At 43.3% G+C, this 255,076-nt stretch overlaps 6 protein-coding genes across 7 annotated transcripts in view; 4 read left to right on the forward strand and 2 right to left on the reverse strand.

Moving 5' to 3' along the window:
* The window catches only part of VPS36 (vacuolar protein sorting 36 homolog), a 22,510-nt gene extending 6,298 nt beyond the window's left edge, over positions 1-16,212 (forward strand). For both annotated transcript variants that reach the window (XM_065419332.1, XM_065419340.1), the window contains exons 3-14: positions 387-457; positions 2,227-2,341; positions 2,966-3,055; positions 4,917-5,003; positions 9,440-9,472; positions 9,590-9,667; positions 10,219-10,353; positions 11,443-11,508; positions 12,159-12,223; positions 13,148-13,232; positions 15,960-16,036; positions 16,119-16,212. In XM_065419332.1, the coding sequence (XP_065275404.1) occupies positions 387-457; positions 2,227-2,341; positions 2,966-3,055; positions 4,917-5,003; positions 9,440-9,472; positions 9,590-9,667; positions 10,219-10,353; positions 11,443-11,508; positions 12,159-12,223; positions 13,148-13,232; positions 15,960-16,036; positions 16,119-16,212 (996 nt within the window). The remainder of the gene's footprint in view (positions 1-386; positions 458-2,226; positions 2,342-2,965; positions 3,056-4,916; positions 5,004-9,439; positions 9,473-9,589; positions 9,668-10,218; positions 10,354-11,442; positions 11,509-12,158; positions 12,224-13,147; positions 13,233-15,959; positions 16,037-16,118) is intronic.
* Positions 16,213-46,951: 30,739 nt separating this feature from the next.
* THSD1 (thrombospondin type 1 domain containing 1) lies at positions 46,952-66,437 on the forward strand. The gene is made up of 4 exons (XM_065397498.1): positions 46,952-46,961; positions 47,134-48,096; positions 55,325-55,483; positions 65,041-66,437. The coding sequence occupies exons 1-4, from the start codon at positions 46,952-46,954 to the stop codon at positions 66,435-66,437; spliced, it is 2,529 nt and encodes an 842-aa protein (XP_065253570.1).
* An 11,384-nt stretch (positions 66,438-77,821) lies between these two features.
* On the reverse strand, positions 77,822-100,649 carry LOC135895569 (fibrinogen-like protein 1). The gene is made up of 8 exons (XM_065423685.1): positions 100,624-100,649; positions 91,317-91,401; positions 87,363-87,573; positions 86,159-86,318; positions 82,933-83,030; positions 82,760-82,848; positions 78,624-78,814; positions 77,822-78,002 (listed from the first exon to the last, which is right to left on the reverse strand). Exons 1-8 carry the CDS (start codon positions 100,647-100,649, stop codon positions 77,822-77,824), a joined length of 1,041 nt encoding a protein of 346 aa, XP_065279757.1.
* A 7,275-nt stretch (positions 100,650-107,924) lies between these two features.
* On the forward strand, positions 107,925-143,352 carry LOC135873037 (phosphatidylinositol 3,4,5-trisphosphate 3-phosphatase TPTE2-like). Its single transcript, XM_065397510.1, has 18 exons — positions 107,925-107,977; positions 120,025-120,102; positions 121,571-121,618; positions 123,372-123,533; positions 124,494-124,613; positions 128,880-128,979; positions 131,196-131,259; positions 132,273-132,337; positions 133,149-133,209; positions 134,157-134,238; positions 134,331-134,419; positions 136,075-136,136; positions 137,519-137,599; positions 138,568-138,673; positions 139,512-139,609; positions 140,102-140,197; positions 140,828-140,898; positions 143,250-143,352. The coding sequence occupies exons 1-18, from the start codon at positions 107,925-107,927 to the stop codon at positions 143,350-143,352; spliced, it is 1,539 nt and encodes a 512-aa protein (XP_065253582.1).
* An 8,835-nt stretch (positions 143,353-152,187) lies between these two features.
* SLC25A15 (solute carrier family 25 member 15) lies at positions 152,188-167,556 on the reverse strand. The gene is made up of 6 exons (XM_065423164.1): positions 167,466-167,556; positions 163,566-163,824; positions 157,718-157,855; positions 155,352-155,521; positions 153,308-153,466; positions 152,188-152,345 (listed from the first exon to the last, which is right to left on the reverse strand). The coding sequence occupies exons 1-6, from the start codon at positions 167,518-167,520 to the stop codon at positions 152,221-152,223; spliced, it is 906 nt and encodes a 301-aa protein (XP_065279236.1). The 5' UTR covers positions 167,521-167,556; the 3' UTR covers positions 152,188-152,220.
* Positions 167,557-198,686: 31,130 nt separating this feature from the next.
* On the forward strand, positions 198,687-233,561 carry MRPS31 (mitochondrial ribosomal protein S31). Its single transcript, XM_065408047.1, has 7 exons — positions 198,687-198,826; positions 208,093-208,392; positions 210,549-210,707; positions 218,927-219,073; positions 222,415-222,491; positions 227,482-227,625; positions 233,031-233,561. Exons 1-7 carry the CDS (start codon positions 198,687-198,689, stop codon positions 233,294-233,296), a joined length of 1,233 nt encoding a protein of 410 aa, XP_065264119.1. The 3' UTR covers positions 233,297-233,561.
* The last annotated feature ends 21,515 nt before the right edge of the window (positions 233,562-255,076 follow it).

Here is a 255,076-nt window from a genome sequence, read left to right on the forward strand (position 1 = left end):
GCATCTAATTCTTTCTGACCACTCCACAAATAATAATAAATTTGTATACTACCTAAAATGCCTAGAAACCCAGTGGCTGAGATAAGGACATTGTGTCAGTCCTCAGTCCCTTTCTTGTCTGATTATCTAACAATTATAACTTCATGTTCACTTTTTAGTTTTCAGTTTAAATTCCTTTTTAAATAGTAGTGTAAAGATAATTTTCTATTGCAACCAGCATCATCATCTATATGAAATGGCTTTTGGGAGAACCTCCTACAAATATTAGCATTGTTGACTTTTGTTATTTATTAAGAGGACAAAAATGTGTTTTTTGTTTTGTTTTTTAACAAACCATTCAAGAAAATAACTAGAAATTAAAAGCTATTTTGTGTTGCTTATTCTAGGAATGCTGCATTGCTATCCCTCTTTCTCAGATTGTCTTCATTGAAGAGCAAGCAGCTGGGATAGGAAAAAGGTAAGGTGTGTGTGTCTCTATCACTTTGGAAGCTTAGGCACATAAGTTATGTGCCATTCTCAAGATCACACAAGAAGTCTGTGGTAGAGCCCAGGAATGTAACATAGATGTCCTGATTCACAATCCATGAGACCATTCTTCCTCTCTTACAATAAGATACAAGGATCAAATAGGGTAGTGTTTCCCAAACTTGGGACGCCGCTTGTGTAGGGAAAGCCCCTGGCGGGCCAGGACAGTGGGAGCCAATGGGAGCTGCTGGAAGCGGCACGGGCCGAGGGACATACTGGCCGCTGCTTTCAGCAGCTCCCATTGGCCTGGAGCAGTGAACCGCGGCCAGTGGGAGCCGCGATCGGCCGGACCTGCGGACGCAGCAGGTAAACAAACCGGCCTGGCCTGCCAGGGGCTTTCCCCACACAAGCGGCATCCCAAGTTTGGGAAACACTGAAATAGGGGAGAGGGTCATTATGAAAAATTGTATATGTGATACTTGATTTGCTAAATAATTGCCCTGTAATCAGTGATTAAGTTTGTGATTCAGTCTTCTGCTTAGTAGCAATGAATAATTGGTTTTATCTCACTTAATCAGCAGTGCCGTGGTGATAGGCTAATGTTCAAATTTAGGTCTCAGACCAGGTCTCGTGCTCTGCAAGGCTGGTTGGGGGTAGGAACCCAGCAGAGGAGCATACTGCTCAGTTCTCAGCAGATGTAACTTACACCACCATCTAACTGATTCTGAAGGAGAGACCAATAACTGGGGCCCTCTCACTTGACAGATAATTAGAGCAGTATGATACGTATGCAATAAGAGAGAAGTTAACACCGAAAGAAAAATAAAGCTTTTATGAAGAAGTTTGTCTGGTCTACATCTGCTTATGTCTGTGTCCTGGATGTTATAAGCAGATCAAATTGCTGCAGCCTGCAGGGAGACATTATCCCAGTATCCCACCATACACTGGGGCTTGTGAGATCTCGTGCTAGAGGATGTGACTAAATAAGAGTATTGACAAAATAGATATATTATTAAAGCTGGACAAGAATAATAGAATTATTGTGATGAAGTGAGATGGGCTATTATATTTGCTGAAACTGTGCTCGTTCATGAGTTGTTTTGCTGTTGGGCTTCATTCTAGACCCTGTTGCTTTCATGCATATGTTAGCCTGGGATGTTGGTTTTGGATGAATTCATATGCAAATTCTTCTGCTGGCACACATGGTGAGATAGGTTAAACATAATATCGAGACCTTTTTATTTCCATGAGAAAGGTAGTGTGTTTTGGCAGCAGCTATGAATCACTGTAAAGCCTTTGGGGGTTATGTTGCAGGTAGGAAGCCTTAATCAAAGGTACCACTTGACAGTTTGTAGTTCAATTTATTTTTCAGAAATCTTTGTTTGAACTTCTAATATTTATGCTAGATCACCTTTCTGAGAGTTGATTGTACCTGTGGTTTTTTATTAGTGCGGTTTTACATTTTTTTTATGGGTTACAGTATTTTTAATATGAAAATTCTAGTATAGAGATAAAATATTCTTTTTTATATTATATTATTCTATTATTAATGTTATTTAACGTACTTGACTTTTATGAAAATCCTGAAGAATTATCTGAAATGTTCTGAATGTAAAATAACCATTAGTTTTTTGGGGGCTTAGGTAATATAGAACTAGGTTAAGCTTTTAAACCTGACTTGAACAATTAAGAAATATTATTTTATAAATAAGGGATATATCTTTTTTTCCCCTCCTTGCTCTCTCCCTACACTTTCCTTAGTGCCAAAATAGTGGTTCATCTTCATCCAGCTCCTTCAAACAAAGAGCCTGGCCCGTTCCAGAGCAGCAAATATTCCTACATCAAACTTTCTTTCAAAGAACATGGTCAGATTGAGGTATGTGTACATACAGTGCAACCATATAGGTGGGATGTTTTGTCACAAATATTTCTGCTCTCCCTGTATTAGTGATACTATTAAACTTGCAGTATTTGCTGTGGAACTGTGTGTGTAGGAGGCCCTGTTGTCAATTAATAAACCATCACAACCAGCTAGCATTAACCCAAACTAAATGAATGGAATTACTCCATTGCAATTCCATCCACATGGCTGGATTAACAAAATCTCATGATAACAGTAAATAACTGTTATCATGAGATTATCTATAATAACTGGATTGCTCAAATTTATTTTTAAAAAATCACCTTTGGACAGATACTGAGCCTGGAAATTTCAGCCTCATTAAGTGAAAGTTTTGGAAAGTTATGAATGTCTGGAAATGTGTTTAGAATGGAAATAAGTAATCATGCACGTTTAACTAACAATTGTTACAGCTACCATTGAAATGTATATGATTGCATGGTCTGTAACATTTTTTATCCTAAAAAATGAAACGTCCAGCATAACTGTGACGTTATGGCATTTGATATTCAGTGGAATTTGTTTTGTTGATCACTGATGTTAAAAATACTCAAAAATATTCTACAAAACTTAGATTGACTTTTTTTTAAACATATGCAGTTCTATAGACGGTTGTCAGAAGAAATGACACAGAGGAGATGGGAGAACATGCCTGTGTCTCAGACCATTCAAATTAACAGGGGTCCACAGGTACTTATTAAATCCTTGATACTCTCTTCTGTATGTTAGACTTAGGTTCAGATCTCCAGTCTATTGTGTCCATTTTGTGCTGTCAACATAGCCATCGCCTACATCAGCTCCCCCCCACCTCTGGCATTCTGAGGTCAGAAAGGAGGCTTGGCAGAGTGGAACTCCACCATGGCTGCTTTTCCACTGGCATAAACTAGAGCTGTTCTCTTGCACTTCTCCCTTGTACTGGGGCTGAGTAGCTGGATGTCCTCACTGCATCTGAGAAGAGCTCCAACACAATTGGGAACCTGCCCCTTAGATTATGTAGTTAAATGCATTCAAAATAGAGTTAATGGTATTCTTGGAATGGCACAGAAGCGAGGAAATTCTAATTTATGAGTGAGTATGGTGTTTGGTTTGATGTGCCGTTTGTAGTCTTTTAATTATGCCTAGGTATTGAAACTCATGATGTAAAATAATCACATTCTGTGTAGAAACTTCTACAATATGAGACACACAAGGAAGATGAAGGATGGAGTTTCAGCCTTAATTTTACCCTTTCTTGGTTTTGTGGGTTCTAGACTCTTGACATTGCTTTAATATAGTTGCTTGGAGCCTGTGTGCGTCATGTGTGAGTAGCTATGATTTAAATGGACAGTTTTGATTATTGGGAATATCTTCAAGATGTGTGCCTGTTAGATTGCTTTCCTTCATCTGTTTCTGTATTTTGAAATTATAAACTCTTTGGGAATATCTGTATTTGGAAACTGCTGGTGACATTTTGGGTACAGCAATCATATAAATGAGTTACAGCAGGGAGGATGGTGCTGTTGTCAAAGGTGACAGAGAATAGGAGGGGACAGAGAGAGTTGAATTTGGCAATGTTAAGTTTAAGTTGCCCATGAGACCTCTATGAGAAGATGTTGAGACTGGCTGAAATACAGATTGGATGGAAGTAGGTCAGGAATGGAAAGGTAGATTTGCACATATCTATGTAAAGGTGGTAGTTGAAGCCACGTGCGCGGCTGAGATTGCCCAAAGAAAAGATGTAGACCAAGAAAAGGAGGGGATCAAGGACTGAGACTTCTGGGACACAGAGAGTTGGAGAATCTAAAAGAATGAGCAGAGAGATGGTGAGAGAACCAGGAGAGGATGGAAACTCAAGGGTTTGCAAGGTTTTAAGGAAAATACTATTGAGTGTCAAAATCAATGGGGAGGACAAGGAGAATGAGGGTGGAGTTAGAGACCTGGAGGCTAGGCCAGGAAGAGGCTGATAAATTTCATATGACTCTCCATTTAGTAAAAGGATATCACCCCATATGTTGCATGTATGTGTCACATACTATTTGTATGACGCACTATCAATAAATGCGGTGAATGTCCAACCTCGTACCCTTCTAAATCTCCCCTCAGGGAAACCTATTCAGACTGTGATGGAGCAATGGGGAGAACAACTTCCTAAGTCCAGGATCCTCACTGAAAATGCTCTACCTCTAGGCTTGCTCCAGTTAGACTAGGGAAGCGTCAGTTTGAGCATCCCAGCTTATCTCTACTGTCTGTCTATCATACAAGAGATGCTATGTTCTATATCATTATACTAACAGTTTAAATAGCGTGTTTGTCATGTAGTATTCTGTAGCAAATCTATATTCAGTGTATTTTTATTATTTGTAAAAAGTTGTTATAGATAAACTATGACCTTGATTTAAGGAATGTTATTCAGGAAAATGATCTACAATACATCTAATAACAATCACTACATTTTACTTAGTTCTTTGTGGGACATTTTCCTCTGTTGTAAATATAAACTCTCTCACAGGGAGGTGAGAGAACTCTTAACATTTCCTTCCTTTTCTTTTCTTTAAACTATTTTCTTTTGCAGGCAGGAAGAATAAGGGCTGTAGGAATTGTAGGTATTGAGAGGAAATTAGAAGAGAAGAGAAAAGAGACTGACAAAAACATTTCTGAGGTAAATACTGCTCAAGTTTCAAGGTCAGCCACCTGCATTCTCTCAGACTTTTTCTTCTAGATGCAGTGGGGTACTGTTTCATTGTAGAGAGTTTTAAAACTCTGAACCGATTACACGTGTGTAACTTACAGTTATGTCTGTTTAACTGGCTTATCCCAGGTGTTTAAGAATATTTCATTTAAATGCTCCCTTTCAAGAAGGACATTCATTGGCGCCAAATGCTTTCTGGGTTTATGGATTTCAATACAGTTGAAAGGCAAAGTTCAATGGCCTTTCATCGGGGGAAGCAGAACAAAGAGCCTTCTACAGAAAGGGACCAGTCCAATAAGACTATTCTCTTAGCAGGTCTAATTATGGATCAGTTGAAGATTAGGTATTCATTTACCAGGTGTATTGTTCAAAGGGGGTTTATATATGTAAATAATTATTACACAGTAAATGTATCTAACAGAAATTCATATTTTTAAATTTTAATTTGAGTTTATAATTATGCATGGCAAAGTGTTCAATAATCAGATGTCACAGTAATTTCTGCAAAAATATTGGCCAAAGAGAAAACAACTGCTTCTCCCAAAAACAGTTCCATAGTTGAATTTGAGATATTACATGTACAACAGAAGCTTATTCCTCCCCTCCCCACCTCATTCTCTTCCTCTCCTTAAAATCCTTTCGACCAGTGTTTCTCAACCTTTTTGATACAGGGACTGGCTTGCTGCCTTCCTCAACTGTGTCAGGGAGATCTCAGGGACTGGTACTGGTCCACAGACCAGTAGCTGAGAAACACTGCTTTCAACACTATATCTAATGGAGCAATCCCGAGATTGCAAATAAAGAGAAGATTATACTGGTTTTGTCACAGTAATAGAGATGAATTTGAAACATCAAGAAGTCCTCATAAATTAACTATAACAGTTTCATTCAGATGGCAACTGTTTGTATCACAACATTGCAAAATAAAAAAAAGACCTCATGGATCCAGTTTACAGGAAATTTGTACCTGCTTTGTGAACACTTTTACGGTGATCTTTCAATTATTACTAGCGTTAAAGGTTGGTTTTTTTGTTTTTTTGTTGTTTGCTCTGTTTTTCCGCCTATTTATGAAGCAGGTAATGAATGAAGTTACTTGTGTATATAATTCAAAAGGTATTGTCTGGTTATTTTTTCCTCACTGACTTTGTCAGAGAGTAAAAGAAATCCATTTGTGTGAGTTGTATGAGCAAAGGAAAAACGTGATTTGTGAAATCCTGCCTTCCCCCAGCTTTAAATGTTATAAATGACTTAATTTCAAAAGTGGTGCCCTGGGTTCCACGAAAAGGTTTCCTGCATCTGCTGTTCGCTGCTGATAAGAATCCAGTTCTTTAGCCTTTTGTTTATCTGAGGAAGTTCCTGTTAGGTGTGTGCACATTCCCCTTTGTTTCCAGGCCTGCCCTGAGTGAATCGGTCAGAGGAGGAACTATACACAACATGCTATTTATTTAGCTAAGTCAAGGATTTTTTTTTAATGGGTGATGTTTTCATGCATGTTGTTGAGATTGGAGTTAAACCAGTAAAAGCCTGGATATAAAAGCTTTTTGTTTGTTGATATTAAAATTCAATATGGTAGAAGCTCCTTAATTCATGCTAGTGCCTGAGAGACACATTACGAATTTACTGAATTTGGCAAATTATCAAGTATGTCAACAAATACTTTTAAAAGAAAAGACACTGTATCACAAATATCTGTGCTCTGACAATGGTAATTCATTATTCTATGGGAATATATTATAATTTCTTTAACACTCCATATTAAATTTTTGCCAAGATGTATGGGGAGTGATTGTCATTTGACTACAGTAACTCCCCACTTAACGTCCTCTCGCTTAACATTGTTTCGATCTTACGTCCCTGCTCAATTACAGAACATGCTCCATTTAAAGTTGTGCAATGCTTCGCTATAACGTCGTTTGGCTGCCTGCTTTATCCACAGCTGGCAGCCCCCCATCAGCTCCCCTACGCCCCCCCCACAGCGCCTCCCGCCCACCGGCAGACCCCGCAGACCAGCACCTTCCCCCGCCTCCTGCCCGCGGCAATCAGCTGGCTTGCAGCATTCAGGAGGGAGAGGGGAGGAGCGAGGACTCGGCACGCAGGCTCCCCCCTCCCTCGCCTGCCTCCCGAATGCCACAAACCAGCTGATTGCCACGGGCAGGAGGGAGGGGGGAGGAGCGAGGATGCGGCGCACCTCCTCCTTCCCTCCCCTGCCTCCTGCCCATGGCAATCAGCTGGCTTGCGGTGTTCAGGAGGTAGGGGAGGGAGGGGGAACCTGCGCGCCGTGATTGCCGCGGACAGGAGGCAGGGGAGGGAGGGGGAGGAGCGAGGACGCGGCATGCGGAGTAAAGGGGGGGAGGGAAAAAGAGGCGGGTTAAGGGTGGGGGCTTGGGGGAAGGGGTGGCGTGGGTGGGCCGAGGGTTGAGCTCCCTGCCCCTGGTGCTTGCAGAGTAGGGGAAGCTGCCGCTGCTGCTGCGCAACATGCTTCTCCTAGCCTACAGCACCTTCAGCCTCCTTGCCTGCCTCATTGTCTCCAGTGCCAGTGGGCTGTGCCTGTGTGGGGTAAGGCGGGGGCACCTCCCAACTATAGTACTGTACTGTATGGCAAAAAAAAATATCCCTGGAACCTAACCCCCCCCATTTACAGTCATTCTGATGGGGAAACTGGTTTCACTTAAAGTCGCATTTTTCAGGAACATAACTACAACGTTAAGTGAGGAGTTATTGTATGTGGACTAGCAAGAGACAAGCTGGGTGAGGTAATATCTTTTATTGGACCAACTTCTGTTGGTGAAAAAGACAAGCTTTTGAATTACACACAGAACTCTTCTTCAGGATTATCAAGAGTCTACTGCGTAGATCTTTAAATTAAATAGAAGCCATGCTTTTGTTACCTTCAGATTAGACTATTAAATCATTGATAGCTTGGGACCATAGGCTGGCTACATTTGCGGTCTGTAGAGGTGTTCTAGCTGGGTTGCCCTCTTTATAAAAGGGAGGTGCTGCCCTCACGGATCTAGCTGTGATGGTTCTAGGGTTCTGGGACTCCCCACATGCATTCACACACACACTTGGTCCAAAATAATCTAAATTAGTGACCACCTGGACACATTGCAAAAGCCATTTATTAGAGAGATTTTGAAGGAGGGTTGAGGGTATGTCCCTGAGAGGGTAAAAGTGCCTTTCTGTGGCACTGATATATTGACAGGCTAAATTCACTTTTTTCATGTGTATGATTACTTTTATGCTGCTGGGTGGTCATTGTTATGTAATTGTAAGTCTGCTTACTTGTTAACACACTGAGAGCATTTGTTTGTTTTTTATTGTTGAAATAAAATATGAAAAAAGTGAAAGGCTTATCTGGTGTTATGTGCTCCATATAGCAATTTTTATATTTGAGAACGTCACAGCTTTATTAAAGTAACTTGTATTTTAAAAATCCTGAAATAAATCATTGTCCTGTGATGGAAATCCAAAATTTTACATGTTTTAGTGGAAAAGTTCCATAAAAGTTCATTGTAGTAAAAATCTGATACTTTATAGAAATATTTTAATTTCCCCCTGCTTTTATCAGATCTAGCAAGTATAGCTTATATCACAGGTACCTTTTATCTAATAATCCATCTCATAAGCCTGATTTCAAACAAGCCTTAATTGGGATCTTGTTTTGTGTCAGCATAATTTAGCTCAGTTAGACATCTATGTACCTAATTGCTTCTGAGAATCAAGTATTTAGATGCATAAATTTCCCCCACAAATAATTTTCAAAGCTTTATGTCTTGTCAATTCAGAGTGGTGTGAAACGAACCTAGCAATCCATCTCCCTTGTTATTTCCAAATAAACTGTGATCTTGCCTGCTATCTTAGCAACGCCTACTGATAAAGACAGAATTGTGATGTCACTATGAGCATTTCCACAGTTGTACTGTGGGCTCTCCACTGGCCAAAATTAGATTATTGGTGTGTGTGTCTATGTATATAGGTATGAATAAAAAAATACACCTAACGTTTTTAGGAAGAAGGGGTAAACTTGATAAATTAAATTAATTTCAACTCTCAGTACTTTATCTCCCAGCTCTGTTATTTACATTTTGTAAATCAGTATTAAGTAGAAATTAGTATGTGTGTTCCATGCAGGAAAACATAGAATTGTTTTACTTTCCTGTATACTTTCTGTTGTCCTTGTCTTGTCTGATTTTGATTATAAGCTCTCTGGGAAGGAAAAGTGCCTGTTTGTAAACCAGAGCATGAATTTCAAACTCTAAACAGTTTGAAATGAAAACATGCTGGTCTAAAGCATTAGGTGCCCTAATATTGTTCAGAATTCTTGGAGTTTGGGAAGATCATTGGAAAAATTACTTCATTTAATTTCTTTAGGCAGACTATATTATAATGTCAATTTTTCATTTTAGGCTTTTGAAGATCTCAGCAAGTTAATGGAAAAGGTATGGGATGTGACATTTACCAGCACATCTATCTACATTTATAACAGTTATCTAACTTTTAACCAACATGTCTGAATACACTGCTGAAATCTGACATATTTGTGTGTGTTTTGGTAGGCTAAGGAAATGGTGGAGTTATCCAAATCAATAGCTAACAAAATTAAAGAAAAACAAGGTGACATCACGGAAGATGAGGTAAATATGCTTTCTTTCTAGATTTGACAAAAAAGTATTTTGTGAAATATCACTGTGTAAACTAAACAGCTATTGTGATGATATTCATAATGTAAGTAAATAATATTTTACTAATGTCCCGTTGTTTCTTAACTTTTATTTAATGAAAAGCTTTCTTTATACAATATATCCGAGCAGTGGGGAGAGAAGACAGTCTGTCCGTCTGAGACCTTGTTTCAAAAATAACTAGTATGAAGTGATTACAGGATGTGCATGTCTCTTCCCCACTTAGTTTACTTTAAAAGGGGTCAGAAATGCTGGCTCCATTAACTAGAAGACGACAATTTTCTGGTTTTCTTTTGGAGATTTCAGTGTCCCTTATAAATTTCTGAAGACTTGTGTACAGCTTGCCACCATTTTGATAAATTTATATTCTGCCCAATAGTTGGCATTGTGTTTTTTCAAATCTCCCAAAAGGCATTGAAGTCTACTATAAAAATAAAAGTGTAAAAGATTTTTTTTAAAATAGAACTGTGAAATGACTGATGCAACTTACTTTTCTTTTTATGTAGACTATCAGGTTTAAGTCTTATCTGTTGAGCATGGGTATAGCTAACCCAGTTACCAGGGAAACACATGGATCTGGCACACATTACCATATGCAACTGGCAAAACAACTAGCTGGAATACTACAGGCACCACTAGAGGTAAAGCACCTGAGATACTCTTTTTGTGCATGTAGATGAGTTTTTAATGCAATGCATTTCAGTATCATAAACCTTGACAATGTCTCTTTTCAAGATCTAAGACTTCAGTAATGCAACCTCCAATTCAGCTTTTAGAGGAGTCATCATTTTGCCTTTTAAGAACATTTATTCTCTTTCTCAGCAGAAATATCTAAAAGGAATTATGGGAATTTATATCTGCAGTAATGATTTCTCATCTTCCACATAACAGAGTTTGTGTGATAGTTCTTCATAGGTCTGAATTAGCAGTCTCTTTTCCTGGCGACTGTGGCTACAGAATTTACCCCTTGCCACAGAATTGTGCTTCTGAATCTAAGCTGTTATTTTAAAAAATATGTTTCTGATCTATATGGTTGCAATGCTAACTTTGAATAAATTAATAATCCATAAACCAATTAAGAGTTGTCTTCCTTGACTCAAAAGTATGAGCAGCCCCATTAAGCACAATGGATTGCTAACTCTGAAACCTACAAATAACAGTTTCAATGTAAACTTCATATATATCACTGCTATAATGCTGGCTACTATACAGATTTTATTATCAATTTTTCTATTTAATTCAATAAAATTTCAGTTTTTAATTTATCTGAAGCTTGCCTCTTTGAAAAAGAATGTGCACATTCAATATGTATGTGAAACTCACATACTATCTCTTTAGATTTTTTTACCTTACATTATGACCCTGTAAGTTCAAAAAACAGAAGCTTGATAAATTGGTTAATAGATTTAATATAATGAAATTCCATGTACTTTTACTCTAACGTGTATTTTAACCTTGAAATAATTCACAATTCTTGAATTTTAGAATTAGTATTCTGCAATTTGAAATTATTAAAGAAAATTACAGTTTGAACACTGACCTATATTTTAGATATCATTGGTCTTGTCTGTGTAGGTTTTTAAATCAAGCTCATAGTTTATCTTCTCTGCTTTAATATGTCACGTGTTGCTTAAAACTTTCATCCATCCAAATGTTTTATTATATGCAAAATAGTGTGCTCTGTGTTCTAGGTTAATACTATTTCACTTATTGGCCTCATGTTTCCACAGGAACGAGGGGGAATAATGTCACTTACAGAGGTGTATTGTCTAGTAAACCGGGCTCGGGGATTGGAGGTAAGGGACTGATTCTGTGGTATTCTTTGACAAAATCTGCTTGAGAAGGTACTTTAAAGAAAGAAGTGTCAAACAAATCTTTAACTGTCCACCACATGCAGTCCAACTGCTTAAAATGATGGATGAATTGCTGTTCTTGTAATGGAAAATGGAGCTTTTGGGTGTGTGGGGGGGGAGGTTCTCCCTTCCCTTCTCCCTCCCCCTGCTAATATTTAATCTTTGGCCATCTTCCATAGTATGTCATTCTGATGTGCCACTCCTGTAGTACCAATAAAGGAGGATGAGAGCTAGCATAAGAAAATGAAACATACAAAAACAGGCAAAATAACAGGAGGGACAGACACAGAAATAATAAAAGGGGGTGGGGGAACCAGTAATCAAATAAATTACCTGAAGAGAGAAGTCATGAACAGAGTAATGTAGAGAAGAATAAGAAGAGAACAGAAAATGGAGTGTAAGGGTGAGAGAAGGCTGCAGGACATGGGGTGGGGGGGAGGGGAAGATGAAAGGCGAAAATGCAATCGTGCACTACATCGTTGCTTGTTCTGTTATTTTTTTCATCTGTAGTTGTCTGTTTTGCTTCTGTGTGTGTGTGATACTGTGTATTTAACATGTAAAATGTGAGTAAATATGTTCTTGTTTTTAAATAGTTGCTCTCTCCAGAAGATTTAGTAAATGCTTGTAAGATGCTAGTGGCACTGAAATTACCCCTAAGGTAAGAGTCCTTCATGTGCATTTCTAAATAAATTGTCAACTGTGGACCCTTGAGTCCCTTGCACAGACACAGTCTTGTGAAATGCCTTACCTTCCAAAATCCATTTTAATGTAAAATGTGAACCTATTTCTGTGTGTTACTTAATCTTCTAAGAGGTCAGTCAGTATTCATTCAATTTCCTTTAAGTTCATAAACATCACTTGTCTGTTGATCCAACTTACAAGGACCCTCTTGCTGTACTTTGTGAGCACCTTGCACTCTTTAATATATGTTTATCCTCATAACACCCCTGTGAGATAGGTAAGGATTGCCTCCATTTTAGGAATGAGGAACTGAGGCACTGAGAAACTAAGTTATTTGCCCAAGGTCACACAGGTAATGAGGAGGGAATTGAACCCAGATTTCTAATGTCCCAGGGTTGCACCCTACCTATTGGACCATCCTTCCTTTCCACAGATGTGACCTTCAGAAATAGTTTCATAGGGTCTTTCTTCAGGTGCAGTTAATAACACTAACACATACATATGTCCACCGTTGTTTTACAGCATGAACAGAATTTACTTACGTTTCATGCAAAACTAAATTATGTGATCCCTAAAAAATACAATTTAAGTTCTTGGGGTTTTATCTGCCAAACGTATATTTTCAGGATGTGAAAATAAAACCACTTTGGTGCATCGCTAATATCTTTGTTCACTTTGTTCAGTTAATTATTCTTCTGTTTTCATTTGTGAAGATTCAGCAGTTGATTTTTATGTTGTTCAGTTTCGCTTTTTCAATTTTTTTCTTTTAGTTATTACAATAGATTGGTTGACATGTTATCACGTTAGATGTATGAAACTAAGAGACTGCTAAAATACACACGTTTTTCCGTTGTTGATTTGCAGATTTGGGTTTTTTTGGTCTTTTCCCTTTGATTTTTAGGCTTCGTCTATTTGACAGCGGTGTAATGGTGATTGAGCTCCAGTCCCACAATGAAGAGGAAATGGTGGCTTCTGCTTTAGAGACAGTATGTGAACTTCATTTCCTCCAGTAATCTGTCTGTAGGGAAACTTAGACACATTAGGTGTAAAACTTGAGGTACAGGATTTCCTTTTGAGCTTTTGAAATACAAAATTTTCCACTTCCAAAATCCTAAAACAATATTTTGTACTTAAATAGCATTTTTCATCTTCAGAGAGCTGTACACACATTCATCTTAGGGCAGGTCTACACTACCACTTAAGTCACTCTAACTTACATCTCTTAGGGATGTGAAAAACCCCGCATGTCTGTCCCGTCCCGTCGTGTCCTCTCCCCCCCCCCCCTCCCCCCCCCCCCAACACACACACACACACATTGTCCCCCGTCGGCAGAGCATGTCTACACCAGACATGCTGCGCTGATGTAGTGCTGTAGTATAGACCTGTTCTAGATCACTGTTCACTCCTCAAGGAATAAATCTCTCTTGTCAGACTTCATTACCTTAAAGTCCTTCCCCAAATCTTTTGCACAATAGGAAGAGTTTATTTGATGGCATGGTATTTGGCCCATACATTAACTAACTAAATTGGGCTTCAGACTGTGTGTGGTTTGATTGAAAGCAGATATTAAATGTAGGTATGGAATGTGTGCTTGTTTTTGCTTTTATACGGTAACAGAACATAGTATGTGCAATATATATTTTACATTGAGTTTGTTACTTTGAGGAGACTGCCTGTGTTAGAGGGTACTGCATAGAGGTAGCTTTGATTCATTAAAAAGGGGTAGTAGAGCACAATATAGTTAGCCGATACTGGTTCTGATCCATTTTGATACCTGAAATGCTGTTACTGCCACATCATCTGCTGTGTTTCCCTTGCATGTTATAGAACATAGCACACACTCTTAATTTTCACAAGCTGAGAAGGCTACATGTTGGTGTTTCCAAAAGAAAATAGTCCTGTCAAATTAGAAAATTTAGTGCTACCAGATGCACCTTTGCTCTTGAGACTTGACATGGACTCCTCAGAAAATGTATATAAAACCAAATGTGCAGAACAATGTTCCTTCATTAAAAGGGACACTTTTAAACATCAAATACTTTTTCAAAACAAATGCCATAGCTATAATGCAGATAACACCTTTGATTATTAAGACTGAAATATTTAAATTCTGATTTCTTTTAGGACATTTCATGCATTTTTGTTAATTTTCTGCATTTCTTTCAAGAAAATAGACTCATTGGTTCTCCTTTTGTTTTTAGTCAATTTTATGGTGATGATGTATTAATTTGTTGTCTTCAGCAAGTGTGCTCAGCATTGTAAAAAAAACACTGTCCCTTCCTCAGGCAGCTTTAAGCAGACACATGGACATTATAAATAAGGTCAGACACACAGTGGAGAAGGTGGATTTATCACAAAGTGGTGTCGTTTTTTGACATAACACTAGGCTTCATAGACAAATATGCTGTGAGGAACGGACTTGAATTAAGAAAGATGGATGTCTTCCAAGAAAAGGAAGCCTCGGGGATATAGGCGTTGAAGAAGACACAAGTGGGATAAGGTTGCAAAAGGAACAGGAGTGAGGTGTGGGGGGGGGGGGGGGGGGGGGAAGGTGATAAGGGGGAAAGAAGGTAGAAATGATATTGGAAATTAGTTAGGAGCACACTTGTGTATAGCGTTCCAAGTGCAGTAAGATACAGTAAGATTGGTTTTTGAGGGAAGATGAGAGGAAGCCAGTGTGGGGTTTGAAACAGGGGCATGGAATGGTTTGAGTGGCAGGTGAGGTAGGAGAATCAAAGGGGTCAACAACATAGAAGCTGAAGTCATTTGGGATAGGTGGTTGGGAAGGAAAATTATAATGACCCAGGGGTCATATTAAGTTGTGCATCTACTCAGTATGCTCTGTGTTTCACCCCTAGGTTTCAATGGTTTAGCTTTACCACATCTAAATATAGGGCCTACTTTGATATGAGAGTCTGTAAAGGATAACCAACATAATTAGAAATTGCAATGGATAATGCAGAATAAATCCCTCAAATTATGGGGGTCGCAGGAGAAGGCATGTATGTGTGGGTGTGGAAGGCTGCTTGAACCTACAATAATGGAGAAATATAAGGACAATTCATTTGAATGAAAACCTGGCTTCTCTTGGGCCTGCCAAAGTCCTGAGACCTAATGGAATGCTGGTTTTCACAAGTTAGTACCAGCAGTGGGCTTTTTGAATTAATTAATCCCAATTCCCCACCTCCTTCTGGGTGACTTCAGTTTCTAAACTGAAGACCCTCCGACTTTGATGCCTTTCATTTCCTTTTCCAAACTTCATTGTTTACAAAATCACTTAGGGAAGACTTAGTGTGACTGTGCTTTATAACTATTGATTGCACAAGTATATTGCTATTTATGGGCTATTTTTTCCCTACCCACTTCTCCCAAGTTATCTTTACACGTACATGTACACATACACACACACACGAAAAAGAGACACACGGTTTCATTTGTTTGACTAGTTCCTATCCTTTTCTGCGTTCTTCCTTTTTCATACTTAGCACACTTCTGGAACGCTAGATAGTGTATTGGACGAAAATTGCTTATTTTTTGTTTTTTAAACAAAAATGCAGATAAAGCAGTAGTCTTCACTAGGTATTGGTTACCAATTTGTAACAGTTAACCCTCTGAACTGAGACTGAACTAAAATAATGGAGAAAATTCTTTCATTCTGTAGTAGAAAGGAAAAGATCAACACTATTTTAATGCCATGCTTTTCTCTCTGATAGGTATCTGAAAAGGGTTCTCTTACAGCTGAAGAGTTTGCCAAGCTTGTGGGGATGTCTGTTCTTTTAGCCAAAGAGAGGTAACTATGATAATTTTTAATAACTCCTTGATTATCATATTGCCCTTACCAAATATTACAAATGTTCTTTCTCTTTCTTCAGGCTGCTTCTAGCTGAAAAGATGGGCCATCTTTGCAGAGATGATTCAGTGGAAGGCTTGAGATTCTATCCAAACTTATTTATGACACAAAGTTAACGATATTGTAGTTCATGCATGTTTATCATGTAATGGTTGAACACAAGAGAGCAGAAGGGGGAGCCCTTCAAATGACAGATTTTAAGATTTTTGCTTTGTTAATCAAGACAGTGGTGAATATTGTGATGAAAAAGCTTTTTCAGCTATTTCAAATGCTGAGTGGTCCTATTTGGAATGGAGAGGAATGTTACAGAAAGTAACAGGAATCATGGAGTCAAAATCATCTGATCTCAAATTGGCAAGCTGACATACACGTAGTCAGCGTAAGTTTTACTCTATAGTCCATTTATCTTTTTACTTCAGGAGAAGTGAGATGATTTCACAAGAGTTAAAGTGGAGGAAATATCCTTTGTGGTCTGTTTGCAAAGGGAGACAGAACATAGAACACTGTCATTTACTGCATACAGATGATAGCAAGGAAATAGAAGTGTGTACATGCCAAAGCAAGCTTCCTCGCCGTACTCTCCAACTTCAGTATATTTTGTGTGTCTGTGAGTTCAGATCAGAGACATATATCCATAGGGATGAGAAATGTGACATGGTTTATGAATGTTGAGGACTGAGGAACAAATCAATATTGAATGCTCCCTTTTCCCAGGAACTATAAAAAATTTTCCTAGCAAGGATCCCAAATTTTGGGAGTCGAAGCCCAGGGAATTCTTTATAGATATAAATGACCTGCCTTAATAGAGACTAACCTATGTTATGAAAATCTGGAAAACATAGTGTTTAATGTGTCATGTCTAATGCTAAATAGACAAGAAGTATTGTGAGTGCAGAGTTCCTCCTTTCTTTGCTCTCCCTCCCCAAAAAAGCTTCATTATGTTGCTGTTTGTGTGTGCTTTTGCCAGCTCCTTTAGATAGTGTTGAGGGAAAGCAATTATTCTGTCACTGCATCCTGTCCAGCAGCATAATGACCTGTTTTTCCTTTTGCACTTCTAAAGAAAAGTCATTGATCAAAGCTGCCTACCATGTGTCTGTCTTGGAGAGACGGTTTGTTAACTTGCATATCCTTAGTCTGCAGAAACCAGTGTTTTAATATTAAAAGGAGGAACAGAAAAACCCTCATGTTTAACAGTCAAGATGTATAAATCCTTTGGTTTTACCTATGCTGTGGATTTACAGAATTCAGTTACACAGCCCTAACTTTCTGTAACCTCTGTGGATTTGTTTATTAGTTATATGTTTTAGAAGAGCTAAAGTTACATAGACGATGGTAAGTGGCGTCAGAGGCCCACATGACTTAAGCTTCCCACATAACCAGTTATGATATATTATTGCAGAATTCAGTTCAAAGTTTGGATGAAGACCGCATTGATGTAGCTTTGAATTAAAGATATGGCAATAATAATCAGATGGAAGTTAAAAGAAAGGAAAGAGAGAGTTCTTTTAATTGTCTGAAAATATTTCTAGAAATCTTACAATATCACCACAGCTTGGTCAAGGGCTACTCAGGCTCATGTTTTTGATAGAGGTATGAAAAGTTACTGTTTACCTGTTTGTTTTCCCATGTACCTCTGCTTTAAATTTGCCTTGGTTCCTCTCCCACACCTTCATTGCAGACTCTTGTAGGATGCTCATTTGGAGCGAAGACATGCTGTCCCCTAGTACATTTCCCTAGTTAGCTTTTATGCTGTGCTCTCTTAGGGCACTGTTCTCCTTGCATTTCCTCAAGTGGAGGGGAGCCAAAACTCATTGATCAGGCAGGGAAAGGAATTACACGGGGAAGAACTGGTACCAGGGCATTCTCAATGCTCTGTACTGTCTCTGCAGCAGCTTTGTAGGGATCCAGATTTACGGGTGGGGAAGAAGGGACCAGTTGAACTCCACCACATTCTCTTTTTTCACCTCCCCCCAGTAAACAGGACAGATCAGTACAAGTTACTCCGGACAATGTACTCTCAAAGAGTTGAAGAACTGAGGGGCAGAGAGGACACCTAAAGTGGATGTTCTTGCTGTCAGTGTTTCGCTGGAGAGCCATGAATGTTAGGAAAAGATCCACTGGTTTAGGTGGCTGAAACCTTCTTCATAAGGGGGCAGCTTTTCCTCTCCACAGCCATGATGAAAGTACCAAATTTACACTCCTAGCGTCCATTCCCCTACTCAGGAATAACCCATATAGAGCCCTTAGTTTGTCTCAGTTGAGCAATAATGGTACAACATACATCTTAGCTTTAGCCTTATGGTACTTCCTTGGCCTTTTTTCAAGATAGGTCCTTTTTCTTTGTATAGGGAGAGAAAACTCCATGGGTTAAATTATGTTGCTTATTTAGAATTTAATTGTATATATTAGAAAATTGTTGCCACAAAGTAATAAAAATAAAATGATTTTCTTAATTTGTCTATTTCTGTTTTCTAAATGCTTTGGGGGAACTTTGAAGCCACAAGTCAGAGGCCTGGCAGTTTGGTAGGATAAGTTTTTAAATGTTCACTGTCTTAGATTGTATCCTTAAGGATAAGATACTATGTATCTTTTGCTGGAATGTAGTGGTTAGACATATCTCAGCAGAAATGCCTTGTCACACTTCCATCAGGAAGTGTATACTTCCGCAGAGCTCTAAACATTTATTTTTTAATCCCTGAGTAGCCACTTTTCCCACTAGTACATAGTTTAGGGTTCAGCACATGGAACCTCAGGTCTGATTTTCGCCATAATTGTTATTACAAATAAAGGATTCTTTCTTTAATAAAAAAAAAAAAAAAAAAAGGGGGTTTGGAAATATCTCTTGAGTGACAACAGCAGGATACAAATGATCATCTGCAAATTCCCCAACAGTTAGCTCTTCTAATAGTTAAAGGAACTCTGTCCAATGGCCTGAGTCTGCACAGGGTCTGCTGCTTTTGATTGCCTGGGTAGACTTACACCCCAATAATATAAAAGAGCACACATACTCAAAAACATATTCTAGAGTTGTGGGTACCAGCATTTTCAGAGCCTAGGGCCAAGACTTCCTAGTTCTTTGATTTATAAATCCAGATACCCACAGGAAAAGGGACTGATTCCAAGATAGAACTTAAAATTTTCTTTTAAAAGATTGCAGGAGGAAACTGTTTCAAGCTGACATTTTTGGTTCTCTTATTTCCATGAGCACTCTTAAAGTAAACAGGGACTATTTGCAATGAAAAATCAGGGCATAACTAATTGTCACATATATAAGAATATATTCAGTTTGGTTTTATATTGTAGGTGTTCAGTGATTATCTTTATGTAGGTAGAGTTCTTTTCAGATGCTTGTTTAAATATGACAACTTTAGATTTTTTTTCCCCGCCTCCATGATAAATGTTTTTTATTAGACCAATTAAGACAATGTCAGTTGTGCCAAGTGAGGACTGCAGAATTAGGAATTAGAATCCTGCAAGCCTAAAACAGGCTTGATCCACCACTTGTTGAAGCTTCTGGCAAAACTCCCATTCACCCCAATGGTGCTGGATTAGTCCTATTGTCTAGTATAATAAGCCCCAGTGAGTTAATCACTTAAAAAAGAGGAATATATTGAGTGGTTGTGATACCATAGAAACAAAGGATTGTTTAAAGGACATGGTGAAATAACAACACAAAATGTTTTGGCCTGTGCCATATAGACAAAGGGTTACTTGAGAGTTAGGGGAAACTGGAGCCAATATGAATAAAAGATGAAGTGGTGGGAAGGGATATATAATTATGGTTCTGTAATATTTCCACTTTCCTTTTCACTTTAGCTAGCCTCCCTTCACCTATTATTATCAACCCTGTGCTTTTGTATTTTGAGAGCTTCTTACTATTTGCTAGACCAGGGGTAGGCAACCTATGGCACGCGAGCTGATTTTCAGTGGCACTCACACTGCCTGGGTCCTGGCCACCGGTCCGGGGGGCTCTGCATTTTAATTTAATTTTAAATGAAACTTCTTAAACATTTTGAAACCTTATTTACTTTACATACAGCAATAGTTTAGTTAGATATTATAGACTTATAGAAAGAGACCTTCTAAAAGGTTAAAAAGTATTACTGGCATGCGAAACCTTAAATCAGAGTGAATAAATGAAGACTTGGCACACCACTTCTGAAAGGTTGCCGTCCCCTGTGCTAGACCATTCCTTATTCCTTCATAAATGTAGGCTTGGATATGCTAGAAATTTCATCAACTTGAATCTTGCCACATGTCACCAGAAGTAATGCTTGAACAATTACTATTTTTGATCTTTCTACAGTCCTGTTTTTTGTTTTGTTTTTCAGGAATATTTTGGGAAAGCGATTATCTTTCTCTTGGGCTAACTTCCAGCAGGGACCATAAACTATTTAAGGGCAACCAGCTTTAATGATAATGAACTAGACATTTTGTCTGCTGCTAGCCAGCTGCCTCAAAAATCAGTGCTGGTCAAATAAGTTCTCTGAAAAAATTGTTCCTGCTGAAATTTAGTGCTTTAACAAAATTAGACAGTTCTTAGCATGACAATATGTTTGTTATGTGCAGACCTAAGCAAGGTGCTATGAACGGAATAATAATCTTATCTAGGTTTTCATACTGTGCTCATCACTCTATTATCTGAGTACCTTACAATTTCAACCAAATGATCACAAAAGGAGAATTTTGTTTCCTTATTGCAAACTTTTGGATTATATTGCTTTTGGCAGAGGAGATGATAAGCAGAGAGATTGGTATGAAGGAAGCATGAGCAGGGACCTGGGGGGGGGGGGGGTTAGAAGAGTTGGTTTCTATTCTTGTTTCTGTCTGTAACTTCAGCTAAATCTCTCAGTGAATCAATTTACCTAGCTATAAAATGGGTATAAAACCTCTGTCATGGGGTGCCTTGAAGATTACTGACTGTTTTTAAAGCATTTTTATATCACTGGATGAATGGCACTATAGAAGTGCGCAGTATTATGAGTAAAGTATATTGCCAGATCTTCCAGACCCTTTGAATAACTATGAAAGAACTAGATTGTTTTCTTAGGTACTTGTGACTAAATTAGAAAAAAAGTCTTATCCATAGAGGAAAAACTTGGTGAAACATTCACTAATATAAGGTTTTTCAGATGTTAAACATAGGCAGCATAAGTGAGGCGTTGATTTGAATGCTGGGAATTCAACAGAGCCTCCAGTGGAGAAAGACTTTTTTACAACATAATCCCTCTAGTCTCAACTGCTCAGTCATTATTAAAATTATTTTACAACTTCTTTACTGAAAGGGAAAAGGGGTAACTGAGTGTGGCTTATCACCCATTTCACACAAAGCGCTCTGATATTACGTTACATCTGTTCTCAGCAGCAGAGTAGCCGGTATCTTAAGAGACCTATGTGGAATGAGCTGGTGGCCTTAGTCCATTTCCTAGTGCACATGACCACATCAGCCACCCCTTGCTGGCATGAACTGGGATTCTTGTTACCAGAGTGATCAGACAGGCCAAGGACTGAGTTGGCAAGAAAGACTGAGTTATCTTCTAACCCCTCTAGATTAGGGTTGAGGCATCTCACCCGAGTCTTGTCCCTGGAGAAGTGTGAGACGGCTTGAATGGCTGCTGCTTGTGCTTTGCCATTTAGTGTTGTTAGAACTCCATAACGTCAAGTGAGATTTGAGAACTAGACCCCAAAACAAACAAACAAAAACTACAAGTACTAAAACGTGGGTGGTCATCATGGCTGCATAAAGAAACGATATGTCCATCAGTTTCCAGGGGGAAAGAAATGACCAATGTTAGTAGCATATATCTATGCTTGGGTTGTCTAAGTCAGGATGATGAACATGGGTTTGAAAGGTCTTGCTTTATTACTGTAACACTTTACTCTATGCTTTCCAGAAAATTGTCCAAATTACTATGCAAGTGTTTATCTAGCTTTCTGAATGTTTCTGACAGCACTCCAGATGGCAGTCTGCCTTTGAAGCTTAAAACACCCTGGACCAAGACTAGCATGTGGAAAAGATTTTAACTTATGTTGATCAAAATAGAGAGGCTTTCACAATGAGTGAACCTGGGAAAGGGGGGAACTCAGAGGAATTGCTGGATAGTTAGATGAAAGTTACCAATTGCATGATTTCAGTATTTGGGTGAGGCAAGAAATACTCAATGTTTTTGGATGCTTTATCTTCCTAATCATTTGAATAATATAACTGTTAAAGCCCAAAACTTTTTTTTTGCATATTTTCAGACAAAAATACAAAATAATGTTCATGTTCTTATAACATGCCCATCACCATAGTATCTGAGTGCTTGAAAGCAAAAATATTCTTTACATATAACAAATATTGATAGATTTAAGCAGATAGAGAGAGAGATGTAACACTGCTCTACAGCCAAAATGCTTCTGAAATAAATGTAATCAAACTTTACTAATTCTGGGTCACTGAGAACGAAAATGATGCTTAAAATTGTTGATTGGCTCTAGTTTTCAAGATATGCTATTGGGTCAGTATATACGACACTTGACTTGGGAATGGCGGAGGATAAGTGAGTTATAAAGGGAAGGGATCTCAATTTGAACCAGAAATGACTAAAATACATCTTTGACTTGATCTATGAATAAATTTATGACTGGGTTTGGACAGTACTTGCTTTTTAGGCAAAACAATGAATGATGCAATCTGAAGCTGGTATTGCGTCATACATGATATGAATTGCATCATGTTATTCCGAGAAGTCATGGATGATGCAATCATAACGAAGCTTACATCACTCTGCTGAACAAATTGCCCTATATCTGCTCTAGAAATCATACAGTGTCGTGCTCTCTTATTTGTCAGTGTTTGATTTTGCAAAGGGACACATTTCTGTTTAGCCAAAGTGAGCAGAGATGCCTCATACTTGTGTGAACAGTGCAGATAACTTCTGCTATGTTTGTGGTGAAGTGACTTTTGCATCACAAAAGCGCAGTATAACCACTATGGTTAAGAAAGCCTATCACCTTTATTTTGGCTGCAAAATTGGAGATCAGGACAAGAGGTGGGCCCCACACATATGCTGCAACACTTGTGCAACAACTCTTCGCCAGTGGTTGAACAGGAAAAGGAAATCTATGCCTTTTGCAGTGCCAATGATTTGGAGAGAGCCAACAGATCATACCAGCAATTGTTACTTCTGCATGGTGCCTCCAGTTGGGAAAGGTGTGTCAAAGAAGAAAAAGTGGACTGTGCATTATCCAAACATTCTATCAGCTATACGCCCAGTACCCCACGGAGAAGGACTGCCGCTTCCTGATGCACCAGAATCATTCTCACTTGAGTCAGACGAGGAAGAGGAAGAGGATGAAACTTCTGGTCCTGAACCATCAATGTCACAGGACCCACATTTTCTCCCATCCTCCTCCTCTGAACCACACCTCATAACACAAGGTGAACTGAATGACCTTGTCAGGGATTTGGAACTACCCAAGAGTAAGGCAGAGCTGTTGGGCTCCAGACTACAGCAGTGGAATCTCCTGGCAGGTGATGTTAGGGTTTCCATGTTCCGTGACCGTCAAAAGGATCTTGTCCCATTCTTCTTCATGGAAGGTGATCTTGTAGCCTGCAACAACATCAATGGTGTGATGGCAGCCCTCAACATGGTTCACGATCCAGATGAGTGGAGACTGTTCATTGATTCATCAAAGACGAGTCTAAAAGATGTTTTACTGCATAATGGCAATGTTTTGCCATCAATTCCAGTTGGTCATGCAGTCCATATGAAGGAAACCTATGACAACATGAAACAACTTTTGAGGTGCATAAACTATGACCAACATCGGTGGCAGCTTTGTGGCGATTTGAAGGTTGTTGCTCTCTTGCTTCGTCTGCAGACTGGATACACAAAGTACTGCTGTTTTCTCTGCGAATGGGATAGTCGTGCAAGAGATTCCCACTACATCAAGAAAGATTGGCCACTCCAACAGTCATTGGAGCCTGGGAGGAAAAGTGTTTAGCATCCACCACTTGTTGAATCAAGGAAGATTTTGTTACCACCCTTACACATCAAGCTGGGTCTGATGAAGAACTTTGTCAAGGCCATTGACAAAACACAAGCAGCTTTCAAGTACCTCTGTGGAAAATTTCCAAGGTTAAGTGAAGCTAAGATAAAGGAAGGTGTCTTTGTTGGTCCTCAGATTCGTGAACTTCTTCGAGATGATGCATTTGACCATGCAGTGCGTGGCAAGGAAAAGACGGCATGGAAAGCCTTCCAGTTAGTGGCAATAAATTTTCTCGGAAACAACAAGGCAGACAACTACAGGTTGTTGGTGGAAAACCTCCTCAAGGCATACAAAAGCCTTGGTTGCAATGTCACTAAAGATACATTTTTTGCACTCTCATCTAGATTTTTTCCCACCGAACTGCGGAACAGTGAGCGACGAGCACGGCGAGCGATTTCACCAGGACATTGCAACAATGGAGAAACGCTATCAGGACAAATGGAGCCCATCAATGCTTGCAGACTATTGCTGGACAGTGACAAGAGATGCTCCATTTAATGAATACAAGAGACAAGCCAAGAAGCGCCGAGTAGACACTGAATAGGACTAAACTATGTACATAATAGTTTTTTGCCTTTTGTTTCATAATAAATTTTATTTATATAACCCTTTTGCTGATTTTTAAAGTGTTACATAAACAGGACAGGTGAAATATTATCATGTAAAGCAACCATAAACACATGAAAAGATCTAGGTTTACAATTTATGATTAAAACTCTACTATCTACACAATATACATAGACACAAAATGTAAAAACTTAAATATCTTAGAAACAGTAGCCAATCAGTTGTTTTAATTGTCATATTTGAATTCAGCACATCAAAATACATAATAAATAGCACATTTTATCTCTGAAGCAGACAACTTCTCAAAAATTGTAGACCAGTGTAATCCAAGCAATAAGGACACTAGTTTTAGCAGTGACCTTAGGTACATGGGATCAGTTCATTGCACAAAACAGAAGGAAGAATTTGTTTTACTCTGCAATGTCTTTCTGCAAGAAGGTAGTTTTATTAAGTATCCATTTCTTAAGTGCCCTTCATAATAGTATCTAAGTGCTCTCTATGAATCTTGAGTATGAGGAATATTCATAAATGCAGTAGCTTCAGCTTCATATCTGCACTGCAAATATTAGAGGCTGCTGCTCTGGCTTAACTGAAGCATTTTATTGCTATGTCTTCAATTTTACACCTCCGCTCTAAGAAGGTTTTTGAAGATTCTTCCCCTGCTACCTTCCCACTCTTAGACAACAATAAAAACAACATCTGCATTAGTCAAGCACGGGGCTTACACTTAAGTAAATAAATCAATGTTTATAAGCACCTAATAGAAGTGGCCTGATTTTTCAGAGGTGCTGACACTCATGGCTCTCAGTGCTTTTAATGGGAGCTGTGGTATGGTGCCTCTGAAAATCAGGCCACTGATGTAGGCACCAAAATGTGGTTTTCGGTGCTTAACTTTTGGCAAGCAAGTTTGAAAATTTTGGCCATCATGCTTTGAAGAGTCAGTTTAAATGGTCATTGTGTCCTGGTTCTAATGTGTATCCCATCCGGCTTATTCTCCACACCCACACACCCAGCATAAGGCACAAAACCCAGAGGAGTTCAGGAGAAGACAGGGCCAGGCCATTTGGCTGAGGACTGGTGGAGTGTGCATGGTATTGGCACTTGGCATTGAGATCCCAGACCCCCCGCCAGCCGTCCTTTTCTGTGTGTTTGTTTTTCCCCTAGGAGAGGAGCGTTTAACTGTAGCATTTACTTTGAAGTAGATGCTGGAGACACACATTTAGTCCTTGGACCACCTGGATCATGTGGACTAAAAATAACTCTCAGTTTATCCAGGCTGACCTCATTTGGAGTAGGGGTTGCTCTCAAGGTGGGAGGCTCGGACTGAGGAAGACTCAATACTGAGTTTGTACTGAGAATGTTGGTTGCAAATGTAAATGTCTGAAACACAGGGAGAAAGCCTCCATAAGAACGGCCATACCGGGTCAGACCAAAGGTCCATCTAGCCCAGTATCCTGTCTACCGACAGTGGCCAATGCCAGGTGCCCCAGAGGGAGTGGACCTAACAGGCACTGATCAAGTGATCTTTCTCCTGCCATCCATCTCCATCCTCTGACAAACAGAGGCTAGGGACACCATTCCTTACCCATCCTGGCTAATAGCCATTAATGGACTTAACCTCCATGAATTTATCCAGTTCTCTTTTAAACGCTGTTATAGTCCTAGCCTTCACAGCCTCCTCAGGTAAGGAGTTCCACTAGTTGACTGTGTGCTGCGTGAAGAAGAACTTCCTTGTATTTGTTTTAAAGCTGCTGCCTATTAATTTCATTTGGTGACCCCAGTTCTTGTATTATGGGAATAAGTAAATAACTTTTCCTTATCCACTTTCTCTACATCACTCATGATTTTATATACCTCTATCATAGCCCCCCTTAGTCTCCTCTTTTCCAGGCTGAAGAGTCCTAGCCTCTTTAATCTCTCCTCATTTGCCGGCCACTGCCAGCTTCTGGCAGACAGAGGCTAGGGACACCATCCTGGCTAATAGCCATTGCTGGACCTATCCTCCATGAATTTATCTAGTTCCTTTTTGAACCCTGTTATAGTCCATAAGGAGTGAGAGAGTTAAACTATTTTGTCTCTGCTTGAATTCAGCTTCTGCCCCTGAGGCTCTGAGCCCCGCCTGGCCCAGTTGTGCTGAAATAGGCAGCGTCGGGCTAATAAGCTGCCCGGCCGCTTAGGGGCTGGGTGTGGGATCCAGCTTGTCCTAAGGGGGTCGGTGCATGGGCCAGCAAATTCTTCGGGGCTCGCTCTGTTCGCCGAGTTCGCGCTTCCTGCCCGCTGTCCCGCTGCAGAGGCGTGAACCTCCCTCCCCCGCCCCGGCAGATCCCGGGCAGGGCGTCCCCGCTTGGGCTTCCCGTCTCCATCCCGCGCCCCACGGCGCTTCCCGCTGCTTCGCCCGGCCAGGGGAGCGCCGCGCCGCGCTGCGGGGGCGTTGACAGGGCGATGCCAGTCAGCCACGGGGAGGCGAGCCCTGAGCCCGGGCGCGGGACTAGCTCCCCTCGGCCCGGGCGCGTCCCACAGGGCGGCTGCTGCTGAGCCAGGCTCCACGGGAGAGACGCGCAGATGTCTGGCCACGAGAGGTGTCCTTCCCTTCAGGTAAGGGCTTCCCCAGGGGCCAGGCCCACAGCCCGGCCCCCTCCTCGCCCCTGGACTTGGGCTCTTGTCGGGCGCCTGGCGGGGTTTGCAGACCATTGCTCTTGACAGGGCAGTGGGTGGCGGGGATGCGTCTGCTCCCCTTCGCTTGGATCCTGCGCTGGAAACGGGCTCAGCTTGAATCCTTGCCTGCTCCTGCTCTTCGGCTGTGGTGTGGATGGCAGCAGCTCCCCAGCTCCGGCAGGATCCGTGTCCTGCCGGTCGGCAGCCCCCAGGCTTGTGACAGTGTTGTGGGCTGGCTGGCTCAGTGCATGCTCCTAACAGGGACGTGCCATTACTGCAGCAATTTCCCCAGGCAGAAGGGACCCGGTTCCTGCACACAACTACCTAAACGCTGGTTGTTTCTTCTCGGCTCTCTTCCCTGGGGCTCCAGGCTGCCTTTTTCAGCCAATGGGACAGATCCTGCCTTCAGCGGCACCCGTGCAACCTCATTCATTGCTGTGGGATTGTAGCAGGGTAACTGTCAAGAGAATTGTCAGTAATGCACACTTCTACAGACCTTTACTTCGTCATAGTAATGAATTTTAATTAAACCAATACTTGTAGTCGTCTTTAAAAAATTTCACATGAAAATATTTCCAATATCTTGATGCAAACAATCATATTGACTTTGTTTTTGTATTCCCTTGGCTAATGTTTGTGCTAGTTAAAAATATAACACACTGCATTTCTCTAACACCTTTTTTCCCAACCTCAATTAGCCTTTCCACCACCCCCTACTTTAAAAAAAAAAAACCCAAAAACAAAACACTTCTTTTTCACACATATACAGCTGTGCCCTCAAGTACAGAAGTTCCTTACAGCAATGGGACCTGCAGAAAAATGTGAGAATGCAGCTATTTGTGGTTAAAATATTTTAATGTTACAGCATAGAAAAGATAATCAGGAAATTTAGTGTTAGCCCAGCTAGTCCTAACTTCTGCTGACCAACAAATCTCAATACATACAATATTTGTACCACTCTTTATCCTTCATCCTTTATCCATTGGACCTTCTTTGAAAATGTGTTATGAGAAGTGCTCTGATATGTACCTGTTTAGTCACTGAGAAGCTTCGATAACCCTGCTAGTTGAAAATTTATTCCAGCCTACATGGAAATGCACCAAAGGCAAAACAAGATTTCATCTACAGTTGGACTCTTGTTTTTACTGAGCATTGCCTCTCATTTAAACCACTGGATTGAGACTCAGGAGATCTGTGTTCAAGTTCTGTCAGAGGCTTCTTATGAAACCTTGGGCAAATCACTTAGGTCTAGATCCTCAAAAATACTTAGGCTCCTAACTTCCATTGTAATCAATAGAAATTAGGAGCCTAAACACCTTTGAGGATTTGATCTGAATCTCTGTACTTTAAATCTCCATCTGTGAAACTGACATACTTCCCAAGGTGTTGTGAAGATCTTCATTAATGTCTGTGAGATGACCAGATACTTCAGTGAAGGGAACCATAGAAGTACCTAGATTGATAAATATGTTAACACACAGCACTAGTTAACGTGTCCTCAAATGATATTATAGACATATTGCCTGTCTACATTTACTGGCAATTCTGGGTCTTTCTGTTTCCCTCCATCTCCAAAGTCTCAGACTGCCTGCTTACAGGGTCACTCTGAAGGTCAGTAAGCCCCAAATTTGATCTGATTGTTTTTTCTTATCCATTTGCAAAGTCCACATATTAGGGTGACCAGATGTCCTGATTTTATAGGGACAGTCCTGATATTTGGGGCTTTGTCTTATATAGGCACCTATTACCCCCCACCCTGTCCCGATTTTTCACATTTGCTGTCTGGTCACCCTACCACATATTGTTATGTTTATAGAATACATGATGGTGTATAGTAGCACAAAGGCTCTATTGGCATGGATTTGGGCTAAGTTATGGGGGTTGTCCAGAAACAGTACTTATCAGAACTCTATACCCCCACATGTGTTGTTTGTTTTTAAAAGTGTCCTTTTTAGTTCAACATTAATTTTATCGGTACTACTTTTTTCTTATTCTTTTGCCTAAAATTTGTCAATGTTTCCTTATGCTCCCCCAGGGCCAGCTCCAGGCACCAGCTAAGGAAGCAGGTGCTTGGGGCGGCCAATACAAAGGGGCGGCACCTCCTGGTCTTCGGCGGGAATTCGGCGGCGGGTCCCTCAGTCCCTCTCTTCTTTGAGCTGCCGCTGAAGTGCTGCCGAAGAGGAAGAGAGGGAGCGAAGAACCTGCCGCCAAATTGCTGCTGAAGAATCAAGTGGTGCGATTATCAAGTGGCGCGATAGAGCTGCCGCCGATCAGATTTTTTTTTTTTGCTGCTTGGAGCAGCAGAAAAGCTGGAGCTGGCCCTGTGCTAGTCTTATATTCCAAGCTGTTTAGATACCATCTTTTCTGTTACATGGCCAGAACAGTGGGGCCTCAATCCATGACTGGAATCCCTAGGCACTACTGTAATACAAGTAATAAAAATAATTAATATAAATTCCAATATCCTTAGTTACAATGTACAGCCTTGGAAGAAAAAAGGGGGGAAAAGAATAATACATTTTAGAAACCTCAAAAACTATTGAAAATACTGTCCTGTACAGTTCAATATAACTAAAAATTTACATAAAAAATAAAATCACTAGAAAGCCTAGAAATCATGGATCCATAGATTTTAAGTGATCACTGTGATCATCTAGTCTGACCTTCTGTGTAATACAAGCCATAGAACTTCCCCAAGATAATTCCTACAGCATATCTTTTAGAAAAACATCCTATCTTGATTAAAATCATTTTTCCATTTCTCTCTACGTGTTTCTAATGTTTGTGATTTGTGATTGTTCAGACTCTGGACCAGATTCTCAGTTGGTATAAATCAGTGTAGCTCAGCTGATTTCAGAAAAGCATCACTAATGAGTGGAGTCCAGGAAGAATTAAATAGCACAGAAAAGATTTTAAAAGGGAAAGAAAAGAAATCCATAAGGGTAAAAGCTTGGATGCTTGAATTCCATCTCTGATGCCACCAAAGGCAATACAGTATATTTAATTTTTGACATTCATTATTTATTCTTGCTTGGAAGTTCTTCCAAATCCCTTGATATGTAGTAAACTATCATTCATTCCTCACAGCAGTCCTTCAAAGGAAATCTCATCCATCCATATGATCTCTAAACTAGTTATAGACGTCCTGAGGCTGAAGGTTGCTGGCTACTTGCTATACGGTGCTGAGCACCCTAGCATACTGATGTCAATAAGAGCTCAGCACTTGGTGAGATTAGGCCCCAAATGGTGGAAGCAGATTTTACCATCTTTGTAATAATATCTTTCTTACACATGGCATTTCTAGTGCCATCAATGTCTTTCAACTGAAGATAAGACTTCTAATTTGAATAAAACCACATACAATAACAATGCAAAATTGTCTTGCTCATATGTCCAACACTGATCAGCTTTTGATAAAATATGATGCCACTTAGACTACTCTGTTTATAATAATGAGTTGGGGGATTATATTAGAAGATCTGAAATTCACAGCAGGTGTTAACCCTTAGGAAATCAGCTAATCCTAAAGGCAGTTAAAGAAATAGTGGTTAAAAATGATTAATCACCTTTCCTGAAGTACAGATAATACAGATAAGTAGAACTAAGAGACTTTAAAAACTATTATTTTCTTTTTACTATTTATACTGTTTGCATTCTTTTCATGTTGGGCAATATAAAAGAACTTGCCAGCCAGTTTCATACTTGTGCTGATATAGAGTTTCTGGTTGATTTCACTCTCAAGTTCTCAAGCACTAGTAAGATGCTTCAATGTTTAGGTTGCAAAGACTGCTGAAGAATGTTTATTAACGAACAAACATTAAGGACACTGTTTTTCACTGGATTTAAAAAAAATCCTGGCAACATTTCTGTGGGTTTTAGATTTTGTAAAACTTTATTTTCCCTGACCATTTTTATTTTTTTCCTGACAGTGTCCCTGTAAAAACTGGCCAGTTTCCTGATGAGTTGCTAGGGGGCACTATTGTGTGGATGAAAGAGCTGCTGCGGAGGAGAGGCCTAATCATGAGTCTTGAGAGGAGCCAGTCCAGACTTGACTCTATTCACTTGCCTGTCTCCGGAACCCCTCACATCCTCCAAGCCTGTCTGCCCAACGTGCCACTCCTCTGCCCGCTTCTTGGTCCCACCCTGCTCCTGAGGCCAAGAAGTTGCTGAGGACAGGGAGGCACTGGCATAGTGTCAGCATCACATCTGAGCAGAGAAGCAGGAGGGAAGTGGCTGATAGCTCAGGTGAGATGAATGAATCTCTTTGTCTATTGCAGAGGAGGGGTGGGGTTTCAAGGCTTCTCAGGGTGAGTAGAGGGGAGCAAGAGAAGATTGGGGATCTGAGAGGGAGGAGGAGGGTGAGCACTTGCTGTTGGGAGAAGTGTGGGAGCCACCAATACTGCTGCTCCCCCCCTTACCACTGTAGTGGGTCAGAATTGTGAGAGTGGAAAGCTGTTGTTTTAAGTCAAGTTCATTTTATAACCTTATTGAACTAAATCCTCAAGTAGTGTTCATTAAGTATCTGGTTAATTATTGAAGGCCCTTTATTAAAGGAAGTGTAGTATATAATCTGCTTTATGTGAAGCCTTATGTTCCTTTACAAAGAGGGAATATTTGCTGCATAATATAATGATTCACCTACAGAAGCTTGTAATGAACAGGTATTTGTGCCATCACACTGGCTCTTGGATCTTTGGCAGTTGCTGTAAAAACAGATCCGGAAATTAAAGGAATCCACTGGGTGGTAAAGAGTTTTCTATCTGTTTTGTATAAAATCAGTAGAGTCAGCAGCATTACTGTGAAGCAAGAGTCCTGTTTTCGGTGCAAACAGTCTATGTACATTTAGCAGGCTGTGTCCCATAAGTCCACTTGATTTAAATATACTAGTCTGTCAATATTTGCACCAGGCTGAGAGGGGAGAAAAAGATGCAGTGAGCAATAAGGGGAGAGGATTGAGGAATGTGTATGGAGCCAGAGAGGGAACAGGAAGAAATGAGAGCAGAGATGTAAATAGGTGTAGGATTGAAACTGAAACTCAGAACTTGAAATGTGAGACTGCAAGCTCTTCACTAAACTGAGAGTTTTTAGCAGTTTTCTCACAGTTGGTCACCAACTACGGATGCTCCAGCAGTGCTAGCGAAGGTGAGAACGCTAGTATAGACCGCATGCAAACATTTTTATCACTATATTGAAGCCTTCTCTGAGCAGATCTAGACAAATCAGTGGTAAGCACGCTGGCACTTGATCTACACTAGTGCTTCCACCAGTTGAGCAGCATTGGTACTAGGCCAATGGTGGGAGAATTTCCAAAATTCTCCATGTAGGTACAGCTTAATACAGTGGCTCTGAACCTTTCCAGACTACTGTACCCCTTTCAGGAGTCTGATTTGTCTTCCATACCCCCAAGTTTCACCTAACTGAAAAACTACTTGCTTACAAAAGTTAGACATAAAAATACAAGTGTAAGAGCACACTGTTACTGAAAAATTGCTTACTTTCTCATTTTTACCATATAAGTATAAAATAAATCCACTGGAATATAAATGTTGTACTTACATTTCAGTGTATAGTATGTAGAGAAATATAAACAAGTCATTGTCTGTATGAAATTTTAGTTTGTACTGACTTCGCTGGTGCTTTTTATGTAGCCTGTTGTAAAGCTAGGGAAATATGTAGATGAGTTGACGTATCCCCTGGAAAACCTCTGCGTACCCCCAGGGGTACACATACTCCTGTTGAGAATCACTGTCCTAAAAGACTGGAAAGGATTTAAGGAGATGATTTTATCGGGGGAATGTTGAATAGATGAAAAGGGGAAAGGCTTGAAGCGGGAAGGCCAGAGAAGAGAAGGTTGCAATTATTATTTATTATTTGCATTACAGTAGCACCTAAAGTCCGCAACTAAATTTGGGACACTCATTGTGCTAGGTGCTGTGCATATGCTTAGTAAGACAGAATCCTTGCCCTGATAGGTTTATAAGCTAAATAGACAAGACAGGCAAAGGGTGGGACGGGAAACAGAGGCACAGAAAGATGATAATAATAATACCTACCTCTTATCTAATGATTTTCATCATTAGATCTCAAAGCGCTTTGCACAAGAGGTCAGTATCCACATTTTACAGATGGGGAAACTGAGGCACTCATCACCACCACCCCTATCCCCAAGACAAACACACACACACACTGGAGTCACTCACAGCCACTCTTCACCTCCGATGCACATCCCCCTCCCCCCATATACTGGAGTCACTCACAGCCAATTGTCCTGTTCTGTTCATTCCCTCTGAAGTATCTGGCATTGGCCACTGTCAGAAGACAAGATACTGGGCTAGACGGACCTTTGGTCTAACCCAGTATGGCCATCCTTATGTTCTTATGATCGGAAAGGAGGAATTGCCATACAGGACCTATAGTCCACCTCATCTGGTATCTTGTCCCTGATGATGGCCAGTACCACATGTTGCAAAGGGAAGTGCAAGAATACCCATAATAGGCAGTTATGGAATAATCTGCCCATAGGAGAAGTTGTTTCCTAACCTCTGTCAGTTAGCAGTGGATTTATGCCTTGAGGCATAAGGCTTAATTATCACTGTATAATCTGCCTGCTCTCTAATATAACTGTGGATGTTCTCATTACCTATATCAATGTCTAATCCTTTTTAGAATCTTGTTAAGGCCTTTGACTCGGTGATGATTACATTCTTCAGACATGTGTGGCTTTATTATCATATTACCTTTTACTTATTGCTTTGCCAAGCTGTGCATGCTACTATTAATCAGTCTCTCTGCTGGGTAAGAGAATGCGGAGGAAAGATAGACATGGGCAGGGTCGGCTCCAGCATTTCTGCCGCCCCACGCAAAAAAAAAAAAAAAAAGCCGCGATCGGCGGCGGCAATTGGGGGGGGGGGAAAAAAAAAGCCACGATTGGCGGCGGCAGTTCAGCGGCAGGTCCTTCGCTCCTAGAGGGAGTGAGGGACCTGCCACCCCCGAATTGCTGAAGGTGCTGCCCCTCTCCCTTGGCCGCCCCAAGCACCGACTTTAACAATCTTGTCAATGTTAAATGAACTCACTGTTTTTATGATTACTGACAAATTGAATGGTCTGCATTGTGACCGAGAGACTTAAAACTGTCATCTTTGTGCTCTTCCCCCATCTGTTGGTTGTATCTACCTGTTTTCATAGACTCACAGAATTATATTATAAACTCTATTGAGCCAGAAATCATTCTTCATTGTGTTTGTACAGTATCTAGCATAGTGGGGAAAACACCATTATAATGCAAATAATAATAATTGCCTTGCTTTGATAATAGTGCCTTTTGGGAAGGTCTTATCTTTTGGATTGATTGTAACATCCTTTTCAAACAAATTGTTGCTGCTGCTATCATAGTCTTCCTCTACTTATTTTTACTATAAGCTTCATGGAGATTTACTTGATGCACTTTAAAACAAAATTGTGATTACTCTGATCTATATAAGTGGAACAAAAATAAAAAATATGCAATGTAGGACGAATTTTCAAAAATGGCATCTATAATTGTGGCACAATCAACTGCAGGTGAAACTGACAAAATTTAGACTTAAAATATCTGATATCACCAATAAAATAGATGGGGAAAACGCCAAACCTTAGCACCTTCCCCCTGTGATCAATATCAAGGATCTGCAAACAAATTGTAGATTTAACAGTGATTATTAAATATATTGATAAACCTGAACCAAAAGGGCAGTTTGAGAATCAATGACAGATTTGTATTGATTCATTTTTGTGCTAATGAGGATTCTCTTAAACACAAACAAAACAGTTAACAGAAAGTAAAGTTACTGATGGTTTTATATATGCAAGCACTGGAATAAATTGCCTAGGGAGGTTGTGGAATCTCCATTATTGGAGATTTTTAAGAGCAGGTTAGACAAACACCTGTCAGGGATGGTCTAGATCGGGGATCGGCAACCTTTGACACGCAGCCCGTCAGGGAAATCCGCTGGCGGGCCGGGACATTTTGTTTACCTGCAGCATCCACAGGTTCGGCCGATCGCAGCTCCCACTGGCCGTGGTTCTCCATTCCAGGCCAATGGGGGCTGCGGGAAGTGGCGTGGGCCGAGGGATGTGCTGGCCGCCGCTTCCTGCAGGCCCTATTGGCCTGGAACGGCGAACCGCAGCCAGTGGGAGCTGCAATCGGCCGAACCTGCAGTTGCTGCAGGTAAACAAACTGTCCCGGCCCTCTAGTGGATTTCCCTGACCGGCCGCGTGCCAAAGGTTGCCAATCCCTGGTCTAGATAATACTTACTCCTGCCATGACTGCAGGGAACTGGAGTAGATGACCTCTCGAGGTCCCTTCCAGTCCTATGATCCAATGAACACTAGCAATAATCCCCCAATACCTATGTGTGCCGAGATCAGAATCCATGTTGTATTCTCAATTTTAACCAATTTGTATTTTATGTGAATTATGTTGCTTTAGCGCAGCGGTTCTCAAACTGTGGGTCGGGACCCCAAAGTGGGTCGGGACCCTATTTTAATGGGGTTGCCAGGGCTGATGTTAGACTTGCTGCGGCCCAACGCCTGAGCCCCAATGCCCAGGGCCTAATAGCAAGGGCTTCGGCCCAGGGAGGCGGGACTTGGGACTTTGGCCCCCATCCTCACCCGAGGCAGCAGGGCTCGGGCAGGCTCAGGCTTTGGTTTCCCCTCTTGGGGTCATGCAGTAGTTTTTTTTGTCAGAAGGAGGGTCACGGTGCAATGAAGTTTGAGAACCCCTGCTTTAGCGCATCCAGATCCTTATGTAAAAGCTGACTACAGCAGTCATTGCAATGGGATTGCTATCCAGGCCTTAACAGGTTGGTTGAAAGGGTAAAGCGAAAAGAGAATCTCATTGTTCTGATACAGGAACTGACCTTTGGGAGGTGAACTTTGTTATATACTGAATTGTAGCCATGCATGTCTAGGTGCACTGGAGAGATGTAGCTGATTGTAAGGTGGATAGAAGAGGAAATGGAGATACTGTTAAATAATAATGCATTAATTATTTGTCAAAAGTTTTTCAACTAATGCTCAGGTTTTTCTTTTGTGAAGCAAATTCAACAAGGTTCTAATTTTTTAAAGTTTTAATTTTCAGGTGTTCTTGAAAAAAGTGCGTGTGCTTTGGGGGTGGAAAAGGACATGAGGAATAAAAGGACCTGGGAGCCCACTGATCAGAATGAAACAGATGTTGAAAGATTTTTCAAATCTATTGTTAGTTGTGCTCTGTGATTATGGTGAGTATTGTAACTCTAAAAGGAGTATTGTAGATATTTAACTAAAGTCGTTTAAAAATATTAATGTGTAGTGGTGTTAACAGATGATCTGGTGCATTGGGAACATACACAGAATCCATCTCAGGAGTGCCCAGAAATATAGTCTTGGACTTGTGAAAAATTTAAATGACTTAAATAAAGGTTGTATTTGTATCAGAACAGAAAGAGGACCTTCTCCAGCTGTGGATTTGTTCAGAATAAGAAACAGAATATACTGAATAGATTTCCGTGGGTATCAGCAAGCAATCCTGGCTGCCATCAGTAACTAACTGAGCAATGTTATATGGCAAACCTTCTATATCATTGTATTTCACATAATTCAAAGGAAGTGGGGGAATGTAGAGCAATGAAATTTTTTTCCAATGCACCTAAGTGATGTAGGAGCCTAAATGCCAGTTTTTAAAAGTAACAGGCACCTAGGTGCTTAAAAAACATTGACTTTTCAGAGAGACATGACTTACTAAGTGTCTAACTCACTTCAAAAATGGGGTTTAAGCTCCTAAATCACTTAGATGTTTTGAAAATGTTATCCCTAACATTTAAATTAAGTGAAGTTGGTATTTTGACTCTCAGTAAATTTTCAAGCTCAAGCAAGAAAATTAAGCCATGCATTGCCCAACCTTCATGTACAGCCTTGAAAAGTTTGGAGTCCTGATTTAGTCTGCTTCTATGTATGTGGTGTGGTAACAAGCTTCATACTGGCCAAAAAGATGAAGACCAGGTATAAATGGTGCAACATTTACAGCTATTTGCTCTCAAAATATGTGCGAAAAAAACTGAATTACAGACAGTTATTAAATACTGCAACCTGCCCCGTTACAGAAACCCACATCTTTGCTCCCAGCACTATGACAAGAGATCAGTTCTACATTTAACAAGCCTTTCAATTGTAATAGTTTGGGATGTAATCTAGCTCACAGTAGAAATGGGGATGTTTGTTTTTTGTGATGGCATGTAGCTGTTAACTCCCTCTCATTTTATTCAGACAAGTTTAACTCGAAATACAAACTTAACAATACAGTATTGAATGAGAGACACAGTGAAGATAAATGATTAATCCACATATGTCTGGGTGAAATGAAATATTACAATGTCTACAACTTTTGAGGGGACAACCATGCATACAAACATTACCTAGTTAACCCACAAACGTAAAAGCCATGATTCCTACACTAAATGGAACTTTGTTCAATCAGTCTAATTACAAGGGGAGGTTAGGGATGCTAAATCCTCATGATAACATTTTTATCATTTTAGCTTTTGTAATGACAATATTTCTAATATAAAGAATACTCCATGGTCCAGAAAATAACTGCCAAACAATTTTGTATATACACTCATTTGATTTATGGTCACACACATCTGCTTTTACCCATCTTTTCACCCATCTGTTTCCTTCCCATCTCTGTACATCAGAAGTACATACTAAAAATACCTGTATAATCTGGAAAATTACCTTGCAGTAAAATAAAATATTCTTCTTAAACCTTATCATCATTACTAAGATGTACACTTTTTAAAAATCTGACTGCCAGTAAAATACTGGTAGCTGAGAAGCCTAGTTGGATTTAACCATAATTAAAAAAAAAAAATAGAATAATACCCAGAAATACAAAATTATTTTCACTTTTAGGAGAAAAAACTCTGATTGCAATAGCAGCCAATTCTTGCAGTAACCACACTGGCAGGTCACTGGCATCACAACCAGGACCCACAAAAGGCTGAAAACAACCCAAGGCAGGCTATCCATACTATTGGGACCAAATTCTGGCTAGTGATGCACCCACATTCATACCAGAAAGCAGCAGCAGTATGCAATGGAAATTGGCTGCCCATATTCTGACCCTTCCGAAAGTCATAAGAACATAAGAACATAGGAACGGCCGTACCGGGTCAGACCAAAGGTCCATCTAGCCCAGTATCCTGTCTACCGACAGTGGCCAATGCCAGGTGCTCCAGAGGGAGTGGACCAACAGGCAATGGTCAAGTGATCTCTCTCCTGTGATCCATCTCCATCCTCTGACAAACAGAGGCTAGGGACACCATTCCTTACCCATCCTGACTAATAGCCATTAATGGACTTAACCACCATGAATTTATCCAGTTCTCTTTTAAATGCTGTTATAGTCCTAGCCTTCACAACCTCCTCAGGTAAGGAGTTCCACAAGTTGACTGTGCGCTGCGTGAAGAAGAACTTCCTTGTATTTGTTTTAAACCTGCTGCCTATTAATTTCATTTGGTGACCCCAGTTCTTGTATTATGGGAATAAGTAAATAACTTTTCCTTATCCACTTTCTCCACATCACTCATGATTTTATATACCTCTATCATAGCCCCCCTTAGTCTCCTCTTTTCCAAGCTGAAGAGTCCTAGCCTCTTTAATCTCTCCTCATATGGGACCCGTTCCAAACCCCTAATCATTTTAGTTGCCCTTTTCTGAACCTTTTCTAGTGCCAGTATATCTTTTTTGAGATGAGGAGACCACATCTGTACGCAGTATTCGAGATGTGGGCATACCATCGATTTATATAAGGGCAATAATATATTCTCAGTCTTATTCTCTATCCCCTTTTTAATGATCCCTAACATCCTGTTTGCTTTTTTGACCGCCTCTGCACACTGCGCGGACATCTTCAGAGAACTATCCACGATGACTCCAAGATCTTTTTCCTGACTTGTTGTAGCTAAATTAGCCCCCATCATATTGTATGTATAGTTGGGGTTATTTTTCCCAATGTGCATTACTTTACATTTATCCACATTAAATTTCATTTGCCATTTTGTTGCCCAATCACTTAGCTTTGTGAGATCTTTTTGAAGTTCATCACAGTCTGCTTTGGTCTTAACTATCTTGAGCAGTTTAGTATCATCTGCAAACTTTGCCACCTCACTGTTTACCCCTTTCTCCAGATCATTTATAAATAAGTTGAATAGGATTGGTCCTTGGGGAACACCACTAGTTACCCCTCTCCATTCTGAGAATTTATCATTAATTCCTACCCTTTGTTCCCGGTCTTTTAACCAGTTCTCAATCCATGAAAGGCCCTTCCCTTTTATCCCATGACAATTTACTTTACTTAAGAGCCTTTGGTGAGGGACCTTGTCAAAGGCTTTCTGGAAATCTAAGTACACTATGTCCACTGGATCCCCCTTGTCCACATGTTTGTTGACCCCTTCAAAGAACTCTAATAGATTAGTAAGACACGATTTCCCTTTACAGAAACCATGTTGACTATTGCTCAACAGTTTGTTTTTCTATGTGTCTGACAATTTTATTCTTAACTATTGTTTCGACTAATTTGCCCGGTACCGACGTTAGACTTACTGTAATTGCCGGGATCACCTCTAGAGCCCTTTTTAAATATTGGCGTTACATTAGCTAACTTCCAGTCATTGGGTACAGAAGCCGATTTAAAGGACAGGTTACAAACCTTAGTTAATAGTTCCGCAACTTCACATTTGAGTTATTTCAGAACTCTTGGGTGACTGCCATCTGGTCCCGGTGACTTGTTAATGTTAAGTTTATCAGTTAATTCCAAAACCTCCTCTAGTGACACTTTAATCTGTGACAGTTCCTCAGATTTGTCACCTACAAAAGCCGGTTCAGGTTTGGGAATCTCCCTAACATCCTCAGCCATGAAGACTGAAGCAAAGAATCAATTTAGTTTCTCCGCAATGACTTTATTGTCTTTAAGCGCTCCTTTTGTATCTCGATCATCAAGGGGCCCCACTGGTTGTTTAGCAGGCTTCCTGCTTCTCATATACTTAAAAAACAATTTGTTATTACCTTTGGAGTTTTTGGCTAGCCGTTCTTCAAACTCCTCTTTGGCTTTTCTTATTACATTTTTGCACTTAATTTGGCAGCGTTTATGCTCCTTTCTATTTGCCTCACTAGGATTTGACTTCCACTTTTAAAAGGAAGTCTTTTTATCTCTCACTGCTTCTTTTACATGGTTGTTAAGCCACGGTGGCTCTTTTTTAGTTCTTTTACTGTGTTTCTTAATTTGGGGTATACATTGAAGTTGGGCCTCTATTATGGTGTCTTTAAAAAGCGCCCATGCAGCTTGCAGGGATTTCACTTTAGTCACTGTACTTTTTAACTTCTGTTTAACTAACCCCCTCATTTTTGCATAGTTTCCCCTTTTAAAATTAAATGCCACAGTGTTGGGCTGTTGAGGTGTTCTTCCCACCACAGGAATGTTAAAAGTTATTATATTATGGTCACTATTTCCAAGCGGTCCTGTTATAGTTACCTCTTGGACCAGCTCCTGCGCTCCACTCAGGACTAAATCTAGAGTTGCCTCTCCCCTTGTGGGTTCCCGTACCAGCTGCTCCATGAAGCAGTCATTTAAAGTATCGAGAAATTTTATCTCTGCATTTCGTCCTGAACTGAAATGTTCCCAGTCAATATGGGGATAATTGAAATCCCCCACTATTATTGGGTTAGTGGGGGCTCTGTCAGTGTATGACCAGAATATTCCTATTCTTATACAAAGATAGGGAAAGGACACCGTGGGCTAGTCTCGGTCAAAGTGACCAACCCAATGACAGCTGCCCCCAGTAAAAGCAGAGTGGGTGCCAAGCTCTGAAGGCAGCAGCATCGCCAGCAGCAGCATAGAAGTATGGGTGGCATGGTATGCCACTCTTACTTCTCTGCTGCTGCTGGCGGCGGCACTGCCTTCAAAGCTGGGTGCTCAGGCAGCAGCCACTGCTCTCCTGCCATCCAGCTTCAGGCAGTGCCGCAACCAGCAGCAGCGGAGAAGTAAGGATGGCAATACCGTGACCCCCTAATATGCTTGTGATCCCCTTTTGGGCTGGGGCCCCAAATTTGAGAAATGCTGCGGAGAAATCACACATTTTTCGTGGGTTGGTCATGGCATGAATAACAAATTTCACGGATGTGTAACACATCCACAAAATTTGCTATTTATGCTGTGATCAACTCACAAAAAATGTGTGATTTCTCCACAATTTAAGTAGTCCCCTAATTATGATACAGTCTTTAATTATATGATCACATACCTTTTTTTTCCACAGGACCCCTGACTTATTCAGTGCACAAGTTGGACCTACTCTGGGAATGAATCAGGGTTGTGTAGTGAATGAGGCTATTTTCTGTAGGACCCCTTCCTCATTGTTTCAGAAGTTGCCAGGTGTGTAGTGAATGAGGCAGAGAATTCCAGGAAGAGAAAGGGTAGAGAGTTTCATGGATAAGGCAGTTGAATGTTGCCCTGGAGAAGTGGAGTCTATCCCTGCTTCTTCCACAGAGTTTCTTTGTGATGCTGGGCAAGTCATGTAAGCAAAAATTCTCACAGGTGGCCAGTGTCTGTTCCTCACTTTCGGAGTGCCTGATTTGCCAAAGTGCTGAGTGCTCACAACTGCAACTGGGTCAATGGGAGCTCTGCTCTGGACATATAAAGGGCTATAAAATGCTAATTATTCTGAAAAATCAGACAGTAACCTTCTGAAATTGGACATCAAAATTTAGCTGACACCTTTGACAATATTTGCCTTTAAATCTGTGCCTTGGTTCCTTATGTGTAAAATGGAGATAATACCACCTCACTTCACTAGGGTATTGTGAAGATAAATTCATTCATGCTTGTAAAGCACTAAGCTACTATGATGAGAGCACCATAGAAAAGCCCATGAGGAAATGAATAATTCTGTATGATCAGTATAGGGTTTGGATGGTATGCCTTAAATAAGGCCTGGGACTACACATTGAATCACGGGGATAAAAGGAAATATTCAATAATTACCCATTCAGTGAGCACCATCCATCCAGGGCACAGAGTGAAACACAGTCATGTGGAGAAAATAGTATATAATCATATAATTCAAGACTGTATCAAAATGCATATGCACAATGGAGCTGAAGGGAGGTTGCACAGGCAATCTTATTTCAGACATTTCCTAACTTTTGAATGCTTGACTTTGCAACCTTAGTGTTCTTCCAACATTGTTTTTTAATGTAATTATAAATAAGGCTAAGATTTTGTCATGGATATTTTTAGTAAAAGTCAGACAGGTCACGAGCAAAACAGAAGCCATGACCTGTCCCTAACTTTTACTAAAAATATCCCTGACAAAATGGGGATCTGCAGATCATAAGAACATAACATAAGAACAGTCATACTGGGTCAGACCAAAGGTCCATCTAGCCAGAGGTGAAAGTAAGCCGGTCCGGTCCGGCACGGCGTACCGGCAAGAGCCAGTACACCGTGCCGGACTGCACCATCTCTGCAGCTGGGAGCCCCAGGTTGATTTAAAGGCCCTGGGGCTCCCAGCCACAGCCGGTGCCCCAGGGCCTTTAAATCTTGAGAGCCCCCGCCTCTTCCGCTTGAGGCCACGCCCCCCTCAGGACTCCGGCAGTACCGGTAAGTCCTGTAAGTTACTTTCACCCCTGCATCTAGCCCAGTATCCTGTCTTCTGACAGTGGCCAGTGCCAGGTGCCCCAGAGGGAATGAACAGAACAGGTAATCATCAAGTGATCCATCCCTTGTCGCTCATTCCCAGCTTCTGGCAAACAGAGGCTAGGGACACCATCCCTGCCCATCCTGGCTAATAGCCACTGATGGACCTATACTCCATGAATTTATCTAGTTCTTTTCTGAACCCTGTTATAGGATCCTCACACTACTTCAAGCTGGGCAGCTGCTGGAACTAGGAGCTGCCTGTAGCCGCTGGGGGCTGCGGGGTACCCCTGCCGCCTGCAGCAGGGGTTGGGAACTCAGGGGTTCCCTGCCACCTGCACAGCCCAGGAGCTTAGGTTCCTCCGCAGCAGCCCGGAGCTGCCTGCCACCCCTGGCTGCCCGCAGCGGCCGGGATCTCGGGGGTTCCTTGCCACCCCTGGTAGCAGGGAGATCTGGGGTTCTCCAGCAGCACCACCCCTGGTGGCAGGAAGCTAGGGGTTCCCCACTGCCACCCACCAGGAACTGGGGGGTCCCCCTCTGTCCCAGGCAGCATGGAGCTCAGGGGGTTCCCCTGTGCCGCCCAGCAGGGGAGCCCTGAGCTCCCAGTGGCAGGGAGCGGCGGGGTGCCCCTGCGGCAGCTGGGAGCTGCGGGGGCTGCCAGAGACGGCAGAGGTACCCCACAGCTTCCTGCCCCAGTGGGTGGCAGGGGACCCTGCAGCTCCCAACCACTGCAGGTTGAAGTCACGGAGCCCACTGGAAGTCACAGATTTTGTGACTTCCACAACCTCCATGACTAAATTGCAGCCTTAATTACAAACATACTGCAGATTTTAAAAGTGTGAAGTATTATTCATTTATAATTAATACTTTGCACTTCTATAGCACCCTCCATCCAAGGATCTCAAAGCATTTTACTGATATTAGCGAAATAAGTCTCACAGCACAGCACCCCTGGGAGGCAGATAAGTATCATTCTCATTTTGCAGATAACTTCTCTGTGCCTCAGATTCCTAAGTGAATTGCCTGCAGTCTCACAGGAGAATTATAACAGAACTGGGATTAGAACTGTGATCTCTCTAGGTCCTGTGCGTTAGATACTGTCTTTCCCTGCTAGTCAAAGCATGTTTCAGAATAATTTGGTAACCTGCACAAGCATGGTCATGCCACAATTAGATGTAAAGTAAAACCACTCCGTTTATAATGAAATGACGTCATTTCAACATGCTGCACCACATCTTAGACAGGAAAAAATGCTGCGGTTACCATTGCTTTTATTTTCAGCTTTTCACTCCTCAAGCACCTCTGTGATGCAAATGAGTAAAATAAAATGAATTTTTCAAAGAGACCTTATTAAGGGAACCAGAGCAAACCACTGCATAGGAAAGATGGGAAGTATGGCAAGAGACCACTCTGGCTTAATCAGGAGATCTTCAATGATTTGAAACTGAAAAGAGAGTCCTACGAAAAGTGGAAACTAGGTCAAATAACAAAGGCTGAATGTAAACAAATGCACAAGTATGTAGGGACAGAATTAGAAAGACCAAGGCACAAAATGAGATTAAACTAGTTATAGACATAAAGGGTAACAAGAAAACATTCTACAAATACATTAGAAGCAAGAGGGAGACCAAGGACAGGGTAGGCCTGTTACTCAATGAGGGGGGTGTGGGGTGGGGAAATAATAACAGAAAATGTGGAAATGGCAGAAGTGCTAACAGACTTTTTTGTTTCAGTTTTCACCAAAAAGGTTGGTGGTGATTGGACGTCTAACATGGTGAATGCCAATGAAAATGAGTTAGGATCTGAGGCTAAAATAGAGAAAGAACAAGTTAAAAATTACGTAGACAAGTTAGATGTCTTAATGTCACCAGGGCCTGATGAAATACATCCTAGAATACTCAAGGAGCTGACTGAGGAAATATCTGAGCCATTAGCGATTATCTTTGAAAACTCAGGGAAGACAGGAGAGATTCCAGAGGACAGGAAATATAGTGCCAGTCTATAAAAAGGGAAATAAGGAGAACCCGGGGAATTATAGACCAGTCAGTTTAACTTCAGTAACTAGAAAGATAATGGAGCAAATAATCAAGCAATCAATTTGCAAACACCTAGAAGATAATAAGGTGATAAGTAACAGTCAGCATGGATTTGTCAAGAACAAATAATGTCAAATCAACCTAATAGCTTTCTTTGACAGAGTAACAAGCCTTGTGGATGGGGGGGAAGCGGTAGACATGGTATATCTTGAGTTTAGTAAGGCTTTTGATACTGTCTCACATTGACTTTCTCCTAAACAAACTAGGGAAATACAACCTAGATGGGGCTACTATAAGGTGGGTGCATAACTGGTTGGAAAACCATAGTTATCAGTGGTTCACAGTCAAGCTGGAAGGGTATATTGAATGGGATCCTGCAGGAATCAGTCCTGGGTCTGATTCTGCTCAATATTTTCATCAATGATATAGATAATGGCATAGAGAGTATACTTATAAAGTTTGCTGACAATACCAAGCTGGGAGGAGTTGCAAGAGCTTTGGTGGATAGGAATAAAATTCAAAATGATCTGGACAAACTGGAGAAATGGTCTGAAGTAAATAGGATGAAATTCAATAAGGACAAATGCAAAGTATCCACTTAGGAAGGAACAATCAATTGCACACATGCAAAATGACAGCCTAGGAAGGAGTACTACGGAAAGGGATCTGGGGGTTATAGTGGATCACAAGCTAAATACGAGTCAAGAGTGTAACACTGTTGAAAAAAAAGCAAACATTATTCTGGGATGCAGTAGCAGGAGTGTTGAAAGCAAGACACAAGAAGTAATTCTTCCACTCTTCTCTCCACTGATAAGGACTCAACTGGAGTATTGTGTCCAGTTCTGGGTGCCACATTTCAGGGAAGATGTGGACAAATTAGAGAAAATCCAGAGGAGAGAAACACAAATGATTAAAGGTCTAGAAAACATGACCTATGAGGGAGGATTGAAAAAACTGGGTTTGTTTAGTCTGGAGAAGATTGAGGGGGGCCATGATAACAGTTTTTAAATACATGAAAGGTTTTTCACAAGGAGCAGGGAGAAAAATTGTTCTTCTTAACCTCTGAGGATAGGACAAGAAGTGAGAGGCTTAAAATGCAGCAAGGGAGGTTTAGGCTGGAATAAATTTCCTAAAACTAAAAACTTCCTAAATGTCAGGGTAGTTAAGCACTGGAATAAATTGCCTACGGCAGTTGTGAAATCTCTGTCATTGGAGGTTTTTAAGAGCAGGTTAGACGAACACCTGTCAGGGATGGTCTAGATAATTCTTAGTCCTGCCTTGAGTGGAGGGGACTGGACTAGAAGACCTCTTGAGGTCCCTTCCAATGCTACACTTCTATGATTCTATGAAAGATTTGTAAACGAGCAGTATGAAAGGTGGCTTCAAAAAGCATCATATAGTATTGTTAATTTGTATAACTTGAGTGGTATTTTCTACACTTCTGCTTTAAGAAATTCCAATTCTATTGTTTTCATTATAGTAAAAGTAAGTGGAACAGCAGCAGGACATTGTGAAGCTGAGGGAGATTTTGATTTTGAGTAAAAGATAAAGGATAATTCAGAAGTAGGACCTCAAATTACTTTTGCTTGATAGATTTTAAAGTTGGGAACTACATAAGCCCTTCATACCTAAGATATGACTTTTTAAGGGATCTTTTCTGTAAGGTTGTCCTGTAAGTAAGCTTTATAAATAAAATGGTTATTAATTATAAAGCAGTGGTTTCCAATTGCTGCTAGACATCACCTGCACTGATACTTCAGGCTTGTGTGACTGATGTTCTCTGCTCTTCCCGTTGTGCACACTGTAATCTGTGATGGAGCTTGACTTGCTCCAAATCCCAGCTCTGCATGAATGGAAAGAGGTAAGCGCCAGTTTGTATAGCCAAGGTCTTACTCAACTAAATTGATTCATTTGCTTTGAAAGGGTTGGACACCACATCTTAAAGCAGCTGATTGTCCATAATATCCATGAAATGGGTATTATTCACTTTTCTTTTTGCTTATTAACAATTTTGTGAAACTGTTTTCTTTCAGTTCTTGGTGAAGTGGAATATCTCCTCTTGGAGCGACCAGGTCATGTAGCCTTAAGTAACGACACGGTGTCTGTTGATTTTCAGTACTTTGTCAGTGGTAATGTGACAGCAAAGAATGTATCCATCCTACTGCTGGATGCCAGCACCAACCAGACCATTGCAAAAAAACAGCTTCCACCAAGCCAGTCACGGGGGATAGTAGGGTTTGAATGTTTCTCTTTCAAGACTGCTGGGGACTATTGGTTCAGAATGATCTCTGAGATTGATAATGGCACTGAAATTCACTGGAGGGGTGGGAGCACCCTCCTAAGTGTGGAATGGCCTGTATTTCACATTGACTTGAACAGGACCTCTGAGGTGCTCAGGAGTTCCCTTCAGGTTGGACTTTTCACTAATAAACAATTGTGTGCTATGAATGAGACAGTGGTTTCATTGGACGTGATATTCACCAACAGCCTGTATGAACTAGGAAGATTAAGCTCTAATGAGGCATTGGGAATGCGAATTAGCAAAGGAATCTTTCTCTCTAGATCCCAGTGGGTGGAGTTTGACTGCCCACCTATTGACCAAGAAGTGTATGTCACTGTGTTACTGAAATCATTAGAGACCAACTCAGTCATCGCCTCAACAGGGCCCATAGACCTCATCCACAAATTTGGATACAAACTAGTGGTGGCACCAGAAGTGATGTGCAAGTCGTCCATTCTGGTGTTTATTGTCTCCCCTCCATGCATTGCCATCAATGGGAAGGTTGCTGTGTACAAGGAAGCTCTCAGACGTCCTGGTGAAAGAACGACATGGCTAGATGAAAACTTCCTACGCCCAGGGAGCAACAGAACAGAATTTAACTGCACTTTGTTTGACGTGGGGAAAAATAAATATTGCTTTGAATTTTTTGACATTTCAAGCCAAAGCCAATCGCCCCCAAGAGTTAAGGAATGTATGGTGATCCGAAGGAATATAGGTTTGTATTGACATTTTCTGTCTTTAATTAGAAACTCTGTAGGAAAATGACCATCCTTCTATATTGTCAATAAGGATGATGACTTGGATTGATGAAGTTGTAGTTTTTGAGTCTCATAGCACCAGACAAAATAAGTCATGATTAACTGCCGATGGAATAAAGTTTAATTTGTGTGTGAACAGATACACCAGGATGGTTGATAAAGGTGGTACTGCAATGGTTTAATGTCACCACTACATTAGTGGTACTCTAACCACAAGTTCAAACCTGCCATGACTAGTGGATTATCTGGATATCTAGTCCCAGTAGGAACTGAAATCTGGTAATCACAAAGAATTACATGAGAAACTGCTATAGCGGCTAGGGGCCAATTTCTCGCCCATTTGAAATTACTGGGAGTTTTGCTAATGTGATCAGGATTTGGCCATAATGGAAGAATTTTCTCCTGTGTGCATAGCTCATACGTTTCTTTGGCAGTCTTTCAGCTGGGAATGGCAGATGGGAATCTCAGGTTTGGTAGTGGTCACAGTAGCGGTCACAGTAGCAGAGATTATCTGCTCTGTCTATCATGGAGGGGGAGAGAGGAGAGAGGAGTGTCAAAAGCACTACTGATTCATGGAGGGCAGTTGTAACTAGAGACTGGCTAAGGAGCTGGTGTTTAGATGGGGATTGGGTTTTGAGTGGGATTTGTGTTCAAGGATAACCCAGGGATAGACGTCACTCCATTCTCATGAGCTATTCTGCAGTTTCTGATGACCCTAATCCACAATGTGAAAATGAGCTCTTTCTAGTTTTGGACCTGACCTGGAACCAAATTCATAGGTCAGATTCAAATCCAGGGGTATGACACCAACCATCACTCCCCACAAAATTCAAAGTGTTTTGGATTAGAGCTTCCGATTCTAGCCCAACCCTAATTGTAACAGTCTCTTGAAAGAATGTTTCCTCTGTCTTCTCTTGTGCATGGAAGTGACAGAACTGGAATTTTAGAGCTCCTCATAGATTGTAAGTCTCTAAAATTAACACAAGCTTTATATTTTCAGTCCTTCGTAAAATGTTTGTCACATAAGGAAATGCTATAATGTCTGTGGCTTAATTATACTTGTGATGCTATGCTGTTTTACTTCATTCTGTTTTTTAGGTTTTAAAACAACTAACTTTTCAGTTACCAATGTATAGCCTGAAAATTACTTCTAGTCTCACTGCATGGCAAACTCATCTTGTCAACTTCACTTTCCCTCACTACTCTCTTCACATTCTTTCTGACACACACACAAAAAAACATTTACAAATTCAGAAATTCATACATTAATCAAGGCAATTCTTCTATAGCTGGAAGAAGGAGAAAGATTATTTATATTTCTCTCCCCTACCTAGGTGCTTGGATGCTACAGTGCTGTGGTCCGTAAAGTATCTAGTCAGACAGATACCTACAATATGACACAGATACATTCCAGTGCCCATTATTTCTGTTTTATTTTGTGGGATTCACTTTAAGTTATTACTCCCTGCAATTTGCTTTGAATCCTTTGCTTTCACTATAGTACTGTATTTACGAGCTCCAGCAGAAAGAATCAGGCTACAAATGTGAAGAAAGGATTTATGTAAGTGACTGACAAGTTACTTGTACAGAGCAGATGAAAGCAACCCTACACAGTGTAACTGTAAATAAAATGTCAACTTCAAATTAATTAGACTGCAGCACATCTGACTTTGTGACAGGGTCTGCAGGACTTCAAAGGCCCATGGCAGCATTCTAGATGCACAAGGTATTCTGCAAAGGGTGCAGCTGTCTGAAGACAGTACAAAGATGGAAATCTTTGCTGCCTGTGCATGAGCTGGAATGGCATTCCAAGTCAGAACTCTGTCATGAAGCCCCGCTCCTGAATGATCTGGCTGTGCTTCAGCCCGGCTTGGGATTGTGTTGTGTCTACAGACCTTGATCCCATGGCAGACTGCATTTGTGAAATAAAGACAGATTTGTTACTCCATTTCTTCTTCTACATCTTACAAAAGAAAAATATTAACCTATTATCCTTTTGTGATTCTGGCCCAATGGGCAGTTTGAGCACAGAGCTGGCTTTGAGATCCTGGGCCCCATACCAAGGAGATTAGGTCACCTTGTGCTGCATTGTGGGTGGAAGGGCACAGGATGCATTTCTTATGCTGTGGCACTCAGGAGCATTAGTGATGCCTGTGAAGAGGGAGTGCCTCACATGTCCTCTGAGTAGTAAATACAGGTCTCTAGGTAACCCTGAACACACTAAAATACCATTCCAGTACTCCCATCTCAGACCCATCTATTTTTAAACAATGTCAGCTTTTGTTTTTAAAAAAAAAAGTTTATCCCTTCTAAGGTTGTGAAATAAACCTTTTAAATGTGAACCAATGCTGTGCAGTTTTTCTAAGCCTGCAGATAGAGGGCCAGTGAGACAATAGCTCAGATTGGTGTGGCCACTCTGACCATTCATCTCAATGGGGTGCTAACTCTGAAGCTTAATGATAGCAGCTTAAATGTCAAAGTTAACTGCTTCTCTGCTGATTTTAGTAAAATCATCCAGCTAATATATGTATCTAGTGTGGCTCTATAACATAGAAGTGTGAGATACAAAATTCCTGTTAGGCCATTGTATGCATCACCTGGGTCACTGCAAGTTTGTTCTCTTCACCACGTTCTCCTGTATTTTGTCCAGTATTCTTTTAAATGTCCCAAGCAACAAGGCTTGCACCAATTTGCTGGAGAGAATATTCCATGTTCTAGTCCTGATCCCATTTAAAGTCTCTTGGCTTTATTCTAATAAAAATAATCAAAAATAGTATCAATAGCACTCATAATTGGGAAGGTTTTCTTGACTTTTCTGGTCTTATTTTCACCCCATTACACTTAGTTATACCTGAGGATGAAATTCAGCCTGCATGCAATTCCCTTTGACCCCAATGAGAGTTGTGCTTTCTTACATCAGGGCTGAATTTTGATCCCTAGTGTTCTTAGTGAGCAATAAAAAGGGGTAAGGAGAAGGTGGTTAGTAGCACCTTGAGAGTACAGCTGCTACCAAAGAAGGGTGAAAGGGAACAGGAGGAGAGCCACCATAAGAAGGGGCAGTAGTTACCAAGGGAAGGGAGCAGAAGAGCAGTATCTAGGGAAAGGATGAGACAGATAAAGTTCCATCCAAATTTGTTCCACCAGGTCACTGTGTAAATAAGATTATATTAGTCAGACCCCCTTATTCTGTGAGTGTTCTAATCCCTAGGAAGATCTGAGAACCAACTAGTTTTATACCTGAATCCATATCTGACACATTTATCTGATGTGGTTTTAATTGGGATAAAAATAGAATTTGCAGATGGATTCAAAGTAACCAGATATGACAGCATTAGAAAAGCGATCATCTTATGTGCAAGACTGCTCCCTTATTACAAAACTATGCCTGCTTTACAAGTCTCTTAGGGCCCAATCCTGCTCCCTTTTACATCAATAAGAGAAGGAGCAGGTCCTTAATCTCCATATTCCAGTTAAGTTTTTTATACCTCTGATGTGATGTACTAATATGGACAGCCCTTAACTTCTTGCAATAACTTTGCAAGAGCATTGGATGTGGAATTTTTAGAGGGGTCCTTTTGGGGGGGAAAATTAATCTGAGTTGACTGTTTTGTTGGATAACATGCTATATTAAGGTGTCCCATTGCATAGTGAGAATGAAACACACACAATTGGAGTGAGATGCTACACAAATCAACAATTAACACAGTCACTCACTTGTGTTTGTTTTTCATGAGTCCTGAATTGCCAATGTTTCAAATTGTCTAACTCATCAGTTAAATACCTGCATGTTGATAGGCTCCCCAATTTTACATTAAAAATTCACATTTAACACTTAGTTCACAGTCTGTGCCTTCTACACCTGTAGTAAAGATTTTCACCTGGCTCTTTAGATCCATTTGTCTTTAATGATTTTGTGTCCATGGAGAAAAATGAGCTGTGCTTTATTTTTTTTTAATTTTTTTTAATTCTAGTAGATTGCAGAGAAAGATTCAGAAGCTTAAACTGTTATCTTTCACAGAAGCTGGGTAATTTCCTCCCATGAGAGACTTTTTGATTATTGTGAGCTCCAAACCTGCAAGGTGCTTAGGCCCAGAGCCACAAAGGTACTTAGGAGCCTGAACTCCAGACTTAGGTGCCTAAGCCCTGGTTTTAGGCTTCACTGTGATTCACAAAAATCCCACTAGGCTGCTACCTAACCTGTAGGTGTCTAACTCACTTGATTCCTAAATTTCTGCTGTAAAAGTTCCCTACCACCTAAGTTTCTACCTCTGGTCATGTGTACAGCTGCCCCACTCTAGGTGTGTGTACAGATATCTCATGTCTAAGCCCCAGAGCGATTCATAAATTGGGGGAAAGATAGGTGTTCCTCCAATTCTCTCACTCATAGGGCCCAATCTGGTAGACAGGTCCCATTCAAAATCTGTCTGGAGAAGATGGTGGTGCTAGTGCCTCCCCACCTTGTAACTTTTAGCCCACTGGTTAGAGCACTCAGCCTGGCTAGGGGAGATACAATTTCAATTCCTCCCTCTGCCTATGGGGGAGAAATGATTTGCACAGAGGTCTCCCACGAGAGTGCTTTAACCACTGAGCTATGGGACAGTCCTATGGGGGGACTCCCACAATCTCTCCTGTTGAAGCTGTTCCACTTTGGATAAATGATTAATTAGTCATTGGGGGGGTGGCTGTTGGGGGTTCCCCCCTCCCAGGTGAGTGCCCTATCCACAAGACTCTAGACTCATTCTGTCTCTGGCCCAATGCCTGTTTAAGCATTTACATACAATGGAAGAGCTTCAATAGGAGAGACTGAGGGGACCTGACATCAGAATAGCCCCTAGCTCAGTGGTTAGAGCAGGTTCCCAAGAGATGGAGGAAGACCTCTGTTCAAAAGTGTTCTCCTCAGACAGAGGGAGAATTGAACCTGCGTCTTCCACATCCCAGGTGAGTGCACTCACCATGGGGCTAAAGGCAGCAAGGTGGGTGGCACCAGTACCACCACCTCCTCAAGCCATCTTGTGTGGCATGAGGCAGGCACCAAACTCATTCTGGCAAGCAGCAGCTTAGACACCAAACCCACCTGACTCCAGGAGAGGGGTTCCTGGCTGGGAACGCCAGCAGAAATAGGTGCCTGGAATTAGGCATCTAACTCCATGAGAGGGGAGGGGTTTAGGATACCCCCATCTTGTCAGCATTTCCCATTAGCTACCATAGGCAGCTCCTTGCCTCGCATGCTGGTTTTTGTGGATTGTATTCCAAGGTGTCTGTCTCTCCCAGTTCATTGTACAGGGAACCTGGGCACCTAACTCAGGTTTTTCAGATTACGTTATGGTTCCTGTGATTTTCTAGGTGCCTAAAAGTAGAGTGTTGTGAAGTGCAGCATTGCAATACCCCAATCCTTTTGTAGATTCAGACCCAAGTATCTTCTGTAAGGAGTTGTGCGCTTTCAGCTCCTACTGAAGTCATTGCAGAGATGAGGCGAATTGGTACCTCACAGGACAGGGCCTGAGATTAGAAAATATCTTTGATTTAAATTGTGTGTATTTTATTTAGTCTCTGAGCCTGATCATGTGATCTGCCCAGCACCCTCATCTCCTACTAAAGTGAACAACAATTGGGGCCCTCAGCACCTTGCAGTATCTGGTCCTATATCTGAATGAGCTTAACGGGTAAAACCAAGGTGTATCTAACACACATGTGTGACACACTTGTCACAGAGGCATATAAAAGAGAGTAAACTGATAACCTAAGGCTCCAATCCTGCAATCATTTATGCATGTAAGTAACTTCAAGCATGTAAGTAATCCCATGAGTTCAATAGGACTACTCACCTGTGTAAATTTACTGATGTTGGCATGTTTGCAAGTATTTGCAGGATTGGGGCCCAAAGCAGTTAAAATCCTCATATTTAAATACAGTTTCATTTTTTCCCTTTGGTCCTTTGCAAGTAATAACACAGCATGAACAATACCACACCTAATGTACCATAACCTCCATCTCTGTTATACAACCACATTCTTTAATTCTTTAGATTTGTGTAAATAGTTCATGAGTCAGGGGTTAAAGCAAAAGTCACGGGACACTATGAGGTTAAGAATGATGTAATTAAAAACAAATTTCATGACCTGTATAAGTAATAGCAACACCATAATTATTAAAGAGAGAGAATAAAAAAAAAAACCAATTTACTTTTCCATCATTTATGTGGTTTTATTTTTTGCATTTTACTCCTCCTAGATAATGCAAATAGTCAGTTTAATGCTTTTGTTTCTGGTCCATTTCAAATCAGTTCCTATAAGCAAACTAATAATATTTAATGGGGACAATCCCAAGATATCTATCACACATTGTTCTGTCTCTCCAAAAAAATCACACCAGGTCTAATGAATTTTATTGGAGTTTAAGGGTGTGGTTCTATTTTTCTTTCAAAATGTTATTTATAGCATTCAAAAGTTGGCAGGCATGGTCACTTTCAGCTTCTGGATTCTCAGTGCTGTAAAGTTTGAATTATGAACACAGCAAGAGGCTGTTGAAATTCAAACAAAAAACTGCTTTTGTTGCATTTAAAGTAACGAAAATGCATTACGCCTTGAACCCTGTCCCCTTAAAAAAAACTTAAATTTTCATCCTAAAACTCCTTATTGAGAGCCCCCTCAAACAATAAAAGATTAGGACCTCTAAAACACTGTTAAACTAGTGGTTCAATAACATTATTTGTGTGCTATGAAGATAATAGGAGAGAAACCAACACTGCTTTTTCAATAGTCCCTCTGGGCCTCAGCCTCTTCTCCCAGCAGTATAAATCGGGGTAACCCCACTGAAATCAATAGTGATGCTAATGTAAAACCAGCGTACACAAGATAGAAATCGGGCCCTATAAATGCCTAAACTGATAAGACATTAGAAAAACTTGTGGATTCATTTCTATTTGCTGTTGTACAAGGCATATCCTGCTGGCCTTAGTTAACAGACTAGGAGTGCAATCCTGCTGCCATTGAAGGCAATAGAAGCATTGCCCCTGACTCCAATGGGAGCAGGCATAGGCCCCAGTAGCTGTTTGCTTTGCAGTGTTATAATTGCAGAGTTGGGGTTGATTAGTTTTTATATAAAGGAGGGATAGTTGAAAGCTTTGCTGTAAGATGAAATGAGTCTGGCTGCATTCCTCATTGCTCTGATTTCATGTATCCACAGAAACATGGAGCCTGTGGCAGCCCTGGAGTCCTTGCAGCGTGACCTGTGGGGATGGAGTCCGTGAGCGACACAGAGAATGTCTCACATCGCTGCCAGCAAAACCAGGCTGTGTTGGGACACCGAAAGAGACTTCGCTGTGCTCTCTAGAGGAATGTTCTAGTATGTGGTCCTGCTTTCTTTAAAGCTTTTCTCCTTGACATGTGTCTGCTTTCTCTGGAGAAAACAAAATGCATGTTATTATAATACGTTTGAGAAACTAAAGCATTTAAACCAGTCTTTGTGACTTCTTATTCACTGGGGATGAAATCCTGGCCACATTCAGGTCAATGGAAAACTCCCACTGACTACATTGTGGCCAGGATCCCTGGAGTAAATTCCACCAACTGGCTGATGGAAACCCAGGCAGTACTGTCCGTCTGAGTGTTTGCTGGGGATAGAGAGATATAGGCAGCATGGCTGGTCCAGTGACACTCATACCATGGAGGTGGATTCCACGTTGGCATCACATCTGCCAGCAAGGAAGGGAGTACTGGGGATGGGCTGGGGGAGAGGTCACTGGTCACAATAGGGATGAATCTGGGCTGGCTCAGTCTGTCACAGTTGCTCACACAAAGGAAGCCAGTAAAGAGTCACACAGACAGTCCGGCTTTATCGCTAGCTTCTGAACAGAGGAGAGAGATTTTTAATATATTTCAAAATATATATGAAAAATATACTGCCAATAATGAAAATGTATTTCAAATACGATAAAACCGGAAGTTTGTGTGGAACAGATTGAGAATATATTAACCATATGTATAGCCATATGGGGTCTGGTGCTGTCGGGTGCTGAGTACTTCCTGTCCATCAGCCCTTAGCATTTTTATCTGGGCCTGCAAACCCACATTATTGACTCCCACTCTCCCAAGTGTAACAGTCTTCTGCTACACTTCCCTTAGAACATAATACTGGGTCTGACCAAGGGTATGTCTACACTACGAGAGTAGTTCGATTTTACTTAAATCGAATTTGTGGAACCGATATTACAAAGTCGAACGTGTGTATCCACACTAAGGACAGTAATTCGACTTTGTGAGTCCACACTAACGGGGCAAGCGTCGACATTGGATGCGGTGCACTGTGGGCAGCTATCCCACAGTTCCCGCAGTCCCCGCTGCCCATTGGAATTCTGGGTCGAGCCCCCAGTGCCTGCTGGGGCAAAAAATGTGTCGAGGGTGGTTTTGGGTAACTGTCGTCATCCAACCGTCACTCCCGCCCTCCCTCCCTGAAAGCGCCGGCGGGCAATCAGTTCGCACACTTTTCTGGTGAGTGACAGTGCGGACGCCACAGCACTGCGAGCATGGAGCCGGCTGCGACCATCGCTGCAGTTATGGCCGTTGTCAACACCTCGCACCTTATCATCCACCTTTTCCAGAGGCAGATGCTGAGAAATCAGGCGAGGAGGCTACGGCAGCGCGGTGAGGACATTAAGTCTGAGAGGGGCACAGACCTCTCACAAAGCACGGGACCCCGCGCCGTGAACATCATGGTGGCAATGGGTCATGTTGATGCTGTGGAATGGCGATTCTGGGCCCGGGAAACAAGCACGGACTGGTGGGACCACATAGTGCTGCAGGTCTGGGATGAATCACAGTGGCTGCGAAACTTTCGCATGCGGAAGGGGACTTTCCTGGAACTTTGTGAGTTGCTCTCCCCTGCCCTGAAGCACAAGGACACCCGGATGCGAGCAGCCCTGACTGTCCAGAAGCGAGTGGCCATAGCCCTCTGGAAGTTTGCAACGCCAGACAGCTACCGGTCAGTCGCGAACCACTTTGGCGTGGGCAAATCTACCGTGGGGGTTGCTGTGATGCAAGTACCCAACGCAATCGTTGAGGTACTGCTGTCAAAGGTAGTGACCCTGGGAAACGTGCAGGTCATCATAGATGGCTTCGCCGCGATTCCCAAACTGCGGTGGGGCTATAGATGGAACTCACATACCTATCCTGGGACCGGACCACCAGGCCAGCCAGTACATTAACCGAAAGGGGTACTTTTCAATGGTGCTGCAAGCACTGGTGGACCATAGGGGACGTTTTACAAACATCAACGTCGGATGGCCGGGCAAGGTTCATGACGCTCGTGTTTTCAGGAACTCTGGTCTGTTTAGACGGCTGCAGGAAAGTATTTACTTCCCGGACCACAAAATAACTGTTGGGGATGTGGAGATGCCTATAGTGATCCTCGGGGACCCAGCCTACCCGCTAATGCCCTGGCTCATGAAGCCCTGTACAGGCGCCCTGGACACTGAAAAAGAACTCTTCAACTACTGTCTGAGCAAGTGCAGAATGGTGGTGGAGTGTGCTTTTGGACGTCTCAAGGGGAGATGGAGAAGCTTACTGACTCGCTCTGATCTCAGCGAAACCAATATCCCCATTGTTATTGCAGCTTGCTGTGTGCTCCACAATCTCTGTGAGAGCAAGGGGGAGACCTTTATGGCGGGGTGGGAGGTTGAGGCAAATAGCCTGGCTGCTGATTACGCCCAGCCAGACAGCCGTGCGATTAGAAGAGCACAGCGGGACGCACTGTGCATCCGGGAGGCTTTGAAAGCTAGGTTCCTCAGTGAGCAGGGTAACCTGTGACTATTAAGTTTGTTTAAAGAGAAGCTGAACCTGCCCCCGTTTCTTTACCCAGTTAATGTTGACTATCCTCTCCAGTTACATACCCCGTTCACCCCGTTCCCCCCCTTCCAACACACGTTTAAAAATAAAATAAATGGAACTTTGTTAATGAACACCGTTTTCTTTATTACGGATTTTGCGGTAAAGTGTTGAAACTGGGACGCAGACTGTGGTGGGGAGCGGGCGTAGTGATGGAAAGAACGCTTCTAAACTCGAGGAATGACAGGCTCCTGCTCCTAGAGCGGTCCGCAGTGGTGGACTGGTTGTTTCAACGGAGCCTGCCACCCCTCCTTTTCGGGACTCTGTGTGTGGGGGCTATGTGACTTTGTGGCGGGGGAGGACGGTTACAGATCCCCTGCTGCATGGCTCTGTGATCCAGGCTAAGGACCGCTGCATAAGATCTCTAACCGCCCTCCCCCGCCACAAAGTCACATAGCCCCCCCCCACACAGAACATGAAAACCACCTCCCAGACTGACCAGGGTGCCTAGTGACTGCAATGTGTGTGTGACCTTCTGCTGAACCTGCCCCCGTGTCTGTACCCTGGTAAAGGTGACTGTCCTCTCCAATTACCAACCCCCTTCCCCCCCCTTCAAACACACTCTCCTCTAAAAGAACATGATGGAAACAGTAATTAACAGAAACGTATTTTTTATTAGCAACTACACAGTTAGGGGATGAAAGTGGGACGGGGGCTTGGGTGAGGCGGGAAGGAAAGGACTTATCACATTTTTGGGAATGAGAGCCTTCTGGTACTTGAGCAGTCTGCAGGGGTGGAGTGACAGTTTTCACTGCCCCTGCCGCCCTTCCTTCTTGGGACTTTGGGTGAGGGGGGTATGGGACTTTGTGGTGGGGGAGGGCGGTTAGAGATACACTGCAGCGGGGCTCTGTCCTCCTGCCTCCGGTCCTGCAGAACATCCACAAGGCGCCGGAGCGTGTCCGTTTGCTCCCTCATTAGTCCAAGCAGCGTTTGAGTCACCTGCTGGTCTTCCTGCCGCCACCTCTCCTCCCGTTCGCTGTGTGATCGCTGGTATTGCGACATGTTCTCCCTCCACTGGGTCTGCTGGGCCGCCTCGGCTCGGGAGCAGCCCATAAGTTCTGAGAACATGTCGTCCTGTGTCCTTTCCTTTCTCCGCCTAATCTGCGCCAGCCTCTGGGAGGGGAATGCCGGGGTAGGTCGGGAGACAGTTGCAGCTGTGGGATGGGAAAAAGGGAGTGAATTCCTCAGAAAGATAAATTTCGTTGTGAACAAAGAACATAGTCTTTCTCTGTGAACAAGACCATGCACAGCACCTATCACATGCGCACTCAGGACAAGGTCGAATTTTCGGCCTTCGCATTCAGTGCCTGGGGTCTTGCAGTGGAGATCAGACAAGCGGGGCAGGACAGCGGAATTCGGGTAGCAGGCTGACATGGTAAGCCGTAGACTTTTGGCTGCTTAAAACTTAAATTATGGCACTGCCCTCCTTTCACGTTCAAAGCAATGCTCCTAGCATTGGCCAGTTCCTGCTGCCGGCAATCCGGCAAGCATGAACTCTGCCCCTGTCCCACCCCCTCGCGGCTGTCCCCGGGAAAGATCCTTGTATGCTGCCCCCTCACGTCTCCACCGCGTGGCTGTAAACCGCCGGTTACAGTTATGTAAAGGAACAGGCAAGCAGTCCCAATACTAACATTCCCCTAATTCAAAGCAGGTCACCATGAGCGACATCACTCTGCTGAGGATTTCTGAGACAGAGAAAGACCGCATGCTGCGGGAAAGCCAGCAAAAACTAGGGCCGTATGCCACCATGCTCTGCAAGGCAATGATCCCAGAGTACTTGATGATAGCCTGGCGTGGAAAAGTTTCCTACCACGGAGGACACAATAAGGCCGCTCTCCCCAGGAACCTCATGCAAAGGCTTTCCAATTACCTCCAGGAGAGCTTCATGGAGATGTCCCATGAGGATTTCAGCTCTATCCCCGCACATATAGACCTTATTTTCCAGTAGCTGCACTGGCAAGGACTAAAAAGTAGAGCGCCTAGGGCAAAGTAATCATGATAAACCGGACATTGTTAGATTCTTTTGCAGTAGTTGCACTGCCAAGGACTAAAACGTTAAGTGACTAGGGCAAACTAATCATGAAAAACCCATTGTTAATATTCCTGTTCTGTTCAAAATAAATGTTTACATGTTTAAAACACTTACCGACTGATCCTTCCCCTGATTCAGGGTCCGGGTTAACGCCTGGGGAGGGTTGGTAGGGGATCTCTGTGAGGGTGATGAAGAGATCCTGGCTGTCGGGGAAATCAGCGTTGTAAGCGCTGTCGACTGCCTCGTCCTCCTCATCTCCTTCCTCATCTTCCCCGTCCGCTAACATCTCCGAGGAAGCGGCCATCGACAATATCCCATCCTCAGAGTCCACGGTCAGTGGTGGGGTAGTGGTGGCGGCCACACCTAGAATGGAATGCAGTGCCTCGTAGAAACGGCATGTCTGGGGCTGGGATCCGGAGCGTCCGTTTGACTCTTTGGTCTTCTGGTATCCTTGTCTCAGCTCCTTGATTTTCACGCGGCACTGCGTTGCATCCCGGCTGTATCCTCTCTCTGTCATGGCTTTTGAGATCTTCTCGTAGACCTTTGCATTCCGTCTTTTCGATCACAGCTCTGAAAGCACAGACTCATCGCCCCACACAGCGATCAGATCCAAGACTTCCCGATCAGTCCATGCTGGGGCCCTCTTTCTATTCTGAGATTGCATGGTCACCTCTGCTGGAGAGCTCTGCATCGTTGCCAGTGCTGCTGAGCTCGCCACGATGTCCAAACAGGAAATGAGATTCAAACTGCCCAGACAGGAAAAGGAATTCAAATTTTCCCGGGGCTTTTCCTGTGTGGCTGGTCAGAGCATCCGAGCTCGGACTGCTGTCCAGAGCATCAACAGAGTGGTGCACTGTGGGATAGCTCCCGGAGCTATTAGCGTCGAATTCCATCCACACCTACCCTAATTCGACATGGCCATGTTGAATTTAGCGCTACTCCCCTCGTCAGGGAGGAGTACAGAAATCGAATTTAAGAGACCTCTATGTCGAACTAAATAGCTTCGTTGTGTGGACAGGTGCAGGGTTAATTCGATTTAACGCTGCTAAATTCGACATAACCTCCTAGTGTAGACCAGGCCCAAAGGTCTATCTAGCCCAGTATCCTGTCTTCCAACAGAGGCCAATGCCAGATGCCCCAGAGGGAATGAACAGAACAGATAATCATGAAGTGATCCATCCCCAGTTGCCCATTCCCAGCTTCTGTTAAACAGAGGCTAGGGACACCATCCCTGTCCATCCTGGCTAATAGCCATTGATGGATCTATCCTCCATGAACGTATCTAGTTCTTTTTTGAACTCTGTTATAGTCTTGGCCTTCACAACATCCTCTGGCAAGGAGTTCCACAGGTTGACTGTGCGTTGTGTGAAGAAATACATCCTTTTGTTTGTTTTAAACCTGCTGCCTATTAATTTCATTTGGTGACTCCTAGTTCTTGTGTTATGAGAAGGAGTAAATAACACTTCCTTATTTACTTTCTCCACACCTGTCATGATTTTGTAGACCTCTATCATATCCCCCCCTCAGTCATCTCTTTTCCAAGCTGAAAAGTCCCAGTCTTATTAATCTCTCCTCATGTGGTAGTCGTTTCATACCCCTAATAATTTTTGTTGCCCTTTTTTGAACCTTTTCCAATTCCAATATATCTTTTTTGAGATGGGGTGACCGCATCTGCATGCACTATTCAAGATGTGGGTGTACCATGGATTTATATAGAGGCAATATGATATTTTCTGTCTTATTATCTATCCCTTTCTGAACGATTCCCAACATTCTGTTTGCTTTTTTGACTGCCACTGTACATTGAGTGGATGTTTTCAGAGAACTATCCACAATAACTCCAAGATCTCTTTCTTGAGTGGTAACAGCTAATTTAGACCCCATCATTTTATATGTATAGTTGGGATTATGTTTTCCAATGTGCAGTACTTTGCATTTATCAACACTGAAACATTGTTCCTGCTACACTCTTCCCCTCTGTGCATAAATCAATGTGCACCCATTTGCATATCCACAGAATGTCTCAGCTGTGCAAGTTACACTGGCTTACTGCCTCCCTGCCAAGTTACCCTTACACCTGTTTTCTGATCTTCCTGCACCAAAGTCAGATTTATGCCACTACAGAATTATGCCTGAATTATTTAATCTTGTATAGAATTTAAAAGATGTTTTCACATTGTGCTCCAGCTCTGGGTACTGCTGACCTTGTGATGTAAATAATAGCATCAGACCATCCTCTGCTGTGTCTCTGGTCCATCTAGGAGAGTCTGTTTCAGCATTATTATATTTGTATTCTTTAGTCCAGTAGATGGAGCAAGTGGCCGAGTAACAGAAGCCAGCACAGAGGGTTGGAACCCTGGTGGAAGGGCTGAAGAGGAGAAGTAGAAATAAATAAAAAAGATCAACAAGCAGGAGTGAGAAAAGAAAATAAGGAGAGAAGGAAAAATGAATAACTAAAACATTCAGATCCAGATTCTTTTCTCTTTTCCACTGGTATAAATCAGGAGTAACTCCATGGATTTCAATCACAGCCACAGCCACACTTGGCCAAATTCTGGTCTTGTTTCTCTTCTGATGGCATCATCTTTCCCCACACCTCCCACTGTGTGACTCTAAGAATTTTGTAGTGCTACTTGGACAGTGAGCCTCTAGTGACCAACTGAGTGCAGCTTTTTTGACATTACTCTGGAAATGAATGTACATGTTATCTATTAAATGAACTGCCAGACTTCCTGAATGGGTGACATGCCACACTGCAGTTGCATTCCGTATGGATCTGTTGAGCCAAAAATATGTACAGGTTTATCTCATCTTACACTGGGGTTATGTTCCACGCTCAGCGTGTAAAGTGAAAACCGCGTATAGTCAAAATTACATTGAGTGTAATGGCGAGCGGAATCGCCCGCACTACAGGAACAGTATTTAAATTGTTATTTTTCTCTTTTTTGTTGTTTTTTGTTTTGTTTTTGCTGACCGCGTAAAGCTGAATTCGCACATGTTAAATGTGCGTAAGATGCGACAGACCTGTATAAATAACAAGCTGATTATCAAGGTGGCATTTTACAAAGGGCGTGGGAAGGAAAAAGTCTGATCCTGAATTCTGGAGTATACATGTGGTTTGGTGACTGCAGCTATGAATTCTGCATCTACACTGCAGTTAGTTGAGCAGTCATTGTGGAACACTGAAAAGCATTCTGGGAATGTATATGGTGGACACTCCATAACATACATGTAAATGTGTAGAGTGGATACTGGATGGCCTGAGGGACTGGTAAAAGGATGCCTTAGCCTTTCACTTTTAGATCACTGATTTCTATCCAGGTCTGGGCAGTAGCAATGGAACATAACTACCAGGGCCGGCTCCAGGCACCAGCTGAGCAAGCTGGTGCTTGGGGCGGCAGATTGTTCGAGGCGGCATTCCGCCCAATCCTAGGGGGCGGCGGCGCAGAGAACCAAAGCGCCCTGCAGGGCAGTCCTCTTCCTTTCCTCCCCGCCGACCGGAGCGGAGCCCTCGCAGCAGGCGGCGGCGCAGCGGGAGGGGCCGCATGGCAGCGCCCCTGCTGTAGCCCTGGCCGCCCCCTTCTCTCTCTCTCCCGCCCGTTCCCTCCCCCCGCGCCGCAGGTTTTTTTTTTTTTTGCTTGGGGCGGCCAAAAAGCCAGAGCCGGCCCTGATAACTACCATCAGAAAACTGTTTAGTGGCCTATAAGAAATTAGTGTTTGGACACCATGGTAACAGGCACTAAATAAAAAGCTAAGATAGATAGAAATTAGAAAAGGAGTGTTGTCTAATGGCTAGAAAAGTAGATTCGGAGCCAGGATTTCGGGGTTCTATGAGTATGATTGATTTGCTGGTGACCTTGGGCAAAATCACTCAATCTCTCTGCGCCTTGGTTTATTCTTTGGTAACATGGGTATGATACTTGTCCTGGTGTGCTGTGAGGCTTAATTAATGTTTGTAAAATGCTTTGAGACCATCATAACATGCACTATAGCTGTGCAAAGTATTGTTACCAGGATTTCTCTTGAAAGTCCCTCTCCAGTTCATAACAGACAAGTATCAATAACAAAAACCCCAAGACCCCTTCTTAGCCCATAACTGAATGGACATGGAGAATACTCTGTTGTCTGACTCCCAGAGGTGTAACACTGGGTGAGAGTTGGAGAAACATTCTCAGGGCAACGTGGGGAAACTTGTGCTGCCACTGCTTATGCTGTCCATCTACTCTCCAGACCTCAGGGCTGTCAAGCCACTTACCTTTCACATCGGGGATCTGCCTGGCACGAGGGGAACAAATACCTTTCACAAACCCTAAAATCAGTTGAAAAATAATTTTAATTGCTGGTTTACCCTAACCACTAGGCTGACCTAATATATCAATTCCAATAACAAATTGTTAACTCCTGGATAGCACTTTTCATCTGTAGATTTCCAAGTGCTGTTCCAAAAAGAGCAAATATCTTTATCCCTATTTTACAGATGGGGAAACTGAGGCACTGGTAGTGACGTGGCTTGCCCAAGGTCAGCTAGCTGACCAGTGGCAGAGCCTGACACCCCCTCCACCTGATCACACTGCCTCTATGTGCTTGCTCCTTTCATAGAAACCCTACCAACTCTTGTAAAAAGCTTCCCACTGGATTTGCGAAACTCAAACCTAACAAAAGCCATTAGGCTCAGGTGTATAAAATATTCTTCTGGCATCATGAAAAGAGGTGAGACTAGCAGAAGTAGGTAGCAAATGAAGTTTAAAAGTAGACAGGTCTGCAGGGCCCTCCATATAAAGTAGGTGGATTTGCTGCTGCAAATCAAGGTTTATCCTCTTTTATCTGAAGAAGACAGATGTGAGCTAAGGACATGCTGGCAAGTAGACAATTTAATGTATTTTATTCATTGATTTTCTTTTTTTTAATTGTAAAATATCTTACTAAAACTCCAAATGTCCAATGAAAATGCAACTTTGATAACAGAATGTGTTCACTCTTTGTTACAGTTATAAAGCCTACCACCCCTCCTTCTGTACAGCACCAAGAGGACCAGAAAGCTAATAATATAGTCACCATCACTGGCATCTCCTTGTGCTTGTTCATAATCCTAGCCACTGTTCTCATCACCCTGTGGAGGAAGCTCTGCAGAGCTCAGAAGTGCAGCACCTCTGTGCGCTGTAACTCTGTCCATTCGCCCAGCGTCCACAAGAACTCCGACGAAGAGAACATCTGTCAAGCTGGCACGCAGCGGGAGAGCTTTTCCGCGGGCAGCGAAGCGCCTCGAGTGCAAGCCGGAGAGCCTGTTAACATACCTTTGACCTGTAGGAGGAGCCTTCAGTTTGCTCAAGAAGAGGACACCTCTGTCAGTGACAATTTTCAGTCAAATGCTCAAAAAATAATCCCTCCAATTTTCAGCTATCGCCTTGCACAGCAGCAGCTGAAAGAGATGAAGAAGAAAGGCCTGACTGAAACCACAAAGGTGTATCACGTATCTCAGACGCCTCTGACTGACACCGTTATTGATGCCACGGCTGTGCTTCCCCTGGGCACAGAAAACCAAGAGGAGGCTGCTGCACACAAATTCAGGATCAAATCTCCATTTCTGGATCAGCCAGTCAGTCATCTCAAATTCCCTAGGGAAAAATCTAATTCTAGGGTGGACTCTGTACTGTCACAGGCCAATCCTGTAACAAGCCCTAGTCAGACCCTCATTAGACGAGCTCACCTGAAATACCAAGATAACAAAGGGGAGCCGTTAGAGAAAGGCTGTCACAGAAACCCACAGTTCAGAAGAACAGCCAGTTTCCATGAAACTAAAAAGGTCAGGCCCTATAGGGAACGGAGCATGTCCACTCTTACCTCACGGCAGATTCCTCTTTATAGTGCCAGGACCAGAACGTGGGGTCAGGCACTGGAAGACAAGTCCCGGCCGACATGTAAAGATGCTGATCCAAGTTCCGAAAAGTTTGACCAGTCTCATTGCACTCTGTTAGCTGGTGAGCCACTGAGCTATGGCACAAAATACCGCCACAAAGGGGGCCCTCCAGTGGGGAGGCCGGATCTGATCAGTGACCGTCAGCCTGCAGGCCAAGTAGCAGGAGCTGACAAACCAGAGCCAAACAGAAACAGGAGGGGCTCTTCACCAAACCATCGAGGGGCTTTGAGGAAAGAACCCATCTCAACTCTGAAAGATAATTACCGGCGAGGCAGTGCTCTAAGCCCTGTCCAGTACAGAAAGGACAAATGCCAGAGCTTCCCCACAGACCCTGAATTTGCCTTTTATGATAATAATTCTTTTGGCTTAACAGAATCGGAGCAATGGATGATTGACCTGCCTGGATATTTTGGTTCAAATGAAGAAGATGAAACAAGTACTTTAAGTATTGAGAAACTGGTGATCTGAATGACTCATTGCAGTACTGTAGGGCGGGGGTGTGAGAGAAGAGCTGCAAAACCTGTTGGTTTATAATAAAAGCAATAATGGAAACCAGGTTCCAGCTGTTTGGGGCAGGAGGGAAATCCTACGGCCTGACTTGTGAGCATGCATTTCTTTTTAATTAATAGAAAGGGGTTTGATGTCATTGTTTTGTCTAATACACACACATAACCTGGGAAAGCAAATGGAAATGATAGTGTGACACAGAGAAAATCGAACAGATTTTATTCTATAGAGCACAGAAAAGAGCAGTGCTCAATGAATAATTTATACTGAATCATGAATCCAGTCAATTTAGCCTCTTTTTCTGCTTGTGGACCATCCACTAGCAGAGCACAATATCCTGTAACATCTGTTCAACACTATTTAATGAATTGTTTCACAGTTTTTTTTAACCTAGGTTCTGAACAGTTTTCAGCGTATCTTTAAAATTCACTATTTGTCATGGGGTTCTGCGCATCCATTGGGTGCCCCCGCTTGCCCAGTGTGGGGCTGATACACTCCGCCACACAGTCATCAGGACTCTCAGCTGGGCCAGACAAACATAATCAGGGACTCTGGCCCACAGTGAGGGGCTGAACAGGCAAACCGTCTATAGCTCCTGAGCCTCCTGGCTGGGGCAAACAATCACAAACAGGCCTTCAGCCCCTTGGGTGGGGCAGAGTAACCAGTCTATAGCTGGGGTCTCCAGCGGTAATAGCCACCCGCCAGTGCCGAGCCCACCCTGCTCCACCAGGTTCCGACCCAGGGCCCTGTGGAGCCTGTAGTCTCCCTCTTCAGGATTCAAGTATCAGCTCCCAATATATTCCCTTGGTCACTTCCTACCTCTAAGTCCACTTTGGGCTTGTCCTCCCGGGCAGAGGCTTGGCATCTCCGTTGGCCTTCATAGTTGAGGATCCCTCGTCATATAGTCAGGGAGACTTGCTTCCGTAATCTGGAAGGCTGGTGGTACCTCAGCGGGAGCTGGCAACGCATGTCCGTCTTCCTCCTCCGCCAGCCAGGAATGGAGTGAGCTGTTCCCTTTTATCTGCTCCCTCCAACTGGAGCATGTGCAGCAGAGGTGAGAGGGCCTGGCCTCTTGGGCCAAAAGTGACTGGTTAACCCCTGCTTGCCCAGTGCGGCATTGACACACCCCATCACATTATTGAACTGTGTTGATTGTTTGTAACTGGTCAGATAAGTCATGTGGTGCTTTTCCTGTTCCCTGATTAGATGAGGAGAGCATGAGCAATTCTGAAGTGAATACATGTTTACAATTTGGTTTTTGTGATTCGTCACATACAAGACCTTGCCATTTGCTTTCTGATACTATTGGTGCCAGGAAAACTTGAGATTGCACCAACGTGTGGAAAGGAACAGAAAAGCATTGTAGAAAATAAACAGACTAGGTCTGCTAGTGTGGTCAAGGAAAATTCATTAACAAATTTGAGTACTTGCTAAAACTGTTATTGCAGTATTCTACCCACCTGTAGAAGCCAGTGAAAGACCTCTTACCTTCTCTCCTGCATTGTAATGCTCTTTCCCTTTATTAAATGTTGTATTTTTATTTTTGCTTAAACAAGTTGACAGATACTACAGCAAGATACAAATAAATTATGAACAAAACCAGTGGAACAAAATGCCTATTTAATTAAGATATGCTTTGCAAACAAAAGGAAAAAGGAAATGAACTCGTCCATGTCTGTTGATTCCTGGAGAACTTTCTCCATAGGCACGTTTATTTCACCAGAGGATATTTAACAAATGGGATTGGACACTGCTGCACTTGTTCAACACTTTTAGTAAAGTCACTGCACACAAAGGAGATGCAAAGAGTGGCAGGCAGGCCAGTTTGACTCAGTTCTTTACTCCAGCCATTTATTGGAGTAACAGATTCTTCAGAGGTATAGAGAAAACAGGTGGAAGGAATACATTAATGGAGGAAACAAAGAAAATAAAAGAAGCCTCCGATGGAGATTGAAAAGGGAGGGTTTGGGGTAGGGAAGAGACACCTGACAGTTTTAAACTACCCCATCCTCATAGTGCCAGATGGTGTAGAGAGGAGGGGTTTAGATTTATTAGGAACTGGGGAAACTTTTGGGATGGGGGAACCTATACAGGAGGGATGGGCTCCACCTAAACCAAAGTGGATCCAGACTGCTGGCACTTAACATTAAAAAGGTTGCAGAGCAGTTTTTAAACTAAGAGATGGGGGAAAGCCGACTGCTGCAGAGGAGCACGTGGATCGGACAGAGACTTCTCTTAGAAGAGAGTCTATTGATAGAGATTCTCTAGGTTTTAGTCAGGAGGAGAGGATGGAAGAGGATAAAGTAGGGGCCAGATCAGACAAGAAACATTCACATAAAAAAGAATCCGACACATCAGAAAAGGGCAGATAAATAAACAGTGACAAGTTTTTAAAGTACTTGTACACAAAAGCTAGAAGTCTAAATAATAAGATGGATGAACTAGAGTGCCGTGTGTTAAAGGAGGATATTGATATAATAGGCATCACAGAAACCTGGTGGACTGAGGACAATCAATGGGACACAATCATTCCGGGGTACAAAATATATCGGAAGGACAGAACAGGTCATGCAGAGGGGGGAGTGGCACTATATGTGAAAGGAAATGTAGAATCAAATGAAGTAAAAATCTTACATGAATCCACATGTTCCATAGAATCTCTATGGATAGTAATTTCATGCTCTAATAAGAATATAACATTAAGGATCTATTATCGACCACCTGACCAGGACAGTGATCGTGACGATGAAATGATAAGGGAGATTAGAGAGGCTATCAAAATTAAGAAATCAATAATAGTGGGGGATTTCAGTTATCCCCATATTGACTGGGAACATGTCACCTCAGGACGAAATGCAGAGACAAAATTTCTCGATACTTTAAATGACTGCTTCTTGGAGCAGCTGGTACAGGAACCCACAAGGGGAGAGGCCATTCTCGATTTAGTCCTGAGTGGAGCGCAGGATCTGGTCCAAGAGGTAACTATAACAGGACCGCTTGGAAATAGTGACCATAATATAATAACTTTTAACATTCCCGTGGTGGGAAGAACACCTCAACAGCCCAACACTGTGGCATTTAACTTCAGAAAGGGGAACTATGCAAAAATGAGGGGGTTAGTTAAACAGAAATTAAAAGGTACAGTGACTAGAGTGAAATCCCTGCAAGCTGCATGGACACTTTTCAAAGATACCATAATAGAGGCCCAACTTAAATGTATACCCCAAATTAAAAAACACAGTAATGGAACTAAAAAAAAGCCACCGTGGCTTAACAACCATGTAAAAGAAGCAGTGGGAGATAAAAAGGCATCTTTTAAAAAGTGGAAGTCAAAGCCTGGTGAGGTAAATAGAAAGGAGCATAAACACTGCCAAATTAAGTGTAAAAAGGTAATAAGAAAAGCCAAAAAGGAGTTGGAAGAACAACTAGCCAAAAACTCAAAAGGTAATAAAATGTTTTTTAAGTACATCAGAAGCAGGAAGCCTGCTAAACAACCAGTGGGGCCCCTGGACGATCGAGATACAAAAGGAGCACTTAAAGACGATAAAGTCATTGCGGAGAAACTAAATGGATTCTTTGCTTCAGTCTTCACGGCTGAGGATGTTAGGGAGATTCCCAAACCTGAGCCGGCTTTTGTACGTGACAAATCTGAGGAATTGTCACAGATTGAAGTGTCACTAGAGGAGGTTTTGGAATTAATTGATAAACTTAAAAGTAACAAGTCACCGGGACCAGATGGCATTCACCCAAGAGTTCTGGAAGAACTCAAATGTGAAATTGTGGAACTACTGACTATGGTTTGTAAGCTGTCCTTTAAATCGGCTTCTGTACCCAATGACTGGAAGATAGCTAATTTAACACCAATATTTTAAAAGGATTCTAGAGGTGATCCCGGCAATTACAGACCAGTAAGTCTAACATCAGTACCCGGCAAATTAGTTGAAACAATCGTAAAGAATGAAATTGTCAGACACATAGAAGAACATAAATTGTTGGGCAAAAGTCAACATGGTTTCTGTAAAGGGAAATCATGTCTTACTAATCTATTAGAGTTCTTTGAAGGGGTCAACAAACATGTGGACAAGTGTACTTAGATTAGGATCCAGTGGACATAGTGTACTTAGATTTCCAGAAAGCCTTTGACACAGTCCCTTACCAAAGGCTCTTACGTAAATTAAGTTGTCATGGGATAAGAAGGAAGATCCTTTCATGGATTGAGAACTGGTTAAAAGATAGGGAACAAAGGGTAGGAATAAATGGTAAATTTTCAGAATGGAGAGGGGTAACTAGTGGTGTTCCCCTAGGGTCAGTCCTAGGACCAATCCTATTCAACTTACTCACAAATGATCTGGAGAAAGGGGTAAAAAGTGAGGTGGAAAAGTTTGCAGATGATACTAAACTGCTCAAGATAGTTAAGACCAAAGCAGACTGTGAAGAACTTCAAAAAGATCTCACAAAACTAAGTGATTGGGCAACAAAATGGCAAATGAAATTTAATGTGGATAAATGTAAAGTAATGCACATTGGGAAAAATAACCCCAACTATACATACAATATGATGGGGGCTAATTTAGCTACAACTAATCAGGAAAAAGATCTTGGAGTCATCATGGATAGTTCTCTGAAGACATCCACGCAGTGTGCAGTGGCAGTCAAAAAAGCAAACTGGGTGTTAGGAATCATTAAAAAGGGGATAGAGAATAAGACAGAGAATATCTTATTGCCCTTATATAAATCCATGGTACACCCACATCTTGAATACTGCGTACAGATGTGGTCTCCTCATCTCAAAAAGATATACTGGCACTAGAAAAAGTTCAGAAAAGGGCAACTAAAGTGATTAGGGGTTTGGAATGGGTCCCATATGAGGAGAGATTAAAGAGGCTAGGACTTTTCAGCTTAGAAAAGAAGAGACTAAGGGGGGATATGATAGAGGTATATAAAATCATGAGTAATGTGGATAAAGTGAATAAGGAAAAGTTATTTACTTGTTCCCATAATACAAGAACTGGGGTCACCAAATGAAATTAATGGGCAGCAGGTTTAAAACAAATAAAAGGAAGTTCTTCACACAACGCACAATCAATTTGTGGAACTCATTGCCTGAGGAGATTGTGACGGCTAGGACTATAACAGGGTTTAAAAGAGAACTGGATACATTCATGGAGGTTAAGTCCATTAATGACTATTAGCCAGGATGGGTAAGGAATGGTGTCCCTAGCCTCTGTTTGTCAGAGGGTGGAGATGGATGGCAGGAAAGAGAGCACTTGATCATTACCTGTTAGGTTCACTCCCTCTGGGGCACCTGGCATTGGCCACTGTCGGAAGACAGGATACTGGGCTGGATGGACCTTTAGTCTGACCCAGTACGGCCATTTTTATATTCTTATGTGCATTGCAGAATCAGGACCATCATTTGTACACTAAAATATGAGTTATGGCAACATGGCATGGCATGGCATGGCAACAAATTGCTGAGGAAGTGTCAGCCAGGATCCGGGGATGGGGGGCAGGAGGAGGGACAAAGGTCGAAAGAGTTCAGAGAGTCTTCCTGAAAAAGGGCTAGAGAGAGAGAGAAAGAGTGAGAGAAAATGAACTCACAATTAGTATGTTCCAATCAGGAGGGGGAAATTATATTTATATCCTTCTTCAGCCTAATTTAGCTGAGCCTTTTACTAGGAGCTATTTTTCAGCATGCAAGGAGACATAATGTTTTAAGGCATTGGTATTTTTTTTAAAGAAAACAATTTAAAAGGATAGCACAATAAGGCACATCAGGTGTCCATTAGTAGGACAGTGGGTTGTCGAAGGCATGAGGCAGACACACCCATGGCATGCACAGATAGCCTGCTACCACACAGCCTGGTGTGGCTCATTGCTTAAGGATAGTGAGTGAGTTGTTCAGGATTTAGTTGTAGGTGGTTAAACTTTCCCTGCTTACTCAAATAGCATCATTTGGCTGTGTTACCTCAGCCCAGCTGTGGTGAGGGCAGGTCTGACTTATGGGAGGTGAGTCACCGGTTGCTCTGGGCCTGCTCCAGCACGCTGTGCTGTGAATGTGCCACCGTTTCAGGAGTGGGCTTTGGTGAGTTAATCTGTGTAACATAGTGTTAGGACCAGTTTTTATATTAACTCGCCACTATAAATGGCCAGCCTAGATTGATTACAGTGTGTAAAGTGTTTTAAAACACACCCAATATTCAGGCCCAATCCAAAGCTCATTAACATTAATAATGAAAGACTTTCCACTGACTTCACTGGGCTCGAGATCAGGCTTTTAACTTGTTTACTGCTTCAGCTATTTACCCGTTGTGTGTCAATGTAAATCATTGTCCCTTGATACCAGTCAGCTCTGTGTTCTTGGGGAACCAGGTGCAGTATCCAGCCTGTCTGACTCATGAAGGACACCCCCCACAGCCTCTGCTTGAACCAAAACTGATCAGAGAAAAGACTTGCAGAGAGCAGTGAAGGGCGGTGGGAGACACACCTAGACCCCTCCTGACAAGGGTGACAAGATTAAGGCAACTCCCCTAGCCTCACCTGCATCAAAGATGGGACAGGGAGGCATCTCTATTAGCATCAGAATGGAGAACAGAGATTCCAAGGCAAGAACCGCACTGAACTCTGGGACCAGAAAAGCAGGGAAGCACTGCATCATGGGGGATCTCTGCTCCAGATGTTAATGAATGTACGCAAGCACACACCCAGCTCAGCAGTTATCAGACCAATTCTAGTAATGAATCCTTGATTGATATCCAAAATACTGAAGCTGCCTAATTGCATTGTGAGCTCCCTGGAAGGAACACCGCCCATAGCCAAGAGTGACCAGCTCCTATTGTCTAACCTAAAGAAAACCCTTGAGTCATCAGTTTTCCCATAAACAAATCTAGTGTTCTACCTTGAACCATTGTTGTTTCCCTACAAAAAAACCCTACCCACACTCCAGTAAGTGGTCTGATGCATGGATCCAACTCTGCACCAGTTCTACTGGGATTTCATCTTCTCCTGACTGATTGTGCTGGTGGCTCTGCCTGTCTCCAGCACTCAGGACCCTGAGCTACCACCATCACCTGGGAACCCCGACCAATTCAAGCTTCATGGATTGTGAGATCCCAGCTCTCTCTCTCTCTGTTTTCTTTTCTACCTCAGGCAGGTATAGTTTTCTATATATGATTTTTGTAACCTCTAATAATGTAACTGTTATGTTTATTTAGGCTTTCCTTGTGTGGTTATCACTATTATTCAATAAATAACTTTTATGGTTAAGATGGTTGCTTCCCTCTCTCTCTCTCTCTCTCTCTGAACTTTACTCTTTCATGTTTTTAGCTTCCCCATTAACTCTGCAGCAACGCTTCTCTTACCTAAGCTAAAGATCCCTGTAGCGCCCAAAAATACTGTGGGGTTTGCTTATCAAGTGGGTTACTACCAGTACAATTGTGACGTGAAAATGGGGATAGGGACATGCTGAACCTGTGACATACGAGGGTGGCAGCTTGGAAGTGCTGCTCGACCCAGACTACTGAGTCCAGGGGCATATAAGGGTGGCAGCTTGAAAGTGCTGTTCGACCTGGTCCGCTCAGGCTGACTCTATTCTGGTGCGATACCTGTGGCACATAAGGGGGGCAGCTTGAAAGTGTGGCTTGACCCAGCCCACTGAGTCCAGGGACATATAAGGGGTCAGCTTGAAAGTGCTGATTGACTCGGTCCACTCAGGTAAGGTGGGAGAGAGAGAGAGAGAAAGAGAGTGTGTATGTGTGTGTGTGTGTGTGTGTGTGTGCGCGCACGTGCGTATCTGGTTCTGGGGCTGGAGGAACCTAGCCCTGGGGAACCTAGGTCCTGCAGGATACCTCCATTGGTAGGGGACTTGCAGAAGGGAGAAGTAGAGCTCCATAGGAAAGCAAAAGTGACACAAGCAGTACATTGATAGAATTACAGACTCCCCCCCCCCCCGAAGAGTAACCCTAATAAATGACCATACCCCAAAGTAACGGGCAAATCTGGAAACACCCTGCAGTGGCGCGATCTGTGAATTTTAGATCTTGCAGTGCTGCAAGAGCTATTTGAAGGCCTGCAACTGGCTCATTGAGCCTCCCAACGCAGGTGCTCCTGTGGCACCAGAGAAAATGCTGCAGGCGATACAACAGAGCCCCACTGTGAACAGCAGTCCGACACCCTGCAGCAACAATCTGCATAACTTACCTTGGGAAGTGTCTGAACCCAGCTGTCTAGCTCAGAGCAAATAGGTACCTGGCTAGTGGGACTTTTCAACATGTATTAAGCAAAAAGTGCCTGTGGGTATGGCAACACTGCAAAAAAAGACCCACAGCAGCGTGTTGCAGAGGCTAGGTCAACTAACTCAGACTCACCCTGCAGGGCTAAAAACTAGCAGTGTAGCTGTTCAGGGTGGGGTGGGTTGGGCTGGAGCCTGGGCTCTGAAACCCAGTGGGGGCGGGAGGGTCTCAGAGCTTGGGCTGCAGCCTGAGCGTGAAAGTCTACACTGTGATTTTTAGCCCTGCCCAATTCAGTTGACCTGGGCTCTGAAACATGCTGCCTGGGTTTGGTATTTTTTATTGCTGTGTAGACATATTCTGAAACACATTCTGGGACTTGTAAAAGAGTTTTCAGGGCCCTCCACAAAGTACTGCAGGGTTCCATCTAGCGCCCTCTCTCTCTGTGATCAGGTACATCTTCCCCTGTCCCCTCCTGTGCAAGGTCTTCTTCTAAAGCAAATGTCTGCTTTATACTATTTGATTAAATTGTTTTAAACCCTTATTTAAATGTTCTAGTGTCAGAGAGTGGCTGTTGGATGTTCTCTGACTTTCTGGGCCAGGATAGCGCTGGCTTTTTGGCACTGAAATTGATTTTCAGCTTCTTGGTGTGTGCAAGCACCTGCCGGTAGCTTTGTTCTGGAGTATGTCCCCAGCAGGATGTTGCCAAAGCAATAGTGTTTATAAGAAGTGCTAGTATCAGCCTGAGTAGATTGGAAGCAATTGTTCCATCTTAACTAGCCTCCATGCCTATACATTGACAGAAGTTTCCTTATTGCTATTGGATTTTGTGCCAAGAGCTGCACTTTTATAGGGTTGTACCATATGGTAAATCAGGATTGGTAGGAGCCACCAGGTTAGCACTGATTTCTTCTGGTAACTTTTCATTTAACAAAATGCTCTAGGTAGATAATTATGGCCTTGCGGTAAGGCTTACTGGTGTGAAGTACAGATAAAGTGAGTAGGATGAGAGGAAGTTCTGGTGTTGGACTCCACTCCACTCCCTTTGGTGACAAGCAAGACTATTATTCCAAAGACATAGGTGTGGTTCTCATTTCTGATGGGTATGTGCTACCACTTGGACTGAGGGCATTCATGCATTCTTCCTAGGCTGCAGACCCTGAGACTGTCTCTCACTGGTGCACTGGCACAGTGGGAGCAAAAGTGGACATCAGTCAGCATTTTAACCGATGTGTTGTCTACACTCAAAAGAGGTGTAATAGAGAGCAAGATTTGATCCTTGTTTCTCTGGGCAGATGAGCCATCAGGAAGCAGAGCATGTAAAATTTCACACTGAACATCCAGCTTTCCCAATGTGCTTGATTCAAGAAAATTAAGCATGCCTTACAGGCCCTGAAAATGTTACTAGAACCAGTGATAAAAGTGTGAACGAAATGTCTTGGAGCATCATCTCTCACAACCATTTCTGACTTTCCATCCAAATCTTTGTCCATCTCCCAGTATTGTTTAAGAACAGAAACAATGTAAATTTCCATGATTTTTAATTCACACGTGTATGAATATATAATACAAATTACAATGTATATTTATCTAAAGGAAAAGTAAAATAAATTGTAAAGAACGACTAATTTAAAAGAGCATATTTATAATACACAAAGTGTAGGCTCATTTTACAGCATGGATGTTAAAGGATCTATGTCAAGCCCAAATCTTTTGTTACTAACAACTTAAATTATCGGAAGAGAATTAATTGTTGGCATTACATTTCTTCTTGTTATTCTATTCTCATTCATTTGTGCTGTACACTTTTCTCATTTCACTTGGCTAATATAATGAAGTGGAAGTGAACAGTGAACTAGAAGAGAACTTTCTAGTTCTCATTCACTAGCACAAAGTCGTCTGGTACAGAACAATGACAAGAACATATAAATAAACAAATTGTAACTGAAATAAAAAATTCCCCAGAATATTTGCATTCATATTAGGCTTTGCAAAGTTAGGTGACCAGATGTCCTGATTTTATAGGGACAGTCCCAATTTTTGGATCTTTTTCTTGTATAGGCTCCTATGAACCCCCACCTCCTGTCCCGATTTTTCACACTTGCTGTCTGGTCACCCTATGCAAAGTCCACTTCAAAACAAAATCTAAATCTGGGGCCTAGATCTAGCTGACAGCTTTAAGGGCCAAATCCTTATCCCTCTGTTTGTTCTATTTCTGTGTTCTTATATTGCTTACCACATTCACTGACCATTGAAATCAAGGTGAGAAGAATTTGGCCATTATAAGGCTTGGTCTACACTTACCCCCCAAGTCGAAGTAAGGTACGCAAATTCAGCTACGTGAATAACGTAGCTGAATTCGACATACCTTACTTCGAACTTACCGCGGTTCAGACGCGGTCCACACGCGGCAGGCAGGCTCCCCCGTCGACTCCGCGGTACTCCTCTCGTCTAGCTGGAGTACCGCAGTCGACGGCGAGCACTTCCTGGTTCGATTTATCGCGTCCACACCAGACGCGATAAATCGAACCCGGAACTTCGATCCCCAGCCGCCGAACTAGCGCAGCAGTGTAGACATACCCTAAGATACAAATGGCTAAGAGGAGTAAGGGCCTGATTCTGCAAGGTGCAGAGAGTTTCCTGCAGGGCCACCCAGAGGATTCAGGGGGCCCCGGGCAAAGCAATTTCAGGGGCCCCTTCCATAAAAAAATGTTGCAATACTATAGAATACTATATTCTCGTGGGGCCCCTGTGGGGCCCAGGGCCTGGGGCAAATTGCCCCACTTGTCCCCCCCCCCCCCCCCCCCCCCGGGCGGCCCTGGTTTCCTGTGAACTGCTGAGTACTCTCATCTCCACTAAAGATCATTGGAAAACAAACTTGTGGTGTTTCCAATGGTTTTAACAAGAATGAGAGACCCTTACATCCTCCATTAGACCATATGATAGGCATATTCTACTACCCTGGGGGTGGATCCTCAACTAATATAAACTGATCAAACGACAATTACTACAGTGCAGCTGTGCTGATTTACACCAGCTGAGGGTTTGGCCCTTGATTTCTAAAATCCTTTCTATCCTATACTCTCTCTGTCTCCAATGATGCGGATTCTAGCTGTCCTAGCTGCTTTCACCATTTCCACTCCCTACGTCGACAAAAGATGGAAGCCTGATTTTCATGGCTGTGTATTTCAGGGAGTACCAGAACCCATGCCAGGTTGACCAAACCACTCCATTGTCATGGCGTCCGGTGTAGTTTCCTGTTTTATAATATTGTCCATTGAGATTCGCTGCGTGGCATCTTGTAGGGATGAAAAGGGGGGGGGGGGGGGAAAGGAGACTCCGTTTAAAGTGAGAAGGCATTGCATCATTACAGCAAAATACAATGTATTTTTATTGATATACATTTGAATTCAATGGGTCTATGCCAGTTTACACCTGATGAGGGCCTGGCTTATAAGGGCTTAATATGAAACAAAAGGCTTAGTCTTGCACACTGTCCACATGCAGAACTATTGACTTCAGTGTGCATTCCCTGCACAGAGGGCCTGTGAGACCAGACTCAGTAATTGCTAACGTACCAGTAATACCCACCAATGAAATAGAACATAAAAGAAATATAATTATGGCCAACTGTGATAGAAAGCTCAAAAATGAATCACCCCAAACTAGAGAAATGCCCTTAACATACACTCTAACTGCCAGTTGAGCCTGTTTGTGGCTAGGAATTGTTTCCTTCAGGCCCTTGGTGCACAGGGCATTTCTCTTATGCTTTTATTATGGAAGTCATCGTGAAAGCTATTTAAACCTCTCTGCCTTGAATGGTAATGAAAAAACAGACTGTTGCTGCACACCCACCCACAGCCTTAGTCCCATGTGCAACACTCTTTGAGTATTGGATACAGTCAACTTCTTCCCATACCTGTTAAACCACCAGCCACACTTGTTCTCTTGTGCACAGTTGCCTGCTAGGAATCTGTCATGATCCTTGTCTGATGTGGAGAACGACATCCCACTGTGTGATGCTGACCACTGCTCTTCAAAGTTACTCCCGCCAAACAGAGCATCACCAGCATTACCAGAATAGGTGCCAACCCATAACCTGTAATTGTCCTGCAAGAGTTAAATGTAAACATTTCTCTGTTATCAGCAGCCTTTTATTTCTTTTTTAAAGCTCATAATTGTTTTCTGCAATATGCTGTGGGCCAAATTAATCCCTGGTATAACTCCACTGAAGTCAGAAATGATTTTGGCCTTATGCTTTTTGATATTAGCCCTGGGCCAAAACCCCATCTAATCTACCAAATATACTGCCAAGTTGCTCTCCTGCTACTAAAGGCTACAAGTATTATTCTCTTTCAACACCTACATGATACAAATTGGCTGATCCTGGCAGCAATACCTAGAAATTAGAAGAGTTGCACGAGGGGCAATGGTGGTGAAATACCCCAGACTTGTCATCTTGGAAGATTTCAACATACACATTGACAAAGGTTGCAGATGCAAAAGTCCAAAAATTCATCTCCTCTCTTGCCTCCCTAGGACTTTCACAGATCATCTCTGGTCCAGCCTCACAGCTGGTCATGCTCTGGACCTGATTTGCAGCCTAGATGTCAAGATAGAGGACATCACAACCCAGACACTCTTTTGGACGACCCATCACCTCATTAGGGCAGTGGCCAGAGAACCTTCCAGCATCTAGCCAACAAGAAAGACCAGTGAGTGTGATTTGACCATAAAAACTCATGGACTCCAACAAATTGCAAAGCTTGCTGAAGGACAACAGCACCCCACCCACAGCATGAGGTGTCAAGGACCTGGTGAATCATTACCATTCTACACTGGCCTTGGCCACTGTTACGCTGGCTCCTATGCAGCCCCTTCCTCCCCATTGCCCACATAGATCTCCTTGGTTTTCTGATACCTTGCAGTGGTTGAAGAGGGGCAGAAACTCGAGTGCTGGTGATGGAAAACAAAGGCTGATTCAGACAGGATGAAACAACAAATTCCTCAAAGCCTAAGACATGTTGCGCTCCCCATCAGTACCCGGTCCAGGGAACCTAATGATCCAACCAGCGGACCAAATTTGGTAATGACTCCTGATCACATGCCACGCGAGGCACGTTACACATATGCTAAGAAGATCAGGCCAAGAGAATCTTCCTATCAGTCTCCATTGAGTCTGCCAAATCCTGCCCCATGGAGTCATCCAGGGTGATAAACCTCTTAGTCAGTCAGTCCTGAGTGCCTATAACCTGCATCAAAACAGAGCACCAAGTATAGCAAAAATCTATCATCCTACTTCTCTGAAAAGATCATGCACATTCAGGAAGGCGTCTTAAACAGTATGGATCTGCTCTGCCTATACCCACCAACCAACAGCCCTTCTGCATTCCCAGAGTTCAGTACATTCTCTCCTGAAGAAGTTATGGACACCCTAAAGTAGTCTTGACCCAAGACTTGTGGATCTGACCCAGGCCCCTTCTGGCTTGTGAGAGAAAATCATGAACAATTGGTGCCACTCCTGAATGAAATAGTCAGTGTCTCATTTAGAGAAAGAATCTTCTCTTCCTCCTTCAAAGACAAGATAGTCTAACCAACATTGAAGAAACTCACCCCAGATACTTCAGTCCTAGCCAACACCCGGTATCAAAGCTCCCATTCCTGAACAAGCTCACAGAGAAGGGTTCAAAAAAGAATAAGATAATTTCATGGAGGATAGGTCCATCAATGACTATTAGCCAAGATGGTCAGAGGTGCTCCGAGCGTTCCTAAACCACCGATTGACAGAAACTGGGACTGGAAGACAGGGGATTGATGCACTCAATAATTGCCATGTTCTGATCATTCCCTCTGTCACTGGCCACTGTCAGAAGATAGGATAGATGGACCACTGGTCTGATCCAGTATGGCCATTCTTATTCTCTTAAGCTAGCAAAAGGCCAACTACAAGCTCATCTAATGGAAGCTAACATTCTAGATCCAGCACAGTCTGGTTTCAGGCCAGGACCTGGAATCAAAACCACCTTAGTGGAACAGATGGATAATCTGCTGTCGATGGATAGAACACATATCTATTCCCATCCTTCTGGACCTCTGCGCAGCATTCAACACATGAGATTCTGCTGACTTGCCTGCGAGAGGTGGCCAGGGTCCAGGGTAATGTGCTAAAATGGTTTGAGTCTTTCCTGAGAGGACACACCAAAGAGTAGTGATGGGAAACTGCACTCATTGATTTGTGTTATGCTGATAGTATGCTCAACATTTTACTGCACCTCCATCACTAGACCACTCACTTGTACAATCCCACAAGGATCAGTTCTCTCTCCAGTCCTATTCAACATCTACATGGACTCAAGTGCCAGCAATATGCATATGACTCACAGCTCTATCTATCCTTCACCACATACGACCACTGGATCAAGATGCTCCAGTGCTTGGATGAGATCAGCTCTTGGATGAAAAACAGTTGGCTGAAGCTGAAACCATGCAAGACAGGTGATGCTGGTGGGCAGAATTAAGCATTCTGAAGAGTTTTGAGCCATGATGTAATCTCCATTGGTTGAAGATACACACCCACAACTGGTCAATTCAGTCTATAGGAGTCTAGCAAAATCCATTAATAATGCTTTCTACCATCTCCACTTGGGTAGAAACTCCATCCCGTCCTGGCAGATAAAGACCTGGCCTCAGTTGTTCAGACCTTCACCACCTCTTGGCTGAATTACAGCAATGCAATATACCTGTTCATGAAGCCTTCAGCACTTGGAAACTTAAATTAATTCAGAACACTGCAGTGCATTTCCTCGGCACACCGACTACCAAGATCATAGCAGACCTGTCCTCCATTCTCTACCCTGGCTTCTAACAGGAGTTCAAATTAAGTTCAAGGTCTTGATCCTTATGTTCAAAGTGCTCCAAGGTGTGGGCCCAGTATACTTAAAAGATCATATAATGCTCCAAGACAAAAACTGTGGTCTGCAACTATGCTCCTTTGGCACAACAGAACTCTCAATAATAAGAGTAAAGCTTGTCTGTGTGGGAGACAGAGCCTTCTCCATGGGCCAGTCCAAGACTGTGGAATGAACTCCTCCAGGAACTATGGAGCATCACAAACCTCACCACCTTTCACTCCAACTGCCAGGCACATCTCTTTGATCTTGCCCTCTCTAACATAAATGCACAAAATCAGGTATATTTATATAAAAAAATAAACAGAACCCAAAAATACCCAACAACCACATCCTACCAAACCAAATCACTCCACTGAACATGCTTCTCCCTCTGGGGGGAGGATGGGAGAACAAACAACCCATGATATATGTGTGGCCACGTCGCATACTGCACCACTGGAAAGTGCTCAGATACTACAGTGATGAACACAGTAGTCCCGGAACGAGACAATAGATGTGTAATAACTGTAGGTTTTTTCTTTCATAACATTTGCTTTTACCACTGATTGAAATGGAGTTGTCCAAAACTTCCATAACAAAACTTGAAATATCAAACTCCAACAAAATTTGGAGTGAACTTTGGCCTATTTCAGGTTTTCAGGTGTGAACCATGTAAAATGTTATGTTTTCATATTCTGACCCCAAACCAGACAAAACTTGGCAGTTTTGGTTGAATTTTGCTTTGAGTTTCTGAAATCATTCAAATCTGAAGCCCAAACAAAACTCACAGGGTACAAACCTATATGAAATTAACCTTAAAGAAAGATGCACAATTGAGATGAATCAATGCCCCACATCTGAATACCTCCAAGCTCTGGAAAATTTCATCTTCTGATCTGCTATCAAGCTTCTCTGCTGTCCCTTCTCTCTGTAATGGATGCAAAATACTGAATCTAACTGCAACTGAACTTTTCAAAAGTTCACATTTAGGTTCTTTGTGGCTTGGTCCTGTCTCTAGTTGATATGGACCCCTGTGAACAAAATGGATGAGTTTTGCAGAACTTTATTATTAAGATCTCAGCAGGACTCAAGCAGAAGTACTAAAAGTCAAATAGAATCCTCTCCCTGCAATAACAAACAAATCACTGTTGTCTCCATTTCTTACCTGCTCATTCTTGATCTGAAAGTTTTCATAGATTGCATATCGTCTTTCTCCATGCCAGTCCATCAGGTCAATTTTTAGTGAGTTTTCCTCTGGATTATAATGCAGTATCTTGTTAGATTAGTACTTCACAATGCAACTAGTAAGAAGTTGTGCAGATAGAATAATACCCTTACCTCTAGCCAGCAGATCATAAATGTGCTCATTGCCCAGCCAGTATTCGTCATTCTTGCCCTGGAACTGCCCAAATCCTTGTTTGTAATCAGCCCATTTCCTGAAGTGAGATACAACTATCAATTTCAGCCCTCTATGTAGAATGCTGTAATTAGGGAGTTTGTATCTGACAATCTCAGTCACCCTATTATTGCGAAATCTCCTGACAAGTGAATCTTTGGCTTTATCTATAGAAACATTTTTCTTACGTATCCTATTCAAAGCATAAGAGACAAGACAGAATTATAGCAGCTCATTACAAATAAATACTAAACAATGTTGACTGCTTTACATATTACTCTCGCTCACTCGCTTGCAGTGTGTTCAATCCTGCTAACACTGCCACGTGCAGTGCTTGCAGAAGCAGGTCAAAAGTTACTGGACAAATGGAATGCAGGAGATGTCCTAGATTTGTCTTTTAGTAAAGCAGCTGACACTGAACCTTGCAAAATCTTAATTAAGTAATTAATTCAAATTGTCTCCTTACAAGTTACAAGAATTCTGCCTTGCACTCTTAAGCACCCTGCAAACTCAGGACTACTATGCAATCTAATAATGAACTGAAAACTGGCTAAAAAGCTGCAAACAAAAGGTAGTGATAATGTCTCAAGTTATTATTATTAATCACATTTATTATGGCAGTGCCTCAGGGCCAATCAAAATTGGGTCCCCATTGTGCTAGGCACCATACAAAAAGAAAGTAGTAGACAGGCCCTGCCCTGGAGAGTTTATAATCTAAATAGACAAGACAGAGAGACACAGGGTAGTGGAAGAGGTAGAACACACAAATGGGGTGATCAGTGTGATGGTGGCAAATGGCATGTTAATCCCACTTTTTTTCAGGGGGTGGTAAATGGGCTGAGTTAGGAGTGGATCAGCTAAGTGGAAAGAAAAGGGATGGGGGAGTCAAGGGGACAGGGCAGGGGAGAAGAGGGTAAGAGAGGCAGGTGAGGAGACAGAGGGGAAAGGGGTAATGTTGGAGCCAACAACCAATCAGCACAGGGCAGAGAAAGTTGGAGTACATTCCACAGTATTGGTCCCAGCTTTGGCTACTTCTGGTCCCACCAGTGGAAGTCTCTGGCCACTTGACAAGGAGGAGGGGAAGCACTGCCTGGATCCTAGTACCCCAAGCGTGTGTATATGTGGAGTGTCTCCCTGCACAGTTCTTGGTCTGGACGGGGAACTGGCTGGGGGAGAGGTGGCCCTGTCTGGGCCTCATTTTACCCCCCTTCCCCAAAGTGCAAAAGTCTCTGCTTTGGTGGGGATATGGGTGGAATACAGTGGCCTGTATTGTATCCATATCCCATTTCAAACCCATGTGTAATTTGCTGTCCACTGTCACCCCTATTTGTCTTGCAGCATCACTGCTTGCCTGTCCTGTCCCTCCCTTCAAATATATGTGTTTTGAATTATTTTTCATCAGATTACGTAGGCTGTATTTTTCCAAGATGAATCTTCTTCTGTTACGTTCTGCCCCTGTTTTTTTCTCTCTAGATTCCTCTGTGTTATTTCTATATCCCCATTAGTATTCAAAGATCCTTCCAATTTAGTATGCTTTTCAGATTTCATTAACATACTGTTTAGTAGAGCTGGACAATTTTTTTTCAGCCAATAATTTATTCTCTGAAAAATGCAGTTTTGGGTTGAATTTGGCGAATAGTTTTGGCAAAAATAAAAATGGAGGGAAAAAATTCTGAAAAAGTCAAAATGTTTCATTTCTGCATTATCAATATGAAACATTCTGACTTTTCATTTTGAAATGACATTTAATTTGAAATTTAACTAGATTTATCTTAAAAAAGAGGATGGGTTAAAAACCCCCAAACCTAAACAAAATATTTTGTTTTAGGACAAAATAATCATTCATTCATACTCTCTTCTCCCCCCAAAAAATTAGTTTTTCATTTTGTTTTTCATTTCATTTTGTCAAGAAAAAACAAAAAATTGTAATATGTGTCAATCGGAATGAAAATGTTTTCAGATATTTTGGTTCAGGCACTGAACCAAAAACTCAGTTATCCCTAGCTCTACTGTTTATTTCCTCTTCCACATCATGAATGAGGACATTAAATAAGACTGATCAAAACACCAGTCAATGGACCAGATTGTCAGGTTGAAAGTGACAGGAGGCTTTTTGTGTAGAAATCTCCATGTAAAAGTCATCTTCCCGTCACTTTCAGCCAAGACAATCTGGACCAGTCTTATTTAGCATCTTCATTAACATTCTGGAAGAGGGAGTAAATAGTACACTAAGCCTTAATAGTTTTCATGATATGAGAGAGGATATATCGTTTAATCGGTTGACAGCAGATGGTGGCAGAATCAAAATCCTTACCAGATAATGAAATGTCTCCTATCATAATAACCAAAAGACTTAAACAGACAAAGACCAACCAATGAAAAAGTGTCAGAAGTTCACTCTAACTTGTGATTGAAAGAAATCATTTAAAAGGGCCCGATCCTGCCAGCCCTTACTCCCATAGGTTGTCCTTATTTGTGCAAATAGTTCTAATCAATAAGGACTAGAACTGAGTGAATTTTTTTCAACAAATTGTTTTCCATTGAAAAGTGCAATTTTTGGTCCCTGAAACTATTATTTGAATTTGGGTTGAATTTGACAAATAGATTTGGTTGAAAACACTTTTTTTTAATGAATTGAAATGTTCTGTTTCAACTTTTAGAGTCCAAACAGCATTTTGATTTCAAATTTGGCCAATTTCAAAAACAAATATCACACAATAAAAAGGGTGAAGTGCACCTGAAACAGCTGAATCAAAACAAAAACTAGGAAAAAAATTAATGTGGAGACAGCCCCAATGTTTCAATCGACTCAAAACAAATTGAAAAATTGGAAAACAATAATTCTGAGTTGAGTTGAAATGTTTGTCAATTCAAAATCATATTTTTTGTGTTCTTCAATTGGATGAAAAATTATGAAATTTTTTTTTTGTTCGAATCGAATCAGATTTTTTTTCCAGATTTTTTGGTTCAGCCCCTGAACAAAAAACCTCATTGTTCCCTCATATCTACTAATGACTAAACACGTGAGTGCACATTTGTAAGATTGGAGCCTAAAATAGCAGCCTTTGTTAGTAAGGTGCCATCAGAGGTTGGACGGAATTTAAAAATCACAGCAATCCTTAAAAGAATAATTTAAATCCCCACTGAAATATTAACCACAGCACATACCTGTTGAAATTCTCTTTGCCATTACTGCGTCGCTGTATTACAGTCCATCCCCCTCCATCAGACATGTCACAATACACCAGAAAAGGTTCTCGGTCTGCTCTGGGCCTGATCCGGTAGTATCCATTTTCGATTTTTCTGCTGTTAAACACTGCAGAGCAATCTGAGCAAAATAGTATTGCTTCATAAAACAGTGGTCATGGAAGAGCAAATAGCTGACCGTAGTCAAGAGAAATTATCCACAGAAGTTTGTCTTAGGACAATGATTTCTGGCTCTTCTGTATGGTCCCACCCTGGCTGGGCTGGGGGTTGAATTTGTAAAACAATGTTTAAATATGGTTCTAGCAAAAATTGTAACACCAGCCAGGATGCATCTAGATTAGCAAATTCGGGACCCATCTTTTGCAGCCCCACCAATGGTAATAGCAGTAGAAGCTGTAGTGCAGAAAGGACTCAGAAGAGTTTATCACCGTCATCTCAACCTAAGACAGCATTAACTTAGATTCTTCCCCTATTCTGTGCTGTGAAATCCTCAGCTCCCATTGAAGTCCCTGAAATCAGGCCACTGATTTAAGAGTTGAAATCAGGATTTCAGACTCTAATTTAGGTCCCCTAGTTTTGAAAATTTTAGCCTAGGGCGAAAAGGTTTGATGTTGTGACAATTGCAAAGCAATATCATTCTGTCATTGCGTGCTTCTGCAGTATTGATCTGTTGCACAACAGAAACCGTTCCCATGGACCATTGTGCCAGGTGCTGTACAAAAACATAGTGAAATACAGTCCTTGTCCCAAAGAGTGGATGAGACAGGCAGAGTGTAGGTGAGGAAGAGAAGTGCAGGGAAATAAAGTGACGTGCCCGAGATGACGCACCAGGTCAGTGGCCTTGCCCCAAAGAGTGGATGAGACAGGCAGAGTGTAGGTGAGGAAGAGAAGTGCAGGGAAATAAAGTGACGTGCCCGAGATGACGCACCAGGTCAGTGGCCTTGGGCCATGGATCTACCCTTAGCCCTCCTATGCATATAATGGATAGTACATATTTTAGATTAAGCATTTTTAAAGTTATAAACTTCCTGCACTGATTTTGTTAAGGGAAGTGGATAAGATATAAATATGCCTATCTGTTTATAAATGGAACGTTGCAGCAAGAAATAAATATTTCGATATGCTGAAGTGATAGTGTCTATTATATTCTTCTGCAACATCCTACCTTGATCGTAGACTATCAAGTTTCCACTAGTTGTGGGTAAAAGGATTTCAGGCTGTATGCTCCTCCTGGCTGAGAAGATCTTGCTCTTTGTTCCATGATAGTTGTTCCCCAAGATGTCCTTCAGCTGTAATTCACACAACTGAAGCAAGTCTTGGAGCAGTTTTAGCCTCTGTTGTAATTTAGTGTTGTCTATCAGGCAGATGTCCTTATCCTAAGGGGGAAAAAAGAGGCATGACATAATTAAAGTGGTAACAACAGAGAGGAAGTCTGTAGCTCTTAATGATCCAAACACATACATCTATCTTGAGGAGGCAAGGGGATTCAAATTTAAAACATCTAACTGGGTAAAGAGGCCTATTATTTTTTGTCTCTAAATCATTACAGCACAGCCTACATGGCAGATGAATTGAGCCCAACGGGGAAGAGTTTTTTGTGCTGATTTTGGCAAAGAGATTCCAGCAGTGCAGCATTAACTAACTGGACCATCAGAAAGTGACTTTGGACAACTGGTGCTCAACTCTGCTATCTTTTAATGAAATCAGTGGACTTATTTGCAGAGTGGCAAAATCTGGATCTTACATTGTAGCCCCATTGGTCCTGTAAGGATGCAGAATTCTCAGACCTCTTATTGTAAAAGTGAAAGATAAAGGGACAGAATCCACTCACAGTTACTCTGGTATAAATCTGCAGTAACTCCATTGAAATCAGTAGTTCCACAGAAATCAGTGGAGTTACTAAAGATTTACACTGGCATCACCGAAAGCAGAACTCACTAGGAAAAACATTTTTGGTGAGAATCAAACCAGAAGCTCGTATTGCTATATTCCTTAAGAAAAAGGCTTAGCCAACTAAAGTGGCAACAGAGTCTCATTACGTGGATTTGCATAGCCTGAAGTTTGCATGGAGTAGTGGGCTTGAATGACTCTAAAAATGCCAAGTGAAGCTGAGTCTAGTTTTGTTTCAAAGCTATGCCAAGCCTTTAGATTTCATCTGAAACCATACATTGATTTAGGTGGGCTAAAACCTTGACCCAGACTCATGTCACAGAAACCACCACAGAAACCTATTGATGTTGTTGATGACAGAACTACCTTCCTACCACTACCAAAAATGGTTGCTCCAAGTCAGGGCTGAGGCAGAGTGGGGAAGTTTATCCTACCCACTGGGTGCACAAACAGAGGGTTTAAGCCTCCAGTGACATTAATACCCTCTAAGTTCCTGATGTGCCGTCTAGATATCACAAAAGTTTATGAAAAAAATGAATGGTCTAGAGAAGGTAGATCAGGAGTTTCTGCTCTCTTTGTCCCATAACACAAGAACAAGGGGACCTTCAATGAAATTAAAAGATGACCAATTCAAAACTGATAAAAGGAAATTATTTTCCTCCTGTAATTAGACCTCAGAACTCACTGCCCCAGGAAGTCATTGAGCCCAAGAATTTAACAAGATTCAAAAAGGGACTGGAGATTGATATGGATGTTAAGACTATTCAGTGTTAGTGCTAACAACTGGAAGGGATATTAAACCTCACGCTTCAGGGTGTAAGCCAATCTCTAACAATTTGAGATCAGGATGAGACCTAATGTGTGTGTGTGGGCGGGCAGATCACCCCACATCTGCCTGCTGCAGGGTTCTTACACTTTCCTCTGAAGCATCTGCCACTGGTCACTATCTGAGACAGGGACCTGATGGACCTTGGGTCTGATCCAGTCTGGCAATTCCTGTTTCCTATGTAAATTCTCACTCCTGCCACTGGAGAAGCCAGTGGCCGGTCAGTGTCAGGAAGAACCGACAGTTGCTGGCCAACTGTCCTTTCAGAGAATTCCAGGCATGTGAATATGGACTATGGGCTGGACGACAGAGTAATATGCTCCCCCTGTTGACATTGCCTTGAGTAAGAGACAGCAAGTTGTTCCGGGACCGTCTGTGAGGTGACATTTACTATTTTGTAAGGAAAATTTACTATACACAAAGGTCAAATGTAGAGGCCGGCTACGCTCAGGTGCTTTCTTGTTTTCCTTATTATTCACATTGCAGTTGCACCCACCAGGGGCCAGGTGCCATCCAAAAACAGAAGCAGGCAAAGGGCCTGGCCCAAACAGTGAACAGTCTAGGAAGACAAAGGACATGAGCAGTTTTTAATTTGCCAGCTAACAGTTTGTTTGTGCCAGTCTTAAGTATGTAATGCAGGTGGGGTCGTGAATTTAGTGCTAGTCTAGGACAGCCTTTCTGTGGGTTTATTGAAAGCAGGTTGTGAGTACTTAAGGCCCCTATACCACATTTGGAAAGAAAGCCATTGGGTTAATAAGTCACTCCTTATTGTGGTCTGTAGGAACGTAACTTGTCCCTTACACTTACCCAGAGACTGCCTGGGCTACCTGTAGCTGTGCTCTCCCCCTCCTGCCTTTTTACCCCCAGTGGGGGAAAAAAGAAGTAATCAGTTTGCTCCAGTTGGTTTTCTCTGTTTCTTCCCTGACCACAGAGCTGTTGTTTATTCTTCATAAGGCTATTTTCACACTATCCTCAGTAATATCAAGTCAACTTAGCTTATGAAAACAAGCTGTGGTTACTTGTGCCTGTTCCAACAGGCTTCAGTTCCAAAATGGGGATTTAAGGATGAGTTAGAGCCAATAGTGTACATGTGGAAAGGCAGCATGACAGAGACACAATGTGTTACTCATTTAGATTTTTCTCTCATATTATCATAAAAATGGAAATTTTGAGAGTTATTATTTTAAATGCATTTGTTTTCCCTGTGTGTGTAAAGACTACTCAAGCGAGTAAGGGCATGCAGGACTAGGCCTGACGTTTTTCTGGAGCACCTTCATAGCACTTTCCAGGATCAGTTCTGATAGCTTTAGTCAGGTTGAATAGTACTTTTCTCCAGACGCAGGGCCACTGAGGCTGCCCATGTAATGAAATACCATTCTGCCTGAGTAAGGGATTCTGAATCTGACCCTAAATGTTATAGAAAGTTAGCTCAAGAAAGGCTCCTCTAAGAAAACACATTTAAAATATTAATGGCCAAACATTTGTATCATAACAAACTAGGTGAGAAAGTACATTCCATATAAATAACATGCATTTGTCTTTATTGTGGAAAAATCGAAGTCAATGGGAGTTGTGGCAACTCATAGGACTAAGCACTTTGTTAGCAGAAATGCTCTGGTATCAGATAGTGCTTCCCATTCAAAGCATCTTCCATCTCAAAGCAGTTTCCAAAGAGTTAGCTTCACTAGCCCCCTGTCTCTTTTTTGCACTCAGTTAAATTGAGCCACAAAGAAGTGAAGTGATTTGCCTGAGGTCATACGGAGACTACAGGCACGGCAGAGGCACGAAGAGAATGCAGATCTGACAATGCTATTCTGTAACCTTATGGCCATCCTTCCTCTCCAGCTACCGTTGTGGAATTTGATGGCTTGGCACGCTGAGAAAAACACTACAAATAAATCACGAAATGGGAGTTGCAGGTGCTTCGCACCTCTCATGCCTGGGCCCCAAAATAGCTATTTGCAAATCTCATCCACAAAACTATTCCTCCCTCTGCTTTCAAATACATCCTGAAGACCACCTTCCACTAGTGGTGCCTACAAGAAACTAACTGACTGATTTGTGGCACGGTTGTGGGCATAGTCTATAAATCTTACAATACAATGTCCCCATACACACCAACCAACCACAATGAAACCCAACCCCCTATATTATGTAAACACTCTTATTATCTGGATGCAGCCAATTCTCACCTGACTGTTTTACCTGCATGCTGTAATACCTTCTCCTCCACTCCTACATCCCTCTGTCTGATTTATCTTTTTAGGAAGTGAATTATTTAGGAGAAGGGCCATGGTTTTTTGTGTGTTTTTGCTGTACCGAGCACACTGTGGATGCTCCTGGAAACAATAAATAGTAATCAGCTAACAGGGATGATACAAACTATAGTCAAGTGATACCTACCGAAAGTCTAGGTGCAGGTGAACACAAGCTCACAAGCAGAAGTAGCAACAGCAACCAGGATCTCATTGTAATCATTTCATGTAGCCTGAGGAGAATAATGAATTTACTGTACTACGTGCTTATTTAACTCCACCAAAAACACAACCACAATGAAGTCCTCTATAAGTGCGACAGGACTTATTAAAGAAGGTACATGAAATGACATGGAGTACAAAATGAAAAGAAGATGCATCTTAGAAAGGGCTGGGACTCTCTGGTCCAGACACAGTGCCATGGGGAGACTTAAGTTTGGGTTCCTAGCTCCGTGCCTCCCTGACGGGATGAATGACACTCTAGCAAGCCCCTCTGGCTCCCACAGACAGGCACATGCACCATTTACAGTGCATGTTATTTTACTGGTAATAGCTCTTTATAGAGTGCCTTACAAACTAGTTGGCTGAAATCTTGTAGTCAGGCAAAACTTTCATTAACTTCACTGGTTTTTGCTGGAGTAAAGACTGCAAGATTTGGCCTTATATTCCATATACACTTCACCCACCACTGAAATGCAGTTCAGCTCTGAGGTGGGGGCAGCAGTCAGGCAAGCAACTGGTGCACCTTCCTGCCGAAGGGTGCGGGGAGGGATACATTTGGGCAGGGCCCCAGGTGTGAAGCCTCAGCTCTGACAAAATGTGCCAAGGCTGTTCAATTACCACACTGAGCAGACAAGACAGTGTGGTAACTAAAGTCTCATCTGAAATAAATATAAACAGATTAAAGTCAAGCACACAGAGTTGAACATGAGTCAAATGGCAAAACTGTCCACAATATTTTGCATAACAATATTTTGTATAAATAAAAAAGTAAATGTGCAAAAACAACAAAAAACCCAACCCCTCCTCCAACATCTTAAACCCCATAGTTTCCCACAACTGTGGAAATTTAAATTGATAAAAATTGGGGGGAAAATGCTTAACACACATAATTTTGCACAATTGTGAAAATTTAAATAAAATAAATGCTTAAAAATAAACATTACTATTATTCATCGAAATTATAAAAACATACAAATAAAATTCTGCCAAGCCTAAAAATATATTTGGAATCTCTTGCATTAAACAGTTGCTCAAACCTAATCATTTTGCTTGATTGTTACCTAATGCTAATCCTACTTGTTCTGAGTATGAGGAGACTAAAATCATGTTTATATCAATGATGTTCCTTAAAAGGGAAAGGTTCCATTTCCATGCCTCATTATTCACATTATTTAACTGTAAAATGCAATAAAGAATTATTTATTTAAGCATTTAAATGAATCACTGAAGCTAACTTTCCCCATGGGTGTTCCCCTACAAATTTAATACAGCCATGCTAATTACAATAAATTCCATAAGATAGTATGAATGCAGACTTTTGGACTCAGTGTTTATTTGCATTGTTGTTTAATCTGGTTTATGTCTAAAAATATAGAAAACAGAAATTTGAATGCCAAAGGACAGGAAATCTGAATTGGAGAGTAGAAAACAAGGATATTAAGCAAGACTGTAGTATACTGAAGCCTCAGAAGGGTTGTGGTTGTGTAACTAACCTCAAAATGGGAAGATTGGGTTTTCTAGTTAACAAAAACAAGAAGGTTTGTGATGAATGGAGCAAAAAATAATAGAGACAGGCCACTCCCTCTGCATTATGGCCAAATAATTAATATTTATTTTCAGGAGAATAGGAGGAATTCTCCATTTTACAAGGCAATTGTTTGGTCACTCGAGAGGATAGCTAATGAGGCCAAATGACATGTCATTCAGTCTCTGCATAGCCCCCATATTATTACAGAAAACAATTCTATTACAAAAGTGCAATAATACCATTTTATTAATAAAAATAGCATTCCCCTTTCTCCTCTAACAGATCAGCACTCTTCACCCATTTCTCGGCCACAAATATTATTTATTATCAAATTAATGCTTTTCCTTCAGCTTTGGAGGTAGCCCTGTTTTAATAGCCAGTTTTTTAAACTATGAAATTAAATGAACAAATCTTCTCCTCCTCCCTTTTTTCTTTCTGGCTTCTACCCTGCAGAGTGCTTCACTTCCTTCCCCAGCCTTCACTGACTTTGAAAAGCCCAGATCCTCAAAGGTATTTAGACTCCTAACTTCCATTGAAATCAGTGGGAGTTAAGTGCCTAAATACCTTTGTGAATCTGGGCCAAAGAGGCTAAGCTAATGGTTCCCAGATGTTGAATTATTAGCATTCCTGATTTTTCATCTGTTAACAATCTCTCTTTTTAGTTAGATCTAGTCAGCCAATACTTACAATTGCTGTTCTCGCCTATCGCTTGTTGATGTCAATGGGGCTGCCTGGGTGTAACCGAGAGCACAATCTTAAGAGTTACACATGACCCAACTCCTTTTAAAAACATACACACAAATAAAGGCCACCATCTTGCAAGTACGTAAGCAAATGCTTAACTCTACATATATGAGTAGGCCCTTTGGAGCCAATTAAACTATTCCTGTGTATAAAATTCAGTATGTGCATAAGTGCTTGCAGGATCAGGGTTTAATATCCCACCCCTTCCTGAAGGACTCTCCAAACCCTTCACAGAACCCAAAAGTCTCTGACCTTTGTACTTCCTTCCCTGTCTGCACACGGCTCCCACCTCTGCTAGCCTGACAATTGGCCTGGGACCCACAATCAGATGCCCCCACAGAGGATCTTATTGTGCTTCCACCAGACTCTTGGTTTGGTCTCTATATTAGGTTTTTAAAAGCTGCCATTTATTAGCCCTGGGACAAATCGTGACTTCCTTGTTGACTTTTAACCCCCTCCTTACTGAGGCAAAACTCATGCAGAAGCATGAGACTAGCCTAGACTGGGTAGATAAGTCATGTTTGAAAACATATTAACTCTTCCCTATGCAGGAGTCTATGGTTGATCACGATCAGCTAATAGGCTTTTAAACATGACCTGCCCTGCCTACACTAGGTGCCAAGGCTCAGACTCTCAAAGGGGTTTATGATTCTATCTCTCATTGAAATCAATGGGAGTTAAGCACCTAAATACCATTAAGGATCTGGGCCCAAGTCATGTTTATAATCATATTAGTTAAAACATATTTGTTTAGACATTTTCAGACATGACTCATTTTCCCAGTTTAGACCAAACCTTAGGGATAGCAGAGATGTTAGGCAAGGACCTGGTGTGGTGTGGAGATCATGTGAGGCAGATGTAGCAGAAGAGTGTGTCTGTGTACAGCTCCATTTGGCTTCTACTTAAAAATAATTGAGTCATCCTAAGTAAATATGAACATTGCGTGTTCTCTAATGATATCTCCTCACAGATGTTGAAATCCCTTGACAGCACATTTGCAAAAGCATTTTCTTTTCCAGGAATATGCATGGCGGATACGTGAACTGCAATATTAATTCCCATTCAGCTTTTTAGAACTAGGTCAGATTCACTCTTTGTAAAATGTTGGGCACTACAGTCATATTGTCTGCAAATATTAACTGTTTTACACATTGCCCCCATTTTTACACCACTTCCAGGGGGACCCAGAAGAACCAGGTGTTCCTAGCTCTGCCACTGACCTCCTGGGTGACCACGGATAAGTCACTTCACCTCTCTGGGCCTCAGTTTTCCCCTCTGTAAAATGGGGATAATGATACCGCCCTCTTTAGTAAAGTGCTTTGAGATCTATGGCTAAAAAGTGCTATGTAAAGCACTGCACAGTTTTTGGGAGGTATGTATTATTATTGGTACTTGTAAATATATCCACCGTATCTTGCATGCTTGATTTGTTCCTAGTAAACTGGATTTTCATGAACTTCATGTGACAGGTTCCCCCCCTGGGGTGCCACCTGGAACTGAGGTACAGCTGAGCCCTCTGTCTCACTCTGGTTCCCTCTTGCACTGTGACGTTGTGACAAGCTGCAAAGCCCTCCAAGCTTACACTCACACCAACATCCACAGGCAGGGACCACACCCAGCTGTGTTCATGAATGCTCTGGCCAGCCACTCATGAACCCATAATAGAGAAGCTACAGCCAAAATACTCCCAGCTCCCCAGCCTAAGACCCCAGAGCTGTACCACCCTGCCCTGGTCAACACCCGGCTAGTATGAATTTATTACCCAGTCCACCACTTCTACAAAGGACAGTGAACGTGCACCAACTCTTGCTCATGAGCTGAGATTTATCCCCTTTGCACTTCATACAACACACAGGCTTTGTCTTGCAATCGGTTTTTCGGGGATCGACTTACCGCGTCTAGTGAAGACGCGGTAAAATCGATCCCTGATCGCTCTGCCGTCGACTCCGGAAATCCACCTCGGCAGGAGGCGGCAGCGGAGTCGGCGGCAGCGGTCGACTTTCCCGCGTCCTCACCGCTAGGTAAGCCGACCTAAAATACGCAACTTCAGCTACGGTATTCACGTAGCTGAAGTTGCGTATCTTAGGTCGGACCCCCGCTGCAGTGTAGACCTAGCCACAGTGTTTTAGATAAAATATGAAATAGATTTATTAACTACCGAAGGATAGCTTTTAAGCAATTATAAGGGATAGCAAACAGATCAAAGTAGATTACCATAAGAAATAAAACAAACGCAAACTAAGCCTACAATATTAGATAGGATGAATCATAGTTTCTCACCCTGACTGATCATACAAACAGTCTACCAAGTTTCCATACACAGGCTAGAAATCCCTTTAGCCTGGGACCAGCACTTCATCCCCACACCCAGTTCAATCCTTTTCCTCCGATACTTTCAGGTGTGTTGTTGTAGGGAGAGTGAGGTCCCCTCATGATGTCATTTCTCCCTTTTATATCTTCTTCCAACTTGCTGGAAAGTTCTTTTGCTGTGACCTGGGTCAAACAGTTCCCATTGTGTAGTGCTATCTCTGAGAGGTTTCTATTGTACACAGTTCCTGGGGTAATCCTTGTGCTTGTGTGTATTTCCTCAATAAGCCATAAACATTGTTTGGCCTTTTTATTGTTGTACCTGAAAGGCAGCTTGTGGGTGTTCTCAACAGGGCTGCCCAGAGGATTCAGGGGGCCTGGGGCAGAGCAATTTCGGGGGCCCCTTCCATAAAAAAAGTTGCAATACTATAGAATACTATATTCTCGTGGGGGCCCTGCGGGGCCCGGGGCAAATTGCCCCACTTGGCCCCCTCTCTGGGCGGCCCTAGTTCTCAATCTCACAACATGTTTCAGTAGCACATACATAGCCAAACCTCGTAACTTCACATACAACGGTAGCACATACAATCGAATGAGATATTAATGTCTAGCAGATCAAGAGTTTTACAATGATACCTCACAAGGCACACTTTGTACAAAACATATCCTAATTACATGACAGTGGTGAATAAGGGGGTGCCAGGGTGTCACACTGCAATTAGGACCGATTCACTTAAAGTGGTCCCTGAATATGCAGAGGAGTATATAGCCAAGGCATCACAAAGCTCTTTGAGGCATATATTGGAGAACCCCATTTGAGGCTTCAGAGAAATTAGCTCCAGCAGCAAGTCCTGGTGAACCCATTTTTAATTCTGCCCTTGATTCCAATGATCAAGGATTTTTTTTAAAAAGATAAAATCAATAAAAATCAGTAAAAATTGGAAGCTGTGATTTTAAGCTATTAAAAACCAAAATGTATACATTAGAGGCCCACAGCTTGCTAAAAAGGAATAGCCAGAATAATTTAAGCACAAGGAAAAGTAGTGGTAGGAGAAAGGTGCTAGGTTACAATATTTCAATAATGTTCAAAAGGGTAAACACAGATCACTCTGACAGTTTAGCTACTGTGTATGTAGCATATGTGACTCTAATGGGTTGTTGTCACAAATTTAACTAGAGTGTAAGTACCTCAGGGCAAGGATCATGGACCTGGTTCTGATCTCACTTACATCAGGGAAAATCAGGAGTAGCTGCATTGAAATAATAGATTCATAGATTATAAGGGATCATTGTGCTCATATAGTCTAACCTCCAGACCATAGGCCTCGGAACTAGAGCATATATTTTAGAAAAACATCCAATCTTGATTTAAAAATTCACAGTGATGTAGAATCCACCACAACCCTTGGTAAGTTGTTCCATTGGTTAACTACCTTCACTGTTAAAAGTGTACACCTTATGTAGAGTCTGAATTTACCTACCTTCAACTTCCAGCCATTGGACTGTGTTATACCTTTGTGTCTACATTGAAGAGTTCTCGATTATCAAATTTCTGCTCCCTATTTACCACTCCCCCAAACTTTGTATCATCTGTAAACTTTATCAGTGATGATTTTATGTTTTACTCCAGGCCACTGATAAAAATGTTAAACAGTGTAGGGCTAAGAACTGATCCCTGTGGGACCCCATTGGAAACACAACCGCTTGATGATGATTTGCCACTTACAGTTTCATTTTGAGACCTATCCAGTGATGTAACAAGGCCCCAGAGGGCCCTGGTGCAAGAATAGGTTAAGGGCCCCTTTCTGATTCCAGAATCTAAAATTTTGCTTATGTCCAACATCCCAGCTCCAACCTCCCCTCCCCCCCCCCAATATTCCCCATTCCCTCATAAACCCCACAACTCACCCCACCAGCCTCAACATCCCCCACTCACCCCAACTGCTTACCCCACAGTCCCCCAACACTCCCTACTCACCCCATAGCCTACCAACAACTTGCTCTCAGCCCCTCACCCACTGACTTCTGGACCTTCCTGGCCACTCACTGGCACCCCCCAGCAAACTGCTCCACTCCCATCCCGGCTAGGATGGCTCTGCCTGATCCTCACTGCCCAGAGGTGCCGCTCACTCCCATTGCCCATCCTGTGTGCACAAGGAGTGACCCAAATTCAAGTGGAGAATGGTATTGCAACCCAGCACATGAGTTGCAGCACTGCTCAGGTTTGGCTCAGCCCCCCTCCGTCTGGCAGAGAGGTGGCAGGGCCAAATATGATTGAGTGGCATTGAATGAGTGGCATCACAGCAGGTAAAGCATACCCCCATAATCTTGTGGGCCATGGCAGAACTGCGCCACTTGCACCATTGGAGCTATACACTGCACTTATCAGTTAGCCAGCTTCTAATCCATTTAATGCATGCCAGGCTGATTTTGTATCTTGCTAGTTTCTTAATCAAAATGTTGTGTGGTACCAAGACAAACGCCTTACAGATGTCTAAATATATTACATCAACATATTGCCTTTATCAACCAAACTTGTAATCTCGTGAAAAAAAGATACTAAATTAGTTTGACAAAAGCTATTTTCCATAAGCCCATGTTGATTGACATTAATTATATTAATTTAATTAATAATCAAGTTCTTGTATCAACTGTTCCACCATTTTGCTTGAGGTCAACATCAGGCTGACATGCCTATAATTACCTGGGTCATCCCATTTACCCTTTTTATATACTGGCACAACATTAGCTTTCTTCCAGTCCTGTGGAACTTCCCCACTGTTTCAAAACATTGAAAATTAACAATAATGATACAGTGAGGTCCTTGGCCAGGTCTTTTAAAACTCTCAGATACAAATTATCCTGACCTGCTGATTTTAAAATGTAGAACATTAGTAGCTGTTTTTTAACATTCTCCTGAGTTACTGTTGGAATCGTGAGTGTAAATCTGGGGAACAGGGGGCATTGTCTCCCCAAACTGCAAGCCTCAGGCAGGCGCAGAATTTGCCCCTACCCCTTCTCCCCCCATGGTTCTGTTGGGCTGATTGGAACTGCCTTCCCAAATATAGAAGTGAAACTACGCCTATGGAAAGTGTTTTATCATCATCATATAATATGAAAACATCATCCCACTTTTTCCCAAGTACAGAACAGAAATATTTCTTGAACGCTTCTGCCTTTTCTGCATTATCATTTCTGTCTAGTAATGGACCACTGTCAATTCACACTGCTGAAAACGGCTTTGAGATCAGAACTAGACTCATGTCTTTTTAAATGGCTGTAAAGCAGTACTGCCAACCCCAGGAGGAATTGGACCTCCAAAAATAATAAGATCAGCATAAAAATCTCATTTAGAACCCTCAGAACTAAACATTTGTGGTTCTATTTATTTGCCTTCAACTTTCTGACCCTTTAGGATACACTTGGGTCATGGTTTTAAGCCTTCCTCCACAAACGTGAAGGTTAGATACGTACTTTTATTTAAAAAATGAAAGCTAAGATTCTAATATAATCACTTGCCTTCAGGAGCTGGGGCTTTAAGAAAATACACCAAGGCTCTTGAGTCTCATGATGAACCATGAGAGCTGGCAACACTGGTAAAGCACAGACAGTGCTGTACAATTAGTAATAATAAAAGTACTAATAATTAGAATTAGGCCCAAGCCACAAAAGTCAGTTCTGGATACAATGAAAAGTCAGAGATGTTCTGATCTCAGATTTTGGTTCAAGTCCACTTCTATTATGTAGGAAGCATATCTGGCTGGTTTATGGCTCCTTTATGCCCGCAGAACTGGTGTAAAGGGCAACAGAGAATCAGACCCAAAGGCCTTTCAAGTTGTCCCCTTGCTCTTGCTACTTGTATATTCTGAGCACAATGATTCTTGGGAAAAATCAGCATCTCAATTGAGCCATGCATCGCAAAACATCAAATTCCTATTTTGTTACACAAGGAATACAGAACAGGGGAAATCAAGCTACTGCATTCAATCACTCCTCTAAATAGTTTCCTTCTGATCCCAAATACATTCCACACACATAATCCCCTGCTGAAATGAATCCATATTGTGTGTCCACGAGAACTGTAGGATCAATCCCTTAGAAAAAAAATTAAAAACTACCACATGTAAAAATGTTCATCACCAAAAGGGTAAATGTAAAAGCTCCTCCTCATCTTCTCATCATCATCTTGCTAGTTTCCAGAAATGTCCAGCTGTTTCTTCAACACATTTATTTATTTAATTCATTTGTTTTATTGACCTTACGTAAGTTACAATTTACTACTTATTGATCTTAATAGTGGCATATTCCATATGTTCATTACACTTAGCCTGGACTTGGTCTGTTTCCCTCCCCTCTTCAGTCTCATACGTACCTCTCCGCTTTAATTCATGGCTGCAACAATCCTAATCCAATGTATCAAACCAAATGAAACCCAACAGAATCAAGGTTTTGTTGTTTGTTTAGTACTGGAATTTGTGAAAAGTTTAAGGAATTTATGTTATCAGGTATAAATATAGTAACTATAATGCAGAGAGCCAGTTTTCATATGAAGATCATTTACTAGGACTAAGCAAAAGGAAAACTGTCTGAGAAAGGGGGAAAAACACATTTTAAAAGATATAATTACGGGTTACAGGTGTAAAATATACCTTACCTTCCATTTGTTTCAGTTCCATGCATAAAAGTGCTCCAAATTCTAAGTATTCATCAAAGGGGTTTTGTTTCGTTTTTAGAAAACAATGATTCCTGCAATTTCATCACTGAGAAATTTACAACTAAACAAACAAACTCAAACACTGTGAGCACCTCTTGGACAAGACTTACTAAAGCACACTGTGAGCTCCCTCTGCTGGGCCATGCAGCTGCAGTGAACACTGCTTTGGGAGTTGTGCTGAAATCATGAGTGATGTTGAGACACAAAAGGAAGGCTATTTTTTAATGACAAATCATTGCAAAAGTTACAGTTGTGGAAAAAACCCACACAGTGTTGCTAATTTCAGCTCTCTTTGTAATAAAGACATTTTCAAATGACAGTGACAAACCCTCTTTGAAACTAGGCAGAAGTTGCCCAGTGGAAAAGTTGCCCAGTAGAGAAAACGTTTCAAGTGTCAGAGGCCCAGATCCCTAAATACCTTTGGGGATCTGAGCCAGACACCCTTGCAGTCTGTGGAAAACAAGAAAAAAATCTACAAAAATATAATCAAGGGTGTTCTTTTAGTGAAAGGTACCAACTAAAATAAGCAGTGACAAATTAACAAAGTTAATCACCGAAGCCCATCTGATTAAAAATGCTAAGGCTTTGTCTACACAAGTATGCTTTCCAGTATAATCTGATGTGAATTTAAACCAATATAGTTATACCTGTATAAGACCCATGTGAACACTCCTATTCCAGTATAAGATTGCCCTTTTTGGGGGGTTTATTTTATGTCACTTAGGAAGGGATTTAAGATAAACTGAAAAAAGGCAATCCTATACTGGGGTAAGAGTGTCCACATGGGAGTTTTTACCAGTATAACTGGTAAAGCTTTCCCATGTAGATAAGGCCTTATGATCATCAAAAGAGTAGTTGTTTTTCTTGACTAGGAGGTAAATATTGAACTACTCAAATTAGAATATTGTTAATGAATCTTAATCTTAAATGGTGACATTGTGCTTGGTACTGTTGAAAGCACAAAATAACCCAAAACACATTGCCTCTCAGAGTTTACAATCAAATGCCCAACGCCTGCAAAGATGTATGTGTGTGCTTAACTTTACACTAGGGTGACCAGACAGCAAGTATGAAAAATCGGGACAGGGGGTGGGGGGTAATAGGATCCTATATAAGAAAACTGTCCCTATAAAATTGGGACATCTGGTCACCCTACTTTACACACTCTGTGTTATATATTGTGAGCAGTCAGTCCCATGTACACACTACGAGTCATCCCATTGGCTTCAATGGGATGACTCACACTCACAGTACAGAAAGTTAAGGGTATGTCTACACTTAAGACATTATAGCGGCACACTGTAGCACTTCAGTGTAGACACTCGCTACAGCAACAGGTGGGGTTCCTCCATCACTGTAGTTAATCCTCCTCACCGAGAGGCGGTAAGGTAACCTAGCACTATCTACACCAGGGGATAGGTTGGCATAGCTACATCTCTTGGGGTGTAGATTTTTCACACCCCTCATATAGCTGTGTCAATGTAAGTTTTCAGTGTAGCCCACCCCTAAGTATCTACATAAGGCTTTGCAGAATTGATGCCTATCTAGACAAACACCACAAACTGGACAGAAAGTGCACTGGGATGGCCAAAGAGCAGATTTATACAGTGCATAGATTTACAGAAACAAATTAGAGAGAGGATGACAGCATTTTTACTGATGTGTATTAGCAGCGAAGGGCTTACATAATGATAACTTGTAATAATGCATCCAAAGTGATCCAAAATCATCTTAAATGGCAAGGTGACAGGAACCATAAAAGAAGATAGATCCTTGGCACGTGGATCCTATTTTGCAATGTTATGCATGTGGGTGGACCCCTGACTTCAATAGGACTTCACGCAGGTGGAGGGGTCTGCCTGTGTGCATCACATTACAGGACTGGGGCCTTATAGAGCACTGTACATTTTCAAAGTGTTGTGCCATATTAATTAACTAATCCTATAATAACCCAATAGTTTAGAAGAAGGCCCCAACCTGAATGTGATAGGTATGCATTTATTGCAATCATTACTGACTTAGGACAAGATCCTGCAGGCACCCATGTGCTTAGTTTTCCTGACATGTTCACTCTCATTAAAGTCAGTGGGAGCTGGAACAGGTCCTTAAGCAATAGTGATTTCCATGCTAAGGTGACCAGATGTCCTGATTTTATAGGGACAGTCCCGATTTTGGGGTCTTTTTCTTATATAGGTTCCTATTACTCCCCACCCCATCCTAATTTTTCGCATTTGCTGTCTGGTGACCATATTCCAGGCTCGACATTTCTCGGCCCTTACCGTCCAACTGGAGTAGATGAGGGGTCAAAGCAAAACTGCTAGCCCTTAACCTAGGCCCTCATCCTGCAAACGTTTATGCATATACTGTACACAGTTTTGCTGTGTACAGGTGACTATAATCCTTCAAAAGGAGCCTTTACATTGAAAAGACTTCAGAGGGCTAGTTGTGTAACTAAGGTTTCATGAATGTTTGCAGGAGCAGGGTCCTGCCAGAGCCTGGAACTGTTGTTATAAATAAACGGTGACAACATTAAGATGGGAAGGGACACTCAGCACGCATTGGCATTGTATTAAGCACTAGATCCATGCATGACAAATACGATGCACGAACTACTCATTATTCTGCTATTAGTGGTGAGGGACCTGCCTGTTGCCACGCGGCCATGGTGTGCCCTTCGCAGGAGACTTCTGTACTGCCCGAGTGGCCGCTCAGCTCCTGCCTGGGCTTGAAACCGGCCAGCAGTTTGCGGACGTCCCCTGAGCCACAGGCAGGGCGTGAGCAGCACTGATGGGAATCAGATGTGGAGCGGGAGCGGGTGGCTTCCCCCCCAGCAGCACAAGGATTAATCAGCGCCGCCTGCTCCCCGCGGAAATGCAATAAAGCCGGGAGGGGGAAGCAGCTGCTGTTGAGCTGTACTGAAGGGAACTGGAACGACTGTAGAGAGGGATTTTTTATTATTATTATTATAATAAAGCGTAGGCAGTTTAAAAACAAACCCTCCCTGCTGAGTCTGCAGAGCGCGGAGAGGACCAGGGAGGGGAGCTTGTGCCTGAACTAAACTTTGAGCCGGTCACAAGCCTTCCCAGCTCTCAGGGAAGGGGGGTCGGGTTCCTCGCCTGAGTCACCAGCACAGAGCCCCGCCTGCAGAGGATAGGTAAGGGGGAGATGTGCGGGAGAGGGGCTTCGAGCCCCCTACATCTGGCACCCAGCGGGTTTGGGGGGGGAGGTGAGACGCCGCCTGATGGAGAAAATCAAAGCGATTTCCTCTTGGGTTCCTGACTCCGTCTGCTGCTGCGGGAATTAATGATCTGCAGCTGCTGCGGATGTGCCTGCCGCGGGATCTGTGTGTGTGGCGAAACACGCGTTCCTTCCCTTGCTACGTGCATCACTTCCTCCATTCTCTACTCTCTTGGCTTGTCTGGTGTCCCGTGTCCCAGGCAAACAGCTGTGGCGTTACAAACACAAACTGCTGCTCTGGGGCTGCAGGATGTCAGTGAGTTGTGCAGGACAGCCCTGGGGCTCCTTTCATTCCCGCTGGGGGTGGAGTAGGCCCCTGGTATAGTGAGAATCTGGGGAATATGCTGATCATTTAAAATCTCCGTTGACATCTCTCCTCTTGTTCCTGTGGGAGGAAGGGAGAACTAACCCAGGGCTGCCCAAGGGGCAAGTGGGGCAATTTGCCCTGGGCCCTGCAGGAGCCCCCACAAGAATATAGTATTCTATAGTATTGCAACTTTTTTTTATGGAAGGGACCCCTGAAATTGCTTTGCCCCAGGCCCCCTGAATCCTCTGGGTGGCCCTGAACTAACCCCTAAACCTCTTCCAGAGTAGAGTGCTTGTCTTCCCCGCGCTTCTGCTGATGCATCACCCATGCATTACGCTCCTGGTTAGGCCAGTTTTGTGAAGTAACACAAAGCTCACTTCAATAAATTGCTGATGTGCCCGACTCGCTGGCTGACAACCAAATCAGAATGGTATTTGCATGAGGGAAGGGACAGCTAGGATCTACCACGTTGACAGTGCATTTCCCTTGCTAATGTCATGTACCAGGCACAGCATTGTTAGCCTACACAAATATGTACAAGGCACAGCATTGTTAGCCTACACAAATGTCATTATCTCCCATTACAGTCTAGGAAAGAGACTACATTGCATTGCAGTCAGTGGAAGGGAGGGTTGAGAGGACACACACACTTGCTTAAGAAGCTAAGGGCTAGTCTACACTTACCGGGTAGTTCGACGGCTGCGGATCGAAGTTCCGAGTTCGATTTATCGCGTCTGGTGTGGACGCGATAAATCGAACCAGGAAGTGATCCCCGTCGACTGCGGTACTCCAGCTAGACGAGAGGAGTACCGCGAAGTCGACGGGGGAGCCTGCCTGCCGCGTGTGGACCGCGTCTGAACCGCGGTAAGTTCGAAGTAAGGTATGTCGAATTCAGCTACGTTATTCACGTAGCTGAATTTGCGTACCTTACTTCGACTTGGGGGGTAAGTGTAGACCAAGCCTAACAGAGCTGTAGTTCAAGCAGACTAAACCCATCCTAGCAACGTTGCCTGGTGCCGCTTAAACTTCCTAAAACAGACTCTCCTTTCTATACAGAAATCTCACCAACCTTGATTTGCTCTCCACCCCTTTTGCATTGGGCTTCTCTGTCTGCCCAATAGTTTGCCCAATGAAGGGGGGGAGGGGAAGTGCCCCAGTTGTGTTGAAGTAGCTACTAATCTTCCTATGCCCTCATTAATGCCTGGATCTTGCTCCTTTCTCTTCCAAGGCTAGCTTGCCTGTCCCCATCTATTCTCATTTGCCAAAGTTGTGCTGTGTGGTCTGAAGTCAGTGACAAAGGGTGCGATCCAGGAAGGTGCGTAGGAGCCTGTCCCGTTTTTAGGCCCCATTGTGATCCACAAAACTGCTCGGCTGCTTGTGTAGGTGCCTATATTTTTACCTCTGGCTAGGTGCACTGCAGTCTTGCTTTAGGCACCTGTCTCCTGCCTGAGCATACCTGCTACTGCCTAACAATGGGCATCTGGATGTCCAGCCCGAATCCCTGAGCAAACTGGGGAAGGTAGGTGTACAGCCACCTAAGTCGTGTATAGGGCCTGATCTAGTAGGTGTGCTCAGAGGCCACTTACCAGCTCAGCCCCCTCAGGGAAGTTCACACAAAACAACTGGTGGTGGGAGGAAAGAGGAGGAGAAGGACCTTCCTTTTTAACTTTTGGCCTAGTGCATAGGGTACTCACCCAGGCTATGGGAGATTCTGATGTGGGGCTCTCGCTATCTCTCCTACTGAATTTAAATAATTGAATAATGAAATATTAATTAGGCCAGTGAAAGTGAGTGACTGTGTCCCAGAGGTTGGGGCAGTCACCTGAGAGGTGACGGGTGCCTGGTCTAATCCCTTCCCCCTCAGGAGGAGAGGGGACTTAACCAGGGGGGTCTCCCATATGGTGGGTGAGTTCCCCATGCACTAGGCTCAAGGTTATAAGGGAAGCGTCCTCCTGCTGTTGCTGTTTCAGGCTCCACATGTGTATCTTCCTCTGGTGCCTGTCTCTGAGAGGGGTGTGGCTTGCATTGGCTAGCTTAGGTGGCTCCCCACCTAGCTTTGTGGATCAGTCTCTGCCACCTATCTCTCCCCATTTGTTGTATAGGAAACTAAGTGCTTAACTCAGGTTTTGTGGATCAGTGTTGTTCCTGTGATTGGTGGTGGGTTTTTTCCCCCCTCCCCTCCCCCTAGGCACCTAAAAGCTAGGGGCCATGATGCTCAGCATCAGACTGGCTAAGTCCCTTTGTAGATCTGGGCTGAAGTCCTCACAGTAGTCTAGTTTGAAACTACACCTCCATTCTCTTGAAATACAAATGCTCAATTTAATATTGCTTTAAACATCTCTGAAGTAGCTCCACACTTCATGGATATTAACATCATTAATGGAAAACATGGTCTCTAGTTTTCTTAAATTGTACTTGGGCAGTCCATGATGGATTTAAGGAGTAAACCAGAAATTCTAATATAAATTGGGTGCTTTTGGAATGTATTTGAACTTATTTTTAGGATTTCTGGGTCACTTTTAGATGAGAAACACTTAAGTCTGTACTGGCTTTTTCCATGCACTATATGGCTTAAAGGAGAAGATGGATAAAACATCTGCCATTTGGGATAGATACAAGCCTGATGGAATGCTTTAAAAATTACTTAACTTTGGTATACAGCAGAACCTCAGTTACAAACACCAGAGTTATGAACTGACTGGTCAACCACATCTCCTTTGGAACCCGAAGTACAGTGCACAATCAGGCAGCACAGAGACAACCAAAAAAGCATATACAGTACTGTTAAATATAAACTACTAAAAAAAGGGTTTTTTTAAGTGACAAGGCAAGGAAACTGTTTCTGTGCTTGTTTCATTTAATTTTAAGATGGTTTAAAGCAGCATTTTTCTTCTGCATAGTAAAGTTTCAAAGTCAATGTTCACTTTTGAACTTTTCAGAGAACAACCATAATGTTTTGTTCAGTTACGAGCATTTCAGAGTTACGAACAACTTCCATTCCCGAGGTGTTTGTAACTCTGAGGTTCTACTGCAGGGGTCGGCAACCTCGGGCACACGGCTCACCAGGGTAAGCACCCTGGCGGGCCGGGCCAGTTTGTTTACCTGCTGCGTCCGCAGGTTTGGCCGATCGCGGCTCCCGCTGGCCACGGTTCGCCGCTCCTGGCCGATGGGGGTGGCGGGAACCTGCGGCCAGCACGTCCCTCGGCCTGCGCCACTTCCCGCCGCCCCCATTGGCCTGGAGTGGTGAACCACGGCCAGTGGGAGCCGCGATCGGCCGAACCTGCCGACGCGGCAGGTAAACAAACTGGCCCGGCCCGCCAGGGTGCTTACCCTGGCGAGCCGCGTGCCAGAGGTTGCTGACCCCTGTTCTACTGTATTAGACCCCAGTTCAGCAAGGTACTTGTGCATGTGGTTAACTCTCTAAGCACATCAGTAGAAGTACTCATGCTTAAAGTTAGGCAGGTGCTTAGTACTTTCTGAATTAGGGATATAAATCTATATACATTCAGGAATGAAGTAGAAGCTTTTTCTGAATGTTTAGATTAATTAAACTTGTATGTGAAACTCCTATAATGGATGCTAGTGCATATCTACTGTGTTACTTCAAATGTCTTAATCTAAAATGTTTTGAAGAAATAGCCTGTTTCCTTTTTCTAGATGCATTCTCTTTAAGAGCAACAGAACTGGAAAGAGCAAAATGACGACAACTGTGAGATATGAACAAGGGTCAGAGCTGCCGGAAGTTGATGGGTGAGTAGTCCACCAGAAACCTAACCAGTAGTAATTACAGAACTTAAGTACAGTGTATAACCTCTTGTCTGTTCATTTTAGGGTTTCCTTAATGCTCATCAATATAGTATGTAAGCACCTCCAGGTGGAAATGAGTTTGTATTTGAAATCTCTGAACTTAAAGGGAGGCTGCTGCCGTTATATATACAGTATATAATTTTACTATACAAAGTGTGTTTCATGAGGAGTAGAGTGGCAAGTTTAGGGAAAACATACTTAAAATTGCCAATTTATAACACACGTAGAATCATAGAACTTGAAGGGACCTCAAGAGGTCATCTAGTCCAGTCCCCTGCATTCGTGGCAGGACTAAGTATTATAAGTGGTATATAAGTACATAAAGAAACATTCAAGAATCAGAACGGAAGGGTATTCATATAGGTGTACTAAGAGATACTATATCCTTCCCAACAGAATATCTAGTCTGTGGCAGACATGGTGATCTTATTCCATCTTAGGTGGCTTTCTTGCATTTGTCAGACTACTGAACTAAAAAACTACAGAGAAATTAACTAAATCTTCCTTCAAGGGGAATTAAGTCTATTGTACATGAAAAGACTACACTCTCATCCAGTAACACTGATGCCATTTGCTAAAGCTATGATAGCAGTTGATCTGGAATTTCTAATTTACTGCCTAGTAAATTAGGATGGGCAGCAAGCTTAACTCTGAATTTCCATGCTTCAGTACATTGGAGATGGTCTTGCTCCTTACCCTTCCATTCCCAAAGATGTTCCCAGCCCTGATGGAGTTTAAACAAAACTGTAAAGGCAGATTTTCAGAAGCAGTCAGTTCTACTTGCATTTTTAAGAATTGCTCTATGCTAGAACAAGGCCCATTGGTTCCACAATGAAAAGGTTGCTTCCGCTACACTTGTAAAGACGTGGCAAGATTATATGCTCTTATGTGCATCTGTGGCACTATAGCCCTGACTTTAGCAAAGCATTAAACCTTGGATGAGATCGACAGAGACTTGGGTGTTGCAACTTTTAGGTGCCTAGAAAAGCACAAGAACAGCACTGCAATCCACAAAGCTGAGTTAGGCACCTAGGCTCCCTATACCGGGGTGGGCAAACTTTTTGGGCTGAGGGCCACATCTGGGAGGGGAAATTGTATGCAGGGCGGGGGTTGGGGTACAGAGGGGGGTGTGGGAGGGGGTGCAGTGTGCAGGAAGGGGCTTAGGGCAAGGGACTGGGGCAGAGGAGGGGTGCAGGGTGTATGAGGGGGCTCAGGGCAGGGGGCTGGGTGCAGGAGGGGTGCAAGGTGCAGGCAGGGGGCTTAGGGCAGGGAGTTAGGGGGCAGGAGAGGTTCAAGCCCCGGCACTGCTTACCTAAAGCGGCTCCGGGGTGGCAGCAGCGTGCACCTGGGCCAGGGCAGGCTCCCTGCATGCCTGCCCTGGCCCCGCGCTGCTCCAGGAAGTGCCGCAGCCCCTGCGGGAGGGCTCTGCGTGTGCTGCCCTTGCTGTGCCTCCAGGTACCTCCCCCGAAGCTCTCATTGGCCAAGGTTCCCCATTCCCAGCCAATGGGAGCTGTGGGGGCAGTGCCTGGAGGCAAGGGCAAGGCACATGGAGCCCTCTGCCCCCCCGCCTGAGGGCTGTTTCTGAGAGTGGCGCGGGGCCTGTGGCGCCACGGGGGGCAATCGCGCAGGCCGGATCCAAAGCCCTGAGGGGCCAGATCCGGCCCGCGGGCCGTAGTTTGCCCACCCCTGCCCTATCCAATGTGGTAGAGATAGGAGTCTTAGAACATGATCCACAACAGCTAGCGTGCTAGGCAGGGAGCTGCCTAAGCTAGCCAATGGGGAAATGTGGCGGAGGGGTGTGTTAGGCATCTATCTCAAGAGAGGCAGGGTTTATCTCAGCTTAATGTTCCATGAACAGGAACCAGCCACCTGGAGGGCATTTCTTGTGGGAATGAGTTAGGTGCTTGCCTGGCTGCGCACAGAACAGTGGATTTGGAGCAGGGAGGAGGTGGTGCAGCTGCCACTGTCCATAGTATAACTTTTAGCCCAGTGGTTAGGGCACTCATCTGGGATGTGGGAGACCCAGGTTCAGTCCAGCCTCTCTGCCAGAGAGGGGGAAGAGGACTTGAACAGGGGTCTCCCACCTCTCAGGACTGTGCTCTAACCACTAATCTGTGGGATATTCTGCCGTGAGGATACTTCAGTCTCTCTCCTGTTGAAGGGATTCCAGTGTGTAGAAATAGTTGCTGGGCAAGAGGGTGTGGCAATGACTCTGCAATCCAGTGGTTGGGGCAGCTGCCTGGGATGTGGGAGACCCTGGGTCCAGGCCCCCTACTCAGTCGCTTTCATTATTTATCCATTATTGAAGAGCTTCAACGGGAGAGATGTGGGAGCCCCACATCAGAATATCCCATAGCTCAGTGGTTAGAGCGCTTTGACCCTTTTGGGGTTACCCAAGGGGTTCAGGATGAAGTGCTACCTCCTGCTTACTGTGCCCTCGGGGGCGGGAACTTGCTCAACACTACCAGCTGCTGGCAACACCAGTGCCCCACTCTGGGCTCTGCAGGGCCTGCTCTTTCCCTCTGCAAGCTAGCAACTTGCATGCCCCAGCACTTAGCTCCCTCAGTGAGTCCTTTGGGGCCTAGCCGAGAGACCCTCTGGCTAAATCTATGGCAATAGTTAACCACCAGTGTTCTGCTTTGGCTCCAGGCACAGATCCCTCTAACCTGTCTGTACATCCCACTCGAGTGCCCAGTCCCTCAACTTCTGGACCCTTGCAATGAACACAGATTGGCTGCCTCTGGAAGCAGTGCCCCTCGTTCACTAGCGTCACCTCAGTTCAACGCTGTCCTTAGCGCACAGCACTTAGTTGTGCCACAGGACCCTCTGTTGTATTTCTTATGACACCCGATCTTAAACCAAACTTTGCACCCTCAATAATCTGTATGTTATTCCCTGATAACCAGAAACTTCTAAACTTAAACTCTGTGCCGTTCACTTTTTTTAACATCATCTTAATAAAATTTTTGAAACTAAATAGAAGTTTATCTGAGAAAGCTTAAGATAAAGATTCAAATAAGCAAGTGTAAGGACTGGAAACATATGATTACAGATTAGAGTGCATTTTATGTTTGTCTTAAGCCTATACTTCTTAACAGGTCCCTTCCTTTCCAGTCTAATAAGGTATTTCTTACCCAGCATCAATCCATACAGCACTGCTCCAGTCGAGAGAGCTGGATTCCATCTTTCACGTGTAGGGTGACCAGATATCCTGATATTAGTTTTTTGTGTGTGTTTTTTATAAGCAACTATATTCCCTCCCCACACCGAGCATCCCAATTTTTCACACTTGCTATCTGGTCACCCTGTTCATGAGATGCTCACGTTGGCAGGATGTTGTGTTTGTAATGGAGAAAGAAGGGTACAAGATGGTATCTATTTATGCAGTTCCAGACTCTCATATTTAACAAAACACCCTGGTTATTACCTTCAGTTCATCCTGATGGTTCCCTCCTTCAAGGCCTTTACAAAGCACAAAGGAGCCCAAGAGAGAGGCCCACGCCCGCACCTTGTCTAGATGGTAAACCCTTGGCTGGGCTGGATGGAAAGATGTCAATTGTTCTCACTCTTGACTGAGTTAGCTCTGAGAACTACCCTGCCCCAGGTGACTAGTTTCACCTCCATCAGCTCTGGAACATGTTATTCTACATAACTCTTAAAATATCTTCTGTCCGTACATCTTGCAATACCATGACAACTTGTGTTAATAGCTTTTGGCAGAGACCACATGTAGCCTCCCTCTCACTTTGGTGAAATATTGTGAAGATGGTGGTCACAGGGGAAACACGCCAGTCTAGGCAAATCCGTGAGCACACCTACCAGATTGGGCCCAGCACGAGAGTTAGGCTGGTGAATGCCTGTATTCTCCTGGGTTGGTTTGTGAGTTGCTCTGTGGTTTAGGCAGGAGATCGACATCTGGATGCCTAGAGTGAGCAGCTGGGCACATGCTCAGAGGCAGAAACATAGGTTCCTGAGGGATTTTTACTGCAAAACTTTAGGTGCTGAGCAAGTTCAGCAGGAGTTTTGTGGATCCAAAACTTGGGTTTAGGTGCCTACATCTGTGGCTTGGGCACCTAAGTGCCTTTGTGGATCTTGGGCTATGCATATGCTTAAGTAGGGTGACCAGATGTCTGGTTTTGGACCAGGACATTTGGTTGAAAAGGAATCCTGACCGCTCCAGTCAGCAGTGCTGACTGGGCTGTTGAATGTCTGGTTTGTGGCACCGCAGCGTGGCTGGCTGGCTCCCTGCTAGTGCTGTGTGGCTCCTGAGTCCAGAAGCAGCTGGCATGTCCAGCTCCTAGCCTTAAGGGCTGCCGGTGGGGATGTCTGCATGCTGCCCTGCCTGTGGGTGCAGTTCCCATTGGCTGGGTCAGGGCAGGGGAGCAACTGGTGTCACGAGCGCTAAGCAGGCAGCTGTTGTGCCCCCCACATCCTCATGTACTTGTAGCCTTCTGCCTCACCCCGTATCCCTATCTGCCCCACATACCCCACCCTGCTTTTGTCCTTGGCCTCTTTCCCTCCCCATCTTTTCCCCTTCAGCCTACCCTCACCCAGCCAGGAAGGGAGGCTTTAGGCAGCCCCTGGAAAGTGTATGAAAAAAGTGTCTGTGTTGGCAAGTGTGTGCATGCATGCATTGTATGCGTGTAAGAGACTGTGTGCCTTTGTATAGGGAGGTGTGTGTATACCTGTGAATAAAATTTGTAGCCTAACTCTTTGACTTTTATTCCTTTTGCTGGCTTGCACACAAAAATTCATTACATGAAATGTGTGTATTCATTTCATAAGTTTTTAAAAGAAGGGAACTGAGAGCTGTGGGGGGCCATGCCTGCGGATGGTCAACATAAACCAAATGTCTCGTGGCCCACCAGCAGATTACCCTGATGGGCCATGTGCCAAAAGTTGCTGACCCCTGTTCTACAGATTTATTTTTATAGGTATCTGGACAGGTATGCATTTCTGCGGTTGTGCTGTATGGATTTGTATTTGGGCTTTGGGAGTGGGCCTTTAATGGACCCATTGCAGCTGTGATAATGTGTTGTCCTAATTCCATACACAAAAATACAATAACTTTAGTGAACAAAAAACATGGAGCTGGTTAAGAAAAATGGGAAGAGGGGAGGAAAAGAATGGAAAAACTTTGTGAAATTACATTTTTTTTAAAATTACCCTTTTTGACTATTTTGTTGCCAGCTCTAGCATCCTGTAACAAATAAAACCTGAACTTAGCACAATACATCTGTCAAAGCAATAAACATGCCTGTTTGGGCCTTGCAGTGAAAATGAGCACGTTGGGGGCAGGGGGAGGAGAAGAGCAGGGGATGGAGTGGGGGGGGGGGGGCAGGGCATTGGGGAAAGGGTGTTCAGTTTTCTGGAATTGGAAAGCTGGCAACCCTATGCTTCAGTGACTTGATTTGGGACCTACATAAATAGGGCATGTAGCAAGATTAATGGCCTACCTCAGGTATCTTGTCACAGTATTAGACAATACTTTTTTAAATTTTGTCCATCTTTGCTGTGGTATTTAAGCATATGGCATACATGTAAATGTATAGGCACAAGACATGCATCAAACTTTCCACAAGAGTACAAACAGTTCCTATACCAACTTTAAATTAACAGCACAAATGCTCATAAATGGAAAACTCTAAACCCCCACAAATAAGACTAAATTACCTATTCCTGACTGGATACTAAATTGTATGATAGCCAAAGACATTTTGGACTGTAATTGAATGTCTTCTGATTGTCCGCTCTTTCATGGATATTTTACCACCATTTTATTAATGGGAAAATGGCAATAACTTTAACAGTATTGTTAACCCCGTAGCTCTTAGTCCATCCTGTGCTTTGCTGCACATTGGGCTACCCACATTTGCCATCCTTGCTTAGCAACTGCCCTTCTCTCCAAATCTTCCCATTTCATGTTGAGGTACTAGAAGTCCAAAAATCATGACCTGAAGAAGAGCTCTGTGTAAACTCAAAAGCTCTCACAAACAGAAGTTGGTGAGAAAATATCTTCTGTTGGAACCACCTTGTCTCTCAAAAATCATGAATCAGGCTTAAAAATCATAACTTTTAGATAAATTGGGGTCTTTTTTGCCTTTGCCTTTTGATCATTGAGGTTCACGTCTTCAGTCTTCATAACCGTGAGGGCTACAAACTTCTTAAAATGAATGCTGAGACTGTTGCTTAATGACATGATGCAGGAGCTGGGGCTTCGAGAACAAGGCCAGCTCCAGGGTTTTTGCCGCCCCAAGCGGGGGGAGGGGGAAAGAGGGGAGCCGCGATTGGCCACACTTTGGCGGCAGCTCCACCGTGCTGCTTTCTACTTCGGCAGATCCTTCCCTCCGAGAGGGACCGAGGGACACGCCACTGAATTGCTGCCGAAGAGCCGGACGTGCTGCCCCTTCCCCTTGGCCGCCCCAAGCACCTGCTTGCTGCGCTGGTGCCTGGAGCTGGCCCTGAGTGCCAGAAGCTGCTAGACTTGTAATAAAATCATGGGCATTGGAAAAACTGCTTAAACAAAACAGATACTTGGATCTGGGCCTAGCCAGAAAGGGTTAAGTCAGTTTAAGGTAGTGCACTAATGCCAATGAATTAATAGCAAACACTTTATATAAAAAAAAAAAAAGCAAATATAAACATGATTGTGTAGTGTATAAACACACAATGTGTTGAGGCAAATATATTCCAGGCAATGCTGCTGCAAAGCACCCTGATATGCCAGCTTAACTATATAGAAATGTAGAGTTAAGCAGAGATTGACAATTGCATGACTACTTTACAATGGCAGAACTGGGTTCTGCATAAAGTTATGCATTTCTTAACCTTTGAATTTCCTGACTTGGGCATTAAATGTTAAGGCTATTCTGTTTCTTTGTGTGTCTGTCTTATTAAAGTTTCTGTTCAGAAGAAAGTAATAAAATGAACCATTCAGAAGAGATCTTTAGGGAGGTTAAAAAGTGCTACTCTAGCACTAGTTTGATTAGTGCTGTTCCTGTCTTTTCCTTTCCTGTTTGGTATCCTGTTCTGCACAGAAACGTTTCTGTGCTACAATTTTTCTGATGCAATTGCTCATGAATCTCCACAGTTCCTTCCTGTAATAAGAACTAGGCATTTTGACTAGCTGGAATAGTTTTGTATCCAGGCAGTGCCAGCGCTTTCTGAGCATGTACTCTGTACTAAAACTGTTCTAAACTGGTTCCTGGATTGCTTGCAAATGTATATTCTCCAGTAAGCAAGATATATTTATTTGAATTCACTTTCTGGAGTGTTTGGAATGCTCTGCTACTTCTGAAGATTAATGGTGGCTTCCCTTTTTTGTGAGGCATTAATAATCAAGTGTTTTTAAGTAACATGAGCTGCTGCAACGATGTATAGGTAAGTTATCACTTAATTTCTCCATAACACTAATTTCTATGTAAAGTGTTAAAATAGTGATACATTAGAAAACACCTTTCTGGAACTGGCTGAAAATGTTTATGAAATTTCAGCAAAAAAATGGATAACCTTTATTTTCTTACCAGGTCTGGCCATCACTTTAATATGCTTTAGTTCCAAAATTACTTGTAGACACTTACTATTGTCTAAACACAAAATATCTGGCTGAAATTTTAGCACATTTCTTCTAAACACGCAATTCTAAGCTTTTCAGAGCAGCCTGTTCCTTAGGCATTGGGACAGCAATTAAATAAAAGGGTAGATATGTCGTCTTTGCAGCAAATTACTGCACCAACTCTAGTCCTAGTAGCTGCCCCTCTTGTGGGGCCTGGGAGGGCACTCTAGTGTGAATCCTTTTTAAAAGAAATAAAATTGTACCAAATAGTGTCTTATATCTGCAATTTCTTACCTGAAATGCAGGGACATCGTATAAATAAACATAAAACAGATCTATTCATGTAGTGAGTCTCCTTCCCCCCTCCACTTGTGGGGATCAGTGACAGGGGGGACGGGGGACAGTGTTGGTCAAGATAAAGCAGCCTGAATAAGAATGAGCCCTCTGCTTTCCACTCTGCCTAACTCCTGTTTGGGGCCTTTTGGAACAACTCTGGGATTAGCAGGGGAGTGGACCAAAGTGTGGGCTAGCATTACAGGGCAGCATATCCTTTTCTTAGGGGAGGGCTGTGAAGGAAACATACCAGGATAAAATAAGTTGAATTTACCAAAAACTAACTCCCCAAATTCTTTTGTAGTCAACGGAGTTATGATTTACAAGGCTTAGTCCCTGACATGTACTGATATACAAGAACTTATTCTGCTAACTTTAAGTGGTTTCATGGCTGATGGACGTTTGGAATCTTTACTACAATAATGTATCCATTACAAATAATGCTGACCCAGTACAATGGTATCTTGTATACGCAGGTGGTTCCTTCAGTATTGCAGATGCCTTTTTCTTTGCCAGTGGAAATCTTTCTTCACTGTTCTCCCCACAGTGATTCTCTTGGGGTGGGATCCCCAAAGGGACTTGGGTGTCATGACACTCAGTATTGCAATACTTAAGTTTTAGGCACCTAGAAAATCACAGGAACAACATTGGGATCCACAAAGCTTGAGTTAGCCACCTAAGCTCCTGTACACAGCACTGCAGGGAGAGAGGCACCTGAGAATGTAATCCACAAAGCAAGCATGCTGGATGGGGAGCCACCTAAGCTATCCAGTGGGAGATGAGGCAGGTCAACTCATGCAAATTTATCAGGAGAGACACCGTTACTAAGTAAAATTAAGCCTCTTGATCTTGCAATAGAACTCTCAAATGTCAGAATTCCCCCCCCCCCCCGCCATGGCGTTTGAGAGCTCTATCCCAAGATCATGAGTGAGGCTTAATTTTACTTCGTAATTGCTGTTCGCCCAGTGGCAGGCTGACAGCTAGAGCCCTAAGAGCAGCAGAGGTGAGGCTGGGAGGGCTGTACTCTGGCCTGGAGGCTATTGGGGGAGGGGGGGGCTGAAGTGAGGAGGGTGAGGGTTGATGGGGTGGAGGGGCTGTACTGCTGGTGGATTCTGAGCAGATGGGGTGAGTGCTGAGGGTGCATTGAGTGCAGTGGGGGAAAATGGGGCTGGGGGACTGCACTGGCAGGGGCTGAATGGGGGGGGGAGGGTTGGGTGAGGACAGAACTGATGGACTGGGAGACCAGACTAACTGGTGGGCAGGGGAGGGGCATATGTGGGGGTGAGAGCTCCTGCAGCAGGGGCCAAAATCACCTTATCCAGTACATGTCGGAGAGTGGGTACCACTAATTGTCACATGCACACACCCTGGGGATGGGCTGAGGGAGTTAAAAAAATCAAGAGACTGACCTAAAAAAACACCATATAATCTTTTTTAAAATCTCATGATTTTGGGAGGGTCTGACTCATGACTTTTGATCTCTTGTTGGCAATACTGTGACAGGTTGTGTCCTAAATCCTGCCCCTCTCAGAGATAGGGGCCTCCCTGCAACTCAGATTTACCCTGGGTTTGTGAATCACAAGCAGAGAGATGTAGGTGTTCAGATGCCTAAGTTGTGTGCAGGCAGGTGTGTTCAGAGACCATGTAGTGGATCAAGCACCTCGGGTAAATTTATGTAAAACAGCTGGGCTGGGACAGGGCGGGAAGGGAAGGAGGAATCAGTCCTCCCTTTTAACCTGTAGTCCAGGGGTTAGGGTACTCACCAGGATCTGGAAGACCATAGTTCAAGTCCCAGCCCCTTAGGGGGAGAAGGGATTGGAACAGGGATCGGCCACCTCTCAGGTGAGTGCCCTACTCAGTAAGCTATAAACTATTCTGATGTGGGTCTCAATCTCTCCTGTTGAAGTTGTTCTACTTTAAATATTAATCGGGCCTCAAGCTAGAATTACTCTGACCTAGTGGTTAGGGCACTCACCCGTGAGGTGGCAGATCCTGTTCCAATCCCTTTCCCCTTCAGGTGTGGGGGGGAGGGCTTGAACTGAGGGACTCCCACATGAGTACCTTATCTCCTAAACTTCTCTCTTCTCTTACCCCCAGTTGTTTTGTGTGAACTTTCCTGAGGGGACTGATCCAGCAGGCAGCCTCTGAGCACAACTACTGAATTGGGCCCTGCATGCAAACAGTCAAACACCTATTTTCCCTAGTTCATTATTTGCCCTTGGGCTTATGTAGGAGATAGGCATCCAGGTGCCTAGCAGCAGGAACCTAGATGCCTAGTGAACTTCTACTGTAAAAATGTAGGCACTAATTGAATTTAGGTACCTGGGGATTGCAGTGGCACCTGACAACTGGACTTAAGTGCCTAATTATGTTCATGGATTGTACCCTAGAATTCTGTCATCCTTGAGTAACTCCATACACTCTTGAGACATAGCATCATGGTCACCATTTTCTGCTGACATAGGGAAAACTTCTTAGCACTGCTCCTCTGAGGGTACTTTCCAATGAACATATTAACATGTACCTCTGCAGGTTGAGTAGATTGCTTCTGTAATACTTCTGGGCTGAGGATCTAACCTATCTCATGCACTTAAAATAAAAAGCAACACAAATGGTACATAAGGGCCAGCCTTAAACTGACAGAAACTTGGAAATTCAGGGTTAAGGCTTTGCCTACCTGAGAGAGTCAAACTGGTTTAACATCAGTTCTTAAATTGGTTTAGTTATGTTAAACCAGTAAGAGTTTCTCCTGCAGACTGTTGAGTCATTGCATGTGACTTGTAGAGGTATGTAGGCTTGTCCTATTAATATGTAGGCACAGCTGAACGAGTTTGGATGGAGTAGTTTCCGGCACTCTTTAGTTGAAGCTGCTTTTACAGTAGTTGACTTAATATTACAGAGATGTGGGGTCAAATTACACAACAGTAACAGTGCAAGATTCCTCAGAGATCAAAACAGAAGCAGATGACCTCACTTCTAGGGTTCAGAAGTTAGCTTGGTCTGCACAGCCCTTCAGTACTTGTTCCCTATGATACTTGTATGCTAGGGAATAGATTTAAAGCAGCTCACTTGAAATACTGGTAAGTGATAGTGCTGCTAGATGGCTATCTCTGTCTCTAGTGACCTTCCCTGAGACTCTGTATCATCAAACTTCTAGATTAAAATAAAATTGAAGTATTCAGTGGGGAGGAGGGAGAATATTTTAGTCTCTTAATGCATGTTTTATAGGGTCCTTCACTATGTTTCTACTCTGAAAGTCTTTCAGATGGAACAACTCTGCCTCTGTCTTAGCCACATGTGCTAAACTGTTACTTTAGCCTAGTAAAGTGCCTTTGCTAGAAGTGCTGCTCAGTGAAGAGGCAAGCCCTCACCAAATGCTGATGCCAGCCCCTCTCATTTTGTCTGTATTGCTGTGAGCAGCACTCAAGCAGGTGTAGTGCTAATATCCTTGTTTTGGGGGAAAAAGTGTCTGTAAGGTGCTGGCTTGTCCCAGCACACAAGACCAACTGCCACACTTCGTCCCTTTTTTTTTTTTTTTTTTTTTTAAGGTAGTCTTTTAAATCCTCAGCCCTCCCTGGCCTACAGATCCCAGGGGATTTTCCCTTTACCTTTCTCAGTTGTTCCTGCTTCAGGACTTATGGCAGGATTCTTTTGTGCTCCGAGCACTACTTTTCAGGGCTGCCTCTCCACCCAGAGCCTCTCCCAGGAAATTTCCTGCTTCTGGAGCATTGCCCCTTCCTTGCTGAGTCTTGCACACGCTCTAACCCAGTGGTTCTCAAACTTTTGTATTGGTGACCCCTTTCACACAGCAAGCCTGAGTGTGACCCCCTCCTAAATAACACTTTAAAAATATATTTTACACTATTATAAATGCTAGAGGCAAAGCAGGGCTTTGGGGTGGAGGCTGACAGCTCATGACCCCCCCCCAATGTAATAACCTCATGACCCCCAGTTTGAGAACCCCTGCTCTGGCCCCTGGTGGTGTCCTAGCTTCTTACTCGACCTGAGAGGAGCACCCCTTCTAGCACACAGGAGCTGAACGTGCTTTATTTCAAGGGGGCAGCCATCCTATGACCTAGTCTGATTTGTTATTTTTTGGCAGCTTTCAAAAGACGGGGGAGGGCAGCATAAAGATTGATGATGGCTGCATTGAGGATAATGAACCAGACACTTGCTCCCGGTAAGTTAAAGTTGTTCTAATCTTTGCTGCGCAAAATAAACTGTCTAGTACAGTTTCCCAAGCCAAAATTGAGAAGGAAGCATGGCTTGCTGAAATGTTGAAAAGGAGCTCAGTAGGTCATTGCTTAGTAAGAAAACCTAATGTCATAGATTCAGAAGACTTTGCTATGTATTTGCTTTCAATCTTATTAGTTTTTATAAAGCATGTAACTTGTCTGGCTCAGAATCCACCTTATAGAGAAATATCATGAGTATTCCTTCTGGCAAACTAATTGGTGTGAAATACATAAAGTACAAATACCTACTGACAAACCATGTCTGAGCTTTACAAAATTATCAATGACTCTAGAGTTTCAGAAGTGTGCATTGCAAACATAAAATACTCTGATCTGGACAGATTCTGCATTCAGTCTTGGAGAATGTACAGTGGAAAGAACAAAGCAAAGCGTATTCAGCTAGTAGTTTTGTCCAATGTGGAAATTCAGAAAAGTGAGAAGTCTATTTTAATTATGACATAAATGGATCCCAAATTAATTTAAACTCCTTGATCTCTTTAGTGGCTTTTTGTAGCAGAAGTATGCATTGAAAGTCTGATGCTTCCTGTGTAACTCAGTTCATAAAACCAGAGTAATGCAATGGAGAATCAGGACCTTACAGGTTTAATGAGTTATGGGGGCAGGAAAACTAAAATTTGCTTACTAATTTTTCCACTCTTTAGTCAAAGATTAAAAGTTACTTGTTCATATATTCAAATGATCCATTTGTTTGGAGATGAACAAGTTGAGCTGAATGCCATGTTATCTTCGTGCAGTGGCACTAAAGGTAGAAGACCCTTCTTTTAAGCTGAGGTTTGGCTAGATTCAAATATCAGTTGCTGTCATTTCATCTCAATGTGTACATGGGATGGCCTTAGTAGCATCTTCAGCTCAATTTATGATCTGTAATAACTTTACAATCTGCAATTAAAGGCTCCTCTCAAAAATTCTGTAGAAACTCTGAATCTCAATCATGAACGTGTATATACATCTTTCAAAACCTAGCTTGAAAGGAAAGCATATAGAACGTTAAAGAAAAATAGAAGGGGGTAACATTGCATTCCTGAGTGTGTGAACACACTCAGGTTTTATGGTCCAAGAGGTGTCCTCCTCTTTGACATCTTTACTTGTCACCAGTTGACAGAAAGATATTACATAAAAATGAGGAGTCAGGTGGCACCTTAAAGACATTTATTTGAGCATAAGCTTTTGTGGGTAAAAAACCCACTTTTTCAGATGCAAAGATTACATGTTTATCTAGTAGTCTATGCTATCATATATTTACAGATATTCATACCCATTCTTCAAGTAGCTCTTAAAATTCAGCAAAGGTGCAGGCAAGTTTGCAATAACAAATCTTAATGTGACTCAATACTGAAGTCTACCACTGCATCTGATAGTCACTGACTTTTGACTCTGTTCCTCTTTTAACAGTACTGTTAAAAAAAAGATTTCTCCATTTGTGATGTCATTTGGATTCAGGTATGTGTGGATAAATACATAACCTGTATGCAGCCATGGATATTGAAAGGCAATATAAATAAAGTAGAACATATTTAACTAAAAAACTTTCTAGTCAGTTTGCTACAGAATAGTAACTTCCAAACTATCTTTTATTTATTTATTTATTTTGTTCCTCTGAAAAGTATTTAACTCTACAGAATGCATTGAGGAGCTTTTATAAAGCAAACTCCCTTTGCATTGTGAGGGAAAATCTAATGCACAGCAGCAACTTCTTCAGATCTCTTTGGGATGTGTAGAGACAATTCTAGGTATCCTTGTAGATGACTGAACTGTAAGCAAAATATAACATTCTATTGTTTTGTGTTTTTTGGTATGGTGTAGAGCAGAGGTGGGCAAACTACAGCCTGCGGGCCACATCCGGCCCGTGGGACCATCCTGCCCGGCCCTTGATCTCCCGACTGGGGAGGCTAGCCCCTGTCCCCTCCCCCGCTGTCCCCTCTCCCATAGCCATGCCACTGCGTGGGCAGCAGGGCTGCGTGCTCCTGCAAGGCAGCGCGGCAGCGTGTCTGGCTCTGGCCGAGCAGCACGGCTGCCAGACATGCCGCTCTGAGCGGCATAGTAAGGGGGCCAGGTGGTTGGATAAGGGACGGGGATCCTGGGGGGGCAGTCAGGGGACAGGGGGTGGGGGGGTTGGATGGGGCAGAGGTTTAGGGGGGGTTGGATAAGCATGGGCATCCCAGGGGGGCCTGTCAGGGGGTGGGGGTGTGGATAGGGGTTGGGGCAGTCAGGGGACAGGAAGTGGGGGGGGGGGGAGAGGGTTGGATAGGGGTCCCATGGGGGCAGTTAGGGGCAGGGGATCCTGGGAGGGGGACAGTCAGGGGACAAGGAGCAGAGGGGTTGGATGGGTTGGGAGTTTTGAGGGGGGCAGTCAGGGGATGGGAAGTGGGAGGGGGAAGATAAGGGGCAGGGGCCAGGCTGTTTGGGGAGGCACAGCCTTCCTACCTGGCCCTACATACAGTTTTGCAACCCGGATATGGCCCTTGGGCCAAAAAGTTTGCCCACCCCTGGTGCAGAGGTTCCCAATTAATCACCTGGTCTAGAGGTGGTCCTTGGAGAGCTAGCTGGTCACATGATAGTGGCTCTGCTTGTTTCTAGCAGCTAAACTGTATTGATATAACAAAAATATACTATGTTACAGCAACTGCTGTAGTTACTATAAGGACATTACTCAGCCTGATTGGGAGAGAAGGTGGTGCATGCTATGACAGTTTGAGCAGTCTTTATAGAATACATGTTTAAAGCTGGCATGTTGACATGAATATGAAGCAGCTTTGAGGTTGTTGGACACAGAACTTGTGGTTCTCTTGGCTCTTAGCCTAACACCACTGGCTAGAGTTGTCCCACAGGTTATCCTTGCATCCTGGCATGGGTTAAATTGCCACAGAGTGGCTGGCCATGCTCTCTTGGCAGCTATAGTGTGAATGAAGGCTTGTGCAGCTTTCAGAGGGTGCTGCATTCTCAACAGGCATAGTGAATATGTATCCCTGTTTATTTTAAGAGGGAAAAGTCGTTATTAAAACAAATCTGGGAAACATGAAGAGTTCAGAACAGGCATAAAATAAGGGAATACTAGACTTATTTACAAAAGTGGCTTTCATTTTTAAAATTGTGAGCAACTGTGTGACTTTGTGCACATCAAGCAATGAGGAGTGTAATACTTTTGTACTTTCCCTCTTTCTTGAGAGCTGACTTTTCTTTTTTGGTGTTGTAGAATATTTGGTATTGTACTCATCTTTGTGGACATTACTCTTGTGATTGTGGACCTAGCTATTCGTGACAAGGAAAAGAGCATAAGAGAGACCCTGGAAGGCGTTTCCTTGGCAATAGCGCTCTTCTTTCTCGTGGATGTTCTCCTGCGAGTGTTTGTTGAGGGGTAAGATTAATGCCCATGGGCCTGAAAGTTCAGCAAGACATCTTTGTATAGGGATACTTTAAAAATGTGCACTGACTTCTAAAGAATCTGCACAGTGGATATGTGAGGTCTGACTCTGAATTCACTTACACAGGAGTAACTGCACTGATTGTTACTCCAGACTCACTAGTGTGAGACCAGAATCAGTCCTGTGAGGTTCCCAGTGCTGGTCCCTAACACTGGCAATTCATTCATTATGTGCAATGACTAGCACTCTTAATTGGTTTGTACAGGTAACTGGGAAGCACTGTTCATGAATACTCTTAGCATGACTAAGCTCTCTGGGGCTGGGACTGTCTTTGTTCTGTTTGAACAGTTAGTAGCATAATGGAGCATAACCCAATGACTAGGGCTTCTAGGTGCTACTGCAGTAAAATAATAAATTCAGTCTGTGTAGAGAGCAAAATGCTGTAGTACCAGAGTTCTTAAATAGGCCCATTAATTCTAAAGGCATTACTCTGGTGCTACTCTGCATGAGGATAACAGAAGATAGTCCTAAATGGACAGAAATAATACAAATACAAACTGCCCTGGCTGTCCAGAAGAGATTTAAAGCATTGCAATTGTACCACTGGGTATACTGCTGCAGCATGGTATGTGGGCTGGCTAGTTTTGGTAGGCTTCATAGGAAGAGAGTTTAAGTTGGGATTTGAACAAAGAGGGGAGGAGGGAATTCTTTTCAATCTTCCTTTTAAACTGGTCTGTGACTTGGTGTTAAGTGGAGTCAGGTTTGTAAAGGATTGATAAAAATCTGTTTTACTCCTAATGGAGGAACAAACAGGCTATTGAGGACCAATTCATCCATGAGCAATGCTTTGTAGCAATATGGAATATACACGCCTCATAGTACTTTTAGATATCTTCCCCTTCTCCCCCCCCCCCCCCCAATTTTGTGTCTGCTTCCCTTCTTTTGTATTTCAGCTTCAGCAATTATTTCAAGTCCAAACTGAACATTTTAGATGCGGTGATTGTCGTGGGCACCCTGTTAATTAATATGGTATATTCTTTCTCTGACTTCAGTGGTGCAGACAAGATCCCAAGGTAAGAAGTGTGTGATTTAATGGCTTAGAAAAGAGATGATAATTACATTTCTCTATAAATCCTTCTAAAACTTGCTAGTGTCTAGCGCTTCTGCTTTTTGAAGGGAGTATAGGGGAAGAACCCTGAACACCTGAATGTTTTTGTTTATAAAATGTTATACCCAAATTATCTGATCTCTTCCCTGGCTCTTTTGCAGTGTTGAAAAATTTGCTGTGGACCCTGTAAAGCTTTCTTTGCTGGGAGTCAGAGTGCTTTGGAGATCACAGGTGTTGCATAATGCCAGAGAGATCATTTTTAACACACACTACACTACACTAACAGTGGCATGTGGAGTACATACACACATGCTAGCTGGGCATGCAGTGTATAGCAGTGTAGACTGAGGCACAGCTTAGGTGAGTAGAGTGCCCTAAATACCTGGACCCTCAGGATATATACTTTACATAACCAAGCAGTGCCTTCCAGGTCTACACTGCAATTTTTTTTTTAAAGGCTCTGGTGGTGATGAGGCAGTGGAGCCTTTCACTGATGCTGGAGCCTTTCACCATGGCATGTGGCTACACATACAGCAGTGTGTCAAATACAGGCACTAGAAGTGTAGACGTAGCCTTACTCAGCAAAATTTGTCTTAAAAGTAAACTGCAGAAATCAGAACTAGTGTTATAAACTGGAAACCTTACTTACATTTACAACTGATTGGAGGAAGGATTAACTCTTGCTTCTTTTGACTTTAGCTTTTAAAGTGTCATTAGAATAATGTGTGTGATGTGATATACTTGGCAGATTTGAAAACTTCAGCATCAAAAAACAGAGCACTTCCAGCTACAGCTGGCAGGGGATTTTTGTTGAGAAGTTGTCAAACTAACAATTTGTGGAAATCAAATTTGTGGGAAAGGGTCGTCGGTTTCAATGAACCGTTTGTTGGGAAGGTTTCTTGGGTTCGGTGGGAAAGGGGAAGAAAATGATTCTCACTCTCCTGCTAGAGCTGTTCTACTTTGTATACAGTAAATACTCATTGGGCCAGAGAAATTGACTTGGTAGTTAGGGGATTTGCCTCTGATATGGGAAATACAGATTCAAGTCTTGTTCACCTCAGGCAGCGCAGGGACTTGAACATGGGTCCCACATGTCTCAGATGAGTGCCCTAACCATTGGGCTGTTGACTATAATGGCTATAAAGGGGTCTCTTTGCAAAAATTTCAAAAGCACTCAGTCGTGTCCCAATGTGGTTGAACAAGAAAAATTCTGAAATTTCAAAAACTTTCACAGGATATGTAAACTGTTTACCTTCTAACTCATCTTAAATTTCCTTTAAGGAAATTGAATGCCTACTTCCTGTTAATTTTTTAGAAATGGTGTCCAAATCCCTTGGATGGCTATGAAAATCTCAACCTATGGTCTCCAAACAAGTCCTCATGGTTACAGATCTAGCTGCAGTGTTTCCCCTCTATATGGGGTGTCTCTGAGAGCAACCTCACAAGTGACAAGCTTGGGCCTTCACCTCTCAAGGTGAATCCTGCAGTTCTCCCACTCTTGGGCTTGCTCTAGACTTAAAACATATACAAGCATAGCTACATTGGTGGGGTGGGTTTTTTCCCCTGACCAATGTAGCTATTCCAGCAAAAAACCCCAGTGTAGATGCAGCTCTGCTGACCAAATACTTCTGTTGGCATAGCTAATGTCATTGTTTGGGGAGATGTTCCTGCAGTGGCAGAAAAACCATTGGTGTATGCTGCATAGCCCACTAGTGTAGATGCTGGCATAGCCCATGTCTACACACTACAGAGCCTATGTAAAGTTCTTTTCCCTGCCCACTGGGGGCTATATTAGTATAGCTGCACCAACAGGGGCTCAGTGCTATAGACAACCTAAGACCAGGACCTTGGGTTATAGACCCCTATGAACTAACAGTGATTACTTCAGCAGGCCCAACATAGGTTCATTATCTGCAGTTCTGACCTTCGGGAGCTGTGACCAGTGGTATATACAGAGTGACCATGCAGCCTTTTCTAAAACAAGGTATTGTTTTAACAGTAGGAACACCGCATAGTGTAAGAATAAGGATTTTAAAACAATAAAACCATCTGTAGCTGTCTCCCTAGAGCTTCCTATTTCTCTTCTTCCCCCCCACCCCCAAAATCCCCCATGTTAGCCAGGTAGGCCCATCTTGGGGGGAGGGATAGCTCAGTGGTTTGAGCATTGGCCTGCTAAACCCAGGATTGTGAGTTCAATCCTTGAGGGGGCCACTTAGGGATATGGGGCAAAAATCTGTTGAATGATTTAATTGGGGATTGGTCCTGCTTTGAGCAGGAAGTTGGACTAGATCTCCTGAGGTCCCTTCCAACCCTGATACTCTATGATCTTCAGGCTCTTTGCAGAACCTTTCTGTCAACCTGTTTCTCCCAGCAGCTCTTAACTGACCCTCCCACTTCCAGAAAGACTCTTTACCTGTTTAGTGCTGGTCTGTACTTAAAACTTACACTACATATAGCTATGTCAATTAGCTATAGCTGTATAGGTCCCAGGATCTGAGCAAGACAAAATGGGTGAGGTAATATCTTTTATTGGACCACCTTCTGGTGGTGAGAAGCTTTTGAGCCACAGAGCTCACAAACAGAAGATGGTCCAATAAAAGATATTACCTCACCTACCTTGTCTCTCTGACATAGCTGTCAGTTAAGAGTATGGGTTTTTTAAATGGACATAACTATGCCACTATAAGCCCTAGTGTAGATGTAGCTTATATTGGCGTAGAAGACCTCTTGCTGGCATAGAAGACCTTAAGCTATTCCAGCAAAAGCTGTTCTATGCTGATATCAACTGCCTGTACACTAGAGGGTTTGCTGACATAGCTATCCCAGCAAAACTTTTTTCCTATAGACAAGGTCTCATGCTGTCCTGATTTTTAGGCTCCCAGCACCTTTTGACTCTACTCCATATAGTCAAATAGCGCACATCCCTTACTGTAATTGGACAATCATAAATTAATAGAGCAGTCTCATGTCCTTCACACAACTGTGTACTTTGATTGTACTCTAGGTAATCTCATCACATGTAGGACAGGGCATTTCCTGGGATGGCATTTAGGGTATGTCTACACAGCAATTGGGAGGTGTGATTGCAGCGTGTGTCGGCACACCTGAGTTAGCCTTGACTGAACTAGCTCACTAAAAATAGCAGTGTAGTACAGGCAGTGGCCTGGGCTAAGGGCCTGACTACAATCCTGCCTGGGACCCCAGGTACATAACTGGGCAGCTAGCCTATTTACTGTGGCTAAGTTGCTGTTTTTTAGCAAGCTAGCTCAATGAAGGCTAGCTTTGGGTACAGCTACATGGGCTGTCATGATTTAAGGTATGCCTACTCTGCAGGGAAGCCTTCTAAACAGTAACATGCTTTCCTAAAACCACTTGCATCAGGAGAAAATTGTCTTACTACTTCAAAACTTCCTTCTGAGAATATCCATTATCCTCTTTCCCTCAAATGGATGAGTGATTACATTTGGGATTCTAGAACTGCTCCATTTTCCTGAACTTCTTGCATAAAACGCTACACATCCATGGAGTAAGGAGCCAAAGGTGCACACTTGATCTTGATGTCTTCTCAATACCAAGAGCCATGAACATACCCAAATGAGTACAGTGACCTTGTATACCATGGATATAAACTGGGAAACAGGAAGATCTGGAGTGTTATGGCTTGCCTAATATTGTGGAGATCTTACTATTGCTACAGGGATAGGTAGGGTGAGACTATACTTGCTGGCATCATCACTATGCACAGCAATGAAAACTATCTCCGTAGGTGAATTCCTGGCTGGCTTCATTGTGAGGCCAGTCAGAAAACTTGCATTTAAATAGTTGCCATCAGAAAAATGCACTTTTGTTGTAACAACATGATTTTCCAACGTTTTGTAGTTTGACAATTTCACTGGATGGGGGCACAGAAAAGCATTTTGACTATTTAAATATCCTGTTTTGACACTTTCTGGAATAGAAAATTCCAACTTTTTTTGTTAGAATTTAAAAAAAAAAAAAACTAAATGGAAGGTTGAAATCAAAATAAAATACCTTGAAGTTATCAAATCAAAATGTGTTGATCCAAAACAATTTTTTAAAATTGTTTACTTTTTTTGAAAAAAAAAAAAAGTGTTGGCTTTTATCCTCATTTGGAACAAAACAAAATTTCAGTCTTTCTGGCAAAACATAATTTACATCTTCTGTCCAGCTGTATTCCATTGAAAAGCTAACATCTTCCTCTCTTTGCTAGAATGGTTATCGTCCTTCGAGCTTTGAGAATTATCATTCTGATAAGAATATTTCGCCTGGCCTCGCAAAAGAAACAACTAGAAAAGGTGACCAGGAGGATGGTAAGTTAGCTTCATAGCAGCTTGTCTGAATGTGCTATTATAGTTTTCAAACTCTCCTTATATTCTTAAAGCAGTAACTGACTTCAGCAGTGAAGGGTAGTAATAAGAATTTTCACTTTGTTCCCATCTCCTTCTGCTTCCCTCCCTCCCATTTGTATCTGTCTTAGTTTATTCTGCACTCTGGTTTCCCTCCCCCATGCCTAATGCTGCACAGTTCTCATTCTAAAACAGTCAGAACTGCAGGCCAGAAGACTAGTAACAGGATTCTGCCTCTTCCACTAAGGCAATCTGTTCTAGTGATTGATAGGAACAGGTATTGAGTTAGGGCATTGGGTAGTTGAGAACCATTTCTGCACTCGGCAGTGTTTCCACTCTCAATATAGGGTCACGTCTTCTAAAACGCCATTGTCCCACTACAGTGGTGTGATGGCACTGCTGTGATGCCATGACTACCTGATGCAAGTAGCCAATTCTGTCCTTCCATTTTCTGGCTCGACTCTATTTTATATTGAGCAAACTTGCATGGCAGGGCAGAGAAAAGAAAATCTGCTGTATCCCGTGAATCTAGAAATGAATGGCTACAATTAAAATCAGAGGCAAAAGCTTTTATTGTAATGCATCTTCTGCAGGTATAAACAGAATAGAAATTGCCTTCAAGTTTTAGCTTCCTGGTAGCATCTGATATTAAAACTCCATTTCATCATGTTTAGACATACTTTTTATTCAAAGCTATTTGGTAAACTATTCCTTCTCTTCTCCCCTCCCCCAGACTCTTAATGTAGGGTCAATTTGAAATGCACACAGAAGTTGGGGCTTTAGGGGACAAAATCAGTACTCCACTGGCATCCTGCCTGTCAAATGTAGACTAATTGAGAAATTTCCAAGATATTTATATGGCTAGAGTTTACCCGAGGCATCAAAACTCGTTAATAGAAAAAAAAAATCTGTAAGACCTTATAAGGGGGGCGGGTGTGTGTGTGTGTGTGAGATCTGTCCCTTACTTCACTTAAAATGTTAAAGTGCAGTTGAGCTGTATTGCATCCCACTAGGAGTTCAAAGGATTCCCTGGCATCCTTTCATAAGATAAGAGTAACCCTTGTGATCTGACTAGTGTTTCTCCCTCTAAGGCCTCACTTGCACATGGGAGTAGCCCTGATTTAGCAATTGGTGAAGATGCAACAAAGCTGATCTTCTCCCCCCACTGCTCCCACCCACCCCCTCCTAGTGGAGAATTGTATCATGGGTTAAATGCTACTCTTTAACAATTCAGCAATATGATGCAGCATACAACTGTGATCCGTGTAGACAAGTCTCATTGTGCATTGTCCGCTAACTAGAATAAGGCCTTGATAAGGTCAGCTCCAGTACAGCTATTGCTGGCTACTGATTACTGTATTGAAATAATTCCTGAGCACACAGCCTGACTAAAATGCAGTTTCATTTCTAAATTTGTGAGGCTGCTGCTGCTGAATTACCTAGTGTGAGCCACTTGCTAGTCTTAAGCTTGATCTACACTTGTACTAGTGTAGTTACGTTGGTCAGGGGGCTGGGGCTGGGGACACACCCTAGTGACATAGATATGCTGACAAAACCCCCAATGTAGACGCAACTATGCCAACAGAAGTGTTTTTGGTGGCATAGCTAATGGCCTTTGGGGAGGTGGTGTTCCTACACCAGCAGAAAAACTCCTTCTGTTGATGTATGCTGCCTCTACACTAGGGAGTTAGGCTGGCTATGTTGACATAAGCTCTACAGCAGTGTTTCTCAAACTATTGTACTGGTGACCCCTTTCACATAGCAAGCTTCTGAATGCGACCCCCCCCCCGCCCAAATATATATATATATATATATAAATAAATAAATAAAACAAGTGTTGTTAATTTATAACACCATTATAAATGCTGGAGGCAAAGCGGGGTTTGGGGTGGAGGCTGACAGCTTGTGACCCCCCCCATGTAATAACCTCATGACCCCCTGAGTGGTCCCAACCCCCAGTTTAAGAACCCCTGCTCTATAGTGTGTATATAGCCTAACTATGTACACTTCCACCTGGAGTGGATAGGGGAAGATTGAGGCTCTGCCACTCACGCTTAGTTACAAGGAGAAACAGTAACCATCTGGACTACTTCAGTACTCCCCCTTCTAGACGCTCACTAATCTTTATGGTTCCCTTGACTCTCCTTTCTAACTCATTCGTTCGTCTTTTTGACTGACAGGTCTCGGAAAACAAAAGGCGCTATACAAAAGATGGCTTTGACCTGGACCTTACTTATGTTACTGGTTTGTACAATTTTAGAGAACTGTTGGTTACTCCAAAGTTAGAGCTGGCTGAAATTTTTCAGCTGAGGCTTTTCACCAAAAATGCATATTCGGGCCAACACAGTTCATACGTTTGTCTGTTGGCAAATTGTTTCGGTTGAAGGGAAGAAAATGAAAATTTCAGTTCTTAGATGCACAAGGGGTTTGGGTGCTGTTTTTACAAAAAGACTGAAGAGGTTGTTGTGGTGCCCCCCTTACACCTCTTATATAACTAGGGTGCTCTCCTGGGATGTGGGAGACCTGCTGTGGAGCAAGGACTTGAACCTGGGTCACCCACATCCCAGAAGAGTGCCCTGACCACAAGCCATAGTCACCACCCTGCCCCCACTACCACAGTTTGTGTGAATCTATCCCCTAATTTGTTACACTTGTTTTTAAAATGCCCAAACCGACCATTTTGTTTCAGCTCAAACAATTTTTTCCAATTTCTTTGATTTTGCTGAAATGTCCTCACTTGGTTGACTTGAACCAAAATTTAAAAAAACTTTTTTTTTTTTTTAATGGCCAGAAAACAAAATTAAATAACTTATTTGCAGACCTCCTATAAGTGCCAGCTTTCTGGGGGGGGGATAGGTACAAAACTAATCTATTGTCTTAAGCAGGTCTTGCTGTGTAGAGAATGCTGACTGAGAACTAGGATTTCCTCTAGGTGGAATATCCATTATTGCAGGGCTGTTAATTTGATAAATATCATATAAAGTACAGACAGTACACGGGCAGAAAATGTACTTCTTTGTCATTAAAAATTCAAATTTAAAATCTGAGCTACTGCTGGTGATACAGTATGACTACTTGTTTGTGGGGTGGCCTGTAACTAATTATTCATAACATTAATGGTGCTTCCACTCTCAAAGCTACACCTTTTTTTGATAGCTTTTTGTCTTTTTAATAGTGCATAGTAGTTCTTTCAGATGCATCCTCCGCTGCCAATTTCCAATTCTTGTGGACTTAACATATAAATGTTTCCTCCATAGATCGTATTATTGCAATGTCATTTCCATCATCCGGGAAGCAGTCTTTCTATAGGAATCCTATAAAGGTAAAATCTCCTAAAATCCCTCATGCATGTGACTTCAAAACTTAACAGCACTGAATTTCTGTGTTCCACTTCCAATCCTTTTTTGCTAGGTTGAATATGGATCAGATTGGGAATGACTAAACTAGCCTCTGATGGCCTTCAGGAAACCAACTTGCAGTCAGAGGCCAGTACTTAGTGGGCTTATGTCTAGATCACACGAGCATAACAATTAAGGGTGCAGTCTGTCCATCCTGTCCTTGGGGTTGTCCTCTAGCTGCATGATTTGTTGCATAAGTGTCCTGAGGTTACCCTCATTTTCATTTAGGGTGACCAGATCACACAGGTGAAATATCGGGACGCGGGGGGGGGGGGAGGGCGGAGCAAAAAAAAAAACGGCCGCCGGAGATCCCCGCCAGCTTGCCTCCGCTCCGTCTCCACCTCCCCCCTCCCTCCAGCTCTTGCACCACCATACAGCTGATCAGCGCAAGTCTGGGAGGGAGTGGGGAGGAGGAAGAATGCGGTATATTCTCAGATACAGAATAAGACTAAATGATCACTTAAACTTTACTGAATTAATCATTTTAGGAACTATGTAGCTGTATAAAAACTGGTGGTAGACTGGCTTAGTAGCTAGATGAGAACCTGAACTACTCATTTCTTTTCTCATGGTCTATTGTGAATATAGCCAGCTTCTCCAGTAAGGGCATTATAATGTTTAAGTGGCAGTGGAAATGAAGAATAACGTGTGTGTGTGTGTGTGTGTGTGTATTTGAAGAGAGAGCAGATGTTTGGAGTTAAGAAATGGTTATTTCTTATGTCTTATTTCCTTAAGGAAGTTGCAAGATTCTTGGATACAAAACATAAAGACCACTATACAATCTATAACCTTTGCAGTAAGTATGTGTAGCTACTGTTATGCTGGAGTTTGGGTGGTTCTCACAAAGTGCATCACAGATGTCATTGAAGCTGACTGGCATAATAATCTTTTTTCTTTCAGGCTAAATGAGGGAACAATTAAATGCCCCTTCATTTAGTGATAGCCAAAGCAATGGAAAACATCCCATTAGGGACTGCCAATGAAAGTGGCAGCTGGCTATTAACTGCTGGTGCTATGTATCTGAGGGCTTGTCTCAGCTTACAGCACTGAGTCAGAAACCGCCAAAAAGCATGAAACTAGGAGACAGTAACAAAAAGCACAGGTAGGGTGGCTGTGAGAGCACTTTGGGCAGAGTGCTGGCTAGAATGGCAGACTTGGAATTGAGAGAGGCAACTGCCTCCCATTGTTTGATCCTCCTGTGTTCAGGGAAACAGGACTTCGTGCAGTCTTTGCAAATAAACAGGATTGCATCCAAAAAAACCCCAATGGAAATAACCCTCAAAACCTTATTGGCTTGGCCAAAGGGGGGTTATGGACAATCAGATCATGAGAACCAACATTGATTCAGTCAACCAGTTAAAAATAGAGAAGATCAAGCTCAGAGGGTCATGACTTTGAAAACTGGCCTCCCACTTATTACCCCCCCACAAATCACTGTTGCAACTGATGGCAGTTGGTGGGAGTCCTTTGGGCCCACAATGAACTGAGGGTGCAAAATTGCAGACACAAAATAGGAAGTTGGCCTTCAAAGTTAAGCCTGATCCAGATCTGCTTAAATTGAATCATCAATCTATTCATTTAGTAGCACTGTCAGACTCCAGTAGATAGTCTGAGCTGCTATTACAACATCTTCAAAACATAGGCAGAGAAAATAGCTTGACTTAAATTACCTCTATTGGCATAATTGTACTTACCAGAACTCTAAACTAGTGTTAATCTGAAGTGTTGTGTTTTTTTTTGTAGGTGAAAAAGGTTATGACCCTGTGTACTTCCATTACAGGGTGGAGAGAGTCTTTATTGATGACCACAATGTCCCCAGCCTAAAGTAAGTCATATGCTAGGGTTCCTGCAGCCCAACAACAATACTAGGTATAAAACGAGCTCTGACTACGCTGTAATTCATATGCTTTTATCTAGGGACATGCTGAAATTTACTGCCAATGTGCGTGAGTGGATGAAAAAGGATGAAAAGAACATCATAGCAATTCACTGTAAAGGAGGCAAGGGTAAGAGAATAAGTACTGTAGCAAAGAAGGGATTGGAAAACATAAGAGTATCATAGTTAAAATGGTGTGACACTTAAACTTTTAAAATGCATTAATGTCTTACCTGCCTAAATTTCAGATTCTGATGCAAGTATAATTTGACCATGGGATAGTTCAGATTTCTATCCCGTCAAATAACAGGCATGTTAATAACTACTTTATCAGAGGTGCTCAAAACCCCTTTACAATGGATAAAGTTTTCAAAAGCACCTAATGTTGGATTGAGATTCATTTACTCAACGGATGGGTCTAACAAATATTTATTAAAGCAAAACACTCAGCAAGTGATTGTCCTAATGAGCTTCCCACTTGTAAGTAATCAATCTCATCAGTCACCTCTAGTGCTGGACAATACAGCTTCAACCTGCCTTTGTAACAAACTTATTTATAACTCTTATTATGTTATCCTATCCATGTGTTAGTCTCTCATTTCCATGTTACCGCTCCTCCCCCATCAGTACAGGTTTTGTTAGTTCACACCAGTCTTTTTTTTTTTTTTTCCCCTCCCCCTCCACCCCCCCAGCTTTCTGGTTACTTTCTTTTCTTCTCACAAATACGATTCTGCAGTTTCTTAAACATAACATTTAGCAGCATAAGCAGAACTGTTTATCAGGCCAGGCTCTTAAAATCCAAAGCAGGCTTCTGAGAGGCCTAAATATGCCTTTGCTCCCAGTCAAGGGTGCTGGAACAATTTGTATAATGGGGGTGCTGAGAGCCATTGAACCAAACTGTAAACCCTGGATATAATGGAATCCACTTCAAGCCAGGAGATACAGCAGCACCTATGCTCCCAGCACGCAAGTCCTATTTTCAAAAGTGACTTAAGCAGTTAGGGCACTTTTTTTTTTTTTTTTTGAAAACTCTGTACCAGTTCCCAGTCTGCTGCTAGCCACATGCTTCCTACATCCAATTTTTTGTTTTAATAAGTTTGCATATTGAAGGTCTCTTGTCTATTGGCATCCTGCACTTGAATGTCTCTCGTACAACTTTAGGCTAAAATTGTTCAAAAGCATGTGCCTAATTTTAGGCACCTAAGAGGATAAACTTGTCAAAAATAACTGAGCACCTAACAGCTTTCATTGAAATCAGTGAGCTGCTGGGTGCTTGGCACTCTGAAAATCAGACAGCTGCTTTTGAAAATGTTGGCTTCAATGTTTTGACATGTGCCTACTTCATGTGGCAGTTCTCCCTTTGTCAGGACATCCCTGTGCAGAAGTAACCCTCAGTAACACTATAGAATGACTGTGTAATTCTGGGGTTTTGAGGTATATTTAAACACAGGGGTCTGAAAAATACTGACCATCTTGCTGTAGTTCATGGTAAAGCTGCAGAGAGGAATTATTGGGGGACATTCTTCTCAAAGGAATCATTAGAGGAACTAGGAAAATACAAACCTGTAGAAACTGCTTTGCAAAAGCACATCTTATTTTAATTCAGAAGTGTTGAATCCTGTCTAAGATTGTACTCTAGTTTCTACTCTATATATGTATGTGGCCTCTGTTTAGAGTTAAAATTTTAATCTTGCATGTTGACTATCATGTATGTCTCAAAATACTGTGATATACCTGTAGTCTGGGTTTTTTTTTCTGTTTGTGTGTTTGTTCTTTCTAATACAGGCAGGACTGGAACAATGGTTTGTACTTGGCTCATTGACAGTGACCAGTTTGAGAGTGCAAAGGTATGAGGGAAAAATCAATATTAGCCATTTGAGGTTCACTTAAAAAAAACTTGTTAGGCCCCAGAAAGATGAGGCATCTTCTGAGTAGACCATGTGTATTGACTATGCCTCATTCTCCATGGAGAACGTAAGCCACTTTTAAAAGGCTTTGCCAAATGTGGTGGTGGTTCATAATTTGAAGGGATGGAAAATGGCAGCCAGGAAGAATGGGAAGAGACTGACTGGATTATGCTGAGATGATACCAGCCATGGAAGCATTTGATTAAGCTGTTAAAATGACTTTACAAAAAAAAACAACCCAAACCTCTCACTTCAAAACCATTATAACTAGGAATTTAAGCTGCTTATCTTACTCTAAAGCAAGGCCTCCTCAAAGTTTAGTATCAAATCTTAAAATGACCCATGTATCCCTATTACCATGCACCTGTGAGGAGGGTGGAAGCACACCTCCCTTTAGAACTTGCCATTCTTGAAGATGAACTATACCTCTAAGAGTGGCAATTCTCATAATTAAAAGCAGGTCATCTGCTGCTGTAATGCAGCATAGCTAGATTTGTGGCCCTACTGCATGGATAGCAAAAATGCTATATGTATGAATCACCTGCATCTGTATGAGGATCATCAAAATTGATGTACTGGGTTAAGCTTCTCTTCTACAAGGTAGTTTTACAGACTTCTCTCCAATATTAGCTTGAATGTCTGCAAATTGTGGGGTCTGGTGGCACCTTAAAGACTAGCAGATTTATTTGGGCATAAGCTTTCGTGGGTATAAGTGGTTTTTTTACCCACGAAAGCTTATGCCCAAATAAATCTGTTAGCCTTTAAGGTGCCACCGGACTCCTTGCTGTTTTTGTGGATACAGACTAACACAGCTCCCCCCTGATACTTGCAAATTGTGGGGTTTTTATTTTACTTTTTTCTTTCAAAAATTGTGCGCTGATTGATCTTGGTCCCTGGAACCACATCTGTGGTATTTTTTCTGGAGTGTGAGGTTTTTATTTGAGGGTGATGGAGACAGATTGGGAGTAAAAAGGAGTTTCTGACAAGGTCTGGGTTTTCTAAACTTCTGATGGATGCTTTAGTAAAACTGCTTAAATACTGTCATTTTCTGACTAGCAAATTCTTGTCCACCTTGAAGCATTCTCTGTCACAATAGGGATTGACTAGTCCTCGTGTTTCTAGTACCGACTCACTCTAGCTTCCAAAGAAGCTGCTCTCCAGCATTGGTTTGAACTCTTTCAGACTTCTTACCACTGTTCATATCTGATACTTTTTGGTTTTAGTCTTCCATTATAATTATATAATAGCATAAACTTCACTGTGAGCCAGCTGAAAAATTTGTCCTGTTGCTTCATTTGAAACTGACTCTCTCTTATATGTAGGAGAGCTTGGACTATTTTGGGGAGAGGAGAACTGATAAAAGTACAAGTTCCAAATTTCAAGGAGTTGAAACACCATCCCAGGTAAGAGCCTAAACAAAGTGAGATGATTGTGGAGGGTGAGTTAGACCAAAAAAGCACCTAAAAATCCACTGTGTAATTGTTTTAAATGTAATGGATGGAAGAACCAGAATTGAAGTATTTTCCACAGTTCAGTTGAGAACTTCCAAACTTCTGTGCCATATGTCTGGGTAATGTGCTTTTTAGGAATTTAATGACTTCCCTCTACTAGTTGGCCCTCCTCTTTGGGGAAACTTCCCTTCTGTAGCTCCAACAAATGTGCTTGGCGGGGCGGGGGGAAGAAAAGAGGCAGAGAGACTTAAATAAAAGTTCAATACCTAGCATTTAATGTTAACCATGTGTTGAACAAATGATGCTCAGAACTAGAGCTAGCTGGAAAACAAATAACTTTCTGCAAAATTCATGTTTTTGAATTTTATTTTTATTATTTTGCTGAACAGAACAAAACAAAACAAAAAAAAAGCTGTTTTGACTAAGTGTGAAGGGATTTCAAGGAAAAATACCATTTTGGAAGAATGGAAATGAAGTTTTTGCCTTCCAGCTTCCCACCTGGAAGGAAGGCCCTTGTCAACTTAATTTACTTTGAGTCAGGCAAAAAGTGAGTGAAATTGATAAGGGCCTCTAGAAGGGCAGACAGTAAGCTGTTTCAAACTCAGATTTCTGAGAAGAGGGCACTTTCCATCAGAAGACTGCTGACCAACTACTCAACATCCCTTTAACAAAGCTTCTGTCGGACAAGTGTTAATACTATTTTATGGATGGGAGTGAGGGGAAACTGGCACAGACTGCTACTTCCCCAAGGCCACGCAGAGCAAACCTATGGCAAAAATGGGATTAAAATTGTGTAAATTTCTGTCCATTAGCTCAGTTTGCCACTTATCACTTATCAGTCACTGAAAGCAACAGAGTCTATATGCACCAAATGTGTTGAGGACCATATTTAACATAGGCAGCTTTATTTTGCATTGCAGAGTAGGTATGTTGGGTATTATGAGATCCTGAAGAACAAGTATAACTTGAAACTCCCACCAGAGAGACAACTCAAAATAAAGAACATCAAAATCTACTCTATTAATGGTAAGCAGGAATACAAATTATGTGGACACTTTAGTCTTTTTCTGGTTTTGGAATGTTTTCCAGGTCACTTATTTCAACACTGTATTCATACAGCTATATATTGAGTGCACTATAGACACCTTACTGGGATCAGAATTACTAGAATAAGTAAAAAAAACTTCAGTGGTGAGATGCTTTGCTGTTCCATGGAAGCCAGGTAAAACATAATGAAATTCTATATAAATGTAAACTCAAGTTCTTTGTAACTCAGTTGCAGGCGAAATGAACACCTTCTGTGACTGTGCCCCTTTTAAATGAGTTCTTTCTGCCTGACTCTTTCAGTGATGGCTTATTCCCTCCAACTGGCATTAGAATGGGGAGGGGGACTGTGAGGTGCATGCATTCAGGGGCTAGAATTCTTCAGCAGATAAGTGACCGTGATATATCTGGCATGGATCAAATGCTTTCAAGTGTGCTTCTGAGTCTGATATCTGCACAGCCTTTGCAGAGAAGCCAAGGACTAAAGTTCAGGTGCCCACCCATGAGGCACCTTACTTTGCTGCTGCTCCATGTCTATTCTGTGGCTAGAGGAATTGCTCTCCAAGGTTGTTTATCAGGGACCCTTCAACAAATTCATATAGATACTCATCAAAGCATGATTCTCTTATGCCTACTTATACCTCTTTTCTACTGTCTTCCAGAAAGTTCCACATAAAAACTACTTTAACACAGAAGAAAGTGAATTTATTATCATAGCACAGTGCATGGGGTTGACGTATCCTGTTCCATTTAACTGCTTATTGTTCCAGCTCTATAATTTAAAGAAACCCTTGCATAATGTAACTTTGATTCCTTCTAGGAGTTGGAAAAGGCAATGGAAGTGATCTTAAAGTTCAGATAATTGTGAAAAAGAAAGTTGTATTCCATTGTGTTTGTGCCACTCAAGAAAACTGTAGGGTAAGAACTCTAATGGCTCTAATAAAGGTGTCTGACTAAAATGTCTTCACAATACTGAACTTGAGCACATTTTACTAAATCATTACATCTGTTGGTTTTTGTGGGAAATATTGGATGTAAGAAACGTCTCCCTTTCTGATAAGGGAATTTACCAATTCTAGGAATAGAACACTTCAGTCTTATTTCCTGCACATCTTCATGTGACTTGGAGCTCCCAAGTTTTTCACAGGACAAAAGGAATGTGGATTTCTCAGGAAACTAAAGGTCAAACTCTAGATCAGTTAGTAAAACTGAGTACCTTGGCAACAGGAGGGCAACAGTCAATCATTTTTCCTTATTTTCACTGTAGAACCTTTAACCATAAGTAACTGGGTATTGTCATCTGAGCCACTGTAACTTAGTAGTGGAACACTTAATTGGCACTGCTAGATTGTGTGCATTTTATTTTCAGTTTGAAAACCGTTTATTCCAAACAGTTCTGTTTTTCTTCAGTTATTTTTTGATGCTGAAAATGACTTTGCAGTAATTGGCTTGGAAGACTGTCCTGTTATAAGCGGTGATGTGAAAGTCCGATTTGAATCACGAACTGTAAGTATAGTGGAATAAAGACTGCATTCTTCTGGTACACTTCCAACTCTGAGATGTAGGATATGTATGCCTCTGTTGGTATTGTACATCATTGGCATCAATGTGAAAACCCACTGTGTGTAGGACAAGTCTAGCCTTGATTCAAAAGTATTTCCTCTTATGAAGGTAGACACTTCATAGCAAGTACTTGCAAATGTTTGAGTACAAGTGCGTGACTGCTTCTCTCTTCTCTCTCCATGACCTTGTGCTGTGACATATAACAAAGTAACCTCAGACTGTACTGTAGCTCCTAATTTTACTCTCAAGGCCAGGGGGCACATAGCCAAAGTTACAACAAGAGCAGGAATTGCTTATCTCATTTGTTGCTTGCTTCTTCAGTGTAATGAAGGTGACACACAAACCTGCATCCTCTTTTATTGACCCTACTGTAAAATTCCAGCTAAAGTCAATTATGTGAGACTGTTTTGATGTGGGCAAGCAGCAGCTCCTCATCAAGTTTTCAGGGTTGAGCGATTCTTAACTATACTAGTTCCTGCCTGTTCTGCCAAGGAACAATCTGTGCTGTACTAAACTTTTTTTTTAAAGGCAAATATATAAAAAATGTCCTAAACACAATTTTGCTTTTCCTAGGATCTTCCAAAAGGCTATGACGACTGCCCGTTCTTCTTCTGGTTCAACACCTCTTTTATAGAAAATAACAGGTAAGATGTATTACAACAGGACAACCAGAGTGGCAGGTCCATAATGCTACAATTTTCAATGAGTGAGCAAATCTTAATAGATTTAAAGAGAATCTTAAACATCTGGAAAAATGCAGCATCTACTTCAAAACCTTCGAGCAGAGGTCCCCAAACTAGGGGGTGTGGAGGAACATCCGGAGGGGGAAGGAGAACACATCAGGGCCTGGGCCAGCCTCCACAGAAGGCAAGGAAGGAGCACCCTCCAGTCCTGTTCCCAGCTCTGTGCCAGCCCCCAGTCTCAGCTGTGGCTCCGTTCCCAGCCTGGGGCCAAGGCTAGGGGCGAGGCTGGGAGTGGAGCTGCACCTGGTCGCAGGCCCAGCTGTTGGCCTTGGTCCTGCTCCCAGCCCCCTTACCCTTGGCTGTATGCCCTCCCCCCCCCCCCCACCCCAAGCTGTGGCCCTGCTCCCAGTCCCAGGGGGCAGGGACCTGCAGATGGGTAAGGGGGGGTGCGACCTTCAAAAGTTTGGGGACCGCTGCCTTAGAGTTTAACCCTTAGTAAGGTAGGTAGGTAATAACAGTGCAATAAGTTGGAAACTTGTAGTGTTTGGCCTTAAACCATGACTTGGGAACAAACTCTCAGCATTTTGTTTGCATAATGTAAGGTGCACTAGACAGATCTGAAGAGATCCTTACCCTAAATAGCATAGGCTAAGTCTCATGCAAATCCAGGAAACTGATCTTTGTAACATTCCACCTTACTAAGTATTGAAGCTGAACGTTTAGTTGCCTAAAATAAAATTCAAAACAAATTTTAACTCATTTTGTTGCTGCTTGCCTTAATCATCTCACGTGATAGAGTGGGGACCTTGTCTTCATACTTGTATAGCATCAGTATATTGGAGCCTTAGCATGCTCTTGGCAAATGATCCTAACTTAGGCAAGGTCTCTAGTGAGCACTATCAGAGGCTTAAGGACAACTTACAATTTGCCACCATGTTTGCAGACTTGGGAGTGAAGGCTTTGGAGAAGACTGTCTTGGCACCATTCCCTGCATGTGGAAGCTGATGACCATCAGCACTTGCATCTGGGCCACATATACACTCATGATTCTTAAACATGACCGATGCTCAGAACAATAGCTGCACTAGGCAATATCCTCAATAGGCAATACATTACTGTTAACAGATTTTAAAGTATTTAATAATGGTGCTCCCTTTTTTCCTCTTCCTTTTGCGAAGAGTGAAGTGAACTGAAATGTGTAATGGTAAGAAAAAAAGACAACCTAAATGTTTCATGGACAATGGCCCTATATCTGTGCTTTGTATTGTCTCTACATTAAAGATGCCATAAAACCCACTGAGGAGTTGGTATGCTCCTCCAGTTGTCTTGAGCTACCTGAAGTACTTGAGATTTAGACACCTACCAGAACACCTTTCTCTTGGCTGGGGAAGGCATGCTCTTCCTTCCTTCCTTCTGGTACACTGGTGTGAAATGCCTGTGTGTGCTTAAATTTTAGTGCTGTCACCAATCCGGGATTTCTGGCAGTAGAGATTGCACTTGCAGTGTAATGTTGACTGTCCAGCTAAACAAATGCTTGTTTGGCACTCTTCAGTAAAGTGTTTAGTGAAACACAACAGTGGGAAGGAAGCCTCTGATGTGTCCTTGAGGGATTGTCAGCCATGAAAAGAGTTGATATCATAAGACTATATGATCCAGGATAAAAGGATTTTTAAATTCCTTTCATGGCTCGATTAAATCAAAAGCTAAAAATTATCGTGGCTGCAGAAACAGAGCTGAAGACTTAGTTTGGATTTAACACTGCATGGGTGAGGCAAGAGAAACACTCATGCTCTTTCAAATGAGGTTCAAATCCTCAAATCTCCTAAAGTCACTGTCCCATAGAGCTCTTCCAAATTTGAGATAAAGCATGTATCTGCAGCTGATGTTGGGAGTTTTCTTGTGACACTGGAGGAGTTACAATAAAATTTATCAATTTTTTTTTAGTGATCACCAAAAAGCAAAATACTTGGGCAAAATAATTTTTTGTCTCTGAACTTAAAATTGGTACCACTTTATCCCCAAATGTGGCTGGTGCTTGTGTCGTGAAGCACCAGCCATAAAGCAGTCACCTTTTCTAATAGAATTGTTTATATAGTTCACTTTATGGCTGAGCTTGGTTTTCTAGCTCACCTGTCTTAACCATGGAATGTATGTTTGTAATGCATTTGGTTAGCCAAAAATATCCAAAACATGAAACACGTTCTTAGCTCTCATGTTTCACTTGCTTTTCAAGCCTGCTTTCATACCATACATAAGAGGGCAGCATGTTTGAACTGTAGAATAACTAAACAGATGACAATTCTATTTTCCAGGCTTTACCTTCCTAGAAATGAGTTGGATAACCCTCATAAATCCAAAATGTGGAAAATCTACAGGGAGACGTTTGCTGTGGAGTTGAACTTTGTAGAACCATAATGAGAAGTTGTCAGCTTTTGTTTAGAAAGAGTTGGTTTCCCTCAAAGAATCATGTTTGGTCTTCACCAACATGGTGGCATCTTCGGAGAGTCTCCTTCATGTAATTCTTGGTGTATTTGTATGGAGATACAGTATCTCAAAATTAAATGTTGAAACAAGGAAAAATACCTCTTGTATGCACTGTCATGTAAAGTTTCTTAGCGTGGCATTCTCTGAAGAATTTAATGTGTTAAACACACTTGTACTATGCATAATACCAAAGAACTGAATTTCTTGATCTGAACACATTTCACATCCTCTTAATCTTTTTTTTACAGTATCCACATTTGAGTTAAAAACAAAATCCAGAGTTCAAACTATACACTACCCTATGCATGCATACTGCTTTACAAACATCCAGTCTCTCTCTCTCTCTCTCAGATATAAAATCTCAGTGTTATCCTTATAACTGAGGAACCCTGCAAAAACATGAGAATGTTGTCCCCTACAAATGGCTGGAAAACAGCCTTTGTAATAAAGGAAAACCCAAAGCTGTTGAACTGATCTCTGCAGGTTTTTAACTAGAACACATGACAAAATGAACAAGGGCCCTCACAACTTAAGGGGGAGAGGGGGACACTGGATTTCAAATACATTCTTTCCCACCAAATAATGAGCTAGCAACTACTGCAATATATGCTGATAGAAAAACTAAATCTGAATTGTCTCAAGCCAAGTCAATCCCCAGAGCAAGGTGGCTTCTCTATCTGGCACAGGCCCCAAGAAGCTGGTAGGGCAAAGACAGGTTAGATATGACAAGGAATAAGTCAACTCTGGCTGTGCTGGTTAAATGTAACTATTGACACCAAGCTCTTTCAAACACCTCTCACTTCCCCTCTGACAGGGAGAGATGTCCAAACTCTCTTGGACAGTAACTTACCTGTTTCTGATGGTGTTGGGTTTTGGGGTTTGAAGGGTTCAAAAAGTTTCCATCCTTTTCAGGTTTGAGACACTCCCTGCTTTCATTTTTAGCTAATTCTTTAACTAAACACACATTCTCATTCCCCTGCTCAAGAGCTTCTTGTGTGCCTCTACAAAGCTTGCTGCATCAGTCCTCATTTCATTTGGGTGTCAGCTTTATGTTCTCTGAGCTAATAAGCCTTCAGGCTGAAGACTGGTTTTCATGTGATGCTTATTGTATCTAACTCAGTCAGTTGTGCCATAGCAATATGGGCCTTGTAGGTGAAGCATTTTTTTAACCATGTGCCATTGGAGCTGAAATCTGAGGAAAGCTTTTGATAGCATTCAAAGTGCCTATGGATACTAATCCTGTGATGCAAATATCCCTTTTGATGGGAAAACTGAAGCAGAGGCTGAGTGAGCTATCCAAGGCTACCAATGTCCAGATTAGAACCTAACAGGGTCTGCCTTAGGGGTGGGCCACCCAGGCAACTGCCCAGGGCACCATTTGGCAGCACAGAGGTGTGTGCTGCTGGTGTAGAGTCAAACAGCTCCTGGCTGGCAGGGGAGCACCCAGATTTTTCCCTGTTTCCTCCCACTGGAGGAACATTGGGGGGGGGGGGGAAGAGAAGCAGTGATGTACAGATACTGCCCACCACCCCAACGTTCTTCTGTGCCCCCCGGGGTGTGTGTGTGTATGTACAAGGAGCAACAATACATGCTCTGTGTAGCCAGGTCACTTTCCCTACCTGTGCTGTGCTGTGAAGCAAGCATCAGGAGTGACTTCCCTGCCCTTACTCAAACCAGGTGGTGAAAGTGACCTGGCTGCAGAGAGCCCTGATGTTGCTGCTTCTTCTCACCTCCCTGCCCCCGGGGAATAGGGAGGAGCAGTTTGGGGGGAAGGAGTGAGCAGCAGTGCCAGCCACTCTGCATCCAGGTCAGTTTCCCCATGGGGGTGGAGGAGGGCAGTAGAGGGGCTAGGGGTGCAGGAGGGGGTGAAGGGGTTAGGGACAAAGGGGGTACAGTGCTGGAGTTAGGGGTGAAGGGGGAAACCTGGGGTGCCCAAAGGAGCCAGGGGCAATGGAGGGGGGGCTGTGCCCACAGGGGCACCAAAATGCAAGTTCATCTAGGGCACCTTTCCCTGAGGCCAGCCGTGGAACCTAATTTTGTGCTTGCTTGTGGTGTGCTTTCCACCAGTGATGCTTAGAAGTAAAATATAGGGGCTGTTGGAGTTGAAGGACATAATCCTATAAAGAAATGACCACTAAGCTATTGTGAGAGAAACAGCTGTCTGGGGACAACCTCAACTAACAGCCCTTTGTGGAATTTTTCTGAAGTGGAAGTAAGGCTATGGAGACCTCAGATTTCCTTGACATCAGTTAATTTGGCTTTTAAATTTCTGTATATGGTACAGAAATGGTAGTGCTGATCTTTTTGCATGGCAGCAGTCTTTGATACTGTGACTCAGGCAGTAGGGCTCCGTACAGCTGCAGAGCTTTTGGAAGGACAGGTGTGAAATCCAGCTAGGTAGACTCAGCAAGGGGCACTTCTCTCAACCTAGTCACTGAAGTGCCCAGGGGAAGATGAGATTAAACTATTTGGTAAGTATTGAAAGACAGGGTTTATGGAAGGCCTACAGCAGCTGCATGCCTACAAATTCAAGGCAGGGGCCTTCATTAGTGCAAGAACACAGGACATTACAGCAATCTAGGGGATAAATCTGCTTTCATAACAAACTCTAGAACTAATGTGTTTAGATTTTTAGTAGTCTGACACTTACTAGCCAGGGAAATGGATTCTTCTCTATTCTGATTTTGTGATCACAGGTTATGCTAAACTGTTCTAGGTGTAGTGCCAGCCGGAATGATTGATCTTGGCTACATGTAGGAGTAAAAGGAATCATTGGTGTTCTCCAATACTTTCCTGTACCCTTGAGCAATAACTCACCACACTGCAATTAACTTCAAAAAACTTTATTCACATTTATAACTCTCAAAAGTCACATTCAGCCACTAGTTGGACCTTGTGGGCAATGAGGTAGCTATAGCTTCTACATGTTAAATTATTACAGGTTTTTTTTGAGAAAGGGAAAAACACTTTCAGAAGTTCTCTGCAGACACCCAACAACTATAAAACCTCTTAGGCCTTAGTATGTCATGAAGTCAAAGCCATAATATAGAAAATGTAGTACTAGGTGGTTGTTGGTAGTTAGATCTGTACTAAGGATGAAGGTCTGTTAACTCCACTGTTTGTCTTGCAGGGCAGCTCTACTTTGAACAGTGACTAGACTAAAGTAGTTTAACACTTGCTGTCATAACTGCTAATGTTAGTGGTGGTGTTCAGACTCCTGTAACACTACAGAACCCATATAGTGATTGGAAAGTGAGTTGAGCTCTATTAATTTGAGGAAGGGCATAGCCCTCTTGCCTGTACAAATACACTGAAGTCTCACAGACGGCCAAGTGGAAAAGCTAGCCTGCAAAATCTCCTCAGTGGTGCAGGAGCCAAACCTACCTGACTTCCAATCTCAGCTGACTTTACCATGCTGGCAGTTGTAATAAGCCATCTTTACTTGCAAAGTGAACAAACTTGACCTAGCAGTCAGATGCACACAGTGCTCAGTGATGCCATTTCTAGTTACTTCTCAAAGTTGAGGATTATTTGAGCTTTCTCAAATCAGGCTGCAGTGATGGGTGCTACACAAAGCTTAGTAGTATAATGGCTATTTAAATGACTTTACAATTTGCTACATGCAAGGCTCTGGCTTGTCTAGAATCCAGGTAAGCCACACTTAGGATAGGTAACTACTGTTTTGGTCAAAAGAGTAGATCATATTTTTTTCAATTTGAAAAGCAGCTTTTAATACTTACTGAAGATGGAAGTAGCAAGTAAAATTGTCAAAGAAGACCACCACCTGGAAGACACACTTAAAGTGCCCCCCTGCCATGCCTGAAACCCAAACTGTGCATACAATCATCAATGTTAGAGGTACTTTAAAAAGGAATGTGTGTAGTAGGGGAGAAAGGAGGGAAGGGTAGCAGGCTGTCAGTATTACAAGCCAAGAGTAGTCTTTCACTTTACTAAGGCTTCAGAATCTGGTTTCACTCACAGCTTAAAGTACCTTGTAGAATGTCCAACTGATTCTGAATCTTTCCTACCCAGAAGAGAGAAACTGTTTTTGTAACAGGTTCTTCTCCTGAAAACACTAATATTAAATAGAACTAAAACACCTGTTGGCCACTTTGAAAGTAAAACTGCCTTATATAACTGAAATTTAACCTAGCTGCAGTATATTCTACTAATCTCTGCTTTTAATATTTTAAAATCTACTTTAAGTGGTGTTCATCTATGGATGTTAACTCAAACTGTGCCTATTTTGACAAACCTGTAATTCACTTTTAAAATGAAATCAACTTTGTCCCTAGTGCCAGTGGCACAAGGACTACTTGTAATAGGGGGACAACTACCTTCCACATATGACTTTCCTTACCAGCCAGTGTACATTCTCTCATATCATGTTCACCCAAATTAAACTAAGCATGAGCACTGCACAGATGTTTAAGGGTTTTTTTTTGCCTTATTAGTTTAACTGAATTGTAGAAGAGCTGGGAAACTTCACAAGTCTTTGCCTCTACTTAAATTTATCCTAGAAAACATTTTTCTCAATTATTCACTAGAAACCCACAGCACAGGTAGACTAAGGATTTGTCACTAAGTTTTTAATTTGAGCTGTATGGATTAGACACATGGTTCTGAATATATTTGTTTCACTGACTGCATAAGTAACTTAACCAGGTCTCCACTATGAGCATTTGTAAAATTAATCTAATTTTATTTCCATGAATAGTTGGCAACACTACTGCTAGAATATTCAGGAAGATGAAGACCAAAGGAATTATGTATGACTAAATACAGGTACAGAGTTGAAACAGCTCCAGTACTCATACTGTTAAATGTAAGTGGTAGTGCATGATTTTGTATTAGGCTAACTGAAAACATGCTTTGAAATAGCTTAGTGTCCACTTCAGTAACTTGACTGTAGTAAAGTTTTTGAAAATCCTGCTTCTGCTACACTCAGGGCTTGATTTACATCAAGTATTGCAAATACAGCTGACTTTTTAAAAAAAAAGCAATACAAGACAATTACTGACACTGAATTAAATCGTATTTTCACTCTTCCAACTGCTAGACAATTAACCTAGACTCTACCAACCCAGCTTTCGGCACTTGCCCTGCAGTACTATTACTATTTTTTCAAATTAAAATGTAAAAGATTTGACAAATATCTTGTAACCTGTATACCATTTTTATGGTTTGACATTATTCCTATATGTACTATGCAAGAGATTAACTGACTCCAAGTACCACTGAACTATCTTTTGTTACATCAGAGCATAACAGTATTTAAAAAAAAGCTTCAGTTTACTTCCCATGGTGCTCTTTCCTGTGAGGGTGCAAAGGGAAGACTTGCCTGAACTATGACTAGGACCAGATGAGAGGAAGGAATGCCTTGCACTGGTAAACACTCATCCCCCACTAAGAAGCAGCACTATCACCAAGATCAACAGGGGTGGGCAACCTTTTTGGCCCAAGGGCCACATCAGGGAATAGAAATTGTATGGCGGACCATAAATGCTCACAAAATTGGGGTTGGTGTGTGGGAGGGGGTGCAGGCTCTGGAATAGGGCTTGGAATGAAGAGTTTGGGTGTAGGAGGATGCTGTGGGCTGGGACTGGGGTTCAGAGGGCAGGAGGGGGATCGGGGTGGGGCTGGGGATGAGAGGTTTGGGGTGCAGGAGTGTGCTCTGGGCTGGGATTGAGGGGTTTGGAGAGGAGGGGGGGATTAGGGCTGGGGCAGGGGGTTGGGGTGTGGGGAGACACTCAGGGGAGGCAGGCTCTGAGCAGCGCTTACCTCAAGCGGCTCCTGGAAGCAGTGGCATGTCCCTTCTCCAGCTCCTATGCAGAGGCACGGCCAGGCAGCTCTGCACACTGCCCCATCCACAGGCACTGCCCCTGCAGCTCCCATTGGAGTGTGTAGGAGCCGGAGTGGGGGCCGAGCCACGTGGTGCAGCCCCCTTGATGGAGCAGGGCCGAGCCAGGTGGTACGGCTCACGGGCCAGCTTAAATTGGCTTGTGGGCTGGATTTGGCCAGCGGGCTGTAGTTTGCCCACCCCTGGGCTATAGCTACCCTCACTCTAGCCAAAATGTGAGTGTCCATGAGCATTTTAAAAAGGCTCCAATGACAAGGTGGCTAAAGCATTCCCCTTTGGTAAACACAAAAGCTGACTGGCAGCTATTTTAAGGCCATAGCCTCAAAGAATCTGACTTCCAGAATGGAAGCAAATATTTAAGGGTATCTGCTTCCTTCCCTAACCCACTGCATCTGGCCCCAAATCTTGTTCCTTTTGGATTATGATGGCTGAAGTATTACTATTCCTCCAACCATCGTGATCAAAGTATGGAGCAGGCCAATGGGAGCTTCAGGGGTGGTACCCACAGGCAAAGGCAGTGCATGGCAGAGCCACCTGCCCTGCCCCACCCCACCCCCAGGAACCACTGCCAGACATGCTGGCTACTTTTGGGAGCGGTGCAGGGCCAGGGAAGGCAGGGAACCTGCCTTAGCCCTGCTGCACACCGCTACCACCCCAGAGCCACTCGAGGTAAAAAGCGCTGGGCTGGAACCTGAACCCCCCCCCACCCCAACTCCCTGCCTTGAGCCCCCTGCCACACCCCTCCTTCACCCCAACCCCCTGCTCTGAGCCCCCTCCTGCACTCCACACCCCCTGCCACACCCTACACACCAACCCCTTGCCTTGAGCCCCTCCCACATCCTGCACTCCGTCCCCCACCCCAACCCCACATTCATGGCCCTGTATACAATTTCCCCACCCAGATGTGGCCCTCAGGCCAAGAAGTTTGTGCACCCCTGGCCCAAACTGTATCCCCACACAGTTTTGGTCTTCTTCCTACTAGTTTCTACGGCCTGAAGCTCAAGGGTTTGTTTTGTTTTTTTTCAAATCCATCTACCAATTAAAACTTATGCTGGCCTTCTACTCTTTTCTGGCTTTCTGCCCTTTCAACACAGGGATGTGACCACTGAAGGTAGCCGTTAACCTAGATTATTTTATAAGATGACCATGAAAGAGGCCAATGGGTAGTGATTGCACTGATTGTTCTTGGTCATTGCACAATACATGAACTTTCTTCTTACTTGGTTCAGGCAATATGAGTAGTAGCAACAATGGGTATTGAGGTGACAAGGTGCAACTTAGGCCCCACGGACATATGAAGGAGATCAAGGGGTAGTTGGTATTACTGTAGGCATTTGGGTTCTCTGGACATTCCCTTGTCTAAGATGAGTAGTAATAAGACACCACCCTGCTGGCAACCTATTGGGCCTACATACTGTGATGTGTATATTAAACCAGTGGCTCTCAACCTTTCCAGACTACTGTGCCCCTTTCAGGAGTCTGATTTGTCTTGTGTACCCCCACATTTCACCTCTCTTAAAAACTACTTGCTTACAAAATCAGACATAAAAATACAAAAATGTCTGTCACTTTATTACTGAAAAATTGCTGACTTTCTCCTTTACCATATAATATAAACAATCAATTGGAATATAAATATTGTACTTCCAGTTCAGTGTATAGTATATAGAGCAGTATAAACAAGTCACTGTATGAAATTTTAGTTGGTACTGACTTCACTAGTGCTTTCTATGTAGCCTGTTGTAAAACTAGGCAAATATCTAAATGAGCTGATTACCCCTGGGGGTACACAGAGGTCTTCCAGGGGGTACATGTATGTACCCCTGTTTGAGAACCACTGTATGAGACATCTACAAGTAGACCCTTTCCTAAAAGCGTCGAAGATGGTAGCTAGTACCGGACATACCCAGCTTGCAAACCTATAGGAGGCGGCTACCTAGAGACAGCAGTTAAAACTGAAAGGGACGGAGGGTGGCAGGGGAAGAAGGCAGAGGGGGGAAAGAGAAATGAGGTATTAGGCTTGCAAGACCCAATCTGCTCCAGTGACTTTAATGTTTTCACATTATTGGTGAAACTATTGATGGCAGAGTTTATGAATTTGTACAATTTTAACACTATTAAAACAGTGTAAGTATTAGCCATGCATTGCTTAAACTAAATACTTCAGGAAACTAAACCTCCCCCTTCTACCTTTCCTTGTGTATTAGACTACTGTTTCTTGAAGTACTTGAACACTCTCTTACAAAGAGGTGAAACAACTATAACATGCAAGCAGCTTGCTGTTTCCATTGAATACTCTCTCTAAGGGCTCACCTACACATGAAAGTGAATCCAGAATAACATACGGTGTGAATTTAGAGCAGATTAACTATTCCTAATAGGCTGTCTAAAGTGAATTAAAATAATTTGGAATGAGATTTATTCCAGAATAAGAGCATCCACAGACAAAACTATTCAAGTCACGCCCTGTTTAGACAAGCCCTAAAATTGATAATGAAAAGAGTAGCACTACTTTACTAATGCACCAGTGCCGTGTGGCCTTGAGTCAGTTGTGTTTGCTAACAGTGAAAAAGGGAAATTCAGACTTCTTGTACCATGGCTGTTCCAGAACTAGATTTTTTAAAATTTGAGATTAACTCTCTTAACTGAAAGATCACTACCCTTTACACTGAGTACCACTTCCATCAGGGCAACATAATTAAATCTCTTGAGCAGCACAATAGGTGGAAAGAACATTAATGTCTCCATCCTCCCTTAAAAAAAAAAAAAAAACCCTGTAAAAACACACACAAGGTCTACAAAATCCATTTACTTTAAAAAGATTTTTTTTAAATCCTAAATTGACTGAGTTTCTCTGATGTCATGCTATTGATTTTGTACCCATTCAAGCCCTACAGTTCTTTTTAAAAAGGTTGACCTAAACCTGCTGCTGGAAGATTTCAGTACGTGTCAACCTGTTCCATCATCATCTTGCGGCTGTACTCATAGGCAAGGAACAGTGCACCATTGGCTGGGAATGCACGAATCAAAGTAGGCTTTAGTCCAGAATACAAGGCAAATACTCCTGCAAAATGAAACATGAACTGATTAGAAATGTGCACGTTAAACTTTTAAAAGACTAACCAGCAATAGTTCTGGTGCTCTACTCTCTAGAAGTCATGCAGAGGAACTTAAAATAATGATACTAAATAGAAGAATCAGGAAGCAGAGAGTAGAACTCATTGAGACAGGACATTGTTGAGGCCAACAACTCAAGATTCAAGAGGAGACTGGACATCTATATGGATAAATATCCAGAGTCGTCGTAATAAAATTTTGGAAGGGATATTAAACCTTGGGCTTCAGGCCGTCTAACTATTAGAGATTCGGAAAAGACCTAATGTGGGGGACAGCTGGCCCCACATCTTCCTGCTGCAGGATTCTAATACCTTTCTCTGAAGCATCTGGTGCTAGCCACTGTCAGATACACTATCCTGGACCTGAGGGACCTTGGATCTGATCCAGTACGGCAATTTCTACTTTCCTAGTCAACTGAGCATCTTTTATAAATGTATAAGTTACTGTTTCTTGTAAATTCTTCAAACATAGATAAATCAAATTTGTGGTGAATCTATTTCTAGTACCTGCTTGGAGTTTCAATGTTTAAATTACAAGTTAGCCATTGCAGGGCAGTAGGGTGCATTTACTCATCTGTCTTTAACAGGTAAGATACTACAGTAAGTTCTAAGTGATTGCCCTCTGAAGTACAACTGAGTGTAGTAGATGCATTAAGCCTGAATCTGTGAAATTAGTTTCTGTATTATTGTTAGCATCAAGATTTTTTAGTAGCATCATTTTGTGGGTCTCTAAAGGTGGCGATGGGAGAATTTCACAAGAATAGTAATTTGTGGTCTACAGAAAAGGAAGTAGCGTAATTAATTTCCCGTAACTTCTTAACAGACTAGGTTTCAGAATAGATTTTCCACACTGGAGTAAAAAGTTTTCACATATGAGCCTGCAGGTTCAGTTTGTATTGGACATGCTTACCTTCATTTCGCAAAATATTTGCAAATGTTCCCATGAAGCCTGCCTGTTTTCCAGACATGGAAAGAACCTGAATTCTAGATTTGACACAGTCCACAGGATAAACAGCAATCCACAAGCAGATGCCTCCAAAACCACCACTCACCATCAAAGGAATAGGCCCTAAAAACATGAAATAAGCTTTTATACACTGTGCAAACTACCCCCCAAATGTTATGGTGTTCTATTTTAGAGTAATGTGAAAACAAGGAATGCACAGAGTTTGAGGAGGTGGCAGTCTTTCTGTGTGATAAGCTTGCACTGTATCATAGGTATAAGATTAAATAAAGTGGTTGTGGATTTCTAAAGAGTCCAGCCTCCTACTTCCACGAGCACATTTAGAATAAGAGTTTAAAAATTTTACTACGTAGACAAACCTTCAACACAAAGTCTGGTTTAGGAAAGCAGGTTTCTTTAAAATATTTTGTAACATAGGGAAAGAGATACCTTTATGCTCTCTCACTTCCTTCTAAATTTAAATATTCTTAGTTCAGAAGTGCAACTCGCCTGCCAGGCCTTGAAGTTCACCCTGGAATGTATGGTTCAGGCCATGACAAGAAAAAAAAAAAAAAAGTGTCAGAATTTAATTAATACTTAAGACAAAATATCTCACTCCTGCTGCCATTGCTGGATTGGCTCTGCAGCGCTAGCATAAGTAAAAAGGTTGTCAAAATTTCTTGAGTAAAGCCAGCAGTTATGACTCTGAATATACACATGGGAGTGTCTATTGAGTGAGACAGCATTGTTACAAACCCAGTCAACTTTCAGAATGCAACCACATTTTGCTTTCATAATCAGATTTTTATGAAAATTTGATAACAATAGTAGCTAGAAAAAGCAGGCACTTTTAACTACTAAAAAGCAAACTACTGATGCCAAGTCCCTTCAAAGGCTGGTATCTTGCATTTTAATAGCCAGAGAGACCCAATGGTTTCCTATCTTCAATATCCCTCCTTGAAAGTGCATATGAAGTTAGAACATAAGAACGGCCATACTGGGTCAGACCAAAGGTCCAACTAGCTCAGTATCCTGTCCTCCGACAGTGGCCAATGTCAGGTGCCCCAGAGGGAATGAACAGAAGGGTAATCCTCAAGTGATCCATCCTCTGTCATCCATTCCTAGCTTCTGGCAAACAGAGGCTGAAACTTCAGAGCATGGAAAGAGCATTTGTCCAAAATAAGGAATGCAAGAGTTCCAAGAGTTTGTGTTCATACTGGAATGATACAGAATATTACATTTCACATTCTGCAATACTAACGTCTGAATCCTAAACAACCAGATAGCCCTTACATACTATAAATAGAACTGGCAGAACTGCCTATTATTGAGGTTGCCCAACATTTCCCATTATAAGACTCTGTTTTCAGTTGCTTATAATTTGCCAAACTGTTTGGGCTAAAGTTTTAAATACCCAGTGTCTACCTCAAGCTGATTTTTTTCTGGAAACCAAATGTAATGTTGCACAGACAATTCTACCATTTCCTAACTTTTGAGTGCTTGACTTTGCAACATTAATGTTCTTTTAATGCAGTGGTGGGTGTGTGGGTGTGTGTGTGAGAGAGAGAGAGAGAAACATCTGTGACGCACTGAACACCGTGCAAAGGGAAAGTTTCAAATCACTTAAAAGATGCACAACTAGTGAACAACTTTGTTGCAATAAACAGTTTGGTGGTGCATTGTGGAGTGTTGAACATTCAACAGTTTTTGCACAATTATCCTCTCCTGATCAGGTAACTCATACATCAGCTAAATAAGTGTACAAAAGCAAGATGATGCATGACAAATCTGAAAATGGTTGGCGTGAGCAGTTCTTTACCACCCATAAACAGGAATAGTGTTGGTTTTGCTCCCACATCGCTATTCTACAGGACCACAATTTTTTGCCTGCAGATATACAGCAAGTGCATAAGGTATAATTAGCATTGCAGGAGAGATTTTGAGAGTAGAAGTATGCTACTTTCTGTAGTGAGAGACTACCTTTTCCACATACCCACAAGCTGGCACATACCTAGTTGATCTTTTGGTCTCTCCGCTGCAAAAAATGTCCGACTCAGTTCATAGCCTCCAAAGAAGAAGAAATAACCTGGGACTTCCCGAAGTAAAGTGCTTGACAGACCATGGTAGAACCCGAGTGGGCCATCCTTTTGAATAACACTTTTCACTACTGACCAAACTGTACTGATAGAGGGGTTGAAACAATTAACGATACTTAGCACTTTACACATATTGATCTGCAACATCCTATGAGTAAGTACCTTAAACATTACCTCCATTTTACAGATGGGGAAATAGAGGCCAAATTTTGAATCAATTGCAAGGCAAGAATTAGAACTGAGGAATTCCTGGCTCCAATCATTTGTTTTTTCCACAGACCTCAGATAGGAGCAGGGATAGCAATTAAGGGTATGTCTTCGCTACAGGGTTAACCCAGGTGATTGGCACCCAAGTGTGAGCACCTGGGTTAGTCTAGCTCAGGTGTGAGCAGCCACACTACAAAGCCCTATCCTGGTTCTAGCATCCTCATGGTTCTTTATGCTGCAGTAAGCTGAGCTGCTCTGATTCTTTCCCAGTGAATTGTGGGAGAACTTGTCTGTTCTTCTGAGCACCACACAGGGAATTGTGGGAATGGAGTGGAGGACTACTGCCACTCAAGTGACTTAGCACATATCCTCATTGCAAAGTGAGCAGGTTACTAGCCTGAGTGAAAGCCTCACTTGGGTTTTAGCCTACAGCCCCAGATGAACCAGCTAGAAAGCACCACTAAACTCAGGTCAGGGGGCTGTTTGAGTGGACAGAGGGAGGGAGGGAAGGAGGTAGGGGAGTTAAGGGAAACACTTGAGTAACCGCCTACGTTAACTCTGCAGTGAAGACATACCCTAAGTTAGTATTCCCCAGGAATGTATTTTAACAGTCAGTAGCACACCCTTTGTGCAATTAATAGCACAGTACAAGCTAGACCGGGTTAAGGTTTCGCGTGCCGGTAATACATTTTAATGTTTTTAGAAGGTCTCTCTCTATAAGTCTATATATTATATAACTAAACTATTGTTGTATTGTAAAATAAACAAGGTTTTCAAAATGTTTAAGAAGCTTCATTTAAAATTAAATTAAAATGTTGATCTTACGCCGCCGGCCCGCTCAGCCCACTGCTGGTCTGGGGTTCTGTTCATCTAGGCCGGCAGCGGGCTGAGCAGGGCCTGCGGCCGGGACCCCGGCTGGCAAGGGTCCAGCAGCCAGAACCCCAGACCGGCAGCGGGCTGTGCAGAGCCGGTGGCTGGGACCCCAGACCGGCAGTGGGCTGAGTGGCTCTGCCCACATACAGTGGGTACCTACCTTCTCCCTGGTTCTGGCCCATTCTCTTCCTCTCTCTGCAATGAGCTGAGGGTGGGAGTGCACAGAGCACAGGGCTGGGGGTGAAGAGTCTGGCCAGGAGCTAGAATGAGGGAGGGTGCTCAGGGTTGGGGCAGGAGGTCTGGGTGTGGGGCACTTACCTGGGCAGCTCCCATTTGGTGCGAGGGGTGCAGGTGGGAATGTGGGGGGGGGGTGCAGGAGCTCCCGTTTGGTGCTCGGGGGGGGGATGTGGGGAGGTGCAAGAGTCAGGATGTGGGGGGTGCATGGGATGTGGGGGGGCTGGGCATGTGGGGGGGTGCAAGAGTCAGGGCAGAGGGTGGGGGGGCTGGGTATGTGTGGGGGTGCCAGAGTCAGGACTGGGGTCATGGGGGGGGGGATGAAGGAGACAAGCAGAGGGCTGGGTGTGTATGAGGGGGGTACAGGGCTCAGGACAGGGTCCTGGGGTGTGTGCTGGGCACAGGGTTCAGGGCACAGGCCTGGGGGGTGTGCGGGGCTCAGGGCAGAGGGCTGGGTGTGTGTGTGGGGGGGGGTCAGGGCAGGGGGCTGGAGGGGATATGCCCCTATTCCACCCCCCCTTCCCCAAGGCCCTGCCCCCACTTCTTCTCTTCCTCTGCCGGGAGCAGCGAGCACGCTGACTCTGCTCCTTCCCAACCCCCTCCCTCGCAAGGGCCATCAGCTGATCAGCCGGCAGGGACGGAGGGACGGAGAGGCAGGGACCCAGCACACTACAGGAAGAGGCAGGGGAGCCGGCAGGACCAAGCTTCTGCCCCCTGCCCCTTGTCCCCTGCCCCCGCGGAGGGGGGCGTGCGGAGGGCGGAGAAGAGTGGGCCGGGCCGGGCAGGATTTTTAATGGCACACTGCTGCCTGCCGGGACTCCGGCAGGCAGCAGCGTGCCATTAAAAATTGGCACGTCTGCCATAGGTTGCCAACCCCTGAGCTAGACCTTACGTGTGCTAGGATGGACTTTTAAAATAGGCATAACATCAACAGATTTCAGTGGTATTGAGCAAGTTACATACTTACTTGTGTCCTTGTATTATCTTTCCAGATAATTGCATTTCATGCATGGTCTGCAACCGACACTTCACCAGCTCTGTGGGACATAGGACCAAGGCAGCAAATGCAGAAGCAAAAGAGCCTGCAGCTGCATTCTGAAGATCACTGTAACAAAGAAACTACAGATGATACTTGGGCACTGCTCTTCAGTCACATGGTAGCCTACTGCAAGAGCACCCATCTATTTCCTGAAAGCTTTATCAAATAAAGAAAAACTGGACAGGAGTGCAAAAAAGGAAAAGCAATCATTTAAAAGAGGTGACCAACTTAACACCTAGCTCCAGCCATCTTCATATACAACTCAAATAAGTTCTTCTCCTTCAACAGCTATATAAATGTAAGTATACTATAATCTTTCCCATTTCTCTGACAAAAAAGCACAACCAATTAGATGAATCAAATAAAACCTGAAGTGAATTTTAGTAATTTCACATTCAAGACTGTATGGCTTCATTAACCCATGGTATCACAAGGCCACAGCTTCTTTACCAGTGCCTTTATAAAGATAACTGGCACCAACATGTCCTTGTGATCAACAAAGGATCATGCGCTCAGAGAACATCTCCTGCTCTAACAATTGTAGCACATGCAGTGGAATGGACATGTGCAACACAGCTCAAAGAACAGTAGTCACGGAAAGGTGAGTAACTGTTTTTTTGTTTAAAATTATGTCACTACAGAGCCTCAGACTTTGGTGTCGGCAAGTGGGAGTTCTGTGGTGGAGCAAAATGAGCAGGATGATCTAAGGCACTCTTCCCTCCTTCCAGAGTTTGGATGAGTGACATGGCAGAGAAATTGGGTACAATGTAAAGACCATGCCTGAGCTGCTCTGCTGAACCTCTAATGCGGTGCATTACAGAACTCACAGACAGGGTGTGGGCATGGGGGATAGACTTGGGATGGCTTTCAGCCACCTTTGTGTCCCTCCCAATCTTGGGATGCTCCCAGAGCTGGAGAATCCCCTGGAGTAACACAATCCCAGATTCCCAGCGGCCTGTAAATTACAGCAGCCTCCACAGGCTCTCTTGTCCCCAACATGCTCCCACACAAGGGCTTGCGATGGGGTCCTCTGAAGGCAATCTTACAACTGTCTTCCACAATCCCTGCACTGGGAGAAATCCTCCTGTCATTACAACTGTTGGATCTGGGGCCCTCTTATGCCGCTCTGGTCCTTTTACCTGGCATGAAGGTGCTGGAGTAGGGGTTTACCACCTCTTGTTTTCTGTGCATTACTGCAAGGATTTTATTTTGATCTTTAAAAATAGCAAAATCCTCACACATTCTTTAGAAATCTGAAAGTTCCATGTTTTCCCTGACACCAAATCCATCTGTCTCATGATGAGAAATTGTAATTTTGAAGCTATTTAAAAGGCTGGGACCTCTGTTCATTATATTTGGGATCTTCACAAATACGTTTAAGCACTGTGAAAGCCAGTGTCTTCATAATTTAGCTCATCTATGGCTTTTATTAGACACTCCATGAGCCGGTTGACTGAACACAACCGGAGCATTGGTTACTTTGTACTCTAACCAGGAATGGAAAAACATTTGATCCTAGGAAAGTGGGAGAGAGAGTATAATTTGACTATATTAATGTTGCTCTTATCTAGTGTATCTTAAATTATGTAGTAAGTGTCAGAGTGCTACCTAAGCAGAATTTTTCTGTTTTCTAAATATGCACTGATGCAATTTTTTCTGAATCTATGAAAAGAGCAGAAGTGCCTTAGGGCTAGTACTGAGCATTTTTAACATGCTACAAACATGTCTTTAAAACCAACAATGCTAGATTCAAGTAGTATTTATCATTTCATTTATTGTTAAGCTGGGAGTATATGGCGGAATTGAGAATTATTTAAGGAAGCAAGTTCACTGCAAAAGTTGAGCCAAAACTCTGTTTTCTGTTTAAATTCACTTCAATGAGAGATTTTTCTGGCTTTGGAGTACAGTGACTTAACCCCTAGTATCTTGATTTGGATACCACAGTCAGCCTATAGAATGAAAGGCTTCCAATTTTATCAGGGAATTTTAAATTTTAGCTTCCTTTGTACCTCTGTATTATGAGAGTCTTTAATTACATGCTATTTTCCCCCCAGAGGTTTCTGCCTCATTCAATGCACAGGATCACCCTGTTTTGGAGATGACTCCGGGCTGTCAAGTGATGGAGGCTATTTGATGTAGGACCCCTACTTCATTTGTTGCAGAAGTAGGAAGGTGTGTGGTTAATGAGCCAGGAGATTGCAAGAAGAGAATGGATGGTCTCATGGTTAAGGCAGTTCAGTATGACTCTGGAGAACTGGCTTCTATCCTTGGCTTTGTCACGGAGTTTGTATGTGTGATGCTGGGCAAGACACTTAAGTGGTCACTAGTTGTGTTCTCCTCATTTTCTGGGTCTGACCCAAGACCCTGGGGTCTGATTTCTAGAAGTGCTGAGCACTCTCAGCTGCAACAGAGGTCAAGAGGAGCTGAGCTCTGAATATTATAATGCTAGATACTTTGGGGGGGAAAAATCACATCCTAGGTGATTCAAATTGGGCACCCAAAACTAGATGATACTTTTGATCATACCTCTGTGCCTCAGCTCCCCACCAGTGACATGAGGATACTACCACCCTCTTGCCACACAGGGGTGTTGTGAAGATTAATTAAATAGTACGTGAGTGCTTTGATAACATTTTGGGGAGAGGACAATAGAAATGTCCGTGAGAACCTTCTGTCTTCAGAACAGAGTTTGCGTAGATGCAATAAATAAGGCAGGGGGCCATACATTGAACAGTGAGGATAAAACAAAATAATGAATAGCTGCTCATTCTGTGAGCATCATGGTTCCTGTGCACTGAATAAGGCAGGCATCCTAGGGGGCTGGGAAGTATGTAATCATGTAATTAAAGACGGTACCTCTGCTTTATGGTTCACAGGACCCAAATTAAGTCTGCACAGGCAACTTAAGTTTAGCAATTCCTAATTTTTGCATGATTGACTTTCTTTACATATCCAGTGTGGCTTTTACTATGGAAACCATAACTCAGTTTTCTGACTCTTGTGTAACTTCACCCTTGAAAAGATACATCATTAGGGTTTTTGTGGCTCTTGCAAGGCAAAGGTGATTTAATGGTCATAGCAGAAGAGTGGGAATCAGTAGATCTTCCTAGTGTTGGCTCTGCCACAGACTTCCTAGAGCAAGGGACTAGTAACTTCATCTCAGTTTTGTTATCTCAGAACAGGGACAATGCCTACCTCACACAGATGTTGCAAAGCTTAACGCATTAGTGTTTGGAAAGTGATCTGAGATCTTCAAAAGGGAGATGCTACAAGTCTGAAATAATGCAAAGTTATGCATTGTATCACTGTCAATAGCGAGGGCTAGCACAGCTCTAGCTATATTGAGGCAAAAATACCTAATACAGAGAAGTCCTCCTTAGTATATTTTACTAGCTACATACATAGGAATCAGAGACAATGAACCCAGTGTACAGGACCTTTCAATTAATGTTTCAGGTATTGTAAACAGTATATTAGGAAAGTTCAAGAAACAAATACATTGTATTTACATACATGTGCAAACATAAGGCACACTTGGAGGAAGAGTGAGTCTATTTTCTGTAAGTTGTAAGTTAGGGTAGCAAACAGATGAAATTGGGAGCACGTATGTCTAACTTTCAGTCTGCAGTTAATCATTCTTTAGTTTAAATCAAATATATATTTTAGGATCACAATTTAGCAAACATTTATCACTGAGGGAATTTGACACCTAGGTACTATGCTGATAGGGACATAGGAATACTTAAGACTAAAAATCCTTATCCCCTTCCATTCCTAACAAACTCCAAACAGACCTCTTTAGCACATGTACTTTCAACTGGAAAACACATTTTTCCTCTTGCTGCTGTGATATCCACACTATAACCATGTCTCAAAGCTAAACAGTGCTAATCTAGCCACACAGGCTAGATAAGCCCCATCACTTCATGTAAATTAAAGTGCCTTTGTGTGTAAAAACTACTTTTAAAAATTAACTTAAATTAGAAGCATAGAAGTTTATTTTGGGAAACTTAGACCACAAAATACCTGTGTAGGAGGGTATATAAACCTGATCAGAGGGTAAGAAAGCACAAGTTAACCTCAGTTCGTACTCTTCATGTTTCCCTCTTCAGTCCAAGAGAGAATGAGATGATTATGACTGCTGGAACACTAAAGCGGACAACCTCTTGAATTGTACATCTGGGGACAGAGTAAACTTGGTTGATGGCCCTCAAGTCTGGAATTCAATCCCTTCACATTGATCCAACAAAAAATTTGCTGATCTGCAGGGCATGCTGCAAGGCCTCTGTTTAACCAGGCTTTTTCCAAGGGGCTGTCTAATGGAGTTTGTTTGGCAAGGCAGAGGTGTGCGTTATTTGGATTACATTAGTTAACGTGGTCTTTAACAATGTATTATGATTGGGCTGTAAATGCAACTAGATAATAGTAATAGGGGCATCTTATAAATGTAAAAAAAGAGCAAAATTCAAGGAGATGTCTGGCTGGTGAGAGTTTGAACCTGTACAATTTTTTGTTATCACTGTACTGCTCAGTACTAAAATCTCACTCTTTACCCCTCAAAAAAAAAACCAGCCACAACCAGTAAAGTTAATAGTACCATTCTGTATTTAGTACAACACCCCAGGGAATAAAAGCTGATTGACAAATGCACTTTGATGTTGGAGGCACTTGGCTTTGGTATCATTATGTGCTCTAGTCACCTGTCCCATCAGATATTGCATATTCATCTATTCTCCAATTAACCCATAATTTCTTCATAGTTAGTGTGTTCTCTTTAGTGATTTCAAAATCCAATCTGACTAGTTATATACTAAACTGATGCCGACTATCACCAAGAGAAAACTGACCTGGTGTTCAGAGGAGATGAGATATGGGGCAAGACTAGAATATTTAAATACACTACATCAGTAGGGGCTAAAAAGAAATAAGTTTCCTTCACCTTCTCATTCTGGTAATTGTAAGTATATACAGATGGAATGCAGCTAATAAAATTTGTCTTTAACTGCCTGAAGCTAAGCATGTTCTCATATCCTTAAACCAAAGTTTGATCCACAAGTGTCTGGGTTCATTTCCTAAAACCTGACAGGAAAGAAAGGTACCATTTACCCACACACTGATTTTTCATGTTTTACTTTCAATAACTTGTAAGTATTAAAGGGGAGACAGTTTTCAGAATCACAACCAAGAGCTCCCCCCACCTCTTTTTGATGGCAAATTAGTGAAGCCGGAACACTGAGTTACAGCGAATAAGTGAATGCTATTCAGCATAATCATTGCTCTGGAGGGAAGGATAGTTGGGACAGTGCTAAGTCATCTCACAAACCACCCGAACCATCATTGATATCCATCCATGGAGCAGTGCACGGACGATGAAGATGCAGCCTCTCTTAGTGATGCATGAGTTACAGCTGCCAATGCTCCAGTAGTTTCAGCCCCTTTCCTTCACAAATACTACAGCATGGGATTTAAGAAAGATGCTTACGGAATTCTCTTCTCCCTCCCAAAACATTTGAAAGAACCAACACATTTCTCACAATCTGGGTTTTTTGGCAATGGACACTACCCCATACAGACCAGCCATCTGTTCTTACGAAAAATATACCACAATTGCTGAGACAAGGTCTTGTGTAATAAAGTTAGCACTTGCACAGTGACAAAATGGTACCCCGTAAAATGGCAAAGAGACTGCACTTCATTTTAAAATACAGCACATTTGTATTTACTCGTGACTGCTAGTTGTACAATATTCTGGAGATTACAAATTTCTGTTACTAACCTCAGTTTTGCTTTCCTGTCTAATCCAACAACTCCCCTCACAATCTGCTGGCAAAACCCATAGCACATGAACAGGACTGAGTTTTCTGCTATGTTGGCTACAAGTGCTGGAGTGGTCCCTTTATAGAAGCCTCGCAATCCAACTTGTTTATATGTCTTCACAATACATTCAATGAGTCCTTTATACATGCTGGGAAATGTCTGCATCTTCACCTTAGCTGTATCAAAGGGCTGGCCGGTTAGCACACATGCAGTCCCACCTGAGGAAATAGAGTATCAACATTTAACAGCCCCTTACTGATCATGTGAGAGAATATGCAACATAATGAAGAAAGCCTGTTTTGTGCGAAACACAAAACATGCAATATGCAGAGAGGGACAAATTCACCACTGGCATAATTAGGCCCAACTCAATCAACGTTGGTGACACCAATGACATTGGCTCTTGCAACCCTTTTTTTTTTTAAGTTACAGAAGTACCAAATGAAAAAAGATCAATGCTTGATTTAGAACATTTAGACACTCGTTCATAACACAAGGCCATCAATTCATATATTGAATAGATGGTGAAATAAGAGTTACCAGTGGAATTAACATTCTGTGTGTGTTAGGCAGTCACCTCATCAGATGAAGGATGAGTAGATCTGAATGATGTGAAGAGATTGTGCAAGAAACTAAAGAAGCTGAATGTGTGAATCCAGCACCTTTAGTTGTTTTTGAGGCAGGGAGAAGGTACATTTTGTTTTGAAGGGGTGATTCTCATTAGTACTCAAACTCTGAGTGGAGCCAGTTTGTATTATACTGCTGCTGCTCCTCCTGTGTCAGAGGGTGAGCCAGAGGAACTCCAATCTGAGCTCCCACACTGCTTCATTTTCCTCCCAGGTCAGGTGATTGCAGGCTACACAGCTAACCAGGCTTGGAAGCAGGATATGACACTTCCTGCACTCACTAGGGGAGGGAGTAACTAAGGACAGTAGAAGCTGGCTGGGGCAGATGTGGCTCCCTGTTGAGAGAGCTGGGGCAGGTGCCTGTGATGGGCTCTGTTGAAGCCCCTTGAGGCAGTCTAGGGTGAGGGTGGGGAAAGAGCAGTGAAGAGTCTGGAGAGAAACCGGGGGTGGCTCCTCACTGAGAGGGAGCCAGGAATGTTGTCTGGAAGTAGCTTGGCTGATGACTGCTGGAAGAGGCCAGAGAGAAGGCTTCCCTGGAGAGAAGTGAATATAGGAAATGGCATTAGGAATCTGAAGCCGAGGAACTGTGAGTTGAGAATGGATGGCTGGTACAGGGTCCCAGGGCTAGAGCCCAGAGTTGGAGGTGGTGTAGGAACTCCTGTGACCAAGGGGCAATGAATTTGTGAGCCCTCAGATAAGGGGCAGAGGCCCAAGTTAATTCCCTCTTGAGCAAGGGCTGAAAGACTTTAGAAAACCCTTGCCAACTAATGGCAACTAGGAAAACCCTGCTTACCAACAGGAAAGACCTAGACGCCAAGGATAGCTTGGGCCCTGGTATAAGGGGAGAAGAAGTCCTATTCAACCAAGGAGAAGGACTTGTGTGTCACACACCTCCTACACAGGACTGTGGCCTACTGAAGGTAAAAGTACTTTTTTACTTTTGTTTAGAATTTATTTACCCCAGAAGAAAAGGACTCGTTTTGGCCAGAGGGCCAAGTTACCCCAGCAGCCAAGCAAGACATCTCCAGAAAAATCTGAAGCATGGCCACACACTTAACAAGGGACTGGATAATTGGATCCCTACAACATCTTCTGTTAATTGGTTTGCTAGCCTAGTACACTGTAAAGTCAGCTTCTGTTGAATGGCAGAGATCCAGCTGAACACAGCAGGAACCACCATAAAACAAGAGCGAGGCATACATAGTGAGCTTGCAGCAAGAGGGAGAAAACAAAGGAGATCTTTAAAAACGCTAGAAGATGAGGAAGGAAAGGAAGATTAACAGCAGCCTATTAGAACAAAGGAGGAGGATTATAAAGCTAATCAAGTAAGCAAAGCAAGAGCAATCTCTTTATAAAGGATTTTAAGTATCAAAGTGATTGAGAAGTTTAAAGGCTTTCGCTTCTTCATCCTGTTTGAAGTTAATATTTGAGTTGCAACCAAAAGAGGAAATTGAGCAAAGAACTATAATCTACCTTTAAACCTGCTTACCTGTTTACTGACAGAAAACAGGCAGATTTCCCTGAATAGTGGATGTAATTTGGGGGGAGGAAGGGGAGATGGGGGAGAAATGCCATCAGCTTTGGCACATCTCTTTAAATGAAAGCTAGGTTTCCTAGCCCTCATGATAGCCAAGATGGCACTGTATTAGCTTTCATTCACAAAGTTATCTTCCCAAGTCTGAAGACTGACTGCTCTGATGCTGACTAGAGGTGTTAGTTTTTGCGCTGCTGCTGTTTCGACCCTGTGAGCATCAGTGAAGCGGACCAAAAAAACAAAAACAAAAGTGATTTCACTGTACTATTGTTTGGGACAGCGGCAGATCTTGCTTGTGAATCGCTACAATAAGGACCCAAAAGCAAGGTAGAAGAAATAGCAGAAATAGGCTGCTCTAGGGGATGAGGTAACAGGGGAAATAAATAGAAGGCTCCCTCTCAGCCAAAATGGGCCTTTGTGTGGAAACATTCACATTTGTCACATACCGAATAGCCACAGGCCAATATAAAACAAGTATACCTGGGCAGAGTCAAGTAGCCTGGTAGAAACTCCAGCAACCTTCTTATAGAGGTGTTATCCCTGGATAATGGTAGCTGCACCCCCTCTTCCCTCCACATGCTACCACCTTTCATACTGACCTCTGGATTTAGACCCTGGATCACAGGTGTCTTGTAACATTTGAGTCATGGCTAATACTCTTGGATCCATGGCACAAATACAGGGAACATTCCTCGAATACTGACTCTGTATCTGCACAGCACCTAAACACCCACGGTGGGCCCATGCCAGCCGACTTGGACTGTGGGGCTGTTTAATTACTGTGTCGACTTCTGGGCTCAGGCTGGAGCTCAAGGCTAGCCGGGTTTTTTTCTTTGCTGTGTAGACATACCCTGAAGTAGCTGTATTATAATATGCAAGAGATGTGATTAGATGGCTAATGTGATGAATTTGTTGTTAGTAGAGCACCAGCAGCAGTGTTAGGCACTGTACATAGATATGTATTTTCCATCCTCTTTGTAGAACAACTTAAAGTTAATTTATTTCTCCTGATGTTTCATCCTTACCAACCATATTTTAGGTGATATGAGAAACTGATATTTTCATTTGTGGCTAAGTGGAAGAACAACTTGAGTGAACTGCTGACCTTATGTTACATTATTCAGAATACCATAATGTTTCCTCATCTTCCAAAGAGACTTTCTGAATGTTGATTAAAGAGATAACCCTTTAGATAGCTTTCTGCCCCTTTCAATTAGAGAGAGTTTCTAGGACTGAAGCATTATCTCAATCACTTTGCTTGAACATGGTGTTTGCCTTTATTGCAAAACTTTACTTGTGACTGACATTTTGAAACTCATGTGAGCATGAAAATACACATTAGATGTACTCAGACCTACTCTTAGAAAATCATTAGTCTGAAAGAAGTTACATATTTACTTGTTGGCATTGGTTTCAGTGGAGTGATATTAACCTATCAGATGTTTGCAACACTGGGCTAGGTCAATTAGTTCCCTCCTTCATCTCAACATTTTTCTTCAAATGTGGAAGATGTGCCTCTTGTACAGATTTTCAATTATTAACAGTGCCAATATGACAAATCACCATCATTGCTAAATGACTGCTGATTGCTAAATCAGATTAATGTCTTTACACTTGTGAGGAGACTTACTTTAAGAGCACAAGCTTGTTTGTATCAGATTCTATTTTCAAAGTGTCTGAGAGTTCTCTCCAGTATTACCTGCTGCACCTGCTGTGAGGTCGATGGCAGCTTGAATGGCGGGATTTGTCCTCATGTTTCACGCTTGCTTATTGGTTGCTATGGAATAAGAAATCTCCAATGACAGGTAAGGTGTCGTGATATGTATGCCTAACATGGAAAAGAAAAAAAACATTAGAACTACAGTTAACCTGCATATTTCAGCTAAACTACTTTCTGCAGACCACCCATTATGCCCATATAGCCACTTCTATTCATCTTCTCTTAAATCAAGAGTTCTATGGCAGAGAAAGGATGGTCCAATGGTTAGGGCCATAGCCTGGTACTTGGAAACCCAGGTTCAATTCCCTGCTCTACCAAAGATTTCCTGCGTGACCTTGGGCACATTACCTAGTCCCTCTGTGCCTCACTTCCCCATTTTACAAATGGGAAGAATAGTACCTTTCTACTTCAGAGGGATGCATTAAGATAACTGCACTAAAGATTGTGAAGAGCTCAGGTACTAGAGTGGATGCCATATAAATACCTCAGACAGATATCAGTATCACAAAGGATGACAGGAATACGTAGGAAATATCTGGAAAGAGGTTTGGTTGTCTTGTGTTCCCAATACAAGTCTTTTTAATGGAAGCCGCAGATTTAATTTACAGGATGCTGCCCAATGTGGATTTTATTTGGTTGTGTGTCTCAGGAAAGTGGTTGGCACAATAAATACCCTACAAGGGCAACGTTTTCAAATAAAACACCCCTCATTAAAATAAATCTGCAGATCAATTCAAAGGCTATTTCAGGAGGGGAAAGGATTCATTTTGGGCAACAGAACCAAGTTAGAAAACGAAATATTAAAGACTTAAACGAGTTTGAAATTCAAAGATCTACATCCAGGGGTAGCGATACTGCCAGCCATATATTCAGCATGGTACTTTTAAAAAATGAGATACAAGGAGAGTGAGCAGTTGTACTAGCAGAGTATTCCCTTCCTTACATTAATTTTTATTTTTTTCAAGTAAAGGGGAGATCTACAGAAGAATTAAAACACTCCTAATATGTACTGTATAAATATTTCATCCAAAGTGTTTTGGGGGCTAGCTGATAAAGAAATGGAGGGGGAAAGCAACTCAACATGCAGGGAGGGATAAATTCGGACAAGGGAGTGTAAGAACAGTTGTACCACATCCTTTCTAAAGTTCTGTGATGAACAGACATGGGTTTATAAGAAACATTTTGAAAGGTCTGTTCCTACATACCTGTTTATTATTTTGACAGCTGACAAATTGTGTGCCAAATAGATATTTACACTTATGAAAGTGCTGATTCTTTCCATTTTAGAAAGGTCTGGCTTGTATTAGGCTGAATATAATGAGAAAAAAAATCAGCCATTACAAGTACATACAGTATTTCTGAATTATATTTAAAGATTTGAAAGGTATTATTCCCATTAGCATAGTTAACTAGCTACTGTTATTTCAAGATAAAAAGGCTCCAAAATTGTTACACTTAATTATCCTGAAATTAAGGTCATTACTGTCCTCAAAGCACTTTGTGATTTAGCCCCTTTGATCTAGTTGAAGAGCAAAAGAAAAAAAAAACCAAAGAGACTAAAGAAAGTCTCTGAATGAAGGGAATCACTATGAAGTAGTGAGTCTCTCACTGCAGTAGAACTTGCATTATTGCTACAATGCACTAAATGTAAAGGAAACCATACCAAGCCACAAACTGAATATACGCTCATTTCCAATCCATCCTGCTGAAGAGATTTATCACAAACTGGGCAAGTGAAGGCAAAACAAGGAAGAGTTTTTCAAATAAAAGAGTTATAAGTACCTTGACCAACACAAGTACCCAGCCATAGCACTAGATTTAACATTACTTAATTAAATCCAGAACCCCATTTATTGCAGAGGTAGTCAATAGGCAGACTGCAGGCCAAATCCGGACTGACAGACACTTTTGAACAGACCCTGAAATCTTTTTATTTACTTTTTTCCCCTCATTTCTCTGGAGTCTGGACCTTCACTATACCTTGACCAAGAAATTTGGACCTTGACAAAAAAATAATTGACCATCCTGGTTTATTGATACCATTTATAATCTTGTAGATTTCTCTGAATTTGCAGTAATAAATGACTGGAGCCCTAAAAATCACCAAAAGATTGTTAAAATAGCAATCACTCATTCATACTGCAAATCCAAAAAAATCTAGGAGTCATGTAAGATCTTCAGGAAATTAACATTTAACAATTCTGTTGCCTAGAACTGAGTGTCTTCCATCCAAGGACTCCCCAAATACTGAATGGATTATGCCACAAGACCCTCCTGCAAAAGAAGTACTAATGCCCCACTTCAGAGACCAGGAAGACAAGACATGACTTTTGACTTGTCAAGGACACAGCAGGCCAATGACCAAAGTAGAATTTGAATTCAAGGTCCATAAAGGTGCCATTTCTTGGCTGTGGCTCTTATTCTTCACCCCAATAAGAATGAACTTGTTTTTTTCATTATCAGAATGCAAGCTTTGAGAAGAGTAGAAGCATAAACCTGAGGCTGTCTTACTGTTTCAATTTAGGTAAAAGAGGTTAGGCTTGCAGAAGCTGTGATAAACTTTCCTACACTACCTTAGTTAAAAAAAAAAATCAACTCATGCACATTACATGAATAAAACAAAGGGAGGAAACTACCTTCAGAGCTTATGGTCTCAAGGGAAGGTGGGAGAGTGTTAGGCTATATCTCCATTTAAAATGCTACCCCAGATCAGCTGCACCACTGTAGCACTTGAGGGTAGACACTTATTACAGTGTCAGGAGAAGTTCTAATCCACCTCCCCAGAGGCAGTAGCTAGGTCAACAGAATAATTCTTCCATTGAGCTAGCACTGTCTACATGGGGACTTAGGTCAGCTTAGTTGGTTTTTTTAAAACAAGCTTTTACTAGTTATGTGCACATCTCTATCTTCCATGAATATTCTAGCCTGTACACATTTCTAAGCAAATGCTGCAGAATACACACTGAAAGCAAACTGGGGGTAATTGTAATCATCACTATTTACATCAGAAGCACAATTCTAAGGGACGCTCTCAAATTAGGCACTCAGACCTATACACTCAATTGAAACACCTCCAATTTCTAATACACACAACGATCTGCTTGTAAGTTACAGACCAAGCACTATTGGTGGAAGCCAGGCAGTTTCGAACAAGGAATTACTTTGGGAAGCAAGCGGTTTTGTGGACAAGTCACAAACAGAAGGGGCCAAATTTGCCCAGTAAGTCACCGGCCAGCTCTAACGGGGTTGAACTGTGTCACGTCAACTGAATCAACTTCACTGGCACAAGTCACTGCCAAAGATGCTATGGCCTGTACTGGAAATCGCGTCTAGGACCGAGCTCCGCAGTCGCAGCGGGCGTGTAGCCGCGTGTGCATGACCCGCGCTCTCTCGCTCACGGGGTGGCAGCTCATTAGAAAGGCTGCAAAGGTTATCCCTCGCCGCTCCCACCACGTGACGGGCCGCTGCTCAGGCTCCGCGCTGCAGCGGCACCGGCGCAGCCGGGATGGCTGCTCAGGTGCGGATCACGCCGGCTGGAGCAGCTCTGGCTCCAGGCACCAGCCTGCAGCTGTGCGGCGCCCGCGGGCCCCGGCAGGGAGGGCGCTGAGCGCCGCCGGGGGCCGCCCGCGCACAGGGGCAGCGCAGCAGGGGTTAGTCGGTGAGGCCACCGGCCCCGCGGCAGACACGTGCGCAAAGGAGGAGCCGGCTGCCAGCGCCTCCCCGGTCGGCCGGCTCCGCTCCCCAGGCCCAGCCACTCACCCAGCGCGCGGCACCAGCCGCGCTGCCCGGCCCCTCCGCCGCTATATAGCCGGGCCGCGGGAGGCGGGGCCCGGCCCAGCCCGGCTCGGAGCGCCGCGGCCCCGCCCCCCGGCCAGGGAAGCGGAACTAGTCGGGGCCCGCCCCGCGGGGACCCTGCTGAGAGGCCGCGGCGGTGCCGCCTTGCGCCCCCCGGCGCCAGGGGCTGGGAGGGTGGGAAGGAGGAAGCGGAGGCGCGGCGCGGAGTGTGCGTGAGAGAGACGGGACGGGGTGTTTCCCGAGAGTGGGGCTGTGGGGGTTGCGGACAGCGGGGGCTGTCTGGGGACGGGTGAGGGTTTGGGTTGAGCGGGGGCTGTGGGGTGAGCAGGGGCTGTGGGGGTTGGGGAGAGCGGGGGTGGGGATGTGTGGGGTGTTGCTGGAAGAGCAGGGGCTGTCCGGGGGACAGGTGTGCCATTGGATAGAGCGGAGAGCTATTGGGGCAGGTGGGGTATTATGGGGAGAGCGAGGGCAGGTGTGGTGTTGCAGAGAGGAGGGGCTGTTGGGGAGGAGAGTGGGGCATAGCAGAGGGAGTGGGGGATTATTGGGGGGACAGGTTAGGCCTTGGGGAGAGCGAGGGTTGGGTGGGGCATGGTGGGGGAGTGGGAGGCATTGGGGGAATGAATGGAGCACTGGTGGGGAATAGGGAGTTTTCGGGAGATAGATGGGGCATTGGAGTGAGCGGTGGGTTATTGGGATGGATGGGGAACACAGGGCTGTTGGGGGATGATAGGGGACTGCTGCGGGGATGGTGGGGGAGCACTGGGATGGAGGCAGGGTGGATATGTGATGGGGAAAGTGGGATGGATGTATCATGAGGGTTCAGAGCATTGCAGGGAAGCAATGGAGGGGTATGGTGGGGGTGATGGTGTGTGTGTGATTGATATAGGAGGAAAGAGAGAGTGGGCTAGTGGGATGTTTCTTTACTTGTTAAAAGGGCAAAGGCCTTGCTATAGCCAGCTCACTTTTATGAGCACTTAAATGTCATGGAAATAATGGGAGAATATCAAAGGTGCTGTCACAAGCAGGCTGGATCCCCAGAGCCAAAAGTCAGTGGAGCTCTGCACAGGGGCAAGGGTCTGCCTGCACTGATCCAACAGCAGGACTGGAGCAATGGTCTTTTTCTCAAGAGCAGTGACTGGTGACAGAGGTAGACCAAATAAGCAATCTGAACACCACAGCAGCCAGGATCTCCCTGCTGCCATATGGCAAGAAGCCTGCACCTGTTTTATCTAATCTGGAAATTGTTCCCTGCACTCTGCACAGAGTCCACTTTCTTGCTAAGGAATCTTAAATTATGGGCAATAAACAAAAATTCCCTGCCTGTGACCTCTCCATGACTTGTATTATATGCCCCTGAGTAAATCTTGGGTGGTCTAGGGCAGAGGGCGGCCGGGGGGTGCTGCAGGTGCTCTGGGGTGCGGTGGCGGCTCGGCCTGGGACCCCTGCTGTTGCTGGGGGAGGGGCAGCAGGGCACGGCTTGGGACCCCTGCTATCAGTGAGATGTAGTTTTACTTCATAGAGGCATTTAGTCAGAAAATTACATACCTTTTGATAATAAATTACAAATGTACTTACAAATGGATCGAAACAGAACTTTAATGGCCTGATCCTTCAATTATACCTATAGGGAGACTCTTTGAAGTCAGTGGGGCTCTGTGCGTTGTGTGAAAATATACTTCCTTTTGTTTGTTTTAAACCTGCTGCCTATTAATTTCATGTGGTGACCCCTAGTTCTTATGTTTTGAGAAGGAGTAAATAACATTTCCTTAATTACTTTCTCCACACCAGTCATGATGTTATAGACCTCAATCATATCCCCCCTTAGGGTATGTCTACACTACAGGATTAATTCGAATTTATATAATTCGAATTTAGGAAACCGATTTTGTAAATTCGAATGTATTCGGCCACACTAGGCACCATTAATTCGGTGGTGTGCGTCCAAGCTACCATAGTAGCATCGATTTCCAGAGCGTTGCATTGTGGGTAGCTTTTACATAGCTATCCCATAGTTCCCGCAGTCTCCACCCCCCTTGGAATTCTGGGTTGAGACCCCAGTGCATGATGGGGCAAAAAACATTGTCGCAGGTAGTTCTGGGTACAGCCTCCCCCTCCCTCCCTGAAAGCAACGGCAGACAACCATTTCGCGCCTTTTTTCCTGAGTGAACTCTGCAGACTCCATTCTGCATCAAGCATGGATCCCGTTGTGCTCCAGAACGCAGTCTTGAACATTATAAACACCTCGCGCTTTCTCGTGGAGTTTATGCTTACACAGGACCAGAAAAAAGAGGCGAGGAGGAGGAGAAGGCGGCGATTGCAGCGCAGCGACCAGCGTGATGAGGACATGGACACGGACACAGAATTCTCTGAGACCGCGGGCCCCGGTGCTTTGGAGATTATGATGTTAATGGGCCAGGTTATAGGCTTTGAACGCCGATTCTGGGCCCGGGAAACAAGCACAGACTGGTGGGACCGCATAGTGTTGCAGGTGTGGGACGATTCCCAGTGGCTGAGAAACTTTCGCATGCGTAAGGGCACTTTCATGGAACTTTGTGACTTGCTTTCCCCTGCCCTGAAGCGCCAGAATACCAAGATGAGAGCAGCCCTCACAGTTGAGAAGCGAGTGGCGATAGCCCTGTGGAAGCTTGCAACGCCAGACAGCTACCGGTCAGTCGGGAATCAATTTGGAGTGGGCAAATCTACTGTGGGGGCTGCTGTGATGCAAGTAGCCAAAGCAATCACGGAGGTGCTGCTACGAAAGGTAGTGACTCTGGGAAATGTGCAGGTCATAGTGGATGGCTTTGCTGCAATGGGATTCCCTAACTGTGGTGGGGCAATAGATGGAACCCATATTCCTATCTTGGCACCGGAGCACCAGGGTACCCAGTACATAAACCGCAAGGGGTACTTCTCAATGGTGCTGCAAGCACTTGTGGATCACAAGGGACGTTTCACCAACATCCATGTGGGCTGGCCGGGAAGGGTTCATGACGCTCGCGTCTTCAGGAACACCAATCTGTTTAAACGGCTGCAGCAAGGGACTTACTTTCCGGACCAGAAAATAACCGTGGGGGATGTTGAAATGCCAATTGTTATTCTTGGGGACCCAGCCTACCCCTTAATGCCATGGCTCATGAAGCCATACACAGGCAGCCTGGACAGGAGTCAGGAGTTGTTCAACTACAGGCTGAGCAAGTGCAGAATGGTGGTAGAATGTGCATTTGGCCGTTTAAAAGGTCGCTGGCGATCCTTATTGACTCGCTCAGACCTCAGCCAAACCAATATCCCCATTGTTATTACTGCTTGCTGTGTGCTTCACAATCTCTGTGAGAGCAAGGGGGAGACCTTTATGGCAGGGTGGGAGGCTGAGGCAAATCGCCTGGCTGCTGATTACTCGCAGCCAGACACCAGGGCGATTAGAAGAGCACACGATGAAGCGCTGCGCATTAGGGAAGCTTTGAAAACCAGTTTCATGACTGGCCAGGCTACAGTGTGAAATTTATGTTTGTTTATCCTTCCTGAAAACCCGCCCCCTTTATTGACTCATTCTCTGTAAGGAACCCACCCTCCCCCTTCCCCCAGCTTGCTTTCAAAGGAAATAAAGTCACCATTGTTTAAAAATCATTTATTCTTTATGAATTGATTATAAAAAGAGGGAGAGAACCTGAGTGGGGTTTGGGAGGAGGATCAGCGGGAAGGAAAAGCCCAGTAAAAAAAGGTTAAGAAAATGGCAGCCTTTTGCTTGGGCTGTCCACTGGGGTGGAATGGGAGGGTGTACGGAGCCTCCCCCCCCGTGTTCTTACACATCTGGGTGTGGAGGCTATGGAAAATGGTGAGGAGGTAGGGGGGTTATACAGGGGCTGTAGCGGCACAGAACCTGAGTGGGGTTTGGGAGGAGGATCTGCGAGAAGGAAAAGCCCAGTAAAAAAAGGTTAAAAAAATGGCAGCCTTTTGCTTGGGCTGTCCACTGGGGTGGAATGGGAGGGTGTACGGAGCCTCCCCCCCCCGTGTTCTTACACGTCTGGGTGTGGAGGCTATGGAACATGGTGAGGAGGTAGGGGGGTTATACAGGGGCTGTAGCGGCACTCGGTTCTCCAGCAGCCGTTCCTGAAGCTCCACCAGACGCCGGAGCATGTCTGTTTGCTCACGCAGCAGCCCCAGCGTTGCTTCCCGACTCCTCTGATCTTCCTGCCGCCACCTCTCATCTCGAGCGTCTCTCCTCTCCTCACGTTGGTCCCTTCTGTCCTCACGTTGGTCCCTCATGTCCTCACGTTGGTCCCTCATGTCCTCACGTTGGTCCCTCCTGTCCTCACGGTCACTGGCTTCTTTCCTATACTTGCAAACCGTCTCCTTCCACTCATTCAGATGAGCTCTTTCATTCCTGGTGGATTGCATGATTTCGGAAAACATCTCTTCTCTCGTTTTTTTTTTACGACGCCTTATCTGGGATAGCCTTCGGGAAGGAGGAGGGAGGCTTGAAACATTTGCACCTGCTGGAGGGAGTGAAAAAAGGAGAGAATTTTTTTAAAAGATACATTTTTCAGAACAATGCTTATACTCTTTCACGGTGTATACTATTCACATTACATAGCACATGTGATTTCTGTGCAAGGTCGCATTTTGCCTCTTAATATTGAGTGCCTGTGGCTTTGCTGCTAGAGATCACAGACGCAGGTCGGGGCAACAGAATTCACCTTGCATGCTGCCATGGTAAGCCACTGTCTTTAGGCTTCTGCGCCCTGCTTTCCCACATACCAAGCAAAGCCCGTTGTGCTGCAGTTTTCCTGTTAGCTTGTTTTCTGCTGCTGAAGGTTAACACCCCCCCCCCCATCCAATTCTCTGGGATGAGTGCTTTATCCCTCCCCCCACCGCGTGGCTGGTATCAGGGAAGATCCCTGCAGGAACCAAACTAACACCCCCCCCCCCCCCGCCATGAATTCTCTGGGATGAGTGCTTTATCCCTCCCCCCACCGCGTGGCTGGTATCAGGGAAGATCCCTGCAGGAACCAAACTAACACCCCCCCCCCCACCCGCCATGAATTCTCTGGGATGAGTGCTTTATCCCTCCCCCCACCGCGTGGCTGGTATCAGGGAAGATCCCTGCAGGAACCAAACTAACACCCCCCCCCCACCCGCCATGAATTCTCTGGGATGAGTGCTTTATCCCTCCCCCCACCGCGTGGCTGGTATCAGGGAAGATCCCTGCAGGAACCAAACTTACACCCCCCCCCCCCACCCGCCATGAATTCTCTGGGATGAGTGCTTTATCCCTCCCCCCACCGCGTGGCTGGTATCAGGGAAGATCCCTGCAGGAACCAAACTAACACCCCCCCCCCCCCCCGCCATGAATTCTCTGGGATGAGTGCTTTATCCCTCCCCCCACCGCCTGGCTGGTATCAGGGAAGATCCCTGCTAGCAAAACGCGAAAAGCTCTGGGCCAATCCTCCCCCCCCCCCCTTGCACTTGGCTAAATGCAGGGAAGGATTTCTTTTCAGCCACAGGCAAACAGCCCAGTAGGAACGGCCACCTCAGTCCCCTTAATTAAATTCCCTTATTTCAACCAGGTTACCCTAAGCGATATCACTCTCCTGAGGATTACACAGCAAGATAAAGAACGGATGTTGCTTGAATGCCAGCAAACACCGGGACCATATGCTGCCAGGCTCTGTCAGGCAATGATACCAGATTACTTGCTACTAGCATGGCGTGGTCAAGTGTCCTACCATGGAGGACGGAATAAGGCTGCACTGCCCAGAAACCTTGTGGCAAGGCTTTTGGAGTACCTCCAGGAGAGCTTCATGGAGATGTCCCTGGAGGATTTCCGCTCCATCCCCAGACATGTTAACAGACTTTTCCAGTAGCTGTACTGGCTGCGAATGCATCCCAAGTGCTCAGGGCAAATTAATCATTAAAAATGCTTGCTTTTAAACCATGTTTTATATTTTAAAAGGTAAACTCACCTGAGGTCCCTTCCATGGGGTCATGGTCTTGGGTGCTGGCTTGGGAGGCTTGGGAGGGTACTTCAGTCAGGGTGAGAAACAGTTCCTGGCTGTTGGGGAGAACGGAGAGCTGGGTGCTCTCTGCCAGCTCGTCCTCCTCCTCCTCCTCTTCCCCTTCCGCGGAATCATCAGGTGTCCCTGATGAGATTATCCCCAGCTCGGAATCCACAGTCAGAGGTGGGGTAGTGGTGGCGGCCCCCCCTAGAAATGCATTTAGCTCAGCGTAGAAGCGGCATGTCCGCGGCTCTGACCCGGAGCGACCGTTTGCCTCCTTTGCTTTTTGATAGGCTTGTCTGAGCTCCTTGACTTTCACGCGGCACTGATCTGTGTCCCTATTGTGGCCTCTCTCCATCATGCCCTTGGAAATTTTTTCATAAGTTTTGGCATTTCGTCTTTTCGAACGCAGTTCAGCTAGCACTGAATCCTCTCCCCATATAGAGATCAAATCCAGTACCTCCTGTACGGTCCATGCTGGTGCTCTTTTTCGATTATCAGCCTGCATGGTTACCTGTGCTGATGAGCTCTCTGTGGTCACCTGTGCTCTCCACGCTGTGCAAACAGGAAATGAAATTCAAATGTTCCCGGGGCTTTTCCTGTCCACCTGGCCAGTGCATGCGAGTTCAGATTGCTGGCCAGAGCGGTCACAATGGTGCACTGTGGGATAGCTCCTGGAGGCCAATAACATCGAATTGCAGCCACACTAACGCTAATTCGAATTGACAAATTCGATTTTGGCGCTACTCCGCTCGTCGGGGTGGAGTACAGAAATCGAATTAAAGGGCCCTTTAATTCGAATTAAATGGCTTCGTTGTGTGGACGGTTCCAGAGTTAATTCGAATTAAAGCCACTAAATCCGAATTAAAGGTGTAGTGTAGACCAGGCCTTAGCTGTCTCTTTTCCAAGCTGAAAAGTCCCAGGCTTATTAATCTCTCCTTACATGGCAGCCGTTCGATACCCCTAATAATTTTTGTTGCCCTTTTCTGAACCTTTTCCAATTCCAATATATCTTTTTGGAGATAGGGCGACCACATCTGCATGCAGTATTCAAGATGTGGGCGTACCATGGATTTATACAGAGGCAATATATTTTCTGTTTTATTATCTATCCCTTTCTTAATGATTCCCAACATTCTGTTCGCTTTTTTGACTGATGCTGCACATAGAGTGGATGTTTTCAGAGAACTATCCACAATGACTCCAAGATCTCTTTCTTGAGTTGTAACAGCTAATTTAGATCCCATCACTTTATATGTATAGTTGGGATTATGGTTTCCAATATGCATTACTTTGCATTTATCAACAATGAATTTCATCTGTCATTTTGTTGCCCCAGTCACCCAGTTTTGTGAGATCCTTTTGTAGCTCTTTGCAGTCTGCCTAGGACTTAACTATCTTGAGTAGTTTTGTATCATCTGCAAATTTTGCCACCTCACTGTTTACCCCTTTTTCCAGATCATTTATGAATATGTTGAATAGGACTGGTCTCAGTACAGAGCCTTGGGGGACACCACTATTTACCCCTCTCCATTCTGAAAACTGACCATTTATTCCTACCCTTTGTTTCCTATCTTTTAACCAGTTACCAATCCATGAGAGGACCTTCCCTCTTATCCCATGACAGCTTACTTTGCTTAAGAGCCTTTGTTGTGGGACCTTGTCAAAGGCTTTCTGAAAATCTAAGTACACTATATCCACTGGATCCGCCTTGTCCACGTGCTTGTTGATCAAAGAATTCTAGTAGATTGGTGAGGCATGATTTCCCTTTACAAAAGCCATGTTGACTCTTCCCCAACAAATTATGTTCATCTATGTGTCTGACAATTTTATTCTTTATTATAGTTTCAACCAGTTTGCCCGATACTGAAGTCAGGTTTACTGGCCTGTAATTGCTAGGATCACCTCTGTTTTTAAAAATTGGCATCACATTAGCTGTTCTCCAGTCATGTGGTACAGAAGCTGATTTAAATTATAGGTTACAAACTACAGTTACTAGTTCTGAAATTTCACTGAAATTTGAGTTCTTTCAGAACTCTTGGGTGAATACCATCTGGTCTTGGTGACGTATTACTGTTTAGTTTATCAATTTGTTCCAAAACCTCCTTTAATAACACCTCCATCTGGGACAGTTCCTCAGATTTGTCACCTAAAAAGAATGGCTCAGGTTTGGGAATCTCCCTCACATTCTCAGCCGGTATGCAAAGAATTCATTTAGATTCTCCGCAATGGCCTTATTGTCCTTGAGTGCTCCTTTAGCATCTCGATCATCCAGTTGCCCCACTGGTTGTTTAGCAGGTTCCTGCTTCTGATGTACTTACATTTTTTTTTTGCTATTACTTTGAGTCTTTGGCTAGCTGTTCTCCACATTCTTTTTTGGCCTTCCTAATTATATTTTTACACTTCATTTGCCAGAGTTTATGCTCCTTTCTATTTTCCTGACTAGGATTTAACTTCCACTTTTTAAAGGATGCTTTTTTGTCTCTCACTGCTTCTTTTACTTTGTTTAACCATGGTGGCACTTTTTTGGGTCTCTTATTATGTTTTTTAATTTGGGGCATATATTTAAGTTGAGCCTCTCTAATGGTGGCTTTTAAAAGTTACCATGCAGCTTGCAGGGATTTCCCTTTTGGCACTGTACCTTTTAATTTCTGTTTAACTAACTTCCTCATTTTTGTGTAGTCCCCATTTTTTAAATTAAATGCTACAGTGTTGGGCTGCTGCGGGACCCCACTCGTTATGCCCTTCCAGCATAACTGTGAACCACTGATAACTACTCTCTGGGAATGATTTTGAAACCAATTATGCACCCACCTTATAGTAGCTCCATCTAGGTTGTATTTCCCTAGTTTGTTTATGAGAAGGTCATGCGAGAGAGTATCAGAAGCCTTACTAAAGTCAAGATATACCACATCTACTGCTTCGTCCCATCTACAAAGCTTGTTACCCTGTCAAAGAAAGCTATCAGGTTGGTTTGACACGATTTGTTCTTGACAAATCCATGCTAACTGTTACTTATCACTTTATTATCTTCTAGGTGTTTGCAAATGGATTGCTTAATGATTTGCTCCATTATCTTTCCGGGTACAGAAGTTAAGCTGACTGGTCTGTAATTCCCCGGGTTGTCCTTATTTCCCTTTTTATAGATGGGCACTGTATTTGCCCTTTTCCAGTCTTCTGGAATGTTTCCCATCTTCCATGACTTTTCAAAGATAATTGCTAATGGCTCAGATATCTCCTCAGTCAGCTCCTTGAGTATTCTAGGATGCATTTCATCAGCCCCTGGTGGTTTGAAGACATCTAACTCGTCTAAGTAATTTTTGACTTGTTCTTTCCCTATTTTAGACTCTGATCCTACCTCATTTTCACTGGCATTCACTATGTTAGACGTCCAATCGCCACCAACCTTCTTGGTGAAAACTGAAACAAATAAGTCATTAAACACCTCTGCCATTTCCACATTTTCTGTTATTGTCTTTCCCCCCTCATTGAGTAACAGGCCTACTCTGTCCTTGGTCTTCCTCTTGCTTCTAATGTATTTGTAGAATGTTTTCTTGTTTCCTTTTATGTCCCTAGCTAGTTGGATCTCATTTTGTGCCTTGGCCTTTCTAATTTTGTCCCTACATACTTGTGTTGTTTGTTTGTTTATATTTGTTTATATTCATCCTTTGTAACTTGTCACTTTTAAAGCTGTCTGCCATTACATGATGTAATTGAATGGGGCTCTTTTTCATTTGACTGTTTCTGATCAGATCCTACCTGTATTTTATCATCTTCCATCCTCTCGTCCTTACTAGAACATAGAGAATCTCCATTATTAGCTCCTCCCCTAAGAGATGTCTCTGTCTGAACCACGTGCTTCTTTGCACTTGTTGGCTTTCCCCTAGCCCTTAGTTTAAAAACTGCTCTACAACCTTTTTCATTTTAAGTGCCAGCAATCTGGTTCCATTTTGGTTTCGGCGGAGCCCATCCTTCCTGTATAGGCTCCACCTTTCCTAAAAGTTTCCCCAGTTCTTAATATATCTAAACTCCTCCTCCCTACACCATTGTCTCATCCATGCATTGAGACCCTGCAGTTCTGCCTGTCTAACTGGCCCTGCGCGTGGAACTGGAAACATTTCAGATAATGCTACCATGGAGGTCCAGGACTTCAATCTCTTACCTAGCAGCCTAAATTTGGCCTCTAGGACCTCTCTCCTATCCTTCCCTATATTACTGGTACATGTACCACGACCACCGGCTCCTCCCCAGCACTACACATAAGTCTATCTAGATGTCTCGAGAGATCTGCAACCTTCACAGCAGGCAGACAAGTCAACATGCGGTTCTCCCGGTCATCGCAAACCCAGCTATCTATGTTTCTAATGATCGAATCCCCCATAACTATTACCTGTCTCTTCCTAATAACTTGAGTTCCCTCCCCCGGAGAGGTATCCTCAGTGGGTACAATAAACTGGATAACCCCCACTCTGTTGCTGGATTTCTGCCTGCATTCTCTTTTTACTCCTGCAGCTCTCTTGTTATCTCAATAAGGGCTAATGATATTTAACACATTATCCTCTGTGTCACTAAAGCAACCGGGGGGGGGGGGGGGAAGGGAGGGAATGGGTTTGTGCCCATTTTTGCATGTATATGAGGCATAAAGAAGGGCTGAAAGGTCTTTGTCAAGTAAAAATAATTTTTTTCTGCCTTTTTAATTCAAAAAATGTAACTTGTTTTCCCTGTTTTAGTCACCTTGAAATGACCAAGCTATGTGGATCAGAAGCTGTCTTATGCCTCAGTTATAGAGGCAATGGAGTTGAATAAAATCAAGTGGTTTTCTTCTAACTGTTTATTAGACTTTGGGTCGATTAACCAAGTGTCAGATTAGGGGAAAAAAAGGGGGGGGGTATTACTTTCCCAAGCTCTGTCCACAACACTAATTCTATCTATAACCTACACTGCACCCACTCTTGACATCACTATAAGATATCAAACTCAAATGTCACTCCCAGTAGATTGTGCAAAAATTCATAATGTAATTATCTTTCTTTTAATTAGAAGTGAAATAATTAACAAGATTGATGTCTGTACTGACATCATTAAGCTTCAGAATGAACACCTCATGTTGGCATCCTATACCTCGCAGAAAGATGGAAGAGCAGCAGCTGCACAGGTTTGCACTTCTACAATACATCATGAGCCATTGTACCTGAACAGGTCAATGCTTCTGGGAGATGCCACATGCCTGCAGCCCCTCCTAAGCTGCCCAGGTGTGTGCTTGCATTCATGCATGCACACACATCTCCACATGTTGTGGCTTAAGGCCACAATTGTGTCCAAAAAGTAAAACTGACCAATGCTAATTTTGTTGCCCAAGCTGTAATAAATAAGCATCATAAATGCCAGAAAGAAAAGTAGACATTTATTTGTCCTTCAGTGTTAATCTATTCTAGGGCTTTGATAACATAGTTATTGACAATTTTAAATATGATTGTTACCTTAACATTCCTTTAAAATAATGTGAGTATTCCTCTAAATATCAAAACTGTTAATGAAAAACAGAACAGAATATAAACAATTGCATATTAAACACTTTGTTAATTAAGTGATTTTAGTCCTTAAAGTAGGAGTTACTTTTCAGTCAGAAACTATTTTGGATTGTTTCCCTCTGACTTGCTGAAGGATGGTGGTGCTGTTGGAAAAATGAGTTGATTGAAAATTATCTAGCCTCTGCTACTAATGAAGCTTGTGACTTAGAATTAAACTACAGGCTGTTTGCAGTCACAGAGTGTCTCGTGTCAAATGTTAACACCATGCCTTGATTACTGCAGGATATACATTATATGTTAATACACAGAGGTCACATTCTTTGTGTAGCCCATAAGGTGTGCTCTGCAGATGCTTGGACCATGTACAAAAGATTTAGAAATCAAATATACTGTCCTTGAAAGAGAATAGTAAATTGTTTGCTGTTAGTTAATGTATTTGTGTAGTGCAATACTGTAACGTCAGTGCTGCCACTATGTAGCTAATGACGTTATTTGCATTCTCCTCTATAAGATGCAAATAATAATGCATGTTAAAGGTGACCTGGAAACTTTAAAAACCATGGAGCTTATGCCCTTTTTTGTTTCTTTATAATGTATGAATGCCTGAAAGATTTAGACAATTAAAAAGGCGTGGGATTGTATTTTTTTAAAATTTGAAAAATATCAACTCTGTCTTCAGTGGAAGTTTCCCTGAAAGGGTCCAGAGAAGTGGATGGAAAGCCTTAGCCCTTAATTGAAAATGATCAATATTTAACAAAAACAGCTTTTTCCCAACAATTTTGAATAAAAATATGATTCCCCTCTCAGTTAGTTTTCATTTTTTTGGTACCTATGATCAGGGGTAAAGTAACTTAAAGGACTTACCGGTAGGCAGGGCTAGAATCCTCAGCAGGGGGCGGGGCATCAACCGGAAGGGGCGGGGCCTTTAAATCCCTGGGGCCTTTAAATTGAGATTTAAAGGGCCTGGGGCTCCACTGCAGTAGTGGTGGCTGGGAGCCCCGGGCCCTTTAAATCACTGCCGGAGCCCTGGTGCTCCTGGCCGCTACCCAAGGGCTCTGGCAGGGGGGCTCTGGTGGTGATTTAAAGGGCCCGGGACTCCGGCCGCTGTGGGGAGCCCCGGGCCCTTTAAATCGCTGGCCTCGGGAAGCTGCCCTCTGCCGGTATGGTCGGCTGTGTACTGGCTTACTTTCACCTCTGCCTATGATGTAAACCTGGTAGGTGTTTAGTTGTCCACAGAGTCTTCCAGGAAAAACAGGGTAGTCAGACTGTGAATGGGTGAACAGTCTCTGCATGCCCCTCTTGCGACACTGGAGCTATGCCCCATCTTAATTTCCCCCAGTGGAACAACAGATTTCAGATTTAACTGTCATGAGGCAAGAAGAAACTGACACACATTAACAAAAATACCATCTCCTTTTAATCAGTCTTCAGTTCAGGAATCCTTACAATAAGGAGCGCTCTCTCTCTCTCTCTGCTCCATTTTCTGTTATATGGCCCAGACTCCAGGTAGGGCCGGGACTCCTTGATTATCCTCAGACTGCAGGCTTTAGATTCCATCCAGCCTGTCCCTTAAAAGGGTTATATCTTAGAATCATAGAACCACAGGGTTAGAAGAGACCACACAGGTAATCTAGTCTAACCCCCTAATGCAGGATTTGTTGTGTCTAAACCATCCAAGACAGATGGCTACCCAGCCTCTTTTTGAAACCTTCAGTGAAGGAGATTCCACAACTTCCCTAGACAGTCTGTTCCATTGTCCTACTGGTCTTACAATTAGGAAGGTTTTCCTGAGCTTTAATATAAATCTGATATGATTGAACCCATTGCCTCTTGTCCTGCCCTCTGTGATAAAAGTGAACATTTTTTCTCCAGCTTTCTAATGGCAACCATTCAAGTATTTGAAGACTGCTAACGTGTCCCCTCCTTATCTCCTCTTTTCCAAACAAATTAAATATACCCAGTTCCTTCAGCCTTTGCTCATATGGCTTGCATTCCATCCCTTTGGTCATAGGTGCGGGAAGTCTGGGTGCAGGGGGTGCTGCAGCACCCCCAGGTTTTGCACCCAGCATTCTGGCCCCCGGCCCTGCGCCCTTGCCACCCAGGGGCCCGGCCGCCAGCCCCTCTGCTGCCCAGGGGCTCTGCCGCCTGCCCTGGGTCCCACTCAGCCACCGGCCCTGGGTCCTGCTCGGCCGCTGGACCCATGTCCGAGGGCTCTGCTGCCGGCCCGGGGTCCCGCTCGGCTGCCAACCCCGGGGCTTCCGCTGCTGACCACCAGGTCCGGCCCCGCCGCTGGGTCTGGGGTCCTGGCCACCAGCCCCACTCCCAGGGCTCCGCACCTGCCCCTAGCTGTGACCCCAGCCTCCGCTGTCTTACCCGTGTCACGTTATTGACTTGAACTGGGGCCATATAGAACATGGTTGCAACCAAGGTCCTGTAGTGGCACCAAATCTTGTATAAAGGGGGTCAAATGAGATGTCTAAGACAAGATTATGGTTTGCTGGTTATGATTATGCTGTCTATATGTGTGTATCAATTTTGTAGTTGAACTTATGAATATTGGCTCTATACTGTCTGTATTTCAAACTTATGCTATGCTTCTGGGAGACATCCCAGACAAGTTGGTGTCAGCTCTGCCTAGCCTGCTTGATGGCCCATTAAGGACCATCAGTTATACAATTGACCCATTGAGAGAAGGCAGACATGCCTTGTAACTCAGCAAAGTATGCAGAAACTTGCCCATGTGACTCCAGACTCCATTTTGCTGTAATTTTCCACAGTAAGAACAAAGAGGTGTTCTTACACCTGGAAAAGACTATAAAAGGCTGATGCCTCATCTCCATCTTGTCTTCAATCCTGCTTCTTACCTCTGGAGGGACTTTGCTACAAACTGAAGCTCTACACAAAGGACTGAATGACCCATCCCAGCTGGGGATGAATTCCAGAGACTTGATTTGAACCTGCAGTTTATTCTATCGCTGCTGCAAGCCTGAACCAAGAACTTTGCCATTACTGTGTGTAATTAATTCCATTTAACCAATTCTAGCTCTCATATACCTCTTTTTTTCCTTTTATGAATAAACCTTTAGATTTTAGATTCTAAAGGATTGGCAACAGCGTGATTAGTGGGTAAGATCTGATTTGTATATTGACCTGGGTCTGGGGCTTGGTCCTTTGGGATCAGGAGAACCTTTTTTCTTTTACTGGGGTATTAGTTTTCATAACCATTCATCCCCATAACGAGTGGCACTGGTGGCGATACTGGGAAACTGGAGTGTCTAAGGGAATTGCTTGTGTAACTTGTGGTTAGCCAGTGGGGTGAAACCAAAGTCCTCTTAGTCTGGCTGGTTTGGTTTGCCTTAGAGGTGAAAAAAACCCAGCCTTGGGCTGTAACTGCCCCGTTTTAAGCAATTTGTCCTGAATTGGCACTCTCAGTTGGGTCCCACCAGAATCAGCATCGTTACACCCTGTCCGTGTCACTACATCACGGAGCCACAGCCCTGCTCCCAGCCCCAGGTCTAGGGGGTGGTGAGGGTCGCAGACAGGGGTAAGAGGGCTGCACCCCCACTCCAAAAACTATTCCAGTGGCACTGCCTTTGGTCATTTTTGTCGCTTGCCTCTGGATCCTTTCCAGTTTCTTTACATCCTTTCTATACAGTGATGACTACAATTGCACACAGTACTCCAACTGAGGCCTAACCAGTGCTGAGTACAGAGTACTATCACCTCCTGTGACATGCATGGTATGCCTCTGTTAATGCAACACAAAACTGCATTTGCTTTTTTTGCAACAGCAAGGCCGCATCCTTTTCCCCATACACACTTTCTCACAGGGTGTATGGGGTGGGACAATCTTTTGGAGAACACAAAACAAACAACCCAAACCTTTTATGCCTTCTTTATAGTAATTTAAAGCTGCCTTTCCCTGGATCAGGTCTGCACAGAAGGGTGGCATTGCAAACACTTCAGCTCTACCCCAGGATGGATCCTGAGAAGGAACAATTGTACTCATATACCAGAGGGATTAAATGGAGTCCAGAGTTTCTGCTGAGTCAGTGAATTTCTATGTATACAGTTTGCACCCAGGATATGATATAGGCAGGGCCGGCTCCAGGGTTTTGGCCGCCCCAAGCAGCCAAAAAAAAAAAAAAAAAAAAGCCGCGATCGCGATCTGCGGCGGCAATTCGGCGGGAGGTCCTTCGCTCCCAGGCAGAGTGAGGGACCGTCTGCCGAATTGCCGCCGAATACCTGGATGTGCCGCCCCTCTCCGGAGCCGCCGCCCCAAGCACCTGCTTGAGAAGCTGGTGCCTGGAGCCGGCCCTGGATATAGGTCTGTGAATTTGTCTATGTTAAGTACCATTCATTAATGTCATACTCCAGAGTATTTCCTGCTATAGAATGAATCTTACATTTATGAGAGGCATGGGAATCTAATTTTATGTTACCCAGCTCAGATACCTGAATAGGTTTTCAGGAACCCTTTAAAATAAGTATATATGGTTTGCTCAGAGCCAGTGAAGTATCTATTTAGAATGCCATTTTAAAGACTGAGTTAACAAAACCTCAAAGGATGAAGTGAGTGAAAATGTGAAATGCAGTTTCTGAGAAAAGATCAGGGGACAGATTCTGTGTTCTGCCACAGTGGCAGTAGCCAGATTTGTGCTGCAGGGAGTAGGGGGAGAAATCCCCCCCAGGAGATGTAGTATACTGCTGCATTGCAAGACCTGACACAAGAGGCAGGAGTTAGTGATGTATCTGTGGCAGAGGGCACTGTGGAGTTTCTGTGCTGTGACACACTCCATATGCAGTCCAGGAAGAGGAGAGAAGGTGCATTAATCCACCTTTATGCCCTTAGGATTCTGGACTGTTCTGGGAGACAGTGTGGCCACTGGTGTAAATCAGAATAGCTATGGACTACTCTAATATATGGGAGCCACCCATCCTGAAGGCACAATGGTGACCTGAAGCCACCTTTTTGCTCTCCATTCTGGCCTGCACCTTCTGAGTTGCCCTTCTAGGAGGTGCAGCACAGAATCTCAACCCAAATAACATTTAAGCTTGGATGTAAAATTTATGCTTCAAAAGAATTACAGTGTTTCCATAGTGTGTGACTGCAGGTAGGTTTTACTGCAATTCTACACCCCATAAAAAGTGCCATACTAGATCAGACCAGTGCTCCATCTAGCCCAGTATCCTGTCCCAAGAGTAGTCAGTACCACGTTCTCTGGAGGAAGGTGCAAGAAATCCAAAGTGGGTATATATGGAATAATCTGCCCATAGTGGAAGTTTCTTTTAACTCTCTTTATTAGATTGATTTATGCCCTGAAGCATGAGGGCTTATATCCCTTTAAGATTCCTATTTCAGATTTTTTTTTTATTGTGGAAAATAACAGTGCATGCTCCAACTAAAAAAGCATCTTGCTATTTCAGTTACCGTAAACCATGGATGGTGAAGTGTCCTGCTTTTCCAGTGCCTGTCTAAAATTGGGATGAGAATGAGAATAAACTTGTTTAGGTTCAATCCAGATCAGTCTGTACCTTAATGGGCATGGTATAAAACGATGATCTTTCTCTGGCTTCTCACAATCATTTGTTTTCATATTCTTTATTTTTTGCATTGTTCCTCCAAAAATATAACTATTTGGTACATGCCAGTGTCTACCAGTTGGTTTTTAAAGTATACAGTGGTATAATCCCAGATGTTTATAGCTTTTCACTTTGCCCCCATATTTACTAATGTCTACAAAAACAATGTTTTGGAAATTCAAACTGACAAAGACGTCAGTCGGCGCTGTTGGCTACTAACGTACATTTAACTATTACCAAATCAGCCTTGGTGTGCCCTCCTCTTCTTGTGACAGGAAATGTCTCTAAAACTGACTCATTTTAATGGCGCCATTGGATGATGGAAATAATGAGAAACATCTGACTGGACACATGAGTTTAATTAATACATATTTAAAATAACATTCTTCAGGGATACGTGCCATATGGGCGAAACCAGAAAAGGAGCTTACCCTTCAGAGTGTTGAGTACCCTCAACTTCCATTAAAAGCTTTGGAAACTGAGAGCCCTTAAACACCTTACAGGAGCCAATTGGCACATCATGGGATATAATTCCAGCAGGCATGATGAAACCGCATGAAAATTCAGAAAGTAAAGGCTTCTTTACATGTACATGGGATGATTTAGTTGGGGTTGGTCCTGCTTTTAGCAGGGGGTTGGAGTAGATGACCTCCTGAGGTCTCTTCCAACCCTAATCTTCTATGATTCTAATTTAACTTTTTTACAGTTTTTGATTGAGACTTGTCTTAGACCAAAGATCAGAAAAATATGCAGTGCAGAGAAGTTTGAGAAACAGATGTGCTATTGTGCATAATGCTTTGCTCAGTCCACACACTTGTATACAAACATAAGAATGGCCATACTGGGTCAGACCAATAGTCTACCTAGTCCCATATCCTGTCTTCTGACAGTGGCCAGTGCCAGATACTTCAGAGGGAATGAACAGAACAGGGCAATTATTGAGTGATCCATTCCCTTTCATCCAGTCCCAGCTTCTGACAGCTAAAGGTTTAGGGACATGGGGCAGACCAGGCCATGGGGTTGCATCCCTGACCAGCTTGGCTAATAGCCATTGATGGACCTATCCTCCATGAACTTATCTACTTTTTTTTTAACCCAGTTATGGCCTTCACAACATTCCTTGGCAATGTGTTCCACAGGTTGATTATGCATTGGCTGAAGAAGTACTTCTTTATGTTTGTTTTAAACCTGCTGCCTATTAATTTCATCAGGTAACCCGAGGTTCTTGTGTTATGTAAAGGGGTAAATAACACTTCCCTATTGACTTTTTCCATGCCAGTCATGATTTTATAGATCTCTATCGTATCCCTCCCCTTACAGTCCTAGTCTTTCTGAAAATCCAAATTCACTTTATAAACTGGATCACCCTTCTCCACATGCTTGTTGTCCGCCACGAAGAATTCTAATTGATTGGTGAGGCATGATTTTCCTTTATAAAAGCTATGTTGACTCTTCCCCAACAAATGGTGTTCACTTATCTGTCTGATAATTCTATTCTTTTTTATAGTTTCAACCAATTTGCCTGGTACTGAAGTTAGCCTTACCAGCCTGTAATTGCCAGGATTGTCTCTGGAGCCTTTTTAAAAAATTGGCATTACATTAGCTATCCACCAGTCATTTGGTACAGAGGCCGATTTAAGTGATAAGTAACATACCACAGTTAGTAGTTCTGCAATTTCATATTTGAGTTCCTTCAGAATTCTTGGGTGAATACCATCTGGTCCTGGCATAGGCGCTGACTTCTGCTGGTGCCGGTGGGTGCTCGACCCCCCCCTCTGCCCCTGGCCCAGCCCTCATTCCAACCCCTTCCCCAAAGTCTCCGCCCCCTCCTTGCCCCTATTCCAACCCCTTTCCCAAATCCACGCCCTGGCCCCGCCTCCTCCCCTGAGCGCGCCGCATTCCCGCTCTTCCCTCCTCCCTCCTGGAGCTTGTTACACCGCGAAACAGCTGTTTTGCGGTGGCAAGCGCTGGGAGGTAGGCGGAGAACGGGGACGTGGCGCGCTAGGGGGAGGAGGCGGAGGTCAGGTGGGGCGAGGGGGGCAAGGAGGGGATCTTGGCTGCCGGTGGGTGTACAGCACCCACCAATTTTTTCCCGTGGGTGCTCCAGCCCCGGAGCACCCACGGAGTCGGCGCCTATGGGTCCTGGTGATTTATTACTGTTTAATTTATCAATTTGTTCCAAAACCTCTTCTAATGATGCCTCAGTCTGGGACAGGTCCTCGGATTTATCACCTAAAAAGAATGGCTCAGGTGAGGGAATTTCCCCCACAGCCTCTGTAGTGAAGACTGATGCAAAGAATTCATTTAGCTTCTCCACAACAGCCTTGTCTTACTTGAGTACTCCATTAGCACCCTGATCTTCCAGTGACCCCACTGATTGTTTGACAGGCTTAAAAATGTTTTACTGTTAGTTTTTGTATTGTTTGCTAGTTGCTTTTCAAATTCTTTTTTGGCATGCCTAATTATACTTTCACACTTGACTTGTCAGAATTTATGTGCCTATTTTCCTCAATAGGATTTGACCTCCAAATTTTAAAAGATGTCTTTTTGCCTTTAACTGCCTCTTTTAATCTACTGTTTAGTCATGGTGACAATTTTTGGGTCCTCTTACTGTTTTTGTTTTATTTTGATGTTCAAGACAAAATGACATGAGAAATCAGAGAGTAATGTTACAACTGAGGTCTTGTCTCTGCTCTTACTGAAGTCAGTGGGAGTTTTGCCGTTGACTGAGGGAATATTGTAAGAGAAAATATTTAAAAAATGGATTTTTTAATAAGTTCAACTATCTTTGTATCCTGCCGCAGAGCATGCAAAATAAAATAAAATCAATAAAAATAAAAACTGTAAAGCTAAATTTTAGTGATATTAATGATTAAAAGCTTCAGCCACATATTTAAATTCTGAAAATCAGGAAAAAAAAGAGAATGACAGTTAGAAAGTGTAAAAGAAGATGCTAGGAAAGAACAAAGTACAGGTTATTTGTGTAGATGGGGTGTAATACAGAGCTTACATTTTCATAAAGGTCTTAGCTAGTTCCAAACACATCAGTCAAGACGTAAGCAACATTTGTTCCAATTTTTTTTCTGTGTATGGAATGAATAACTCCCAAGCTTAAATTTAATACCTAATGTCTGAATCTCTTCTTATATATTTCACTGTTAAACCAGGAGTAACACCATTGCAGAAAACAGACACATAACAGTGCCCATCCCAAGCATCCACAAATCAGGAATCAGGTCCCCACAAAACTGTAAGATTTGTCATAAAAATTGAGATTTTAAAAATAATATATCAGGAGTTCTTTTTATTTGCCTTCAGGCTTTTTAGCCTTTAGGGTTCTCAAGTTTACCTCTGCAACCATGAGGGCCAGAAACTTACTATTTTTTTAAATGAAAGCTGAGATTCTAGTGTGTTCACAGGACTCTAGGGTCCAGGACTTTCAAAAAAACACCAAATGTTGTGACACACACAATCGAACTGTGAAAGTTTTTAGACACCAGTGTAAAAGTAGAGTAAATGAGATAAGAATCAGGCGATGTGAGTGCAGTCTCTCACATGTGCAGTGAGAGAGTGCAGTCTCTCACATTCCATCTGTTCCTTCATTTACTTAGGCCGTGGCTACACTCGAAACTTCAAAGCGTTGCTGCGGGAGCGCTCCCACGGCAGCGCTTTGAAGTGCGAGTGTGGTCGCATGCTAGCGCTGGGAGAGAGCTCTCCCAGCGCTGCAGGTACTCCACCTCCACAAGGGGATTAGCTTACAGCGCTGGGAGCGCGGCTCCCAGCGCTGGGGCACTGTTTACGCTGGGGCACTGTTTACACTGGCACTTTACAGCACTGTAACTTGTTGCGCTCAGGGGGGTGTTTTTTCACACCCCTGAGTGAGAAAGTTGCAGCGCTGTAAAGCGCCAGTGTAGCCAAGCTCTTACTCTCGCTCAGTCTCCTTCCTTATCCATTTCATATCCCACATTGATTATTTCTACTACTCACTCTTTCTTTTCACTGTTCCCCACCCTTTCCAGCTCCCTCATTTCATGGTATATGCTTGTGTGTGAAAGACAGGGAAAGAAAGAGAGAAGAGAACAGGGAAGAGAGAGAGAAGGACATGGTGAAGTGGAAGCCCTGGAGCCTGTTCCTACTCCCCACAGCTAGTGGCACCAAAAGTGGTGCTGTATAAGGTAGTATCTCTGAGCAGCAGGCACCTGTCTGTGTTTGCTGCATCCCAGCAGGGGTGCAGGCAGCCATACAAATGCCCTATTTAGAGAGGATCCCGATTTTGAAGAATCCTAGGGAACAAGCAACCATAATATTTGGCTAATTTTGAAAAAAATTGGCAGTGTAGGGCTCAAGAGAAATACTTTTCCTGGTCTGTCATCTCTAATACCAATATTGATTACAGGGCTGGAGGACTGAATTAAGAGTAAAGATTAAAAGAACCCAATGTAGATAATTTGAAATGAAGCCTAAAATGGAGAGCATAATAATTATCAACAGCCATTTAAAAATGTAAACACAATGAAGGGAACAAAGTTATTCGGGGTATGTCTACACTACGAGAGTAGTTCGATTTCACTTAAATCGAATATGTGGAATCGATATTACAAAGTCGAACGTGTGTGTCCACACTAAGGACAGTAATTCGACTTTGTGAGACTTTGTGAGTCCACACTAACGGGGCAAGCGTCGACATTGGAAGCGGTGCACTGTGGGCAGCTATCCCACAGTTCCCGCAGTCCCCGCTGCCCATTGGAATTCTGGGTCGAGCCCCAAATGCCTTCTGGGTAAAAAAATGTGTCGAGGGTGCTTTTGGGTACCTGTCGTCATCCGTCCGTCACTCCCGCCCTCCCTGAAAGCGCCGGCGGGAAATCAGTTCGCGCACTTTTCTGATCAGTGACAGCGCGGACGCCACAGCAGTGCGAGCATGGATCCCGCTGCGACCATCGCTGCAGTTGTGGCCGTTCTCAACGCCTCGCAGCTTATCATCCACCTTTACCAGAGGCAGATGCAGAGAAATCAGGAGAGGAGGCTACGGCACCACCGTGAGGGCCTGAAGTCGGAGAGTAGCACAGAGCTGTCAGAAACCACGAGACCCTGCGCCTAGGACATCACGGTGGCAATGGGTCTTGTGGATATTGTGGAACGGCGATTCTGGGCCCTGGAAACAAGCACGGACTGGTGGGACCGCATAGTGCTTCAGGTCTGGGATGAATCCCAGTGGCTGCGAAACTTTCGCATGCGGAAGGGGACTTTCCTCGAACTTTGTGAGTTGCTGTCCCCTGCCCTGAAGCGCAAGGACACCCGGATGCGAGCAGCCCTGACTGTCCAGAAGCGAGTGGCCATAGCCCTCTGGAAGCTTGCAACGCCGGACAGCTACCGGTCAGTCGCGAACCACTTTGGTGTGGGCAAGTCTACCGTGGGGGTTGTTGTCATGCAAGTAGCCAAGGCAATCGTCAAGGTACTGCTATCAAAGGTAGTGACCCTGGGAAACGTGGAGGTCATCATAGATGGCTTCGCCGCGATGGGATTCCCAAACTGCGCTGGGGCTATAGATGGGACTCACATCCCTATCCTGGGACCGGACCACCAGGCCAGCCAGTACATTAACAGAAAGGGCTACTTTTCAATGGTGCTGCAAGCACTGGTGGACCACAGGGGACGTTTTACAAACATCAACGTCGGATGGCCGGGCAAGGTTCATGACGCTCGTGTTTTCAGGAACTCTGGTCTGTTTAGACGGCTGCAGGAAGGTATTTACTTCCCGGACCACAAAATAAGTCTTGGGGATGTGGAGATGCCTACAGTGATCCTCGGGGACCCTGCATACCCTCTAATGCCCTGGCTCATGAAGCCCTATACTGGCGCCCTGGACTCAGAAAAAGAACTGTTCAACTACCGTCTGAGCAAGTGCAGAATGGTGGTGGAGTGTGCCTTTGGCCGTCTCAAGGGGAGATGGAGAAGCTTACTCACTCGCTGTGATCTCAGCGAAACCAATATCCCCATTGTGATAGCTGCTTGCTGTGTGCTCCACAATCTGTGTGAGAGCAAGGGGGAGACCTTTATGGCGGGGTGGGAGGTTGAGGCAAATAGCCTGGCTGCTGATTACGCCCAGCCAGACAGCCGGGCGATTAGAAGAGCCCAGTGGGACGCGCTGTGCATCCGGGAGGCTTTGAAAGCTAGGTTCAAGACTGAGCAGGGTATCCAGTGACTGTTAAGTTTGTGGACACAGATGCTGAACCTGCCCCCGTTTCTTTACCCAGTTACTGTTGACTATCCTTCCAAGTTACATAGCCCCTTCACCACCTTCCCAAAAAATAAAATCTGTTCCGTTTTGTTAATGAACACCGTTGTCTTTATTACTGTTTTCGCGGGAATGTTTTAAACCGGGGACGCAGACTGTGGCGGGGAGCGGGTTTAGTGTTCTGATGCAAATGATGCTTCTAAACTCCGGGAATGACAGGCTCCGCAGTGGTGGACTGGTTGTTTCAATGGAGCCTGCCAGCACTCCTGGGCGGGACTGCGTGTATGTGTCGGCCAAGTGACTTTCTGGCAGGGGGCGGAGGGTTACAGACCCCCTGCTGCGTGGCTCTGTGATCCAGGATAAGGATCCGCGGCATAAGATCTGTAACTGCCCTCCCCCGCCACAAAGTCACAGATCCAACCCCCCCCCCCCCAGAACATGAAAACCACCTCCCATACTGACCAGGGTAACTGGTGACTGCACTGTGTATGTGTCCTGATGCTGGACCTGCCCCCGCCTCTGTACCCTGCTAAAGGTGACTGTCCTGTCCAATTACCAAACCCCTTCCCCCCCTTCAGACAGAGTCTCCTCCAAAAGAAAATCTTGGAAACAGTAATTAACAGAAACGAATAGTTTATTATGAACCACACATGAAACGGGGGAGGGGGGGTGAAACTTGGACGGGGGCTTGTGTGAGGTGGGTAGGAAAGGACTTTTCAAACATTGGGGAACGAGAGCCTTCTAGTGCTAGAGCAGTCTGCAGTGGTTGACTGAAAGTTTTAACGGCCCTTGCCGCCCCTCCTTCTTTGGACTTTGGGTGAGGGGGGTGTGGGACTTTGTGGCGGGGGAGGGCGGTTAGAGATAGACTGCAGCGGGGCTCTGTCCTCCTGCCTCCGGTCTTGCAGAACATCCACAAGGCGCCGGAGCGTGTCCGTTTGCTCCCTCATTAGTCCAAGCAGCGTTTGAGTCACCTGCTGGTCTTCTTGACGCCACCTCTCCTCCCGTTCCATGATTGCTCGGTGCATTTGGGACATGTTCTCCCTCCACTGTGTCTGCTGGGCTGCCTGGGCTCTGGAGCAGTCCATTAGTTCTGAGAACATGTCCTCACGCGTCTTCTTCTTCCTCCTCCTAATCTGCGCTAGCCTCTGGGAGTGTGATGCCAGGCTGGGTTGGGAGACAGTCGCAGATGTGTCTGTGGGAATGGGAAAAAGGGAGTGAATTCCTGAGACAGATAAATGAAGTTGTGAACAAAGAACATAGTCTTTCTCTGTGAACAAGACCATGGACTGCACCTCTCACATGCGCACTCAGGACAAGGTCGAATTTTCGGCCCTCGCCTTCAGTGCCTGGGGTCTTGCAGTTGCGATCTGAGAAGCGGGGCAGGACACCTGAACTTTTGTAGCAGGCAAACATGGTAAGCCGTAGACTTGTGGCTGCTTAAAACTTTAATAGTAGCACTGGGCTCCTTTCGCATTGAAAGCAATGCCAGTCTCTGCTGGCAGCAATCAGGGAAGCATGAGCTCTGCCCCTGTCCCACCACCTCGCGGCTGTCCCAGGGAAAGATCCCTGTATGCTGCCCCTCTGCCGCCTCCACCGCGTGGCTGTAAAGCAGTCCCAATACTAACATTCCCCTCCCTAATTCAAAGCAGGGCGTCATGTGCGACATCACGCTGATGAGGATCTCGGAGAGCGACAGGGAACGGATGCTTCGGGACAGCATGCAGAAACCAGGGCTGTATGCCGCCATGCTCTGCCGTGCTATGATCCCAGACTACTTGATAGAGTCATGGCATGGAAACGTGTCGTACCATGGTGGACCTAATAAGATCGCCCTGCCAAGGAACCTGATGCACAGACTTGAGCACTACCTCCAGGAGAGCTATGCTGAGATCTCCCATGAGGATTTCGTGTCCATTCCCGGACATATAGACCGTATCTTGGTGTAGCTGTACTGGGAGGGACTACAGAGTGGAGCGTCTTGTGCAGCCTAATCATGAAAATCCGGACATTATTTGATTTTTTTTTACATAGTTGGGACTAAATAGTTGCCTAAGGCAAAGAAATCATGAACAAACAATTGTTGATATTATAAATATTCCTGTTGTGTTAAAAATAAAAGTTTATATGTTTAAATGACTTAATGAGAAACCCACTGTTAATAATATAAATATTCCAGTTATGTTAAAAATAAATATTTAGATGTTTAAAGCACTTACTGCTTGATCCTTCCCCTGATTCGGTGTCCGGGGTAACGGATGGGGACGGTTGGTAGGGGATCTCGGTAAGGGTGATGAATAGCTCCTGGCTGTCGGGGAAATCAGCAGTGCAAGCGCTGTCGACTGCCTCGTCCTCCTCATCTCCTTCCTCATCTTCCCCGTCCGCTAACATTTCGGACGAGGAACCGGCCGCGGACAATATCCCATCCTCAGAGTCCACGGTCAGTGGTGGGGTAGTGGTGGCGGCCGCACCTAGGATGGAATGCAGTGCTTCGTAGAAACGGGATGTGTGGGGCTGGGATCCGGAGCGTCCGTTTGCCTCTTTGGTCTTCTGGTAGCCTTGTCTCAGCTCCTTGATTTTCACGCGGCACTGCGTTGCATCCCGGCTGTATCCTCTCTCTGCCATGGCTTTAGAGATCTTCTCGTAGATCTTTGCATTCCGTCTTTTGGAGCGCAGCTCGGAAAGCACGGACTCATCGCCCCACACAGCGATGAGATCCAAGACTTCCCGATCAGTCCATGCTGGGGCCCTCTTTCTATTCTGGGATTGCACGGCCATCTCTGCTGGAGAGCTCTGCATCGTTGCCAGTGCTGCTGAGCTCGCCACGCTGTCCAAACAGGGAATGAGATTCAAACTGCCCAGACAGGAAAAGGAATTCAAATTTTCCCGGGGCTTTTCCTGTGTGGCTGATCAGAGCATCCGAGCTCGGACTGCTGTCCAGAGCGTCAACAGAGTGGTGCACTGTGGGATAGCTCCCGGAGCTATTACCGTCGATTTCCATCCACACCTAGCCTAATTCGATATGGCCATTTTGAATTTAGCGCTACTCCTCTCGTTGGGGAGGAGTACAGAAGTCGAATTTAAGAGAGCTCTATGTCGAACTAAATAGCTTCGTGGTGTGGACGGGTGCAGGGTTAATTCGATGTAACGGCGCTAAATTCGACATAAAAGCCTAGTGTAGACCAGGCCTCAGAGTACTAAAAGGAGCTGTAATTAGGAGTAGTGGTATATTAAAGAGAAAATATAAACTGATCAGTGAAAGTGGGATCTTTTATACCGGTGTTTCCCAAAGGGTGGATCCTGACTCATCAATGTGTCACAGAAAGATCTCGGTAAGTCACCACATTCAGGGCTAGATTAACCCACTACTGATGGAGCAACATGATGCAGGGGCAGCCAGGCCAAATCTGAGCAGCGCTGCCCTGGGGCCAGCTGTAACTGTCTCTCCTTCATTCTCTCTCACACACACAGTGGGGCTGGGATGTGGGCAGGAAGAGTTCAAAAGTCAAACCACAGACAAAATTTAATCATTAACCTGTCTCCTTCTCCCCCCACTCCCCCCAAAACAAACCTCATGATTTTTGATCTGGTGAGGTTGGCACTACTGGGTAGAACAGTGTCATCTGCACATTGCTGGCCCTTGTGTCCTTGTTGTCAGTTTGCCAACTGGCTGTGAACAAGCGAATTGCCCAAGGTCACACATGAAACCTGTGGTAGTGCCAAGAATTGAATCCAGTTCTCCTCACGCCCAATCCTCTGGCCACGGGACCATCCGCCCTCTCCTCCCACTGGGGAAGCTTCTGGCCCACAATACAAAACGCTGTTATTTAAATACACACCCCTGTAAACGTGTCCCTTTCACTCTGCCCGCGCTAGGCCTAAGGGCACCAGCTAGCTCCCGCTTGCATAACATGAGGCCAGGCCTCCTCTACGGGAATCGATCCCGGAACCAGTGTCCTTGGCTACTGTTTCCAGACGGAAAGTTGAGGAAGGGACCCATGCCAGGAGGGGGAGCGGTTAGAGGAACGGACACACCGACCGTCGCTCTCTAGACTGGGCTGCCGAGATGTGGAGTCGCGTCTCTGCAGTCGGGAGCCGCACACGCGGCGCCTGTCGCTGCCGCCCCCGCACCCGGCTTCTCTCCTGCCCCTGGGGCGCCCAGGACCGGGCGGCGGGGGCGCCGCGGCAGGAGCAGGGACCAGGCAGGTGAGCTCCCCGCGCTGCCCTGCGTGGGGCGGGTCTCTGGGCGTGTGTCCGTGAGGCCGCTCCGGGTGCCGAGACTTGCTAGTAGCGGCCCCGAGAGGCCGCTGGCCGCGCTCGCAGAGGGACGGACCCGCCTGAAACGCGGTTCGGTCTGTGCCGGCCGCACCGGGCTGGGAACCCCCGGGGGCCCGAGCTGCGCCTTTCGGGAGGGTGACTGACTTGGCGGGGATTTGCCTCTGCCGGCGGCCTGTGGCCCCGCCTGAGAGCCTGGCCCGCGGCTTTTAACAAGCGCCACCGAAGAATTTTCTTGTTCGGCCTCCCAGCGCTCCGGGGAGTCTTTTGCTGTTTCCTTGGGGTGGTCCGACTAGTGCGGTTACATCAGGGCTGGCTGACATTCAGCCCAGGCCCACTCCATTGACCTCAGTGGGAGTAGGTGGGTCTTTGTGTGGTGTTTTTTTTTTTTTTTTTTTACAGAGCAGCAACCGGGCAGGTGTGTTTTCTGAGACTACTTTTAACTCATTTTCTGACCTGGATTTCAAGTGAATGTAGTTGAAGTCCAGAAGGGATCATTGGATCATCTAGTCTGATTGCCTATATACCACAAGCCCTTAAATTTCATTGTTACCTCTGTATTGAGCTCAATAGCTTGTGTGTGGCTAAAGGATCTCTCCCAGAAAGGCATCCAGTCTTAGTTTGGAGACACCAAGAGACTGAATGAGCCCCTTCCCTTAGTTTGTTACAGTGGTTACTCATCCTCCACTTACAAAAAAAATTGCTTTATTTCTAATTTGAGTTTGTCTGACTTCAGCTTCCTGCCATTGGTTTTTTTATGCTTTTCTTCACTAGATTAAAGAGCTCTTTTGAACCCAGTATTTTCTCCCTCTGAAGGTGCTTAAACACTGTAATCAAGTCACTTCACAGTCTTCTTTTTGATAAGCTGAACAGACTGAGCTCTCTGTATCTCACTGTAAGTCCCGTGAATCACTTTTACGACTCTTTTCTTCACCCTCTCTTTTTTCACATTGTTTTTAAAATGTGGACACCAGAACTGTCCACAGTATTCCAGCAACAGCATGCCATGTACAGAGGTAAAATCACCTCCCTGCTTCTATTCGCTGCTTCCCTATTTCTACATCTGAGGAACGCATTGGCTCTTTTTGCTGCAACATCACAGTGGGAGTTCATGTGCAGTGTTGCTTCTCAACTATAACCCCAAAATCTTTACGGTATTAGTCCTCACAACGGTGGGGAAAGTACTAGTATCCCCATTTTTACAGATAGGGAACTGAGATACAGCGAGACTAAAAGCTTATTCTAAACCACAAGTTATACAGGTATATGGTAAGCTGTGAATTTATACCCCTATATTTATACCAATATCAGTCCTGGAGTGGACTCTCCTAGTGCTGCTCTCTGGTTTAGCCCCTATTGCTTTGGAAGCAGTTTAGGGTTTAAAACTACTTAAGTACCAGCTCTACTGGGCTTATGATACTAGAGATGTCATGAAGTGTTTTCAAGGGCAGCTGGGTCACTTCATGTCATTTTCTTTCCTACCCCTCAGTGTCATTTGTGGTAAGTCTTCTCATCCAAGGCAGTATACTGCTCAATGAGCTGGTAGTGCTGCCAGAGAATGGGGTTGCACATTATTAGCATCTATCCACTTGGTGTCAGTTGTTATGTAGGGTATCATATACAAAAGTAAGAAAGTATCATGTCTCTTCTTCTAACTAGTAATGCCAAACTTCTATATGTATTTGTGGTCTCATCAGCACTTAAAATGTGTGTGGGGGAGCAATAAAGCAATGCTGTCTGTTGGTACAGATGTATGCTCAAACCATTGGATAAAAATGAACATGGTTTGGAAACTAGTATATTTTACAGGGCACTGGAAACATTTAATCACTTCCAATAAGAATTATATATTGTGTGTGTGTGTGTATAGATAGATAGATATAGATATATATAGTGGCAAACCCAGGACAAACAGCTACAAAGGGGGTAGTAATCAGTCCCAGGGGGTTAAAAAGGCCTCTCCCAAGCCACTGAGGAGAGAGAACCATGGGGAAATAAGGTTCAGCTGGACAAGGGGTTACCAGGGAACTAATTAGGTTCAGCTGGCTCCAACTGCTTGGGACCTTTTTAAACCCTCCCCGGCGTGGAAGGGGGGGAGAGAGAGGGAGAGAACCAGGGAAGCTGCCAGTAAGTTAGGAGCAGCAAGGCTGTGAACCCTTCCTGCAAGGAAGGCTGCACTCTGTCCCCAGAAGGGAAGATAAACAAGCACAAGGGGCTGACTGAGAAAAGGAATAGCCAAACCCTGTGCTACCTGCAAGGATTTGCCTTGCCCAAGCCTGTGTCTCCAAGGCTAAAAAGGATTGAGCCTGCTGAGGAGAAGAAGGTACTTTGCCACACGTGGTGTCAGGGGTGGGATGGAGTGAGGCGTTGTGGCAAGCCATCTCAGGGCAAGGTAAATCACAAAAAATAAAAATAAAAAATGGAGGACGTAGTGAAGGCGTTGATTCAGGCCACTGCGGCCCAACAAGAGGCTACCAGAGTACAGATGACAGCCCAGCAAGAGTCAGTACGTGTCCAACAGGAGACAAACCAATTGCTGATGAACCAGGCGGCCCAAGATCGAGCCACCCTGAATGAAGTAGTGAACCAGTTGAAAGCCCTGACCACGCTGACGCACGGGCCCCAGGGGACCCGGCCGCTACGCGCAAGCAACTATTTACAGAAGATGACAACGGATGACGATATAGAGGCGTATCTCCTTGCATTCGAGAGGACGGCACTGCGGGAGGCTTGGCCCCAAGATCAGTGGGCAGGCCTCCTGGCTCCATTTCTGTGTGGGGAGGCTCAGAAGGCCTATTTCGATATGACCATAGAAGCAGCTATGGATTACCCCCAGCTGAAGGCGGAAATCCTGGCGAGGTCAGGGGTGACGCCGGCCATAAGGGCCCAGCGCTTCCACGAGAGGAAGTACCGGGACGACAAAGCGCCGAGGTCCCAGCTATTTGACTTGATCCACCTCGCCCGGAAGTGGCTCCGCCCTGAGACCCATGGGCCAGAGAAGGTGGTGGAAATCCTGGTGTTGGACAGGTACATGAGGGGGTTGCCGCCGGGCGTACGAGGGTGGGTCCGCCAAAATGATCCCTCCTCGTATGATGAACTAGTTGCCCTCGTAGAGAGACACTTAGCAGCCCAAGAACTTTCTCGGACCCCCGGGGAAGGAAGGCAGGCGCCAGAATCGGAGACCAGTCTCTGCACCGAGGCCCCGGTTTGCCCTAGTGCCAGGCTGGACAGTGGAGGGGAGGAAGGAGGCAGAAGAGCAGCCCGCGGTCCCGGAGAGACTTGAGGACTGGGGGAGAAAGACTCGAGAGATAAAGCCCAGCAGTCCGAAAAATAGGGGACTGCCCCGAGCGGGGTACCGATGTTATGCCTGTGGCGAAATGGGGCGTATCGCTGCCCAATGCCCGAATCTAGGAGAGCCTATGCAATGCGAACTGGGAGATATAGGGGGACCATGTGATCTAATAAGTCTAGTCGGGGTTGCGTTGGTCCCTCATAGATACACTAGGCCAGTTAAGATGAATGGTATAAAGACCACAGCCTTAGTAGACTTGGGAAGTGCAATCACGTTAGTCTCGGGGAAGCTGGTCGGGCAAGACCAACTATCCCGGGCCAAACGCTCGGGAATATCCTGTGTGCATGGGGATGTCAACTATTATCCAACCATCCCCGTAAAAATAGAAGTTCTCGGAAACCCCACTAGGTTGACGGTGGGAGTAGTTCCAAAACTCCCCAACCCTGTCCTTATCGGACGAGACTTCCCGGGGTTTGATAGCCTACTCCCTGGGGAGGAGGTAGAAGAAAATAATGACCCTGGGACCCAGGGCGTGGCCCAGATCGTTAACCCTCCCCCGGCCTTCCATGAATTTAGCCAGGATTTGTTCTCCCCGCCGGGGAAGTCCAGGAAGACTAGGAGGGAACGGAGGGCGGATAAAAGGAGGGGGACGAGGGTCCTAACTCAGTGCCAGAAGTCTACGCTTGTAGGGGAAAGAAGGGGCTCGACTGACAGTGGGACTGGGTCGGCGATCAACAACCCTATCGCCGGACCTGGTTCCCCAGGGGCTTTCCCCGAGGGGGAGACGGAGGTAGACCCCCCCGAGTTTAGACAAATGGGGACCGCACGCGGGAATTTTGGTCAGGATCAGGCCAATGATCCCATATACCACAATATTCTCAAAGAAGTAGTCGAGGTAAATGGGGTACCCGTGGAGGGGAGAGTTAAGGGTGCGGGGCCATATTATATGATTAAGAATGACCTGCTATACAGAGTAGTCCGGGTCCAAGAGCAAGTCATACAACAACTCTTGGTCCCACGGAAGCATCAAAGAGCCGTAATGGAGCTGGCCCACAGCCATCTGTTCGGGGGCCATCTAGGGGTAGATAAGACCCTGGATCGAATTCTACAGAGGTTTTTTTGGCCTGGCGTTTATGCAGCGGTCCGGCGATATTGCACATCCTGTCCGGAATGCCAGATACATGGGCCCCGACCCCACTTAAGGGCCCCTCTGGTAACTCTGCCAATTATCGAGGTCCCATTTGAGCATATAGCTATGGACATAGTAGGGCCATTGGAAAAGTCAGCCCGGGGCCATCAATACATTCTGGTAGTACTAGATTATGCCACCCGATACCCCGAGGCCGTACCCCTACGGAATACCACGTCCAAGACCATAGCCAAAGAATTAGTCCAGATTTTTTCCAGAGTAGGAATACCTAAGGAGATCCTGACGGACCAAGGGACCCCCTTTGTGTCTAAGCTGATGAAGGACCTGTGTACAATGCTCCACATACGGACCCTTAGAACATCGGTCTACCATCCCCAGACCGATGGCCTGGTCGAACGCTTTAATAGGACATTGAAGAACCTGTTACGGAAAGTGATTAGTCGTGACGGGAAAGACTGGGACGCCCTGCTGCCTTACTTGCTGTTTGCCGTACGGGAGGTACCTCAGGCTTCCACTGGATTCTCCCCCTTCGAGCTGTTATACGGTCGCCACCCCAGGGGCATACTGGACCTGGCTAAAGAAGACTGGGAAGAACAGCCGAACCCTGGGAGAAACGTTGTTGAACATGTGTTGCAGATGAAAGACAGAATAGCCCAAGTCGCCCCCCTTGTGCGCGAACACATGGAGAAGGCCCAAGGGGCACAACGGACAAACTACGATCGCCGAGCAACGACCCGGAAATTCCAGGTGGGGGACCGGGTGATGGTGCTCATACCCACGGCCGAGAGCAAGCTCCTGGCCAGGTGGCAGGGGCCGTACGAGGTAATAGAAGCGATAGGAGAAGTTGACTATAAGGTCCGACAGCCGGGCCGCCGGAAGCTGGAGCAGATCTACCATATAAATCTGCTGAAACCTTGGCAGGATAGAGAAGCTCCGGTGGCTGCGCTGGGGGCGCCATCCCCTAAAAGCAACCAGCCCGACCTGGTGGGGATATCCCCGGAGTTGACTCCAGAACAACGATCAGAAGTGATCAGCCTGATCAAACGCAACCAGGATGTGTTCTCCGAAAAGCCGGGCAGGACTACGGAGGTTCACCATCACATCCTCGCGGAGCCTGGAGTGAAGGTGAACGTTAAACCATACCGGATCCCAGAGGCCAAGAGAGAAGAGATTAGGACAGAGGTCAGGAAAATGCTGGCCTTAGGAGTCATTGAAGAATCTCATAGCCAATGGTCCAGTCCCGTGGTTTTAGTGCCTAAGCCGGACGGCAGTATGAGGTTCTGCAATGACTTCCGCAAACTCAATGAGGTGTCCCAATTTGATGCCTACCCTATACCCAGGATAGATGAGCTGATTGACAGATTGGGAAAGGCACGGTTTATGTCTACCCTTGACCTCGCCAAGGGCTATTGGCAGATCCCCCTGGCCAAGGCCGACAAGGAGAAGACAGCCTTTGCAACTCCAGAAGGTCTATATCAGTACACTGTTTTCCCCTTTGGGTTGCATGGGGCCCCCGCTACTTTCCAACGGCTAATGGACAAACTGTTGCGACCCCATGGAAAGTACGCGGCAGCCTATCTCGATGACGTCATCATATATAGCCCCGACTGGGAGACTCACGTGGAGAAGGTGGAAGCGGTCCTGGACACCCTGAGGAAGGCAGGGCTGACTGCCAATCCCTCCAAATGTTCGATCGAGTTAGCTGAGGCCAAGTACCTGGGGTATATAGTGGGGAGGGGCGTGGTGAAGCCCCAGCTCAACAAGTTAGAAGCTATACAGAAGTGGCCCCGACCACTCCGGAAGAAACAGGTCAGAGCATTCCTGGGACTAGTGGGGTACTATAGGCAGTTCATTCCCCACTTCGCCACCAGGGCATGCCCATTAACGGACCTAACAAAAGCTCGGGGCCCTGACATAGTAAAATGGTGTGCTGCGGCCGAGGGCGCTTTTGCAGATCTGAGGACGGCCCTCTGCACAGACCCCATACTAGTAGCCCCAGACTGGGGGAAGGAGTTTATCCTACAAACCGACGCCTCTGAAGTAGGGCTGGGAGCGGTGCTTTCCCAAATGGTCGGAGATGATGAACACCCCATCCTCTTCCTCAGTAGGAAGCTCCTCCCTAGGGAACGGAAATACGGCGTGGTGGAGAAGGAATGCCTGGCTGTGAAATGGGTCATAGAGAGCCTCCTCTACTATCTACTTGGACGGAGGTTTACCCTTGTCACGGACCATGCCCCTTTGCAGTGGATGCACCAAAACAAGGACAAAAACGCGAGAGTAACAAGATGGTTCCTGTTGCTTCAACCCTTCCACTTCACAGTACGACATAGGTCTGGGACCCGACATGGCAATGCGGATGGCCTGTCGCGAGTGCACTGCTTTCCGACCCAAGTAGCCCAACCCCGTAGTGTTGAGCGGGGGGGGATATGTGGCAAACCCAGGACAAACAGCTACAAAGGGGGTAGTAATCAGTCCCAGGGGGTTAAAAAGGCCTCTCCCAAGCCACTGAGGAGAGAGAACCATGGGGAAATAAGGTTCAGCTGGACAAGGGGTTACCAGGGAACTAATTAGGTTCAGCTGGCTCCAACTGCTTGGGACCTTTTTAAACCCTCCCCGGCGTGGAAGGGGGGAAGAGAGAGTGAGAGAACCAGGGAAGCTGCCAGTAAGTTAGGAGCAGCAAGGCTCTGAACCCTTCCTGCAAGGAAGGCTGCACTCTGTCCCCAGAAGGGAAGATAAACAAGCACAAGGGGCTGACTGAGAACAGGAATAGCCAAACCTTGGGCTACCTGCAAGGATTTGCCTTGCCCAAGCCTGTGTCTCCAAGGCTAAAAAGGATTGAGCCTGCTGAGGAGAAGAAGGTACTTTGCCACAATATATATATATAACTTCAGAACTGCCTGTTTTCTGTCTTGAATGAACTACACAAGCAAGGTAGCCTAATAATAGAAGGATATCCTCTTTTTGTACAGTTTTGAATGTTTAGAGGGTATTTTGAATAGGGTTACCATACGTCCGGTTTTTCCCGGACATGTCCGGCTTTTCGGCAATCAAACCCCCGTCCGGGGGGAATTGCCAAAAAGCCGAACATGTCCGGGAAAAATACCGGCTGGGCACTTCCTCTCCCGCGGCTGCTCTGCTCCTCCCCTCTCAGACTTCGGCTCTGTTTAAGAGCCAAGCTGCCCGAGCCAGCGCTACCGGCTTCGGGCAGCCCCCCTTGCCTCCGGACCCCAGCCGCCGGTCGGGCACTTCTCCTCCCCGGCTCCAGCTGCTCTGCTCCGGCGGCGCAGGGTCCGGAGGCAAGGGGGGCTGCCCGAAGCCGGTAGCGCTGGCTCGGGCAGCTTGGCTCTTAAACAGAGCCGAAGTCTGAGAGGGGAGGAGCAGAGGCAGCTGGAGCCGGGGACGAGAAGTGCCCGACCGGGGGCGCAGGGTCCAGAGGCATAGGGGCTGCCCAAAGCCCGAGCGCTACCGGATTCATGGTTTGCCGGGCAGCCTCCAGACCCTGCGCCCCCGGCTGGGCGCTTCCCCTCCTGGGCTCCAGCTGCGCTGGGGAAGCGCCGGCCGGGGGCGCAGGGTCTGGAGGCTGCCCGGCAAACCGTGAAGCCGGTAGCGCTCGGGCAGCCCTTTTCGCGTGGCTGGGAGGGAGGAGGGGGAGTTAGGGCGGGGACTTTGGGGAAGGGGCGGAGTTGGGGCGGGAGCGGGGGTGGAGAAAGGTCGGGGCTAGGGCCCATGGAGTATCCTCTTTTTTTTATTTTTTAAATATGGTAACCCTAATTTTGAAGAACTGGTAATGCAAAGTATATAATATAGTAGTTATTGTAGGTGGCTACAGCTTTCCCATGTTCATGTCTAAACTGCTCCTAATGCTTCATGCAGGGAGCAAATAATTACTTCCAATAAGTAATGTAAAATGAGCTGATGGGAAAAGATGCTTTTTGGGGGAAAATTATGGAGAGACTGAATTGTAGTGGATAATAGCAAAGTCTGCTCAGTGTAAGTCAGAAGGCTTTCCACAGCCTCCTTAATTAACGGGGTTGTGAAGTGTTACTTAGCTTTTTTTTTTTGTTCACAACATGCTTTTTTTCACTGATGGTGTTGGTTTATGCCTGTTTAATTTTCTTTGTAGTATACTAATGTTTGGAACATATGTAGGTGCTTTTAAGCAGTCCATGAAGACTTACTTTGTACTGTTGCTATGATTACTCTGCTTAATATGTCAAAATGCTGAGACTGAAAATGTTGAGTGAGTGTGAAAAATATTCTGATGGATATGTGTGGCGTTTGTAGTAGTCTTTTGTTTTCCTAGAGCTCTAATGTGTTTACCTATCAGACCTTAGTGGCTGATTTTTCTGGTAAGGTTCTGAAGTTATCTGGTTTTCCAGTAGCCTTAACAAAGGCACAAGGTCACATGACTGTTAGAAGGTCACGGACTGTTACAAGGCATACCTCAGCCCAAAACGAAGCCCACAGTTTGTCATAGTTATAAACTTCTTGTGGGGATTCCAACATCCCAGCATACTGTTTAGTGCAGAAAGTTACTTGTTGCCTTTTGATTCAGTTCATTCATGGAGAAAAGAAAGCTGTTTACATTATATTGCAGAAACCATAAAGAGTAAATGGTTTGTTAGACCTGCCTTCAGAGTAAAATTGTACATTTAAGTTACCCAGTTCAGTTTGTGCAAAATTAGGCCCAGTCAGTTATGACTAACCAAAGCAGTTCTGTGTAACTTATACCTTTTCCCTTCCTATCTTGTCTAGTAAAACACAAAAGTGCTTTAGCACTAGCACTGGGTTCTACAACAAAGAAGATGAATCTGCCACTTCTACAGACAGTAGTGCTGAGAAGGCTTCAGAGAATCAGGAGAAGGCAACACCAGGAAATGCAAAGAAGAATATGTTGAACATTATTCGTGAAATGAAAGTAGAATTAAGTTCAAAGAAGAAGTTCCAATTACTAAAAAAACTGAAGACCAAGGAGCAAACCAAGGACCAGCCAGAAAGTTTGGAGAGTGCAAGTAGCATGTTTCAGAAAGCTACAGCAGACCGTAAAGCTAAGAGGTAAAATGCAATATGCACAGTTCAAGTGTTTCTTCTTTGAAGTGGATTCTATTAATCTCTAGGACAAAATAGTATCATAAAATGTCTTTTTCTTTTGTATAGAAAATAATCCTCTATGGGAACAGTCCTTTTGCTAATGATACAACTGTACCCTGCAAAAAGCAATAACAAATGGAATGGTTGCATTAAGCATGTATATTTACTACATGCTTATATTCCTGGAATTGAAGCCTCAAAATGAAATGTTACTAGCTGTCCACAGACAATCAATTTAAGGGGAGTGACGGAATTTGCACTTTGAAATGCCATTACTCAGTTATGAGAAAATAAAATCTGGGAAAAGGAAAAAGTTATTTCCTTTTAATTGCCTCTCTCTGTACACAATTGATCATATACAGCTAACTTATTAAAAATGTAAATATGCAGCTAAACTCCGTTGTTTAGTTACAGTCTCAGAAAATCTTTCCTCTGAATAAGGGCATGCTTACAGAAATGTATACTCCTGGGGGAATTCTGCACCCTGCGGGGGCCACAGAATTCATACCTTCCACAGATTTCTTGGCTCCCCCGTAGAAAAATGGGGGAGCAAAGAAATCTGTGAGGAACACATGCCCCTTCTGCAGCAGCCTGGGCATGTCTGCTGGGAGCAGCTGGCAGCAGATCACCGTGGGAGGGGAGGAGGGAGGCTGGGCGTGCTTGTGTGCATCCCTGGAGAGACATTAAGGGGGTGGGGCTGGGCTCCTGCCTTAATGTGAATGAGTGATTGAGACTCAGGGCATGTCTTCATTGGCAACTTTAAAGCGCTGCCACGGTAGTGCTTTAATGTGGCTTGTGTAGTCATGGCGTAGCGCTGGGAGAGCGCTCTCTTAAAAAAAACATCCCCATGAGCACAGCTCCCAGTGCCGGTGCACTGTCTCCACTGGCACTTTGCAGCGCTGAACCTTGCAGCGCTCAGGGGGGTGGTTTTTTCACACCTCTGAGTGAGAAAGTTGCAGCGCTGTAAAGTGCCAGTGGAGACAAGGCTTCACTCTGTCCCTCTGGTCGCTGTTGCTGCATCCTGGGCTTGGAAGGAGGCATAGGGCTGTGTGAAGCAGGCTCTGTCCCTGAGGCAGAGCAGAAATTTAACAACTAAACGGGCAGGCTGCTAATGTTCCCATTGTTAATTAATTGTTCCCATTAGTCAATTAAGGCTCCTTTACCTTGCCAGAGGGATGTAAAGGAACCTTATTGCAAATGACAGTAATGGAATCCTCAGCTAGGAAGGTCTATGTGCTTTCTAACTCTTTTTCCTGTGCCAGAGAGGCACAATGGGGTTAGATTACCACTCGGGATCTGTTTTACTTACCCATTTAAAAAAAATGCCAGACAATGACTAGCAAAACTATGACTTTCATATGTGAAAGTCTGAGCAATTTAAAGCAATAGTCTACTTTACAGACCACCAAAATAAATGTAATGTAATTTAAATGAAAATCCAGGATTATAACTGGAATGCAGGGTCTTGGTTACCAGGTATTTGTAACTTAACTTTCATGTGTTTAGAAAATGCTGAACTGTTGCTGTGGTTTTATTTATTTATTTATTGGTATGGTAGTTTAAGTAAATTACCAAAATAAGTGAAACTGGTGTGATTATATTGCGTTATTTTGACAAATAAAATACACAGAATTTTGGATTTTTTGGCGCAGAATTCCCCCAGGAGTAAATATATTATCCCAATAGATAGTGACAATGCTTAACAAAGGGAAATCTTTACACCTAAACCTAGTGGTTAAAATCATGCCAAATTGTTAAAGGAACAGTAGTCATAGTTAAATCATACCCATGTACGATCCCATGAGACAGATGTGGAAAAAAAGGGTTTTTGTCAGTGACAAATTCATATCTCAGTAGCAATCTTTTATACTCTTATTTTCAGGAGGAACAGTTGATTGGTAGCTGTGCCTTAATGATTGCTTTATTGCCTTAATGATTGCACCCAACCTCTGGCAGTTTTGTGCAGCAAGAGACAAACTTGGGCCTCTTCCTTGATAGCATATAACTATTACCTTTGTCATTAAGACATAAAATAACCAGTTACAATAAAAAATGGCTTGTGAAATAATGACGCATAAGACCTTGATTTTTATGTTTTTCACCTCTGTTATCTCTTACAGGAGCAAGCCTCTCAATCCAGAATTGGTGGAAGCTGCCTCTGCTGTTGCATCTTCCTTACCTTTTGACAGAAAACGGACAGTATCAGATTTACTTGCACAACTAAGGAAGCATGAAGAAGCCACTGATGCACAGAAAAGAGGGGAAACAACTAACATAAGGTCTGTAGATTGAATAGTCCCCAATAGTGCTGAAGCCTCTAATATTACACTGTCAAATGTAAGGTGATTGAAGACTTGATATCAGAAAAACTGCTCTAAAAAGATATGCTTGAGTATGTTATCCTTCTTTAAAAAGCTAATAACTGAAGTGCAGTTAGTCTGTTTGTACTAAATTCCTTCTGTAACTTTCGAGCTATCCAGCTTGCATCCTTCCTCTAGAGCAGCCTTTCAAAATTCTCGTGCCTATTTTCCCTTGGTCGGTCAGTCAAAGTATCAGTAGATTTATTTTTTGTCATCTTCATCAACCATCACCGAGATAGATGAACTTCCAGACTTTCTATGTGGACTGGTAAATTTTAATGGCTGTGTTTGAAAGCTGCACTAAGTAAAGCAACCTCTATTTATAGTCCCACCCTACCCTTAAAAAAAATTCCAGGCAGCCCAATAAACTCCCTTGACACAGTTCCTTTTTTTTTTTTTTTTTTTAAATGTGGCTTCTGGCCAGGCAAACAACACTTATTTGGAAACTGTGAAGGAATTGTGTATACTGCCCTTCTGTTTGGTGATGACTAAAGACAGGCTGCTGACTTCTGCTACTTTCAATGTAGCAGCTTAGAAAATGCTGAATATAAAGCAGAAAACTGGATCTTCAGCAACTGAGAATGTAGAAGCCTGTAATTATGCAGGTTGGCAGTAACAAACTACAAGTAGCTTATAGATTTATTTTTAATATGTCACATGAAAATAGCTAGATTTGGAGCAATTTCAGATAACGAATTAACTGGTAAAGTGATAGGAAATGTGGATTCATAAGACTGATGAAAAGTTATTTGTGGGGTTTTATAAGGATTAGTTATAGGGCCTTTTGTGTTCAGGAAATATACCGATGAGTAGCGGAGAAAGTAACCAACACCGTTAATATTTGCTGCTGATACATGCCATTTCCATCGGTGAAAACTAAGGAGGATTGTGACACAGTCTAGATCAGGGGTAGGCAACCTATGGCACGTGTTGAAGGCAGCACACGAGCTGATTGTCGGTGGCACTCACACTGCTCGGGTCCTGGCCACCGGTCCGGGGGCTCTGCATTTTAATTTAATTTTAAATGAAGCTTCTTAATCATTTTAAAAACCTTATTTACTTTACATACAACAATAGTTTAGTTATATATTATAGACTTATAGAAAGAGACTTTCTAAAAATGTTAAAATGTATTACTGGCACGCGAAACCTCAAATCAGAGTGAATAAATGGAGACTCGGCACACCACTTCTGAAAGGTTGCCGACACCTGGTCTAGATGGTTACAAATAAACGAAATGGTGGGGAAGCACATGAATGTTAACTTTGTTAAATATAAAGTAATGCATATTCTTGAGAGAGTGTCTGTGGGAAAGAGAGAAACTATGTAACCTTCCCATACAGGTGGATGAATTCGTAATTCTCAGTCAAGAGAGATAGGGGTTATTGTGGACAAGTAAATGAAGTTCTCTCTCCAGAAGCTTAGAAGCTGGGTGCTTTTAAAAAAAAAAAAGTGGTAATGCACAATGGTATACATATCCCTGGAGTAATATGTTCAGTTTAAGTCTTCTCCTCTCAACAGAAATATAAAACATTCAGAGAGGGTTGATAGAAATGGTTAGAGATGCTGTGGGTATTGCGTACTTTTGGATTATTTAGGTCAGTGGTTTTCAACCTTTTTTCATTTGCAGACCCCTAAAAAATTTCAAATGCAGGTGTGGACCAGTGTTCTCTCTCATTTTTCCCATGCATGTACAGAATGAATTTTGTTATGTGCATCACATCACCTCCATATTGATGCACGTAAGAAAATTCATGGGGTGGCGATGGGGCTGAGGGGTTTGGAGTGTGTGAGTGGGGCTTAGGGCTGGGGCAGATGATTTGGGTGCGGGGCAGGGGGTTTGAGGGCTCTGGGGTGGGGCTGGGGCAGAGGGTTCGGGGGTGAGGGGCTTGAGGGCTCCGGCTGGGGGTGTGGGCTCTCGGGTGAGGCCAGGGATAAGGGGTTTGGGGCGATAGGACCCCCTGCAGCAGCACCTGGGCTGGGGTGGGGAGAGGTGCCTCTCCCCTAGCTGTGGCAGGTCCATGCCAGGGCTGCGGGAGGGTTGCCTTTCCCCCAACCACAGCAAGTTGGGGCAGGTCCGTGCTGGGGCCGGCGGAGACAGGCGCCTCTCCCCGCAGCGGCAGGTCCATGCTGGGGGAGGGGCATCTCTCCCCGCCCCAGCCCTGAGCCTCTGCGTGGGGCTTAATAGGCAACTGCGCAGCTTAGAGCGAACTTAGGTGTGGACCCCTTTGGGAAATCTTCGTCATAGTCTGTGGACCACCCAGGGTCCATGAACCATAGCTTGAAAACCATTGATTTAGGTGAAGGAGTTAGAGGAGACTTGACTGAGCTGTGTAAAAACTGATCATTTTCTCCATTTAGTTCTTATATAGCCTTAAGGAAAGGCTAAAGGCTAAGTTAAGATGAACAAACGGGGCAATATTTCTTCCTATTTTGTATAGTGAGCATGTGGAATTCACTGCTGCTGGAGGTTGGGGCAAAATTTGTGGCTGGATTTGAATGGCTTATTAATTGCTTGCAACTAGGGCTTGATTAAATTTACCAGACACCTACTAGCCAGTGATAGATTTGAAAGAGGCCCCACAAGTGAGACTGAGCAATGCCCTGGTGAGAAGCCCAGCACTCCTTGCTACAAGCTGCTGGGAAGGATACTTGTTCCTTGGTCCCTGTTTGAGGAGGTTCTGTGTTTAGCATACAAGCTGTACTACCCTCCACCTACTGGAAAGGAGAGGGAACTTGGTCTTTACTCCTCATTCAAGGACCTCTGGCGTCCCTAAGTGGGTAGGGTGTTTGCTCTTCCTTCCAGGAGCGGAGAAGTAGTAGTTCTACTGTACCATTCCATGGTTTTTAGAATCCCTGCTGTTCCCAAGTAATAGTTCCAGACCTTGCTGTTCTGCTGCTCATAGCTTTCCCAAGTAGCAGCAGCAACATGAATTTGACCGTTTCCCTCCCTCCTACAGAGTTCTGAATAGAAGCAGTGAAAACTAACTAGAATCTAGATAATTACAGTCTGCTGCTGCTTAGTTTAACTAGGAATTATCAGAGGCACCAGAACAGTCTGTGGTTTGGAAGACACTGCTATATTAGTGAGCATTTCATTCACATTTGTAAGGTTAACTTCACTATTATTATTATTATTATTATTTATATTACTTCCTTTGCAGTGGCATCTAGAGAGGTCAGGCCTCAATGTGCTAGATACTATATACACAGGATGAAAAGTTGGTTTCTGCCTCAGAGACTTTACAGTCTAAGTAAAAGGGTTTGAAACAGGTTTTTTTAAATGAAAGCTTGAATCCTGCAGAAATTGAGAGCTGAGGTCCCCACATTGACCAGTGAAAGCGCTGTACTCATTCATAAGTGGATTTTTCAAGCCCTGCTTACCACTGTGTAAGAGAACTCATTATTTTGTTCCGTGTGGGTTCGGAAGACATGGTTTTCCTCCCCCACCCCACATATTCAGAGTTGTACAATTGGTGCATCATTGTTCGCTTCTGAGACAGGATACTGGACTAAATGGACCACTGGTCTGAGACAGTAGATATTTTATGTAAAACTCTCAGAGATGGATTTAAATAACTGAAATACACAAGCATAAGAACCGTACAATATAACATTGTTACTATAAATCAGAATATTATTCAGATTTACGAGGTGATATTAAATGATAATAAAGATATTATAATTATAGCCAAGAAGTCTTAGCTTATATTGTGCTTTGCATACAGTCTGCCCTCTGGATGTCACTGTTGTACAGTCTTCTCCCATCATTTTGTTTTGTAGACGTATTGAGGACAGCATGTTCACTAGAAGAGGGAAAAAATTAATGATACAGGATTTTATTTTTTTTAGTGCGGGAAGAAGTTTTGCTTAATGGAAATTACAACACCACCATAGGAAAATAAATTCAGCAATATTAAAGGTTAGAATTAAATCAACAGAAGGAAAGGAATTCCGAGCTAAAGCTAAAATGCACCCTGAATTCTCCTTCTCTTGTTTTTTTTAACCCATGTAGTGCACAGGATCATTCCTGTTCAGATATATCTGCAGTACTTACACACAGTGGGTTAAATGGGGGATGGAGTTTGTTGGAAATCTGACATTCCTTGTTGTGGAAGGAAGTCAGGCCATAAATATCTTTCTGGTTTTGTTTTTGGTTAATTTCTTGTTTCTTTCTCAATGTGTTAGAGGAAATGTGTGTAGGATGAACAACATGATCGGCATAATACCATGCAATCACTTGTTTTAAAAACTATTATGAAAACATATTCGCTCACCTTTCACGCACCAGTGACAAAACATTGGGACCCGGCCATCCAAAATTGTGACACTGTGGACTGTGTGTGTTAGATGCCCAGCATAGCCAGAAGAAAGTTTGGCCAGTTGTGCAGAACCTCAAAGAGAACTGCTCAGAGGGAGTGTGATCGCCATATAGTACAACAATATTCTGTCGTTTTAGTGTGGTTGCCAAGTAAAACAGTTGGGCTGGGCAGTCTGTGACTTTGCTTCTGGCAAGGGGCAGACTGCATGATGCTAGTCAGACCCTCAGAAAACCTGTGAAGTCTATGGATCATCTCTAGCTCATAAATGCCAAGAATAACATTAACAGAAAATAATTACTAAAATGAGAGAGATCCAGAGGAACTGAACTTCTTTTGTTAATGTCAAATTTAAAATTAACCTTAGAAAATCAAGATTCTGAACATTTTAGGGCATCTTTTTGTTGTAAGTAGTTATTTTGAAGAACTCTTCTGATTTAAACCATCCAAAAGAGAGTGTTTAAATATATGCTTTATGACACTCTTCAAGCATTGCAACAGTGGGAATATATATATTGCATTTAGGTATCCAAAGCTTTCTTTTTGACCTAATTTGTTTCTGTTTTTTTTATACCACACCTGTTCCCTTGAAAAGAGGCTTTTATCTCTTAAAGCTCACGCACTGTAGTTTAACTGATTTTTATCGTTCTCACTTGCACTGTCCCAAAATCTAATAATGACTTTTGGCTTTTAACAGTCCTTCTCCCTAAAGGCATAGACACAACTTTATATCTAAAGAGTTTTATCTAAAGAGTTCTGTCACCATAACTACAATCCTTGTTGAGGGTAGTAATCGGTGAGAATTGACACAAATATATGGCCAAGCTTCTCCAACTTTTATCAAAATAATAATTATTAATAAGGTGTTGCCTTTAGCTCTCATGCTCTGACAATATTGAAGGGGGCAGGGGGGGGAACAACAGCAGCCCAGAACAGTCATTAGTTTTCCCACGTCCCGTTAGGACATCATCTGGCCAAGGCCTGCCAGACCTTCCTAAACCAAAGACCTGACTGGAGCTCCCTAACTTCAAGAGAGAGACAAATCTGTGATCCCATGCAAACTACTACTTGCTGAACCTTTCATTAAAAGTTCAGGTGCTCTTACAAATCTTAACCATTAGCATGGGAAGGTGGGTGGATGGCAAACTTCTAGATTCTTAATCAAAATGTTGTGCAGTACCAAGAGGACGTCTAAATGTATTCTGTTGACACTTTCTTTTTCACCCAAACTTGTAATTTCATATAAAAAAGAAAAATCAAGTTAATTTGACAAGATCTATTTTCCATAAACCCTTGTTGAATGGCATTATTTATATTACCTTCCTTTAATTCTTGATTAATCAAGTCCATTATCAGTCATTCCCGTATTTTGGCCAGGATCTATTTCAGGCTGACAGACCTATAATTACCTGGTTCATCCTATTTACCCTTTTTAAATACTGGCACAATGTTAGCTTACCTTTCTTCTAGAACTTTCCCAGTGTTCCAAAAGTTACTGAAAATTAACATTAGCAGACCAGAGAGCTCCTCAGTCAGTTACTTTAAAATCTCTGATGCAAGTTATTTGAACCTGTTGATCTAAAAAATCTAACTTTTAGTAGCTGTTGTTTCACATCCTCCTTAGCTACTGTTGGAATGAAAAGTATTCCATCATCATGACATAACTACATCATCTGTATTTGAGAAAAAGCCAGAACTTCTGCCTTTTCTGGATTATCATTAAGGCCGCGATTCTTTCAAGGAGGTCCCAGAAGTCACGGATTCCGGGACCTCCATGACTTCTGCAGCAGCTGGTGGGGCTGACCCTGTGGCCACCCACACTTGCTCGGGCAGCCTCTCGCCCGGAGTTGCCGTAGCGCTGACGGGGCCCCGGGCTGACCCCCACCTGGAGTCTCTCTCTCTCCTCTTGCCCCCCGGTCAGGAGCAGCAACCGCATCTGCTGGAGCACCCCCCACAGAGCAGCAGCAGCGTCCACTAGAGCGCCCCCCTCCTCCTCCCCCAGCACCTAAGATTTAGTTAGGGGTATTTATAGAACAAGTCATGGGCCGGGACTTTTTCTTTATTGCCTGGGACCTATCCATAACTTTTACTAAAAATACCGTGACTAAATCATAGTCTTTAATTATCATTGACAAGTCTACCATTTCCATATGATTCGTATTTATGACTATCAACTTCACCTTTCTTACATTTGTTATATCTGTTTATTATTTTTGTATAGCTACTTTCACTTCTCCACTAAATCAGGTTGGTGTTTGAACCAGTTTGGCCTTTTTTCTCACTTGTGGAATGTGTCTTTTTTGGCACCTAGTAAAATGTTCTTAAATAATTCCCAATACCCATTTACATTTTTCTGTTTAAAGTCTTCCTCTCAACTGATTTGGCTTGTAACTATTTTCAACTTTGTGAAATTGGCCCTTTTAAAGTACCAAGTATATACCAACTGTTACTTGTATGGACTTTATTCTGTTTGCACATAAATTGTGATAAAGTTATGATCACTTGTACTTAAGCTACCACTAGTTTTTAGTTCTGTGATCAGTTCCTGAATGTCAAGGTGATGTCTAATATAGAATGCCCCGGTGTTGAATTTAACACTTCTTGAGTAAAGAAATTGCCATCTGAAATATTTAGAAATTCTGAGGACGTTTTAGTAGTTGAAGCGTGAGACCTCCGGTGTAAGTTGCTCAGATTGAAGTCCCCCAGGATAGTGCATTTTCCCCTCACATTGTAGATAGGAGCGTAAGGAGATGGTCGTCCTGTTCTCTGGTGTGATTTGGTGGTCTGTAGCAGACACGGAGTAGTACCCATCTTGTTTTTTATCTCTCAGTACATTGATCAAGATGGTTTTCTTCTGTCAGTGACACAGAAACAGGTAATGCCATTTTTGACATAGAGTGCCTTCCTCCATCCCTTTTGCCAACTCGATCCTTCCTAAATTGGTTTTATCCATCAATTTTTTTTTTTTTAACATTCCAATAGTGCAAATCTATCCACTAGGTTTCAGCAATCCCAACTAGATTGAATTTTTGCATATAGATGAACAATTCCAATTCCTTTTGTTTATTATCCTGGGTGTATAGGCAATTAAAAATAATTTCTTTTCTTCACATTCCTTGGTGCATTGATTGATTAACTTTGTTCTCAACATCTTGATAGTCTGTTAAATGACTGCTCATTAGTTTCCGCTTTTCACCCTCTACTTTTTTGTTATTTTAATACCCTTCTGACTACTCTAGCCAGCCATTCCCCTAGAAAATTGGTTCCCCTGCTGTGGAGATGGAAGCCATCCAAACTATACAGCCCCTTTTCCCCATAGAAGGTGAACCAGTGTTCCTCACGTTAAATCCCTCTATCGCCAAGCACAGGATCTGTAGCTATGGTCTTTGAAACTCCCCTGTTTGCTGCACATGTTTGCATTAATGTCTAGTGCTTTCTCTGAACATAGTATATGGCAGCATGAAATAAACTAAAAATATTTCAATTTGCAATTCAAAGAATGTTCATCATTGGATTTTCTCTTCAAGGAGTGCAGTAACTGGCATATGTTTGCTAAATTGAAATAATGTTTTTGTTAAATTTAGAAAATAATAGGTAAGTGGGATTTTATTTATTCTAAAAAAACAAGACTTGCATATTCCATGACTTCAGAATGTCAACGGATGTTTTGTGGAGATGTCTAGTTCTTTCATATAGTTTGTGCAATATAGGCTTATGAAAACAATTGGGAATAATTTGCCTTATTAAAACATGTAACTAAGCTTGCTACCTTTTCATACTGTGGAATTTTCATTGTTCTACTTGTCTTTTTGATGTCAGCAACGTTATTGCAGACATGAAGATTGGGAAACGCCGTCTCAACCGTGGTGTATCCAGGCCATCCAGTCAGATTTCATTTGATGACGATGATGGGCAAGGTGACATGTTTCAAAGAGGTATCCTGTCTGAATTTGCTGGAAGTAAAAGGTACTCTCTACTTGCCTGTTTTCTCTTTGTGCTCCTTCCCACAATAAAATATTGACCAGTTAAGTTTTTAAATTCTAGTAATAAAGAAACACCAACTATACTCCAAAACTTCAAAGCTCAAGAGTTCTCCATGAGTTTCTATATCTTCCACAAAAATGCTCTGATTCCACATTCCATATAGATGTAGAAATACAGGATACTGTAGGAGACAAAAGAAAATGTGTTTCTAACACTATTTTATAAGTAGTTTTTTTCCAAACATAGCATTAAAGTAGATTAGTGTAAGAACATAGTTAATTGTAATAAGCTGATCAAAGTAAATGCAGTTTTTTTAGTATTAAACCTGATTGTTGCAAATGTTTGCTAGTATATAATCTACTTTTTGACTTCACTGTTTGAGTGTTTTTTGAATGTATCACTTATGCACAATATTTTTACATCTCATTCTCTATCATGTTAGGGGGGTGGGGAAAAAGCTTTAAAGTGCTACTGTCATTTGAAGGAAAAATTAGGAAAATGGTCTGTGTAAAAATATTTCACCAGTTGAGTTTTTTTTCTTCTTCTTTTTGCTAAGGAAAATAGGAACTTTGCACCTGAGTCATTTCTTGAGTTTACTGTCGCCTCAGGCATCAAAATTGGCTACCATGGAACTAATGATTTAAAATGGTGACTTGAGAATTCTCCCTGAAAATGGCAACACCTTTTGCTATTTTTTTTTTAATTAACCCAGGCTATTTTTACTCAGTTAAGAGAGCACCCTTACTTTGTTATACTGTAATTAGCTGGTGTCTCATCCGGTATTCTGTCCCTAAAACACACAGTCTATGTGGCATCCTCACAGTCACTTGTCTTAGGATATTCTCCCCACATTTCTATTCCGAATAAGATTATTTCCTTTTAAAATTAACTAAATCTGACTTTAAGTGGAGTTAGTGGGTTAGAAGTTGAGAGAACCATGTTTATTGGCATATATGTGGGAAATTTGGAAGGCAGGATTTGCATAACTGAGAAATAAACATTCCTGGGTCAGTAGCTGTACAATATCCTTGCATTCCTTGGCTGAAACGGATTTATTTCAGTATATCAGAAAATTATGATTTTAAGTGAGGAACAAATGGGAGCATATGAATTCTTAAGCTATGTAGATCATACTGTAAAAACCAAAAGGAGCAATATTCACAGTTATATCATCAGAAAACATCTGTAGATGCTGAAATGTTTCTAAGTAATATGATTTTTTCTGATTTTGGAAATTGTCTTATGTAGGAGTTAGAAAAGTATCTTGAAGGCAGAGTTCCACATAGTTGGGAACAGTACATAATGGCTCCACTTTTCAACCCCCAAAATGCAGCAAGTCATGGAGAGGGGATAGACAAGGCTGAGACTGGAGAACAGGGAACTGAACAAGGGAAGAGAATGAGCCCTCATTGACTTGTACGGAAACTTTTGTCCCAAGGTTTTCAGTGTTCTTGGGGAGCTGTAAATGATGCCAATGTAAGGAGCAGAATAACTAAATGCATTGTGAATTTTGAAATGGTTCAGTAGCCTGTTACCTTTAGGCTGAGGATATTAATTCATCCTAGGCTGGTAGAGACTGAAAGTCATTTCAGTAGGACAGTGATGGTACTTGAGTGGATCTCAATAGTATTTGATTTTGTTTGTTTGGCAAAAATTGTTGCAACATGTAAATAAGTAATGTAAACTAAAAGCCACTTAGAATATAGACAATAAAAACAGCTGATATAGAATTGGTCAAACACCTTACAATATTTTAATAAAAGGCAAGTAAAATATGTTTTGCAATGCATTTGAAAAGATTCCCTTCCTGTCACCAATTATATGAGAGTTCTCTGACCCTCTTAGGTAATGAGGTTATGTTTAGTGTAAAAGTCTTGGTGTAGTTATATGAACTGTTCATTATGCAGATTTCAACTACCAGTCTCAAAGTTCAAATTTTCTCCTGTGGCTATAAAATTCTAATAGTCAAATATACCCTGTAATTAGTGTTCCTAGGGAAGGTTAGGAGAAAATGATGAAATGGTTAAATTGGGTTGGCAGATCTCAACAAAATGGGTGATGCTGCTTTATAGTAATTTGAACTAGTAACTTTATACGCAAGTGTTTTGTTCCAAATCCTGCCTACATCTGCTACTAACATTATTGGAAGTTATGAACGGATAGGAAAATGTAATCCCAAATCTGTTTAAATTCCACATTCTTCTGAGACTGTGTAATTATATTAGTCTCTTTCTGAAATAGATCCAGGGTAGCTACGTTAGTAATATGTAATATGACAAGATCAGGTTTGCCATAGTAGTTGTGGCCTTCAGAAATCTGCTGGAAAGCAGAGAGATGAAATTTAAGGGCAGGAAAGGCAAGTGTTGCTTGGGCAACAATGAATATGTAATAACACAAACGAAGAACACTAGAATTTCATTAGAAATGTACCCAAACAGGAAAGGTTAAATGATTAAAGGAATTATTTGTTCTAAATTACAATAAACTTATTTTCTTGTTTATTTTGTATTTATCTGAAAATTCACTTTGACTGGTTGAGGGGAGAAGACCAGCTGTTTGAGTTTTTAATTTATAATCCAAATATTAGTTTGTCTGCTCTTATTAAAGATATGTTTGCTTGTTGAATATCTTTCTTTTTTGAATAAAGAATCCTATTAAGTGTGAAGCTGATGTTTTGCGAAAAAAAGATCCAAATATATTTTACTATCCAGAAGAGAGCCCCGAAATGACAGACTGTTTAGACTATAGCTTATCACAACAGTTTGAGTGTTAGTCATGTGGCAGAGAGGAAAGGGCGGATACATAATCTTCCAAAAAGGCTGTTTACTTCATAAATCAGGGCTAGTTTGGTTTAGCTGTTGTCTTTTTTCCCCCTGAATTGTGAAATATTTTGTGTAGTAGAACAAAAGCATAAAAAAACCCCAAGAAATGCACTTTCTAAGAACTATCTGTTACTAAAGTACCATGGACTGATAGCATTTGACTTTATTAAGGTTTCTAAATATATAAATAGGAATAAATCAAATTAAAATAATGGCAATTATGCTAATTACCTCACTAGAAAGTGTGTTGGGAACCTGGCTCCAGTGCTTCATTAATTGCATTATAGAGCAGTAACTCAAATGCAATGATTTGATGATTTGTCTTTTGGTTACCAAGTCTAAAGACTTAGTATAATGGTAAATATGTTGGTATTTTTTGTTTCCAGGAGATGGTTGACTTTCGCTCTAGAGTTTAATGAGCATATTCTGTGTTTTGTAAACCTAATTTTAAACTGGCTGTGTTGTGAAATATCAAATATCATTTGTCTTCTTTGTTTATAGAAGAGGGCTTCACCTGGGAAGGAGGCTTAACATTTTCCCTGTTTCTCCCATTGTTACAGAAGGGACACCTGAAGCAGGTTAGTGGAAAAGCAACAAAAAAAACCCAAATGGAGGAAATTCTTCAAAAAATAGAGAAGTTCGCTCTGTCATGGAAGAGAGAGGTTGGCTGCTAGCTTGCTGGTTTCAAACCTGGTCATAAATTGATGTGTGGTCTAAATCTGGTCATTGGTAGGCAAGACTTCTACACAGTGTTATGGAATAATAGTTTTTGATCCTGTATCAATCAGGACTAATGTACACTAACAGTTATGTGGTAAAGCTGACCTGTTGCCACTGTTGTCGGTGTTTCTTCCATGAGCACTAAAATTCCCCTGAATTTTCTCAGTAGAAAATGTATACTTGGTTTACCCTAGTTCTTAGTGGGCATTTGTCCGTATTGCAAAACCATTGCACTAGATCTTGCTCTGAAGAGGCTTGAGACTACAGTCACAGGGGAAATTGGATAGGATTGAAGTGTACTGTCAAAACTCTGAGAACCTTACTGTGACTTCCTGGATAAACTATGCCTAGTTTTACCTGGTGTAGATAATCCCTCACTTGCATGAACTTCAGACACATACAGAAATCTTATTTAAACAGCTATGCAGGGTCAGGCCTGACTGGTGCATGGATGGGATACCCTTCAAAAAATGAAAGCCAGAGTGGGTGTATGATTTAGGGGTTAAAGCTGATGACTGGCTTTCCCCACTGTCATACTATGTGACTATGGTCAAATCACTTAAGTTGTCTCTAAATTTCTCTTTCTGTAAATGGGTACAGTAATGCCTTGTAGGCAATGAATCAGAATTCACTGATTTTTATAAAATACTCTGAATTCCTTTGGGAAAAAAGGCACTGTTGCATTGCAAAGTGTTATAATAAAGTGTAAAACTAGAGGCTGCAGAAATAGTGTTGGTGATTCAGTAGATGGCATTCTTCTCTGCGGATTAGTAAAGAGCCCATTTCAGGGTTAGTGGTTTTGTTTTTAGGTTTTTTTTTTAAGACGAGGAGTTTTAGTTCAACTGCTTTGGCCAGCGTCTAGTTTGGGTAATTTTGTCTCCATTAATTTCTCCCTGCAGTTTCAATTGTGTAGCTTATTTATTTCCTGTACTAAAATGTCACATAGTGCCGTTTCATAGATTCTAAGGCCAAAAGGGACCATTGTGATCATCTAATCTGATCTCATGTATATTACAGTCCATACATAGAACTGCCCCAAAATAATTCATAGATATTTTAGAAAAACATCCAATCTTGATTTAAAAATAGTCAGTGATGGTGAATCCACCATGACCCAGGGTAAACTGTTCTAATGGTTAATTACTCTAACCGTTAACAATTTACACCTTATTTTCAGTCTGAATTTGTCCAGTTTCAATTTCCAGTCATTGGATCATGTTATACCTTTCTCTGCTAGATTGAAGAGCCCATTATTAAATATTTGTTCCCCACGTAGATACTTAGTCACTCCTTCACCTTCTGTTTGTTCAGTTGAACAGACTGAACTCTTTGAGTCTATCACTAGAAGGCATGTTGTCTAATCCTTTAATCCTTCTTGTGACTATTCTCTGAACCCTCTCCAATTTATCAACGTTCTTCTTGAATTGTGGACACCAATATTCGAGCAGCAGTTGCACCCGTGTCCAATACAGAGGTAAAATAACCTCTCTGATTCTACTGTATATGCACCCCAGAATTGCATTAGCTCTTTTTGGCCCCAACGTCACACTAGAAGCTTATGTTCAGCTGATTATCCACCAGGATCCCAAAATCTTTTTCAGACATAGGACTTCCCAGGAGAGTGTTCCATATTGTCAAGCAGATGCTGATTTTACTGAATGCAGTCACCTCTGGGATGGAATGTGAGCACTGTTTAACAGAATACTGCAATTATCTCCTTTAGGAATCAAATTAGTATATATGTAAGATTATTAGGTTTTTAAAAATCAGCCTATTTTTACTATATTGCACATTCTGATTTTCTATATATACTTTTAAATTACCCTTCCAAAAATACAGATTCAGATGGCTAAATTTTGGATTGAATCAAGCATGGTCAGGCATAATGACTGGTGTTTATAGTTGTTTTTATAAGTATTGAACTTATAACTTTGAACTAGCTTGTACACAGCCCTATAAAAAGCAGAACTGCAAATGTTATTGATACTATTTAAAGACCCACATACTATTTATGTATACCCTAATTTATAAATAGACCGTAGCACAAGTAAAACTTGAAGAAAGCAAGTGAACTTTATGGGATTTGCCTTAAGATATCAACAAGGATGCCTCTTTCAGTTTTTAACAGCATTTCCTGGTCTAATTCCCAGTAGCATTGAGGAAAGCTACAATAAATTTCAAGCCAGAAGCCATATTACACAACTGTTCTGACTAAAAGTCTCATTGCAAAACAGTTTTTTCCTTAATAGCAGGAAATACCAATAAGATATTTGATTCCTTAAGTTATTTCCCCTTGTTTTCTTGTTAGTTCATATTAGTGCAGATATTGAACTAAAATGTTGTTTAAACCCACTATGAATGCAAGTTCCTTGTTTTGTGTTGAATATTTATTTTGAAATCCTGAGTATTAAGTGGAAAATCAAGGGAAAACTGTTTAAAGGCTGTTAAATCTATAGAGAAAGGAGCATTTTACACTATGCTGTTTTCTGTTCCATAAAGGTAAACGTAAGGTTGTTTTGCATCCAGCAGACACACCATGCTTGTAAACTTAAACTCTGGGCCGTCCTTTTAAAGAAGATTGATTAGTAGAAAATTATCAGAATATAATACTTAAAGGATAAAGTAGAAGCAATGATTCCTTTATAATTAATGTTGTAACTTGATTTCCATTACATCTTTTTTTGGGTATCCTTCTAACATCTCCAAACGAAACCCATTTTCATGTAAATATTCTAACTGATGGGTATGGCTGAGGCAGAATTTTTCTGCCAAGTATGAATTAATTTGAACAAGGGTTTTCTAATTTACCACCCTCAAAATAGAAATGTTCTCCAGAGTGAAAAAGTCTGTGTGAGTCTGCCATTTTTGTAGCAAAGGAAAGAAAGAGAGAACTTAGTTTACTGGATTCAACTAGTTGATGTGGTCCACAAGACCAAAGATTAGTTCATTAGTTTTAAACTACTAACATTTGAAATAATAAATGTCAGAATGGCTGTGACCCATAAACTATGTGACTTCTGAAGACTTAAGCTTTCATTTTAGGAAACTCCAGCTTTCTTTCTTGCAAAGACAAACATAAAAATGTAAACCCATCGCAAGGGAGGCTTTTCAATGGAAAGGGATAAATTTTCCACTTAAACCCAAAGCTAATTAGACAAACCATTATTAAATTGGGACACATTTTTTTAAAAAGAAGTCTTCACAGTTAAAAATTATTGTAAGGCAGTTTTGCCTGATCTCTGCTTCCAAATACCATGCATCGTCTCGCTCTTATGTAGTGGACCTTCATCTGTTGTAGATGGGCAATGGCTTGTTTTGTGTGCCTGAGAATGAAAAGAAATTAAGCAGGAAGGAATGTGTCAATGAGTGTAAACGCTGGGTGAGATGAGCACTGAATTGGCCTGCTGCAGGTTATGTAAATGTTAGACATGAAGCCAAGAGATGACTAAATGAATAGGACTCATAACATATAATGCTTTGGCCAAATTCCAAGGATGATGGTGGGTTGGGTGAGCTATCGAGGGAATACTAGAATATTTTAGAAAGGATTGTTTAATGGAAAAGATGAATGGAGGGGTTTTTTTTAAGCACTTATGAAAGCAAAGTAAACTGTCTGAAGAAGTAACTGCCTCAAAATCTTTTAAGAGAGTGCTTGAGAAAATGCAAAATTAATATTTTTTATATATAATCTATAAAAATTTGCATATAGTATTTAATATAATATATATAAAATGTGTGTGTTAAATACTATATGCAAATATATATATTAAATACTATTTTACAGCACTTCACAGTTGAGGTAGAAAGACGTGGGCCTAATTTTTCAAAAGTGACCAGTGATTTTGGCTGTCTCCTTTTTTGGGTGTCCAGCATGAGACATCTGAAAGAGTCAGACCCCTTTAAATCATGTCAAATTGGACACCCAAAAACTCTAGTCGCTTCTGAAAATTTAGGCCATAGTCCCGGTCTCAAAGAGTTTGCAATGTAATCTTAGATAGCGTGATGCGATGACTGACTGGGGGATGACAAACACGGAGGGGACAGGGTGTGGGAGGATGAGCATTATAGTGATATAAGTTACCCAGATCAGTCATGTGCATGTCCTTGAGTATAGTTCATATTTTTTTTATCATTTAATATTAATGATGACAGTCTCATTTATTGTGGGCATAATGAAAGATGTGAGTTTTGAGATTATTTAAGGTATATTCCATGAAAGAGGACCCCATTTATCTCACTATCTTAAATGTTAAGTCAGGATTTCTCAGTCTTGTATGCTAGATTATTGACTCTGGCATCCAAAAATCTCAACTGGCAGAAAAGCTGGGCCACCAAACAAGATGGGCAAGGTTCATAGTAAACAATTGGGAACATTTGCAGATGTGGGCTGCCTTGCTGAATGAGAGCATAATCATGAAATACCAGGAAATCCCTTAGAGTAAACAAGGTCCTCTTGTCTTTAATAAAGAGTACATAGACCAAGTTCAGAATTTGATGAGTTAAATATAAAAACTTGTGACTAACAAAAAGCAGCCAAAAAGTGTCAAAAACAGAAACTGTCACACAATGGAAAAAGTTAATTCCTATTCTTAATGTTTGGGAAAGGGGTTGAAATAATTTAGCTGCAATTTTGACAGATCAGTAGGTTAGTTTAATAGTCCTTTGAGGATTCAGTGGGCTTTCATTGCAAAAACACAACATGAAATATGGTATTAATAGCTACAACTTAAAATATGTATGTGTGAAAGGACCAGCCTTCATTAAGTTTGATAATCTTAAACAAAATATGCATAAGTCAATAATTCTCTGGCAAACTGACAGGTCTGGGCTATTTTTTTTCTTATTTAGAGTCTTCACCTACACTCTGGGATCTGGAATTTGCTAATCAGATTGCAGCAGTAAATCAAAAGCCACCTCGGAATGGTTTTGAAGAGATGATCCAGTGGACAAAAGAGGGAAAACTGTGGGAGTTCCCTATTAATAATGAAGCGGGTAAGTGTACTGTAGCTTTTGTGGTCTCTTTATATTTGTAGAGAATGAGAGCACCAACACCAATGCTTCAGAGTTTTAATAATGTATTTCAGGTATGCCTACACATACAATAGTTTACTAATGCTTTTGCTCAAGTAAGCAACTTTAAGCTGTCCTAAATTAGTGAAGCCTCAGATGAAGACATCCTGGAAATTTTGCTATTAGATCCTAATCAAAACTTTAAGGAAAACAGTTTAAATATTAAAATGAGTTGGGGAAGAAGCATGATGAAGTTGTGATCACTGAACAGGTCTAGAGCTGTGGCTTGAAATTGCTTAAATCCAACCAAGCTCGCTGGTTCTCAGTAGGGTTTTGTAGCTAGAGAGTTTCTGCTACTTCTATAGACACTCTAAAGCTAACAAACCAAATATAAAAAGGAAACTAACCCCCACAAATCATTTACATTTTGATATAGTTTAAATGCTTTCATTGGAGTTTACCCCAGATCCAACCCCCAAGAGGTCACCCAGCTACATAACATACTACCTCTTACTATGGCATTTGGCTTACAGATTGATATAATAAGCCATAAAGCCAGTGTCTTTATTAAGATCATGGTTTTTAGTGTCTAGTGAAGTTATGGATATCTCCACTGCTACGATGTTCATCACCTCCCTCAACACAGCTTTCAAGATCCAGGGATCCTACACATGCCTAACATATGTGGTGTACATCATCCAATGCACTTACATAGGAAAATATTAAGACAAAAACACCCTATCACCTGTGGGTGAACACTTTTCACAAAGTGATCACTCTATATCTCACCTCTCAGTCCTCATCCTCAAAGGAGACATTAAAAACCGTGGTCTTAATAAAGCACTGGATTTATGGCTTGTTACAACAATCTGTATCCCACTAACTCCCCTTCTTCTCCTATTACTACAGGGGTATTAACTCGCTACTTCATCTTGAATGGTCCCTTTGAATATGTACTAAATACTTACACTAAACTATCTGTTCAGTCTTGTATTTAGCTGTGACACACTCAGTGCCTTTCCCAGACCTGAGGAAGAGCTCTGTGGCGCTCAAAAAGCTTGTCTCTCTCACCAAGATATATTGCCTCACCCACCTTGTCACTCTAATATCCTGGAACCGACATGGCTACAGCAACACTGCATACAACAATTTACTGAATATTACAGTCAGAGTGTTCCCTTAGGCCTGTCGTTTCATAAGCAAAATCAAAGTCACAACATTGAGCCGCTCCAGCTGTCTTACTGGCTGGACATACATTATACAGTACATAAGTAACCCCCTCCTTTTTTATAGAAGTATCTATATGTGAAGTTAAAGAACATCATGGATGGAAGAGGAAATGCAGATATACAGAAAGTGTGTGAACATTCTTTAGATAGGGTTTTAATAACTGTGGAAAGTTTGGCAGTGGTCTTAAATCATTAAACACATAACAGGTTGGTTTCTGGAGGCGATACTCCTTGAAAATCTGCCATTCTGTATAAAGTTGTAAATTGCATAATGTGGTTGAGCTGTTTCTTAATGTTCTCATCCTGTTTTGGTGGTTTCTTAGAATTTAATCACTGCTTCCATGAGAATCGATCTGTTCTGTTGTGCACTAGTCCAAATATATACTAGTCGTGTTTTTGCAATCTTATAATCACTGTGGGCAATGGCATTTCTGGTGTTGTAATGTGGCGGGAACCCTGCTGTCTGGGGGTAGTGAATTAGCCAGAAGTCTTCACGTATAGTTAAGCAAGAATCTTTATTGATTTGTCCACAAAAATTAGTCATGTGGAAAATGCCAACAGAGAGCTCCAAAATTTATCACAGCTCAGGTTGCAAAAATCAGGCCAATAAATTCCATCCTATCAAAGCCCCAACTCTGTTTACAGGTCATTAATCACATCAGGTACATCAAAGTGAAATAGAAGGCTTGGGGAAACTCATTAAGTTGTACCAAATTTGTTGTAATTCTAACAGCCTTACAGAAAAGTGGCACTCATTACCAGTTCTAATTCTAGATTTTGTATCCCTGTCTCTTCAATAGCAGCACCTTCCATTACCTAGTTCTGTACCAAGAAATAGAGGTTTCCTTTTATATACCATAAGCCTGTGGTTATACATTTTAATTTTGCTTAGGACTGTATCTGTTGTGAGAACAGATGTTTAACTTGGAGCACTATAAAGGTATCCCAGTTCTTAAACTTTTAAATAAAATATAGATAGGAAAGAAAATATATGCAATTACTTTTTCCGACATCCTTCTCAAGCATCCATGTCCCTTTTTAAAATGGCTTGAGCTGTACGTCCATGCCTTGATCACATGACTTCTGAATAACTCACTGGGTAAATAGGACAAAACACATCTTGGTTCTCTCCCATATACAAGTGCCTCATTTTGAAGAACCAATACTTCTGGATCATTGGTGCTTCAAGGGTTGCCACTGTTGTAGTGATAGGGTTAAAGGAAATCTTTGCAAACATGTAATTGCATCTGGCAGCTTCTATATGCAAAAGTTCCACCAGTCATATGTTAGCTGTTTCAGTAATTCTCTTAAATGGTTTTGGCTCAACTAAATGCCAAACTGTGAAGCTATCACATATTTCTTCTACTTCCTTCCTAAATTGCAAGTGTTCATGTTTTGGGGTTAGGAAGGAGCACTACTACTAGAGAGAAATAGAAATTATTTAATTAAAAAAAAGGCAGAAAAGGGCAAAAAATGTTGGCCAGCATTTTTAAGATCTGAAAAACTTATTTGCCCGTTTCCAAAACTCTGATCAGGTTTAATATCTATACTTGGAACTAGTGACTATATAACCCTACCAAAAGTACCCTTAAACTTCTGTGGAAAGCTACTCATTTAGTGTATAGAACACAGAGGACTTACAACGAGAACATTTTATTTTGTGTTTATATAGCGCTTAGCACAATGGGGTCCTCGCCCATGACTAGGGCTCATAGACACTACAATAATACAAATACATAATAAAAATAATAATAGTCACTGCCTCCCTATTAAACTGTTGCATTGTTCAGATTCTTTTAATAGCAAATCAGTCAATTTCTCTCAGACTTTTATGACCAACAGATTACAGGAATATTTTAAGGGGGACCCTAGAATCACGAACAATAACTATCAGGATTTCCTGATTCAGGAAACCACAAAATATTGGGGGAGAAAAGGGGAATTGGAACCCATTGTTGTGATAATTGGAGGATTCCTAGTATTCACAAAGTGGATTTAAGTTTCCAAGCCCAGCGGAAATATGCCTTTTAAAGCCAATATGATCAGTGAAGAAAATGTTAGCTTCTGGGAAGAGGGAAACATCTGGTTTCTTTTTCAAGGACAAGGGAGATAAAGGTGATGGGTAGCTGGTATTGATAAACACTGCACATATTACTGATGATGCAGTGTGAGAATATAAACATCCTTTTCCAGCTTCTTCAGGAATGGCAGTGTCTGAAGGAAAAACAGAAAAGAAACCATGGTAACTTTGCGAGTATGGTGTACAAGTTGAGAGATACTTCCATGCTACAGTGCTGGGCTGCTGGAGGTTTGGAAGAAGCTGACATGCCATTAATCCTTGCACTAATATGTCTGTCTCTATTATCTCACTTTCATTTTGATGATTAAGGTTATTGCCAAATGTGTCACATCCTGGTTAGTATTAAAATAATTTTGCATCCATTCCTGTGTTTTATTACCTGGAAGTATTTACCTGCAATATAGTCAGTCCTTTCCGATAATGCAGAGAGTTTTCTTTACTACAAATATAAGAGAGAATGAATGTAAGCCTACAAATAGTAGTACAAATTCCAGTCTTCAATATTATGTTCTACTAAGATGGCATGCACCAAACTAATGTGCTAATGTACAGAGATGTTTTTTCATCATAGGTCACTCTAGTTCAAAGGGTTAGGTGTATTGGAATCACTTAAATACTTTTAAATGATCTCTTCTAGTGTGGGAAACTGTAGTGCTTATTCACAGCTATGTGAAGGACTAATAACTCTCATAAGATATAACTCCACAAATAACTCTGCCAGTATCTCTGTTATTACAGTACTGGTCATTGGCATAAACATTTTGGGCTTAATTTTGTCAAATTGTTGGGTTTGGAATGTAGGCAAATATCTACTAGATCTTTAACTTAAGACCAATGGACTTGACTTCACTTTTTGTTTGTTTTTTGAACTATCTTGTTCATCTATAAACAAACATTTTACTGTTCTGTAGTCTTTACAAATGTATAGTTAATTTTATACCTTATCAAATAATTGCATTAATTAGTGACAGGTTTTTTTATCAACTGAAGGGGGGGAAAATCTCCGTGCAGTCACAGACCCCAGTCTGTCTTGATTTCTGGATTGGTAATATGGCCAAATCTCATGGTATTTCTGAGACAACCCCTTTTTTTCTATACATATTTGAGTTTGTAGACCTCAAGATCTTAGTTTGATTTGTGTGTCCTTTGAACACTAGTGTCAAAATTACAGAGCAGAAACCAGTGAAATCCACTGGAAAGAGGACTGAAATCACTACTTGATTGATCTGAGGCATTTTTGGTGAAAGGTCTGTAACAAACCACTATGCCACCTAGCTGTGAGATGGAGTGCTTTTTAATGTAATATTTTTGCATTCATCACTGCTAAAGATAACATCTGACAAAACTTGCAAAATCTTACAATTGTGTGTACCTCGATCTATTCGTATTTTTATGATGACAAAAGTCTGGAAAGGGTTAAAAAAAGTGTTTAAAAACATTCCCTGTTTCAAATTTAATAGTAAAATACCTAAAATTGTGAAATATAATGAACATATAAGCATGGAACTCATTCAAATAACAAATACTTTCAAAGGTAGGCTTGTTCAGTTTGTACAACCTTGTTTTTTTTTCTTTAAACCATTTTGCAAAGTTATGCAACCAGTATATTTCTTATTACAAGTAAAAACTCAATTCAGTCTTTAAAAAATATTGCTAGCAGCCCAGCTTTCATAGCCCATAACAAACCAGAGTTTGCATGTAATGGAAGAAAACAGGGTTTTTTGGTAAGAAAATGGATTTCAGAGTCAGGTTTCAATGGCATTACCAAATATGAAATATAGGTAAAAATTGCCCTCTTAAAGAGAAACATAAAATGAAAATAAAGAGTTGTGGATGTTGGCATGACATCTTGTGCACTGAAATCTTTCCTATTTGGGGAGAACAGGGGTCAAAGTGTGTGTTGTTGGACCTCACCACAGTCCCCATCCATTCCACTGCAGTTTATTTTTTGGGGGGGGTTCAGCACTGAACTATTAATTCTACCAACTAGAAGGAGTTTACATGCAAGACTTAGTGAACACACACAAGACAAACTGAAATTATGATGATATAACCGTGTTTTGCAATTCACCTTGTAGGTATTGAAGATGATGTTGAATTTCATGAACATATCTTTCTGGATAAATACCTAGAAGACTTTACCAAGCAAGGACCTATTCGCCACTTCATGGAACTAGTGACCTGCGGGCTTTCCAAGAACCCATATCTAAGTGTTAAACAAAAAGCTGAGCATATTGAATGGTTCCAGAATTACTTCCAGGAAAAAGAGGAACTTCTTAAGGAGATTGATGATCATAAGAAAGAAACAGACCTTAGTCTTGAAAGGAAGAGTCTATCAGAGTAACAAGTGGTCACTTTAAAAAAACCCATTGTGTCAATGCATAGTAAAACATTATAAACACCTGATTTGAAAGATGTAATTGTATGAACTTTTTTAAAAAAAGCTAAAATTTGCCACTCTTCTGTTAATTTGTATACACAAAATGGAGGGAATGGTCTGCAACTCATAGACTGTACATAGCAAAAATGTCATTAATTCTGCAGTACAGAGTCCCTGATTGACCATTTAATTCATTTTAAGCCTAACCAAAATAACCAGTAAGTAGATTTCTCAGAATGGTCTTTATTTTACTGGTTTCTGTTGAATGCATTTTGGAATTTGATACGGTCACAGAATCTAGAGATGAAAAAAGGCCAGTAATGTCGTCGATTCCACCCCCCCGCCAAATCAGGATTGTTCCCTGTTGCATATTAATATTTTGTGTGGTTTATTTTTAAATATGCTAATTGCTGGTGGGTGATTCCACTGTTTCCCTTGAGAGACTGTGTTCTATGGCCTAATCTGGTTTACCATTAAGAAGTGGTTTTATTTTTTTTTAACCTTCTTTCCTCTCCAGAATTCCCTCCCTTCTGCTCTCTGCAGCACTTTATTATATTAAAATATTTTACATACATAATGGTAATGTACATATGGTATATTGTCAAACAGCCTCTCCTGCACTCTGCCCTTTATCGCACAGTTACTTCTAACATCCCAAACCTGAGCAGCTTCAAACACCTGTCATTGGGGGGGAAAAAAATAATAAAAAAATCAGCCTGCCACAAAAATGCCCTGGAACATGTAATTTAATCCCCACAATCAAACTGGATCAGAGCAGGCAATATTCAATCCTACTCCAGTATCTGGATTAAGTTCTGTTTATCTCCTGCCCTGCAGGGTTAGAAATGGGAGGTTCAGATCTTATCAAGAGGTACAGAGTTCTATTACTTTCTTGTTTTATAACCTTGTCTTCTGCGCTGTTGTACTATATTCTGTGGTGCTCAGATGTTCATGAATTAAGTTCCATGTTTTCTCTTAGATGATTCATGTTTGCACAGTGCTCCAAATCTGTTAAGCATGTTTTATGCATTTCTTGCCTTTCATATGGCCCTCTATTATCCTTTATTCTGCCTTTAACACGGGCTCTATTTGATGCTCTCTAGGCTACATTTGTCTGCTTTTCTAGCATATTTACAGTCTGATAGACTGTGCACTCTCTTGTGCCTCTCCCCCACATCACTGTAGGAGCTGTTGGCACTGGAGGTCCTAACTTGTTCTCCATATAGTCTGTTGGCTAGTATTTCAGGTACTTATTACTCCTGAAAGCCATGATACAGGAAGCAATAAATCAATAAATAAAGCAATACATTAGAAGCAAGAGGAAGACCAAAGACAGGGTAGGCCCATTGCTCAGTGAAGAGGGGGAAACAGTAACAGGAAACTTGGAAATGGCAGAGATGCTTAATGACTTCTTTGTTTCGGTCTTCACCGAGAAGTCTGAAGGGGAATGCCTAACCTAGTGAATGCTAATGGGAAGGGGGTAGGTTTAGCAGATAAAATAAAAAAAGAACAAGTTAAACATCACTTAGAAAAGTTAGATGCCTGCAAGTCACCAGGGCCTGATGAAATGCATCCTAGAATACTCAAGGAGCTAATAGAGGAGTTATCTGAGCCTCTAGCTATTATCTTTGGAAAATCATGGGAAACGGGAGAGATTCCAGAAGACTGGAAAAGGGCAAATATAGTGCCCATCTATAAAAAGGGAAATAAAAACAACCCAGGAAACTACAGACCAGTTAGTTTAACTTCTGTGCCAGGGAAGATAATGGAGCAAGTAATTAAGGAAATCTGCAAACACTTGGAAGGTGGTAAGGTGATAGGGAACAGCCAGCATGGATTTGTAAAGAACAAATCGTGTCAAACCAATCTGATAGCTTTTTTTGATAGGATAACGAGCCTTGTGGATAAGGGAGAAGCTGTGGATGTGGTATACCTAGACTTTAGTAAGGCATTTGATACCGTCTCGCATGATATTCTTATCGATAAACTAGGCAAATACAATTTAGATGGGGCTACTATAAGGTGAGTGCATAACTGGCTGGATAACCGTACTCAGAGAGTTGTTATTAATAGTTCCCAATCCTGCTGGAAAGGCATAACGAGTGGGGTTCCGCAGGGGTCTGTTTTGGGACTGGCTCTGTTCAATATCTTCATTAACGACTTAGATATTGGCATAGAAAGTACGCTTATTAAGTTTGCAGATGATACCAAACTGGGAGGGATTGCAACTGCTTTGGAGGACAGGGTCATAATTCAAAATGATCTGGACAAATTGGAGAAATGGTCTGAGGTAAACAGGATGAAGTTTAACAAAGACAAATGCAAAGTGCTGCACTTAGGAAGGAACAATCAGTTTCACACATACAGAATGGGAAGAGACTGTCTAGGAAGGAGTACGGCAGAAAGGGATCTAGGGGTTATAGTTGACCACAAGCTAAATATGAGTCAACAGTGTGATGCTGTTGCAAAAAAAGCAAACATGATTCTGGGATGTATTAACAGGTGTGTTGTGAGCAAGACACGAGAAGTCATTCTTCCGCTCTACTCTGCGCTGGTTAGGCCTCAACTGGAGTATTGTGTCCAGTTCTGGGCACCGCATTTCAAGAAAGATGTGGAGAAATTGGAGAGGGTCCAGAGAAGAGCAACAAGAATGATTAAAGGTCTTGAGAACATGACCTATGAAGGAAGGCTGAAAGAATTGGGTTTATTTAGTTTGGAAAAGAGAAGACTGAGAGGGGACATGATAGCAGTTTTCAGGTATCTAAAAGGGTGTCATGAGGAGGAGGGAGAAAACTTGTTCACCTTAGCCTCTAAGGATAGAACAAGAAGCAATGGGCTTAAACTGCAGCAAGGGAGGTTTAGGTTGGACATTAGGAAAAAGTTCCTAACTGTCAGGGTGGTTAAACACTGGAATAAACTGCTTAGGGAGGTTGTGGAATCTCCATCTTTGGAGATATTTAAGAGTAGGTTAGATAAATGTCTATCAGGGATGGTCTAGACAGTATTTGGTCCTGCCATGAGGGCAGGGGACTGGACTCTATGACCTCTCGAGGTCCCTTCCAGTCCTAGAATCTATGAATCTATGAATATGCAATGGAGGCAAAACATCAGCTTTGTCATTGTGCAAATCAAATTACCTTGTGCCTAATCACTTTTTTGTTTGTTTTTACTCAGTCACAAAAGTGCAAATGAAAGAGTCTGATCACATCTGCCTTTGAAATCAGAATTTTATTTGACACCCTGTTATCTTGTAGGGTATAGGTAAGCCTGGTTTCTTTTTTTCTTACTCTTTCTGCATGCTGGCTCTTTTGAAGGGAAGTGGCTTTTAAATAGGAGTAGTGAGAGAAGTAAGGTTCAAGTTCTGCAGAAATCTTCAGAGACTTCCTACTCTTGCAGTGAGACCAAGCGGTAGCTGTAACAAAAGTATCTTTGGTGGTAGGTTTGTTTAATTTTCAGCTCAGTGCCCAGGTTTGTTTTAGGTTTACAACTACTGTACCTTGCAGACTTTCACCTAGCCAGTGATGCTTGGAGCTGTTCTATGAGAGAGGCCAAAAAGAAAACGTACTACTGCTTAAATAATTCATATTGGATTTTTTCCCAAAAACTTGACAAAGTGACTGCAGCTACAGTAGCTTTTATTTCACTTACACTGAAGACAGAAGAAATTATTTCTATCTTGACTTGCATTTTAATATGGAAGGCAGGAAATTTTCATCGTCAATTTTAATTCTGAGGGGTTAGATGGTTTAATTGTATATGAGAGTACTTAATCACCTGGTGTTATGTTATGGGAACTAGACAAATGTTATCTCTTAGAAAAGGTATAATAGGAGCTTAGCACTTTGAGGAACTCTCAATGGGAACTGCAGGGTTTCAGCACCTTTGAAAATCAAGCTGCGTCTGTTTAGGAAGTTTAAATACAGTTTTGTAGTCTAACTAGGAAACTAGGTTGGAAAATATTGGTCTAGGTATGCATGTAAGCCTGATTGGGAATGTTCAAAGCAAATCAGTATAGTGCCAGTGGTGATGCTTTTGAGTGTCTGTATGTGGAGCTACCCCTCGTACCCAATGGAGTGGTCAACATCGATGCTCCCAAATTCTTAACTTAGAGACATAAAAACTCTTTTGCAACTTAAAATACAGAGTCTGAAATGTTAGTCCTCATACTTGGATAAAACCACCTTTTTTATATTGACTTTATTGGTCCCATCACGGCAATAATCTTTACACAATGTATTAGTTTGCGGGTGTGACATAGTCATGACTTTTTCCAGTGATTAAATGGTGTACAGATATATTTCTGAATAGATTTCACAAGTCTATAGGCTCTATGTGGAAAGTAGAATACCATTCATTATTTACCATAGTGTTAAGTTTTCTTTTTTTAATGTATGAAGCGGAGGTCTTGTTAATGGATCACTAATGTTCTATCGTTTAGTCATCTCTAATGCTACCCTAAGAGTCCTGAACCATCTGGCACTTGTGCATCTGCCGATTCTATTTTGTGTGTAGACTGCACTTGTCACTTACGAAAACATTAGTAATGCAGCAAACTGACCTGGAGCAGTGACGGCAGTGATTTTGGTCGTCTAAAAATTCCAGGTTGAGATTCTTGCCTCCTGGGCTGCTGAAGATGGGACATGTAATGGAGGGGGACATACTTTAAAACCAGTGGGGATGGCTGTGCCATTGCAAAGCAATACATAGAGGGATAATGGTGTAAGCCACAGAGCAGGGTTGTAATTGTATTTTCCAAGTCAATCATTAATGGGCTCCATTAATGCCTACCTGGGGGATATTGAGGAATCTAGTAAAATGTGAAAAGCTCTGCTCAGCAATGGCATTTTCTGAAAATCCTCTGATTCTCTTCAGGCCTACACCAGATCAGCACAGAACACCAGACTTGGATAGCTTTCTTTCAAAAGTATTCTTCTTTACCCCAGCAAATACACCCAAACTCTGTCATTCTTTGGGAGTATCTTAGCAGAGTGTGGACTGTTTGATTAGACATTAATTGTAATCATTTGAATTATTACACTTCTATTTATAGTTTTGACTTTCTGCCTGAACTTTCACATTTCTAGATAATACCAGAAAAAAACAAATGTAACAGAAAAGCCGAAACATTCTGATCAGCAAGAGGAGAATCCTAAATCTGAGATCTCACATGCCTCCCTCTACTTCATCTTATAACTCCTCACATCTTTCCATTTGTTGCTTTCTCCACCCCACCCCACTTAGAATCTGACCATGTGCCTGCTTTGGCACTTCAGACATATCACGTTAAAGATTTCTTAGTAATGATTCCTAGTTATAATGAAAGGATTACAGAAAATGTGATAAAATTCCATGAATGGATTAACTATTTACTGTATCAGCATGGTAGACCAAGTGTGTGAATCGTGCCAGTGTTGTGCATTTATTTTAATTTCTTAAAGCTGGTGGTGGGAAGATGCCCTCTATTTTGAGAGCCTGTTTGATCTCCAGTTACAAAACTGATGGTTTACTTGAAACCAAACTTGAACAAATAATGATTTGTTCTATCGTGTGAGAAACCAGACACTTGATCTCCAAGCCGACACTAGCAGAGAACTTGAGCAATTCCTACACTGGGTTTTCAGGCACCAATGCAAACCCCCTAATGTAGGCACAGTTTATACAAAGTAGCAAAGAGTCCTGTGGCACCTTATAGACTAACAGACGTATAGGAGCATGAGCTTTCGTGGGTGAATACCCACTTCTTCAGATGCAAGAGAAAATTAGCATCTCCTAAGGGGTCAGGTGCGTCACCATCTCCCTAATAAAATATCCTTAGCTTAGATGCTCAGATACTACAATGATGAGCATGATAGAAGAACCTATATAGAACAGAATATCCTGCTGCACTGGAGTGGATTGTGTCTACTGCAGGGGCTTGCACCCATGCAACTATAAAGGTGGTTGTCCTGATGTAGGTAATGTCTTCATGCTGAATTCCCAACTGGCTTCTAAATAAGCATGGAAAAAGAAATGGCCTGTTGTACTCCTTCTGAACAATAGGAGGAGCTGAAATAATTGGGAAAACAGGAAAAAACGTTGAATGTTTTCTCAAACTGCAAACTTCTTTTGTTTTAAATCATGCAATTTCAGATGAAGGTGACATTAGTGGTGATCTGGAGTGCTATTGAAGTCTCTCTTGCTTCACTGATTGCAGAGATAATAGAGTCCCAATATGAAAATAGCTCTTCTTTTGGAGCTTGTTCCTTGATGATTAGAAACTTTAAAGTATCATGAAATTTGCAAATGTGGGATTGTGACATACTTCCAATGATGACTCCAAAGCAGAAAGTCCAGATTTATATAGTTTGATTATAATTATAATTTTAAAACTTCTTCCCTGACATCTTTCAGGCACAAAATGGTATTCAATATGAGATTTAAAGGCCTGATTTTTCATAGGTGCTGCAGCTCCCATTGACTTCAACTGGAATTGTGAGTCCTTAGCAGGCTGGAAGATTCTGTTGTGGGTGGGTCAGCTTTTGTGGCCTGCATCATGCGGGAGGTCAGACTAGATGATCATATTGGTCCCTTCTGACCTTAAAGTCTATGAGTCTATGAGCATCCCTGAAAATCTGGCCCTTGGAGTATTTCCCTCCTCATCCCCTCCCCCCCTAAGTGTTGGATTTTTGTGAGCAGGTACATAACGAGAAAAGACATATGATGTGCTGTTGTAAGTGGCTATAGGGCTCTTAAATTTCATAATCCTCTCACCACAAGATGTCAGTGTAGATTTATTTTATCAGATGTAACATAGGTGTATTGTTCCCCCTACAGCTTAAAAAAAAACTATTAGAGAGAAACAATAGGTTTGATTATGCTCTGGGATTTATTCCCTGTGGAGAAGTGGCATATCAAGAAAGGGAATAATGGAAGAGATGTGAAATCACACACTAAAATGTGAGCAGTATCCTTTCTGTAACTGGTAGCACATTTTAACACATGGGACAAATGCATCTCATACAATTAATGCTGAAATTGGGGATGAATTTTATCCCCATCTTCTCTGAAACAAAATGTTAAAATATTGCACTCGAAAGAACTAAAAAGCTGAACAAAAACAAGCAGTCAGATAGGATATCCCACTATAGTCGCTTTATCCATAGTAGAGATGTGTCCAAAATATTTTTTTACTTGCAAAATATTAGTACAGGTCTTGGCTCTAATTCAGACTTTCTGTGTCTCCTTAGGCAAATCCTTAATCCCTGTGGCGGGGCAATGACTCACTGGCGGGCGCCTCCTGCTGGTTGTCCTGGGAATTAGCTCTTCCAGCTCGGAGCGCTCTTGCAGGCTGGTGTCTTGCCTGCTGCTGGCCCCCGTGTCCCTCCTGGACCCCAGTGCCCTTTCTCTCAGGGTTCTGCCCGCTGCAGTCTCTGGGTCTCCCCACCCAGGGGAGCCCCCAACCCTCTATCCTCCCCTTGCCTCAGTGGCTACTGCCAGTCACCATCTAGCCCCCGCTCCCTGGGGCAGACTGCAGTCTGTAAACCACTCATCATTGGCAAGAGGGGTTGGACCAGCTGCCTCTGCCTATATCTGGGCTGCCCCTCTGCAGCCCTGGTACCCTTTTGTGGGCTCTTAACTAGGCCTGCAGCCTGGGGCTTTGCTAGGTCGGAGCTCCCTCTGCCCTTCCCCAGCACTGCTCCACCCTAGATACCCTTCCCAGGCAGCCAGGTCCTTCTCTCTCAATGAAGCTAGAGAGAGTGTCTTTTGGCTTTTGGCCCACTGCCCTCTTATGAGGGCCAGCTGGGCCTGATTAAGCTGGCCACAGCTGTGGCTGTTTTCCCATCAGCCTACCTTTTCCCTGCTGCGGCCCTCTCCAGGGCTGCTTTAACCTCTTCAGGGCTGGAGTGGGGTGACCACCCCGCTATAATCCCTTTGAGGCACAATTCCCCATCTGTAAAACAGGGATGATGAGGCTTCCTTTTTCCCACCCTGGCTCTGCCTTCTCTATTGAGATTGTAAGTCCTGCCCCGAAGAATTTATCTGTTGCTATGTGTCTGCACACTGCCTAAAACAGAAGCTCCCGTCTTGTATCATGCTAGTGCCTAGAGACCCCAACCACATCATGGGATTTCTGTTCACATTTTCACAGCTTGGAGGTTTGGAACCCTAGGAACAAGCTGGAATGACGGTCAAGATTTTGGGAATTTCCATTCTGCCAAATAAAAGTGGGGGAATAAAGGAAGAAAAATAAACTGATCAGACTATTTCCCCATTGTTTGATTCAGAGCCATGCGAGCAAAAGGCAAAGCTCCCATACCGGTCAGGGCCACAGAAGGTCTTTTAGTTGGAATGTTGGAAATTTACATTGATAACTCATTTAGAATTATCAATAACTTTACAGTGTGGATGCAGAGCTACTATCAGATTATTCTGCAGTAGAATGGGTGTTCAGGAAAAAACAAAACAAAAGCTAAACACCTATGCTGACATCTCAGTTCCCTCCCATGGTTTGAGCTTCCTCCAAATCAGGGGCCCCCTTCCTGTGGATCTTGCAGATTGCTGCATGAGTTAGGGTTTGCAAGACTGATGCCTGGGTATGTACAGCTGTTATTAAAATCTACAGTCTTATCATTTAAAGACATTGGGTCTCATCTTCTCAGAGGGTGCAGCTGCTTTGCATTGTACTGGTAGAGTAATCTGGCCTTACAGCAGGTCTAGGGAAAATCATCCAGTGCAAGGGTAATTCTTAAAGTGGTAGAGCCAGCCTAGGGGCTCTTAGGCCGTTCTCCCTCCCTGTTACTAGCATAGCAACAGGAAAACAAAAACTGGCTGGAGGAAAAGGGGCCTGTTCTGACCATCCCTTTACCATGCAGAACACTATTGGCATTTTCCATTTCCTGTGACTTTTGACTCAGGAAGTCAAGCCTGTAGAGAGCAGGAGCAGGGGAGTGCAAAGAGGAACTTTGTACTGATTTGTGCTCTTTGCATTGTGGCTGTAGCCAAGCCTTTGGCTCAGTAAGTTTCCCTTGCAATAGAAATCCCTCACCTCATCTCCAACTCTGGACCATGCTGTCTCCAGTCACGGGGTGGAGTGGGATGGAAGATGCAAGAATCCTGCCTCTTTCCTTGCACCCCACTGAATGGGCAGGAAAGAGGCAAATTCACACATCACTGTCCACTGGTGGGTGGGAACACATGCTATACCCTCTGTGATGGAGTAGGTACACTTCCCCCTGCATGCACGGGAGCTCTGGCAGGCTTGTTGAGGCACAATGCCTCTTAGGGTATGTCTACACTACGAGGGTAGTTCGATTTCTCTTAAATCGAAAATGTAGAATCGATATTGCAAAGTCGAACGTGTGTGTCCACACTAAGGACAGTAATTCGACTTTGTGAGTCCACACTAACGGGGAAAGCGTCGACATTGGAAGCGGTGCACTGTGGGCAGCTATCCCACAGTTCCCACAGTCCCCGCTGCCCATTGGAATTCTGGGTCGAGCTGCCAATGCCTTCTGGGTAAAAAAAAAGGGTCGAGGGTGCTTTTGGGTACTTGTCGTCATCCGTCCGTCACTACTGCCCTCCCTCCCTCCCTCCCTGAAAGCGCCGGCGGGAAATCAGTTCGCGCACTTTTCCGGTCAGTGACAGCGCGGACGCCACAGCACTGCGAGCATGGATCCCGCTGCGACCATCGCTGCAGTTGTGGCCCTTGTCAACGCCTCGCAGGTTATCATCCACCTTTCCCAGAGGCAGATGCAGATAAACCAGGCGAGGAGGCTACGGCACCGCGGTGAGGGCCTGAAGTCTGAGAGTAGCACAGGCCTGTCAGAAAGCACGGGACCCAGCGCCGAGGACATCACGGCGACAATGGGTCATGTGGATGTTGTGGAACGGCGATTCTGGGCACGGGAAACAAGCACGGACTGGTGGGACCGCATAGTGCTGCAGGTCTGGGATGAATCCCAGTGGCTGCGAAACTTTCGCATGCGGAAGGGGACTTTCCTTGAACTTTGTGAGTTGCTGTCCCCTGCCCTGAAGCGCAATGACACCCGGATGCGAGCAGCCCTGACTGTCCAGAAGCGAGTGGCCATAGCCCTCTGGAAGCTTGCAACGCCGGACAGCTACCAGTCTGTCGTGAACCAGTTTGGCGTGGGCAAATCTACCGTGGGGGTTGTTGTGATGCAAGTAGCCAACGCAATCGTTAAGGTACTGCTGTCAAAGGTAGTGACCCTGGGAAACGTGGAGGTCATCATAGATGGCTTCGCCGCGATGGGATTCCCAAACTGCGGTGGGGCTATAGATGGAACTCACATCCCTATCCTGGGACCGGAGCACCAGGCCAGCCAGTACATTAACAGAAAGGGCTACTTTTCAATGGTGCTGCAAGCACTGGTGGACCATCGGAGACGTTTTACAAACATCAACGTCGGATGGCCGGGCAAGGTTCATGACGCTCGCGTCTTCAGGAACTCTGGTCTGTTTAGACGGCTGCAGGAAGGTATTTACTTCCCGGACCACAAAATAACGCTTGGGGATGTGGAGATGCCTACAGTGATCCTTGGGGACCCAGCGTACCCGCTAATGCCCTGGCTCATGAAGCCCTACACTGGCGCCCTGGACACTGAAAAAGAACTGTTCAACTTCCGGCTGAGCAAGTGCAGAATGGTGGTGGAGTGTGCTTTTGGCCGTCTCAAGGGGAGATGGAGAAGCTTACTGACTCGCTGTGATCTCAGCGAAACCAATATCCCCATTGTTATAGCAGCTTGCTGTGTGCTCCACAATCTCTGTGAGAGCAAGGGGGAGACCTTTATGGCGGGGTGGGAGGTTGAGGCAAATAGCCTGGCATCTGATTACGCACAGCCAGACAGCCGGGCGATTAGAAGAGCCCAGCGGGACGCGCTGTGCATCCGGGAGGCTTTGAAAGCTAGGTTCCACAGTGAGCAGGGTAACCAGTGACTTTTAAGTTTCTGTACAGAGAAGCTGAACCTGCGACTGTTTCTTTACCCAGTTAATGTTGACTATCCTCTCCAGTTACAGACCCCCTCCACCCCCTTCCAAAAAAATAAAATCAGTTTTATTTTGTTAATGAACACTGTTGTCTTTATTACTGTTTTCGCGGGAATGTTTGAAACCTGGGACGCAGACTGTGGTGGGGAGCGGGTGTAGTGTACTGATGCAAATGATCCTTCTAAACTCCAGGAATGACAGGATTCGCAGTGGCGGACTGGTTGTTTCAACGGAGCCTGCCAGCCCTCCTGAGCGGGACTGCGTGTATGTGGGGGCTATGTGACTTTATGGCAGGGGGAGGAGGGTTACAGATCCCCTGCTGCGTGGCTCTGTGATCCAGGACAAGGACCGCTGCATAAGATTTGTAACTGCCCTCCCCCGCAACAAAGTCACAGTGCAACTCCCCCCCCCCCCCGCACAGAACATGAAAACCACCTCCCAGACTGACCAGGGTAACTAGTCACTGCACTGTGTATGTGCCCTGCTGCTGGACCTGCCCCCGCCTCTGTACCCTACTAAAGGTGACTGTCCTGTCCAATTACCAAGCCCCTTCCCCCCCTTCAGACAGACTCTCCCTCAAAAGAACATGACTGAAACAGTAATGAACAGAAACGTATTTTTTATTAACAACCACACATGAAACTGGGGGGTGAAACTTGGACGGGGGCTTGGGTGAGGCGGGCAGGAAAGGACTTTTCAAATTTTGGGGAATGACAGCCTTCTGGTGCTTGAGCAGTCTGCCGGGGTGGAGTGAGAGTTTTCACGGACTCTGCCGCCCCTCCTTCTTTGGACTTTGGGCGAGGGGGGTATGGGACTTGGTGGCGGGGGAGTGCGGTTACTGATAGACTGCAGCGGGGCTCTGTCCTCCTGCCTCCGTTCCTGCAGAACATCAACAAGGCGCCGGAGCGTGTCCGTTTGCTCCCTCAGAAGTCCAAGCAGCGTTTGAGTCGCCTGCTGGTCTTCCTGCCGCCACCTCTCCTCACGTTCCATGTGTGTCCGGTGCATTTGGGACAAATTCTCCCTCCAATGGTTCTGCTGTGCTGCCTGGGCTTGGGAGCAGCCCATTAGTTCTGAGAACATGTCCTCTCGCGTCTTCTTCCTCCTCCGCCTAATGTGCGCTAGCCTCTGGGAGTGTGATGCCAGGCTGGGTTGGGAGACAGTCGCAGATGTGGCTGTGGGAATGAGAAAAAGGTAGTGAATTCCTCCGAAACATAAATGTAGTTGTGAACAAAGAACATAGTCTTTCTCTGTGAACAAGACCATGCACCGCACCTATCACATGCGCACTCAGGACAAGGTCGAATTTTCGGACCTCGCCTTCAGTGCCTGGGGTTTTGCACTGCCGATCTGGGAAGTGTGGCAGGACACCGTAATCTCTGTAGCAGGCAAACATGGTAAGCCGTAGACTTGTGGCTGCTTAAAACTTTAGTAGTACCACTGGCCTCCTTTCACATTGAAAGCAATGCCAGTCTCTGCTGCCAGCAATCGGCCAAGCATGAACTCTGGCCCTGTCCCACCCCCTGGCGGATGTCCCAGGGAAAGATCCCTGTATGCTGCCCCTCTCCCGCCTCCACCGCGTGGCTGTAAACCAGCGGTTACAGTTCTGTAAAGGAACTTGCAAGCAGTCCCAATACTAACAGTCCCCTACCTAATTCAAAGCAGGTCATCATGAGCGACATAACTATCATGAGGATCTCGGACAGCGAGAAGGAAAGGATGCTTCGGGAAAGCCTGCAAAGACCAGGGCCCTATGCCGCCATGCTGTGCAAGGCAATGATCCCGGAGTACTTGCTTGTCTCCTGGCGTGGGAACGTCTCCTACTTCGGAGGACCCAGTAAGGCCGCTCTCCCCAGGAACCTGATGAACAGGCTTTCCCATTACCTGCAGGAGAGCTTCGTCGAGATGTCCGTGGAGGATTATTGCTCTATCCCCGGACATATAGACCGGATTTTCATATAGCTGCAGTGGCAGGGACTAAAGAGTGGAGTAGCTTGGGCAGCAGAATCATGCACAACCCGACACTGTTAGATTTTTTTTAAATAGTTGGAACTGAATACTTAAGCGCCCAGGGTAAAGAAATCATGAAGCACACATTGTTCTTATTCTTAATATTCCAGTTTTGTTAAAAATTAAATGTTTAGATGTTTAAAGCACTTACCGCTTGATCCTTCCCCTGAATCTGTGTCCGGGTTACATGCTGGGGAGGGTTGGTAGGGGATCTCTGTAAGGGTGATGAAGAGCTCCTGGCTGTCGGGGAAATCAGCTTGGTAAGCGCTGTCGACTGCCTCGTCCTCCTCATCTCCTTCCTCATCTTCCCCGTCCGCTAACATGTCCGAGGAAGCGGCCGTGGACAATATCCCATCCTCAGAGTCCACGGTCAGTGGTGGGGTAGTGGTGGCGGCCGCACCTAGGATGGAATGCAGTGCCTCGTAGAAACGGGATGTGTGGGGCTGGGATCCGGATCGTCGGTTTGCCTCTTTGGTCTTCTGGTAGCCTTGTCTCAGCTCCTTGATTTTCACGCGGCACTGCGTTGCATCCCGGCTGTATCCTCTCTCTGCCATGGCTTTAGAGATCTTCTCATAGATCTTTGCGTTCCGTCTTTTGGAGCGCAGCTCGGAAAGCACGGACTCATCGCCCCACACAGCAATGAGATCCAAGACTTCCCGATCAGTCCATGCTGGGGCCCTCTTTCTATTCTGGGATTGCACGGCCATCTCTGCTGGAGAGCTCTGCATCGTTGCCAGTGCTGCTGAGCTCGCCACGATGTCCAAACAGGAAATGAGATTCAAACTGCCCAGACAGGAAAAGGAATTCAAATTTTCCCGGGGCTTTTCCTGTGTGGCTGGTCAGAGCATCCGAGCTCGGACTGCTGTCCAGAGCGTCAACAGAGTGGTGCACTGTGGGATAGCTCCCGGAGCTATTAGCGTCGATTTCCATCCACACCAAGCCTAATTCGATATGGCCATGTCGAATTTAGCGCTACTCCCCTCGTTGGGGAGGAGTACAGAAGTCGAATTTAAGAGGCCTCTATGTCGAACTAAATAGCCTCGTGGTGTGGACGGGTGCAGGGTTAATTCGATGTAACGGCGCTAAATTCGACATAAACGCCTAGTGTAGACCAGGCCTTAGATCCTTCTCTGCAGAGGAAGGGCTGCATCTGAACAGTGCAATCTAGCTATGTGTCATAGGGTAGAGGCAAAATAGTTCTCTACCTTTCCAGCATTTCATACCCCCCATCTTTTACGGCCATATTTTAAATAAAAGTGAAAAAAAGTACATACACTTCCCCACCCCCTTTTCTTCTCCTGCTGTTTCCCCAGCACCTGCCACACTGAGCTGAGATGTCAACCACAGATCTGAGCGTCTTACAGTGTGTGGGTGGACTGAGATGTTCAGTGCTGCAGTCCGTAACTGACCTTGGTGTTCGAAAGCAGTGGGAACGAGAGCAGAAGAAAGATGATTCATTTAATGTAGTTAACATTCTAGACCAGTGTGTCACAAAAAGGGGGATGGGAGGAAATCATGTTTTTTTTTTTTTTTTTTGTAAGTAGTATCAGATATAGTGGTGTGTTAGATAGGGGGGAGAGGAAGATTAATGTTCTTATACATTTCCTACTCCACCGCTGCTCTTGCACTTACTTTAGGACAGTCATAGTAAAAAGATGCCCCATTTTCCTTGACAGTTCCAACGTAAATAATTCCATTCTGCTTACTTACATTCTCCTTGTAGTTTTCTAACCTGCTCCATCCCCCACCCCTTTTTTAAAAAAACACAACAACCTACAGGTCACTTTGTAAGAGAGGAAACCTCTTACGTGGACTATATCTCCTCCCAATCCTTCTCCTTATATCAATTCATTCTGTGGGAAACCACGAAGAGCTCTCTGGGGCAAGTGTTTGGCAGATCACAACTTGAAATACTAGGAGATGGTATTCTTTGCTTCTTGCCAAAACTGTCATGCAGTATTGCTTTGCATTGTTACACAGCTGTCTTGTTCTATCCCGCTGGTAGTTGTGCTTCATCATCATTATTATTATTTTGCAAAGAGACTCTTTTATATAAAGAGCCAAATTCTGCTTTTGGATCCATATGCTTGTCTCTCACTCAGTACAACATTTGTAAAGTACTTTGGGATCCCATGGGCAGAGGGACATCCTCTATGGGTACTGTACTGTAAAACATTATTATGTTAATGCTTTCCTTTAGCCACCGAATAAACAGGGTTTGGGGTTTTTTCTTGTAAAAACAAGAAAACAGTCCTATGTTTAAGGGCTAGACTGCAATGCTCACCACATAAGGTATATGTTTGGTTACTCACTGAAGTCAATGGGACAATGCATGTAACTGCTCACCATCCATGAGTAACAACTAGCCCTAAGTAATCACCTGTTAAAGTGGATATTTCCTTATTATCTTCCAAGTAGGAAGATGAACATTTTAAGCATTTATTAAGAGTGAAGAGAGGTATTAAAATATCTGACCAAGCTCTAGATAGGGTATGAGAAGATACCACACTGTTAAATGGTATCGTGAGTTTAAAAAAAAAAAAGGGGGGGGGGGAATGCTTTGGGATAGTCACAAGACCTAGAGACCTAAGTCTGGCATTGCTAAATCAGATTGGCAATGGTGTGGATCAGTAAGTATCCAGACCCTGATTGTGGTACTATCTGTTCCTGCCGGTGTAAACTAGTTTAGAACTTCCTATTGCTCCAGAAGCAGAAAGAGCTGCCAGACTCATGAATGGGTTGTTTGGATTAAGCAGCACAGGGGCTCCAGTTTAATCAATTCTTCTGTCATTACAGTACACACGATTTACTAACCAAATAGTTTTAGGAGATAAAGAATGATCAACAAAATTCAGAACAAACTAATTGCATGTGTTTTGCTGGTTGATGGAATATTGGAGATGAGTTCTATGGTATGATGCAGTTGGGCCATCCTGAATCCAATAAAAGTTGTTAATTTTAGCAGGATGTAACAGAGATGAGAAGGGTTTCCTGCAGCTCCATAAAAGGCAGTGATCCTACTCAAGTTTAATTTTATACTTCCATGTCTTCCAGCCCTGAAAATCTGCCCTGCTTTTTAATAAGCAATTCGGTGGGTGTTTAAAAGCAGTTTCCATATATGTTCTACTTTGAGGGTTACACTGGGAGACCCTTTGGTGACTTGTCTCTACTTAGGAGAAACCCTGCCTAAGCAACGTGTGTCTTGTGTGCACTGAGATTTTTAGGGTCATATCTTTTTAGATGTAAAAGAGAAGCAATCAAAATGCTTTCACCCACCCCATTTTTTTTTCCAAAAGAGATCCACGTCAAAACCACTCTCTTGGTTTCCTGGGGTCTCTGATTTGTGTGGCCTGTGCATCTTGGAACTCGTACTGCAAACTCTCACTCAGGTGAGTGATCCTGCTGAAAGACTTATGTTCTTATGCATTACTGAAATCCGTGGGACCTTCCACTGATGTCAGTTAGCCCCAGGATGAAACCCCATTTTGAGTAAAGCCTAATCAAATGGGTAAAGGATTGCAGGATTGGGCCTTTAGGCTCTAACGATTCTTTATGCAGGGGACTGTGTCTTCTTTCATGTCTTGTACAACGTGAAGCTCGTCCTTGGCAATAAAAAAAAGCAAAATGATAATAATGGCATCTTTTAAGGAGCTCATCCCCATAGTATCTGCTTTGGCCTGCTTGTCTATGACAATGTGCAGCTGTAGATCTGACAAGAAAATATGTTGAAGAGGGAAATACTGGTTTCCAAACTGCAACTAGTTTTCTCTGCAATTATAATATGCAGGTTCAGTTTCAGCATAACTGTCAGTTGAGCCAGTTTTTCTGCAGTGTGACTGATAATAGCACGTATTAAAACTGAAGCTCAAATACCTAGATTAACATTTTGGCAGCATGAAATGAGAAGTTCTAAGGTTTTGGGCATTTTTAAGTACATGCCTAGACTGATTTTTCATTTCCTACACAAAAGATTAAAGGTAAGAAGGCAGGAGGGAAAGCACAAATGAAATCTTCAGGACAAATGAAATTCAAATGCCAAACCCAATGAGTTTAGCTTTGTTGCAAAAGCAAATGCGTTTATCTGTAGCATAGATTCTGTAGGACTGACAGCAGCAAAAACTTTTGTCTGTTAAATGAACAGAGAAGTAGTTCAAGACAAATTTGAATTCCTTGCTAGACTTCAAAATATTTTCCAGCAGGATGACTAGCTAGTGCTGTGGTGTAGTGAGCAGACTTTTCACTGCTGGAATGGCATGTTTAAATTCGGCACAGGGGAGCAAACGAAATGGGGTTTGATGGTTGAAGCTTAGCCCACAGTTAACAGTAGCCTGCATCATTAAACCACACACACACATATTGACACATATACAATTTTGGCTCGGCTGGCAGCTTTACAGAAAGAAGCCCGTGAATGACTGAGCACTAAGTCTCAGTTACCCGCCTGTTCCCCAGGGGCTGATCACTTCAGGTCAGGCATGCAGTTTGCTTTTGGAATGTCGTAAGGAAGCTTGCCTTGAGCTTTTCTGTCCTGCTTCCCAGCACTGTGAATAAACAGAGAGCTTCAGTCCGCCTCCACTGTTACATCAGTCTCCTCAAGCTGCTGCGGCTTCTAAATGCCTGACCCTGAATTTTAACAAAATAAAGATTTTTTTTCAAGTTTAAATTTAGACCGTAACATTATTTTGGGGTTTAAAATGTGCTCATTCTCATGTCTCAATTAGTTTATTTTGGTAACAATTCATTTTCTCCTTCCCCTCCCCCAGAATACATCCCCAAAACAGATATGTTTATTCAATTATTCAGTTCAAATGGAGTGGGCACAGAGCTCTGACCTGCATTACCACCACTGCTTTGGTATTTTAAAATGATTTCCTTAAGGAAAAAAACACCAAACATTCATTCAGCAATCCGTGGGCCTTCTCCCGCTCCCATTAAAGTTAATTACAGAAGTCCCACCACTTTAATAGGAGCAGGATTGGGCCCTATTTCAATCTGGTGTTCTCCATTGCAGTTCTTCTTGCAGTTTCTCTCTTTATTAAGTGTATTTGTTCCTACTCCTCAGTCCTCCGCTGCGAGTCACACCCCAGTGTGACATCCCAATTGGTTGCTGTGGAAATGATTAGATGACAGAGATTTATGACACCAGAAGCAGATAAACTCTAAAGAAACAAAAGTTTAGTGTTCATGCAAATAAAGATAGGAATGAAAATAAATTATATCAACGGAGAGCTGCCCATTTAGAAACAATTCTGCGTTTTCCATGAAATAACTGCAAAGCCAGCTTTTGTGATCCACAAAACCCAGGAAGCATATGGAAGTGATTATGTGATAAGCCCAAATGTACCATAGAACTTTGGAATCTGCTACTGGATGAGGCCTGATTCAGCAAGGCACATAAGCATGCACCTAACTTTAAGCAGGTAAGTAGTTAAGGGGGTTATTCATGGGTTTACTTAGGTACCTAGCTGAATTGGGTTTGACAGCCTTGACACCCAGCTCACTGTGCCTCATGTTAGGTGCAGTTGGCAGAGCTAGCAGAAGTGAAGACCAGTGTTGTCTCTACTGTCCTACTCTGGGAAAACAGTGAGACTTGTTAACCAAGCCTTCTCTACCCTGAGAGAAAGGGGAAGGGAAAATCTGCTACTCTCCTTTTCCAGCCTTGGTGGAAAGAACCACAATTTACTTTCCACTTTTTCACAACCAAAATCAGAAGAGCAAAGAGGATGTGGGGAGAGAAGAAAAGAGAAGTTGAGGAGATAGGGTCCCCATGAATAATTATGTTGGGGTCTATTGAAACCATAAAAACAGCCCGAGCATTGGCTGCTTGCAGCATGGTACTCATGTTTGTAAGTAAGGATGGTATTTACTTGGTTATACCGTAAATATACTGGGCTAAACTGAATTAAATGGGTTTACCCAGCTGCAACTGAGAGAAATGTGGCCCATTGGCTGTTATAAAAGGACATTGTCAAATGTGATTTATAATATTATTATTACTTCAATCATTCTTGATAGAGCCATATTCAATATACCATCCTCACTCATGACACAGGCAAAGCTCCCAGTGAGTAAAGAAGGTTAAATTCATCTTGGAAAATGGAGGTTTTTTTCCTTGCCAGTTTTGGCTTCTCCATTTAGCAAACTGCTATTCCCTCCCAACCCTGTTTTGAATGGAGCCAAAGGCAGCCATATTGGCTTCCACTTCATTACAAACACCAGAGGATAGGGGAGGGGTTAATGTATGCCAAATAGAGAATTTCAAAACTGGTAGGAGGAAAAAATTATACCCCCCAAATCTGTGTCAATAGCTGCTAATACAAGCTATGATGCCAGCGGGCAGATCTTGGAACAGTGAATATTAGCTAGCTATCCGATGGAAACCACACCAACAAGGGGAGTTCACACATTGATTATTCATGGCTATTTATTTTTAGTGGCAAGTGTCTTCTGGGGGGAAAAAAGTCTCTTCTACCCGGAGCTGGTGTCAGATTCTGGGACACATGGGTAATGGAGAAGAATACTTCCAGCCGAAGGTCTAAAACTAATAATACATGATGACATATGGGTCATATTTACTGAGTGTACAAAAAAGGAGAATACACTGACAAGAGAACCAACCCTAGACTGATTAATTTGACTGACCTGGGGTGTGAGTGGGACAAAGGACTGGGTTGTTGAATTTGACTAGTCTGCATCAGTTTCATATGCATGTATCCATTCTACAGTTACAATCTCTAAACATAGAATCTTTGGGGTGAGGAAGGGGGACTTTAGGATATCTGTCAGAGAAGCGCTGCCATGGGAGTGACATTCCTTCTGGGCAGTGGTTAATTGGTTCCAGCACTGTCATGTTAATTCCAGATGTGCCGGCAGCAACACTTTCAGGAATGACACTAAATAAGAGGGCAATAGCCATTAGTACAAGGTACTTTGGGTAGGCAAAGTACCTGGCCTCTCTAGGGGGCTCTGATAGGGTTGCCAATTTTGGTTGGACGTATTCCTGGAGGTTTCTTCGCATGCCATAATCTTTAATTAAAGATTAAGCTTTAATTCCGGGAGACCCCAGGCTAATCCTGGCGGACTGGCAACCCTAGGCTCTGAATACTGAAAATATGGAGCTCACTGCTTGGAACTGAACCTTTCTGCTTTGTCTCAGATGTTAGCATTACACTTGACAACATGTTCCAAAACTACATTCACTGCAGGTAGCAAACAGCTTGTGGGGTCAAGTGGCCTATATTTTTAAATGTATGTAACCTGCACCCATGTGGTGTCATGCTCTGTCCCCCTCTAGTGGGGGCTGGAGCACCTAGAGAGGCTGATGAGCCTTTGACAGCCTCAGCTAACAGGGAGGGATCTTTTGGCTCAGGTGGGAGAGGCTCATAGACTCAAAAATTTCAGCTTCAATAGCTGCTGCTAACTGACCCAGGGGCAAGGAGTTATGCTTATAAATAACTGAGCACGATAAACAAAGACATGATGTGTACATCCCTACCTGCTCTTTGGGATCCTCTATGTTCCTCACAGAGACCTGATAGAACTCATATCCCCCTGCTTTCATCACTGCTACCCCTGAGACTAGTGTCACAGCCACCTTTCTTCTAGATGAGGAAGATTAGAACGAACTCCTTTCAAAGTCAATCAGTGCTGCTCCCTAATTGCCGGGGGGGGGGGGGGGGGAAGAGGGGCAATGAATGACACAAGGCATACCTATCTTCTCTCTCAGTTGTCAGTGCAGAGCACTAACAATAGGCCACTAGGTTGGTCACGCTGACCACATCTCTATTAATTGTAAAACTCTATTAACCACATGCTTTCCAAGGAATCACTAACTGGTAATGCTCTTTCATTTACCACTCAGCATCAGTCTGTGTCTGTAGAGAGAGAAAGGTGTGGTCTACTGGTGTGAGCACGAGTGGGAGCCAGAAACTCATGAGTTCTAACGTTGACTTCTTCCATGGCTTTGGGAAGGTCGCAGCGAAGCTGCCTCAACTTCCCCACCGGTTAAAATGAGGATAAGAATGTTGACTTCTACCTCACATGTGTAATGTGAGGATTAATCAGACAGGCCTTGGAAGATGAAAAGCATTATATAGGTTCTAGGTACAAACTCCCACTTCTGTTTTGTCAGACATGCATCATGTGATTCATGACGGTCTGCTCATGATGAGGCACTGGTTGGCTCCTACGAGCAACAATGACAGTTTTGCACATTCGGAAAGCGCTAGGGTTGCTGGGTGTCCAGTTTTCGACCGGAACACCCGGTCGAAAAGGGACCCTGGCAGCTCCGGTCAGCACAGCTGATTGGGCCATTAAAAGTCCGGTTGGCGTGGGGCGGGCAGGCTTCCTACCTGGCTCCGCACGGCTCTCCAGAAGCGGCGACATGTCCCTTGGCTCCTAGGTAGAGGAACGGCCATGAGGGCTGCCCCCACCCCACCCCGAGCGACAGCTCCGCAGCTCCCATTGGCCAGGAACTGCGACCAATGGGACCTCTGGGGGCAGCGCCTGCAGGGAGAGGCAGCATGCAGAGGTGCCTGGCCGCGCCTCTGCCTAGGAGCTGAGGGACATGTTGCCGCTTTTGGGGAGCCATCTGAGGTTAGCGCTGCCTGGAGCCCGCACCCTGAAACTCCACCTGCGCCCCAACCCCCTGCCCCAGCTCCAAGCCCCCTCCCATATCCAAACTCCCTCCCAGAGCCTGCACCCCGAACCCACTCCCATGCCCCAGCCCCCTGCCTCAAGCCCCCTCCCGCACCC

Source organism: Emys orbicularis, chromosome 1 (genome assembly GCF_028017835.1).
Source record: "Emys orbicularis isolate rEmyOrb1 chromosome 1, rEmyOrb1.hap1, whole genome shotgun sequence".
Classification (NCBI taxonomy): Eukaryota; Metazoa; Chordata; order Testudines; family Emydidae; genus Emys; species Emys orbicularis.

Excerpts from the sequence above, each read along its gene's own strand:
- THSD1 (XM_065397498.1), top strand. Across the intron at positions 48,097-55,324 it reads GGTGATCCGAAGGAATATAG|AAACATGGAGCCTGTGGCAG; the intron begins GTTTGTATTGAC and ends ATGTATCCACAG. Across the intron at positions 55,484-65,040 it reads CTCTCTAGAGGAATGTTCTA|TTATAAAGCCTACCACCCCT; the intron begins GTATGTGGTCCT and ends TCTTTGTTACAG.
- LOC135895569 (XM_065423685.1), bottom strand. The coding sequence starts at position 100,649 with ATGCATGGAACTGAAACAAATGGAAG. Across the intron at positions 87,574-91,316 it reads CACCTGCACCTAGACTTTCG|GATAAGGACATCTGCCTGAT; the intron begins GTAGGTATCACT and ends TTTCCCCCTTAG. Across the intron at positions 83,031-86,158 it reads GGCAAAGAGAATTTCAACAG|GAAATGGGCTGATTACAAAC; the intron begins GTATGTGCTGTG and ends ATCTCACTTCAG.
- LOC135873037 (XM_065397510.1), top strand. The coding sequence starts at position 107,925 with ATGACGACAACTGTGAGATATGAACAAGGGTCAGAGCTGCCGGAAGTT. Across the intron at positions 124,614-128,879 it reads GGTGCAGACAAGATCCCAAG|AATGGTTATCGTCCTTCGAG; the intron begins GTAAGAAGTGTG and ends TCTCTTTGCTAG. Across the intron at positions 134,420-136,074 it reads TCACTGTAAAGGAGGCAAGG|GCAGGACTGGAACAATGGTT; the intron begins GTAAGAGAATAA and ends TTTCTAATACAG.
- SLC25A15 (XM_065423164.1), bottom strand. The coding sequence starts at position 167,520 with ATGAGGACAAATCCCGCCATTCAAGCTGCCATCGACCTCACAGCAGGT. Across the intron at positions 153,467-155,351 it reads GAGACCAAAAGATCAACTAG|GGCCTATTCCTTTGATGGTG; the intron begins GTATGTGCCAGC and ends TCATGTTTTTAG. Across the intron at positions 152,346-153,307 it reads AAATATTTTGCGAAATGAAG|GAGTATTTGCCTTGTATTCT; the intron begins GTAAGCATGTCC and ends TTCATTTTGCAG.
- MRPS31 (XM_065408047.1), top strand. The coding sequence starts at position 198,687 with ATGTGGAGTCGCGTCTCTGCAGTCGGGAGCCGCACACGCGGCGCCTGT. Across the intron at positions 198,827-208,092 it reads CAGGAGCAGGGACCAGGCAG|TAAAACACAAAAGTGCTTTA; the intron begins GTGAGCTCCCCG and ends TATCTTGTCTAG. Across the intron at positions 219,074-222,414 it reads GAATTTGCTGGAAGTAAAAG|AAGAGGGCTTCACCTGGGAA; the intron begins GTACTCTCTACT and ends CTTTGTTTATAG.